This window comes from Sebastes umbrosus, chromosome 17 (genome assembly GCF_015220745.1).
Source record: "Sebastes umbrosus isolate fSebUmb1 chromosome 17, fSebUmb1.pri, whole genome shotgun sequence".
Lineage (NCBI taxonomy): Eukaryota > Metazoa > Chordata > Actinopteri > Perciformes > Sebastidae > Sebastes > Sebastes umbrosus.
The window spans coordinates 1,585,757-1,872,875 of NC_051285.1; the positions used below are offsets into that span (position 1 = coordinate 1,585,757).

Here is a 287,119-nt window from a genome sequence, read left to right on the forward strand (position 1 = left end):
GTGGTGGAATGAAAAAAAAAATAAAAAAAGAAGGGAAAAAATAAATATATATATATATGAGTGGTGGAATGAAAAAAAAAAAGTAAAGGAAATTTTTTTTTAAAAAATAAGGAAAAAAAAAAGTATATACACAGTATATATGAGTGGTGGAATGAAAAAAAAGTAAAGGAAAAAATATATATATATATATATGAGTGGCGGAATGAAAAAAAATACTGAAAAAAAAAAAATATATATATATATATATGAGTGGTGGAAAGAAAAAAAACTAATGAAAAAAAGTAAACTTAACTTTAAAATCTTAACAGACCAACATTACACGTTACTGCAGTCTTGGAAAGGGAGGAGTTAGCGGAGGGGTACTCAGTTGGTTGCAATCTGCAACCACACCGTTAGATGTCACTAAATCCTACACACTGTACCTTTAATAAACAAAACTTTGCGCTAGGAATTGACTTCCGTTTCGTTTGGCGCAACAACAATCTGCTGCCAATCTGCTGCTTTTTTATCAACGACTACAAATAAAATACTCGGAGCACATGCAAAGCAATGACAAAATACTGCTTAAATTGTATATAAACAATTTTAATTAATCAGTCTCCAACCAGTAGACGCGTTTAAATAAAAAAATTAATGAAGTTAAAGCACAATGTCAGTAAATACAGCTGCATTTATCTTTAAATTAATGATTGATTCTTACAGTAAAAGTGAAATTTTGACCTGAAGACGACGCTAGAAGCAAAGTTCGGGATCACCAAAGTCTTTAGGATACATCATCTTGGAGTCATCAATGTCCGTACAAAATTTTGCGCCAATCCATCAGCTAGATGTTGAGATTTTGGGTCTCGTGGTGAAACTAGATGAAAAGTCTGGAATCACCAAAGTCAGTTGGATTTATCTTGTAGAAAACATGAATGTCTGGATGAGATGTCACAGAAATCCATCTGATATTTGTCGAGATATTTCAGTCCGTATAAACACGTCCCTGACAGCGAGGAGTCTGTTTCAGTTCACCTTTACTGTAACTCCAAACTCGACATGGTTGAATGTAACGCCTTGGCGTACGCTGTGGAAGAGACAAATGTTGCCGTCAGTGTTTTTAATGTTTTCATGTATCGATCCACTGAAGCTCAGCGGTGTGTGTGAGGTAGTGTGTGTGTGTGTGAGGCATTGAGGTACCTTTGGGATTGTTGTGGAAGACACAGTTGTTGGCGCAGGTGTCGGGGTGGGAGTCCCAGAAAGAGGAGGCGCAGCAGCAGAGAGGAGGAGGCTCCAGCTTCTCCTGAGACAGTCGCTCCTTCATCTGAGCTCTCAGAGCCTCAATGAACCTGCAGAGAGTTACAATCAGCCTGTTTATCAGCTTCACTAAGACACATCAGGATGCACATGTAGATGTCCCAGTTCCAGGGGGCCCATAGTTCACTTTACTGAACCATATGTGTTCATCTTCTCTGGTGTCACAAGGAGCTCACACAAAAAATAACTGATTATGAGCATTAAAGTAAAATTGGTGGCAAATGTGTCTCCATTAATTTACCTTGCAGCTACTTTCCCTTTCTCCTCTCTCTTCCTCCTCTGCAGCTGCTCAGCTCTCCCCTCCTCCTCCTCCAGCTTCAGTCGCTCCAGAATCAGCAGCTCTCTCTCCTCCAGCTTCTGTCTGACCTCCGCCAGCTGACGAACTCCCTCCAACTTCCTCTCCTCCTCCAGACGAAGCTGCTCTTTCTCTGCTTTGATCCTTCAGTGGAGACATTTGAGAGGAGACCAAGGCTTAAGATTTCACTTGTATTTTAGTCAGTCTGAATGTTACACACAGAAGCAGAGTATTGAGCCACATTTGGGCAAAATAAGGGGATATTTTCTAATACTTGTCCCCACTGTTGTGCATTATAAATGACTTAAAGCATCATAAAAACATTCAACAGCCATCTTTCAAAGCTACAGATTGTTTCTAAAGACAGGTTTCGGGTGTAGAATCACTTTAATCACACAAATAAGAGGAAGTGATGCAGGATAAAACACTGCGGTCTCGTCACCTTGCCGTCCTCTTCAGGTGTTTCCTGTTCTTTTTGTTCTCCTTCACTTGTTCTCTCTCGATGTTCATGTAGAGACGGCGGTGCATCAGGAACTGAGACTGACGCTGCTGAGAGAGAGAGAGACGTGTAACATCTGGTCTGACAGGACACGTAAAGTCAAAGCTTCGTGCACACGTCTGGTGATGTCTACCTGTCGTTTCAGCTCCTCTTGGTCAGTCAGAGGCCACAGGACCGGCGGTACTTTGAGGTCGGACTTGAAACCAGGATCAGGCTGTGATTTGTCAGATTCCCACGACACAGCTCCACTCTCCTAAAACAGAACAGAGTCAGATAACTAAATATTTGTTATATATCTTCAAGCTTGATTCTTTCTCAATACAACATGTTACAGGAGAAGTCTGGTAGATTTTTCTTATTGTCAATAAATCCCATAAAAGAACTGATTCTACTAACAAGCATCATGTGTGTCTCAAAGCCTGATATTATCTTCTTTCTCTGTGCCACAGAGCTTCACTGTTGTCCAAAATCTATTAAAAACACATCATTGAGCCACATTGTTGAACTGGAGGACTTCTTCCTTCATCACCATGAACACACACTGTAGTTTATTAGACTAAATCCTAACTGCCACAAATACTCACTAACACTAGAGCTGCAACGATTAATCGATTCGTTTATTATATCGATTGTTTTAGATTTTATTTATGTTTGTCCTTGTTTTAAAGTATCATGTGTTTTTATGAAATGTGTTTTGATATGTAGGGTATTGCTGTTCCTGTTTTAATGTATTTCATGTGTCTTTTGTCATTAAACCTGCCCAGGAGACTACAGTTGAAAATCAGCCAAAAGGCTAAAACTGGCAGATTTACAGAAATGTCTGTTAATGTGCACTGTCCCTGTAACTTTAAACTGTAAAAATAAATAAATATATAAATAAAATTAAATATTAAATTAATCGGCAACTATTTTGATAATCGATTAATCGGTTTGAGTAATTTTTTTTAAGAATAAAAAGTCTAAATTCTCTGATTCCAGCTTCTTAAATGTGAATATTTTCTGGTTTCTTTCCTCCTCTATGACAGGAAACTGAATATCTTTGAGTTGTGGACAAATCAAGACATTTGAGGACGTCATCTTGAGCTTTGGGAAACACTGATCCACATTTTTCACCATTTTCTGACATTTTATAGACCAAACAACTAATCGATTAATCAGGAAAATAATCGACTGATTAATCGAAAATGAAAATAATCGTTAGTTGCAGCGATAACTAACACATCTAACTCATAACTGAGAATCATCCCCAACAAATTTCCACCTGATTAAAAAATGCTTACTAAAAACTACAGTGTCCAGCTGTTTTAGGAAACTATTGAGCTTTTATTAAAAATGAAACTATATATTTGTGAGCTGTTTTAAAAGATTAAAATCTTCAGTAGGAACCAAAGTGCTCAGAGTAGGGAAGTTGGACAGCATTATATAGCTGTATATAAAGCTGTATATTTTAATTACACTGTACCTGTAAAAGCCCAATTAGGGACAAGAGTATATGCTAGCTATAAACTCTCAGTGCAGCACATCACTATGTCACATTGCATCGTCCCTATCAAATAAAATAAATTCAAATTCAGATCTGCCAACCCTTGCAACGTAGGCAGACATAATAGATTTAATTGTGTAAGTATTCACCCTCTTTACATTCTTAACTAATCTCCATCAGAGTTAGGGTGTAGATAAATGAAACCAGCATAAACTGCACTGTTTACTGTTGTTCCTTATTAGTATCCTGGACATGTAGTGATTCATAAGGCGTTAGTTATAGGAATATATTACCATTGACCTTGTACACTTCCATTATGTCATCAGTCATGTGGTGAAGTGAAACATCACAACTTATACTGTAAACTCTAGTAAAATGGAACATGTCCCAGTTTTGCACATATAATTACACTAAACACTCATTTCTCACCTGGAGAGGAAGGACTCATCTTCCTCTGAGCTGGGACTCTGATCTGATGAGCTTTTATGATCTGATGAGACCAAAGTTAATTATTTGGCTATACTAAATGTTATGCTTGGCATAAACAGAGCTTTCAGCTTTTGAGGCGTTCCCTAACTCTTAGTTTGTCAGGCTTCAAAGAATGACTTTGGGCGAGTAGATTTCTGACCCACGTCACCAAAGTCATTTTTTTTCTTACCCTAATACTAATTGTTTTATTTATTAATGGTTATAAAATAATAACAAAGACTGAAGTTAATTGTCATGGGTATATATATAAATGTTGTTTGCATGAGTTCAGACTGGATTTTCTGTTCATATCCGAGTAATTTATAGTTATTCGTTACATCCCTACTTGACACACAGTGCACCTGCAATGAAATGACTGTTATCTGTACCAGTGTTGGCTGAGACGACTGATGGAAATAACTGTTTATAGGATATTGGTAAATGCCTACATATCATTTATCCTAGATGAGTTTACAAAAAACCTCATTAACCTTCTGCTGAACGAGAGGACATTCATGTTGACTGGTGAAGAGATGATCACCCCCCTCTTCCTCCTCCTCTTCTTCTTCTTCCTCTTCCTCCTCCTGCTCTCCTCTCAGCAAGTGAGTTCCAGTTTTCTGTTGGGTGCAGAGGAAAATGTGTCTTATGTGCAACAACATACACACTCTTAAGTATAGAAACAATATGTCTTTAAAAGAGGAACAAGTGTGTGACAGAGACGCTCACATGTCTCGTTGGAGAAACGTTCCATTCGCCTCCGGGAAGGTCTGACGTCATTTCCCCATGCGGGCTCATCCGACAGGCGGCCAGTCTGAGTCTGACCTGCCTCATTCCTCCTTTAGACTGGAAAAACAACGTGGAAATAAATAATCCTGCAGATTAATCACTGTCACATTATTCTATCACTCACTCAAGGAAACAATGCAGTCATCCTGACTACCAAAAACAACACACACTTCACACCGTATTGAAGAAAATAAAACCACATTACATACACATGCACATTACAAAGGGATGATAGAAGATAGAAGACTGTCGGGGCGGACTTTGATCCTCCACAGTAAATATAAGAACCTGACAAATACTGGGTTTGTGAGGCCAATATTGATATTGAAAGTTCAAAATATCTGATAACAATAAATCAGCCAATTTGGTTGTTAAGGAACAAGATACTGTATGTGCTGAGGATGACATTTTACAGTTGAAGTGCTCACTAGTGCTCTCTGGTGGACAAACTATGTAATGGACACTATGGTTGCGTCCAAAATCGCATATTATGCACTACATACTCAATGTGTACTATCGTTCAACATACTTTTGTCTGAATAAACAGTAGTGTGTATCTTTTTGGACGCACTGAGCAGTAATTTACGCCCTCACTTCCTGAGATTCTCCTTACTGGGTTGAGATGTGTAACCATGGTAACCCGTGTCAACATTGTGTGTTTATGTCGGAAACCAATTAGTTACAATTAAAATCAGTGAAACATGCAGTTTTCTGAAAGGGCAAACATCAAACCAGTTATCAAAACATAAGAATACTAGATTGGTTAGATTAATTATTTAATAATATCAGACCATCTCACCTCCAGCGAGCTCCTCTGATGTGCAGCAGTACCTCCTGCAGACTTCAGCCTCTCACCAGCAGACACATGCTGGGTCCAGACCCGCTGCTGCTGTTGAGGGATTCTCCCGTCAGGTTTCACCTCCTGGACGTTAACACACAGATTTACAATGAGGAGGTCAAACAACCGGAGGGCTCAGCCATGCTTCATCTTCACCATGTAGTGCCAAAACAAGTAGTCAAATAATTGATTGAACACAATTATTTTTAAGTGAGGATTTTCTCCTCTTTCCTGTTCTCTTTACGTTTTAGAAAGTTGGTTGGATGAAGCAATTCAAAGAAATGTGAAATAGGAATGGGCATTTTCACGATTTTCTAACACTTTAAAGACTAAATGTTCAATCAATTTATCTAAAAAAATAACAGAAATTCAATGTTGAAAATACTCAAATGTGTGTGAAAACAAAGTAAGTGAGCTCTCTCCCCTCATTGATTATTTGGAGTTAATACTGCCTCATTAATACTTCACTGTCAGTCACAATAATGTTGTCTTTACCATGGAGTCTGTCTGAGGCTGCCGTCTCTTCTTGCTGACTTGAGCTTGCTGCGCCACACGGTGGCGTACTTCATCTTGAAATCGTCGAAGGCTCTCTTCAGTCTCCCTCCTCTTCTCTGCCTGGATCTCCTCGGTTAGTAAAGCCAGAGCCTAAAACAAGACATGGGGAGATTACTTTAGGAAAAAACGCAGGCTCTCAATTCATGTGACTTTGCTGTAGGAGCCCTCACAATTAGAGCTGCAACAATCAGTTGATTAATCAATCAGGCGATTGACAGAAATCGAATCAGCAACTATTAAGCTTCAGCTTCTAAAATGTGAATATTGATGATTTTCTCATCTTCTATGATATCAAACTTAATATATTTGGGGTTTGGACTGTTAGTCTGACAAAGTCAACAATATGAATATGTTAAATTGGGCTTTTGGAAATTGTGATTTGCATTTTGGAATATTTTTTAACAGTTTTGGGACCAAATTAAATAATGAATCAATAATAAAAATAATCGTCAGTTGAGTTTTTGATTTTTATAACATTTTTATTAACTGAGAGTTAGACCCAGTTAGTTAGTTATCAAGACTGATTATTTATATTATTTTTATATATATTTTATTTATAAATTTATAATTATATTTTTCAATATTTATATTTTCATTTTATATTCTATATATATTATTTATATATTTTGTATTATTCTTTTATATTTTGTAATGTTTATTTTCTTTAAAATTATCTTTTTTTAATGAGTCTTTTTATTGCAGCAGACATTACAGTACTCAAGTTAAAAAAAAATTAAGTATATGTACAAAAACACCCCAAAAGATATACATACATTATTGCATCACTAATTAAATATATTCTGCATAAGTAGTGCTGACTAGCAGAGGATTTTTACACTGTAATATTGCAAGTAGTGGAAGAAGTACTCAGATCTGATACATTCGTAAAAGTAGTAATACCATAGACTTAAAATACTCAGTTACAAGTAAAAGTCCTGCATTCAAAAAGTAAGTACAAAAGTATTGGCATCAAAATATACTTAAAGTACTCATTATGCAGAATGGCCCATTTCATAATAATATATATCACTGGATAATAATTAGTGATGTATTAATGTGTCCATCACTACAACTGCTTTATATACTGCTGTGTAGCTTAACCTATAGTAATACAACACAATTTATTAGTTAATTTATATTATAGTGGAGTAGAAGTTTAAGTAGCATAATATATAAATACTAGTATAAGTACTAGTACCTCAAAGCTGTACTTAACCTCCTTGAGTAAATGTAGTTAATGTTCTACCACTGGTTAATATTAATTTTAGTTAAATTAATCACTTTTATGAACCTGCAGGTTAAAACAAATATGAAGTTTATGTACAAAAACACCCCAAAAAGAGATATATACATTATTGCATCACTAATTAAATACATTCTGCATAAGTAGTGCTTCTTACTTTTGGTGCTTTAAGCATATTTTGATGCTGACACTTGCTTATAATTTTGATTGCAGGACCAGTATTGCCAGTAGTGGAAGAAGTTAAAATACTAAGTTACAAATAAAGGTCCTGCATTCAAAAAGTAAGTAAAAGTACAAAAGTATTACCTTCAAAATATACTTAAAGTTAAAGTACTCATTATGCAGAATGGCTAATTTCAGAATAATATACTGTATACACTCTCAATATTTGCACTATCTGTTTATATCATGTTTATTTTTGTTTAAAGCTTATTTTGTAAATTGTACATTTTTATTCTTATTTTATCTAACGTTTTATCTATTCTTTTGTTATTATACTGTTTAACTTGCACCAACAAAGCCAAGGAAAATTCCTAGTGTATACCTCTTACACCTGGCAATAAACACCTTTCTGATTCTGATTCTGATTATATCACTTGATTATAATTAGTGATGTATTAATGTGTCCATCACTACAACTGCTTTATATACTGCTGTGTAGCTTAACCTATAGTAATACAACACAATTTATTAGTTAATTTATATTATAGTGGAGTAGAAGTTTAAGTAGCATAATATATAAATACTCAAGTAAAGTACTCTCAAAGCTGTACTTAACCTACTTGAGTAAATGTAGTTCATGTTCTACCACTGGTTAACATTAGTTAAATGAATCACTGTTATGAACCTGCAGGCTGACACGTGATCACCACTAACGGTCTCTATGGTTGCCTAGCAACAGTTAGCTCCACAGTTAGCTTAGCTCATTAGCTCATCTGACACGTGATCACCACTAACGGTCTCTACAGTTGCCTAGCAACAGTTAGCTCAGCTCATTAGCTCATTAGCATTAGACAGCTAACTGACCGTCGGGTTCTCGGTGAGCTCCTCTCCGTCCTCCAGCCAGACTCCCACCGACACCACCACCGGGTTCCTCTCCGCCAGGACCTTACTGGCTCCTCTGGGTGCTGCTGGAGGCTCCGTCCTCCGGCTGAGTGGAGCTCTACAGCCGCAGCTCCTCCACGGTATGACCCGGCCGGTAGCCATCACTGTTACTCACTGTTTGAGTTTCGCTCACTTCAGCTCAACTTCCGGTGTTTAACAAAGAGCTCTCTGACGCATTACCGCCCCCTTCAGGTCAGGAGGACACACTGTGTAAACTCATTATAAAATAGGAAGAAAGGGAGATAAATCAACTAAAATCATACTATTTATTTATTTTATATATTTATTAAATATTGCAGGTGGTGTTAGGTTTCAATAATTTTTTTTTTTATTATTATTATTTATTATTACATATAATTATTTGAAATTTGCAGTGTACAGCAGCAAAGGGGATAGTGCAAAAAACTAGATGCATCAGCTAACACATTAAAAAAAGAGCTAAACAAAGTGTAACAAAACTATTTAAATAAAAGTGATAACTTTACGAGAAAAAAAGTCGTGATATTAGAAAATAAAGTCATAATATTATGAGAAAAAAATCAGAAGTTTACGAGAAAAAAGTTGTAATATTACGAGAATAAAGTCATAACTTTACGAGAAAAAAAAGAAAATAACACATAAAATTACTATTTGTTCTCGAAATCTCTTGATTTTTTTTTTTCTCAATGTGGTCCTAATACTCCGTCGTACCGTCTTACCATAGACCTACAACAATGATAAATAAAAACTAAAATGTAAACATAAAACAGTTATTCATTTCCACTCATTTTTTAATAAATCCACAGGGAGCCACTGGAGAGGAGCTAAAGAGACGCATGTGGCTCTGGAGCCGCAGCTTTCAGACCTCTGAACTAATGGGACCTCTTATTGATGGATGAACAACAATATAAATTAAGAAAATCATTAAACTGCTGATGTCTTTCTTTACTTAATTTCTTTATTTAAAAAATGACAGTATTTTACCACAGGAAAATAGAATTAAATTGCACTGCACGGTGTGCAACACGGCCAATTTCAGATATACAGATTACTCTGAATGTTGGTGGTTCTGACAAACTTGCGGAGGACGTCTGTGCTGGGAGACGGGTCCAACTGAGGAGAGACAGACAAAGAAATGTTTTTAAAAAATGGAGGAGAACAGGGAAACACTTTTTACTCTGACCTTTCGAACATGTAAAAAGAAAAGTAGCTCACCTGTATGGTCTTGCCGAGCTTGGTTATTGCAGGCTTGAAGGTCTCCATGGTGACCGAGTCGGGGCCGGTGACATCGCTGTAACACTGGTAAACAACGGTGGCGATGCGGTGGACCTCGCAGTGGTTCAGCACTGATAGAAACGGCAACCAGAGAAGAAGAAGAATGAAACCATGTGGACAGTTTGACTTGAGGTCCTCACAGCATTACAGACTCTTCATCCTGACGATGCGTCTCTTTGTTTGGACTTTTAGTGTCTTTAAGTGCACTATAGCACCCAAATGACCAAATCAGGATGAGAAACTATGTGAGCGGAGTTGAGTGCAGAGGAGCACTAATGGCGCTACAATTCATTCAGTTGGCAGAGGCTTCTGTCCAAAGCGACTCACAGTTTTCCCTCCACGTACACACACACACACAGGAGTAATTTAGGATTCAGCGTCTCGCTCAAGGACATTTGAGAAAAGTAAAGACTCAAACTTGGCTACAGCTGGATTTAAAAGTCCACTCAAGGGGTTAATAAGAGTCACACATATCATGCTTTAGTGTTAACTCTCTTTCATTTACATCCAGGTAACATTACTGCCGTGCAATTTGCAGCGCTTTGGTTCATTAATTCATAGGAGGCGGTGATCACAGTGAGAAGATCTGCTGTTTAATGTCTTTGCTACAGTCGATGTGCGTTACTGAAAAGAAGAAGAAGAACTACTGAGTCTGTCAAGAATCTTTACCGGTATCAGAGACTTGAAGGAGGAATCACAGCTCTTAAGGTCTCCACATGGTGTCTGGGACTTTTACTAGTTTAAGTTGGAAAGGAGGCAATTCTGCATAGAAATAATGAGGTCGGGAAATTTTATATCATACTCGTGATGACGTCATTCTCGAGCCCTGAACCCGGGTACCTGCAGTATTGTAGAAAAACGAATTTTGGCATTGACTTGGTACCCAAGTATCGGTTCTCGTGACATCCCTTGTTGTTTGTTTTGTGTTTAAAATGTTTAACATTTAGCAAGTGGTGCCTAACTGCACAATTTATGAACTTATTCATTTATAGAATCAGCAGCACTCCGATTTACCACGCCATAGCTGACACCAAAATGCCTCTTTATAAATTTAAAAGAAAGGTCGACGTGGAGCACAGAGAGTCTCAAGAGACGTGGACAGATGATTCTTTTTTTTCATGGGTTTAATGTGAATGTCTCCCGTTTCATCTGCGAGAAGAAAGCTGCCCTTCTCCAAATCTCAAGAGGCTAAAAGAAGGAAAGCACAGTTAGCAGCCGTGTCCTCCAAAGTGTTCTTTTTTACCAGCAGAAAACGTTCTTCTGAAACCGCTTGGAAGCGCTTTGGAGACGCAGCTCCAGAGATGCAGCTCCAGAGATGCTTTGGTTGCTATGATACGGAATAGCCGCCGGAAATAAACATATTGGCACAAGGTAGATTACTTACTACTTTATGCAGCTTTGAAGTATCTATAGATTTTTTTTGGGTGTGTTTGCAAATGTGAGAGAGGACAAGGTAATGCAAGGTTGAGACACAAGAATTAGAGAAACTCAAAGAGTGATAAACTAGTAGTACCTGCAGCTGGAAGTCCAGTAACTATGTTGGGCTGCTCCAGTGACGTGCAGATGGGCTGACCACTGAAAGCAGCGGTGTGGAGAGAGCGCAGGAAGGGAACGGAGCTGCTGCACAGATAGTTGGCCGTCTTGTACTCAGCCACGGGACTCTCTGACAGCACCGTCACATTCAGCTGTCTGAGCTGCAGGCAGTCAAAAACCTACCAGAGAGAGACGGAGAAACACACCGTCACACCAACACTACATCACAGTCCTTTACCAACAGACTTTGAGCTGATATATTCCAGTACAGTCCTCCTCTTTCTACACTGTTGTGCTTCATGAATGTAAGAAAACATGGTTGTAAATCTGCTATTTGTTTGAGACAGCTGCCCTAACATTCCTCTGCATAACAACATCATTTAATCACAGTATCATCCAGCTGATTTTTTGCCATATAAACGCACCTTTTCTGTCCACTGAAAGAGCTGGTCTTCTGCAATGTAGCACGTCGCTTGGCACATCAAAACCTTCAGGGAAAGAAATAAGAGATATTTTATGCAACAGTGAAACATACAAGTGTAACTCAAAGACAGAACGGACTGATTATACTGATGGAAGCAAAAATGCCAGAAAAATATTTACAAAAACACACTATCCAACCTATAGACGCACTTAAATCATGGTTAAATCTTAAGGTTGTGATAACAGGAATGTATGAATTAACGGGTGACTGCTGCAGTATCTGCCGTCCACAGCTGCTTCATACTGTATGAAAGTCTTCTTCTCCTCCTGCTCATTAATCCCCCGCAGCCGTCTGGAAATGTGTGATAAATCTGACGCTTCACACGCGGGCCCGTTCACCACGTTTATCTTGATTAAAATCACGTGCCAACGACACCAGACTGATAGAAAACAACCACACACACCTCTACGCACATCAGAGGCTGGGCGGGTATAACTCTGCGTTCTGACAGATTATGGAAGAGACGCCGGATTACCGCTAACAGCTCATTAATCCTCGCATACTTCCCAACTTCTGTATGCTGAAGTCGGGTTTCATGTTTTATTCTTGGGATGCATTAACACTGCCGATCAGTTACGATATGACGTGAGATACAGTAGAATTGAGGCTGTTGGATTCATGCAGTTATATAAACGACTTCAACAGACTATTTATTGTTTCTATGATCTGCATTCCTTATAGTTCTCCAATTTATTTCCTTTAATATGTCTCCTGTTTGTAAAAAATCTGTCTGGAGCAGCAAAACATTTGATCATTGTGATGAAGGTAACACAGTTTATAGTCTAAGTATATAGTATATAAGTCTAATGCAGTGAGGGCCAAAGAGACAATGTGCTACGGAGTATTAGGGCCACATTGAGGGAAAAAACATCTGAGATTTACAGAATAAAATCATAACTTTACGAGAAAAAAAGAAAATAACACGTAAAATTACTACTTTATAATATTATGACTTTATTCTCGAAATCTCAGATTTATATTTTCCTCAATGTGGCCCTAATACTCCGTCGTACCGTCGTACCATAGACCTACAACAATGATAAATAAAAATGAAAATGTAAACTAAAAACAGTTATTCATTTCCATTTTTAAAAATCCACAGGGAGCCACTGGAGAGGAGCTGAAGAGACGCAGGTCACAGACCCCTGGACGAGGCAATGTGCTCTTAATATGCAAGAAATGAAACAAGATAACAAACACTGAAGTGCTTTCTGTGACGTTAATCACGTAGCTCACACATGCTGTTTGGCTCAGTGTGTCACTCACCGATGGGTTGTCCTTATGCCTGTAGAAAACGCACGCCGACTCCTCGCTGGTTATCCCCGTTACGGCCCGGCTCCTCTCGTTCCACACCGCTGCGTGTCCCACTGTGTCCCAGTTTTCAGAGGTGAGGACGTACACCGACAGAAACCCTGTGAAGACAAATCCACTCAGGATTCAACAACAGCTCACATGGGACAGGAGTTCTTCTATTTTCATACTTTAACCTACTTATTTGACATGTATTTATATTTTGACATATACATATGCAGGGTTTGGAAGCGTAGGCTATATTAACTGGTACGGAATTAATTAACTTTTTAACGACAGGATCATGGATACACATTGACTTGATTAATTCATTATAATGTGAACACCCACAAGGTTTTCTGCTGCGTTGTATTGCCTATTGTAAGAGAGAGCGTTCCTATTGGCTGTGCTCCGGTCATGTGACCAGAACTTGGCGTTCCTTCACCAGATTTCACAATGTCGGCAAACGTTCTCATTTTACAGCTAAACGGTGCACTACAAGATGATTCTGAGAACATCTGAGGAGAGAAATAGGCATTAACGTAACAGAATATTGATTCATATTTGATCAGTGCTGCCTAGTTTGACCGTTTGGTCGGAGTTCAGAGTGATTGACAGCCGGCTCTCATAGACGGCAGCTGGACAGCAGACCTCAGATCAGCTCTTACTGCTTGTTTTCCTCCGGTCTGTGAAATCTTGCAGATGCCGTTAGGAGCACCGGAGGACACAGAGGAACATGATTGTTTCAGGTTACCTGTTTCATGTACTACTGTCACGATATAGCGATCGTTTTATAAAAATAACTTTTTCTTATCATATTTGCTCCAATCTCGCCTACTGATGCTTTAAGCAGCAGATTTATCGGTAATGAAAGTAATCAGTAGTTCTGTTATAAAAGGCAAACTGAATGGATTGGAGCCATCATCAGTTTTAATAATCATAAGACCCAACAGTGCATAACAAAAGCTGTAAAGTTGCTTTTATTCATATTAATTGCTTCTGCGGGTGAAGAAAAGTGTGCAAGATTATTATGTTGAACAAATTGAGTTAATTACCATCCAAATTATTTGCTCAATACCGAGCTTATTATCTTTAAAAGCATGTAAATATGAAAACGTTCCTGGAAACCTGTGTTATTGCAGAGCTAACATCGCTGGATTACTCTATGATTATGATCCACAGTCCTCTCAGGGGTCATTAAAGTTTCATCTGATCGGTAATAATATTTGGTGTGTGCCGTTAGAAGGACTCATTACAGGTAATGTAGCATACAGCTGCTGGCAGCCACTTACTGGCAGCGTTGTGTCCCACGGCGAGGATGAAGTCTGAACACTGCAGCTTGTTTCCAGACTTCAGCGACTCGGAGACTTCGGGGCTCCAGTTCAGATGAACCTCCCTGATGAATAAGTGATGTGGGTTAGAGAGAGGGAGGAACAGTTGTGGAAAACACTGTGCAACTAAATATTTAAAGATGTTTTATTGGACTCCAAAGGGGAAGCAGGTCCCTGCAAGTAACCACCATTACATCCTTAAATCTAGTATGTCCACACGGTGTGTGTTGTTGTATGTATGAGCTGCATACGGAGAGGCTTCGCTGTAAGAATGACAAAAGAGACGGGAACAACTGGGGCGGATGGATGGGAGGTAAGGGTGGGGGGGAACTGGGATGTTTAACTACATACACTTTATTGTGTTTTTACTTGTTGAATTGTGCAGTAATGTAAAACCCAATAAAAAGACAAAATAGATAAAAGATAGAAATAAAGAAGGGGTGTTATTGAAAATCTGGCAACCCCTCTTTGAAAGATGTGTCTGCATCGTTGACAACGTATATATATATATATATATATATACAGTATATATAATATATATATATATATCATAAATATATATATTTATTTATGATATAAATATATATATTTATTTATGATATATATATTTATATCATAAATAAATATATATATATATTTATTATATATATATAATATATATATATATATTATATACTATGTAGTAAATATATATTTATATAATAAATATATATATACACATACATATATACAGTATATATAATAAATATATGTATATATATATATATATATATATATATATATATATATATATATAGTGTGTTTTACTACAATTGGTGTTATGTTTTTTTTATTATATCATTATCATATAATATATTAGTTTGGTCTTTCTTGTTTATTTTCTTCATGCCTTTTTCTTATTTATTTTTTTTCTATTTTTCCCAAATAAGACTGCCAGTGTATTATTATTATTTATTTAATTTTTTTGTGAATATGAGAATATTGTAGGTGTTTTATTATTTCATGTGTCTGGTGTGTGTTTCTAATTTCAGTGTCAGTACTGCCTTAAGTCTTATAACTATTAGTGTTATACTGGTTATTTCCTTTATTGTCGGGGGTGGGAGGGAAAAATGGATGAAAAATAGAAGACTACTTATTTGCTCTGTAATTGATATGCCTTGCAATGTTCTTCCAATTAATAATAAATAAACAAATAAGACATTTTAATCCTGTTATGTCCTCTTTGTACACAGAAAATAAATAATTTAAAATAGTAAAAGCATGACGTTAGTTAGCTACATTATAGTGTGTTATACCAGTGTGTTATGCTCATGTAATTGATTGTTTACATGCTTATTATTAATGTTAAAAGGGAGGATGTGTTGAAGTGTTTCTGTAATGACATGTGTCATGTTAGCTTTAGCTACTTAGCTTCCTGACTTCCGGTCTCCGTGCTAACTTTATTTACCTCTTCTTCTCCAGTTCTCTGCGGATTTCTTCATCTTCCTCGTTTTCATCGAGCTCCTCTTCATCTTCCTCCACGGCCCGAGAATACACCGACAACACTTCACCGAAAAACGTCGCCATAATCACCAAGTTTACCAGATTACCAGAGAGAAAGAGAAAGTTGTGCTAACGGTTGTTTCAGATCTGCAGCCATGACGCACTTCCGCCGGCAGCAACACACCCTTCAAAATAAAAGCCCTCAAAAACCCTGTATCTTTCAGAATAAAAACATAATTTCAGACAAACTAAAATCAAGATACATCAGAGAAGGAATTACTTAAAATAAATAAATAAATAAATAATAAATAAATAAATAACAAAAAGAAAAATGTTACAACACATTTAACTATATAAATAAATTATGCAAATATCAAATATTTGTGCATTATATGTTCAAAATTAAGTTAAATAATGCAACTATGAAATCCTAATATTACGAGAATAAAGTCATAACTTTACGAGAAAAAAGTCGTAATATTACGAGAATAAAGTCATAACATTTTACGAGAAAAAGTCATAATATTACGAGAATAAAGTCATAACTTTACGAGAAATAAAGTCGTAATATTACGAGAATAAAGTCATAACTTTACGAGAAAAAAAGTAGTAATATTACGAGAAAAAAGTCATAACTTTACGAGAAAAAAGTCGTAATATTACGAGAATAAAGTCATAACATTTTACGAGAAAAAGTCATAATATTACGAGAATAAAGTCATAACTTTACGAGAAATAAAGTCGTAATATTACGAGAAAAAAGTCGTAATATTACGAGAATAAAGTCATAACTTTACGAGAAATAAAGTCGTAATATTACGAGAATAAAGTCATAACATTTTACGAGAAAAAGTCATAATATTACGAGAATAAAGTCATAACTTTACGAGAAATAAAGTCGTAATATTACGAGAAAAAAATCGTAATATTACGAGAATAAAGTCATAACTTTACGGGAAAAAAAGAAAATAACACGTAAAATTACTACTGTATAATATTCTGACTTTATTCTCGTAATATTATGACTTTTTCTCGTAAAATGTTATGACTTTATTCTCGAAATCTCCGAATTTTTTTTTTCCCTCAATGTGGTCCTGATACTCCGTCGTACCGTCGTACCATAGACCTACAACAATGATAAATAAAATGAAAATGTAAACAAAAGAACAGTTATTCATTTCCATTAATTTGTTTTTTATAAATCCACAGGGAGCCGCTGGAGAGGAGCTGAAGAGCCGCAGGTTGCTGACCCCTGTCCTAGAGGTCACCACAGGTCATTATATACAGTGAGGTCAATGAAATGTCTCCTATGGGGACTATAACATCATCACACATGAATCCAGTTTTATACAAATTCTAACAAATAAGATCAGACTAAATATTTCAAATGCAGCTCAGAGCGGCTAAAACAAACAAACACACCGTCCACGCATACGGAGACGTTCTGTACAACACCAGTCGCCCCCCACACAATCCCAGTGGGGAGCTCAAAGCCCGGCGGCTGCATGCATGAGTATACTGTGTACTTCTGCCTGAGCTGCTCACTTAAATCAATGAATCATTTAAAAGTCTGTGTGTGTCTCCTGTGGATTCACATGCAGTGTGTGGTTATACAGAACAATGCATATAGGGGGCTTGGATATGACTAACAATTAGCGTAGGAACACTTGATGTGTGCTATTTTTGGGGCCTTTGGGCCAATTAAGGGTAAACTTGACAGACCACGTGTGTTCTCCAGCAGCTTCTTAGGGGTGATACATAATTAACAGGAGGAGGAGGAGGAGGAGAACATAACTCTTAAAGGATGCTGGCAGATCGTTGAGTTGTAGAGCTTGCTGGATGGAAAACATAAGCCAAGTCATGTTAGGGAGAACTGGCCTCAAGTTGACTGCGGAACATCCATCCTCTCTATTGTGTTGTATAATTCATTTCCCTGTAAGCTGTGCCGCCGGGAGATGAGGGACAAACAGAAATGTGATGACATCAGCACGGCCATAAAAATGCTTCATTGTCACCAGAAAAAAAAAGAAGACAAATTGGATGGCAGGGCGAAGCCTGGAGTAGAATAGAGAGTATTACTATATAGAGAGAGAGGCCATAGAGAAGGTTTCCTGTCACTACGCGGAGCAACATGCTAGGAGGACGCTTCAGGCTGCTGTTAATATAACTGATAGTGGTGATGGAGGAGGAAGAGGAGGAGGAGGAGGAGTGGGAGGGATGTTCAGCAGCTTAACAAACCCTCCAGGCTCAAGACAACAAGCGAGGAATGACAACAACAGGACAAACTGGGAATGTCACAATATCATAGACTATTAAAACGGGGGACAGGAAACAGACGGAGTGAGGAGCATCGGATCCGTCCTATTGGACACACACTGCCACGCCATGCTGCTGGTTGGCAGAGACATGCTCATACATTTTAATGGGAAGTGGGAACTATTAAACCCCCCTGCACAAATTAAGTAATTCACGGGCACACGTTCAGAATCAGAATCAGGTTTATTGCCAAGTAAGTTTTCACATACAAGGTGTTTTGGTGCATAACAATAGTCAATACTAGGGCTGAACGATTTAGAAAAAATATCAAATTGAGATTATTTTGACTGATATTGCATTTATTACTCTGTTGTGTTTTTTATTTATATGATGTTGTAATTTTGAGCAAATTTTTTTCCTACTTTTATCGTCAATTTCTCTATTTTATTTGTTATTATTATTTGTGACTGTTTCAAGAACTTGTTTTTATATTTTATCTTCTCCCACTATGCCAACACATAACTACTAATGCAATGATACACACAGTACATGGAGAATTGACATTAACGCTGCTACTTAAGAGGACGATATCAACTGAAGATCGGCATGAACGGGAGCTCGCAATAGAAATAGCAGAACAGAAGAAGCAGACGAGCAATAACACCAACGATATGATGCTTATTATTTTGATTTCTATGGTTCTTATTCGTCCAACGAGGGCGAAGAGACACGTCCCTGACGTGGTCTCGAGATGAGGACTCTTAACTATACTCATGACTAGGGATGCACTGATAACACCTTTTTTCAGATCGAGTACAAGTTCTTACATTTGGGTACTCGCCGATACCGAGTACCGATACGAGTACTTCTCTGTGCCAAAGGACCCTCGTTAACAGCCAGCTGGAGGGTGTGAGCGACACACGGCAGGCTGGGGAGTCCCGCATACGAGACGGTGCGCCGCGACCGGCTCAAGGTCGGCTAAGAAAGGCTCGGGGCAGAGGTGGCTCGCGGCCGCAGCTTTACAGCGCTCCCCGCACCGTGACGGGGAGTAAAGTGTAAAGTGGTATCGGTGCTGTCTTACGAGTACGAGTACATGAGCACAGTATCTGACCCGATACCCGATACCCGATACCCGATACTGGTATCGGTATCGGTGCATCCCTACTCGTGACCTCCCCGTGACATTTCCACCTATGCCCAAATCTTTGTAAACAGAATATCTAACTGCTCCCTCATTGGTTAATCTTCTCAGTCTTAGACCAGTTCTGTTGTGCCGTACAGAGGACAAGGTTTATAGTTTTAGTCCACTAAAGCCTCGAGGCTGCAACATATACCTTCGATATGTAGATGCATGAAAACTGGAGGGGTCATTTAGAGATATGCTACATGAGACCTTTGAATCATTCCACCATTTATTTCTATATTTACAGCTGTCACAAGGGGACGGAGCCTTTCGCACACACTCATCTACCCATGATGCACTGATTCCATCAGACCACCTACTCACACACTCACACTCGTCGGGGTAATTTAAAGTGTTCGCTGCGGCTGTGTCTGTGGACCGTGGGAGGGAAAAGTGAAAGCGCCTGGAGGATTTCCCACGCATGCATGCAGACACACGGAGAGAGAAACATGCAAACCCACCACACACACACCGAGAGGACCGCGGTTGCTTAGGAACCGAGTTGTTCATCATCAACTGGGAGGGGGGTGTGATCACTTCTGAGCAAAGTGTGGGTTTAATCATGTGAACTTGTGTGTCGACGCTATAGCAGGATGATCATAGTGCCTGGAGGTGGGTGGGAGAGGTGAGCTGCTACTGATGATGATGATGATGATGATGATGATGTACCATCCACCGACTGAAGAAGAGATCGATAGAACGACGTCAGTCAACAAACAAGGATGTTTATACAAGTTTGAGGTCTTATTATATATATATATATATATATATATTTAAACACACTGAATGTTTTTCAGTAGAAAACAGTGTTGAAATTCACCCTTTAATGGTAAAGACAGTATTCAACCTTTTACAGAAACTGTACAGTCTGATTATGTCATCATGATAAATATAATATTTAAAAGGGTTCATAAATGTCTTGTTAACTTCGACACCTGTGGCCGTTAAGTCAACGAAAGTCAGCGTCCTGTTGCTCGCGCTTGTGCTCGCTCTACATAGACATGAACGAGCATCAGTCAAAACAGTGAGAAGACACACGTCAGCTAAAAGCACAATATCACTCTATATTTCAGCTGCTTGGCAGTAATGTTAGCTGACCAGACCAAGGTCTCTCCATGAATCAATGCTGATCCTAGTGTTGGCTTTTCCCGCCTCAGCCTCCCGACCGCGGCCGGAGGGAACGGGGGGAGACGCCGGAGTTTTGGTCGGAGACGATAACGTTTCTCTCTGAGGAGCCCCGTCACTTCACAAGACACGGGAAACCTCTGTTGTTCTGGAGGAGCTGCAGCAGTTATTTCTGCACAAACGTCCACTGTACATTCACTAGATATTAAATAGGCGTTATCAGTCGCTATAAGCACCATAGATGTGGTTCAGTAGGGGCCTACTACACCCACTAGTAGGTTTAACATCTATTCATGTGGTAGATCACCGAAAGAAGATATAAAAGAACATGACAGCGACCTCTAGCGACCGTAGGAATTATGACAGGAGCAGAAGCAGAAGTCAGGCGCTGTACTGTAGACAGTGTGAAACTCCATAAGGGGTGGAGGCCGGGGATGATGAGGTCTTTATTTATTTATTTGTCTATTTATCTATTTATTTATTTATTTATTTATTTATTTATTTATTTATTTATTTATCTATTTATTTATTTATTTATTTATTTATTTATTTATTTATCTATTTATTTATTTATTTATTTATTTATCTATTTATTTATCTCACCAGCTAGTCGTCCTGGGGTCTGAAATCCAGTACATCATATTTATCATATACAACATCACATTTGTGTTAGCCTGATGTTGCCTTACACATAAAAGAATGATCCCATTCACTTCCACACAGTCACCTATCAATTTACGATTAATAACGATTAACTATGGACAATCTTTGCGATTAAATAGAATCGCGATTAAATATTTTAATCGATTAACCGCCCTAGTATAAATACAATCTTTCCAGGTGGGTGTCCTGGTCACTTAGCGGCTAATGTAACGTCCGCGGTTCAGTTCATGTCATAACTCTCTCCCCACGTTTCCTTTCCTCTATACTGTCACCCTCCAATAAAGACATTCACAAAGCAGGGAGGAGGTTGTGTGTCTCCATCTAGAATGCACAAAATGTAAAATCCTCATAAAGTAAATGAACACACTTTATCACACGCCGGCGCTCGGTGACAGGGTCATCATTAAGAAAAAAGAAAAATCAATTTGTGGAAAGACATTTCCTCTCTTCTGTGTGCCTCATTCAGTCTTTCCTGAAGCCATTTCTGTTGTGCACAAAAGGGAAAGTTGGTCTATGTGTGTGTGTGTGTGTGTGTGTGTATGCATGCATGAGTGCATGCATGGTAAACTGGATTTTGTGCAGTTCATTAGAAATTCTGCTGACAGAGACTTGCAGTGAAAGCAGTGGTGTGTGTGCGCGTGGAGGGAATATCAAGAGAACGGCTGCTGCCTGGAGATGGCCTGCAGCTTTAAAGATATCAGCTCCTTCACATGAAGACGCTCAACGTCTCTCACACACACACACACACACACACACACACACACACACTGACTGGACAGCAGCGTGCACATCAATATGTGTTTAGCATTCAGACCCACAAATCCTTCTCATTACAGTTAATAATCCTGATTAACACAAGCTGCAGTCAGAGCGCGTTGGCACTGGAAGACAATAGAGTGGCTCAATAATAATAGGCAGAAACATAATGAGTCATTAACAGAGAGAAACACGTAGTTTCACTTATAGTTTGGCTTTATAATGAAACCGACAGAGCGGAGGAACTACTCTCTACTTCTACTCTACAATTCAGAAGGAAACAAGTACTTTTTATGCCACTAAATGTATTTGATAACTTTAGTTACTTGCAGATTAAGATTCATACAGATTAAAAACAACACATTATTTAAAGGGACTGTTTGTAAGAATCATAAATGTCTTGTTAACAGCTTCACCTGTGGCCGTTGAGTCAACTAAAGTCAGCGTCCTGTTGCTGGCGCTTGTGCTCGTTCTACATAGACATGAAGGAGCATCTCTCAACACAGTGAGGAGACACACGTCAGCTAAAAGCACAATATCACTCTATATTTCAGCTGCTTGGCAGTAATGTTAGCTGACCAGACGAAGGTCTCTCCATGAATCAATGCTGATCCTAGTGTTGGCTTTTGCTGCCTCGAACTCCCGACCGCGGCCAGAGGGAACGGGGGAGACGCCGGAGTTTTGGTGGGAGACGATAACGTTTCTCTCTGCGGAGCCCCGTCACTTCACAAGACACGGGAAACCTCTGTTGGTCTGGAGGAGCTGCAGCAGTTATTTCTGCACAAACGTCCACTGAACATTCACTAGATATTCTCAGTGCTAAACTAACTCTTCTGCAGTGTGGAGTGAGCAGCATGCACGAGAGAGTGAGAACGAGCGTGGTGTGTGAGTGAAGGCAGGCAGAGGAGCAGAGGAGCAGAGTACAGCAGAGACTCCGGTCCTGGAGACCAAAGCTACGATCTATCCCGCATCCTCCGACCGCGGCCAACACTGTTTAACAGACGGGCTTCACTAGATACAACCAAGAGGTTTTGGTGCTTCACTGTAGTTTGTGTTGGAGTCTGAGACTGAACAGCGTAGCCACACGCGAGCGCGCATGGGACACCGACCCACAATGATTTATATGTGTAAGAAGTTACAAACAGTCCCTTTAAGGCTAGGTCGTCGGGCAGCGAGTCTCGCGAGAGAACGTTTTTGCAAGTAATCAGTAATTTGGGGGTTACCTCATACTACTTAGCTCCACCTTCTCGTGTCACTTCTGGTTGCAAATAACCAAGATGGCGACGGCCAAAATGCCAAACTCGAGGCCTCAAAACGTCAGTACACAAAGTAATGGGTGACGTCACGCTGACTACGTCCACCTCTTACTGTATATACAGTCTCTGGTTATCACCTAACTCTCTGCAGCTCTACAGAGTGTTTCAACATCTTTCAGCTCAACTTCCCTGTTGTGGTTCCTCCTCTCTCTCTCTCTCTCTCTCATCAGCCTCGTTTCCAGCCTCAGCAGGCAGTGAAGAAGTGATGGGCAGGTAGCACGCAGTGTGCCGAGGTGTGAAATTGGACCGGGTTTAGACATCTCTCTCAAGATCTTTTTTCATTCTTCACATAACTTGTCACTTTTTGCACCACGAGTGCCTTCAGAGAGAGCGACTGAATGTGTGCATGGTTATCTCAGTTTGTACGATTCCTCATTGACGACAGCGATACACAGCTGGACAATCTGTTTGAAGACTTCTTTTTTCTACTCCAGGATTTCCTGCACAGCTGCAACAGAAAATCCTCTTCTTTACATCGACCTTCAGAACCCCCCGAGGGATATTCTTATCTAAGTTATTCCACTTATTTGAAGGTTAAGTGTTTCCTCTCTGGTGGGAGTTGGGTCGGGTGGTCTAATGCCGGGTCAGTTTGACCTGGAAAACTGAGCAGACCTGTATGAATATTAAAAATAAGTGCTATAATCACTCTCCATTTAACACATGTGCCAGGCTTTAAACTGTGCATGAATAGTTTAGTATAAATCTTTCAGTATGCACTCATCTTCAGTGAGTTCATCATCCAGGGACCCTCTCTCTCTCTCTCTCTCTCCCTCTCTCTCCCTCCGAGGCCATTCATTTTTCATGGAGCCTCGCCGGCGGTGGAGCATGTCCACGAGTAGGACGGGGAAATTACCGGGAGAATCTTAAACGCTTTGTGGTACCACTACAAAAAAGACTTTTATCTGATTAAACGTTCCTCTTTTATCCGTTATTAATACACAGTGTTTTACACATCATGCTGCGTTGTACTTTAACTGAGGCTCTGTGCTGCACAATATATTGACTTTGGAGAGACTTTTGGGAAAACTTCTAAGATTTAAGGCTAAATTTAAGTCCCTTATTACCCAAATCCTCACATTTCCTCACAGCTCACTGCTGATGGGTTGAGACTCTGCTGCAAAAAGTTTTAAAACACCCAGAATTAATCTGTGTATTGCTGTAAGGTTTATCATTTCTGAGATGAATTTCAGAACTTGTGCATATTTTATGCAGCTGAAAGCCTCCACTAGACATGATTTAAACAACAGATGAGCCGCTGTGGTGTAATATAAATATACAGTATAATATAAAGATAAATTCAAGACATTAAATAAACTCACCATGTAGAAAAACATCTAGAATAGGAAAAACACAATTTGTTTAATACATAAATCAATCTCACATTTATCAAACACAACCAGACGTCAGATATAACACACAGTGTTTTGGCCCAAGAAGCGCTGCTCAGAGCCAGCTACTTCCTGCTGATTGTTCAATGTCTCATGGTGGTGGAATGCAAATAATTACCTTTACTCAAGAACTATACTTAAAGGTCCCATATTGTAAAATAATTGTATATTATTAAGAAGGTTTAAGTGCTATATAAATACTGTTAAACTATCAAAACACTCAATATATACGGAGAAATACACACAGCCCGTATTCAGAAATTGTGCGTTTGAAACAAGCCGTCAGGATCTCTGTCCATTTGTGATGTCACAAATATACAATATTTAGACAATTACATGGTTTTAAATGTAAACATTCTAAATGTGTCCCAGTTTATTTCCTGTTGCAGTGTATGTGAATAACATCAGCTGACAGGAAGTAAACATGGACCCAAACTGTTGCCTAGCAACGCAATTCCGTTGCAATTCTGTTGAAATGCACTAAAACGGAGCGTTTCAGACACAGAGGGTAAATACAGGTATATTCAGGCAGACAGTATAGGATAAATAAAGTGTTTTTTAACATTACAGCATGTAAACATGTTCTAGTAGAAACACAAAATACAAGTATGAACCTGAAAATGAGCACGATGTGGGACCTTTAAGTACAATTCTGAGGTACTTTTACTTTACTTGAGTATGTAAAAAGCCTCCGTATACCACCTGCTCAGCCGTAAACAGCAGCCAGACCCAGTCAGAGACTAGCTGGTGAACACAGTGGAGCATTTAGCAGCTGAAGAGATATTTCCCTCAGTAGTTGGTGGTGGAGACCAAAAACGGAGGAAGTAGAGCAGGTTGTCCACCAATCGGAAAGTTCGATCCCCGGCTCCTCTGTCCACATGTCGAAGTGTCCTTGAGCAAGATACTTAACCCCAGATTGCTCCCGAAGGCTGAGCCATCGGTGTGTGAATGAGTATTTAGATTAGACCCTGATGGGCAGGTTGCATGTCAGCCTCTGCCATCAGTGTATAAACGTGTGTGTGAATGGGTGAATGCTGACATGTAGTGTAAAACGCTTTGAGTGGTCGGTAGATGAGAAAAGCGCTACATAAATGCAAGTCCACTTACCATTTATGACTCCTAATGAATCATCATCTTCTGCAGGTTTCGTTGCAGGTTTAACCAAGTGTTCCCGAACTTTAACCATGCTGTAGTTGCCATGCTGTAGAAAGTGAGGATTAAAAAGGCTTTACTTGACGTTATCCAGGTTTTTTTTTGCAGAATCGTTCCATATCGACGTTCTTGTCTGGCGACAGAGTCGATCATTTGATGGTGGTCAGTGTCTTCGTCTCTGTGCTGTGGCAGCAGACTGAGAGCAGCTGACTCCAACAGAATCAACAAACATCAACATCAGGAAGGCTGGCTCCGTCCTGGAGGGGCGAGAGGTGAAGCTTCAGTCTGGGGGACAATACCTCGTACTTCCTCGTGCCTTTCTGGATGAACCACTGAGTGCTACACCTTCCTCACAGTGCTCCCCAGACTAACTACTGATAGTTCAGTATATTTTGTTTGTTAGTTTGTTTCCTGATGTGTACACAAAGTTGTTTTACTTCCGGCCAAATATTATTTTAATATTTCACGGCTGTGAGCATCCTATTCATCGCTATGCATCGGGGGGGAAATGGTGTCATCAATCAACACCACACTTAAAGATCAGTGTTTTTTTTAGTATGCATACTTTACCACTTTTCCGGTGTTAACACACTACATACTCAAACCTGCTTAGCGTTAGTATGTAGTGTGGAACTGGGATGCAGATCATCTAATGTATATGACGCCAAGAAACTTTGGTACAGCCGACACGATCCGTCATAAAAACACAAAGTGGAGAATGAGTTTTTGGTATGGGAAAGTATGGAGACATGTTTTTTTACAATGCTTTAAGGTAGGTCAAGGTGTGTCCTCATTGTAGAGAGACGTCTCCTCGCTGCCCACACTTCTATATTTGGAGTTCATGTCACACAGCCTGCAGCAATCTTCCAGTCAGGGAGGAGCTGAGCTCGATCTGCTGGAGGTCTAAATTAGTGTCTTTAAGTGTCTTTATTTGTAAAAGATGTAATCTCTTCACCGAGAGTAAAAGTGAGAGTGTAACATGTATTATTCACGAGTCGTTTTAATATGAAATCAAGTGCTTAACAGTTATATTTAGAACATTTCCTGAATTCCAGACTGGATTTCATGACTACACTAAGTCTATGAAGATTAACAGTTATCAGGGAAGTAGGTTTTAATTTCAACATTTGGTGGGAGGACACATTTTAAAGGGGGGGGGGTCCTCCCCCAAGAAATTGGTTGTATCTAGAGGGTAACCCCCAAATTGCAAGTTACTTGCAATAATTTGCAAAAAACTCTTGTGAGACTCGATGCCCGACGACCTATCTTAACTAGGGATGCACCGATACCGATACCAGTATCGGGTATCAGGTCCGATACTGTGCTCATGTACTCGTACTCGCAGAACGGCACCGATACCACTTTATGGCAGTGTGACGTTAACCTCTCGCCACCATCTTTCGGGTCCTATCGCACGCGCTCACGCTCCACCTCCTCGACGGTGCGGGTGAGACGGGCCGGTGGTGTGCCCGACCCCGCGGGGCCGGGATCCCACCTCACCCGGCGCGCACTGATCCTCACTTTCATTGCTCCACGGGGTTTCGCTTGCACCCTCTGACTCGCGCGTGCGTTAGACTCCTTGCTCCGTGTTTCAAGAAGGGTCAGGTGGGTTGTAGACATCACCACAGACCCCTGGTGCCTTTCACGTGGGCCGAGCCCCGCCCTGTGGGGCACGATGCGGTTGGGGCGCACTAAGGACACCTTCGCCCCGAGCCTTTCCAAGCCGACCTAGAGCCGGTCGCGGCGCACCGCCTCGTATGCGGGACTCCCCAGCCTGCCATGTGTCGCTCACACCCTCCAGCTGGCTGTTAACGAGGGTCTTTTGGCACAGAGAAGTACTCGTATCGGTACGCGGTATCGGAGAGTAACCAAACGTAAGTACTTGTACTCAGTCTGGTATCGGTACTCGGTATCGGCGAGTACCCAAATGTAAGTACTGGTACTCGATCTGTAAAAAGTGGTATCGGTGCATCCCTAATCCTAACCTTAGCCATTAAAGGTCAATGCCTCACTTAACTATTCAATTTCAATACTTAATCTTAACCGTCTCGCGAGAGTTTCACAATCTGCATATTAGCATCAAACACTTTGATGATTTTTTATGCATCAATTTGTGCCTTTTCTGCATCAATTTATGGTGGAAATGTCGTGGTACTTCCTGCTTCAACCGGGCACAGTTGCTTCATCTTCTTTACGTTTTATGGCAGATTGCAACCGTTGCTTTTGAGGTTGCATACTGGCACCACCTACTTTACCATAGGAACTGGCAGAAGAACTGGCAGTAAATTAACATATAAAAATTAAGGTTAAAGCAAATTTTCAGCTGTACATTTGTGATAAATATACATTATTATGCACATATTCTATATACCTGAAAGGTAGAGATGTCCAAAAATATGCAACTTTTCTTTGCAAAAAGCTAATAATTGGCACATAATCTATAATTAGTTTGGCTCACATGAATGCATGACAGATGGGACATTATTTACACCTCATAATGAGGATTAAACGCTTCAAATCATGCAGCATTTGACTGACCACACCCTCAGGAATGCATGTGGTTATACCATCCCATATCTAAAATGATTCATGCATTATTTGATTCAAGCATGAAGTGAATATATTATGTTGATTAGAGGGGGATTATAAGCACTCTGGTGTTGCATAGACTACATTTGAAGATAAAACCCACCCCTGCCTGTCTGCTGACTATACTGGACCTTTAATGCAGCTGCAGCTCTTCATTCAGATGCTGAGAGGAGCAGAGGATGCCTGGAGGAGGGGACTCCTTTTCTAGAGGAAAACCAGCTCTTTTCTGATCTAAAACCCCCTCACATGGACGCACACTGAGGGATTTTCCTCCGTTATAGGCTGCTTATAGTATTCAGCTGGAGAGGGAGTGCTATCCTGTGCAGGATTGCGACAATCAGAGAAGCATCCTGAGTGATCTGAGCTCAGCAGCAGCAGCATCTCATTGTATGAAATGCGTCACCGTGATCTGGTTCTCCATTGACTGTGCGCCGAACTGACTGTTTCATCAGGTAAGAATCACCTTTCATTTTAATGCATTTAATGCATTTAATGCAAGGTTATATCCTGTGACATTATAGTGTCCTAAAACGCTGCTTCGTGAGCATGGAGGTGCAGGAGGAGAGGATGAGAGGATGATGGATTCTGTTTGGCTAAATCTTTGTAGGCCTGCACACATTACAATAGATGATTCATTGTGCAGCCTTCTACCCTGTTTTATAATCATAGCTGTTTTATTTCTCCATATTGATTTGTTTATTTGTTTATGCACAATTTAAGACTAAACAACATAACAAAAAATAAATAAATGAATAATATACATATAGTGCAGGAAGAGATAAAAAAACCCACTGGGCTTATCTGCACCTAGAGACAAGATTAATATAAAGAAATAATATGACTACATAATAGTGAACAAGATATATATAATAACAATAACAATACAGTAAATATATCGAATAATAATAATAATAATAATTATTATTATTATTATTAATAATAATAATTATTATTATTATTATTAATAATAATAATAATAATAATAATAATAATAATAATAAATAATAATAATAATAATAATTATTATTATTATTATTATTATTATTATTAATAATAATAATAAAAATAATAATAATTATTTGTTCATTTGTTTATTTATTTATTTATTTATTTTGCACAATTTAAGACTATACAACATGACAAAAATAAATAAATGAATAATATACAGTGCAGGAAGAGGCAAAAAAAAACCCCACTGGGCTTATCTGAAGCCTCTATCTAGAGACAAGATTAATATAAAGAAATAATATGACTACATAGCAGTGATAACGAACAATTAGGACAAGATATATGTAATAACAACAATAACAATACAGTTAATATATCAAAAAAAATAAGTGTGTGTGGGTGTGTGTGTGTGTGTGTGTGTGTATGGTTAGTGTTTGTGAGGAGAATATTGATTTAAATATCTATAATGACTTCTTGGTAATTGTAACCATCAACATCGTGAGTGGGAAAAAATAAAAAAACATAAAAACAGATACATGGACTACATGGAGGAGAAGCAATTACAAGACAGCAATTAAAATGACCCTTTAAGCGACTTTTGAAACATTTGACAGATGAACAGTTTATTGATAGATGTGAAAAGCTACTCCATAATTTGGTTCCCCTAAATCTTATCGAAAATTGATTATGAGTATTTAAGCTCTATTAAATGTTGGTTTATAACATTGTGATTTGGTGCCAAATGGTGCGTAATGTTGGATTATAATGTTGTGATTTGGTGCCAAATGGTGCGTAATGTTGGATTATAACGTTGTGATCTGGTGCCAAATGGTGCGTAATGTTGGATTATAACGTTGTGATCTGGTGCCAAATGGTGCGTAATGTTGGTTTATAACGTTGTGATTTGGTGCCAAATGGTGCGTAATGTTGGTTTATAACGTTGTGATTTGGTGCCAAATGGTGCGTAATGTCATAGCTTTTTTTCCATATTGATGTGTATAAACTCTATTAAATGTTGGATTATAACGTTGTGATTTGGTGCCAAATGGTGCGTAATGTTGGATTATAACGTTGTGATTTGGTGCCAAATGGTGCGTAATGGTGGATTATAACGTTGTGATTTGGTGCCAAATGGTGCGTAATGTTGGATTATAAGGTTGTGCTTTGGTGCCAAATGGTGCGTAATGTCATATCTTTTTTTCCATATTCATGAGTATAAACTCTATTAAATGTTGGATTATAACATTGTGATTTGATGCCAAATGGTGCGTAGTGTTGGATTATAACCTTGTGATTTGGTGCCAAATGGTGCGTAATGTTGGATTATAACATTGTGATTTGGTGCCAAACGGTGCGTAATGTTGGATTATAACGTTGTGATTTGGTGCCAAATGGTGCATAATGTTGGATTATAACATTTTGATTTGGTGCCAAATGGTGCGTAATGTTGGATTATAACGTTGTGATTTGGTGCCAAATGGTGCGTAATGTTGGTTTATAATATTGTGATTTGGTGTCAAATGGTGCGTAATGTTGGTTTATAACATTGTGATTTGGTGCCAAATGGTGCGTTAAATTGGATTATAACGTTGTGATTTGGTGCCAAACGGTGTGTAATGTTGGATTATAACGTTGTGATTTGGTGCCAAATGGTGCATAATGTTGGATTATAACCTTGTGATTTGGTGCCAAATGGTGCGTAATGTTGGATTATAACGTTGTGATCTGGTGCCAAATGGTGCGTAATGTTGGATTATAACGTTGTGATTTGGTGCCAAATGGTGCATAATGTTGGATTATAACATTTTGATTTGGTGCCAAATGGTGCGTAATGTTGGATTATAACGTTGTGATTTGGTGCCAAATGGTGCGTAATGTTGGTTTATAATATTGTGATTTGGTGTCAAATGGTGCGTAATGTTGGTTTATAACATTGTGATTTGGTGTCAAATGGTGCGTAATGTTGGTTTATAACATTGTGATTTGGTGCCAAATGGTGCGTTAAATTGGATTATAACGTTGTGATTTGGTGCCAAACGGTGTGTAATGTTGGATTATAACGTTGTGATTTGGTGCCAAATGGTGCATAATGTTGGATTATAACGTTGTGATTTGGTGCCAAATGGTGCGTAATGTCATAGCTGTTTTTTCCATATTGATTATGAGTATTTAAGCTCTATTAAATGTTGGTTTATAACGTTGTGATTTGGTGCCAAATGGTGCGTAATGTTGGTTTATAACATTGTGATTCGGTGCCAAACGGTGCGTAATGTTGGAGCGGTTAATGAGGGTTGGTGGGCGGGTTTCTGATGGTTCTGGATGATTGGGTCTCATGGTGTCTTCTCTCTTCCGGTGCAGGTAACCACATGCGCGGGCCGGTGTCACCGCGCTGAGCCCCGGAGAGCACGAAGGGTTCTGTGGAGGAGGGGGGGTTCAGAAAGAGAGAGAGACAAGTAACAAGGTGAATGGACCAGATGACAGCCAGAACCTCCGAGGCCTCGGCGGGACCGTCGGTGCCGCTGCACCGCTGTCACGGGGGTCTCCATCAGGACGCCAACAACAACACCATCACCTGCGCGGAGCAGCTCGTCCACAGCTTCTTCCCTCCGTTCTCCTCCACCCTGGCACTCCTCGTGCTGGTGGCCGTGCTCCTGGGGATCATCCTCCTCTCCCTGGCAACCTTCCACTTCCACAAGAGGAAGCTCCGAAATAAGAAGATCCAGCGCGCTCAGGAGGAATACGAGCGTGACAGCGAGCGCGCCGCCGCCACTGCCGGGGAGACTGCGAGGCCGTGCGTCATCGTCAGGCCGATGAGATGCGCGCCAGAGCCGGAGACGCCACTGGAGTCGTGCGTAATGGAGAGCGAAACGGATGGCACCACGGAGACGCCGCTGGAGTCTTGCGTAATGGAGAGCGCACCGGAGGGCATCGCGGCGGCGACACTGGAGCACGAACCCGAGACTCTTGACTGTTAAACTTCAGGGAATGAGACTGTGGAATAAAACAGGAAAAGCAATAAGGCACAAAGAAGTCCCACGTACCAAGTCCCATCTCTGATCTCTGATCTCTGATCTCTGATCTCTGATCTCTGCTGCTTGTAGACGAGTATAGAAACGCAGAATCCTGAGCAGAGTAGAACAGAACAGAACAACACACTCTAGTAGTTACGGTAATTCCTTATGAGACTGTATATTTGCCTGCTTTGACTCTTTTTGACCTCTTCTTCCTATTCCTCCTCCTCCTCCTCTTCCTCCTCCTCCTCCTCCTCTCCCTCCACCTTTTCTTCCTCCTCCTCCTCCTCCGCTTCCTCCTCCTCTTCCTCCACCTCTTCATCCTCGTCCTCCAACTCCTCCTCCTCGTGTTCCTCTTCCTCTTCCTCTTCCTGCTCCCTCTCCTCCTAGCTCTCCTCCTGCTCCTCTTCTCCCTCCTCCTTTTCCTCCTCCTCCTCCTCTTCTCCCTCCTCCTCCTCCTCCTCTTCCTCTTCCTCCTCCTCCTACTCCTACTCCTCTTCCTCCTCTTCTCCTCTTCCCCATGCCAAACATGTTTAAACTTTAAAACTCCTCCCGTGGGGATGTGACACACACACAGGTCGTGTTTAAATTATTAAGGTGACACACAAACACACAGACCATAATGGCTCGCTGATCTTCCTCTTGGCATGTCTCTCTGACACACTACCAGTATGTAGTTAGACTATAATGGATGTTGTGGTGCTGTTAGGCAGCGCAAAGCTGCAATATAGGCTGTAGAATTAAAAAAAAATGGCTTATTTGTTTGCGTAAAGTAATTTTTTCCTTCAATTAAGTGACTTATTGCCTAAAGTACGGTCCTCCAATGTCTGTTAGACATCTGTAGGTATAGAGCTCTCTAGTTATTAACAAGGATGCAAGATGCATTTTCTTTTGCTGTAGTGATGCACATAAGATTTTTTTGAAAATGTGTTATAGCGCTAATATTTGAGTATTTATATAATGTATTATCCCTGACATGTTAATAGAGTCCTTCCAACAGAGGGGGTTTCAGTGCCCCGTCTTTTTATTTTTTTTATTTTGTATTATCCTTCATATTGTATATCACAGTGGGCCTATGATAGAAAAATTCTGTGTCATTTTATTACATGAAATTCACTGTAAATGTGATGCCATCATGAGAGCTGGAATGTTTTACAGTAAATCATCATCATCTTTTTTCTTGGAGTTCATATAATCTGCCTTATCACCTTGGGAAAAATATGTAATATTCTAAGTTTATAAAATAAATACGTTATGTTAAATCCTTTGAGTGTGTTTGAGCGTTATCTAACAAGTAAAAATACAGAATAATATGCAAAAATTGATTTTCATTACGTCACCTCCACAAATGACCTTCCTAAAGGGAGGTCCATAGTGTCTCCTGCATAATCCCCCTTATATAGCTACCAAAGAATCACTGCTTACACTATTTATATACCATATAGGACCGTATATACCAGGCGTCAGCAACCTTTACTATCAAAAGAGCCATTTTAGGCAAAAAAAAAAAAATATATATATATATATCTGTCTGGAGCCGCAAAACATGTGATCATTGTGATGAAGGTAACACAGTTTATAGTCTAAGTATATAGTATATAAGTCTAATGCAGTGAGGACCAAAGAGACAATGTACTACGGAGTATTAGGGACACATTGAGGGGGAAAAATTTGAGGTTTCCAGAATAAAGTCATAATATTACGGGAAAAAAAAGTCGTAATATTACGAGAAAAAAAGTTGTAATATTACGAAAATAAGGTCATAATATTACGAGAAAAAAGTCAGAAGTTTACGAGAAAAAAGTCGTAATATTACGAAAATATAGTCATAACTTTACGAGAAAATAAAGTCGTAATATTACGAAAATAAAGTCATAACTTTACGAGAAAAAAAGTCGTAATATTACAAAAATAAATTCATAATATTACGAGAAAAAAAGTCGTAATATTACGAGAAAAAAATCTGAAGTTTACGAGAAAAAAGTCGTAATATGAGAATAAAGTCATAACTTTACGAGAAAAAAAATCATTATATTACGAAAATAAATTCATAACTTTACGAGAAAAAAATAAAATAACACGTAAAATTACTACTTTATAATATTATGACTTTATTCTCATAATACTACGACTTTTATTCTCGTAAACTTGGGACTTTATTCTCGTAATATTAAAAAAAAAAAATCTCGTAAAGTTATGACTATATTTTCGTAATATTACGACTTTTTTTCTCGTAATATGACTTTATTCTCTAAATCTCAGATTTATTTTTTTTCCTCAATGTAACCCTAATACTCCGTTGTACCGTCGTACCATAAACCTACAACAATGATAAATAAAAATGTAAACATAAAACATATTTATTTCCACTAATTCTTTAATAAATCCACAGGGAGCCACTGGAGAGGAGCTAAAGAGACGCAGGTTCTGACCGCTGGTATATACTGTAAAATCCCATCCACTGCATATAGAACATCTACTGTATATGGACCTCATCAATCCTTCACTGTGATTTATTGACATGAAGGTTATCCATAGAGGTACCACCCTTAATCTTAAACATCTCCCCGTTAATGGCGCCACAGCCTGTCGTATTGGAGGTCAGAGGAAGTGAATCAGCATCAGTCAGTCGGTGCGTTGGCCAGCGCCCAGGACGCCATGTTCCTAATTGTCCGCCCCAGCTAAAGAAAGAAAATATGAGGCGAGTTTTTGGCGAGCGTCCAGCTCCTCCTGGAAGACGCACTGACAGACTGAGCGTCTATCTTATCTCATTGGCATAAGTGCAACAGAATGAAACCACTTATCTTCGCAGGGGAAATTGGAAGTAAGTCAACGGGAAGATGACTAATGCTTTCTGCATTCAAACGTAGGTTTTTCCTCCAGAACAATTTATAGATTCGCAATCCGGAAAGTCATATGTTCTTAGCATAAATAAATAAATAAAGAGGTTTAATGGAACAGCACTCTGTAATAAAGAGACATGGATTTCTTGTAGTCATAACCAGATATGTGATCTCGCTGTGAGACACTTTTTCCATCTGCTAAACCGGCTGGCTGTCCCTGACAAATAATGGATGCAAGTGACCAGGGAATGGAGGTCAATGGTGTGTTCTGTAGATGGATATTGGCAGTTAGAGATGGATGAGTGGGTGGTCAGTGGCGAGGAATGGGCGAAGTGGCTGGGAAATGATGGGGTCACGGACGGGGGAATGGATAAATTTCAGCAGGGGGCGAGGGATGGATGGATGGATCAATGGAGGTCAATGAAGGCCAGTGGCTAAGAATGGATAGGGTTTAGTGGCGGTCAGTAGCTAGGAATGAATAGAGATCAATGGCTAGAATGGATGGAGAAATGGAAGGAGATCAGTGGCTAGGAATGGTGGTCAGTAGCTAGGGATGGATTGAGGTCAGTTGCTAAGAATCAATGGAGGTCAATGGAGGCCAGTGGCTAAGAATGGATAGAGTTTAGTGGCGGTCAGTAGCTAGGAATGAATAGAGATCAATGGCTAGAATGGATGGAGAAATGGAAGGATGTCAGTGGCTAGGAATGGTGGTCAGTGGCTACGGATGGAAGGAAGACAGTGGCTAAGACTGGTGGTCAGTGATGGTCAGTGGCTATATAGGATGAAGGTCAGTGGCTAGGAATGGATGGAGGTCTATGGCTAAGACTAGTGGTCAGTGGCTAGGATTCAATAGAGGTCAGCGGTATTGGTGGTGGTTCACTAGGACTGGATGATGGTCAGTGGATAGAAATCAATGGTCTATGGCTGAGAATGGATAGAGGTAAGTACCTAGGAATGGATGGAGGTCAGTGGTGGTCAGTAGCTAGGGATGGAAGGAGGTCAGTGGTTAAGAATCAATGTAAGTTGGTGACTTGGAATCAGTAGAGGTCGATGACCAGGAATGATGAAGGTCAGTTGATGAAGGTCAGTGGATAAGATGATTGAGGTCAATAGTTAGGAATAGATGAAGTAGGACTACAGTTATTTATTGTCACACATATAGAGGTGTATCAGAAAGAGAGAAACGAAGGGAGAAACTTTACTGTGACTTTAGTCTGCTCTGGGAATAGCCTAGTTATTGTGTATAGCCTCATTTAGAATTAATGAGGCCAGTTCAGGGTTTGGTTGTCCCGCAGGAATCTTCTCTTCAGCGCTGCAGATAGACTTTACAAAGGACGTCGGTTGGCCGGTGGGAGGATCAGGTCCTCTGAGGTTGTTTATAATAGCATTATTATGGTTGTGTGTAATGTGTGTCGCAAACTGGTCTTCAGTTCGTAGCATTTAATCATACGTACGTAATCCTAAAGGAAGATATGGTGTGCTCCCAAGTGAATAAAGCCCTGGTTTTGGAGAAGTGCTATAAATAAAGCTTGACTAACTTACTTAAACTTTTATTTATAGCCCCAACAGACCTCTCCCCTGGTACCAATACCAGGACAAAGTTTACATTATAGCCCCACTATATATAAGGATTGGTGTTGAATTGATTAAGTTGCAGTGATGATAAGAGCTGGTTGAATTCTCTAGATGCTAAGGAAAGGTGCTTCAATGCTTCCTTTCTTATCTCACCATCCTTTACGAAAGGAAAAGAGATAATGTTGATCTACAATTCCTCGCGGTAGCAACATTTAAAGCAAGCCCCCAAAGAAGAGCGCCGGCTGTTGATGCCAACTTTCATAGTGGCCAAATGGCGGCAATGAAGCAGAAGATCGCTGGAAGATCTGGGTACTTTTCCACTCGGAAGTCGAACCATGTTGGTATCATGCGCCACTGAGCAACTCTCATAGGAATGAATGGGGCCCCGACTCCAATGCTGTATCCAGTTCTCTTTATACATCCATGGTTTAAAGAGACGCAAACATCCTACTTAGGAGGTATGATTCGGTTTTTGGACAGGAATCCTTACTTGAATTGTTTAGCATCTAAAAGGGGGCCAGCTGAGGAGGTTCAACATTTATTTCTTTATTTCTTTATATATTTCTTTAGATTTTTTGAAAAATATTTATACATTTTTGCAATTTTTTTTTTATTTTCTTATTTATTTCTATATAATGACAATTATTTATATTTATCCCTTTACTTTCCTCATTCTTTTCCCTATTGCTTTAGCTTTTCATTGAACAGCTAGGCTGTCAATCAACTAACTTTTAGGCTGAGTAGTCGATTCCTGCACACATATAATTGATTTTAAATAAAATGAAAATAGAATAATTTATTTGCAAAAAAAAATTAGTATTTATTCTAAAAATATATGTACAAATAAAAACATAAAGAAATAAATGTGAAAATGCTTATAATTATTCTTATATTTTATTATTTGTCTTTATATTTCCACATTTATTTCTTTATATATTTCTTAAAATCTTTTAAAAATATTTATTTTTGTATTTAAATTACTCTATTTTTTCTTTATTTTTGTTTTTTGTTTTTTTATATATAATGACAATTATTAATTTATTTTCATCCCTTTATTTTTCTTATTCTTTTCCCTACTGCTTTAGCTTTTCATTGAACGGCCAAGCTGTCAATCAACTAACTTTTAGGCTGAGTAGTCGATTCCTGCACACATATAATTGATTTTAAATAAAATTAAAATAGAGTAATTTATTTGCAAAAAAATAATAATATTTATTCTAAAAATATATATACAAATAAATACATAAAGAAATAAATGTGAAAATGCTTATAATTACTCTTTTATATTATTTGCAAGAAAAATTAATAAATATATATTATAAAGAAATAAATATATAAATGGATGGTTTGGACTGTCTCAGTTCTAAAATATGTTTTGAATCAAATCTGTTGAACACTCACAGTATTCACTATCTTTTCCTTCTTCTTTGAATGTGTTTTTTCAGTCCTCCAGACAACCATTGATTTCCTTTCATTGCTGGGAAGTATGACGATCAACCTGCAGACTTGCTTGCTTTGGAAATGGTCAGCATTATTGTAAAATATACAGTATGGGTTCTGCAGACAGTGAAAAGAAACAGCTACGCTCCGTTAAATGATTATCACTACTAGAGGAACAGGAGGATTTCTGCCCAGCAGGTGTTGAACAGGAGACGGTGTGAGGCACATTTGGGCGTCCTCCAAGTAACAATACAACTCAACTCAGGTTGTTCCTACAAGGTCTGGCAAGTAAACTACCGGCTGCACTAATTAATGGCTTTCCGGTTGCACTCGATATAGAAGTAACACCCTGCCAGCAGCCTGCCAGCCCGCCTGCTGCGGAGCATCAGACTCCAAAGGCCCATAAAAACAACATGGGCCAACAGGAGAATATTTCATAAAGCGACGGGGATGAAGCGGGCCTGCGTTTCAGATACAGCTTACTCATATTGATGAGACTTTGCCCTCGACTTTACAGCCCACTCTGATTATTCCTCCGAGCTGCATTAGCAGATTGGTTCTGCGCTCTTTATCTCAACTCACGGCGATGACAAGCGACAGTTCGCTGTCAGGAAGAGAGGACACCGCTGCTCCTGTTCTCACCCCTGCTGTCAGGGCTCGAGGTGGATGATTTGTCACCACCGGTGTGTGTTTATACGCTTCGTTACTGCAGGTTCACGCTGTGGCTGCGAAACGTACAGTGCCAGGAACTCAGACGAGCACCTCCACGGCTCTGTAGGCCGGAGAACGAAGAACACATCAGCCCTGATCCTTTTCTATAGTGCAATCTTTACTTTTAAACTTAAAATACCATCTGATACATACAGGGAACTTGGTGATTTAAATGGGCGTCACTGAAAGGGGACTACAGGACAACTGATCCCACTATCTTGATATTAAAAGCTATATTTATAGAAAGAGTCACTTCCTACAATAGTCTTGGGAGTGCCATAAAAAAAGGAGTAAATCTGTAAAAGAATAAGTAAATAAATGTGGAAATATAAAGAGGACTACAGGTGGAAGACAAATAATAAAATGTAAAATAATAATTACAAGCATTTTAATTTATTTTCACATTTATTTCTTTATATATTTATTAATATCTTTTTTTAAATATTTATTATTTTTGCAATTTGTTCTTTATTTTGTTATTTATTTTTATATAATGACAATTATTTATTTGTATCCCTTTATTTTCCTTATTCTTTTCCCTATTGCTTTTGCTTTTCATTGAACGGCCAAGCTGTCAATCAACTAACTTCTAGGCTTTAAATGAAAAGAAATAGATTAATTTATTTGAAAACATTTTTTATTAATATATATTAAAAAATATATAAATAAATAAATGTGAAAATGCTTATAATTACTTTTATATTTCATTATTTGTCTTTATATTTCTACATTTATTTCTTTACATATTTATTTAGATCTTTTAAAAAATGTGTATTTATTTATTTTTGTAATTAAATTACTAAATTTTTGTCTTTTTTAATTTCTTTTTTATATAATGAGAATTATTTCTTTTTATTTCTTTATCCCTTTATTTTCCTTATTCTTTTCTCTATTGCTTTTGCTTTTCATTAAAGGGCCAAGCTGTCAATCAACTAGCTTTTAGGCTGAGTAGTCGATTCCTGTTCCTGAAGTTATGTATTTATTTAGATCTTTTAAAAAATATGTATTTATTTATTTTTGTATTTAAATTACTCAATCTTTTTCTGAATTTCTTTTATATAATGACAATTATTCTAATTATTTTTTTTTATCCCTTTATTTTCCTTATACTTTTCCCTATTCATTGAAGGGTCAAGCTGTCAATCAACTAACTTTTAGGCTGAGTAGTCGATTCCTGCACACATATAATCTATTTTAAATTAAAAAAATTGAGTAATTTATACGCAAAAAAATAATAAATATATATTAAAAAATAAATGTATAAAGAAATAAATATGAAAATAAATTAAAATGATTATAATTATTCTTTTACATTTTATTATTTGTCTTTATATTTCCACATTTATTTTTGTATTCTTTTACAGATTAATTAGATTTTATGGCACTCATATGACTCCATACCACTCATTACATTTTATATAAATGTTTAGGATGTTCCCTTTCACATACAAGTAGTCATGTGATCCATGATTAATATATAATTAAAATATATATAATAAAAACATTGATTAGAGCAGCTTCAAGACTCAGTTTGTACTGATTGGAACCAGGCTGGTTCTGTTTTCCTATATCTATTTCTACTGTGTTAGGACGCCACCCTGCATGTTAGGTGTAAGACGGCTCCTGTGGAGATCCGCCACCACTGAAGGTTCCTGGAGTGGAGAGAAGCTCTGAGATGAGATAAACTGATGGATGGGTACTGCTACCTGCCTGGCGCCGCTGTAGATTTATGGCAGCACGGCTTCATGTCCTGTACAGTAATCCATTTGTGGGACACTGCATCATTTTCCTGACAGCTGAATTAGGGCTCTGTGTGATTGCTCACCTCAGTTTATAGACACACAAAGCTTGTTGCAACATCAAACCCTGCGCACAGAGAGCAGCTCTTCCTAATGAGAGTAGTTATATAACAGTGTACGAGACCGGCCAGATGGATAATACATGTGACACAGAAAGGTGAAAACGTCCTCCCACGTCTTCCAGTAATGGTTCTGAGGTTTAGTCGTATAAAAGAAGAAGCTTGGCAGGCTGCGTTTGTTCAGTGACACGTTCAATTTCTGGTTCACGCCAATTATAAAAGAAAGAAAAAGGTTCTCACTTAAAGGGGAGGTGTGACGATATTCAGAGTGACACACTCATAAAACTATAGAACAATACCACAAGGTTTATCCTTTAGCTCTCTAGTGGTATCTAGTTAAAGCAGCTATAATCAATACTTCTATAATAATGACGGTACCATGGTTTCATACAACACAGTAGGGATGCAAAACGGAACCGTTGAATGGCGTAGAAACCGAACCGTGGTCTTGTGCAACGTATCTTCATGCAACGGTTCGTATGATATCTTATGAAAAAGTTGTTCCTCCTTTTTCGTTCGATTTCCTACGAATGTCCAGCAACACGTGTCAATTTCTGCTCCTTACATGCTACAGCCTTTTCAAAATAAACATCCGTCTACACAGGAAACAATTTCCTTAGGTTTATGCAACAAAACTACTTATTTAGGTTTAGGAAAAGAACTCCGGAAGTGGCCCTCGCTGTGACGTGCAGGCGTAGAGGCAGCTCTGTGTAGGACTGCCCTACTTGTCAAACACTCAGATCAGAGTTTTATATTCTGTCTGTAGGTTGACGATGAGCGTTGACGAGGTCACGTGACGCTCACCTAGTTGTTTTTATTTATTTCACTAATGTCTCTTATTAATGATGCATAACAAAGCGGATGGAAGTGTTCTGAAATGGGAGCAGAGTTGAGAAATGAATTTATTGTTTTCTTCTAATCAATAGCAGTCACGTATTAGAAAAATAATCCATCTTAATTCATGTCCCACATGTAGAGTATTCAATATGTATAATAATATTGAAACATACCAACGTGTCTTCCACACTGAGCTGGCAGCCGAGTAAGTAGAAAAATTAACAGACGAAAACGCAGCGTCTTTAAAAAGGAACATTTAAATAGCAGTGTCCACTTTATATTTGGCCTCCTCCGTCTTTCTACTGTTTCTTCTTCTTCTTCTTGGCCGTCTTGCTCTCAGACGGCGTCGGCGTCGTCGTCTTGCTCTTCTTGCTCTCAGACGGCGTCGTCGTCGTCTTGCTCTTCTTGGCCGGGTTGGGCTGAGAAGCCGCCGCGCCGTCGGCCGGTCGCTTCTGTTTTGTTTTCTTGTCTTGTTTCTTTTTGCCTTGTCCTTTATCTACTGCAGTTTTCTTTCTGAAGGTCGAGACGTGTCCCGCCGCTGCCGCCGCCGCCGCTGCTGCTGCAGCCGCTGGCTCTAAAATAGGTTTGTCGCGCTTTTTACGCTTCTTTGTTTCTGGCAGAAAACCTTTCTTCTTCTTGGGAATCTGCTGCTGATCGGCCTCCTTGTCGGGCTTCGTCTTTTCAACTTTGGGTTTTCTGTGAACGTGAAAACACACGCAAAGGTCAACGTGACGGCTTCAATACAGGTAGCCACACCTAAAGCATCCCCTGCTTTATGGTCTATGTGACTCTAAATGGGACCATCATTTACTAAATGAACATCATGCTGTATTGAAGAAGACTTGAAACTAGAGATTGAGACCATAAACTCATGTTTACAATGTTTACTGAGGTAATAAATCAAGAGAGAAGGAGACTCATTTTCTCATAGACTTCTATACAACCAGAGGAGTCGCCCCCTGCTGGCTGGTAGAGAGAATGCAGGTTTAAGACACTTCATTGGCTTCACCTCTCAGACCCGGAGGTTGTCGTCTGATGAGAATCACCAGAATAAACTCACATGACTCCAAAGTGTTTCACCACGGCCCAGTAGGTGTCCTCCAGCTTGCCGGTCTTGTTGAAGGTGATGGAGCTGGTCAGGGTCTGCAGGACCGTCTGAAGGGGCTCCAGGTCCACGGTCAGCTTCTACAACGGGAGCAGAGACTTGAGTCTGGGACAGAAACCACATCAGCGGCGGCTGTCTCTCTCTCATGAGTTCACTCTCACACATACCTGCTGGTGGACGTGTTTGACCAGGAACTGACAGAGCTCCAGGGTCCTCACCACCTTCTCCTTCACCACCTTGCTCTCCGTCTGACCGACCTGTTGAAGACTCTGAGAGGAGAAGACGCTGGAGTTAGACTGTGATCCATGTCGGCCTTAAAGTAAAGTTGTTACCCTGCAGTCATTTTGAAACATTGCATGGACAAAACTGTTTTTATTACACGTTTTAAAGTAGAAGATTACATCTTATTAGCGAGACATTTTTAAAAACCCTCTAGAGGAGTTATGTTGTTTTTGTCTCGGATGAAAGGTCGGAGCAACACAGAGGTGAGGAGGTGGTTTGGTGAAGAAGTACAGAAGCGTGTAATTATATGCATCATGTGTTAACACCTCAGCGTCCTGTGGACACACAGAGGTCAGCGAGTGCAGCTCTCTAATCATCGTTTATCACGATGCAATTTCATAAACCTTCTAGAACAATATAATTAAAATTTGCACACGTCTACAGGAGGAAAACTTCAGAAAACACCTCGTTCAAGCTGCAGCAAGGTCGCTGTGACCTTCTGTAAAACTCAGACATTACCTAAACATCTAATCCCATCTCCTCTCATCCTGCAGGTATTTATCTTATTTATTTATTGGACTGGATTTAGAGGATTTGATTCTGTGTTTTATCCCTTAAAAGCCTGACGAGGGACGAGGACTGCAAATTAGCTACGACTAGAAGAAATCCATGATCATGTTGCTCCGCGTCTGGATTTTGTAAACAGACAACTGTTTGCTTAAAAGTTCATAACTTTATAAAGTAATAAATATGTCAGATGTAGAGAGCTGCGCTGCCCACAAATGGACAAAATAAATCAAACAAGTAAGAGCAACAATAGGGAAAGAGAGTGTGTATGTGTTGAGTAGTGTTAACCCCGTGATGTAGAGCTGCGTTGACCTACCGCCGTCAGCTGACCCGCGACCTTCACACAGAGCTCCGTCCACGGAGCGCCGCTCAGCAGCTGCTGAACCTCCCGGCTCTGCATCGCCCGCAACACCAGCACACACGCTTGGCCCTAAGCACACACCGAACACACAAAACATCGTCCATCATCTAGAGCTGGTGATAAATGAATATGAAGCAGGGAGAAGGTTTTTTCTTCTTTACCTGCTGGTGAACTCTGACTCCAGATGTGATGTACTCCATGATCGTATCCAACAGCTTCACACACAAACCCTGGAAACATAACACACACGCTGCGTTAGTATTATATTAGAGAGACATGAACTAGAACGTCTGAGATGTGCGTCGCTGTACTCACAGGGAATCTGGTGAACAAGTCGGTGAACATCTGGGCGGTCAGAGGGCTCTTCCGCCGGCCCATGAAGGAGCTCAGGGCGTCTCTGAAGATGCCCGACACCCGATCCACATCCAAGTTGCCCGTGAACCTCAACTGCACACACAAACACACGACACAACCATGAAGGAGCAAACAACTAACTTAAAGGACGGCTCCATCTGCGTTCTGTTTGTTTTTTTCAAATGGAAACGTCCACTCAGCTGTTGCAGGAATCAGTGACGTAGGTTACCACAGTAAGCTGATCAATAAGGTTATGAATAACGTGAACGCTACCTGAGTCAACGTTAGCTGTGCTGAGTTTGGAAATAACTGAATTAAAAAGGGTTAGTTTGGATTTTTTTAAGTTAGGTTGTATGTAATACTCCGGCGTTCTGAGAGGTAAAACTACTGCCTTTGTGAATGGAGTCTGGGGGCTTTGAATAGAGCGATATAACTGCTTCAGTTCCCCGTCGGCGAGGGCTGTCTGATGGCGAGGTAAAGCGGCTGTGGACGGGAGCAGCAGAGAAATATGATATTTTAGCCACCTCGCCGTCAGACATCGTCTACCGCTTAATATTATTAATATATAATATAATATAATTATATTTTCTGTACATGTAGCAGCGTCATCACACAGAAACCTGCGTCAGGTCACGTGGGAAATAGATTTAGCAGAGCTTGAAGGGAAAATAGTAATTTGACGCTAAAACATACGAACAAAATGTGACTGTTTGTGTTTGAATACATCAGGAACACCACTGGGATGCTACAGAATGATATACAAATCTAGCCCTTTAACTATTTGACAGATTGTCATAACATTTGGTGCAAACATTTAAATGTTCTTGTCAGGATGAATTGTAATGTTGTTGATTCTTTAACTTTCCATCTAGCTCCACCATCAGGTTTAATCTGGTCAATACTTCAGTTTATAAACTCAAAACATCAGTATGGTGGTGGTTTAGACAACCGTAGAAATGTGTGTGAGATAACTGAACGTCTTTTTGAACAGATTACGGCAGCAACTAAGAATTACTTTCATTAATCTGTCGATCATTTTCTCATTTAGCCCGAGGCAACGTCTTCAAATCAACAGTCCAAAATCAAAAAATATTCATTTAACCATCACTCAGAAGACGTAGAAAACCAGCAAATACTCACATTTAAGAAGCTGGAACTTTAAAATAAATGTATTGCATATCGATAGAAACAGTGTGAGGAAGACACTCTGGATAAAAGGGGGACAAGTTCTCCAGGACTGACCCACTTCCTGACCCAGTAAATACCGGAACAGACCAGAATGTTTTTCTGGAGCAAAGCTGGACATAATATGAGGGATGTAAGAGCACTATTGTCCGGTGATCTAAACTCAGCAGCAAGGAGGTTTAGAAGAGTGAATGAGGTGATAAATGAATCAGTGTGTAAACGTACATCGTGTGCTGCAGCTCCGTCGGCGGCGGCGGTGGCGGTCTGCTCCCCCTTTTTGGCCTCAGCATCAGCAGGAGGAGGAGGAGGAGCTCCTCGCAGCACTTTGACCACGTACAGAGATGCACTGCAGGGACAGTTCAACATCAGATAAACACAACAACACTTGAGGTAGTTTGCAGAAAGTCTTCTTTACAAAACGATGTTATTTTGTATGATGTTTTGTGCATTGTACAACGGTTCAACCAGACTGATGAGAGAGACAAAGATCCCTCTGAGCTCAGAAGAAATCAGCCTTCATTAGTAAAAGAAACTGGAAGCTTTGCATCAAAATGTGAGCAGATTTAACCAGGAACAGCTTCCTGTTTCAGTGTCCAGCGTCACAATAATGCAGCCTAGAACAAGCTGGGATTAACAGATTCTTCTTTAGTCACACATACTGTGGTGTGTGAGAGATTTGAGCATCATATTATTCAGCTTATCCATTAAAAACAGTGAAGTTGTACCTGAAGTAGTAGAGGCAGACGGAGGACTCGGACAGTTTCTGGCTCTTAGTCATGAGTTTGTCCAGCAGGTCGTGGAGCTCCCCCTGTCGGTCGCCGACGGTCCTGCAGTAAACCTTCGACCTGCACAGCTGGTTCCTGAACAATCACACAGACAGAGGAGACGTTCAGTCAAAGTGAGAATCAATAATAAAAAGACCTTTTAAACCCGAGCTGAGACATCAGTTTGGGTCGGACTCTCTCTAAAGTATATTAAAGTAAATTAGCCAGAAATCAATTCTATTAGTGTTAAAATTGGATTTTATTTAGATGTAACTGTCGGCAATTGCCAGAAGTTTTCTAGACATTTCTGTGGTTCTTTTCTCCGTTGATGGTCTGATATGATGCCAGATGTGCATATATGTACAGTATATGTGTATTTATGTGTAGATATAAGTCTTATGTTACCACTTGGCCTCATTCAACGCCCCATCGTTATCCCAATCACACAATTAATAAAAAACAAGTGAATGAAGGGCATAAAGAGGGTCATACATACAGACACAGACAGAGAAAACTTCCTTTATAGTTGGATGATGCTGCTACAGCACCACCTATTGGCCAAATGGCACCAAACTTGCCATAGTCACTCAGACATTATATCTACACATGTTCACCAAATGTCATCGCAATATCACAAAGTGCTTTCAGACATTATTTGGACGTTTTTATGGCGTTTTTTTTGGACTTTTTTTCAGAAAAAATTTGACATTTTTCAGACATTTTCTGACATTTTTTGGACTTTTTCTCTGATTTTTTTTTTTACATTTTTCTGATTTTTTTTTTGACATTTTTCGGATATTTTTTGACATTTCTTCAAACATTTTCTGACATTTCTGATGTTTTTTGGACATTTGTCAGAACTTTTTTTGGACGTTTTCTGACATTTTTCTGACATTTTTTCTTTTACTTTTTTTTTTTTTAGATTTTTCTGACTTTTTTGGACATTTTTTCAGACATTTGTCGGACATTTTTCAGACTTTTTCAGAAATTTTTCAGATGTTTTTTGGACTTAGTTTTCAGACATTTTTCAGAATTTTTTTTGGTCATTTGTCAGATATTTTTTTCGGTAGTTTTCTGACATTTTTTTGACTTTTTTGGCCTATTGACGGATATTTTCGGACAATTTTTTAAAAACTTTTTTTCAGACATTTTTCGAAATTTTTTTAGATGATTTTTGACATTTTTTCAAAAATGTTTTCGAAAACATTTTTTTATCCAAAAAAGTAACTTTTCCCAGCTTGGTCCGGAGATGTTCTCGACCAAATTTGGTGACAATTGGTCAAAATCTTACGGTTCAAGAGTTACAGGACAAAACGTAAAGATCATAATTATAGCGCCATTTGGCCAAATTGCACCACATTAGACACATTAGACACTTAACTCCCTTGAGTCCTGAGCAATACACCCGCCAAGTGTGAAGTAGATCGGATGACCTCAACACCAAACATGTAAAGAAACCAAACAAAAAGAAACGCGTGTTACCTGAAGATATCTGCAGCTCGGCGGAGGAAGTCCTGCTCCTGCTGGTCGCTGTCGCCGCTCATTCCTCTGTCGATGATGGTGAGCAGAGGCTCCACCAAACCCAGAACCAGAGGACTGCCGGCCTGCCGGGCCACGAACACCTCGACCAGGTCCAACACCTACACCAAGCCAAACAAGGGAGGGAGAGACAACGTCGGGGTTGGTGGAAGGTGTATTTTTCCACTTTTTAAATGGAGCTAGGCTAGCAGTTTCCCCCTGCTTCTAGCCTAAATAAATACATTAATTAATATGCAATTAAATGTACCAAAAAAATATATTAAAAAAATAATAATTGTAGGCATTAATTAATTGATAAAATGTGACATAAATTGATATTTATGTTTTTATTTGTTTTTTATTTATTTACCTTTTTATTAATTCCCCTATTTATCTGCTCTATTTCATTTTCCCTTTATTTTTTATTTAAATTCAGAAATATTATTATTATTATTATTATTATTATTATTATTAACAATAATATTATTAAATAATAAATAAATAAATACATTAATTAATTAATATGCCATTAAATCTATCTATATCAATTTATGCCACATTTTACCAATTAATTAATGCCTACATTTATTTCTAATATCAAATTTGGCATATTTAATGGCATATTAATTAATTTATTGAGTAATTTATTAATGTATTTTTGATTTTGGCAGGTTCTGGCCTCCATACTTCTTCAAGACAACAAACTGAAATACCTTGATCTTAAAGTCTCGGACCAGCGACTTCTCTTTCTGGATTTTTGTCTTCTCGTCCTTCTTGGCCTGGCTCTTCTTCTTCTGCTCCGAGAACAGCGCCGCCAGGCCCTTATCCAGCTCCATCATGGCGTCATCGTCCAGGTCTTCATCACTGCTGCCGTCTTCCTCTGTGGCCTGAATATGCAGCAGCACAACAGACGACTATTATTGATCTAGCAGTGTTAAAATACCATTAATTGATTTATTGCTGACACGCTGCTCTGAAACATCGTTAAAGGACGCCTGGAAACCCACCAGAGCATTCTGCTGCTGCAGGACCTTCATCAGCTCCAGACGGAAACTTTGGTCCACATCTCCCACCACCTCCTCTTCCTCGTCCTCTTCCTCGTCCTCGTCATCTTCGTCTTCCATTGCTTCATCATCTTCATCCTCATCATCTGATCCGTCAGACTTGTCATCCTGGCGGAACCATAACCACAAGTTTTAAGATTTCAGTATCAAATGTTTCTTCTAAATCAGTACAAAAAATAATAATAAATAATAATAAATAAGAGTAAAGACACATTTATTAAGTGGAATCTTATAATTATAAATAAAATAAATAAAAATAAATATGTATTTTATCATTTATTTATTTTATTATTTGTATTATTTATTTATTTTTATTAATTAAACCTCATTATTATTTTTTAAATTTTGTTTTATTTTTTGTTTTTTAGATGTTGGGATCGTGGAGTGGGTTGGGATGTACAGTAGCAATTATAAAGTTGTTTGATACTTGTATATATAATTATCTTTTCTTTAGTTTTTTGAGAAATAATTATTGTATGCGATCACAATTCAACAAATATATATTATTTAAATATATTTATTTAAATATATATTTTGAATCTATGTTTTTTTAAAGTATATATATATATATATAATATAATATTTTATATTTTAAATATTTTATAAAAGACAATAATATGATGTTATTGATAAGATGACAAAAGAAAATATATATATATATATATTTTCTTTAATTTAATTTAACCTTTATTTAACCAGGACTTCCTGTTGAGATTAAAAAACCTCTTTCTCCAGGGAGTCCTGGTTAAGACAGGCAGCAGCACAAGTTGTGAATAAGCAAGAGAAGAACTGACCTCCATCTCCACATCGTCTTCCTCATCATCTTCATCATTCTTCTTGGTTTTGTTGTCGTCAGTGACGACCACAGCACCGTCCTCCTCGTCATCCTTCTCTGGGTCCAGGACCTACACAGAGCACAACAACACTCGTCATTACAATATATAATACATTTTTTAACATTATTATTATTTTTAATATATATATATATATATATATATATTAATTATATGTATTATTTATTAATTTTTTAGTATGTATATATATACATATAATTTTTTTAATATAGTATATATACACTAAAAAATTAATAAATAATACAAAGTTTATTTTATCTACAGTAGGCAGTTAAACATCGGTTTTGTGATGGTGATCTGTTTTAGAAAGTGACTTCCTTGCACGTGTTACTTACGTCTAAGATGGCGGTGAGGGCGGCTGCGGTGACGTGAGGGCAGATGGAGGTGAAGACCGTTTTGCAGACCTGTCTGATGTGTCGGCTCGGCTGAGACAGCAGCGACAGCAAGATGTCCACCATCACCTCCACCCACTCGGGCTCCTCCTCTTCCTCTGTGGAACACAAACACATCGTTTTTAAACACCGTAAGTAAGTATGATGTGAGAGGATGATGGAGGCAGCTGCTGCATCCTCATCATCATCATCATCATCATCATCATGGCCTCACCTTGTTTCTTCTTCTTCGTCTTCTTCTTGGCCTTCTTCTCCTGAGCTTTGTCCACGCAGCTCTGCAGGTCCTTCATGATGACCAGCAGCTCTTCAGGGGCCTTTCAGGACAAAGTCTGAGTGTCAAACTAGACTGCAATAACAACAGCAGTACTATAATATAATATAATATAATATAATATAATATAGTATAATGTAATATAATGTAATATAATATAATATAATATAATATAATATAATATAATATAATATAATATAATATGACATAATATAATATAATATAATATAATATAATATAATATAATATTATATAATATAATATAATATGATATAATATAGTATAATATGATATAATATAATATAATATAATATAATATGATATAATATAATATAATATTATGTAATATAATATAATATAATATAATATGATATAATATGATATGATATGATATAATATAATATAATATAACATAATACAATATAATATAGTATAATATGATATAATATAATATATAGTACCTTGAAGAGGTGCATGCCGACCAACAGGAAGAGCTGCTGGAACGCGGCGCTCTCTGCAGTCGGGCCTTTCTTTGCTTTCTTCTTCAGGGTTTCCACCGACTCCAACATGCTGCAAGAACACACATGTAGAGCTGTCAAACATGTTCCCGTCTCGTTTAGTAGAACTCATTAAACAGATATAGAATAACCATCATTTATAAATGGTTAATTGATAGTTAATTAAACTTAGCTCATAGTTATTTTACTGTTAACAAACAATGAAATCATAGAGGAGAAACTGGTGTCCTACTTGTCCCAGGCTTGTGTCTGCTCGGGGCTGAAGGGCTGGACACTCTGGACTACTTTCGGCTGGGTGAGCAGCGTCTTGGCGTACTGGACCAGGTGGTAGATCCACAAGGTGCCGTCGGCCGTGACGCCCAGCGCTCGCTTTGGGTTGACGGCCGCGCCTTCGGCTGGGTCTTCGGACAGCGGCAGGTGGTGCATGGACAGGAGGAGTCTGGAGGACGGACAGACAGTTAGTGATGCAGCAGTGAGACACCTGAACCTGAAAACACCTGAGCTCCACTCTGGCTGAGAGGTTTCTGCATGACATCACATTTATTTTGTGGTTTGCAAGTGAAGATGTGAACAGTTCAGTCTCCAGTTGGGTGCACCAATACCAAGACCGGATCACATATCGGGCCGATACTGACTCAAACAGCTGGACCGTGTATCGGTAACAGATTTACTATAATAACCCTGCACCAGAGAACATACATGAACACTTAAGAAGCATTAAAGTGCTGCATGACCAAACAGAAGATTTCATCTCTCACCCAAAGAATGAATTGACGAGCACTGCTCTGGTTTTATCGTCCAGAGGGACGGACAGCTTCCCCGTTGTCTCTGGGACGTCTTGCGAGGCCTTCTTGATGGTGAAGAACGAGTGGAAGAAGACAAACCTGGAGAAGAAACAACATCAGCTGATGGTCTTTCTCTTCATCATAAACACTGGGACTTAGAGACGGAGCTCAACTCACCTGGCCACATCCATGATGAGATCCTCCTGCTTCTTCACCTGCTGGTTGTCGATGATCGAGCAGAGACGGGAAATAATCCACTTCCTCAGGCGGGACACGGCGTTCTCCTTCCTGAGGACGGAAATCAAACATTCAGTTTCCATCCAGCATGATCAACACGCTGCTAAACAACACAGCAGGCGTCTACACTCACTGTTCCTTCCCCTCCTTCTTGTCCTTCTGCTTGCGGGTGCTGAAGTCCAGCAGTTTGTCCAGCTGCGGCTGCAGGAACATGTTCTTCAGCCAGTCGACGTAGCGCTGCAGAGCCGCGGGCTGCAGGTGCTGCACCACCCGCCACACCGACGGCACCACGGGGTAGCCCTGGTTGCTCAGCGAGGAGAAGCCCACCATCACCGCCAGCTGTCTGTCGGCGTCCTGACAGCCCTCCAGGAAGTCCGACACGTAGACGTCCATCTCCGGGGCCAGCTTGAAGCGGTCCGGTTTCTGAGAAGAGAGAAACATGATGGAGGAGATTCTTATTAGTCCGCTGTTAGTCAGCCTTAGATCATCCCGTCATAACTTGTCGTTTATAATCAACCAGACGAGGCCACTGACCTGAGCGGACACCACGTGCTCGCCGTACTGCGTCATCACCTCTCCAGACAAAACCTCCTTCAGCTGGGCTGCAGACAGAAGAGGCAGGGCGCTGCCCAGCAGACGGAAGCTCAGGTAGCTGGACACAGACGGGTCAACATGTACGTTAGTAGAATGTAATATAATATATATATATATATATATATATATTATATATATATATATATATATATATATATATATATATATATATATGTATGTTAATATAATATAATATAATATAATATAATATAATATATAGAGACTCACTGAGCTGGCCCCGGCTGCTCCTTCAACATGCCGTTGATGATGGCGTTGTTCCAGAAGAGCTGGAAGCTGTCTTCCTTCAGAGAGAGCTTCAGGAGGTCCGGGACCACTGGCGGGAGGACGCACTCCTTCTTCACCGAGCGGGCCGCCATCTTCATCACCTCCGTCAACCTGCCAGACGACATCACATGATAGATTTTCCAAACAGCAGGCGTAGTACGGGATACATTTCGGTTAAAGCTATTTAAGGCCTTTAGAAGGGAGATAAAGCTGCCGGTGTTCTTACTTGGGGATGTTGTCGGCGTTGATGATGGTCGAGGAGCCGAGCAGCTTCTTCAGTTTCTTGGGTTTGAGTGTTTGTGGGAAGCGCTGCAGCGCGACCAGCAGCAGCTGCAGCTGCTCCGGAGTGTTGAAGGCTGACGCCAGGTCAGTCTGCAGGGCGCTCAGCAGGACCTCCTCAAACACCTCCTCTGGGATCTGACGGACAGATTGAACATGCATCATGTATTATGGTTATAGAGATATATTACTATTATTATAAAGGTGTAACTGAGCAGCAGTGGTCACCTCATTGAGGATGTCTGTCATGGTCTTAGTGGGCAGGTCCTTCAGGTGTTGTCTGTGCGGACTGAGACTCTGCAGGAGCTGCACACATCCCAACACCACCTGAGGCTCCTGGAGAGACACAGAGACACATTAGAGAGACTCTAACTCTTTCATCCTGCAAACACACAACCTGATGAATAGAGGTGAGACGACTTACTTTAGAGATGCGGCCGGACTGATGAACGGCGAGGACGCCGAACAAGTTTCCAAACGCAGCATGTCTGATAAGTTTCTGAAAAAACACCAAAGAGAAGTTCAGACCTCGACGTTCATAAAGAGCTCCTTCGTGAAACAGACAGAGAAAACGTTGACACACTCACCTTTTTCACCGTCTGCAGATTGTGTTTTTCTTTGATTCTGTCGAGAACGCTCTGCAGAGAGACGTCTTCAAACGCACTCAAGACCTGAAACACAGAATCTCATGTCACGCTGAAGCCAATAAATGTTCATTACTTCCTGCTTCAGTCATTTTCTTCACACTTGTAGTAGAGCAGTTAAGGTCAATAAACAGGCTTTCCAACGATGTAAAATACAATGCCAGTTAGCATTGTAACAACAGAGAAATAATCCAGCAAACACAAATTTCCAAACTTTTTTCTGAGTTTATTTTATGACATCATCACCCTAAACAAATAATAGTAATTTATGGTTTTGTTAGATTGCTGTTAGACCACCCGTTTAATACAGGCACATGTTTGTGTGTGGCAAGCGGGAGAACAAACAGTAAAAATGTTGTTTTTAAAAGGCTAAACGCCAACAAATATGTATTGAAGCAGAATATTTCGTTAGATAAAAACATGTTGTGAATTGTGGAAATAATTCTACTGTATCTTTTTTTCAATAAATGTTGACTTTTGGACTTTACAACGCTCTGGAGTTATTGGAAATATTTGCATCATACGAGTCAAACAATATACAAATAATATCATACTGATGATATTAGTGTAGCCTGATCTTTATCTGCTACTGTGCAGAAATACCAGGTTTATACAGATAGATAGATATCTACGAATATAACTAGTCAGCTTGAAACGTAATTATGGATAGATGGGTTAAACTGGGTTAAACTGGGTTAAACTGGTTCTGGTAGTGGTCTCCACTCACCTGTCCCAGAGCCAGACTGAATCCAGGTCTAGCAGCCTCTCTGGTGTGAGCCAGTCCGTCCACCAGCCTCTTAAAGGAGTACTCCAACTCATCAGCCTGCAGGACACACAGAGAGAGAAACACACCATGATGACAGCATGTAAAGGCACTCTTGTTATTATGACACTGTATATATTCTAAAGGTAACAGGGTTCAGATAGTTCACTAAATAACAATACTCTACTCAAGTACTATTTGAGGTACTAGAGTATTTTCATTTAATGCTCCTTTATAATCACATCTCAGATTATATACACACACACATATATATATATATATATATTTGTACTTTAAGTATATTCTGATGTTAATAATTGTGTGCTTTTACTTGAGTAAGACTTTGAATGCAGGACTTTTACTTGTATCAGAGTATTTCTACACTGTGGTATTTCTACTTTTACTTCAGTAAAAGGTCAGAGTACTTCTTCCACCACTGCTGTTATTAGTACTACTGATGAGTACTACTGTTGAGTACTACTGTTGAGTACTACTGATGAGTACTACTGTTGAGTACTACTGATGAGTACTACTGTTGAGTACTACTGTTGAGTACTACTGATGAGTACTACTGATGAGTACTACTGTTGAGTACTACTGATGAGTACTACTGATGAGTACTACTGATGAGTACTACTGTTGAGTACTACTGATGAGTACTACTGTTGAGTACTACTGTTGAGTACTACTGTTGAGTACTACTGATGAGTACTACTGTTGAGTACTACTGATGAGTACTACTGTTGAGTACTACTGATGAGTACTACTGTTGAGTACTACTGTTGAGTACTACTGATGAGTACTACTGTTGAGTACTACTGTTGAGTACTACTGATGAGTACTACTGTTGAGTACTACTGTTGAGTACTACTGATGAGTACTACTGATGAGTACTACTGATGAGTACTACTGTTGAGTACTACTGATGAGTACTACTGATGAGTACTACTGTTGAGTACTACTGTTGAGTACTACTGTTGAGTACTACTGATGAGTACTACTGTTGAGTACTACTGATGAGTACTACTGTTGAGTACTACTGATGAGTACTACTGTTGAGTACTACTGTTGAGTACTACTGTTGAGTACTACTGTTGAGTACTACTGATGAGTACTACTGATGAGTACTACTGTTGAGTACTACTGTTGAGTACTACTGTTGAGTACTACTGTTGAGTACTACTGTTGAGTACTACTGTTGAGTACTACTGATGAGTACTACTGATGAGTACTACTGTTGAGTACTACTGATGAGTACTACTGATGAGTACTACTGTTGAGTACTACTGTTGAGTACTACTGTTGAGTACTACTGATGAGTACTACTGTTGAGTACTACTGTTGAGTACTACTGATGAGTACTACTGATGAGTACTACTGATGAGTACTACTGTTGAGTACTACTGATGAGTACTACTGTTGAGTACTACTGTTGAGTACTACTGTTGAGTACTACTGATGAGTACTACTGTTGAGTACTACTGTTGAGTACTACTGTTGAGTACTACTGATGAGTACTACTAATGAGTACTACTGATGAGTACTACTGATGAGTACTACTGTTAGTAGTACTACTGTTGAGTACTACTGATGAGTACTACTGATGAGTACTACTGATGAGTACTACTGTTAGTAGTACTACTGTTGAGTACTACTGTTGAGTACTACTGATGAGTACTACTGATGAGTACTACTGTTGAGTACTACTGTTGAGTACTACTGATGAGTACTACTGATGAGTACTACTGTTGAGTACTACTGATGAGTACTACTGTTGAGTACTACTGTTGAGTACTACTGATGAGTACTACTGATGAGTACTACTGTTGAGTACTACTGTTGAGTACTACTGATGAGTACTACTGATGAGTACTACTGTTGAGTACTACTGATGAGTACTACTGATGAGTACTACTGATGAGTACTACTGTTGAGTACTACTGTTGAGTACTACTGATGAGTACTACTGATGAGTACTACTGATGAGTACTACTGTTGAGTACTACTGTTGAGTACTACTGATGAGTACTACTGTTGAGTACTACTGTTGAGTACTACTAACTAGTACTGTTAGTATGCTTGATTAGAGAGTATGACCATGCTGGTTTAAACATCCTCCTGCAGCAGCTCCTCAGTGTCTCAGTGTGTCTCTCTGCTCTGGCTCACCTTGTTGTTGGTCTTCAGGTACTGGATCAGGTCTGTGACCGCCTTCAGCCGGACCTCCTGGTCTGGTTTGGCCAGGTCCCAGAAGAAGTCTAAGAAGACTCGGTTCTGTTGTAGGATCCCGGTTCCGGCCGGTCGGACCGGCTCCGGTACAGTAACGGAGAGCTCCACCATCTCTACAGACATCTGCTGCTCTCTGCTCCACACAGACCTCAACCTGACATGCTGCTGCAGGAACACACGTGGGCTCACTGCGACGCGTCTACTTCCGGGTCAACTGCACTTTTGTTTTTTTCATTTCCCCAAAACTTTAATGAACAACGCAAAACAACATTATATCACAAAGCAGGGACAGTATCAAAATACAAATACAAATAAAAAATATAAGCGGGGACAGTATAAAAATAAAAATATATAAAAAATAAAAAATAATAAAAATAATAAAAAAAAATAATAAATTATAAGAGGGGATAGTAGAAAAATAATAATAAAATAAATTATAACAAAAAGCAGGGACTGTATAAAAATAATAAAAAATAAATAAATTATAAGAGGGGACAGTATAAAAATAAAAATATAATAAAAAAATTAAAAATTATAACAAAAAGCAGGGACTGTATTAAAAAATAAAATTATAACAAAAAGGAAAATTATAAAATAAAAATAAAAATTATAAATAAAAAATTATAAGCGGGGACAGTATAAAAATAAAAATAAACAATTATAATAAAAAGCGGGGACAGTATAAAAATAAAAAAATTATAAAAACAAATACAAAAATATATAATAATTTCTAACAAAAAGCGGGGACTGTATAAAAAAAGAATAAATAAATTAAAAAAAATTAAATAACTTAAACTATCAAATGCACTCTGAAAAATAACTAAAACCAAACTAAAATGAAATTGAATTCAAAGCTAATTTAAATAAATAATTGAAAAATCAAAAATATTATAACCTTGCTCTGAACAGTGAAGCTCAAACATACAAGTGAAGGAACAAAAAACAAAAACATATTTGTGAGTGGAGTCTGACTGTAAATTGAAGCTGCAGAAGTCAAATAAAAAAAAAAAACAGCAAAGATATGAAACAGGACAAAAAGATCTGAAATCAAACCATTTAATTTTTCCATAAAAAGATGTTCTTTATTAAAACTGCATGCAGATTTTTATTTGCGGAGCAGGTCATTTAGTGGCAGACGGTGAGTTGAGGTTGTAAAACAGATGAGTAGTCAGACAGGATCAGGTTGAGAGTGTAGTTTGTAGTTTGTTGGGTCTCGTTCAGTCTCTGGGAGCAGCAGCCAGCACCGTGTCCAGGGTGCTCTGAGCCTCTCTGATCTGCTGCTGCAGTCTCTGCTTCATGGCCTCGTTCTGGGCCTTCTTCAGCATGTCCTGCATGTCTCTGATGGCCGCCCGGTAGCCCGGGGCGTTGTGAAACACTCGGATGGCCTTGTCGCCGCTACACGCCAGAAAGCGCCCGTTAATGTCAAATCTGAGGTCGTTGATCTCCTCGCTGTGGACGCCATGCAGCTCCTCCTCCAGCTGGCCGCTGGCGGCGTTGTACATGGCCAGGTTACAGCCGTCGCTGATGGCCACCACCCGGCCGTCTGGAGACAACGCTGCACGGCTACCTTCAGACGACGTGCAGGGGACCGTCTTCAGCAGGTAGGGGTCCTGCTGCTTTTTGTACTCCACATTTGTGTTCCACAGCTTCCACGTACCGTCTTTAGAGACGGTCACCATCCTGATGAAGGAAAGGAAGAGAAAAGAGGGCAATTAAACATAAAAATAACAGATAGTGAGGATAGAGATTCAACCAACCAGCACCTCTGAAGCTCACTAATTAAGTACCTAGGCTTAAAAATGAGTCCTGACCACAGCGGCCCAGGGTTTGAATCCGAGCAGCGGGCATCTGCTGCATGTCATCCCCTCTCCTTTCAAGACTATCATTACTATTACTATCATTAAAGAAAGGCTTTCCTTACCTGTGAGAGTCATTGGAGAAGGCGAATGCGTGAACTCCTGCAGAGTGGCCCTTCAGGTCAAAAGCTCGCGCCACCTCTTTGAACTCTCCTCCCTTCCCGAAGCAAACCTCCCACACCTTCACGTCAGGAGTGAAGCCGCACGATGCTACAAACCTGAGAGCACAGAGACGGACACAATTACACCTCCACATCAGTCAGTCATTTCATTATTTGTTTGTTTTTATCTGCTGTTAGTGATGAGGCTGCTCAGCACAGTAAAGAATCACTGTGCATTGTTCACTGTATGTTCATAAATCATGTCTAAAGGTGGCATTGCGTGCAGACTAATGGCAATGATTTAAGAAGTAAATGTAATAAAGTGTAAAAGTGCAAGATTTGATTGGTCAAGTGGAAGGTTTTGCAGCGATGGGACTGACCTGCCACACGGGGAGACGGCAGCATAAGAATTGGTGTTCTGGTTGGTGTTGATGGAGGCCAGCAGCTCTCCTTTCAGGTCCCAGATGTGGATGCAGGTGTCGATGGAGGCGCTCATGATGAACTTGCCTGCGAAGAGGAAACACAGAATCAGCCCAGCTTTGTCATTACACGTCTTTTAGACTGATGACAAACTACCTATGAACGTCTACGGATACTGAAAACATCTTTCACCACACAACTTTTTCTTTTCTTGGCAGTAATTCTTGTTTTACCCAAATGTTCCACTTTGGGAAAAACGCTGCGCTCATCACGGTCACTTTTTACCCAGCCGGCCGGCGGGACAAATAGCCAACCACAAAGACATGCTCCAATGTGTTTTATTACCCTGTGTATACTGTGGTCATATTGTGTATGTTATGCTATTGTTTTTATTGTGGACTTCATGTTGTCCTCATGTCTGGAGCACTGGACCTAACAAATTTACCCTGTGTGGGACAATAACCTTGATCTGAATCTGAACTGAACGGACGTACTCGCCAGCTTCAGCCTTCCTTTAATCCAGAGCAAGCCACATACGGATATTCCGCTGAAAAAATGCTGTGCCTCCAAAGCGCTCTCAAGCACTCCCAGCCTGGGAAAAAAACACTTTGGTGGATACGCCCTAAGACATTTTGTGTGTACCTGTCTCTGCGATTCCAATATTGGTGATGGCGGCCTTGTGTTTCTGGGGGAAGTCCTCAGGAGCAGCTTTGAAGGTCAGAGTGCCGTCCTCCTTTTTGATCATTTTAAAGATTCGGATGGTATCTCCGTTGGCCAACCAGGTGATAAACGCCCTGCAGTGGAACAAATGAAGAAGAGTCAGTGAAGAAGGTGGTGGGATTATCATGTGCCTGTATCTAAGAAATGACCTCAAGATGAACCAGTGATATATTTCTGTTTGACAAACGCAGAAGGAACAACAAAGCACCAGATCAAAACAGCTGGTGTGGAGGTGCAGAAGCTATACATTTACTTCACTTCACTAAACTTTCCTTAATCTCTCAGAGCTGCTTGAGGTGTAGGGTTAAAGTTTAAGGGTTAAAGTTTAAGCGTTAAAGTTAGTCTTGGTTAAGTTTGAAAGTTAGTCCAGTAAGAGAGAGAGGGAGACCTGGAGTCCGGGCTGAAGCGGACTAGCGTGGCGTGATCCAGATCCACATTGGCCCTCAGACACTTGTGTTCCCGTTCCAGGAAATCTTTGGTGCTCCAGATGCGGACGGTGCGGTCGTCAGCGCAGGACGCCAGGTACTTCCCGTTGCTGCTGAAATCCAGGCACGTTACGTTGGCACTGTGGCTCTGAAAGTACACAAACACACACTTACATGATTCAAAAGAATGTCTTTGGAGAAGGAGTCTGGAGGTGAGGCATCATTTGTTCCTGTGTGTGTGTTACAGTGTCACTGTGTGCTCCAGTTTACCTTCAGTGAGGCGGCCAACAGCTGGTGACTGAATGTGTGCTGCGTAGCTTTATCCTTCCGGCTGCGCTGCTTCTCCTGCTTCGGTTTCTTGGATGCAAGGCCCTTCGTATTACTGCCTTCAGCTGAGAGACAAAACACAGCGAGGGACACACTCAGGAACATCTGAATTTATGAGCCTCTACTGTTGTAGAAGGTCTCTGACACACAGGGAAACACACGGTAGGTGATGGACGTAGCGATGACATGGATATTGCAGCTTATAGCATCCGGTAACAGAAAACAAACCTCCAAAGAACGACGTTATTAGACACTGAAAATTTAAATAATTTAGCGGCACACTCTCTTTCTGTCAAAATCCCTTGTGCACTTTTAAACAAACTGAATTGAAACAGTTTGACTTACATAGACATGCATTTTTTTTCACCTACTTGCGTGCATAAAATAGCTCCATGTTTATTTATACCTATAGTTGTTCAGCTTTGTTGTCCTTGTTTTTAGCTGTACGCCTATTTTATAGTTCTTACTAACTGTTCTTGGAGCTGCAAGTACATTAAGATTCCTTGTATGTGTACACATATATAACCGCTGAAAAGTTTGTAATTAGGTGTTATATTGATGTTTTTTCTTCTTTCCTTCGATAATAATTTTAACAGAGATTAATTCTCGTAATATTATGACTTTTTTTCTCGTGATATTACTACTTTTTTAAAGTTATTTTTTTTTGGGGGCATTTTTAAGTATTTATTGATAGGACAGTGGATAGAGTGTTGGAAAGGGGGAGAGAGAGAAATGACATGCGGAAAGGACCACAGGCCGGACCCGAACCCGGGTCCACCGCTGCTAGGACTGAGCCTTGGCCATACATGGGCGCCCATTACTACTTTTTTTCTCGTAGGGTTGTGACTTTTTTCTCGTAATATTACGACTTTTTTTCTCGTGAAGTTAAGACTTTATTCTCGTAATATAACGACTTTTTTCTCGTAAAGTTACGACTTTTTTTCTTGTAAAGTTATGACTTTATTCTCGTAATATTACGACTTTTTTCTCGTAATATTACGACTTTTTTTCTCGTAAAGTTATGACTTTATTCTCGTAATATAACGACTTTTTTCTCGTAAAGTTACGACTTTTTTTCTTGTAAAGTTATGACTTTATTCTCGTAATATTACGACTTTTTTCTCGTAATATTACGACTTTTTTTCTCGTAAAGTTATGACTTTATTCTCGTAATATAACGACTTTTTTCTCGTAAAGTTACGACTTTTTTTCTTGTAAAGTTATGACTTTATTCTCGTAATATTACGACTTTTTTCTCGTAATATTACGACTTTTTTTCTCGTAAAGTTATGACATTTCTCGTAATATTACGACTTTATTGTGTAAATCTCAGATGTTTTTTCCCTCAGTGTGACCCTAATACTCCATAGTACATTGTCTCTTTGGCCCTCACTGCATTAGACTTATATACTATATACTTAGACTATAAACTGTGTTACCTTCATCACAATGATCACATGTTTTGCTGCTCCAGACAGATTTATTTATTATTTTTCTTTGCCCAAAAATGTCTCTTTTGATAGTACAGGTTGCTGACCCCTGACCTACACTAACCTTCTGTTTCTATTGTGAAGTCAAACACACAATGCTTAATTAATATTTCATCCACATAATTAATAGTGAATGACCAGGCAGAAAGCAGCCTTCCTATTGGTCCGTCAGTGAAACCTTCTCTGATTGGCTAACAGGTGACAGTCGCTCAAAGTTGCTTTAGTTTCTATTACTCGTTTCTATTATTACTTATAGTCCTGTGTTTGCGTTAACGAGCAGATAAACCCCTCTAGTTATGAATGAATCAATAAACTAATGAATGAATGAATTAAGCATGTGTCAGAGAGTATATAGAGATAGTAACAGTCTGTTAGTTGGTAGGAATGTGAGTGTCAAAGAGTATATATAGAGATAGTAACAGTCCCGGTAGGTGACTCGCCGTCTCGGCTACTAGAGTTACATTATCTAACGTTAACTGTTAGTCTGGTTCGGTTCGGTTCGGTTCGGTTCTTACCGTTGAACTCCGCCGCCTGCTCTATCTCCTCTCTCAGTTCTTCTTTCCGTCGACCCACCGCTAAGGCGACCAGAACCACCAGAGCTCCCAGCAGCAGAGTCAAAGCGAACAGAGCTGCTATCTCCATGTTTATAGTCTCTGTTCTCTGCTGCCACGTCCTGCTAGTGCTGCTAACGGCTACGAGCTAACGCACTACTGAGAGGGCTACTGCGCAGGCGCACATTATTTACTGCTTCTTCTTCTTCGATTTAAATGTTGAACTGCAAACTGAGGAGATAACCGCCTCTACCGCCACCTACAGGACTGGAAATATATATATATATATACATATATATATATATGTATATATATATATATTTATATATTTATAAATATATATATATATACATTTATATATACATATATAAATGTATATATATTTCCATATATATATTTCCACATTGAGGGAAAAAAAATAATCTGAGATTTCGAGAATAAAGTTGTAGTATTATAAATTAGTAATTTAACATGTTATTTAATTTTTTTCTGGTAAAGTTATGACTTTATTCTCGCAATATTCTGACTTTTTTTCTCGTAAAGTTATGATTTTATTTTCGTTATAACGACTTTTTTTCTCTTTAAGTTATGACTTTATTTTCGTTATAATATATATTTATAAATATATATATTTATTATATATAAATCAATTTATATTATATTTATATATATACATTTATATAATATTTATATTATTTATTTATTAAAATAAATAAATAATATATATATATATATATACTATTACTTAAGTATGGTTTTGAATACAGTACTTTTAGTGTTTAGTGTTTTAGTTTGTAGTGTATATTTATTTTATATATACTTTATACTGTATATATATTTAATATACGTATATTATGAAGATATATTTTCATTACATATATTTCATTTATATATATTTTAAATATTTTATATTTTCACAATATCTGAATACTTCTCCCGCCAGTGTTCAGCAGAAAACATTTTGTATATACTATATATAGTATTTATTATAAGTATTTATTACTTCTCTATGCATACTACATTCCTGTTTACACTTCTGTATATATTTGTAGTGCTTCTTATTACATACTACATTCCTGTTTAAACCTGTGTACATTTATTACTTCTCATCATGCATATACACACTACATCCTGTTTACATTCAGTTTTCCCATCTGAATACTATCATTAACTAAGTTACACATTTACATTACTATTTTATATTTATTTATGTTTGTATTTATTTTAATTGCACTATTTTATGCTTTAGATTATCATTTTGTTTTTACTTGTGGAATTTCCCCTTTTATATAAATACATATTTTATGAGCATTATTGAAATTGACATATGCAAATAAAGAGCCTTGATATGTATCAGCAAAATGTACTTAAAGTATGAAAATTAAAAGAAGTGTTTGTGCGCCAAAATGTACCGTCAGTGTCTGAAACACCAGAAAATAAAACATAACTGATTAATTTTTGGAGAAACATTTATCTTTCTTCGTTAAGTTTAATTATCAATGACATTTTAAAGTCGTAGTTTGACTTTCTTCTGTACATATGCCTTTTCCTGTTAGTATAAAACTGTACTAAAAAGTAAAAGTATGTAGATCTCTTGTAAACCAACTACGGCTGCACGATTTTGAAAAGATATTGCGATTATTTTTGACCAATATTGCAATTGCGATATTTGAGAGAATGCTAATTTTCACATCATTATTTTCATTGGAAAAAAATGAAAGAATTGATCTAAAATTTAGATTAACTGTGCAGCCCTAGTACCAACTGCAATAACTACTAATATTAGTATGGAGTTGGGACACAGAAAAACTCAACTGGATATACAGTAAGTAGAAGAATGGGACCTTGAAGGGTTAAAATGTTCTTCCTGGAACATCCACGTCCAAAATTCTGTTTTTATTTATTCAAAATTAACCATCCAAAAAAAACTGCATCAGATACTGCTCACTTTTCACAAGAAGAGGTGATTATTACTGAGAACAGGAAAATAACTGACTGCCGACATCAACGGGTTCACTGTCATGTTTGTTTGACAAAATCCTTCACCTCCTGGTGCAAGTAAGAGACATCAGAGACTAGAACAACCCTCTGCAGCACAGGGAGGATTTCTGTAATTACCAAGCAATCTGACACACTGTGTTTTTAATAAATCTGATGGGATAATGTGTTGCTTTGTACTTATTAAAGGTACATCTGCATTAACAGTAGTTAAAGGTACGATCTAAGTCAGATTTGTTTTTCAGTGAAGTAACAGAGATTCAGTGCCTGGAGTAAAGAGAGGTAGTCTGGCACAAAACAAACGCATCTCAAGAGTTTAAAGAGGAGATAAAGATCACAGATTCTTTTCACAGGCATGAAGTTGAAGAGTTGGCTTTGGTTTTGAGTAGACATCCTAATCATATACCAATCCTGCTAATTACATCAGTGTTGGCAATCACTTTCAGACAAAGAAAAGGCCGTCCATGGGAGGACTCTGGGAATGCTTGCAATGACACAGAGAAACAAGAACACAAAGGTCTGCACTAACTACATTAAGACATTTTACTAAGTCGCCCTGTGTGCAGAAACACATCATTCATTAACAGGGTCAGAGAGCCAATTAAAAAAATAATTTAAAAAGCAAACGTCTCATAACTTTACATTTACACTGCAAAGTGTTGTGTACCTCATCTGAATCAACTGTGCGTTTCACATCCTATTCACACTCACATTCAGATAATGTACTCAGATACTCCGTAACATACAAACCAGTGAGCGCTTCACGTAAAAAAATAAATGTCTGAGCCACGAGCTCCATGTCTTTTGCCTGACTCAACTCTCTCTCCTTAAGACGAACCGATGGGAGTGTCCACATACTGTAAAGGAAAAAAAACAACTTTGGATATGCTTTTGTTCAGAATCAAACTATTCAATCGTCTCTCTCTTCAAGTATAGTACATCGTTACGGATTCTCCTCACTGCTACATTCCCTCTCTCTGGGTCATGTAGTCATCCAGGCAGCATTAACTCCGGTGTGCTCTTTCTAACTCCTCTGCAAACACAACGTTTCGGGGCCAGCACAACCCACGGGAGGAGGAGGGGAAGGAAGCAGAGGGGCCTGGTTCTTGTTCTTGTTGGGTGGGGAAGGGGGGGTGTTGGGCTTAGAACAGAGCAATGTTAGCCAGATTAACCATAGCAGCAACAGCAGCAACGGCTGAAGTCCTCTGAAAGCGGTGCTGGACACGTGCAGCAGGTTACTTCTTCCTGTTGTGTTGCCTCCTCGCCTGCAGCCTCTGGCGAGCTCCAGATGGCTTCGATCCGGCTCCAATGGAAAAGGAGGGAGTCGCTGGAGACCCTGATGGCATAAAACACACACAACATGTCATTTCTAAGGATTAGAGCTGCCCTCGACCAACTCATACAACTTTGTTGACTAATTGATAGTTGATTTAATGGACAGATCTGTAACGGCTTGTCCACACCAGGAACATCAGGAGCGCGTGGCGGCTGCGTTACCTGTTGTTTTTTATTTCGGTGTCCATGTTAACAGGTTAGAGCAGCCACACAACTCACATGAGACGCCTTTTACCTGTGCACTGCTGTGTAAAGACACTCGCAGCATGGCCTGAAAAGTCACGGTTGCATTAACGACCTACCAAAAGGAACAGCGCTGAAGCCTTGGACTGGAGTTCCAGGACTTCCAAAGGGAATTGGACCTGCAGCGGCAGCAGCACTCTGGCCGAAGGATGGGGTCGACGTCCCTGCAGAGAAAAGCAGCACACAACTTGATTAAACCAAACACACAACCGGCCGCAGGGTCTGAAATTAACCGTTTACCTCACCTGACACTGTGGCAGGTCACTGAACATTTCTACTGGACACTCAATTTATTTTGTCTGCCACTTCTGAAATCTACATCACTTCACCAGACCGTAGAATTTTGGAATATATCATGTAACCTTAATCCATAACTATATTTAATTTAGGCTTTAGAGTTGCTTTTTAAAAATAATATTTCTTAATATAAGGAAACTGCCATGGTGGCAGGTGACCTGAATTTGTTTACCAGCCGCAGCCAACATTTAGCCGGTATTTGGCAGGTGCTAATTTCATTCCACTGCAAACGTGGGATACACCACGTTTGTTTCTTTACTGGGAAACCTGGACTATTGACAAAAATTAGAGTGTTGGTAGGAAAAAAAAGGAGGATTTGTCTATCTGCAAATGCCATACTCAAGTTTGATTAATTGTGAAAGCCAAAATTGTGTTTCTAACTCATTGAGAAATATCACTACCTCGGTTTAAAATATAAACAAGATAAAAATAAACCTTACCAAAAGCTGGTTTGTCAGTAGCAGCAGCCCCAAAGTTGAAGCTTCCCATCTGCGGTGCAGGATTATTGGGGACTGGTGTTCCAAACTGGGGGCACGGCATACCAGCAGCAGCACCAAAGTTAAATCCACTGGGTACTGTCTGAGCGGGGCCGGCGGGAACCTGCTGAGGAGCAGCACCGCCAAATGTGAAGCCGGCTGAGGAGGCACTCTGAGTCTGGGTTGCTGCACCGAAGTTGGGTGCGGCCGAGGGAGCGGTGGTGCCACCAAAAGCAAAACCAGTGGAGCTGGCTCCAAATGCTGGTTTGGCTTGGGTGCCAAAGCTGGTTGCTGTGGTGACAACAGCTGAGCCAAAAGGGAAGGGGGGTGGGGCGGTGTTAGGGGCGGGTGTGGATGATGTTGCCACGCCGCCTCCAAAGGAGAATGGTTTTGCGGAGGAGGAGGAGCCAAAAGTTGGTGCCGGTGTCGTGGGGGAGCCAAAAGTCATCTGCGCTGCGGGTGCAGCCGAGGAGCCAAAGGTTGACGGCGCTGCCGTTGCTGCTGAGGAGCCAAAGGTTGACTGTGTTGCCAGTGTCGCTGAGGAGCCAAATGTTGTCTGGGCTGCCGTTGCCGCGGAGGAACCAAATGTTGTCTGGGCTGCTGTTGCCGCTGAGGAGCCAAAAGTTGACTGCGTTGCCGTTGCCACTGAGGAGCCAAAGGTTGACGGCGTTGCTGTTGCCACTGAGGAGCCAAAGGTTGTCTGGACTGCCGGTGCCGCTGAGGAGCCAAAGGTTGTCTGGACTGCCGGTGCCGCCGAGGAGCCAAAGGTTGTCTGGGCTGCCGGTGCCGACGAAGAGCCAAAGGTTGTCTGCACCGCCAGTGCCGCTGAGGAGCCAAAGGTCGTCTGCGCTGCCGGTGCTTGAAACGACGACTTTCCAAAGGCGAAGGTGGACTGCGTGGTGGCTGCAGCAGCAGCAGTAGTAGTGGGGGCTGCGTTGGTCATGGAAAAACCTCCAAATGAAGCAGTGGTTGTGTTCTGGCTGGGTGCTGCCTGGCCAAAGGCGAATGCCTTCTGGTTGGCTGCTTGAGGGTCTGGCTGCATGGCACCAAACGTGAAGCCGCTGTTGCTGGTTGTGGTAGCAGCAGCAGCAGCGGCGGTGGTAGTGGTGGGAGCAGTTCCAAACTGAAATGTGCTCCCGGTATTAGGGGCCTGCATTGAGGCTGAGCTGGTACTGGTTGTGGATGGTGTAGACCAGTTTCCAAAGAGGGATTTCACAGCTGGCGATGCTGCAGGCTGCGTGGTGGAGCCGGTGGAGGCCATGCATGTGGGCGTGTTGGTCAAGCCAGGGAAAAGAGATGGTGTAACGGTGGTGCTGCTTGTTGATCCAAACATTGAGGATGTACTACTTGAAGAAACGGTAGAAGCTGGGTTGCTCGTTGTGTACGGTGGAGGCTGTCCAAAGCCAGCACCTGTGGTGGCAGCTCCAAAGATGGGTTTGAAATTTTCGACAGGTTTGCTCTCCGGGGCTGATGATGTAGCTGCTGCGGCGGAGGTGGGGGTGGTGGTGAGGGAGAAAATGGGTTTGAACCCTGAAGCCAGAGGGTTGGTATTAACGACTGACGCAATGCTGCTAGCTGGAGCAGGCGCAGCAGTAGTGAACAAGTTGGCGGCTGAGGAAGCAGCGGGGGCGCCGATCTGACTCGCCAATCCAAACAGGCCGCTTCCTGTAACAGGTGGAGTGCCGCTGGAGGCCCTGGAGACCTGACCCAGCACCTGAGTGAAGGCAGAGGGCTGATCCACACCTGCAGAGGAGGACTGAGACTGGGAGGCAGGAGGGAGCTGTGGGGTGAGCGCTGGAGTCGCAATCTTCAGGATTAAGCCACTGGGTTGTACCGGCGTGGCTGATGCAGACACTACAGGCACAAAACAAACAAACAGGATGTGGATGATCAATACATGTCATGATATATATATGGAACCAAGTGAATATGGGTCAAGCTTTATCTTTAGGTTAGAAAAACCTTAAAGTATCGCGAATCAATATTAAGATTTATTACACGACTTTACACTCCAGTTCAGCAATCGTACCTGTAGTTGTGTTGGCAGCAGATGTGGAGCTAGCAGGAATGATGATCTTCATTTTCAGAGCCTCCAGCAGCGGGTTAGAGGCCACAGGCGCCGTGCTGACGCTGATGCCTGGACTGGGATCCAGGTTGATGACTGGGATGGCAGAGCTGGAGTCTACTGTGGGCAGAGGAGCTGCCAGAAGGCTGCTCAGGGTGGTGGCGGTGGTGGAGCTGGTAGAGAGGGCCGGCTGGGTGGAAGTGGTGGCTGGGGGAGAGATGGACTTCTCTGGCTCCGGAGCTAAACAAGGACAAAATCAACAGGGATGTCAGACAGGCAGCCACACGAGTCTAGTCAAGTTTAATGGTCCTAAATAAGAGAAATCACTTTAACATCATCTCTGAAAAAGATAATATGATAAAAGTTTAATAATTCTAATGATAAAACCCTAAAACATGTAGTAAATTAGTAGTGTTTATTGGCTATCAACCTTGCGTTTACATGTATATTATCGATAAAAAAAATAGACTTGAAGCCCTTGAGACGCAGCTGAGACGGTGTAGACAGCTGCATATATTAAAATGAAAGCGTCAGACGTACAGAGTGAAAAACGTGTCTGATACGATCGCGGTCTACACGGGGTAACAGTGCAACCTGACTCACACAGTGTAGAAGTTAAAGAAGAAGAGTTAAATGGTGTATTCATGTGGCTGCTTCCACTCACCAGGCGTCTCCAGGACCTTCTGGATCTTGCTGAGCGCAGCCTTTTTCTCTTCATCCAGGTCTTTCGCAGTGATGGTGTAGCCCAGCTCTGGAGGCGGGGGCTGCAAATAAGCGAGCACCGGGAGTTAAGTAGAGAAATCTAGGTCACCGTCACACATGACTATATAAAGCATGAAGTCTGACAATGTGGCACTCCTTACCAGAGAGATCTGATCGTCCCGGTGGCTGGACACCAGCTGGATCTTACGTTTTCTCTTCCCACCGCTCCCAGTAGAGTCTGTGGAGGTAGGGACTGGGATCTTGAGGACTGGAGTCTGCTTGGCTGCAACATCATCAAATAAAAAAGGACAATGAAACTAAATTCAACTAAAAGACGCAACACAGTGTCTACTTCTATATAACAAACTCAAAGCTTTTGGGTAGGGATGCACTGATCCGACATTGTTAAGTAGATCTAGTATCGCCACGGTATGAAGTAATTCATTCGCCAAATTTAGGCGAGGGAAAAACCGGCATGGCCATTTTCAGTTTCCCTTGACCTCTGACCAAAATGATCCAAAGAGTTCCACGTAGAGATTTTAAATGTGTGAAAAGGAGACCATCAGTATATGCCGTGAGTGCAGATCAGTGCATCCCTAGCTGTTGGTACCCCGTTGAACTCGTAGGAGACAAAGTGTGACCAACAGCGTATACATCCGACAAACCATTTATGTAACACAATGCTTGATGTGCATCTTATGTCAACAGCTTAACACGGGGATACTGCAGTTAATCTGGTTTAGAGTAGAAGAGTCTCACACAGGTTAACTCCATGTTGGAAACTGTGATACAAAAATGTGTCTAGAATGGATGAATATATATAAAACTGACTTTGTGTGATAGGAAATGACTTCAGTAGCCTCTAATTGTCACTGGGTAAAGCAGCTTTAACTATTAATTAATATGTTCTGTCAATATTTGCATAATCTGCTGCACAGAGCTGCACTTCTGAGCGTGAGGAAGTCCTTTGTTTACCACACAAGACTGGAGATAAATGGGACTTACAAGTAGCAGGTGCCTTGTCGGAGGCCGTCTGGTCCGACCTCACTGAGGAAGCTGAGCTGGGAGACAGCCCGTCGTCCTCTCTGGTAACGAAACCAAAAGTTATAAACTGTGATATTAGATTAAATGTGGATGACTAGCAGGGAACCAAGCAGAGACATACCTGGGTCTTTTGGAGACTCCCTCTGGAGTCTGACAGCGAGATGATCCGGGGCTGGACAGAGGGGAGCTGGGTGCTGACCGCTTCTTCCACTGTGACGGGAAACATCGAGATAAAGCTCAACAACTGCACTTTATCTCTGCAGAGCCATGTGTAGTTTAACGCAGCAGGTTAAGTCTTACCTGGCTGAGGCCTAGTGTAGAGCTGTAGGAGCTCTGGATAGGGTTTCTCATGGTGCCTGGGGTTCCTCTCGGGGCATGGACCCCACTACCGGAGCTGATGGAGGAGCAGCGAGACCTCTTCATGATCGAATCCTCCGCCAGTGAGGTCATCCCTCTTTTCAGGGTTCCTGGCCTGGAGGAAGGAAAGGAAAGCATTTAGACAGCCACACTATACATCACAGAGTGTCGGTAAAACTCAAAGATGACAAGATTTGACAGTCTGTCGCCACTTGAGAAAAGTTGAACTCACTTAGGGACCAGCTGTGACGGCGTCCCGTTGGGCAGAAGAGGCTCAAAAGCAGAGTGTGCACTTCCACCGCTGTCGTTACGCCTTAGGGAATGAAAATTACAAACATGCATCACACTTCAACTGACTGAATGTGCAAAACACATCCCAAATAGCACTTAGTTGAGCCTAACTGTAGCCTAAAGTTACTTATACTGTAAGAAGGTAATTGGTGCCAGCAGAGAAGCTTGCAAGCATCAGAATCTCCTTTCAGCTTCGTACCTTCTTTTGCTTTTCTGCTCAGTTGTGAAGCTTCTGTCCTCTTCCTCCACTTCTCTCTTGCGGCTTTCCTTCAATACCTTGAGGACACTTTCTCTGGAGCAGGGGTCCACCGGGGCCCTCGGGAGCCCTGCACAACTCAGATGGTCCAAACTAAAAAACAACAACCGGTGACAAAAAAAAAAGCTCCTGTCAGTGTTAACATTCAAACAGCAAGGCCACAGCAGAGCACAACAACACCACTATCTGTATATCAAACGTTAGCTAGTCTAGTATGACGGCAGAATAAGTGTTGGACATGAACGTAGAGACCTGGGGGAGCTGTGGTGGTCGGGCCGGGCGATCTTCACCGTGACGGGGCTGAGGACAGTCTGGGAGTTGCGGGGACTGAGGATGTTTTTCTTCCTGAAGCCATCCCAGTTGACAGGAGGCAGGACTCCCACTGATGAGACGCCCGGCTGCTGCAGGGGATAGTGACGCTGGGGGGTGATGGTGAATCTGCTCCCTGAGCCCGGCGGCTCCCTGAGGAGGAAAAAAACAATATAATGCAAGAGTAGATACATGCTACCTGCATTCACTTACCAATATACAACCAAGATGTATACATTTTTCATACAGAGCCTAATTTGTGACTTCAGCTCTCCATATATTACTCTGTGATTCAGTCACAAAGCCTTCCCTATACAACTCTTAAGGCCCTGACACACACCAAGCACCATAGTCCCAACCTTTATCAAGACTGAGACAGGTAATAAAGATTAGAAAATAGATACTTAAACTAGAAAATGTAATCACATCAACAAACAAACAATACTTTACTCCTGTGGCTTCATGGTATAATAATCCTCTGAGGCTGCTGTTGTTGGAGAAAAATACCTTGGGAGTCATACAAACATGCACAGCCAACAATTTCAACATATTGTAAGTTTTAATGTTGATTATTAACTCCTAAGTCTTTGAAAAAATCTTTATCATCACACTCAAATAACCAAACATAGATTTAGTAGCTGTTTCTTGATTGATATTCAACAGAAACACTTCTGGAAAATATAATAATATTGTCAATTTGTGAGCCATTATAATGAGTGGAAACTTGGCTTCTACTTGATATAAAAGATGAAATACATCAACATGCCTCATATGTTTGGTTTGCTCCATTAACAGCATTGTAATGTATTTATAAAATACAACAACAACAACCACTTTTAGAGGGATAGACCAGTAAATTCATTGATTTCATGAGTGGAAACTTGGCTTCTAGTTGATATAAAACATGAAATACATCAACATGCCTCATATGTTTGGTTTGCTTCATTAACAACATTGTTATATATTTATAAAATACAACAACACACTTTTACAAGGATAGCCCAATAAATTCATGGATTTATTTGAAGCAAACATATGAGGCATGTTGATGTATTTCATATCAACTAGAAGCCAAGTTTCCACTCATTATAATGGTTCACAAATTGACAATATTGGTGTATTTTCCAGATATAAAATCCATGAATGTATTGGTCTATCCCTGTAAACATGTGTTGTTGTATTTTATAAATATATTACAATGTTGTTAATGGAGCAAACCAAACATATGAGGCATGTTGATGTATTTCATATCAACTAGAAGGCAAGTTTCCACTCATTATAATGGTTCACAAATTGACCATATTGGTGTATTTGGTGTATGTATTGGTGTATTTTCCAGAAATATCTCTGTTGAATATCAATTATCCATAAAAAACAGCTACTAAATATATGTTTGGTTATTTGAGTGTGATGATGTAAAAGTGTGTTGTTGTATTTTATAAATATATTACAATGTTGTTAATGGAGCAAACCAAACATATGAGGCATGTTGATGTATTTCATGTTTCATATTAACTAGAAGTCAAGTTTCCACTCATTATAATGGTTCACAAATTGACAATATTGGTGTATTTTCCAGATATAAAATCCATGAATGTATTGGTCTATCCCTGTAAACATGTGTTGTTGTATTTTATAAATATATTACAATGTTGTTAATGGAGCAAACCAAACATATGAGGCATGTTGATGTATTTCATGTTTCATATAAACTAAAAGTCAAGTTTCAACTCATTATAATGACTCACAAATTGACCATATTGGTGTATTTGGTGTATTTTCCAGAAATATCTCTGTTGAATATCAAATATCCATAAAAAACAGCTACTAAATATATGTTTGGTTATTTGAGTGTGATGATGTAAAAGTGTGTTGTTGTATTTTATAAATATATTACAATGTTGTTAATGGAGCAAACCAAACATATGAGGCATGTTGATGTATTTCATGTTTCATATTAACTAGAAGTCAAGTTTCCACTCATTATAATGGCTCACAAATTGACAATATTGGTGTATTTTCCATAAATGTCTCTGTCTCTATTGACTATCACTCATGTGAGTGTGCTGATAAAGACTTATGAGTTAATAATTAACATTAAAACCCGCCAAACCACCTCCTCCTGATGGTACCGGCAGCGTGGCTTAGTGGTGATCTTACCCGGTGAAGGAGAGCCTCCTGTTGGGTGTGTAGGCAGCGTGGTGTGGTAGTGATCTTACCCGGTGAAGGAGAGCCTCCTGTTGGGTGTGTAGACAGCGTGGTTGGGTCTGGAGAGTCTCTCCCGCAGCAGCTCCCGGGTGTTCCTGCCGGCTCTCGGCCTCATCTCTCCGGCCGGTGGACTCTCCGGTCTCCCGATGTAACTCCCCATGAGCAGATCTCTGGGGCTGAACAGGAACGAGTCACTCTGTAACGTCTCCCTCCGGTAAACCCCCGGTTCTCTGTGATAAACCCCCGGTTCTCTGAAGCTCCTGTAGCCGCCTTTCACTCTCCCTCCAGGGGACTCCGCCACCGACACGCCGGTCACCCTCCAACCCGACAACCAGCGCCGGAGCGCGGCAGGGACGTTCACGCGAGCCCGGGGATCGAGGAGGCCTAGCCTGGCGGGAAGCAGCGGTTGTGCTCCGCTGTGATAGTAACACACGATACAACACCCCGCGAGGATTAACGACAAGCAGAGGAAAGTAGGGATGTAGTAATAAAGAGCGAGGCCAGCGACGCAGAGAGCAGAGAGCAGCGCTAACCGTCTCTCTCTAGGTGACATGGCGGCAGCGCGCCGCCGCAGGACTCCATATCCCATCATGCAACTCTGACCACGCTGTTCGGCGGTTTGATGACGCAGCAGCGCCGACTTCCGGTCTGGAGGTCACACAGTTTTTAGTTTTTTTATTTATTATTTCTATATTTATTCTTTCTTTCTTTCTTTCTTTCTTTCTTTCTTTCTTTCTTTCTTATTTCTTATTTCTTCTTTCTTTCTTTCGTTCTTTATTCTTTATTCTTTTTTGAAAAATGTTGGAAAAAAAGTCTAAACAATGTCTGAAAAGGGGAAAAAAATATCTGAAAACATTTTTGATAAATGTTGGAAAAAAAAGTCTGAAAAACAAAGTTTGAAAAATGTTGGGGAAAAAAAGTCTGAAAAAATGTCCTTAAAAGAAAAGTCTGAAAAATGTCTGAAAACATTTTTGAAAAAAAGTTTGAAAAATAGTCTAAAAAATGTCCGTAAAAAAAAGTTTGAAAAATGTCTGAAAAAAAAGTCTGAAAAAATGTCCGTAAAAAAAAAAGTCTGAAAAAAAAAGTTTGAAAAATGTTGGAGAAAAAAAGTCTGAAAGAAAAGTCTGAAAAAAAAGTATGAAAAAATGTCCGGAAAAAAAATGGCTGAAAAATATCTGAAATAAATGTCTGAAAAAAAAATCTGGAAAAATAGTCTGAAAAAAAAAGTTTGAAAAATGTCCGTAAAAGAAAAGTCGGAAAAAAGACTGAAAAACGTCTGAAAACAATTTTAAAAACAAAAGTTTGAAAAATAAGTCTGAAAGAAAAGTTGGAAAAATGTTGGAAAAAAAAGTCTGAAAAAAAGTCCGTAAAAAAATGTCTGAAAAATATCTGAAAAAGAAGTCGGAAAAAGAATTCTGAAAAAAAAAAGTTTGAAAAATGTTGGAAAAAAAGTCTAAAAAAAGTCTGAAAGAAAAGTCTGAAAAACAAAGTTTGAAATATGTTGGAAAAAAAAGTCTGAAAAAATGTCCGTAAAAAAGTATCTGAAAAAAAAAAGTCGGAAAAAGAAATAATGACAGGATTTTGCTGATGGTACGACTACGACAACCACAGTTCCATTCGCTGAATGAAGACCATTTTGAACCCTCTGGGAGTTGAAAGGTCCAGAAAAAGCCAGTAAGTAAGTGAGTTAAGAATATTTTTTCAACAGCCCAGAAATGACCACAGACAACTGGCTTCAGCAGGATGTTTATTTTAATCAAACACAACATAAAACATGTCATAATGTAACATGGATTATAATAAAAACATTATTATTATTATACACACAACAGAACAACATAAATTATGGCAGCCCTGAGATCATTATTCATGAAGTATGGTTGTTATAATTTGAAAGTATGGTTGTTACAAGAAGCGTTTATTTAGCCTTAATTATCTAAAACACAACCTCTCGTTCCTTTGATGTCTTTTGCGCTGAGTCCGGACATTTGGACCTCAAAGGTTTTGTCAAACGCGCTGCAGTCCACACGAAACGCCCCTTTCTCCAGAGAAATACACGACTCAAATCGGTGTCCCCAGAGGACCTCGTCCTCGGTGTAGGACGTCCTCGCCTGGCACGTCATACCTGCAACACAACACAGCAGATCAGAGGAGTCGGCTAAAAGTCACTGTACTGGAAAAAGACCTGACAAATACATTCGGAACAGCATCTGAGGGTCGGACTCGGCATTTCTGGCCTTCCATCCAGACTTGGCCAACATTTTAAGGGACCGTGTGTAAGATTTAGTGATATCTAGTGGTGTGGTTGCAGATTGCAACCAACTGAGCACCTCTCTGCTCACTCCTCCCTTCCCAACACTGTGGTAACGCCGTTCGCCTCACTCAGAGATTATCCTTGCTATAATAACACTACTTTAGGAGCAGCAGAAGTCGGACAGACACACTGCTCCGTTAACTGTTCGACAACTCTTTCTTTCAGGAAAGAAAAGGATCTGAAAATGTAGCACAACTTAAAAACACTTCTACCAACCCGATGCTTCCACGATGCCCTCCAGGATGACGATGATCTCAAAGGTCTCCCTCTTCAAACGCTCGGAGCCGACCTCCCAGAAGGGGCTGCTCTTGTTGATGACGTGGGTGATGGTCTGCGGTTCCACCAGGAGTAGCCTGTCGCCGCCAGTGTCGTAGCCCAGATTGATCTCCGACTGCTCCAGCGGGATGAACTCGCCCTCCTTGGTCTGCCTGGATTTGATGAGCTTGGCCCGGATCTTGGCGTCCACCATGTGGCTCGCTCTCAGGTCGCCGATGCGGAAGAGCATGCACAGCTTCTCGTCACGCTCGCATATGACGCAGTGCTTGCTGAAGATCAGCGTCTGGGCTCTCTGCTGCGGCCGGGAGATCTTGACGAACATGCAGCCCACCATCAGAGCGTCGATGATGGAGCCGAGGATGGACTGGACCATCAGGAGCACCGTGCCCTCGGAGCAGTTGGCGGTCACCATCCTGGAACCGTACCCGATGGTCCTCTGGCTCTCTAACGACAGCAACAGGGCTGACAGGAAGCTGTCCACATTTTGGTAGCACGCCTTCCACTGTGGGTCGTTAACGTGTGCAATGTCGTCACGCAACCAGGCACCGAAGAAGTAGATCCCACCGAAGGCCACCCATATGAGAATGTAGCACATAGTGAAGACGAGGAGGAACCAGCAGAACTTGAGGTCCACTAATGTGGTGAAAATATCAGAGATAAAGCGACTCTTGTCCGCAATCGGTCCCAGATTGACCTGGCACTTGCCGTCCTTGGTGATGTAACGCTGCCGCTGATTGCTGGCGGCGACGTGCGACGAGTGCTGGTCGCCCAGCAGCTTGCAGCGCTTCTTGTGACTCTTTGCGCCGTTCAGCTTCTCAATCGCAGAGACGGGAATGTTGTTGTTGCTGGCGGTGGAGCCTCTCGACTGCCACCGGGAGCTGAAACGCTTGAGGCCTTTGCTGCGATGCGCACGCTGAGGCTTTGGCGCTTCCTCTAGAGGAGCTGATTGGACAGTGTGCGGTTGCGGCGGTTCTCGCTCAGCCAAAGTCAAAGCGTGAGAGGACAGGCTGCAGGGGCTCTGGGAGGGAGAGGCCTCCTGGGACGGCGGAAGTGACGAGCACTTAGCGTAGTTCAAGTTGTGGATGAGAGAGGATCTTTCTGTGGTCATCATGGCTGCAACAGTGGATTTAGCTGTAGCCTGAAAGGAAGGAGAACAACGCATAATACTCAGTGTGACATATTATGGATATTTCATATTATATTCAATGCATAACAATAACAGTACAGAAGAACTGACAAACTGTACAATTAACCCAAAATAGTGAATGCAAGAACTGCAGGAAGTTTGTGCAAATCGAGCAATTTGGATGAATTTTCAGCAGATTATTTCCTGTGAATATTGCATCAGAGATGGGTTTCCTCGAGTTTTAGGAACTTTTAATGCAAATTTTCCGTCTGTATTATGTATTTTTTTTTTTTTAGCAATCAAAACTTGATCCACGAGAGACTGCACGGCCAAAGTGACATCACACCATTGGACACGGCTCTACACGGGTGTTCCATGCGGCAGGTTTTTGCCTTAACTTTTAATTTAATTTAATTTAATTTAATTTAATTTAATTTAGTTTATTTTAATTTAATTTAATTTAAATTTAAATTTATTTTAATTTAAATTTATTTTTTTAACCGCGAGGAGCACTGCTCCTGAACTGCCTGAAATGCCTTGATGTAATTCCTGCCTTTTCTTACGTAACGTGGTGATGTCACCAAGTAACACATTTGCATAATACCTGCCTAGCGGCTAGTTTGGAATGCCCTCAATCACAGCTAGTTAGAGCGGAGCTGGAGTGGAGTCCAAAGAGTTTGATCCGGTTGACTGACTGACTAGTTGAAAAGAGCTTCTGCAACACAGCTGGTGTGAGAAAAATAAAGCGTTGTTTTGAACATTAAAGCATGTAAACATGTTCTAGTAGAAACCCAAAATACACCTGAAAATAAGCACGATAGGTCCTCTTTAAGTAAGAAAAGTTATTAGTAAGAAAAGTGGGACATCATATAATAACAGACAGCTGTACCTTGTAGGCGTACGGAGTGAAACGCACTGATTCAGACTGCGGTCGGGGCAGGTAGGCCAGCAGGTGTTTAGCAGTGACGGTCTGCGTTGGGGGGATGGTGTTCCTGCGAGGTTCGGTCCTGATGGGACTGTTAACGTTCTGTAGCGTCTCTCTGCTGCACATCACAGTGGAGATCATCGCTGACGTCCTCGAGAGTCCTCTTCGGGTTCTGCTTCTGTTTGGGCAACGAAATTAAATTGAATTATGTCAAATATGTCTGTTTTTTTAAATTTCCTTTTAACAGGTACAGTCGTACAGCACAGTCACATGTTTCAAGACACACTAATATTGTTTATACTTATATTAGGAGAGAAGAGAAGATAAATATAAAAAGGAATTGAAAAAGAATAAATAAATAAATAAATAAAATAAAAATGAGAGATGAAGTTAGAAAATAGAAATAAAACAATAAAAAAGTAGAATAGGAATAATAATAAACAAAAATAAATAAAACCTAAATAGAGAAAGAAAAAAAGATAAATAAAGAGAAACTAAATAAATAGTGATAATAAATCGCAACGAAAAATAAATAAATACCAACAAAAATGAATAGAAGAATAAAAAAATAAAAATCCCCAAGTTGTTACACATTCATCTAGTTCACATCAATTAAGAAAAATGAAGTTAATATGTCAGTTTTTAACAGGCAACTAAATCTTTCTTGTTAGTGCCGCTTCAATACTTCTACGAGGGTTTGTGGAGATGGATGAAGAACCCAGTGATAAATCATTTAATGCAACATGTACAGTATTTTAAAATGTTCTCAACCTCTCATTCCTTATCTTAAATATGTTGCTGCACGTCCAAGAACAAATCCCTGACATCACTCCAGATCTATAGATGAGATCGAACTGTGAGGATGTACGATGACGTACCAAATTTACTCCCACAACATGAGGCCTCGCCTGTCTGAAGAGGGCTGATCAGTTATTACACATGTAGGGATTATCACTAATCCTCGAAATTAATCTAAGAAACACCCAAAGAACAGGATGGATTTGACCAGATTACCGACTGTATTCTCCAGAAGAAGGCTTAGAGAGAAAGTATATTGTCCAGATGTGTTTAAAACTGTGTTGTGATTATTGTATCACACAACAATAATACACACACAACATGTGTTTTCTGAATACACACATGTGAACCAGATGTGTGGTGCAGATGTGCATGGATTGAATATGTCCTCTCAAACAGACAGAAGAAACAAAATCTCAGTGTTTTTATCTACTTGTACGGGTGCATTTGTTTTGATTTAGCATCTCCTGACATATGGAGGATGGAATATGTTTTATTCATATAAAAAAACACGAGTGGCAAGAAAACATCTTTACAGAAACATCAGACATTCGTCTTAATTATTCAAAATTAATTAGTAATCTATAAGTGAACACAAAATGAGGTTATGTGCTATACTTTATAAATAAACACCTCAAAGAAGAGAAACAAAACAAGAAAACAAAAAAAAAAAAAAACTTGTATTTATATATAACCTTTTTTAAATCAAAGTTAACAGACATAAGTCCGAAAATGCTCCTCGGGTCAAACGTTACACATCTACAATAATATTAATATAATAAACGTAATAACTGCCTGATAATGATAAATGTGCAACAGAATGCAATAATATTGTTAAATACATTAACGCTATTTTAAAGAAGTGTCATTTCCTAATTTTTTTTTAACTATAAAAGTTTCCTGGAAAGAAATAATAGTAATTAATAATTAATTAATAGGGAAAATATGAATTTCCTTGAAAGAAAAGCCTAATTTAAACCCAAGTAAATAATAAAATATAAATAATAAATAAATATTCATCCATTATATGGAAGATTTTGTTCTTCATATGTTTAATTGTATGCATATTGTCACATTTGTGTCACACACACTCGTTTAATTAATCAGCAATTGTTTTGATAATTTGACATTCAGTTAGTCACTGATTCAAATGTTAAAAGATCAGAAAACTAAACTCCTGATTTACAGTTTAAAAGTGCAAAAACAATCTTTTATTTTTATATTAAAAATACTGTTTTAACATATTTTTTACACATCTCAACTTTTTTCTACCATCATTACAAAAAGATAAAAAATAATGACGTACCTGTATGGAGCATATCTTCAGATGAATCCAGCTGCTGCTGCCAGAACTCAACTTTCATGTTGGAGTCGGAGATCAGCTGAAGGAGGAAGAGGAGGAGGAAGAAGAAGAGGAGGTGCTGCCGTCCAGCTGTTTGTCTCCTCCTTAGTTTTGCTTTCATGCAATCAGAATGCTTCATAGCCTACTTAAGATTTCACAAACATCTAAACCTTCTCCCATTTTATTTTAATTCTATGGCCTATTATCATAAAAAAAAAAAATCATGTGACTGATGTTTGTTCTCGTCAATCGTCCTGTATTGTTTTTTTTTTTTTTACAAAATATGGTGAAGCAAAAGACACATTTTCACACTGTGGACAATAAAAAGGTCCTAACTAACTACATGTTCTCCCTGGTGGAGAGAGAGAAGAGGTCTGACTGTCAACTAAACTCATCAGGAGTTTACATGAAAAAGGTTTTCCCGCACATCTTCCAGTAGTTTGCAGTTAAATCATTCTGCTTCTCAGCCAAATGAGCACACTGATTGATATGCATTTCCTTCATAGGAGATGCTATAGATCTGTGCATGTGTCGTGTGAAGGACACAGAGCTGACCCAAAACTTTGGAAAGTGCTTTGCGAGGCATTTTATGCGGCTGCCACCGAGATTACCATCATATCCATAGAAAACAAACAGTTTGAGAAAGGTTCTGCAAAGTCTTTTGGTTTATTTGGACAAGTAATAAATACATAATAGAAGAGTTCAGTTTGATGGCTTGAGATGCATCTTTGTCAGAACTAAATGGTTGTTAAGAGGCGTTAAAGTTCAAACAAACTCTCCTGAAATGACATCAGTACAGAAAAGTACCGCTGAGACGAGCTACAGATGAAGTTAGATTGCAGCAAAGTTAACCCTCACATGTCAACAGATGGCGGACCGCCGGTTACACAACCTCCCCGAAGCTATATGACCGAGGCTGCCGATGTAAAGAAGCCTTTGTGTAATCTCTGCACGACTGATTGCAGTCTGGATGCTGAGAAGGAACACAGATTGATTACAACCAGCTTATAGCTCCACCATCAGACAGGGCAACTACGTCTCAGTGACAAACTGTTACACACACATGTTAATGCATATATGTAATGCAACACACAATGGAAATGAATAAAGGCGTGGGTCAGTTATTTTCCTCAGGAGGAAAAAGTGCTTTAGTATCTTTCTTTTTGCTCTCAGAGTATCTATTTGATTTTGGTCAGCGCTACAGCTCTCCTCTCCGTGTTCTGAAACAAGGCTCGGATCAGATTCTTCACCTCCGAACTGGAGAACTCCAACGCCAGCGGACCTTTACCGTCAGCCCACCTGTGGAGAGGAACCACAGACACATTAAAGAAACATTAGTCTCTCGCTAACTGCAATCTTTAAAGTTGCACAGTTTAACTTTAAGGCTAGTGGGAACAAACGTAAATATAACTATAAAACAGAACAACTGGCATACCGGGACATTATTCATAAACCTTAGTTAATCTATATGGAGGATGGAAAAATAAATATGCCATTAAATGCAATAATGCATAAATAAATCTAAAATAAAAGAAATAAATGCAAAAATACATAGATAAATATGCCATTAAATAAACCAAAAATAATATTAATAAATATATGTATAAATAAATATAATTTAATAATGCATAAATAAATATAAAAATAAGACCAAAATAAATAAAAAATAAATGCAAAAATATATAAATACATTTAAAAGTGAATTAAAAAAATAAATGACTCAATAAATAAATAAATATGCCATTAAATTAACCAAAGAATAATATTAATAAATACATACAATTTAATAATGAATAAATAAATATGCTCCTAAATGAACCAAGAATAATATTAATAAATACATAAATAAATACTAACAATTTAATAATGCAGAAATACATAAAAGAATAAATAAATAAATACATAAATAAATTGAAAAGTTAATAAAAATAAATAAATAAATGACTTGATAAATAAATAAATATGCCATTAAATTAACCCAAAATAATATAAATAAAATACATACAATTTCATAATGACTAAATAAATATAAAAATAAATGCAAAATACAAAAAGTTAATAAAAATGAATTAATACATAAATAAATAAAAGGGGAAATTAAATAGAAGAGTGGATAGATGGGGAAGTAATACAAAAATAAATAAAGAAGCAAATTAAAACAGAAATATCAATTGATGTCACATTTTATCAACTAATTAATGCCTACATTTATTTTTAATATTATCTGTGGTTCTTTTAATGGCATATTTATTTATTTATCGAGTAATTTATTTGTTTATTTTTTAATCTGCCCTGTATCTGTATGTATATTTTAAGAACTGAGCAGAACAAGCCTGAACATAATCACTGATTAAAAATAAATACATTTTAAAAAACAGTAAATGCCCCAGACAAGGCTTTTATTTACTTTATATTATAACCTATTGATGATACTTCATCATCGTGTTTCCTTCCTACCTGTCGACTATCTCCTGCAGGTTGGCCCGCAGCACCATGACCAGCTCCTTGAAGGTGCTCCACTTCCTCACGTAGAGAGGCACTTCCTCCTGATACTTCCTGTTCTTGTTTTCCTCGGCCAGAGGGATGAAGACCAGCGGACCTTCCTCGATGAGGGTTTGGCACAGAGTGTGGAGGTGCTCTCCGTCCTCAGAGGAAATATCCTGTAGACGGTTAAAGTGAGGAATAACGTCCTTATTGATCATCACATACAGTAGATCATCACCATCATATCAAGATATAAAGGACAAACCTCCAGCATCATGATTTTGGCGATGACCTCCGTGATGGCCGTGTTGAGGAGGTTGCCCATGGCTTTGCAATAGTTACTGACTGGTAGCACATCCTGCCACACCGTGCCCAGCTGCTTCAACTGATGGATGACCTGCATCGAGCAAACACACGATCACCGTACGAGTGAGAAGCAGCGCGTAAATAAAAAAATATCAACTGAGCTGCCTCATGCAGGATTCTCTCATTAGACCAACAGATTTACTGATGACCTTTTCCGAGGCCTCTCCTCTCACTCACCTGTCTTACTGCTTTGCTGGCTGCGATGTAGTTGTCTTCGTAATCCAGGTTGCTGAAGTTGTGAGCGGTGGAAAGTCTCTCCAGCAGCTCAGCTCTCTGGACGCTCATTTGAGCCAAGAAGCACTGAGCACCTGGAGGAAAACGACAAAGAGGGTGCTCAGCGTATCTCAAGGCAATCTGCAGATTAGATGTTGAGATTTCGTATGTAGATGTGGACATTTTGGCCTGATGGTGACCACCAAAACACACAGCGAATCTGCCCCCAGCTCCCTCATTTGCATAAGATATGTATTAGAAATGAGATATGAAATGTGTAAAAGAAATGATAAAAAAAGAATACAGAAATAAATAAGGGGTGAAATACAAAGAGAAAAATGCATAAATAAGTAAACACATACATTTAAAAATAAATGTAAAAATAAATAAATGCATTTAAAAATGAATACAAATAAATACATAAATTAATAAACACATACATTTAAAAATAAATAAAAAATAAGCGCAAAAAACAAATCAATTAAAAATAAATGTAAAAATAAATAAATACATTTAAAAATGAATAAAAATAAATACATAAATAAATAAAAGAGAAAATTAAAAATAAGAGTAAATAAATAAGGGAATTAATACAAAGATAAATAAATAAAGAAGCAAATTAATACAGAAATATCAATTTATTATAATTAATTAATGGCTACATTTATTTTTAATATTACTTTTGCTACATTTAATGACATTTTATTTATTTTTCTAGTCACTAATTTATCGGAGCATCCCTACTTTTTATAGTCAATTTTATTTGATTTAATCGATTAGTTGTTGAAGCCCTTCTGTGGATCATGAATGTTCCAGATCAGGAGTAGTTTTTTGGGATGAATTTATGTACCAAATTTCACGGCAATGTGGCCAAACAGTTGTAGATCTATTTGTTTACCAAGTTTCCTGAAAACGGGCACCATGTCAACGAACGTCGCCACGCCCACGCTGAGCGGCTGCGGCAGGTGAGCTCTGACGTGGTGGCCCAGGGTGAGCAGGTGGTGAGCCAGGTACATGCAGTTGTTGTGCTGGATGGCAGCCAGGTGAGGGAACTTGAGCAGGTTCTCCCTGGATGACGGAGGAGCAGAGAAACAACCAGTTACACCTTCATCGGGTGAAGTGTGTTGGTTTCGATCTGCTCTGTGTTAATACGATGGAAAACGTCCTTACTTGTGGTACGTTGGGACGACGTCGTAGAACAGCTGGAAGATGTTTCTCACAGTGAAGAAGAGCTGTAATGCACTGAAGAGAACAACAACAGGAAGATTGATTATATTTTACAAGTCAAACTCCACCCCGAAAGTTCCCTCTACTTTCAGAAAGTACTACCCCGGCCTGGGCCTTTTTTGGGGGTAAAATGGTCCTGAAACTTAATTTAGACCCTGGTTGATCCCTGCGGTGGAAACGCAATGAGTTCCTCAAAAGGTTCCTAGTTCGGGGGGAAAGTTCCTGCGGTGGAAACGGGGCTTTACAGACGACAGTCATATCTCCGAGCAGCACTGTAACCTACCATTGTGTGGAGCTTCCGACGGCTTCACACAGCGTGTTGAGTGCCAGCTCCATCAGCTGCTGCACCGACTCGCTGATGCGACACGCCGGCAGACACAGACTCCACGCAGACAGCTGCTTCGCGTTCTCCATCGTCATCTCGTCCTTCGTGGTTTCGTGCTTCACCTTCAGCTCTGAAGCCGGAGCCGGCAGCTTGGGAAGACGCAGCTTGTAGTCGGGTGTGATCTAACGGAGGAAGATTGGAAGTAAGATTAATGTTTTCCATTTCATGCTACAGCAACGGAATCAATCAACCAGTCTCCAGTTTATTCATCCAGACTCTCAACCCTAGCTCACACGTACTTTGACGGTGTTGTGCATCTTGGAGGTCATGAGTTTGCGCGCCGCCACGATGACATCTTTGCACTTCTTGCTGGCGAAGTGACAGTTGACGTCTCTGGCGTATTTGAGCAGCTCTGTGGAGTCGCCGTGCAGAAACTCCATCTCCTTCAGGGACTTCTCAAACTCCTCCGTTTCCTTGATCACCTTCAACGCGTACAACAAAACACATATTCAGTAAACATGTACGTCTGTATGTGTTATCTATATATTATATATGATACTGTTTGGTCCGTACAGTGTTGTATTTCTCCAGCTGGCTGCTGTTGGTGGGGATGGAGTAGAGCAGACACTCGTGGATGATGCACTGGGAAATTTCCTCCCAAATCAGCTCCCCAAAGATAGCAGAAAGCTTTTTATCGCTGATGGACACATCTGAAAAATAATAATAACAAGTAAAACACGGTTCCATTGAGCATGATATATCATTTCTATACAATGGGCCCCGCTGTACTACTGTACCTAGCAGGTGAGAGTGCAGCGTCCTGAGCACCAGGAGCAGTTTGCTGAAGACTTGTGAAGGAGTGGATCTCTCCTCGTGGCTCTCCTCCAAACTCTGTAAGGCCAGTACGGTTCCCTCGCCCGGCTGCTCCGTCACCCTCACCGACAGCGACGGGTACATCACCAACGGCTTCAACATGTGCTTCAACAGCACCTGACCTGAACGACCACAACAGAAACAGAAACTCTGACCCTGGATACGTTGTGCTTCAGAGCTAGATCGATAGATTAACCAGCCCTTTAACAAAATAATGGACACATTTTAACTGAAATCTGGAAGGTATGAAAACACAATTTGAATAGATTGTGACAGTACTGTCTGCATATTTCATGTTGGTCTTACTGAAGAGTTTGATCTTGTGCTGAAGGTCTCCCTGGATGGCCAGAGCTTGCAGGACGCAGCGCAGCAGAGCAGGTGGTTTCTCTTCACCGTCCTTACTGCACGCGTGGCTCAGCTTCAGCTCCACTTTCAGGAAGGACTTCAGACCTGCAGGCTCTGGTGGTGCACATCCAACAGTCACTACTACTAACGCCTCGCACTCAGATAGGTTTGCTGTCATGTTTTTTAATTATACAAAACTTGATATGCTAACAAGTAAAAGACCAGCTTATAAAACGCATACATTTTTTAAATGAATACAGTCATTGGATGAAAGGTGAGAGCCAGTGTGTACTGGTTTGCAGTCTTCACAGTCCTCTAGCAAAAAGTTCAAACTCAGCAAAGTACAGAAAAGAGCATACTTCACATATTTGTATTAGTACCACATCTGACACACACATATTGAAAAAAGTGTTCCGACTTACCCTTTGAGGGCGGTAATCTGCAGACGACGAGGCGCTTCCATTCATCTCCCAGGTGGTAAATTAAGTTTTCTCTCTGCACCGTCAACTCGGAGCTGAGAGCGCTGAGCAGCGGCAGCTGGGAAATCTTCCAGCCCTTCAGTGAATACACGCTGGCCCTCGCCTGGGGAAAAAAACCCAGTCAAATCAGCATCAATCAGTGTATTAACATGCACTTTAAAAAATGGGTTATTGTCATGTATTTATATAGCCCAATATCACAAATTTGCCTCAAGGGGCTTTACAATCGTTACAGCATACGACACCCTCTGTCCTAAGAGCTTCTAGCAGTATTTACATTTGGCTTTCTTGGACTCATGCTTAATTATATAAGAGATAAAAGGTAGGGTGAAAACGTGGATATACGTGCAATTTCCCGTACATACAGAAGGATCTAAATCAGCTCGGTCAGTGTGTCAGTTTTCCATGAATTGCCCATTCCTAGTTCACAGTGGAGGTAAGGTTGTGTGGACATGATGGTAAGCAGCTCTTACCCTCTCCAGCTGGTTGGCTGCATCAACATACTTCTTGTCCAGCAAAGCTCTGTTGGAGTCCTCCATAGCACCGTGAAACTGAGTCACAGAGAAACATTCAAACATTTAAATTATGGATGCTCAAAATACCACTTTTTGCTCTGCTAATAAAAATCTGAGAGCTTATTTAATGTATGGCTAACACAAAAGTTCTACCAGGACAATGCATTATAATAACTGTTATTATGAGCTCATTAGAGACAGAAATTAAGAGCCATAATGTGGCTTTTGGAGCCATGTGGAAACTCCCTGACACTATTCATTCGTGACAACATATTACATTATATTTGACATTTAAATTGTGTATGTTGTACCTCTTTTAGGTGTCCAAGCATTGTTATGACGATGGTATTTTTCTCTAGCTTCTGCTTCAGCTCTGCATATTCAGCCACCGCCACGTGGATATTCTGCTGCACCTGTGTCAAACATACATAACACCAAACGGTTAAAAACTGTGAATCTGCTTTCAGTAGAACTGAACCCAGTCTGTCTCTGTTCTGCTCTTTCAAGTCAACCTGGCTCAAGTATTGCTTTAATTTCAGCCGTACCTCTGTCTCGATGCAGTTTGTAAGGACATCCATTTCTTTGGAGACCTCGTCAACCTGCACCATTAGCTCCTCAGATCCTTCAAGACTCGGGAGGAAGTCACTATACCGCTTGTTCATCATGTCGCATATTTCTTCCTGTGAAATAAAACATGAAGAAAACAGAATAAAAAAAAATTGTATTGAGATAGACCTTCTGCTTTAAGCTGCCCAGAGCATGACTGTTTGCAATTTGAGTACAACCATTAATGTAAGTATATCATAACTCCGATCTGTATACATGATCGCTTTACAAAGGCCCGGATACTCATGTACAGTACAATATAGGGTTGTAACGGTTTCAAGGTATACGGTGGTATTAAAGTTGACGGTTATCATACCGTGTACAGTTGCTTATCCAAGTTTCATTTAGTAGTTAATTACATGCTATTGTGCTGCTAACATGTTAACTAACATGCTTAAGTTACATAACATATTATATTTACATGCTATTTTTTATCAGGTTTATAATTCTCATTAACTGATATTACTACTACTACGACTACATCCTTAGTACAATACAGTCGTTACACTCTCTTTGTCGTGAATTAATGCATGCTTTGCTTTCATGTAACAAATGATGACTGACTCAGACGCAAGAGCATCAACATGAAGACAATATATAACTATAACAACAATGAATCACAGCTAAATGAAGTGCATTCAATCAAAGATATTCCATTTACAATAATATAATACAGTAAAGCAACAGAACATTGCATTTAGGGTAATAGACGGGTGTCTGTGCATCATCATCACAGAGATGCGCACGCAACTAGGAGGCAGAAAGCAGCGCTCTTCACAGCTTATCTAGCAGAGCCAAGCTACAACACAAGGATGACAAGGAGTTGTTGTGCAATAAACTGCACCAACCGTAGAAAAGATGGATGGAAAACGTTTGCTATTTTGAGGGGATCACATGTCTTTGCTAGAAACAGAAGGAGATTATGGATCCAGGTCATTAAAATGGCAGATTGGGAGAGAAGCTGGAGCTCATTTTGAACTATTTATTAATGATTATTTTAATTATGGATTAATCTGCTGATTATTTTGGTTTATAAAAAATAATGAAAATAGTGAAAAATGCTGTAAAAATTACCCAGATCCCAAAGTGACACCTCCACAATGTTTGTTTTGTCCAAACAATAGTATAAAAACATATAAAAATAATTAAAATAATTAAAATAGCAGCAAATCTTCACATGTTGTGAAGCTGGAATCCATGAAATGTTTTTACATGATGATTATGAAAATAGTTTTATAAGCACTTCATGTCTCTCTCTAGTACTCATCCGCACCCATCATATGTGTCTGTACAAATATGTCTGTCATGTCCTTTTGTTTTTATATTGTTTTATCTGTCTATGTTTTAATTGATTCTTGTAAGGTGTCCTCGGGTGTCCAGAAAGGCGCCACTAAATAAAATGTATTATTATTATTATTATTATTATGTGTTTTTGTATGCACAAATCTTAATTTAAAGTACTATATTTCCCTCTGAGATGTGGTGGAGTAGAAGTAGAAAGTGTCATGAAAAGAAAAGACAAGTAAAGTGCCTCAAATGTGTACTTCAGTAACATTACAGTAACTTAGCTACATACTGACATCCAATATACAGACCTACTGTATGTAAATTATATAAATAATTAAAATAATACAAAGGAAAAGCAGCATTTGTGATGTTGGAACCATGAAATGTTTTTACATGATGATTATGAAAATAGCTTTATAAGCACTTCATATGTTTTAGTATGCATAAAAATCTTAATTTGTAAAGTAACTAAAGCTGTCAGGTAAATATAGTGCAGTAAAAAGTGAAGTAAAAAAGTACAATATTCCCTCTGAGATGTGGAGTAGAAGTAGAAAGTGGCATGAAAAGAAAAGACTCAAGTAAAGAACCTTAAATGTGTACATCAGTAACATTACAGTAACTTAGCTACATACTGACATACTGTATAATAATATAAAGTTATGTTCTCAAGGATTCACATAACTGGATATAATAAAGCCACGTAGTCAGATGTCACCACTGAGTCTGACACACACATGCTAACAGACATGCTAACAGACATGCTAACAGACATGCACTGAATTAAACCAGATAGCTAGCTAGTGTTAGCTGAAGGTGTAGCTAATGTTTATCTGCAGGTGTTTCAAGTAGATTGTTATAATCTATCTAACGCTGTTATTGTTTTGTTAAAAGATCAGAGACACGTGTTAGCTTGTTAGCTTAGCTTAGCTGCTAACTGCTAGTTCAAACTTTACTGTTAGCTTGACCTAGCTTATGCTAATGCTAAGCTAAGCTAGCTGCTACATTACCTTCGTATCTTCCACCTTTCGGGACATTTTGCTGATTTTAGAGGACAGATCTTCTTTCTCCAGTTTACCAGAGCTGGCGAGCACTTCGGTCACAAACGAGGACATGTTGTTAAAGTTGTTATTCTACACAGTTAATAGTTATAATGTTTATAAAAGAGTGACAGAAGAGAAGCAACAACAACAACAACAACAAGTCAGAGACTCAGAGACCCGCCAGCTGCTCTGATTGGTTCAGAGAGGCTTCTTCTTCTTTGGTGTTTATTATTGGTGGTTGATAAACCAGCTTAAAGGAGCATTACCTCCACCTACTGGACTACTGGAGTATGGAGCAGGAGATTGGCAGGAAAAAAATAAAATAAATAAAATAAATAAAATAAATAAAATAAATAAAATAAATAAAATAAATAAAATAAAATAAATAAATAAATAAAATAAATAAAATAAATAAAATAAATAAAATAAATAAAATAAATAAAATAAGGGCGCCTGGGTTACCTCAGTTGGTAGAGCGGGCGTCCATGTATTAAGGCTTGGTCCTGACCGCGGCGGCCTGGGTTCGAATCCGGCCTGTGGCCCTTTCCGCATCCACTCTCTCTCTCCCCCCTTTCAAGACTCTATCCACTGTCCTGTCATAAAAAAAATGGAAAAATGCCCCCAAAAAAATAACTTTAAATAAATAAAATAAATAAAATAAATAAAATAAATAAAATAAATAAAATAAATAAAATATGAGGCTCCTGACCGTGTATTAAATGAATGAAGTGTAAAATACCTCTCCAATCTTCTGCACATTTCCGACAGCAATCGCCGTTTAAGATCCAGTGACTTCATTAGGCTCATCATTCCAAAAGTCCGTACTGTGTTTGGTCATAACTCCTTTCATTTTGCCGCTGCAAATGACTGGAACTCACTACAAAACACGCTCAAACTAACAGCTCTCACCTCTCTCAACATGTTCAAACAACAGTCATAGTTGACTGCTGTACTTGCTGACCGGCCCTCACTTCTCTCTCTCTCTTCCATTTTTACAAAGAACATCCAGTAATCTGCCTTTTTTTGTACATAGTGTTTATTAATTTACCTATGCTGTTTTTAGCCATTTTCTCATGTGTTTGTCATACTGTATTGTATCTGTGCTGTTTGTGTCACTTGTGTGGACTGTGCTACTGCCTCTTGGCCAGGTCATCATTGTAAATGAGAATTGGTTCTCAATTGATTTTACCTGGTTAAATAAAGGTCAAATAAAATAAATAAAAAAAATAGTCAATATGTCTTGTTTGTTCCTTGTTACTGATAGAGAGTTCAATCATCCAATCCACCAAACAAAAGTAAAAAAATCACTAATTCTTTCACATTTTACTAATATGTTTAGGACATTTTTCACATATTTTTCACTAATATTGCTTAACATATTTTACTAATAATTTTCGGATATTTTTCACATATTTTCTGGTAATTTTTCACTAATTCTTTTTTTAATTCTCTTTACAATAAATAATAATCTATTTTATTCGTGTTAAGTTACTGCTGTCCAGTAGGTGGCGGTAACTCTCGTACAAACTGGTTTGCGAATCGCCAAAAAAATCCAGACACGAAGAAGAATCCTCATCTCCATGGCAACGGCAACAACACGTTGTATGCTAACTCCAGAAGCGTGCTAGCTCAGCTCAGCTAACATCAAACCAGCAAACCAGCAGCTTTTCTTTAATGTTTACTGGCTGAATATTAACTTAATGACGGACAGCTGGAACACAGATACCGGAGAAGCTGTGTATCGGTCCCGGGATGCCGTTAAAAACCTCAGAATACGGTGAGTAACGTTAGATAATTAGCTTAGCTACAAAACCTCAGGTGTGTTAGCTCATCTTTCATCACGTCATTTCAACACGGTATCTGTTTGTTTCCTCCACCTTAGGGTGCGGATAGAGAGGGTGACCACCACAGCAGCCCTCTCCAAGCACCTCGAGGAGCAAGTTCTGTCCCAGCAAGACAGAGGAGCCATTGAACTGGAAACCCTCAGCCCACAAGGCCAGCCAGGTACAGATGTGTTCTCTATGTTTCCCTGCTTGACTCTCAAACTCCTCAGGACTTGTTGGTTTAATTGTCAGCTGAGATATTGCTGGCATCTATCAGGAATGTAACAGACGTTGTGTAGAACTTGTGTTTTGTTTTAGGGTGGATGTTTCTCTCAAATCACATTTCAATAACTTGACATTTCTGTTACTCTGTTGTCTCCAGGTGATAATGAGGAGGAGCTGGAGGTGGGCTGGCAGGAGAAACTCTTCAGTCAGGTAGTTTGAGTGTTGTTTATTATTCTCAACAAATTATAATGACCTTAAAGGTCAAGAGTTAAAGCTATTATTACTTTACCCCTCCTCCTCACTATCATGCCTCTGTGTCTGTGGTCCCAGTATGAGATGGAGCTGTTCCAGAACGAGGCAGCATGTCAGACCCCTCTGGACCGTCAGTACCACACTGATGTCAAGGCCCTGAACAAAGCCAAGGGCCGACGTAATCACAGGATCTTCACGTACACTGATCATGACCGCTACACCAGCTGTCTTCCACTCCAACAACTGGTAGTTTACACTGCATACTATGTCAACACCATCATCCAATAATTCACGTTACAGCCTATCGGACAGTATTCACAATTTTTTCCCGTATTTTACTGATAATTTTTTGGACATTTTCCATATATTTTTCACTAATATGTTTCACATATTTTATTCGTAATTTTCGAATATTTTTCCCATATTTTATGGACATTTTTCACTAATTCTTTCACGTTTTACAAATATGTTTTGGATATTTTTCAGAAATTTTTTCAATAATGTTTTCACATATTTTACTAATATTTTTGGAATATTTTTCAGACATTTTTCGTATTTCTTTTCAGATATATTTCAGTAATATATTTCACAAATTTTACTATTCATTTTCTGATATTTTTCACATATTTTCTGGACTTTTTTGCACAAATTCTTTCACATTTACTAATATGTTTTGGATATTCTTCAGAAGTTTTTCAGTAATGTTTTCACATATTTTTCTAAAAGTTTTTAAATATTTTTTCAGTAATTGTTCACTTATATTTTACTAATATTTTTGGGATATTTTTCAGGCATTTTTCATAAATCTTTCACTAATTCTTTAAACATATTTTACTAATAATTTTCATATATTTTTCACATATTTTCTGGAAATTTTTCACTAATTCTTTCAGTAATCTTTCACATATTTTACAAATATTTTTTGGACATTTTTCACATACATTTTCAGATAAAAGTGAAGCCTGATTAATAACACAGTCTGTTGTTCTTTAATCCTGAATACAGCACTCCACTGACTTATTGAACACAACCAAATCCAGCCCCACATTCCTGGCTGAAAGGATGGCCAGCGTGAGACATCGACGGCAGGACAGACGCACCATGTGAGTGAAGCACCAGCTCTAGCACTAGCATCAAGCTTTCATCCAAATGATGCTTATTAATCCTCAAAGACAGTTCTGGTAGTGTTCAATGTTTGTCACAGTCATGTGATTGGGATGCTCTGGCGTATTTTGCAGGGATAGTACTATTCCGAAGACAAAGATCGTCAACTGGGAGCCCACAGAGGAGTTTGTGAAATGCAGTCATGTGGTGTATAATGCCATGCAGACCTTGCACATCATGGGAGACCTGGCACCCCCTGGAAGGTAAGACCACATTTCCATTCAGTTACGTCTCTATTGTCCCACATGAGAAGTGAAGGAACAGATTTCATTGACAGCATAAATTAAAATCTACCGTCTGTGGATGTTGTGTTCTTTAGTTGTGATTTTCTCTCTCTGTGTGTGTGTGTGTGTGTGTGTTTGCTTTCTCAGACTGGGCCAGAAAGAGAATGAATATTTGCTGGTAACCATAAAATCAGACGGCAGTGGAACCGTCGTCGTAAAACCTGACTTCAACAAAGGCAAAGAGCCGTACAGGCAAGTTCACAACATGACGGCAGGCTGTTTGTGGCTCCAGTATTACAAGAAAACCTGATGAATCCATCGGTACCAAACATGTCATACTAATTTGTAGTGAAGGAGGTTAAATAACGCTCCAAACTTACACTACATTTTGGTGAGGAAAAACTGTCATGGCCATTTTCAAAGGGGTCCCTTGACCTCTGACCTCCAGATATGTGAATGTTAGTTGTATGAGTGTTAGTCGACTAAGAATTTCTTTGGTTCAGGACGGCCCTAATTTCTACAGCAGTTTTAGGATGGGGACATATTTGTCCTCTAAGGACATCAGAGCAACAAGAGTTAAAAACAACTGTATGACCTTCAAGGAAATGTATACTGTAAGTCACACTCGTCCCAGACTGAAATGTCTCGACAAATACTGGACAGATTGTGATGAAACAAAGAAGACAAAACTATGTTTATCAGAAGGATAACGGGATGCTGGTGTGCGTGTTGTTGTTGTTGTTGCAGGATTGTTACAGCGGGGGAGAAGAAAGAAGTGTGGCGTCTCACCGTGGAGAACGTGTGCACGGCCATGCAGCCAGAGGAGAAGGAGAGGGAGCAGAACATGTACAAAGACGTGAGTTCATCTCTATGTTTCCTCCAGGACCAGAGCAGACCTAAAGAGTGTAGCTTTTAATGTTGGTGTTCATACATGTATTATTGATTATGGAGTCAAACAACATGTCTCATGATATGGACACATCCACTTCTCTCTGTCTCCAGCTGTACGTACGGCACAAAGAGTACCTCAACAGCCTCGTTGGACAGGACTTTGAAATGGTGAGTCATTTAACAAATTATCATTATCTCCATCAGGCGTCTGTCCACAGCTATTCTCTCATACCACTGGACCCATCAGCCTGATATATTTTGTGCTCATTTATGACTGAAATTATTGATCAGATATTAACATTAGACCTAAAACAAAATGTTAAACTAACTAACCAACAGTATTATGGTGGCCTGTTGCACTTACTCTATATGTCTCTCTTTTAGCCTCCTTTAGGTATTCTGCGTTACCTGATGAATGGAGAGATAGGTGAGTAGGAGAGCTGTGGTCATCACTATTGTACATATTAATAAAATGCCTATATTTAGCATTTAAATCTCCTCCTTCTTCTTCTTCTTCTTCTTTTTGTCTTACCCAGTCTCAGCCAAAGGCTTCGAATATGATAACTTATACATCCACTTCTTCATGGAGCTGCCCAACAGTAAGTCACATACAGTATATAACACTATTTAGGTATGTTGAGACTATAGTAGGGCTGTTAATCGATTAAAATATTTAATTGCAATTAATCGCACATTTATTAATCTGGTCAAAATGTACCTTAAAGGGAGATTTGTCAAGTATTTTATACTGTTTGTTTCAGATTGGTCCAGCCTGCCGTTTCAGCCTCTCTCAGGGGTTACGCAGACCTGCCGGGCCAAAACATCGGGGAAGGTGTGTATTCTGTCCAAGAGGCCGGTGAACAGCTTCACAGCTTCAGAGCGTGGCTGCTGACATTTATTAAAACCCTCAATATTCTCTCTGCCAACAGGAAAACATGGCTTTCTTCAGTTACCCCTTCAGCTTCGAGGCTTTCTACATGAGTGAAAAAGAGAGCGAGGGTCGGTATCATCCATGGGATATGTTGTGTTTCATGCATTAGTTAGATGTGAGTGGTGTGTGTATGTCAATGATACGGTATAGTACTGCATTTAAGAGGTTAGTTTCCTCCTTATTTCAGAGTCCATTCTGCAGTGGCCAGTGATCTACTTCAAGGTTCTTTCTCTGGACTCCTGGCAGCGCTATCGAACTGAAGGCTATGGATATCTGCTGTTTCCTGCCATCCCTGGTACGCTGCGTACGCTGCAAAGTTGTTGTTGTTGATTTAATTAGTCCTTTTCTTTTAAAGAAAATAGCAGGAAATAGAGAAACCTACAATAAAAAGCAACAATCCCTGATATTTTAGAAGCTGGAACCAACAAATGTTTGGCATTTTTGCTTGAAAAATGACTGAAATTATTAATTGATTATCAAAATATGTTCTGTTGTTTCAGCTCTAATAACAAAATACGCTTTTCATTTTAACTTTTAAAGGAAAGTGTAAAGGTATCTGTTGCGGTTAGAAATGTAGATGCTGAACTAATCACAAATTCTCCCACAAAACAAAGCATTTACATGTTTTGTGAATTAATATTTCATCAAGTCCTTGGCCTTATTTTCACACGTTTTATGTTTTGTGTTTGCCAGGTGAACACACAATAACATGCCACACGTGGAGACCCCTTCAGACGGGGCCAGTTTCTGCACTGAGGCGCTTCTTTATCGGAGGTTCTCCGGAGCTTGAAGACCACAGCTACGTCCGAATACCAGGGACCTTCAAGGTACAGTAGGCTCTCGAGAGATGAAGAGTAAATATACATTTTAACTGTTTTGGTTTCAGATTGATGAAGACAGTTGGAGAACAATTAAAAACAAAATAGGATGTAGGCTCAACAGGATGCTTTTTCCTTGGCAACAATCATGTTTTTGGGCTGAACCCTGAATGTTTATTTTGGAAACTGCATTGTTTATGTCCATGTTCATGCTATGTTAATAATGAAACTGAAGAATGTTTTATTTTTATACTTCCGTATGTGGCTGCAGGGAGAGAGGCTCAGTCGCTTTGGCTTTTGCACTGAAACCACCGGAAGTGTCACCTTTAATCTGCACTGCATCCAGCAAGCCAGGTGAGAACACCTTGAATCAGTCAGTATGGATGTCGAGAGGATTATAAACCTTATTTGTGTACAATATTTCATTTATCACACTATTTAATGTGTTAATGTCCCTACAGGAGCTGTAGGGTGTGGTTTAGTGTAAACATGTTGTTCATGTTTCAGGGCCTTCGTTGATTCCACCATGTTGAAGAAGAGGAGGCAGAAAGTGTTTGACCAGCTGGGAGGATTCAGTCAGCAAGGAGCTGTTTGCACCATCCTGGGTAAAGACATTTTTAGTCTTGCTTTTAATTGGGATTTGTTTATTTATCAGTCTAATTGCTTATTGTATTTTACCTTTTTAGTCTGGCTTTTAATTGTTATTATTAAATTGATTGATTCACTCAGAATTAGTTATCCAGGATCTGGAGGTTTTAAAGATCAGTTTAAAGTTTGTTCAGCGCTAAAGCCCAAAATATTTGTATAATGTATATTTTGCTTTTAATTATTTACTGTGTAGTTTTGCCATTTTCATTATTTTTATTATTTATTTTTTGTCTCTGCCAGAGGCCTTCCAGAGGGCCAGGAAAAAGATGCAAGAGGCCCGAGAAAGTCTCCCCCAAAACCTCGTCAACACCGCCTCCCAACTCAAGGCCGAATCCACGGCGTAGGTGTGCAAATGCCCCAACATTACCAGCAACATTTACTGTGTTTTGCTGAGAGGACTATGATGAACTGTCAGAGAGACGCTATTTATTCTTTGTAAAGAAAGCTAACATGTTGGAAGGGGTAATAACTGAGGTAAATTTGTGGTAATGAATGAGGAGCAAAGCCAATATGCCTACTAAGTATGGTATCAGCATGCATTGACTTCTTTGTACTGTCACTGTTTGTCTCAGATTTGAGTAAATAGTCTCTTTTTCAGAGTTAAAGGTTTAACACTAAGACGTAACAGAAAATAAAATACTTTTTTAGATCTGGATTGTATATTTTCCTTTGGTTATTTCAAACATTAGAATCATATTTGCTGTAATATAAACTTTTTATATGAACTATAACCACTATATTGTGTTTTTTTTGTCTTGTGATGATTAAAGCCACTTTCAGTCAAATTTCATACAAAATTATACTCGCACTATACAATTTGTATATGCTAAGTACTAAGTACTTATTATAGTATTTCCATAGTATTAGTGGCGTAGTATTTCCATTTCATGTTTATAATTTGTATATATATATATATATATATAATGTGTATAATGTGACAATGGTAAAGTGAGCAATAGCCTCGGTTAGTAGACCAATCTACTGTTGCATAGACTAACACTGGAATACTTGTGTTTTATTAATACTTTTACTGAAGTAAACAGTCTGAGAACTTCTTCCACACATGCAGAAAATAGCTAAATGTCAGGGTCACTGTCTGTTTGACCCAGAGAGGGTCAAACAGACAGTTCACTCTTCTGGTTTCCATCCTGTCAGTCAGGAACATCACTGAGATCCCAATCAAGACTCTTCTCTCGTGCTGCGTTCAAAGCTGTGGGAAATTGAAGAACGCTAAAAAGTCACCCTTAAATTTCGTTGTATTCAAATGAAAAAAAATCAATTGTATGGTTTTACAGCCATCACTGGTGACCTTGCTGCGTCTGGTGTGTCCGGAATACATATATAGTGCCTTCATCACGTTATATTGCGACTTTTTTTCTGGTAAAGTTATGACTTTATTCTTGTAATATTCTGACGTTTTTTCTTGTAATATTTTTTCCGGACATTTTTTCAGACTTTTTTTTCTGACATTTCTTCAGACTTTTTTTTGGGACATTTCTTTTTATCTTTTCTGACATTTTTTTGTACTTATTTTTAAAATCTTTTTTTTTTTTTTTTTTTTTTTTTTACATTTGACGGATATTTATGGACATTTTGTTTTCGAAATTTATTTTGACATTTTTTTGGATATTTTTCTGACATTTTTCTGACTTTGTTTCGGAATGTTTTTGGACATTTATTGGATATTTTTTTCGGGAGTTTTCGGACATTTTTCGGACTTCTATTTGGACATTGGTTGAACATTTTTCAGATGTTTTTTGACATATTTTTTTCAGACATTTTTCAGACCTTTGTCGGACATTTTTCAGACTCAAGAGGGAAGTTGCCTAGTTTCCGACGACATGTGAACGCACCAGCTCATCCTGATTCTCCATCTTCCTCCTCAGACCAACCGGGAAGAGACCAAACTGCTCCTCCTGCTCCTCCTGCTCCTCTACCGGACCTTTAACCCGCCGACAGACACCCAGCCAGGTACCAGACACACTAACAACATCTCTATAGCCTTACTGCTGCTCGCTGTGTGTGATCTGGTGGCTTCCAGCCAGCTGGGCAGCTCGGCACAGACCTTAATAACACAGCTAGCATCGCTAGTCCGGAGCTAACGCTAGCACCAATGGGTAACCTGTTAGCATGCAGCGAGCTAACGTTAGCCTGCTGCATGCTACCTGTCTAGTTTAGGTTTAATTAACAAAGAGATTAAATAAGATTAACGTTAACGAAGCAGGTAATGTTATTGTTTCTTTAAGATATAGCTAGCTGACGTTTACTTCACCTACTGAGTAACACAAGCTAGCTAGCACCTGTCATTGACAGGATGCTAATGTAGAAATGTACCAAAACACACTTTATACTTTCATTTTCTGTGTTTTATATGATGTTTATCAACCTGAACCAAATATAAACAACCTGATGTTGACATAAACTACATGATCAAAAGAATGTGGAAGAAGTAAAACTGGGAAAACTGTCATCTCATCAATATACATATTGTATTTTTATTTTTTATTGTATTATCTTTTATATATATATATAAATATATATATATTATATTTATAATATATATATATATATATATATAATATTTATATATAATATTTATTTGCACTATCTCTTTTTTTATTGTATTATCTTTTATATATATATATAAATATATATATATTATATTTATAATATTATATATATATAATATATATATTATATTTATATTGCACTCTCTTTTTTTATTGTGTTATCTTTTTTTGCACCTATGGGATTGTCACAATCTAATTTCGTTGTACTACACAATGACGATAAAGGGCTTGAAAAAGTATATTTTACACACAAGTACATGTAATAATACCACAGTATATATAGATATACTCTGTTATAAGTAAAAGTCCTGCATTCAAAATCTTACTGAAGTAAAAGTACAAAAGTATTACCATCAAAATAGCAAACTGCATTACTACTGGGTTATAATTATTGATGCATTTAAGTATAAGCATCACCAATGTTGCAGCTGTAAAGTAAGTAAAACATACCTCTGAGATGGATTAGAAGTGTGAAGATGCATAAAATGTAAATACTCAGGTAAAGTTCAAGTACCACAGACTTGTACCTAAGCACAGTGCTTTAGTAAATGTACTTAGTTAGTACTTAACATATACGAAACATATAGTGCAATTGACTCTAATCACAAGAGAAAAAATAAAAAAAATAATGGGTATAGTTCATATTTAAGTTTATATTATAGCAAATATGATTCTAATGTTTGAAATAACCCAAGAAAAATATGCAATCTAAATCTAGAAAAGTATTTCATCAGTTTTCATAAGAGTCACTGTGTCTATTTAGTACACTAAAACAGTATGTGAGATATTTGAGTATGTATGAAACCAATAGTATGTGAACTGCATACTATTTCCGGGGAAATATTACTGTATGCAAATGCTGGACACTGGATACTGCAGCATAAATATACCACGATGCAATGCGGTAGTGACGACAACAACGTTCATAACAGATGTTGACGGGCAGCTCTGTAACGTCACTAACACTTCAGTTTAACTGTAAATATAAGATTTCACTTAGCTTAATAGGCGTAATGTATATTTAAATTAATTCAGACTTTGATTCTGACAAACTGTCATTTGAGGTTGGCACGGGTTACCGTGGTTACACGTCTCCAACCAGCGAGGAGGCTCTCAAGAAGTGAAGTATGTTGAACAACGGTACGGATTACTTGCTCCCACTTAGCTATGGGAACTGATATTGGGTGATAAGGTGTTGGATGGGGTGGAGGTCTGGGCTCTGTGCAGGTCAGTCAGGTTCTTCCACACCAAACTGGGAAAACCTTTTCCTTATGGACCTTGGTTTATGAACAGGGCTTTGTCATATTGAAACAGGAAAATTACTCTTTCCAAACTGTTGCCACAACGCTGGAAGCTCGCTCTTGTCTAAAATATGATTATATGTTGCTGTAGCATTAAGGTTTCCCTTGTTTGGAACTTTGCCCAAACTATAAAAAACAGCCCGAGACCATTGTTCCATGTCCACCAAACTTTATGGTTGGCACTGTGTATCCAGGAAGGAAGGGAGCTCCTGGCATCTGCCAAACACATATTGGTTTGTCAGACTGCCAGATAGTGAAGCCTGATTCATCTCTGCAGATATTCCACAGTGGTATCGTGCTTTACTCCACTCCGGCGGACATTGTGCATCGTGATTTTAGGCTTGTGTGCTCCACTGTTGGAGATCCATGTCATGAAGCTGCCAATAAACAGAGCTGACAGTTGCTTCCTGAGGCAGTTTGTGTCGCAACCGGCCGGGGATTTGAAATGATTCGCTAGTATGAGCGGTTCAAAGCTTGTGTGGCCTACCGCTTCACAGGAAGAACTATTGTTGCACGCAGACATTTCCACTTCACAATAACGGCACTTACAGCTGACTGGGGCAGAGCTAGCAGTGCAGAAATCTGACTTGTGGGAAAGATGGATATCCTGTGTCAGTGCCACGTTGAAAGTCACTGAGCTCTGCATTGCAGATGTTTGTTTGTGGAGGTTACACAGCTCTATGTTTTTATGTTACGTACCTGGTTGAGGCTGCAGAACCCACTAATTGTGTCCACATACTTTTAACCATATAGGGAATTGTCTGAGTGAGAAGCTTAAACGTCAATTCAGTTTTCATATAAGGAGCCTGCAACCTTGAGATCTATAGAATAATTTCAAAAAAGAGAGACGCCAGTAAATGCTGTGCAAATGCACAGTCATCTATATTTGAATATTAAAATACCAGTATTGTTGTCCACTTTCCGACTTCCAGTCTGAATCTGTATGTAATAATTGCAGATAAATGTATTTAAACTTTACTTACCTTAATTCCAACCAATACTATTGTCTTTACTTTTTCACTCCTACTTAATGTTATGATTAACTTCATTATTAATTTTATTATTATTTAATTATATTTATTAATTTAAATATTTATTTAATTTTATAAATTATTTAATTTTATTTATTTTTATTATTATTATTATTATTATTATTATTATTACAATTATTTTTATATATTTTTTTTCTTTCTTTCGTGTGACACGGACACTCATTTGATATGATGACCTTTTGCCATGTCTGCAAAAAACAATAAAAAAGATTTGGACAAATGTTAATTAAAAAGTAATTTCAGCCAAATCTGATAACGTTGGAGGCAGCACAGATAAATGACGTAGAACTAGTGTGTGGTTTTATCATCATTACGCCACGTAGTCACACACCGGATCAGGGAGGAAGAGACTGTAAAAACAAATAAATTAACTCATTGTATGTGACAGTGGGGTTAAAGGGAATCATTGATGCAGATTTTGCTGATGTCATAATGTCATGTATTTCTTCTGCACAGACTTAAAGGACCACAATCATGACGGACTCCAAATATTTCACGACAAACAAAAAAGGTGAGTAAGGAAGGAAGGAAGGAAGGAAGTGGTGCTGATCAGCCAGAAATCATCTCATGTCACAGTGTCTGACAGTATATTCAGACGGTGCTGTTGCTGCTGCCAACGCTCACTGTGTGATTTATTGATTTATCTGACAGGGGAGATCTTTGAACTGAAGGCGGAGCTGAACAATGAGAAGAAGGAGAAAAGGAAAGAGGCGGTAAAGAAGGTCATCGCTGCCATGACTGTTGGGAAGGATGTCAGGTATTTATTTAATTTATTTTCGGCCGTCCGTGCACATCAAAATTTTTGTAACTACGCGGAAACGCAGAAAATTTGAGGAGCTTTGAGAATGTCTGTTTGCCACGCGGATAAATCTGCACGGACTATAAAAGATCCAAACGTTTCCTCGTCGGTGCGGCCGTCCTTGTGGAAAGTATAACTGAAGCTTAACAATGAATGAGATTTATTTATATTAAAATGATGAACAGAGATAAACCAACTAATATTGCAGAAATGGAAGCAATTAAGGCCTCAGGGTCTCCCAAAGCCCACATTAACTAGAAAGTAGAAACTCAATTGGTCTAGAGAATCTAACAGGAAGTCGATACTGAGCTCCATAACTGACCACAAAACAGGAGAAAAAGGAGAAGCAAAATACATCAACAACATTTCGGCACAGCTCAGGAAGTGATACTAAAGTCAAGGTCCAATAACTTTCTAGGATTGCTGACGCTGCTTTCAAATGTAACTCGTCAAGCAAATGAGTCAACAGGGTGGAAATGCAAGAAAAAACCTTGTGCAAAAGCATCAAAAGGTTCTTAAAAGTGAAGTGAACACAGATGGTGGTGGACGTAGGAATGTGAGGAATGTGGAGAAAACAGTTTGTGGAGCACTTGGAGTTCTGCCCAGTGTCACACCTTTACACAGCTGGGCAACTAATCTGGAAACGTTTGTAAACCGATTAAAAATGAGGAAGGTTGAGCTTCCAGATAGTCTGAACACTTGTGAGAGAGTGTATATATATTGGCCTTTAGGCTGACTTGTTTACTGACTGAGTCCTCCTGCTTCGCTGTCAGTTCTTTGTTCCCAGATGTGGTGAACTGCATGCAGACGGACAACCTGGAGCTGAAGAAGTTGGTCTACCTTTACCTAATGAACTACGCCAAGAGCCAGCCGGACATGGCCATCATGGCCGTCAACAGCTTTGTCAAGGCAAGGCCCTAAATGAACTTGTTTTCTTCAACTGTGTATAATACTGCCAGGGCACTAATCTTATTAAAACCACAACTGCCCGTCTTGTCTCGCCCCCTCCAGGACTGCGAGGACCCCAACCCTCTGATCCGGGCTCTGGCCGTGCGCACCATGGGCTGCATCCGGGTGGACAAGATCACCGAGTACCTGTGTGAGCCGCTGAGGAAGTGCCTGAAGGACGAGGACCCGTACGTGAGGAAGACGGCGGCCGTCTGCGTGGCTAAACTTCATGACATCAACGCCCAGATGGTGGAGGACCAGGGCTTCCTGGACTCCCTGAGAGACCTCATCGCTGACTCGAATCCCATGGTAGGTGTCGGCTGTGAAGTTGTTGTTGGTATAACAGCTACAGAGTTATAATCACAAAACTCCTCCGTCCTTTAGGTGGTGGCCAACGCGGTGGCTGCCCTGTCTGAGATCAGCGAGTCTCACCCCAACAGCAACCTGCTGGACCTGAACCCCCAGAACATCAACAAGCTGCTGACGGCCCTCAACGAGTGCACGGAGTGGGGACAGATCTTCATCCTGGACTGCCTGTCCAACTACAACCCCAAGGACGAGCGCGAGGCCCAAAGGTAGCGATCACTCCGAATAAAATGTGGAATAAAGGCTTGTGCTGATGATATAAGAGATGATACTTGATACAGATTAATGTTACCCTCCATTCCCCTGACTGACTCTCACTTTTCCCTCCATCCTTCCCTCTCAAAGTATCTGCGAGCGCGTCACCCCCCGGCTGTCTCACGCCAACTCAGCCGTGGTGCTGTCGGCCGTCAAAGTGCTGATGAAGTTCTTGGAGCTGCTGCCCAAGGACTCGGACTACTACAACACCTTGCTGAAGAAGTTATCCCCGCCACTGGTCACCTTGCTCTCCGGAGAGCCCGAGGTCCAGTACGTGGCTCTGAGGAACATCAACCTCATCGTCCAGAAAAGGTGAGAGATCACAAACAGCATGCACCGATACCTTTATTTGTGGTGTGAAAGCTCAGAAAATGTACCTTGTTTCCAAAAAAAGTAGGTCTCTTTTTCGCCACTTAATATTTGCGTTCTGTGTGAAACAATAGTTCTAATAAATATATTAATTGCACAAAAATAAAACACCGTAAAGGCTTTTACACATCAGGGGCTTAACGGGTTTAGTTGCACCTACAGTATATTTATGAGGGATTATAACACTTCAAGGTCTTCCCACCGTCTAATGTGTAATGTGTTTCTTTGTGTGTGCAGGCCTGAGATCCTGAAGCAGGAGATCAAGGTGTTCTTCGTCAAGTACAACGACCCGATCTATGTGAAACTGGAGAAACTGGACATCATGATCCGCTTGGCCTCCCAGGCCAACATCGCCCAGGTACCTTATCATGAAACTACATGGGAACGGCGAGGGCCAGCTAACACCGTGGAGAGGTCCCACGAGGGAATCCTCCCATGCTGAGCGGCCGTCCCCGACCCGCCAAGTTGAATATTGAATATTTTCAGTTCATTATGAAACTGTGTCGGCAGCAAAAAAGTTGTAGCACGATGTGTTTGAGTTAATTTGGCAACATTGCACGTCCTGCGATGTGATTATTGTGCATGTGCACATCGCAGTGTCGATGCTGAAAGGATATAACGTTCAGCCCTATTTTATACTAACAAATATATGGAGTGAAATATAATGAATTTCTGGATGGTATTTTGTTTTTCAGGGCTCAAAAGAACCAATATGTGATTTAATCATTGTGCCTTTTTTATATATACTACTACGCATACTGCATTGAAATGAATTAGACTAATAGATTAACTTTATGTTATTAAAATCATGTCCATTGTTGAAATCAGTAAAATTGAATCCCATCTAAAATAGCTGTTAAATGTGTGTCGTGTACACATACATTATATTTCATGTCTGTCCTCTGTGACCTTCAGGTGCTGGCTGAACTGAAGGAATACGCCACGGAGGTGGATGTTGACTTTGTGCGCAAAGCTGTACGAGCCATCGGACGCTGTGCCATCAAAGTGGAGGTAAGAAATGCCGTCATCTACGCCGAAGTCTTCTCATGTGCATCGCAGAGCAAGAATCTTAATTTACTTCAGACTTGTCAGCAGGACGTTGTGATAGTAGTAATATCATAATACAGGTGACAATAGCTCACACACTAATCAGAGACTAAAATAACAATAAATTAATAATTCAGTGAATGATTTTCGTGTCTCCTTGATGGCGATAGTTTTGCCCGTCTCATCCAATGTGTGTTTATTGATTCTACCTGACGTTCAAATGAAAATAAGTGAAATGAAAACAGTGTATGTTTGTTTAGAATAATAAACATTCCGTATGTTGAGAGTAATGTTCAAGAAAAGTCATTATTGTGTTTGGAGAAGCTCCGTTCATTCATCCACACACTATTGAGAAATAGTGATGAGGTTTGTCATGTCTCCTCTGTCCTGATTGAAGATGCCAGTGTCCTCCGTTATTGACATTAACTGGTCAGTTTGTGACATTTTCAATGCAGCATTTAGAGCATTTAGTCTTCATCTTAGTCTATAGTTTGATTTAATTCTCCAACCTCTTCTAATCTGCATGCAGCAATACTTCAGGCCACTCCAAGCAAACTGAAGTGATCATGTCATGAGTCATTCTGACCTTTCCCCTCTAATTAATGATGACGTGATGCCTCTGTCCTGTTCCTCTGCAGCAATCAGCTGAGCGCTGTGTCAGCACACTGCTGGACTTGATCCAGACCAAGGTCAACTACGTGGTTCAGGAGGCGATCGTGGTCATCAGGGACATCTTCCGCAAGTACCCCAACAAGTATGTTTCCCACTGAACCCCTGAGAACTAACGAGTCCTTCACATAAACTTTACTTAGTTGACATTAGAGCTGCAACCATTTATTGATTAGTTGTCAACTATTAAATTAATCGGCAACTATTTTCCTGATGACCTCTACGTCCCCACAGTAAAGTGTCAATGTGACCACTGATGAACTCGTGTTCTTCAGGTATGAGAGCATCATCGCCACACTGTGTGAGAACCTGGACTCTCTGGATGAGCCGGACGCTCGCGCTGCCATGATCTGGATCGTTGGCGAGTACGCTGAAAGGATCGACAACGCCGACGAGTTGCTGGAGAGCTTCCTGGAGGGCTTCCATGACGAGAGCACCCAGGTGGGTCTGTTCAGTTTAGCATTGTGCACTGATAATAATAGTGATATATATAATAGTAATCTAACAGTGTGTGCTTTGATTTCCAGGTCCAGCTCACTCTGCTGACTGCCATCGTCAAGCTGTTCCTCAAGAAGCCGTCAGAGACTCAGGAGCTGGTGCAGCAGGTCCTCAGTCTGGCCACTCAGGTGAGCGTTGTCTTGCAGCTTTACACCAGTTTGATGATTTATTTATTCACTGCTGGGTTTATTTAAAGCTTTCTGCAGCATATCAAAGTGTGTTTTGTTTATTTAAGTCCAACTGTAGTCCTGAAGATCCAATTCCTACCTTAAATAAATGGGCATGTGTATTGAACGCTCTGCTCCTCTGCAGGACTCTGACAACCCCGACCTGCGTGACCGCGGCTACATTTACTGGCGCCTGTTGTCCACCGACCCCGTCACCGCCAAGGAGGTGGTGTTGTCAGAGAAGCCCCTGATCTCAGAGGAGACGGACCTGATCGAGCCCACCCTGCTGGACGAGCTCATCTGCCACATCGGCTCTCTGGCGTCCGTCTACCACAAGCCGCCCAGCGCCTTCGTCGAGGGCAGCCACGGAATCCACCGGAAACACCTTCCTGTGCAGCACAGCAGGTCAGGACATTTCTGCTGTGTCATCAGCTTTCTCATTATTCATGAACACTCTCATGCAGATTTATTATGTAAGTAAGGTGACACACAAGAGGGCATGTAAAGACCCAGACACACCAAGCCGACATCAGAGAACTTGCGGCGATGAAGGCCGACTGTTGCGTCGCCTCACGTCGCCTTAGGCCCTGTTCAGACCTTGTATTAACTGATCGGATCACTGAAGACGCATGTTAATACCAGGTCTGAACAGGGCCTTTGTCTTGGCCGACAAGTTGCACTTGTCAAACCTTTGACTTTGTGTCCCTTACCCGTACTACTGTTTTCCTCCTGTGACAGCATCGATACAGGTGAGAGCCCGGTGAGCAGCGGGCCGGCCCCCACCATGGAGCAGCAGCATGTGATCCCCAGCCAGGGTGACCTGCTGGGTGACCTGCTGAACCTGGACCTGGGCCCTCCGGTCAACGTGCCCCAGGTCTCCTCCATGCAGATGGGCGCGGTGGATCTTCTGGGAGGAGGCCTGGACAGTTTGGTGAGCTCGAACACACACATTCATTTAGCTGTAGAGTGGAACCATTGGCTAAACTTGGGCGATATATCACTATCATTCTGAAATGTTTTAAAATCCTGAATTAATTTGGTACATTAACATGTTTTGTTGAGCTACCTTAAGTCTTATTGTTCCTCTGTTGATGGTCACTTTTCCACTTCTTCAAGCCGCTTGAATAACCGGATTCTTTGATAATCCCCCTGCAGATATTGAAGTGTTATTTTAATGTCTAACACCGTTCAGAGCTGCTGTTTTCCCAGAAAATAAGGGCTCCTCTTGATGGGTTTCGGTTTGCTAAGAGAGTCTCTGTCTCTGTCTTTGTGTGTTTGGTCTGTCTGATGTTTGGATGCTGTCTTTGGGGGCCTCTCTCTTCTCTCCTGTAGCTGGGGGGAGACCTGGGCGGAGGTGTTGGTGGAAGTCCAGCAGTAAGTCAAGCCCTTCTGCCTGTCTGCATGCTGCATGCTCGCTCAATTTAACCCCGCCACTCTCTCTCTCTAAAAACAAAACCTCTTTCAGGGTTTTTTAAACCTGGCTTCTCTGTCTCTAACACTCACATAGTTTCAGTTAAAAGGATGTTTTGCATGTTTTAGCCCATTTTCTGTCCTGGAAAAAACATCCCACAATTTACATTTACTCTCATTCTGGTTGGGTAAGGGTGTAAACATTTTGAAACTGGTTTGATATTAAGCCAAACACCAGACCGGACCGATACCGAATTTTAACACCAGCGTAACGTTGCGCAACTTCATGTCAGCTTTTATTGTTCTGAAGAGTTTGCAGTTATAATCCTCAAAAATGTAAAACCCCGTCGTGTGATTCGGAGAGTGGTTTTCATCATTATCATTATAGCTTTGTAATGAATGGGCTAAAACACACAGAACCACAGGTAGGCTTCTTTAAATTCACCTCACATTTTGAGCTTGTTCACTCTCTCTGTCTAAAAGGGCTTCGGCTACTCGCTTGCTGTAGTTGAAATGTTGTTTTGTTTTATTATTGTTTCTTCCTTTGGCATGATTTAAGTTTGTCTGTGTGCTTCTCTTTGTAGGATTATAGCAAATTGAAGTTGCCAGAGATGCTCACTAAAGGTTTGGTTACTGAGATAGTGTGTGTGTTTTTGTTGTGATTGCTTTAGGTGGGACAGAACTTCATCCCCTCATCTGTACCCAGTACTTTTGCTCCGTCACCGACGCCGGCTCCTCAGGCCGTCAGCAGCGGCCTCAACGACTTGTTTGAGCTTTCCACGGGCATGGCCATCACCACTGGAGGCCACATAGCCGCGAAAACAGTGAGTTCACACACTTGAATAATGCACATTCAGTCAGATGCAATGCTCTTTTTTACGGTTCGGTTTTGCATCCCTATTTTAATTTTCTGTCCCAGGTGTGGCTGCCTGCAGTGAAAGCTAAGGGACTGGAGATCTCTGGAACCTTCTCTCGCCGCCAGGGCCACATGTACATGGACATGACCTTCACCAACAAGGCCCTGCAACACATGACCGACTTCGCTGTCCAGTTCAACAAGAACAGGTCAGTGAGATGATGCACAGGGAAAGTACAATAGAATCAATCACCACCTCTCTGAAACAGTAGAGCTGCAGTATTACGGCTACATCCACACTAAGACGTTTTGTTTTTTTGGCGTTTTAAAATGAAAACGATCTCCGTCCAGGCGAGTGTTTTAGGGCCGTTTCTGAACGGTAGTATTATTATAAAATACAGAATTTAACTGCACAACAGCTGCTGGCAGAGACAGCAAGGTCAGCAACACTTTCAACTTGTTATCCATGTTGAAATTGGTGGTCAAGGCTGATCGGTCGTTTGTTTTCTTATGGAAAAGGTTCAGGTGATGGGGCGTGACAAATCAGGGAAGGACACGTCATGACTGATAAGACCCAATCAGGAAGTGAACGTGGGCGTCTGCGCCATCGTTTTCAAATGTCTCCGTTTCCGCCCGTCCAGACTAAAAAAACGCAACCCTGGAGTTTTCAAACTAAAACGGGGCCAGCAGCGTTTTAAAACGTCTCCGTTTTAGGGGCTAGAAAACGCCGGAGTAGTGTTGACGCTGCGCATAAATCTAGCAAAATGTATGCATTTTAAAACAGAAACATAGAAGTGTGGATGTAGCCTTAGACTGCTTTAACTTTAGCTAGGTGAACCTCATAGATTGTCGACTGGGTGTCTATGTTATAACTGAATACAGGTACTGAAAGCCACCAATGTTTGATTTTTGTTTTTTTCCTTCGCGTAGTTTTGGGATGATCCCAACCAGTCCTCTGCCCATTCACACTCCGCTGATGCCCAGTCAGACTATCGAGGTCTCTCTGCCCATCAACACCATCGGACCAGTCATGAAGATGGACCCACTCAATAATCTGCAGGTACAGAAGCACTCACACTCACCAGACATTTGAGCAGCAGTGCAACACGTTTTAAAGGGGAACTTCAGTATTTTTCAACCTGGACCCTATTTCACCATGTTTTTGTGTTTAAGTGACTAATGGGAAGAACATTATCTGAACTTGGTCCAGTATTGAGGGAGAGCGCTGTAGACTGCCGCTGCTCACGGGCTGCAATATGATGCTAACGGGGCAAGCTGGCGAAGTAATTTACGTCCAATAAAAGTGCTTGTTTTCCATGACAGGCTCTGATTGTTATTATAAGTGTCTGACATTAGGATGGAAAAAGTCTCGCGAGGTGACGTGAAGACAACGGTGGAGTTTGTTGTGTTGGAGGACAGAAAGCGTAGCTTAGCTTAGCTTTTTTCGGAGCATGTTATGTAATTTCTGTTATAACATGACGATAATTTAAACCTCGGCACATCTCAGCCGTACAGAACAAGCATGACGAGTACAACAAGTGTTTTCTTTATCAGGGAGGTGACAGTTTAATTTCTTGTTACACCAAAGATATCTAACGTCAAACCTCTTTTCTCTGCTTGTGCCCAGGTGGCTGTGAAGAACAGCATCGACGTCTTCTACTTCAGCGTGCTCATCCCGCTCAACATATTCTTTGTTGAGGATGGAAAAATGGGTATGACTGTTACTCACAAGTTTATAAAACATCATCATGTCTTTCTTTCTCACACCTCAAACAATATCTATCAACAACTATTGAAGCAGCGATCAAATATAGTTCTCACGTTGGATGTGAAATGTTTTTTAAAATATACTTACTATATATTTCTTCATGGTTTCAGGAGCTGTATTAACGTTGTATCATTAACGTTGAATTCACAGCACTGAAATATTGAAAACCATCTGTCTGAATTGATGTGAATTCTCCTCTGACATTTTAAACAATTTCAAGTTGTTTAATTTAAAGAAAATGTAATTCTTCTATGTATATATTTGAAATTCACAAATTTAAGAGATAAATTCAAGTGTCTGTATTCAAAGAACTATATTTAAATTGCTCAAATTCAACAGGCTAAAGTCTAAACATTCAATTCAAGTGTAAAAATGAGGTTGCTGAAGATGGCTCTGTCAAATTCAGACACTGAAGTTCAAGATATTGAACTGAAACATCTGGTTATACAAGATTAAATAAGTCTGAATAGAATAGATTTTAACACAAGAACTCTGTAAAAGGTGTCTTAAATATGCGTTCGATGGCTACATGCATGATATGCTAAAAAAACTGCCCATCATTTACCTCCGTATGTATCAACCATCCAATAATATGTTGTGTTTCTCAGCGTAGAAATCAGCTCACAGCTTCCACATCATTAATGTTAACATATATGTTTGTTTTCTATTCCCTCTTCAGAGCGACAGGTGTTCCTGGCTACCTGGAAAGACATCCCCAATGAGAACGAGCTGCAGTACCAGATCAAGGAGTGCCACCTAAATGCAGGTAAGCTGAGTTTGTGGATAAAGTTTCCCTCCGTTGCATCGCAGTGTTTCTAATGTCTTATTTAAAGATGCACTGATTTTCTCGGGCCGATTTCGATTTCTGAATTTTAAAAGTTTGACCTGCTGATTACGATTTTTTTGTTGGACAATGGCTAAAGTTAGGCCGGGCAGACACACCGTTTTGAGGACAACATCTGGGTACTTAGAGTGCATACAGCATTTTGCCATACTTCTCAGCGTGACCCCACTTATGCACTCAAAATAGCGAGTGTAAGTACAGAACCTACCAGCTACAACTCATCCAAAGACCTCACTCTTCTCTCTGTGTTTTCTTTCTCCACCCACATGCCTATCTTTGGACATTTCCTCTTCCTCTCTACCTGAAGGACTCTTCCATACTTGTGCCACCATGATCCTGGCAGCAGGATGGTGGCTGTTGTTAGCCGGGCCCAGTGTTGTAGAATACCTGGTCAGGTCATAGTTCATTAAAACCCTCATAGAGATAATTCACTCTGTCAGTTCCCTGATAAGCATTTAGCTTGTGTGTACATTAGCACCTCTAGTGTTCCAGTAGTGAGTACAGACTCTTGCGTGTATTTCATGTGGTTTCTCTTTGTTCAGTTACTCAGGTGTGTTAATGACTAGACCTTGATTGTGGTCTTGCAGACACGGTATCAGGAAAACTGCAGAACAACAACATCTACACCATCGCCAAGAGGAACGTAGAAGGCCAGGATATGCTCTACCAGTCCCTCAAGCTCACCAACGGCATCTGGATCTTAGCTGAGCTCCGCATTCAGCCCGGCAACCCCAACTACACGGTACTGTATATATGGAATCACTGCTGGGCCTTCAACTGTGCTTTATGGGTGTTTAACGTGCAATTGTTTGCACATTAAGTGTGGAAAAAAGTCCAGGTGACATCTACAAGGTTTAATGTAGAACTCCAATGAAGGTCGAAGAAGAATTTCAAGGTCTGAAAAACTTTAGGAATTGATTTTACTTTTATTTTAACAAAAGTCTAGACGATAGTAAGGGTCATCTTTATTGATTTATGCATTTATAGCCATATAACACATTGTGTGTGTGTTGTGAGGTATAATTATAAGAGATCATACAGTAGTACCACAGTGTCTTTATGTTATTATTAGGGCTGTCAATCAATTATCAGTTCAAAATGCACCTTAAAGGGAGATTTGTCAAGTATTTAATCCTCTTATCAACATGGGAGTGGACAAATATGCTGCTTTATGCCAATGTATGTATATATTTATTATTGTAAATCAATTAACAACACAAAACAATGACAGATATTGTCCAGAAACCCTCACAGGTACTGCATTTAGCATAAAACAATATGCTCCAATCATAACATGGCAAACTGCAGCCCAACAGGCAACAACAGCTGTCAGTGTGTCAGTGTGCTGACTTGACTATGACTTGCCCCAAACTGCATGTGATTATCATAAAGTGGGCATGTCTGTAAAGGGGAGACTCGTGGGTACCCATAGAACCCATTTACATTCACTGATCTGGAGGTCAGAGGTCAAGGGACCCCTTTGAACATGGACATGCCAGTTTTTCCTCTCCAACATTTAGTGCAAGTTTGGAGCTTTATTTAATCTCCTTTGCGATAAGCTAGTATGACATGGTTGGTACCGATGGATTCATTAGGTGTTTTAGTTTCATATGATACCAGTATCTTCACTCTAGCTTTAAAGCTGAGACCTAAAAAAAGGAAGAAAGTAGTGATGTTAAAACGATTTGCGTTTACTGACATCCCTAGTAATGATGAAATACAGAGTAAAATGTGATCTATTATGACTGTTCTAATCCTGCACACCTCAACAGTACAGTAAACTAATTCAACACAGATATGATTAAGCTTTTCAAACAGCATCTTGATCGTATGTGTGAGTAAAAGGTTTCTCTCCCGTCGTCTCCACAGCTCTCTCTGAAGTGTCGGGCCCCGGAGGTTTCTCAGTACGTCTACCAGACGTACGACTCCGTGCTGAAGACCTGATCTGCTCCGAGACATCCAGCAGCAGCCCTGCTTCATCGTTCCTGACGACAAACTGCAGTGTTTTTATCATTTTCTGCACACCTGCAGCTAACTGCCAAAACAAGGGGAAACCAAACAGGAATAATAATTTGAAGGCAAATGTCAAGTTAAAAAGTATTGTTAGGTGTACTGACGTTAAACTGTTGATGTTTCCTTTATTTTGGCAGTTGAAAGCAACTCTCCATTCCTCTTTTTACCTCCCAGTGAAAACATCGTCTACCATTCCATCCTTAACTTAGTGTCTTAATGTTGTGACTGATGGTGAAACTGTCATGAGTGGAAAAATAATCACCCCAGTTTCCATGAAGCCATTGTTAGTTTTTTATTATTAATTTTGTACGATGTGTGGCTCACACTCACTTTTTACTTTGCTTCAGTTGCACCTACAGAATAATACCAGTGTTGATTTGTTCCTTTTTTCCATTAATGTGTGTTTTTAAGAGTCCAAACCAACGATCAGAAGCTGCTGACGTCTGTCCTACGGCAGGTCGGCCTCCTTAATTAACAAACATTGAGCAGCATGTGTACTCCGGCTTTTCCTGTCATGACTTTAACACCGTTTTTAATGTGATTACTTAACTTAGACTGCTTTTATTGTCATTTCTGTATATGCACAAGTCTTACATACAGGGACCACAGTGCCACATTAGCTCAGGGGTCAGCAACCTTTATTATCAAAAGAGACATTTTAAACAAAGAAAAAAAAATACAAATCTGTCTGGAGCTGCAAAACATTTGGTCATTGTGATGAAGGTAACAGTTTATAGTCTAAGTATATAATATATAAGTCTAATGCAGTGAGGGCCAAAGAGACAATGTACTATGGAGTATTAGGGTCACATTGAGGGAAAAAACATCTGAGATTTACAGAATAAAGTCAGAATATTACAAGAAAAAAGTCATAGCTTTACAAGAAAATAAGACGTAAAATTACTACACTATAATATTATGCCTTTATTCTCATAATAATACGACTTTTATTCTCGTAAACTTGTGACTTTATTCTGGTAATATTATGACTTTATTCTCTAAATCTCAGATTGATTGACCTACAACAATGATAAATAAAAATGAAAATGTAAACTAAAAAGCAGTTATTCATTTCCATTTTTATAAATCCACAGGGAGCCACTGGAGAGGAGCTAAAGAGACGCAGGTTGCTGACCTCTGACATAGAACAATCGTAGTGTCCGACACATTAGACGACAGAAACACTGTTTTGTTTTGTCCGCGTGAGGCCGCTGCGTTCCATCTTTGTGTATATATATATATATATATATATATATATATATATATATATATATATATATATATATATATAGTATATAAACATAGAATTGAATTGAATGGATAGGACGCATTGTCACTGATACCCGATCCGGTGTCGGCGCATCCCTAATTTCATTGCTGCTCCTCATTACAAAATGTTTCTGTCAGTCTTCCGTCAGCACAGGCTGTCTTTATTAACACTCCACCTTTTTCCACCTCAGCTGCACTTAAACGTCTTTATTGTTTTCTTTTTTTGTTTTAATGGTCTAATTCATAAATCACATAGAACTGTAAAAGGTGACTGGGATGCAACAGATAATTTTGCTCCCGTCGCTCTCTCTCTCTCTCTTGCTTCACCACTCACTTCCCACCTTTGTTCTGGCATAAAAAGAGCACATTTTTAACGCAATTATAAAGTCATGTTTTTAAAAATAAAACAGCGTAGTGAGGTTGTCTGCGAGTGGAGGAACGCAAACCGTCAGTAGAACAGACCGTCAGGACGCTTCTGACTGAAAGAAGCACTCATTAGCTTGGAACCACTACACAAAACCACAGCGACCATTTATTATGATGTTAACACACCAGTGCCACTCCATTTTAACAATATTTGCTAGTTCATTTCATTTTATTTTTTGGCTAATAGCCCTGTTTACTGCAATCACATAGTTGTACACGGCTTTATGCATTCCTATTTATTGTGCATCTACCTCTGCGTGCTTCCTTTATTAACTGGCTTTATTGTTCAATTCTGTAATATGCTTTAAATGTTTTCACCTCTTTTTGTTTTATACCAGTGTTGTTTTATAATCTTCATGTCGTCAAGCCGGTCTAAACCTGTCAGCCGAACCAATCTCACAGGACCAAGCATTCAAAATGAAATGCCAAGCTTCTGTTTTAATACCCTTAAAGTGTCAGTATAACCTAATGTTGGCTTTGTGTGTGTGTTGCTATAGAGCATAGGGTGCATACGCCATAAGGCCCAGAGTGGCGCTAGTACAGTGTAGTCCAGTGATGGTGTAGTTTATGTAGCTAATAAATTTAAATGTTTTACCCAGAAATGAATACTTGCCTCTGATCTAGTCCACAGACTTTTTGTGTTTATTTTTCCTACATGGTAACGTAAAGAAAATACATTTATGTGCCTGCATGAGCCCCACCATTTTATCCTTTACACTGTGGCTTTGCTCCATTTACTAACTAATCTCCCAACTTCACGTCTCTGTCGTATGTTCCTTTAAGCAGCAGCATCGTCTCACACATAGAAGTATATCCAGCAATACAGAATGTATGTCGAGAGCTATAGCATCGTATGAAATGGAATATTTCTAGCATCATTGCTGTAACCCTGTTGTAAATTATTTGTTATTGTCACAGTTACCACATCGTATGTCATTAAACTGTCAAACACATGATGCATCACTGTGTGTTCATTTATATAAATAATAAACAATATATAATATTACGACTTTTTTTCTCGTAAAGTTATGACTTTATTCTCGTAAAGTTATGACTTTTTTCTCCTAATATTACGACTTTTTTTCTCGTAAAGTTATGACTTTATTCTCGTAATATTCCGATTTTTTTTTTCGTAAAGTTGACTTTATTCTCGTAATACGACTTTTTTCTTGTAAAGTTATGACTTTATTCTCGTAATATTATGACTTTTTTCTCGTACAGTTATGACTTTATACTCGTAATATTACGACTTTTTTTTCTCATACAGTTATGACATTATTCTCGTAATACAACTTTTTTCTCTAACTCATAACTTTACGAGAAAAAAAGTCGTAATATTACGAGAATAAAGTAATAACTTCAGGCGAACGTTTTACTGGCCGTCGCTTTCAGTCCAAAATGGCGGAAGTTTCGCTTTGCTGCCTCTCGCTGATGTTACAGTGGAGTGGAACAAACCATTAACTTTCACTTCTTATAAATATCCTTCTTAGCTCCCATGAGATATCATTATTATTATCATCATTATTATCTCCAGAGGCCAATAAACATCGAATAAACGAATAAACGTCCATAAATCCGCTTACAACTACCTGCACCACTTGGATTATTCCACCTCCTCCCCCTCCCTCTCAGAGTGGTATGCTCCGTCTCCTCAGAGTTCATCAGACCGCCGCGGTGAGTTACAGAAGTTCAGCCAATTAACCGCAAAAAAACGTCTTTTACCACCTTTATTTGACTGTTTTTCTCATCAATTGAACTGTAAGTACTTTAAGTTACATGTGTACAGTATATTCATCCCTTTTCAGGCACTTTTTGTTCCTTGTTGTGTCTGTTAATCATGTAAATGAGGCTCATTAAGGGTGTGTCTGCCGTTAGCTTCTTACCTGTAGAGGTGTTAGCTCTCTGGTCTGTTGTTACTACTTTATACACTTATTATACTGTATTGTTCATATTTATCTATATATATAGGTTTAGTCAGGTAACATAGGTTAGTACTTGTTGTATTCACAGTCTGGGTTAGATAGATAATAGATATAAAACAGTTAGCGGCGACATTACGTCATAACTAACTAACGGGATAATAGTGACGTAGACTAACGGTTACGTCACTTGTTGCTAGGCAGAACTCCTCTGTTGTTAAGAGCCTGATGAGCATGTTTCTCATAAAGTTATGACTTTATTCTCGCAATATTGCAACTTTTTTCTTGTATATTTATGACTTTATTCAGGAAAGCTCAAAATGTCAAAAGTTTTTGATCCCAAATCACAGCATGGTTTTTTCTATGGTATTCCTCAAGGTCTTGGTGTCTTAATTTGGTATTTAGGAGGGATTATTGATCATTTTTATCAATTTTCAAACGGTAAAAACGTTTACATTTACTACCAAATCTGTGTAATAAACGCAGGGCGGTTACATAAAGTCAGACATGATACAACAATATATTAATTTAATTATTTCAAATTACATTAACTAGTGATAAAATAACAGAAATTATACCATTACTAATAATGATTAAACTATTAATTATCATTTCATTGTTTATTAACACTAAAATAACTATTAATTAAGTTTAATTAACTATCAATTTAAAATTTATAAAAGATGATTAATATAAAGTGTTACCAAAATACTTTTAACAATCATAATAAACGCAGAGAGGTTGTTTTCAATGATTTAAAGTACATGAAGTCAGACATGATTCACATATTTATATATTTTATAGTGAGACTTTCATCAAAGAGTATAGAAGCAAAGAGATGAAACTCCGCTGCTGCCATTTTGGACTGAAAATTTGTATTATATTTATAATATTTTATTCAATACTGTCCATTTTGGTAGAATACGACAATAGATAGAATAGAAATAATGTTGTTTTACTTTGGTATGGAACCTTTTAGCCGAGGGGTAAGCAACCTTTACTATCAAAAGAGCCATTTTAGGCAAAAAAAAATAAAAAATCTGTCTGGAGCCGCAAAACATTTGATCATTGTGATGAAGGTAACACAGTTTATAGTCTAAGTATATAGTATATATTTGTGGCCTCATGGTTCCACCTTGTGGTTGTGCTATGCATAGTGGTGCATGTCCTTCAATTCCTTACAGTGCCTGGGTTTAATGGTTTCCTTTTGTTTTATTCATCCTTTTTGAGAAACCACACACATACGTATAACACAAACTACAAAGGTTTTCCTGTACACCCTGTCAAGCCACACTCAGAAGAGCTTGATTTATGCAGCAGAGTTTCAGTTTCTACTCTTTGTTTCTCTGCAGGTTGATGGTGAAGGTGAAGATGAAGTTTCTGCAGCTTCAGTTTGATCTTCCTTCTCTCTCTGGTTCTTTGCGTTGATTGTTGCCAGAGATAGTCCAGTGGGTAAGGACACTGACCGGCGACGCTGAGATGCGGGTTGAAACCCCGCTTGAGGTACGCCACACATGAGTGTGTGTAATAAATGTGTGTGTGGTTTAATTTGTATGCTATAAAAAAAAAAAAAATGAAATATTTCTAATGCTGCCATCACAAGAACCATTCGTTGAGATTTTGCGTCAATTTCAACTTGCGAATTTCCGATTTTACAACAACATCCAACGAGGAGGAAACAGAGAACAGGTAAGTCCAAGTGAGCCCAGGAGGTTGAGCTAGCTAGCTTAGCAAGCCAGCTAGCTTGACGGGCATTTTTTAAAATATTTTTTAAATGCTTCTGTGAAAACTGTAAATATATATGTTTCAGTAGTCTGTAAGTATATATAATACATATTATGAAGTAAACCTGCCTTAATATCTGTACAAACCAGGACGCAATGACATGGTTAAAAACAACATGGATGGAAAGAGATTGCAGGTTATTGTCCCTGCTTTTGTCTCTCTTGGCGAATAATCAGCAGCTGGTTGAAAACTCTACCAGACTGGCTCTTGGGATGTGGAACGTCACCTCTCTGGCGGAGAAGGAACCAGAGCTGGTGCAGGAGGTGGAGCGTTATCAACTAGATATAGTTGGGCTGACCTCCACGCATAGCTCTGGTTCTGGAACCACACTCCTGGAGAGGGGCTGGACTCTCGCCTTTCCGGAATTGCCCAGGGTGAGAGGCGGCGGGCTGATGTGGGGATACTCACGAGCCCCCCGGCTGAGCACTGCAATGTTGGAGTTCTCCCCGGAGAACAAGAGGGTTGCCTCTATGCGACTGCGAGTCGCTGTGAGGATGTCTCTGACTGTTGTTTGTGCTTATGCACCAAACAGCAGCTCGAAGTACCCGACCTTCTTGGAGTCTCTAGCTGGCGTCCTGGAGAGGGCGCCGGCTGGGGACTCTAAAGTTCTGCTGGGGGACTTTAACGCTCACATGGGCAACGATGGCCTGCCTGATCTGAACCCGAGTGGTGCTTTGTTGTTGGACTTCTGTGCTTGTCATGGATTGGCCATAACAAACACCATGTTCGAGCATAGGGTGGTTCATAAGTGTACTTGGTACCAGGACACCCTAGGCCAACGATCGATGATCGACTTTGTGGTTGTCTTCAGATCTCGGGTGAAGACGTTTCATATTTGAATGCAGACGTCTCAAATACTGGCACCTTCCTCGTTAGTATAGTGGACAGTATCTCCGCCTGTCACGCGGAAGACCGGGGTTCGATTCCCCGACGGGGAGTCTTTTCGACCAGCTGCTGATATTAACCAAGGAACACAGAAGCAGAGACTTCGCTCTCTTTCCATTCATGTTCTTTACTCTTGTTGACACACTGCCTCAGCATTGTCTGGTTTACTGATTATTTGACTAAACCGTTTGCTTTTATTACTCAGAATAAAAATTAAAAAAGAACAGTAAACATGAACAAAGAAATATATTTCCCCCCGGTTTCGAATCGGGGACCTTTCGCAGGACTGTCAGTCAAATCCAAGACACAGCAGCTGTGACTGAATCCAGTTCAAAATCTCTCCCGAGTCTAAAATTAGCATGTCGTCTGGCATTTGAGACCTCTACAGTTAAATATGAATGCTGCATTAATATGTCCACATGCACAAAAGCCCCCTTCATCAGTTTCCGTAGTGTAGTGGTTATCACGTTCGCCTCACACGCGAAAGGTCCCCGGTTCGAAACCGGGCGGAAACACATTTTTCAACATTGTTAATGTTTACTCTGCGACTGCAAACTGCCCCAGTGTGAGCTTAAGGTCACGGGTCTACTCTGCTGGTAATAAATATGGACTGTGCCCTCCGGGTTGAGGGTAAAATGGAGGAAGTGACTGAGTGTGACTGAGACTGGGTTGTTGTTCTATTAGTTTCGTCAGACTGTGACCTTCAGCTCACACTGGGGCAGTTTGCAGTCGTCGAGTAAACATTAACAAAGAATATATATTTCCACCTGGTTTCGACCGGTGACAACATGATAACCACTACACTACGGAAACCCATTAAAAAGATTTTTGTGCATGTGACTGCGTTAACGCAGCATTCATATTTAACAGCAGATGTCTCAAGAGTGTAAAATTAGCATGACGTCTGGCATTTGCAGTTAAATATGACTGGTGCATTTTAGTGTTCACATACATTGCTTTGCCTTTCATCAGTTTCCGTAGTGTAGTGGTTATCACGTTCGCCTAACACGCGAAAGGTCCCCGGTTCGAGACCGGGCGGAAACACTGTTTTTTGTTTTTTGTGCTATAAAAAAACAACTAAATATTTCTAATGTTGCTATCACAAAAGCCATTTGTCGAGATTTTGCGTCAATTTCAACTTGCGAATTTCCGAATTTACATCAACATCCAACCAGGAGGAAACAGAGAACACGTAAGTCCAAGTGAGCCCAGGAGGTTGAGCTAGCTAGCTTAGCAAGCCAGCTAGCTTGACAGGCATGTTTTAAAATATTTTTAAATGCTTTTGTTAAAATTGTAAATATATGTGTTTCAGTAGTCTGCAGGCTGTTCAACTCACTGCAGATAATAGAGGAGCTGATCATGTGACCTTCACCTGTATATTACATATTCTACAGTAAACCTGCTCTGTACAAACTAGGGGTGGAACGGTTCACAAAATTCACGGTTCGGTTCATTTATGTTTCAGCAAGGAGGGCAATTTCAACATGCTTTTCATTTATTTGTCAAAAATAAGTTAACAAATGTTTGCCTTAACAAAAGTATGGCTACATAAAGAACATAAACACTTCTTCATTGACAAATCTTAATTGAAAGAGTCTTCTACAGTAATTAGTGCAAAGAAAAAATGCAGCTCTGTTATTTCCATATAAATATAATGAAATTATAAACTAAGGCCATACATTGAAGCATAAGCTCAACCAGAACTATGCTAAAAAACGTAGAGCTTTTTATCTCCCACTCATTCAACAGTGGCTCATTGGTCATAATTCTTACTATAACAGTTAAGGCAGTCAAACACTGACATATTGTCAATAAGAAAAAAATAATTACAAAAATAAAATCACAAATGTCTGTAATGTAAATGTAATGTTCCACCTTAAGGCTGTTGGTAAATCCTCAACTGCTGCTTATGCTAGTTTATACAGGGCAGGCACAACAGACTAACATTCACACGTGAAGGCTCACGCTCTTTGACCATCTGCTTTAATTCTGTATTGTTTATGATCGAGTGTGGTCGTATATGCAGCGATAAACACTCTTATAGCATTAGATGTTACTTTGGCACGGTGTGAATCTGAAGAGGGAGGCTGTCTGAACGCTGTGGGGGAACGGACTCTCGGTCCAGTCAGCTTTTGTTTCGCACCACAAATCGACACATTCGGGTGATGCCTTCGTAATCAAATGTTTCAAGTGTCAACATATAAACCCGACTTCAGTTGAACAGTGTCGGCGTACAGTTTGACACAAATTGTTGTCAGTTTAGCTTGACTATCATGAGCTACTGGGTGCTACAGTGCTAATACCATTCCTGGAGCGCTGCCAAAACTTTCCGTATAAAACTCACGCTCCAGAGTTTGTGTTCCGCGCGTGCGAGTAGTAGACATAAACAGCTGTTTGTGTAACGGCGGACCGAACCGAACCGACGTCCCGAACCGAACGGTTCAGGTCAATTACATGAACCGTTCCACCCCTAGTACAAACCTGGAGGAAATTACATGGTTAAAAACAACATGGATGGAAAGAGAGCGAAGGTTATCGTCCCTGCTTTTGTCTCTCTTGGCGAATAATCAGCAGCTGGTGGAAAACTCTACCAGACTGGCTCTTGGGATGTGGAACGTCACCTCTCTGGCGGGGAAGGACCCGGAGCTGGTGCAGGAGGTGGAGCGTCATCAACTAGATATAGTTATACTGACCTCCACGCATAGCTCTGGTTCTTGAACCGCACTCCTGGAGAGGGGCTGGACTCTTGCCTCTTGAGGAGAACAGAGTTCTCCCCGGAGAACGAGAGGGTTGCCTCTATGCGACTGCGAGTCGCTGTGAGGAAGTCTCTGATTATTGTTTGTGCTTATGCACCAAACAGCCGCTCGGAGTACCCGACCTTCTTGGAGTCTCTAGCTGGCGTCCTGGAGAGGGCGCTGGCTGGGGACTCTATAGTTCTGTTGGGGGACTTTAACGCTCACATGGGCAATGACGGCCTGCCTGATCTGAACCCGAGTGGTGCTTTGTTGTTGGACTTCTGTGCTTGTCACGGATTGGCCATAACAAACACCATGTTCGAGCATAGGGTTGTTCATAAGTGTACTTGGTACCAGAACACCCTAGGCCAACGATTGATGATCGACTCTTGGGTGAAGAGACGAGCAGAGCTGTCAACTAATGGCTGCTGGACAGACCTTTGAAACCCAAACGTTTCAAATTTGAATTCAGACGTCTCACAAACTGCCACCTTCCTCGTTAGTATAGTGGACAGTATCTCCGCCTGTCACGCGGAAGACCGGGGTTCGATTCCCCGACGGGGAGTATTTTCGACCAGCTGCTGATTATTAACCAAGGAAGACAAAAAACTGCGCTCTCTTTCCATCCATGTTCTTCACTCTTGCTGACATATTGCCACATTGTTGTCTGGTTTACTGATTATTTGACTAAACCGTTTGCTTTTATTACTCAGAATAAACATTTCAAAAGAACATGAACATGAACAAAGAAATAGGTTCCCGCCTGGTTTCGGACCGGGAACCTTTCGCAGGACTGTCACTCAAATCCAAAACACAGCAGCTGTGACTGAATCCAGTTTAAAATCTCTCCCGAAATTAGCATGTTGTGTGGCATTTAAGGTTTCTGCGTTTAAATATGAATACTCGATTAAAATGACCACATGTCCCTTCATTAGTTTCCGTAGTGTAGTGGTTATCACGTTCGCCTCACACGCGAAAGGTCCCTGGTTCGAAACCGGGCGGAAACACATTTTTCAACACTGTTAATGTTTACTCGGCGACTGCAAACTCCCCCAGTGTGTGCTGAAGGTCACGGGTCTACTCTGCCGGAAAACAGTGGACTTCGTCCTCAAGGTAGAGGGTAAAATGGAGGAAGTGACTGTGAGTGAGACTGGGTTGTTCTATTAGCTTCGTCAGACGGTGAAACTCAGCTCACACTGGGGGAGTTTGCAGTCGTCGAGTAAACACAAACAAAGAAATATGTTTGCACATGGTTTCGAAATGGTGACCTTTCACGTGAGGCGAACGTGATAACCACTACACTATGGAAACCCATTAAAAGGATTTTTGTGCATCTGACTGCGTTAATGCAGCATTCATATTTAACAGCAGATATCTAAAGAGTGTAAAATTAGCATGGCATCTGGCATTTGTAGTTAAATATGAATGGTGCATTTTTTTTTGGCATAGATTGCTGTGCCTCTTATCAGTTTCCGTAGTGTAGTGGTTATCACGTTCGCCTAACACGCGAAAGGTCCCCGGTTCGAGACCGGGCGGAAACACTGTTTTTTGTTGTTGTGCTATAATGAACAACTAAATATCTATAATGCTGTTATCACACATGCCATTCGTCGAGATTTTGCGTCAATTTCAACTTGCGAATTTCCGAATTTGCATCAACATCCAACGAGGAGGAAAAAGAGAACACGTAAGTCCAAGTGAGCCCAGGAGGTTGAGCTAGCTAGCTTAGCAAGCCAGCTAGCTTGACGGGCTTTTTTAAAATGTTTTTGAAATGCTTTTGTTAAAACTGTAAATATATGTGTTTCAGTAGTCTGTAAGTTCAACTGACTCTGCCGATAATAGAGGAGCTGATCATGTGACCTTCACCTGTATATAACATATTATACAGTAAACCTGCCTTAACATCTGTACAAACCCAGACGAAATGACATGGTTTAAAACAACATGGATGGAAAGAGAGCACAGGTTATTGTCCCTGCTTTTGTCTCTCTTGGCGAATAATCAGCAGCTGGTAGAAAACTCTACCAGACTGGCTCTTGGGATGTGGAACGTCATGTCTCTGGCGGGGAAGGAACCGGAGCTGGTGCTCCAGTTATCAACTAGATATAGTTGGGCTCACCTCCACGCATAGCTCTGGTTCTGGAACCACACTCCTAGAGAGGGACTGGACTCTGGACTGAACAGCCGCTCAGAGTACCTGACCTTGGTGTCCGGTTCGAGACCGGGCGAAAACACATTTTTCAACGTTGTTAGTGTATCGACGACTGCAAACTCCCCCAGTGTGTGCTGAAGGTCATGGTCTGATAAAAAGCTAATATTACCTCAACCAAGGCCTGCTTTCCCCTCCTGAGACGTCTGATGGTTTGCCAGAACTTCCCAGAGTTTTCTAATCACCAACATCGCAGACTGGCTCTTGGTATGTGGAACCCATGTTTTTTCTTCGTGTTTACTCGACGATTTCAAATTCCCCCTTCATTGCCACGCCAGGAACACTCCTCTGTTGTTAAGAGCCTGACAAGCATGTTTGTATATCCATTACACAATCTACACTTTGATTGATGTCTATTGGACCGCTTCAATTGGCTGCTGATTGTCGCTGCATCTCTTGCTCTTAGTATAGGAAGAGCTTGATTTATGCAGCAGAGTTTGAACAGGTTTCAATTTCTACACTTTCTTTCTCTGCAGGTTGATGAAGGTGAAGTTTCTGCAGGTTCATTTTGATCTTCTTCATCTTCTCTCTCTGGTTCTTTGTGTTGATTGTCACCAGAGATAGTCCAGTGGGTAAGGACACCGACCGGTGACGTTGAGATGCGGGTTGGAACCCCGCTTGAGGTAGGCCACACAGGAGTGCGTATGATGAATGTGTGTGTGGATTAATTTGTCTGCTATAAAAAAAACAAATATCACCAAAGCCATTCGTTGAGATTTTGCGTCAATTTCAACTTTTCCGAATTGCGAATTTCCGAATTTACAACATCCAAGGAGGAGGAAACCGAGAACAAGTAAGTCCAAGTGAGCCCAGGAGGTTGAGCTAGCTAGCTTAGCTAGCTCAAGCTTAGCAAGCTAGCTAGCTTGACGGGCATTTTTAAAATATTTTATAAATGCTTTTGTTAAAACTGTAAATATATGTGTCTCTCTTGGCGAATAATCAGCAGCTGGTAGAAAACTACCAGACTGGCTCTTGGGATGTGGAACGTCACCTCTCTGGCGGAGAAGGAACCAGAGCTGGTGCGGGAGGTGGAGCGTTATCAACTAGATATAGTTGGGCTGACCTCCACGCATAGCTCCGGTTCTGGAACCACACTCCTAGAGAGGGGCTGGACTCTCGCCTTTTCCGTAGTTGCCCAGGGTGAGAGGCGCCGGGCGGGTGTGGTGATACTCACAAGCCCCCCGGCTGAGCGCCGCGAGCGCCGCAGTGTTGGAGTTCTCCCTGGTGAACAAGAGGGTTGCTTCTATGCGACTGAGAGTCGCTGGGAGGAAGTCTCTGACTGCTGTTTGAACTTATGCACCAAACAGCCGCTCGGAGTACCCGACCTTCTTGGAGTCTCTGGCTGGCGTCCTGGAGAGGGCGCCGGCTGGGGACTCTATAGTTCTGCTGGGGGACTTCAACGCTCACATGGGCAACGATGGAGAAATCTGGAGGGGGGGGATTGGGAGGAACGGCCCGTCTGATCTGAACCCGAGTTGTGCTTTGTTGTTGGACTTCTGTACTTGTCATGGATTGGCCATAACAAACACCATGTTTGAGCACAGGGTTGGTTGTTCATAAGTGTTCTTGGTACCAGAACATCTTAGGTTAACGATTGATGATCGACTTTGTGGTCGTAATCAGATCTGCGGCTGTATGTCTTGGACACTTGGGTGAAGAGAGGAGCAGACACACCTGGTATACCCAAACGTTACATATTTCTATAAAGACATATAAAAATTCTGTAACCTTCCTCGTTAGTATAGTGGACAGTATCTCCGCCTGTCACGCGGAAGACCGGGGTTCGATTCCCCGACGGGGAGTATTTTCGACCAGCTGCTGATTATTAACAAAGGAAGACAAAAGCACAGACTATAAACTCTCAGAATCATATATCACTTATGATAGGAATATTGTTTCGTGGACAAATTGGTTTGCTGTACAAATTCCCCCAGTGTGTGCTGAAGGTCACGGTCTGATGAAGCTAATATAACCACAACCAACGCCTGCTTTCCCCTCCTGAGTCGTCTGACGGTTTGCCAGAACTTCCCTGAGGCCAACCAAAATTCTGAAATACACAGAAACATAAAGGGAAGCATTTATCATACATTTACCGTCACTCAAACCCAAGACACAGCATCTGTGAGTGAATCCAGTTTATAATCTCTCCCGAGTCTAAAATTAGCATGTCGTCTGGCATTTGAGACTTCGGTGGTTAAATATGAATGCTGCATTAATATGGTCACATGCACAAAAGATCCCTTCATCAGTTTCCGTAGTGTAGTGGTTATCACGTTCGCCTAACACGCGAAAGGTCCCCGGTTCGAGACCGGGCGGAAACACATTTTTCAACATTGTTCATGTTTACTCGACGACTGCAAACTCCCCCTTCATTGCCACGCCAGTAACACTCTGTTGCTAAGAGCCTGACAAGCATGTTTGTATATTTCATTACACAGTCTATGCTTTGATTGATGTCTTTTGGACCGCTTCAATTGGCTGCTGATTGTTGGTGCATCTCTAGCTGTTAGTTTAGGAAGTGCTTGATTCATGCAGCAAATTTTGAAGTTTAATTTGTCTGCTTTAAAAAACAACTAAATATTTCTAATGCCGCTAACACAAAAGCCGTTCGTTGAGATTTTGCGTCAATTTGCGAATTTACAACAAGATCCAATGATGAGGAAAGTCCAAGTGAGCCCAGGATCTTGGCCAAAGATATCTCAAACTTCTGCATCCTTCCTCGTTAGTATAGTGGACAGTATCTCCGCCTGTCACGCGGAAGACCGGGGTTCGATTCCCCGACGGGGAGTATTTTCTATCAGCTGCTGATTTTAACCAAGGAAAACAAAAGCAGAGACAATAAACTGCGCTTTTTCCATCCATGTTCTTCACTCTTGCTGGAATATTGCCACATTATTGTCTGGTTTACTGATTATTTGACTAAACCGTTTCCTTTTATTACTCAGAATAAAAAGAGTAAACATGAACAAAGAAATATGTTTCCCCCCGGTTTCGAACCAGGGACCTTTTGCGCAGGAGCCGGGAATAGTGGGGCTTATGTCTCTTAACTTTTTACATTCATTCTCTATGGTAGTTCTTATCACTACGGCTGTCATATATTTTTGGCCATAAGCGGGATTTTGGTGGCGCTGTTTCCCCCTTTAGATGCAAAATCCTGTTTACTTTGACTGTTTCATTGTTTTTCATATATCACATATGATAGAAATATTATGTTTCATGGACAAATTGGTTTGCTGTAGAGTAACAACCCTGAGAACTTTAACTTGACGACTGCAAACTCCCCCAGTGTGTGCTAGGGGTGAAACGGTTCACAAAATTCACGGTTTGGTTCATATCACGGTTTTGGGGTCACGTTTTTCGGTTCGGTTCGGTACATTTATCTTACAGCGAGGAGGTCAATTTCTGAGTTCAACATGCTTTTCATTTATTTGGCAAAAATAAGTAAACAAATGTTTGCCTTAACAAAAGTATGGCTTACCTTACCTTAGTATGTCATTCCTGGTGAGCTGCCAAAACTTTCCGGGTAAAACTCACGCTCCAGCGTTTATGTTCCGCGCGTGTGACTAGTAGACAACCGAGGTCAACCGAAATTCCGAAATACATAGAAACATACAGGGAAGCATTTAAGTTTATCATACATTTACTGTTACTCAAATCCAAGTCACAGCAGCTGTGAGTGAATCCAGTTTAAAATCTCTCCCGAGTCTATAATTAGCATGTCATCTGGCATTTAAGACCTCTACAGTTAAATATGAATACGGCATTACGATTTTCACATGCACAAATGGCCCCTTCATCAGTTTCCGTAGTGTAGTGGTTATCACGTTCGCCTCACACGCGAAAGGTCCCCGGTTCGAGACCGGGCGGAAACACATTTTTCAATATTGTTAATGTTTACTCGACGACTGCAAACTCCCCCAGTGTGTGCTGAAGGTCATGGTCTGATGGAGCTAATATTACCACAACCAACGCCTGCTTTCCCCTCCTGAGTCGACTGATTGTTTGCCAGAACTTCCCTGAGTTTTGTGATCCTCGACATCACAGACTGGCTCTGGCTGATTTTACGGATCACATAGATTGGGGTACTTTTCATCAGTTTCCGTAGTGTAGTGGTTATCACGTTCGCGAAAGGTCCCCGGTTCGAGACCGGGCGGAAACAATACCTTTTGATCGTGTTTACTTGATAACTGCAAACTCCCCCTTCATTGCCATGCCATGAAGCACTCCTCTGTTGTTAAGAGCAAATGACATGGTTAAAAACAACATGGATGGAAAGAGAGCGCAGGTTATCGTCCCTGCTTTTGTCTCTCTTTTTGGGGCTGGACTCTCGCCTTTTCCGGAGTTGCCCAGGTTGAGAGGCGCTGGGCGGGTGTGGGGATACTCACAAGCTACCTGGCTGAGCGCCGCAGTGTTGGAGTTCTCCCCGGCAAACGAGAGGGTTGCCTCTATGCGACTGCGCGTCGCTGGGAGGAAGTCTCTGACTGCTGTTTGTGCTTATGCACCAAACAGCCGCTTGGAGTACCCGACCTTCTTAGAGTCTCTGGCTGGCGTCCTGGAAAGGGCACAGGCTGGGGACTCTATAGTTCTGCTGGGGGACTTCAACGCTCACATGGGCAACGATGGAGAAACCTGGAGGAATGGCCTGCCTGATCTGAACCCGAGTGGTGCTTTGTTGTTTGACTTCTGTGCTTGTCATGTATTGACCATAACAAATACCATGTTCTATCGGACAGACCTGGGAAACCCAAACGATCCATATTTTTTCTAAGACATCTCAAAAGTTGTCATCTTCCTCGTTAGTATAGTGGACAGTATCTCCGCCTGTCACGCGGAAGACCTGGAGGAATGGCCTGCCTGATCTGAACCCGAGTGGTGCTTTGTTGTTTGACTTCTGTGCTTGTCATGTATTGACCATAACAAATACCATGTTCTATCGGACAGACCTGGGAAACCCAAACGATCCATATTTTTTCTAAGACATCTCAAAAGTTGTCATCTTCCTCGTTAGTATAGTGGACAGTATCTCCGCCTGTCACGCGGAAGACCGGGGTTCGATTCCCCGACGGGGAGTATTTTCGACCAGCTGCTGAGGGTGGACAAGGGAGACAAAAGCAGAGACAACTCGAAGTGCACTCGAGAGCGCAGACCTCCGCCAAGGAGGGTTTCATGCATGTCGCTCCCCACTCACCCCCGGATCAACACCAAAATATATTGGAGTGTTCATTGTGCCACAATGCCGCATTAATCCGCTCAATAATACGTGAGGAAATAAACAAAGCAATTGATAAATTGCAGCCTCAATTGGATTTCTTAAAAGTCGAACTGAGTCTGAAATCAGATTGGCAAATATGCTGTAAACTAAGAAATTTTGTTACTAAATCAAATAAGAAGAAAAATAAACTGTATTATGAAAACAGAATAAATTAAATCAAACATGATAGTAAACAATTATGGAATACTTTGAATTATCTATTGAGAGGATATACTAAGTCCACCCCGTCTTATTTTAGATATTGGAGGGGAATTTTTTACTAAGCCAAAAGACATAGCAAATCATGTAAATAGTTATTTTATAACCAAGATAGATACGTTAAAAAGCACTGTACAGCCAAATAATACAGATTTATCACATATATTAATAGATCATATTATGAAAGGCAAAGTGTTGCTTGGAATTCAAGAAAGTGAGTTTTGCTAAAGTTGAATTAATGATAATGACTTTTAAGGATAAACCACCTGGGGTTGACGGTCTTGATAGCAAGCTACTAAGGCCCATAGCTCCATTAATTGCTCCGATGGTCACACATATTATTAATCAATGCTTTAATGAAAATGTATGTCCACAAGCATGGAAAATATCCAAAGTAGTGCCAATACCAAAAAATAAAAAGTTGCCTTTTTCTGAATCCAATAGTCGACCTATAAGTTTATTACCAATTTTGAGTAAGATAATTGAAAGAATTGTGTATGAACAGGTTCAGTCTTATTTTACCAATAATAATTTAATCACCAATTTCCAACATGCATATAGAGAAAAAATTTCGACGGCCACTGCCTTGACTCAAATGGTTGATGACTAGTTTAAGGAAATAAAAGAGAGAAAAATTAAAGGAGTAGTGTTGCTTGATTTTTTCTGCGGCTTTTGACATCATGGATCATGAGTTAATGTTGAAAAAATGTAAATGTTATGTTTTTTCTCAGTCTGCATTATTGTGGTTAAATAGTTATTTGAGCGATAGAAGGCAAATAGTGTACTTTAATGGAAGCTATTCAGATGTTAAACATGTGAAACATAGAGTGCCTCAGGGAAGTTGTCTTGGGCCACTTCTATACATAATGTTTTACTAATGATCTTCCTTTAGTAGTACAAAAGTCGTGTGAATGTGTATTTCTTTTTGTCACCATGTAAACTAGGGGGGACATAGTTTTGGACTTGGGAAAGATCTTAAACTGAATTCGGGTAGGCTCCATCACCTTCCTCGTTAGTATAGTGGACAGTATCTCCGCCTGTCACGCGGAAGACCGGGGTTCGATTCCCCGACGGGGAGTTCTTTTGACCAGCTGCTGATTATTAACCAAGGGAGACAAAAGCAGACAATAAACTGCGCTGTCTTTTCATCCATGTTCTTTACTCTTGCTGACATATTGCCACAATATTGTTTCCTCCTTTGGAAACAAGTAAAGACACAGACCGGCTGGCAATGTTCCAGTGTTTACAGGGAGTACACAGAAACATAAAGGCTTCCCTGTATGTTTCTGTGTACTCCCTGTAAGTTTATTATACATTTACTGTCACTCAAATCCAAGACAGCAGCTGTGACTGAATCCAGTTTAAAATCTCCCTCGAGTCTAAGATTAGCACACGTCTAGCATGTGAGGCGTCTGCAGTTAAGTATGAATACTGCATTAATATGTCCACATGCACAAAACTGTCCATCATCAGTTTCCGTAGTGTAGTGGTTATCACGTTCGCCTCACACGCGAAAGGTCCCCGGTTCGAAACCGGGCGGAAACACATTTTCTTTTTTTGACTTCACTCCACACAATCGCACTCAGTCACTTCCTCTTCTCTGCGACCCATCTGATCCCGGTTCGAAAATGGGAGGAAACAACTTTCTTTGTTCGTGTTTACTTTGCAGGAGTAATTGTTCCCCCCTGCTGAACAAATTCCTGAGCCAAAGCCGAGACCTACTTTCCCCTCTTGAGTCGTCTGACGGTTTGCCACAATTTCCTTGAGGCCAACCAAAATTCCTTCTCCATGGCCTTCACCTGAAACCAACCAATGTGAGAGAATCAGAATCAGAATCAGAATCAGAATCTTGTTTATTGCAAGGTGTATCAGGTATACACTAGGAATTTGCTTTGGTTCGTTGGTGCAAATGAGCAGTAAAAACAACAATGGAATAATTAAAAAAAAAAAAAAAATTTGAAGTCAATCTGGTCAAATCTGTAGGAGGAGTTTGTTAAAGTATAGTGCCTGGAAATGGCAAAAAAAAAACTAAAATAACACATCTAATTCAAAATGGCCGACTTCCTGTTGGGTTTACGGTATCCCTCCGAGAGGCTTTTTTGTACATCTCAACATGTTACTTATACCTGCCAAATTTCATACTTCTAGGTGAAACCACAATGAGGGGCTCAATTTTAGCAATTTGTTAGGGGGTGATTTCGTGCCATTTTGTCACATCCGAGCAAGAGACCAAGAAAATATAAACATTTTTCACCTGTCCTGATACATGTGCAAAATTTGCTCAACTTCCAAGCACGTTTAGCCCTTCAAAGATGCAATTCATTAGCGCAAATAATAATAATAAGAAGAAACGGACCAATTACATAGGGCCTTCGCCGACCTTCGGTCAGTGCTCGGGCCCTAACTAAATATATTATAAACAGATTGCCGGTGTGCAAACAATCAGGTACCACAGAGAGAGAGGGAGAGAAAGAGAGAGACAGTGGGGGGAAGGTATTGAGAGTGTAAGAGAGAAGGGGGAGTTGGTGTCAGGGGGGCAGTGGTGTGTTGTGTGTGAGAGAGAGAGACAGTCACAGGGGGGCTGTTGGAGAGCCCCACTGCCATGGGGAAAAAACAGTTTTTGTGGCGTGAGGTTTTGATCCTGATGGACCTTAACCTCTTGCCAGATGGCAGAGTCTGAAAGAGATCTCTCCAGAGTGTAAAATTAGCATGACGTCTGGCATTTGAGACCTTTGCAGTTAATTATGAATGGTGCATTATGCTGATCACATGCATTCAAAAGTCTTCATCAGTTTCCGTAGTGTAGTGGTTATCACGTTCGCCTAACACGCGAAAGGTCCCCGGTTCGAGACCGGGCGGAAACAGATTTTTTTGTCCGAGCCTTGACCCATGGGGCACAGCCCAAAGAAACAACAAGGAGCCGCCACCCTATGGACCCACCACCTGCAGGGATAGGCATTGGGGTCGTGTGCAATGCGAGCCGGGCGGCAGGTACAGGCGGGAATCTAGGCGTGCTGATCCTCAGCATCGCAGACTGACTCTTGGTACATGGAACGTCACCTCTACGGCGGGGATGGACCCATAGCTGGTTCAGGAGGTGGAGTGTTATCAACAAGTATTAGTTGGGCTCACCTCCACGCATAGTTCTGGTTCTGGAACCACACTCCTGAAGAGGGGCTGGACTCTTGCCTTTTCCAGAGTTGCCCAGGGTGAGCTGAAGTGTTGGAGTTCTCCTCGGAGAACGAGAGGGTTGCCTCTATGCGACTGCGAGTCGCTGTGAGGAAGTCTCTGACTGTTTTTTGAACTTATGCACCAAACAGTCGCTCGGAGTATCCGACCTTCTTGGAGTCTCTGGCTGGCGTCCTGGAAAGGGCACAGGCTGGGGACTCTATAGTTCTGCTGGGGGACACTGATCCAAAATCCTGCTTTCATTGACTTTTTCTTTCTTTTTTTTTCATTGACACAAAAGTGTCTTTCATCAGTTTCCGTAGTGTAGTGGTTATCACGTTCGCCTCACACGCGAAAGGTCCCCGGTTCGAAACCGGGCGGAAACAAATTTTTCTACATTGTTCATGTTTACTCATTTGCCAAACCTTCCTTAAAGGTCAACCGAATTTCCTTCTCCATAGCCTCCACCTTAAACCAACATGTGATTGGAATATCACATTTCAGGGACAAATCATTTAATATAATAAGATGAACAATCAGCAGCTGGTAGAAAATTCTCCCCGTCGGGGAATCGAACCCGAATCGAATGGTGTTTTTTTTTATTTGGCCAGATGCTTTACATATCTGGAGATATGTTGGCATGTGTCTTTAGCTCCATGATGCTTAATCAGGAGCCCATCAATGGCAGCTCTCATGGCTTCTGGCAGCCGTGAATTCTCCATTCTGCTGTACATTAACAATCCCGCTCCAGGTTCGAAACCAGGCTGAAATACATTTCTTTGTTCCCGTTTATTCCGTGGCAGTTCTTGTTCCCCCCCTGTTGAACACAGCCTGAGCAAAAGCCAAAGCCTGCTTTCCCCTCCTGTTTGCAAAAAAACTTTCTTAAAGGTCAACCGAAATTCTTCTCCATAGCCTCCACCAGAAACTAACATGTGATAGGAATATCACATGTTGGACAAATAATTTCATATAAGATGATTAATTAGCAGCTGGTCAAAAAGACTCCCCGTCGGGGAATCGAACCCCGGTCTTCCGCGTGACAGGCGGAGATACTGTCCACTATACTAACGAGGAAGGTGCACTAATGTGAATTAGCACGCTACCGCATATCTGGCAATGTTCCAGTGTGTACAGGGAGTACAGAGAAACACAGGGAAGCATTTAAGTTTATTATACATTTACTGTCAGTCAAATCCAAGAGACAGGAGCTGTGACTGAATCCAGTTTAAAATCTCTCTCGAGTCTAAAATTAGCATGTCGTCTGGCATTTGAGACGTCTGCCGTTAAATGTGAATGCTTCACTGAAAAATTCACATGCATAAAAGGTCCTTTCATCGGTTTCCGTAGTGTAGTGGTTATCACGTTCGCCTAACACGCGAAAGGTCCCCGGTTCGAGACCGGGCGGAAACATTTGTGTTATTTGTTTGAGTTCACACTCTGTCACTTCTTCTTCTCTGCGACCCATCTGTCCCTTTCAACCTGATAGAAGTCAGACTGTGTGAACTCCCTCCAGATCATCTCCTCCACCATGCCCTGTGCCTTGTACAGGGAGAACCCTTTGGAGGGGCAGTAGATGTACTTCCGACACCCCAGGGAAGCCGGTATGAATGGGAGGGCTGTGGGGGTTCTGCTTCACTGGCTGCTGACAGAACCGACACCGGTGACATGTTGGCTGCTGACTTCCTCTCGGCCCCTCCTTTGCCACCTCCTCCACTTGGCCCCCCTTCTGTCTGGCGGCATCCAGCTCCCGCTAAAAGAACGGAGACGCAGCAAAGTCCTCAAAAGACATGCGGGGGTCTCTGAGGCCTTCGTCTGTGTACATCTTAAAGACCTTTGTGGAGTAGTAAAAGTACTTCACTGTTTTAGTCTGATGAAACACATTTCTTCATTTGTGTTTGCTCGTCAACTGCAAATTCCCCCAGTGTGTACTGAAGGTCACGGTCTGATGAAGCTAAAAGAACCACAACCAAGGCCTGTTTTCCCTCCTAAGTTGTCTGACGGTTTGCAAGAACTTCCTTGAGGCCAACCGAAATTCCTTCTCCATACCCTCCACTTGAAACCAACCATTCTGCTGTACAGTAACAACCCCTCTCCATGTTCGCCTAAAACGTGAAATGCCATATGTTCCCTGTTCAAGACCGGGCGTAAACACATTTCTTTGTTCGTGTTTATTCCGCAGCAGTTCTTGTTCCCCCCTGTTGAACACAGCCTGAGCAAAAGCCAAGGCCTACTTTCCTGTCCTGAGTAGTCTTGATGGTTTGCCAAAACTTCCTTAAAGGTCAACCGAAATTCCTTCTCCATGGCCTCCACCGGAAACCAACATGTGGTACAAACCATTCTGTTAAAAAATACTCCCCGTCGGGGAATCGAACCCCGGTCTTCCGCGTGACAGGCGGAGATACTGTCCACTATACTAACGAGGAAGGTGCTAACTCTTGAATTAGCATTTTATCAGAAAGCTGGCACCGTTCCAGTGTTTACAGGGAGTACACAGACACATACAGGGAACCATTTCACATTCAAATGCATAAAATTTCCTTTCATTGATTTCTGTAGTATAGTGGATATCATGTTCGCCTCTGACGCGAAAGGTCCCCGGTCTGAAACTGGGTGGAAATATTTGAGTTATTTGTTTGAGTTCACTCCACACAATCACACTGCAGCTGCTGTGTCTCCAAATCCTTCTCTGGGCTGGTATTGAGCAAGGAGCTGGTGTTTCTTAATTTGGCCAGATGCTTTACATATCTGGAGATATGTTGGCATGTTTCTTAAGCTCCATGGTGCTTAATCAGGAGCCCATCAATGGCAGCTCTCATGGCTTCTGGCAGCAGTGAATTCTCCATTCTGCTGTACATTAACAATCCCGCTCCCGGTTTGAAAACGTTCGGAAACACATTTCTTTGGTCCAGTTTATTCCACAGCAGTTCTTGTTCCCCCTGTGTTGAACTCAGCCTGAGCAAAAGCCAAGGCCTGCTTTCCCCTCTTGAGTTGTCTTGACGGTTTGCCAAAACTTCCTTAAAGGTCAACTGAAATTCCTTCTCCATAGCCTCCACCTGAAACCAACACGTGATAGGAAAATATCACATTGCATGGACAAATCATTTCAAATAATAGGATGAATAATCAGCAGCTGGTAGAAAAAGACTCCCCGTCGGGGAATCGAACCCCGGTCTTCCGCGTGACAGGCGGAGATACTGTCCACTATACTAACGAGGAAGGTGACAATATAGGAATTAGTCCGCAATCGCACAGCTGGCAATGTCCCAGTGTCTACAGGGAGTACACAGAAACATACAGGGAAGCATTTAAGTTTATTAAATATTTACTGTCACTCAAATCCAAGAGACAGCAGCTGTGACTGAATCCAGTTTAAAATCTCTCTCGAGACTAAAATTAGCATGTCGTCTGGCATTTGAGACGTCTGCCGTTAAATGTGAATGCTTCACTGAAAAATTCACATGCATAAAAGGTCCTTTCATCGGTTTCCGTAGTGTAGTGGTTATCACGTTCGCCTAACACGCGAAAGGTCCCCGGTTCGAGACCGGGCGGAAACATTTGTGTTATTTGTTTGAGTTCACACTCAGTCACTTCTTCTTCTCTGCGACCCATCCGTCTCTTTCAGCCTGACAGAAGTCATACTGTGTGAACTCCCTCCAGATCATCTACTCCACCATGCCATGTGCCTTGTACAGGGAGAACTCTTTGGAGGGGCAGTAGATGTACTTCCTCGACACACCAGGGAAGCCGGTATGAATATGAGGGCTGCGGGGTTCTGCTTTACTGGCTGCTGACAGAACCGACACCAGTGACCTGTTGGCTGCTGACTTCCTCTCGGCCCCTCCTTTGCCACCTCCTCCAGTTGGCCCCCCTTCTGTCTGGCGGCATCCAGCTCCCGCTCAAAGAATGGAGACGCAGCAAAGTCCTCAAAAGACATGCGGGGGTCTCTGAGGCCTTCGTCTGTGTACATCTTAAAGACCTTTGTGGAGTAGTAAAAGTACTTCACTGTTTTAGTCTGATGAAACACATTTCTTCATTTGTGTTTGCTCGTCAACTGCAAATTCCCCCAGTGTGTACTGAAGGTCATGGTCTGATGAAGCTAAAAGAACCACAACCAAGGCCTGTTTTCCCTCCTAAGTTGTCTGACGGTTTGCAAGAACTTCCTTGAGGCCAGCCGAAATTCCTTCTCCATACTCTCCACTTGAAACCAACCATTCTGCTGTACAGTAACAACCCCTCTCCATGTTCGCCTAAAACGTGAAATGCCATATGTTCCCTGTTCAAGACCGGGCGTAAACACATTTCTTTGTTCGTGTTTATTCCGCAGCAGTTCTTGTTCCCCCCTGTTGAACACAGCCTGAGCAAAAGCCAAGGCCTACTTTCCTGTCCTGAGTAGTCTTGATGGTTTGCCAAAACTTCCTTAAAGGTCAACCGAAATTCCTTCTCCATGGCCTCCACCGGAAACCAACATGTGGTACAAACCATTCTGTTAAAAAATACTCCCCGTCGGGGAATCGAACCCCGGTCTTCCGCGTGACAGGCGGAGATACTGTCCACTATACTAACGAGGAAGGTGCTAACTCTTGAATTAGCATTTTATCAGAAAGCTGGCACCGTTCCAGTGTTTACAGGGAGTACACAGACAGGGAACCATTTCACATTCAAATGCATAAAATTTCCTTTCATTGATTTCCGTAGTATAGTGGTTATCACGTTTGCCTCCGACGCGAAAGGTCCCCGGTCTGAAACCGGGTAGAAATATTTGAGTTATTTGTTTGAGTTCACTCCACACAATCACACTGCAGCTGCTGTGTCTCCAAATCCTTCTCTGGGCTGGTATTGAGCGAGGAGCTGGTGTTTCTTAATTTGGCCAGATGCTTTACATATCTGGAGATATGTTGGCATGTTTCTTAAGCTCCATGGTGCTTAATCAGGAGCCCATCAATGGCAGCTCTCATGGCTTCTGGCAGCAGTGAATTCTCCATTCTGCTGTACATTAACAATCCCGCTCCCGGTTTGAAAACGTTCGGAAACACATTTCTTTGGTCCAGTTTATTCCACAGCAGTTCTTGTTCCCCCTGTGTTGAACTCAGCCTGAGCAAAAGCCAAGGCTCGCTTTCCCCTCCTGAGTTATCTTGACGGTTTGCCAAAACTTCCTTAAAGGTCAACTGAAATTCCTTCTCCATAGCCTCCACCTGAAACAACACGTGGTACAAACCATTCTGGTAAAAAATACTCCCCGTCGGGGAATCGAACCCCGGTCTTCCGCGTGACAGGCGGAGATACTGTCCACTATACTAACGAGGAAGGTGCTAACTCTTGAATTAGCATTTTATCAGAAAGCTGGCACCGTTCCAGTGTTTACAGGGAGTACACAGACAGGGAACCATTTCACATTCAAATGCATAAAATTTCCTTCCATTGATTTCCGTAGTATAGTGGTTATCACGTTTGCCTCCGACGTGAAAGGTCCCCGGTCTGAAACCGGGTAGAAATATTTGAGTTATTTGTTTGAGTTCACTCCACACAATCACACTGCAGCTGCTGTGTCTCCAAATCCTTCTCTGGGCTGGTATTGAGCGAGGAGCTGGTGTTTCTTAATTTGGCCAGATGCTTTACATATCTGGAGATATGTTGGCATGTTTCTTAAGCTCCATGGTGCTTAATCAGGAGCCCATCAATGGCAGCTCTCATGGCTTCTGGCAGCAGTGAATTCTCCATTCTGCTGTACATTAACAATCCCGCTCCCGGTTTGAAAACGTTCGGAAACACATTTCTTTGGTCCAGTTTATTCCACAGCAGTTCTTGTTCCCCCTGTGTTGAACTCAGCCTGAGCAAAAGCCAAGGCTCGCTTTCCCCTCCTGAGTTATCTTGACGGTTTGCCAAAACTTCCTTAAAGGTCAACTGAAATTCCTTCTCCATAGCCTCCACCTGAAACAACACGTGGTACAAACCATTCTGGTAAAAAATACTCCCCGTCGGGGAATCGAACCCCGGTCTTCCGCGTGACAGGCGGAGATACTGTCCACTATACTAACGAGGAAGGTGCTAACTCTTGAATTAGCATTTTAGCGGAAAGCTGGCACCGTTCCAGTGTTTACAGGGAGTACACAGACAGGGAACCATTTCACATTCAAATGCATAAAATTTCCTTTCATTGATTTCCGTAGTATAGTGGTTATCACGTTTGCCTCCGACGCGAAAGGTCCCCGGTCTGAAACCGGGTGGAAATATTTGAGTTATTTGTTTGAGTTCACTCCACACAATCACACTGCAGCTGCTGTGTCTCCAAATCCTTCTCTGGGCTGGTATTGAGCGAGGAGCTGGTGTTTCTTAATTTGGCCAGATGCTATACATATCTGGAGATATGTTGGCATGTTTCTTAAGCTCCATGGTGCTTAATCAGGAGCCCATCAATGGCAGCTCTCATGGCTTCTGGCAGCAGTGAATTCTCCATTCTGCTGTACATTAACAATCCCGCTCCCGGTTTGAAAACGTTCGGAAACACATTTCTTTGGTCCAGTTTATTCCACAGCAGTTCTTGTTCCCCCTGTGTTGAACTCAGCCTGAGCAAAAGCCAAGGCTCGCTTTCCCCTCCTGAGTTATCTTGACGGTTTGCCAAAACTTCCTTAAAGGTCAACTGAAATTCCTTCTCCATAGCCTCCACCTGAAACCAACACGTGATAGGAAAATATCACATTTCATGGACAAATCATTTCAAATAATAGGATAAATAATCAGCAGCTGGTAGAAAAAGACTCCCCGTCGGGGAATCGAACCCCGGTCTTCCGCGTGACAGGCGGAGATACTGTCCACTATACTAACGAGGAAGGTGACAATATAGGAATTAGTCCGCAATCGCACAGCTGGCAATGTCCCAGTGTCTACAGGGAGTACACAGAAACATACAGGGAAGCATTTAAGTTTATTAAACATTTACTGTCACTCAAATCCAAGAGACAGCAGCTGTGACTGAATCCAGTTTAAAATCTCTCTCGAGACTAAAATTAGCATGTCGTCTGGCATTTGAGACGTCTGCCGTTAAATGTGAATGCTTCACTGAAAAATTCACATTCATAAAAGGCCCTTTCATCGGTTTCCGTAGTGTAGTGGTTATCACGTTCGCCTAACACGCGAAAGGTCCCCGGTTCGAGACCGGGCGGAAACATTTGTGTTATTTGTTTGAGTTCACACTCAGTCACTTCTTCTTCTCTGCGACCCATCCGTCTCTTTCAGCCTGACAGAAGTCATACTGTGTGAACTCCCTCCAGATCATCTACTCCACCATGCCATGTGCCTTGTACAGGGAGAACTCTTTGGAGGGGCAGTAGATGTACTTCCTCGACACACCAGGGAAGCCGGTATGAATATGAGGGCTGCGGGGTTCTGCTTTACTGGCTGCTGACAGAACCGACACCAGTGACCTGTTGGCTGCTGCACCGCTGACTTCCTCTTGGCCCCTCCTTTGCCACCTTCCTCCAGTTGGTCTCCCTCTGTCTGGCGGCATCCAGCTCCCGCTCAAAGAATGGAGACGCAGCAAAGTCCTCAAAAGACATGCGGGGGTCTCTGAGGCCTTCGTCTGTGTACATCTTAAAGACCTTTGTGGAGTAGTAAAAGTACTTCAATGTTTTAGTCTGATGAAACACATTTCTTCATTTGTGTTTGCTCGTCGACTGCAAATGCCCTCAGTGTGTGCTGAAACCACAGTCTGATGAAGCTAAAAGAACCAAAACCAAGGCCTGCTTTCCCTTATAAGTTGTCTGACGGTTTGCAAGAACTTCCCTGAGGCCAACCGAAATTCCTTCTCTATAGCCTTAACTTGTGAACAAAATGTGATAGGAATATCACATTTCATGGACAAATTATTTCACATAAGATGTTGGTAGCAGTGAATTCTGTACAGTAACAACCCCTCTCCATGTTCGCCTAAAACGTGAAATGCCAGATGTTCCCTGTTCAAGACCGGGCGGAAACACATTTCTTTGTTCGTGTTTATTCCGCAGCAGTTCTTGTTCCCCCCTGTTGAACACAGCCTGAGCAAAAGCCAAGGCCTGCTTTGCTGAGTAGTCTTGATGGTTTGCCAAAACGTCCTCAAAGGTCAACTGAAATTCCTTCTCCATAGCCTCCACCTGACACCAACATGTGGTCGTACCATTCTGGTAGAAAATACTCCCCGTCGGGGAATCGAACCCCGGTCTCCCGCGCGGCACCCGGGGATTCTTTAGCTAAAGCGCCCTAAACACGTTTCCATTCATTCTCTATGGTAGTGCTGAACCACTACGGATGCAATATATCTTTGGCCGCTATTGTTTGTTTGGCGCCCTTTTTCCGAGGAGAGGAGTTGTTGTTTCCTTCGCCACTCTGTCACTGTTGGTCTGGATGATCTACACTTCACATCGACTTGAGCTTGAGCTACGCTGTGTGGACATTACGCCAAACGGTGAGTTATATTTAGATAAATAAAGATTACCAACATGTTACTATAATGTATCCTGGCGCTGTCTGACGTGTTCTTGCTTGTGTGAGCGCTATAAAGTTAACGTTAGCCGTGTTTCTCCCGTTTATTGTGTCGCCGCGGTACTTTCGGATGAATTACAAGCTAACGTAACATTATTAACAATGAACCAACATGTTATTATAATGTATTCTGGCGCTGTGTGACGTGTTCTTGCTTGTGTGGACGCTATAAAGTTATCATTAGCCGTGTTTCTTCAGTTTATTGTGTCGCCGCGGCCGTGTTGACGACTTTGGGATGAACTACAAGCTAACGTAACATTATTAACAATGAACCAACATGTTATTATAATGTATCCTGGCGCTGTCTGACGCGTTCTTGCTTGTGTGAGCGCTATAAAGTTATCATTAGCCGTGTTTCCTCAGTTTATTGTGTCGAGCTGCTGCGGTATATTCGGATGAATTACAAGCTAACGAAACTTAACATTCCTTAGGTTGAAAGCATCACGTTGTTAGTTAACATTAATGTCTAATGTAGCGTTAACTACGGTATATCAGCAGCTTACATCAGCAGTAAGGTTAGATATAACGTTACTCTGGACACACTAACGTTACTTTACATACACACATTGACAGAATGATAAATGAACAAGCTTCATATGAATCATAAAGTCGTCGTGTTTGCACTTAACGCTACGTCGACTACTTTCAGTCTCCGTTGTATAACGTTGCTGTTGTCACAGCATGTACTTATACTTAAGGTTTTTAATGCAGGACTTTTACTTGTAGCAGAGTATTTCTACACTGTGGTATCAGTACTATCACTGAAGTACAAGATCAGAGTACTTCTTCCACCTCTGTTAAAATGAGAGAACACCAGAATATTGTTAATTAATTGAGAACCAATGTCTCTGAGGGTTTTTCATACTTTGTCATGTTGTGTACAACGTACTATTCATGCTTAATTTTAACACTTATTATATGCTTCTATACCATATTACAATTTTCAAAATACTAAATAGGCCACGTTTGTCTGAGCTTGTCAAAAGCAGAATATATCAAATATAGTCTAATGCATGTCTGTTTGGGATAGGAAAGGTGAATTGAATGCAGGGCGTTGCTGGATAAGACACTTCACACTTCAGTGTTACTTGAGTCAGAATCACTGGTTGGGGGTGGGGGGGGCTGAGCTCCCTTCACCTTCAAGTTCTTTCCCATGGGTAGTTCAAAGCATTTAACCCATGGGGGGGGGGTCTATCTTTGAAGTGTAAATAGTCTGCCTCAACAACCAGAGCTCATCGTTAAGACATACACAAAGGCAGGCACTTAATCAAGGTACTATACAAAGTAGTAAAGGTAATATTAAAGTAAAGGTATTTGATATCATTTTTTTTTCTTCAAAACCCTGATAAATACAGTGAGAATATGTAGACAGTAAAGGGGCTAGAGCTGAGATGTGAACCTCCTAATTCCTGCTCTCCCTTGAGACCCTCACTATTAACATTTGTTATGAAAACAATGCCTGTCTATAACATATTAATAGATCAATATGCTTTTCTTCATTACAGGTAAAATGCAGAAAACTGTTTTTTTCCCTGGGAGAATGAGTGTCACATTCCGCAAGGGACCACTTGGATATCTCCGTCAGGATCCAACGGATGCAGCCAAACTCCTTAAAGACAACCCCTCTCTACAGGACAAGTCTGCACCCGTGAAGGAGGAGCTGGTCAGGAAAAATGCACTGTCTGTGATCATTTTAAGAGGAGGGGATGCTTCAGATAAAACTGAGGTGGCTGGAGAATACATCCTGCAGTTTGGGAAATATAAAGGGAAGTCCTTCCGCTGGCTCCTTGAAAATGACATTGGGTATACCATCTACCTAATCAAGAACCAGCAAAAGGAGGAGACTGCAGGAGTGTTCATGGCAGGGGGGCACAGCAAGGACAGCCTGCTGTCATTTGTGAGCTATGCCCTCAGCTTTCAAGAAATCCAGTCTCTTCTCAATTATGAGAAACAAAAGCCAGTTGTGACAGCAGCAGCAGCAGCATCAGCATCAGAGGATGACCAGCTGGTTGGTTTTGGCTCTCGTGCCAAAAGCACCTGGAGAGAGATTTGGGACAGCAGGGATGATGGCTATGCAGCCTTTATTATGAGGAAAAGCTGTGCTCCAGGAACAAAGATGCACAAACTACAAGTGTACCTGCAGAAGAAGCTGCCCTCCCCCTCTGGCTCCTCTCTGGTGACACATGCCTCACAGGCCCCTGCTGAAGCCATGGGTGGGTCTTGTTTTCCATTTGTTTTGTCAAAAAAATGTATATGCTGTCATGGTATCCAGTGTATTTTAGTACACCAAAGGGAGTAAACTTCGTCTTCCATTATTTCAGTGGTGATTTTATTCATACTATCCTAAGTACAGTAAAGCCATATTTTTAGTACATTCTAATTCTTGTCTGTTTGCATCACAGTGATGGATGAAGATGAAGAGCTGGAGAGAGCGATGCTGGGTATCTGTCCTTCCAAGCAACATGTGCAGAGCTGTGAGTAAACATTTGTTGTCTTATATTGGTTTGTTTCTACTGCCTGAAGATTCAAAATAATTTACAGTTCAGCCTGTTTAATATTAATTGTGTATTCTATATAGTTTATATTTAATTGTTTTTGTTTGTGTTTTACAGCTGTTTCTGCACCATCAGCATCAACTGCCAGACGACAGGCTTCGGGAACAGAAAGAGGTTCTTAACCAAACAAAAACGTCCTGTCGTCGACAGAGACTCTGGGACCATGAATTCTTATCCCAAACCGAAGCATGACATAAACCGTTCCTTCTCATGTTGACCATGTTCTGGTCATGTTTGTGTTTTGCTGTTCAACTTGTTGTCCTAGTGACTATGAATTGATTCCAGTCATGGCGAGGGTAAGTAGCACTCTTTATTCCAGTTTTTAGACTTATATGATGAATATATATATATATATATATATATATATATATATATATATATATATATATGTATATACATATAGGACTGCTGTGGTTACTAACACTTGTATGCATGTGTTTGCAGTGTGCCATGTTGCTTCCCCTGCTTAGGCTAAATTGTAATGACTGACTACTAAATATTTATCCATACAGAACTAAACTGCATGTGTATGAATGAAATTCTTTATACTTTAATGTAACAAACAGTCTGTTTAACTATATAAGGCTGAGATAAGCAGGTGAAGTAAAAGATGGATAATGTATGCCTTTACTAACACCAGTTTTTTTTATATTGTCAAAATATAAATGACTGACAAGATTTTTTCTGTTGTAGTACCATCTGCTACACTGTCCACACCAACTGAACTGACGGGTTCACAAGTAGATGGTAAATGCATTATATTTCTTTTTATCCATTTAAACCTTTCTGTCATATTCCCTCTGATTATGTCCGTTATAAACCAATAATTGATTACTTTTTGTGGTCCTTATCTCCTTGCAGCCCCTGCTCTGCCGATGGTAAAGAGACCTGTGCCCCTTCCTCAGGAGCTGATGTTCCTGATGCCAGAAACACCAGGACCCTTGCCAACAGAGACAACTGTCACTGTTCCAGGTGTGTATTATTTTAACTGTATTTGCATCTTAAAAATATCCATATGTAGTGTCCATCGGAACTGTTCTCATTGATGTAAATCAGATACTGGTGCACAATGTCATAGTCAAGTTTTTTATTTATCGTACTGTGAATAATAATGAAATGTTTAATATTCTATATAGTGTCAGAGGCACTTCCGATTTCTCCTGAGACGTCTGCAGAGCCCATTCAACCGCCGCTGCAACCGCCAAGAGCTCAAAGTAAGTATTTGAATGTTCTTGATTTGGCTGTGTGCGTGTCAAAGAGATAGAATCAAGTCAACACACAATCTTAATAATTTGCTATGTCTTTCTTCTTGCCTAACCAGGTCAGCCATTACCCAGGCCATCAGCTGTCCCCAGCTGTCCTCCTCCACAGCTTCCTGGCTATGACCATGATGTCAGTCAGTGGAACTGTTCACAGCAGCAGAGGATCTGGATGAAGACAGAGCTGGAATCCCTGGGTCTCTGGCCAGGCTCCATTCCTGTGCGCAACCCCATGAAGATGCTGTCACTGTGGCGTCTCCCTCCCCAGCCAGAATTAATTGACAGCATCTCTGATCTTCCATCCCCAAAGTACTTTCAGCTCCATCCCTTTTTCATATGGAAGCCAGAGAATGACAACTTGATGGCGAGGCTGAGGAACAACGACACTCTGCCATGTATTGAAGGTTGTGCTCAGCCTCAAGTTACCTCTGCAGGTGTTGGTAGGCCTCGTGTGATTGTTGGCATCACTGGACAGTACTACCTGTTGTCATCCAGGCTGTGCTGCAAAGTTTGCCGGAAGAGGTGGTATGCTGACAACCCACTGTGGCTGGAAAAGCTTCCAAAGAGGTTCACAAACCTGTTGCCAGCAATACTGACCTACAAAAAGGCCATCTGTAAATCGGTCATGGACGAGCTCAGACGCACAGGTAACTCACCCACCGACATGACAAAGCAGATCATGGAGATGATGCACCTGAAATACGAACGTGCTCACCTGGCCTACCTCCTCAGCTGCCAAAACACCATGGATGGCGAGGCAGGGAGGTATGACCAAAGAACCATCACTCAGTTCATAAGACAGGAAACCAAGCCAGCTCCCTTCGGGGACTACGGGGATTCAGATGGCTGGAACGGGATCTCTGTGTCTGCACACTACCTGACTGACTGCCTGCTGCATGAGTATCAACACCAGGAAGATGCCATCAAAAACTTTCTGCAGGGCACCTTTGGACAGGCGTTCCGCTCAGACCACACACGGAAAGTTGCCAGAAAGGTCACCTTTTCATCCGGGACCATGTCATCATATGCGGTCATGAATGAGAACTGGATGATCCTTTCATGGGTGATGGTGCAGTCTGAGACAGAGAAGTCCCTCAAGCCCCTGTACGAGGGACTAGCACACCGCTACAGCACTGCAGGCCTAGAGAAGGCACAATACCAGTGGGTAGACAGGTACGTTATCATCAATATTTTTTTCTATTATTGGTGACATGAACAGCTCATAATCACAACTTACATTGCTTTTCATATTTCATATTTCCAGTTCGATGAAAGAAAATCCCTTTGCATTCATTCAGCTCATAGGAATAATTATATTGTCATGAGTGAATACACTGGACTGCACATAGTGATTGATATGACTGCTTTAACATTCATGGCTATATTTGTCTCCATTCTTTCTTTCAGGGATTGCTGTGCAGCGTTTAAGGTGGCAGAATCTTGTGCAGGAGAGCATCTGAACTGGGATGCTTGGAGGACAACTGATGCCATTGTTGCTGAGGCCACTTCTGGTAACCTGCTGAACGTCTGTGCATCACGATCAGACTTCAATACAAACATGACCATCAAGCTGGACTTGTTCCACTGTCTGAGGCGGTTTCTCCGGGAGTGTGTGTCAGAGCACCATCCTCTGTACAGCTCTTTTGCCCAGTTTCTGTCTGCAGCCTTTTCTGTGGTGGACCAGGAAGACCTGCAGAGGCTTAAAGACGCCTATGCCTTCTGTGGAATTCAGCCTGCCAACCCAACAAAGCCACACACTCGCGAGCACTGCAGGACCAGAATTCCACTGCCTGAGGAGCTCATCAAGAGAGTCGAGGGAGTTTTCCAGCACTTTCACCTCACGTGTGATCCAAATGGTGCTCCTCTCTTCAAGCCCTCTATGCTGAAGACATGGCGGATTCAGCGTGTGCACATCCTGCGAGGTTGCCTGAGTGATCCTGAGGTGGAGGGTGGGATCTTGTACAGACATGGAGGAACAGTGCAGCTGAATCATGTGAAGGGTGAAGGTGCTAGAGTTCCTGTTTGGATCCCCATCAGAGGCACATCCCAGCAGGAGGGATACCATTTCCACCAGGCTCAGTGGGTCACTGGAACACGTGTCTCCACAGAGCTGTTTCAGGCACAGGGGATGACAGGGGTGGCGCGGTGGAATTACCAGCGTCTGGTGGACTTGAAGCAGCCGGGTGTCCACCTCCCAGCTGTCTTTGATCCAGCGTTGATGGCAGAGCTCAATGCAGTCTCTGAACGGGTGTTGGGGCACGTGAAATATCCTGCTTTTCAACCCTCTAACAGAGACACTGGAGAGAAGTTTGGCCTGGAGTATGTTGAGCCTGGTTGCCGCCCAGTTCCTCTAGACTGGGACAAGCACAGGAGCAAGACCGACTCTACCACAGACCGGAATCCACCTCCGCAAAGCAGCCAGCTCACTGCCCAGTCTGAGCCTCTTCAGTCATCCTCCATGGCACCACAGAAGCTGTTTCAGTTTGCTGCATGCCCTCCTGCTGACTTGGCTATAAAACCAGAAGTGACTCCAAGTGCAACTCCCGATCCTCAGACAGAGCCAGGTAAACATTTGACAGACAGACAAAGTACTTGACAAAACTTCAGCATCAGTAACTGGATTTCAATCATATTTATTTAGTAAATACCTTAATAGATGTGTTGCATCTTTCTTTTCTTAGAGATGAGACAATATGAGGGCCTTATTTGATGTGTTAATGAATCTACTTTTACATAAACATACCAGTCAGCCATGAGCCATTATCTAAAAAATCTGACAAAGTATAAAATGTTTTCACCCATGCGAGTGTATGAATTGGGGTTTTCCCCCTTCTGTGTGCCAGAATGATTTATTGTACTCCGTCTTTTATTTTTATAGAAACCACATCTCCGCCATCTCTGCCCCTGCTGTCCTCCCCAACTGGAGCTCGCACTGGACCTGTGAAGACTGGTGGGAGGGTATTTGTGTTGGACCACAAGCGCTGGCCTGCCCCTATGAAGCAGGTTATTGACAACCTGCTGAACAAACACCGTGGGCAGAAGGACATGCTCAAGCTTGTGGACCAGGACTATGCTGCTCTAGTTCACAACACCTGTACAGACCCAAACAGCATGCTCCACCCAACTACCAAACTACATATTTCACAGTACGTAAAGCACCTCAGTAAATTATTAAACACCAGCTCCTCTTTAAACACCAGCCCCGAAAAACTGCAAGAGAGGCAGGAACTCTGGCACTCTCTGTCAGAGGGCAGTGAGACTACCACTGTGCCGGTTGTTACCATGCCTGTTGCAGTTTTTAACCCACCTCCACCTGTTCAGACCCTTGCCACACCTCTAACGCAAGCATCAATTGAGAAAATTGTTCATAACATAATGGAAATCCAACAGCAGCACCAACACCAGCCTCAGCAACAACAACCACAGCAAAAGAAGGCACACACAAAAACATGTCTTTCCTGTGGCCAGCCAAAGTCGAGGTATGAGAATGATGGTTCTTCCATCCACTTCTTCTTCCAGCAAGGTCCTGTCAGATATTTCTACTGCTCCACTAAAGTTTTCAAGGCTTATGGTGCTGAAGGTCTGACAAACCCCAAAATGCCCTTTCAAGACTTTGCAGCTACAAAGTTCTTCCAGCAGGAACTGGACGCCACAAAAAAAAGGGTGGAGGAGCGAGGACAGCAGAAGAGGAAAAGGACTGACTCCCCACAGACAGGTCGCAAGTGTCGGTTCTGTAAGATGGAACTGAAACAGGGCCCAAACAGTCCTCACATTCACACTGGATTCCCTGGAATAGCAGGGAAGTACATTTACTGCCCTGCTAAAGTCTTTTCCCTCTACAAAGATCAGGGCATGGAGAAGGAGATGACCTGGAAGGAGTTCCAGGTGTCTGCTTTTTATGAGAGAGAAAAAAAGAGATGGGAAGTTGAAAGGGGAAAATGAGAGACAGCGAGGGGGAGTGTTTTACCATGTGATCACGTCTGTCCGGGTCAAATTGATCACTATAAGCAGATTATTTAAACAGCATTTGCATAGTAATGATTCTGTCCCAAGCTTTTTGATCCATATTTTATTTATTTGTTTTTACCTTTATTTTATTCAGGGGGAGGTTCACTGAGGGCAATGCTCTCTTTTTCAGGAACGCCCTGATCACATTCACACAGTTACACATTCACACCTGGAAGCTGCCCAGTACAACCACAGTCTGATCTGCTGGTCACTGAGCAACTCCACTGGAGCGGTTGGGGGGGCCTTGCTCAAGGGCACCTCAGTGGTGGTAATGAGGGAGGGCCACCACTGCCCCATATAAGCGGTTTATCAATGTAACTGTGATCACTGTAACCGGTTTCCACTGTATATACTGTATATTTTGCTCATGTAAATAATTATTACATTTATTATATACAATATTATATTTACTTTACCTTACATTTTTGTGTGATATATGTGTGACCTTGCAATATGGGCTCTGTTGAATATTTACTGTTACAGTTGTGGTTAATAAATACATTTCATTCACTAATGTCTACATGTCTCATTAATAAATTAATAATTTATAGTGAACAGTAAAGTCTCTAATTGAAGTAATTAAGTAATTGCAATTTAAATGTTACACATAGGAAGAAAACTCTGTAATATAATTGGTTAATAGCTTTAAGTAAGTCAAGAACTTGATATAACCAGACTAGTCTAATCTAATGATAATCAGAAGAAGTAAATAACAAACTTGATTCCCAAATAGCTCATTATCTTTGATAATGTATCACAGACTTTGTACCAAGTGGGATTCGAACCTGCTCCAGATAATTATTCTTAAATATTCAGGAGAAAACTGCTGGACCAGAGCGGCGTTTTCAGCACCCTGGACAGCGTTAATAAGTCTGCAATTTCATTGGCTGTCAGTGTATGCCACCTATACGCGACTTGCCCCCGCGTGACAGGCGGAGATACTGTCCACTATACTAACGAGGAAGGTGCTTTTATCTGAATTAGCATGCTATCGGACACCTGGCAATGTTCCAGTATTTACATGGAGTACACAGAAACATACAGGGAAGCATTTCACATTCACATGCATAAAATGTCCTTTCATCGATTTCCGTAGTGTAGTGGTTATCAGGTTCGCCTCACACGCAAAAGGTCCCCGGTCTGAAACCGGGTAGAACCATTTGAGTTATTTGTTTGAGTTCACTCCACACAATCACACTGCAGCTGCTGTGTACTGAAGATCACGGTCTGATGAAGCTAAAAGAACCAAAACTAAGGCCTGCTTTCCCTCCTAAGTTGTCTGACGGTTTGCTAAAACTTCCTTAAAGGTCAACTGAAATTCCTTCTCCATAGCCTCCACCTGAAACCAACATGTGATAGGAATATATATATATATAATATATAAACATAGGAATGTTTAATGTATATGTACATGTATAATAGGATGACTAATCAGCAGCTGGTCAAAAAGACTCCCCGTCGGGGAATCGAACCCCGGTCTTCCGCGTGACAGGCGGAGATACTGTCCACTATACTAACGAGGAAGGTAGCATTACATGAATTAGCAGGCTATCGGATAGCTAGCAACGTTCCAGTGTTTCCAGTACACAGAAACATACAGGGAACCATTTCACATTCACATGCATAAAATGTCCTACATCGGTTTCTGTAGTGTAGTGGATATCACGTTCGCCTCACACACGGAAACATTTGAGTTATTTGTTTGAGTTCACTCCACCCAATCACACTGCAGCTGCAGCTGCTGTGTCTCCAAAACCTTCTCTGGGCTGGTATTGAGTGAGGAGCTGGTGTTTTTTTAATTTGGCCAGATGCTTTACATATCTGGAGATATGTTGGCAGGTGTCTTTAGCTCCATGATGCTTAATCAGGAGCCCATCAATGGCAGCTCTAATGGCTTCTGGCAGCAGTGAATTCTCCATTCTGCTGTACAGAAAAGCTTTCCCCTCCTGAGTTGTCTTGACGGTTTGTCAAAACTTTCTTAAACATCAACCGGAATTCCTTCTCCATAGTCTCTACCTGAAATCAACATGTGATAGGAATACCACGTTTCCTGGACAAATCATTTCATATAATAAGATAAATAATCCTCGTTGGGGAATCGAACCCCAGTCTCCCGCGGAATAGTAAAGCTTAAGTCTCTTAACTTTTACCATTCATTCTCTATGGTAGTTCTTATCACTACGGCTGTCATATATTTTTGGCCACAATTGGGATTTTGGGGGCGCTGTTGCCCCATTTACATACAAGTAAGGAGACCCGGTTGTCACCTTTGAGTGACAGACCTCACAGCATTGGCAGCAGTATAGAGAAGATACAGCACATGATCTGTACGATCTACGACGTTTCATCACGGCTCTGTCATCAAACAAGAATTCAAACGTCCACCAGTTGTCATTATGAATATGTTGCCACAGTCGTATAGTTATCTATCTGTTTATCTATCTATCTATCTATCTATCTGTCTCTCTGTCTCTCTGTCTGTCTGTCTGTGTAATATAAAATACTGTATATCCTCACACACACATTACTGTACGTCGTCAGGGCTGCTTCTAAATATTGAATTATAGCACTAGAATACATGTAATTATTGCACTAGAATAATTGCACCTTTACATGCACACTGGTGTCCCTGTTATACTGTAAGTTTTATCCTGTATATATTGTGAATTATAATCATATTAAGATAAGATAAACCTTAAGTTCAATTCATACTATGCAAAACCTTCAGGTGGAATTTCATTCTCACTGTGCAATATCATATTTCCACATGTGCAATTGTGTTAATCGTCTGCTTATTATCAATACTGTATATATTGTTCCAATTTTTTTAATATTCCCCTATTTTTATATTTCCTTCTATTTAAATTGTTCATATTTTATATGCCTGTCTGCTTTTGTTTTGCTTTTTTACACTGTGTTGTGTCTTGAATTTTGTTTTTACTGATGCTTCTTGTATCCCCTTTGCTGCTGTACACTGCAAATTTCCCCACTGTGGGACTAATAAAGGAATATCTCATCTTATCTTTATTGATCCCCTACTGAGAAATTTGGTTGTTGCAGCACAAAGAAAGAAATAAAACAGATAAATAGAGAAGTAAAATACAGAAATAATAAATAGGTATATAAGAGGTAAACATAAGAATAGAATACTATAAAGTATTATAAAGTAGTAATTTTACATGCTATTTTCTTTTTTTCTCTTAAAGTTATGACTTTATTTTCGTATTATTAAAAAAAAAATTCTCGTTAAGTTCTGACTTTATTCTATAATATAACTACTTTTTTTCTCGTAAAGTTATGACTTTATTTTCATAATATTACTATCGTTTTTCCCGTTAAGTTATGACTTTATTCTCGTAATATTAAGACTTTTTTTCTTGTAAAGTTATGACTTTATTCTCGTAATATTACTATTGTTTTTCTCGTTAAGTTATGACTTTATTCTCGTAATATTAAGACTTTTTTTCTCGTAAAGTTATGACTTTATTCCCGTAATATTACGACTTTTTTTCTCGTAAAGTTATGACTTTATTCTCGTAATATTACTATCGTTTTTCTCGTTAAGTTATGACTTTATTCTCGTAATATTAAGACTTTTTTTCTTGTAAAGTTATGACTTTATTTTCATAATATTACTATCGTTTTTCTCATTAAGTTATGACTTTATTCTCGTAATATTAAGACTTTTTTTCTCGTAAAGTTATGACTTTATTCCCGTAATATTACGACTTTTTTTCTCGTAAAGCTCTGACTTTATTCTGTAAATCTCAGATGTTGTTTCCCTCAATGTGGCCCTAATACTCCGTAGTACATTGTCTCTTTTGCATTAGACTTATATACTATATACTTAGACTATAAACTGTGTTACCTTCATCACAATGATCAAATGTTTGGCGGCTCCAGACAGATTATTATTACTTTTTTTTCCTGCCTAAAATAGCTCTTTTGCCTTTAAAGCTTGTTGACCCCTGATTTATCTAAAGTGAATTCCCACTGTCCATGAAGGCAGCAGTAAAGCACCATTTGGTCCCTGAACGCAGCGTGAAGGTTGCGTCTTACGTAGCGGTCACGTGATTACGTCAACAGAAACAAACATGGCGCCGCGAAAGTGAGGAGAACTCTGATGTGAGTGTTTCTAAACACCGAATATTCTTTGTTTTTGTGTTGTTTTAAGAGCTGTTGAACGAAAAAAAACAGCACAAAAAGCTAATGTGTGTTTTAAATATACGGTATATTTAGCATAAATTCGAAAATACTCACTTTTATTGACAGTTTTTCGGGTCTAAGTGTGGTCAGTTGCTCTCTGTAGCTAACTGAAGCTACTTTAACTAAACAGATTCTCCTTTAAATACCAGATTAACGTGTGATTTCATCTACTCTCAGTGGTTTCAGACCTCTCACTGTGCTCTTCTGTTTCTACTTTAACACACAGGTTGGTCAGTTTTGGGTCAGACAGATGAGAGGAAGAAGAGAGGACACTCTTCATCATCATCAGGTAACTGACACAGAGAGGGAGAGGAGGATGCTCTGTTATTATTATGAGCTGTTAGCTGCTGTTTAAGGTTTAAGTTGAGCATGTAGAGTCTGAAACAATGATATTGTGATTTAATCTGCTGCACACATTTATTTAAAGGGGCATTCCACTAATTTTACACTTTAAAGGACCCATATTATGCAAATTTTCAGGTTCATACTTGTATTTTGTGTTTCTAATAGAACATGTTTACATGCTGTAATGTTAAAAACATTTTTTATTGACAGCTCCCTTTATGTGCATTTCAGTGGAATTGCGTTGCTAAGCAACAGTTTGGGTCCACGTTTACTTCCTGTCACAGCTGATGTTACATATATCTTGTTCTAATTGTTTGTTATCACTATTATGTAGTCATATTATTTCTTTATATTAATCTTGTCTCTAGGTGGAGGCTTCAGATAAGCCCAGTGTGTTTTTTTTGCCTCGTTCGGAGGCCTGTACTACGAAGCAAGTTCAACATAGCCAGGATTTTGACTTAAACTTCTTCATATGTGTGTAATATTATCATACAATCACCGCACCGAGCTCTGATTGGTCAGTAGGAGGTGCTTTTATACAAGTTGATCTCTTATCTGGAGCAAAACCTGCTCCGGAGCGGGTTAGCTGTTCAGCATAAGTAAGAGGTAAGGTAAGAAGTGATGCACCTTCGTAGGACTGAAAACCCTGAAGGGTAAACCCTGAAGTTACCTCGCTAACACCAAATCCTGCTTCGTAGTACAGGCCTCTGCACTGTATATTATTCATTTATGTTTTTTTTATGTTGTGTAGTCTTAAATTGTGCAAGATAAATAAACAAAAAATAAATGCCACAAATCCAGCATTTGCAAAATATAAAGTAGCCAGGTGAGCTACCTGTGAATTCCTCAGTCACCTTAATGCTGACAAGATGGAAAACCGGCAGGGATTTGAGTGTTGAGAAGTTGTAATGAAAACTGCTGTATTTGCTTTTGAGATGTAACTCTTGAAACTTTTCTGTGTCTCTGTTGGTCAAAGTTTCTCAGGAGCAGACCAGGATGGCTCTGAGGAAGCAAATACTTAAGGATACCAGCGACATTCCCTCTGGAAGCCAACAGATAATTGATGAAAATACACAGGAGGACGAACCAGACGACAATGTAAAGAAATGTGAACATTAGCTAGAATCAGCTCAGATAAATACAGGTTCAGATGTTTAAACCACTGAAGCAGTGACTTTTTCCAGAGTATGTCAGCCGGTGTAGCTGAAGAACTAGTCAGTGTTTTTGTTTTTCATCTACTTTCCAACCACAGTTTTTTCTCCAAACTTTCCCAAATCTAGTTGATAGTTGGATGAAGCTTGAAATGTTTCTCTGCAGGTTTCCTGTAGTTCAACATTCCTGAACATATTTTTAACAGAGCAGATTTAACTGTGGCTGGATACTAAATTTTGAGAGATAATTGTGTGATAATTTGAACTTAGTTTGTTGAATTCCTCAGCTGAAAAAAGTGTAAAAAAAAAAAGGACATAAAGTCACTCCCTAGTAAACACAGATCTGTGAAACACGAGGCTTCCACAAACTTGGAAATGACGCCACTAAAACTTTGACGGTTTGTGTGTTTCTTCCAGGACGAACTCTCATCATCACTTCTGCCGGCAATAAGAGAAAAACGTAAGCGAGAGAGGCAAAACAAATCCAAAGGTACGTATTGTTGAACCCTGCATAACATGACATTCAGGGTACTAAAATGATTACAAAACATTGACTTTTGTTGTTATCGCTGTTTAAGATATAGAAATACAATAATTAAAGAAATAAAGTGAATTTAACTGTCTGTGTGTAGATACATATGACCAGAACCAGTACTATTTAATGAAAATTATTGTGTAATAACATTCTTTATTGAAGCTACTGTAACTCCTTTTGAGATGCAGAGTTATTCACTTTATTAATGTCTGTAATACAGTATATACAGCCCTGACTTTTTGACTTGGTAACCATGACACTGTTGTTCTCAGAGATGACCGAGGAGGAGATGATGGACATGGCTCTGCGTCTGAGTGAACAGGAAGCCAGCGTCACTGCGCTCAGACAGCAGCAAGAGGAAGAGGCCATGATGAAAGCCATCCAAGAGAGTGTGAGTACAGTTCTTTTTTTTACATTTTCTTTGGAAAAAGAAAAATAACTTCTGTTCCAATAAACACTATAAAATGGGTCCAGGTGACCTGTAATTTACTAAGTCAAAAAAGTTTCACTTTAAGCCTATATGTCTTTACATTTTGGCAAATTTGGACCAGGAAATGTGATGCTGAATTAACTATTAGCTGTTCCTGACAGTTACAATCTCTGGATTATTTTATGTTGATACTGATAAAACTTTTGAGTCATGATTCGGAGAAAAAAGTGTGGTTTTTGACGTTAATTGCATCAATCTGGTTGAAAGAGTTAATACAGTATCTAGCTTAATTAGTTAATACGGAAGTCATTTGTGTTATTTCCTCTCGTAGATGGTCAGCCAGACACAACCGTGCCCGCCGTCCCAAAGTCAGAGCCTGCTCTCCGATGCTGAAGCTTCACTCAGGTTCTACTCTCGACGGAAACTCTTGTACTCAAACAGAAAAATGGCGTCTGCCGTCAATCACGGAGCCTCGGGGGACGTCTGCACACCAGAGACAGACCTGAGCCAAGGTGAGTCAGTTATATTGTTAAATATCCTACAATATTTAATGTCCTTCTGCACCAACACTGACATGTAAGAAAGGAAGAATATATCAAAAGGAAAAAGGCGTTTAATCAGACCAACTGCTAAGATAAACAGCAGAATGAGTTGTAAAACTTGCTGTATTGTATTCCCAGGAGCAAAAGGAACTGGAGATGAAAGTAATAACAGGAATAAAAAGCGGAAAAGGAAAGAAGGAAGTCCTCTGCTGGAGATGCCAGACTTATCGCAGACTCAGAAAATAAACTCTCAGGCTTCACCACCCTGCAGCTTGGAGTGTCTCTCGGTGTCTCTGGACTCACCGCAGGTTCGTCCAGAACTTCTCTGTCTTGTCTTTCCTTTTGATTGATCTGTTTATTATTTTTTTAAGGTTATTCAATGAATTATTTAGTCTATAAAATGTCAGAAAACGCTGCAAACTGATGTCTTAAAATCCCAAAGCTAAAAACATCTGGTGTGAATGCAGCCTTAGAGAGTATCTGGTGAACATAGTGGAGCATTTAGCTGCTAAAGTGACAGATATTTCCCTCAGGAGTTGGTGGTGGAGACCAAAACCAGAGCTAAATGAAGAGAAAATATTGGACTTACATTCATCAGGTGGACACAAACATCACTCCTAATGAATGATCATGTATGTATTTGTCTTCTCTCAACACATAAATCAGAGCTCTGACTCGACCCAGATCGAGGACTGTCAGCTCCGTAAATCCCCCGTCTTCCCCTCCTCCGCTGACTGCAGAGCCGAGGTGACGGTCTCCCGGCTGAGCAAGGACCTGCTGGAAACCTGCAGATCCTCCGGGTTTGTGTTGTGCTCTCAAGACAGCGGGGACTCGACTCAAAAGTCTGCTCAACCCGAGAGCCCGACGTTTCCCAAAAGCCCCAAACCTTCCAGTGACCTCATTCTGTCCAAGAGTCCCGTCTTCTCAGAGAGTGATCGGGGAGACGATGGAGAGACAGAGCCGAGTCCTGAGCATTTTAAAAGTCCTGTATTTGGCAGGAATACTCAGCATGAGACGTCTCCAAGTGCCTGCAAACCCCAACTCAGTGTCTTTAACTCAGGATTCTCTTCTCTGGAGAGTTCAACCTCCCCTGTGAGGTCCGCGACATGTCGGCCTAAGAGTCCAGTATTCCCAAGAAGCCTCGGCCTTCCCAAGAACCTCCCTCCCCCTGAAAGATCAGCAAGTCCTGTATTCTCAGAGACTGGCGGAGGGCAGACCGAGCAAAGTCGTGGATGTCGTACAAGCCCGGTGTTCGGCAAGAGGCCTGGACGACGACAAAAGAGTCGTCTCGATGAGCAGAAAGACTCTGTGTGTCCTTCAGCTGCAGAGCTCAGAGGTTCAGACAGTGAAGGGAGTTCAACCACTACTACCAGGGATCCACCTCAGAGTCTGAGGCAGGTGAGTTCAGGTGTCAAACAAAAGTGGTTATCAGAGCATCAAGCAACATCTGAAAGGCTGGATTTTTGAGTCTCCTTTTTCTTTTACTCAAAGCAAAAACAAACATTGAAAACAAAATTTGTTCTTAAAAAGATTGTGACAAAGATACATACTGATTGGGACATTTTATAGTGTAAAAATAAACGTGTCTAATGTATAATCATAATGTTGCTCTGCAGCGTACTTATTATATAGTATTTTAATGTGTTCTTTAAAAATATGTTTTACGAAATATAATTTTATGTCAAGCATCTTTTGAATCATCATTCATTTTCAAATTCTGGCTCAAGCGTCGAGGTAAAGGCTTTTTTTAGTGGTTGATCTTTCTGAAACTTTGAATGTGATTTTTAGACATTAAGGGGTATTTTTCTCCAGTCATAACATCCAGACATCTTCTCTAACTACCTACTCATTTTCATGTGATTTTCCTGCTTTTGAATATAGGGCAGCAAGACTGATCCCGATCGAGATGTTGGGTTTAACAAGTCATCTAAGTCAGGTACAGTGAAACATCACACGCTCTGCTCTCTGGAGGTGTCTTCTCCTAATTCATCTCCATTAACAGTTTGGATTAATGTGTGATCACAGCTTGTCGGTCAGCAGTCAGTCTCTGGATGTTTTCTGTTTTTTAGATAAAGCAGAGGAGGAGCTGAATAAAAAATCCAAAGACTGGAACTCAGCAGAGACAGAGCTGACCAGCGATATGACGCTCATCTGCTCTGACGAGGACGACGCCGTCACGGTACAGAAATTTTCTCACTGTTGCAAGACCAGAAAATTCTTGCTTTGAACGTATCAAAGATACCTACTGAGACTTTTTTGAAAATTAAACTGTATATTTCTGAGGTCTTTTTAAAGGAGGAGAGATTGTTGACTCTTTGTATGGGCTTAATTTGACACAGACATTACTCACTATGTCTTCCTGTTTGAGTAACATTTGTTAAAGTACCCCAAAAATATCACGATTGGATATTTTGTCCATGTAATCCAGTTGTGGGTTCTCATTGTATTTACGGTTCTGTTGAACACTAAACATGCTTTAGCGATCATTTCTAAATAAATCTTTGCTTCCACTTCTTCCAGTATTTTCCTATATTGGCTCTTCTTATTTTGTGTCATCGGTAACTTATCTAGTTAATTCACTATGTTACAAATAGAAGTGAGGTGAAAGTGCTGTTTTGAATCAAGTTAATCTAAATTTTCCCTCCATCTGTTGCAGCCGGTGGGCTCACCCAGCCCGGTCTTCCCAGAGGAGAGACCTGTTCATCAGGCAGACAGCCAGGATGCCTCCCCAAACCATGTGACTGCAGCTTCTCCAGGGATGAACTGCAGGTAAAGAAAACACCAATAACATCATAAAATCAGAGTTTCTGTATCACATAACAGGCTCAAACAGGGAGGTTCTTCCTCAGTCAATCATCGTAAGTTTCTGAGTGATAATAACCGACAAGTTGTGCGTTCCACGATTGAAATGGACAACTTACATTATTTCAGAAGTCCTCTTAAAAGTACTTATACCACACTGTAAAAATACTCCGTTACAACACTATTACTCGTGCATTAATGTAAAAGCAGGATTTAACTGTTGTAGTTGGTTGAGGTGGAGCTCATTTTGAACTATTAACGATTGATTATTTTCATTATGGATTAATCTGCTGATTATTTTCTCCATTAATCGATTGATTGTTTGGTTTGTAAAAATAGTGAGAGATGCTGTCACAATATTTTCCTCTGAGATGTAGTGGAGTAGAAGTAGAAATTGGCATAAAAAGAAAAGACTCAAGTAAAGTAGAAGTACCTCAGATTTGTACTTAAGTACATTACATTTGCGTAGTTACATTCCACCGCTGTGTACTTGTCTAATAAAAGAGTTGAAGGACGTCTCTTTGCTCGCTGTAACTCTCTCCATGTTTCCACATTCAGACCTTCTACCTCGTCCACATCCACCGGCCGACAGCAGCTTTCCACCACAGAAAGAGAACCGCGGCCAATCAGCAGTCAGGGAACAGCCGGCAGGGCGTCTGCAGGCGGGCCGACGGTGCACTACTACTGGGGGGTTCCCTTCTGTCCACGAGGAGTGGACCCAGACAAATACACACAGGTGAAGAGTTGTTTCCTCTTATTATAAATAATAATGAGTAGTTCCACTAATGTATTGATTACAACATTCATTGAACAGGTCTGATGATCGATTAAGTCATTTATCAGGTAGAAATTCCTGGATAATCACCTCATGTTGCAGGTTCTCAAATGTAAGGATTTACTGCTTTTTCAATTTGCAAATAAAAAAAAAAAATCCTGAGTGGAAACACAGAAATTCTCGACTGACTTGACTGACGCTCTGTTAATAACGTCATCTTGTTGTGTCCTCTTCTTCTTCTACAATGGTTTAATGGCGCTGATGGGAGAATTAGCTCCACTAGTTGTTAATTTATATTAATTCATATAACAGTAGCGGATGGAAATGCACATTAAACGCACACATTTTCTTTTGCTGTTTTTCACAAAATTCGGTTACAAATTTGTGCTAAATTAGTATGGAAACCTGTCCTATCTCTCTTCTGTCATTAGCATGTTGATAACTCAATAATACAAACCATAAAATGCAATCAAATTCAATAGAGTTGATGTCTAGTTTCTCACTTTCTCATCTGTTTGTCCGTCCATCCAATGGTGTCAGGTGATCCTGGATCAGATGGAGGTGTATGAGAAGAGTCTGAAGCAGGCTCAGAGGGGTCTGCTCACGAAGGCTGAGTGGGGGGAGGCCGTCCTGCCACAGCTGGAGGTACCATCATGATTTTAACATGAGTCTTTATCTGGTGTCTTTATTGTTTTACTTGTTTAATTACTGGAATGGATCTCAAAGCATTATGTGTTCTTCCTAGAAATCCCCGTCACCTGAGTCGCCTGCTGCTGAATCACCTCAACAGCTCGTTCTTCGAAGGTAAAACCTGCAAGAACTAAACCAGCTCTTCTTCTACAATACGGAGAAATGTCTTCTAGCCTTCATGATCTCACAGGATCAAACACGGAAACATAAAGTCACCGGAGTTTTGGTCGGAGACGATAACGTTTCTCTCTGCGGAGCCCCGTCACTTCACAAGACACGGGAAACCTCTGTTGGTCTGGAGGAGCTGCAGCAGTTATTTCTGCACAAACTGCCACTGCACATTCACTAGATATTCTCAGAGCTTTTTTAAATCATCCACCGCAGCGTCAGAGCTATTTAGAAAATAATTCAGATTTGTTGCATCTATTCCCAATAATATGATTGATTACTTTCTAAGTTCTCAGTCAGTTTATTCTTATACAACTTGTGTTTTTCTCTATTCTTTCACTGGTTCTCAGTTGCTCGCATTTTAAGCACTCTTTAATCGCACCATTTTCCAGTTTTAATAGTGTGCACATACTTTCTGTACAGCAAAGTCTTTGTGTGCTTTAACAGAATAGAAATATATATTTTTGCCACTAGATGTCACTAGTTAATAATGATTATAAAACCAGTGAATGGGGCTGAACTACAAACTTGACAACTGAGCAATTGGATTTAAGAATTTTTAAGAAATATATATATATATATGACTAGAAAAACTAAAAACTCCCACATTTGAGAAGCTAAAAATATAATAAAATGATTAATCGATTATCAAAATAGTAGATGATTTAATTCTGTGTTGTGTAGCTCTAAACTGCAGGTCTATTGGTACCACGTTGTCCAGAGAAACACACAGAATAACCAGCTGCAACAGCTCATTTCATGATGAAAATATTCACATGTAACACAAATGAGTTCAAGTACACGGTTGTGGTCAGAGCAGCTTCTGTGTACTACAGACTGTATCCCCGGGTCAGACTTCTAAGTGTGTATTTTATGCTCCATTTAAACATTTATTTTTACGGGCTGCACCTGAACTGACGACTACTGTTTGTTTATTTAAATGCATTTTCAGGCGTGGCATCAGAATGAGAGGCAGAAAACTGTGCGAGGCAGCTGACAGCCCTCCAGCTGAGGCAGAGGAGGATGAAGAAGACAAGAAGGATGAAGAGGACGGGGAGGAAAGAGAGAGCAAAGAAGAAGAGAAGCAGAAGGAGGAGGCAGAAGAAGAAGGACGGGTGGATACTGATGACTGTGAGGTTTGTCCAGGTACTGAAGCTTCATGTTTTTCTTGAGGTGCTTTAACTGCAGGTGGTGAAATGTATTTATGTTTTCTCAACGGGCCTTGTCTATACCACAAATTGAGTTTTCTGAATCGGGTTGTTTAGCTTAAAATATTAGAAACCAAAGAGAGTTTTGTTTTTTCTAGGCGACCAACAGCAGATTAAATTCTCACCATCTTCCATGATTACTTTTTACCTGCACAAAAGGCTTGACTTTTTTATTTAAAAACAAAACTGACGGTGTGTCTCTCTGGTTTGTCTCAACAGAAACCCAACTGAGTAACGACGATGACGACAGGACGCAAGATCTGATGATGGCGACTGACGCCGGAGCAGAGGTGAGTTTAAACACTCTGCAGTTTTTAGAATTTAATCTGCAGTCAGTGCTCCAAAACAGTAGCTCATGAAATTCATACGTTTTTTTTAAGTTTTCTTACAATTTGACGGAATTCAGAGGATATTAAATTCAGTTTGAAGTAACACAGTTGGTCACTAAAATAACACGACACCTGCAGACAGACTGTGATTGAATTTAAACAAGAAGAAACTGTTCAGGGGTCTCATTTATAACCGTTGCGTACCCACAAAACGGGGCCTGAAATGTGCGTACGGCACTTCCCACGCAACAGTTGTGATCTATAAAAACAAACTTGACGAAAACATTTTCTCCATCTTGGATTTCAGTTTGAATGTAAAAAGAGTCCAGAGGTGCCGGAGGTCGAGCTGATTCTAAGAGACGATTCTCCAACTGGGAATGAGCTGCAGGAGGAGGAGGAGGAGATGGAGGTGGACGGTAAGGCTGCACGATTAAAGGTGCAATGTGTAGTCTGAAACGGCTATAACTGAGGGTCCATCTCCCGGAGCTGCTGACCGCTCTCCTCCTGGCGAAGTAGTCTTCTGGTGGCGAGGAGGACTTTGTATTTAATCCAATAAACTATGAAAACGTGCACAGCCCCTTCAACGTGATTGACACTGCAGTGATTCACTATCACCTCTCGGGAACAAGTGGTATTACAAGACAGGACAGGCCGGGGCTAGCTGGTTAGCATGCTCATTTCAGTAGATATCTCTGCAACATAATACATAGACATCTTTGTCATAACGTCACTGTAACCTCTTCACATTCTGTTGATAATGCTAGTTCACTTTTTGAATTGCACCTTTTAACGAATAAAACAGAAAACTGTATTTGTAGTTTTGTGTCTGTTCTGATACATGTTTCACCCGTCTGGTTTTGTGTGACTGTTTTCAGCCCCAGCGGACAGGAAGACGAAGGGGAACGTCCCTGTTAGCAGCAGCAGCGATGTTGGAGGACAACATGTGAGAAAAGAGATGGTAGAAAAGGACGTGGAGGAGATACGGGATCGAGTCCTTCAAAGGTCGACGTCTCCTGAACTGGAACCGGCCGTCGTCTCTCAGAGGCGCACTGAATCCAAAGTGGACTGTCCCATCTGCCAGGGGTCCTTCCCGGTGACGGAGATCGAGAGGCACGCCGCGTACTGCGATGGAGAGGTGGCCGTCGTGGACGAGAGGAGGCCGGAGAGAGCCTGCTTCCAAGGTGACTTTATTTTGTTTAACACACTTCGGCCTTTTCTGTTTCAAACCCGTCTGTCTTGACATTTTAGGCTTTTTCTCAGTCAGTATGTTTACTGTCTCTGTGATTTATGTTATTTATAGAATAACTGCAGTTTTGTATGAAAAGGAAAATGTTTTTTTAATGCCAGAAATTGTTGTGTGACTGTTAAAATTCGTTTCGATAATGTCAGTGTTGTTGGTTTAAAATGACTCCTTCCTGTCCACCTCATAGTGTCATTGAAGCCTCGTAGGAAGAGAACAAGGAGAGCAGATTCAGCTGCTGAAGAGACTGACGAACCCTCCAACACTGGCAAGTAAGTAGGTACGACCTGTCGTGTTTAACGGGAACAGCTCGGTGTTTTCAGACACAGTTGTTTTTATTAAAAATACGGTTTTATTTTCCACAGGAATCAAGAGAAATGTTACGTCTGTCAGAGAGCTGTTCCCCTGAAAGACTACGGCCGACACACAGAGCTCTGCATCCGGCAGTCAAAGACTGTAGCGGTAAGCCTTGTCACTCACTCAATAATACACTTATAACTGAAATAAAAATATAAATAAATCAGGTTTTATTGATTTTATTGATTTTATTTGTTTTATTTATTTTATTTATTTTATTTATTCTTTTTTTTTTATTCTGTTGATACATTTTTCTGTTGCCTATATTTTAACAGAATTTGCAAAAAATGACTGTGTTGCAGTCTAATTTGCAATACTGCTTTTCCTTCATACGTGTAAGATAATTTACTTAAAACATTGATTTGTTTTCTTTCTTTCTTTTTCTATCTGTTTTTTTTTTCATTTTATTTAAATATATATATATTTTTTTTGTAATGTCTTTTAAATATTTAAAAATACTTTGTCCTATTTTTTAACTGTATGTTTCATTCTGAAAATAAAGAGTTAAAAAAATAAATCTGACACAAGGTTGAAAATTAGTAAATAGAAATGACTCATTACTTATTTTCTTATGTTTGGGATGTGATCTGTTGATGAGGATACAGAATAACTTTTTAATATCTATTTCTGATCTTCCAGAGGGGAAATCTGCTGTCGGCTCTGGAGCAAACAGAGAGCAGAGATTCAGGTGAGTCTAAAAGTCTCTTAAAGTGCAACAACACTGAGAGTCTGCAGTCGTGCTAGCAGCTCTGTGAAGCTTTTGAGGCTGCAAAAACAAAAATATCAGCAGTAAAAATCATCAGTCAAACTTCAGTGTATTGATATTTTTACTGACTTGTTGTTGTTGTGTGTTCACAGAAGCCGGGCCGTCTGGATCCCGACTCCAGCCAGGGTAAAGACGTTTTAGAAACACTGTGACGTTATGATTTGAGTTACAATACTCGTTTATCTTTGTTGACATTTTGAATCCCTCACAGAGACTGACGCAGCACTGTGAGGACAGACGTGGTAGAAACGTCTGTGCTGATACAAAAGTAACATTTTAAACTGGCGTAAAGAAGTTTCATGCTATTTTAAATTTTAACTTTGTTGTTAATAAGATGCAGCTAGGTTAATGTCAGTCCTCGTTTTCTTAAACATGTTAAAAGATGTGATTTGTCCATTGCAAATTTTAAAAATGACTTCCTGTCATAAAGTACATCATGTTTAAATTTAGCTGTAAAAAAACTAAATGGAGGACATTTCGGTAACCGCAAATGTCAACGTCAAAACTTCTGGTTTCACAATAAAGGCCTTAAAATAAAAATACATTTATTGTGAAATACATGCTGGAAGGGCCGGGATCACACCTCAGCTGGCACGCGCTGGCACTCACTTTCATTGCGCCACAGGGGTTTTTGCTTGCACCCTCTGACTCGCCCCGAGCCTTTCCAAGCCGACCTAGAGCCGGTGGCGGCGCACCGCCTCGTATGCGGGACTCCCCAGCCTGCCGTGTGTCGCTCACACCCTCCAGCTGGCTGTTAACGAGGGTCTTTCGGCTCAGAGAAGTACTCGTATCGGTACTCGGTATCGGCGAGTACCCAAATGTAAGTACTTGTACTCGGTCTAAAAAAAAGTGGTATCGGTGCATCCCTAATTTATAGTGCATCTGTGACGTCTGACCGATACCCAATCAACAAAAACAGGAGGGAACAAATCAGTTTAGTGAATTATTAGATGAAAACATCCAGGTGAAGGATATTTTTATTTCCAGTAAAGTCACTTAATTCCGGTTTGGATGAATGTTTTCTATTTTAACGAGCCTGGATTTGTTTTCTTGTGTCCGTCACTTTCAGAGATGTCATCGATCTGCGGGACGATGATGATGATGAGGAGGAGGAGGGTGGCGGCGGCGTTTCAGCGCTCAGGATCAGTGACTCTCCCATCAGATCCTTCACTCCGATCTCAGAGGCCACCGGCTGCCTTATCGACTTCAAAAAACAGCATCGAACCAAGAAGCTGCGCCAAAGACGAAGATGAGGACGACAACTTCCCGTCCTGCAGACCGGTGGTGGTGGTGCTGACTGAAAAATGACTGGAAACCAGAGCCTTAACTAAACACCCCATCAGGTTGGACGTGACATTACGACTAGAAAAAGACTTGTTTTGAACTGAACACCTTCCTGATGTCACATATTTATGCAGGTAAATAGATATTGAGCACTTGAATGTTCAAAATCTAACCGTGTATTCAAACCTGACTCTTTTTGTGCCACTAAATGTTCTGATTGTTTATGTTGAAGGTGTTTCAGACTACCTCTTTATGTATTGAAACATTTCCTTTTTGTTACTTCCGTTTAATGTCTAACAGTGTGATTTATGATTACAGCACAGAAACAACATTTCACTGGCCTTTAACCTGAAATATGAGAAGGTATTGTTTGTAGCCATGCTATCTGTGAGGCTACAAAGCTCCACTTTGCTCTGAAATATCTCAACAACTATTGGACGGATTACACATGAAACTCTGTAAAGACTCTGATGTTGAACTCTGATCCTCTGACGTTTCATCTTACAGTTTATGACAGGAAACCACAACACAACATGCCAAATATTAGCATGCTTACTTGCTAAGTTTTAGCATGTGTAGATTGCTAAATTGTCATCATGCTAAATGTTAAATGTCAAAACATCAGCATGCTACTCTAAAATGATTTACAAACTTTACAATATTGGAAGTTTGACCATGCTGACTCTGACTGTCCACATTCACATGCTAGCTTTGAAACATAGAGACAAAAATGGCAACCATTTGTTAATGTAGAGGCTGCAACTAACTATTATTTTCATTATTGGTTCATCTGCGGATTATCTTCTCGGTTAATAAATTATTTGTTGTCTTTAAAATGTCAGAAAATACTAAACGTTGTGATGTCCTAGAGCCCTAAGTGACATCTTTAGATCCAACCAAAAGTCCAAAACCCAAAGAAATTAATTTAATCTAATTTAATATGTCGGTAAATTCTCACATTTGAGAATGAAATTAGTGAAAATGTAAATTTTTTGCTTCAAAATTACTGAATAATTGATTGACACTAAATTAGCTGGCAACTATTTTGATAATCGACTGATCAAAAGTCGACTGATCGTTTCAGCTCTGTGGATGAGATGGACGTAGCTGTGCAGGTTGTTGTAAGTTAATTTACTATACGATATCCAGAGAATTAATATAGCATCAAACAACTATTGTCTATGTAAAGATATAGCGGAGTAATGTCTACCTGAGCAGAGAATGAAGTCACTCTCCCTCTGTGTGTGTGTTGTAATCAGAGCTGTAGAAATGCTCCCAATTTCCCATTTAGCACCTTTAAAATGAACACAAAATTCACGCAATTCAATCTGGTTACCTGGCAGCTAACATACTAACATGCAAACGGCAGATCTGAACACACCATAGCATGTTAACAGAGTCATGTTTGCACAGCTGAGAGTCTGAGATGTCATTGCAACGGAAACTTTTGGACAAACATTACATTTATTAGAGCTAAGAATAACAAAGTTGGCGCTCCACTTTCCATCTATCCAACAGTTTTTAAGTTTGTGGTCTGCTAGTGAGCACTTATTAATGAGGACAAATATAAAAATGCATTCCCATATTATTAAGATAAAACAGTGGAAGGATCAAGAAGAGCCCCGACGGTATTCCTTTCTCTAATTGGATCAGAGGAAATTCAAAATGTAAAATCTCCAGATTTGATACAATCAGAGCCTCCGTTTTCATCCTTTTGTCTCATCAGATGTTAATGTTTGTTAACACATTAAAAGGGATTCAAACCCGCTTCCTGTAAGATCCCACGCCACCTGTTCTCACTGCGACTCCAGTTTGTGGAAGGAAGTGCAGTTAAAGCCTGAAAACTCTGAATTTCTACCTTTTAAGATCATAACCTGCCTGTTTTTTGGGAATCATTTTCAATCTGTGTCGATCAAATTTGCACCGAAGCAGCTCAAACAAATCGTCACTGTAATGTAAAATGATTTGAGTTCAGAGCCTCAGTCTGTTTTCATGCTTTCTCTTCACTGTGGATCATTTTTATCACCCAAAATATTTCCTGCAAAGTTGATTAAGATACAATTTTACTTGTTATTTTTTTGTCTTTGACTGTATCACCCTTGAATACTGTATCAGCACTTTAGAGTAAAAATTGATAGTTGTTTGACTTGAGGTCACAAAACAGAAGTAAACTCACTGTAACGCACTGAACACACACGTCGGTTCATTGATGGAAGAGATACACAGGTGATATACTACGGGATATTTTTTGCAAAACAATGTGTTATTAATTTGTCCTTGAGGAAATGTTTTCACACAGATACAGTGTTTGTTTGATCCTTTGTGTCAGAGAGCGACAGGCTGCCGTCGTTACATTATATTTCCTGTGAGACTTTGAAGCAATGCAGCGACCAACAGACTGCTGTTTTGTAAGACTCAATGTCACAACGTCTCTGTTGCACCAACCGGGCCGAAGTTTAGGAGGAAAAACTGTTAGTCAATTTCAAAGAGAAGATGAAAAGCTGTTTATCCAGAGTGAAGTAAAAACTGTCTGTTATACTATGTCAGGGCCAGGGGTCAGCAACCTGCGGCTCCGGAGCCACATGCGTCTCTTCAGCTCCTCTCCAGTGGCTCCCTGTGGATTTATAAAAACGGAAACGAATAACTGTTTTTTTGTTTTACATTTTCATTTTTATTTATCATTGTTGTAGATCTATTGTACGACGGAGTATTAGGGCCACATTGAGGGAAAAAATTAATCTGAGATTTAGAGAATAAAGTCATAATATTATAAAGTAGTAATTTTACGTGTTTTCTTTTTTACTCGTGATATTCTGACTTTATTGTGTAAATCTCAGATGTTTTTTCCCTCAATATGGCCCTAATACTCCGTAGTACATTGTCTCTTTGGCCCTCACTGCATTAGACTTATATACTATATACTTAGACTATAAACTGTGTTACCTTCATCACAATGATCAAATGTTTTGCGGCTCAAGACAGATTTCTTTTGATAGTAAAGGTCGCTGACCCCGGCACTATGTGATAGTTAAACGTGATTCTGACAACGTGGGCATTAATGTGCTGCGACAACAACAGCAGTGGTGGAGGAAGTATTCAGATCTTTTACTTAAGTAAAAGTACTAATACCACACCGTAAAAGTATGTAATCAGAAAGTATTAAAAGTATAAAAAAGTCTTATCTAAATCTTATTATATATTTCACTATTATTACTCATGCATTCATGTAAAAGTAGGATTTTACTGTTTGTTACTGAATTATTAACTAATAATTATTTTTCATTTTGGATTAATCTGCTGATTATGTTTCTCCATTAATTGATTGATTGTTTGGCTTGTAGAAAATAGGGAAAATAGTTTAGGATGCCGTCACAATGATATTTCAGCTCTACTTGTATATATATTGTTAGGTACAATTATTATTTAAAACAAAAACATATTTTATAATCTCTTCGTGTCATTTCCATCATGTTTTCCATGTGACTTTCTATGGAGCTCTTTTAATGATCTCGTTGTGACCTCTTCTTCTGCGGCGGTTTAATGGCAGCGACTGGACAACTCCTTTGTGCTTTAATTCGCTTTTTTTTTGGCAATTTTCTGGAAATTCTTTTACATTTTTTGTTAAATCTGAATGGAAACTTGGCTGTAACTTAAATATTTACCTTCAGTGGAACTAAAAGGCTGTGGAGCCCTGAAACTGTAAAAAAACAGGTTGTCAGACAAGTAAAAAATACAATAAATAACAGTTATTTGAATAATTAAGATGAGCACCTCAAGGACTTCATCCATGTTAACTTAAAAACTCAATCTTTTATTAATCAAAGTGATATGATAGAAAGTCCAGAAGAGCTAAATAAAACTGTTATGTTTGTAAAAAGTTTAGTTTTTTTTCTGTCTCGAAGGATAAGAAGAATAACATCATGTTTGTTTTCTTACTTTCTTTTAAATCTTTTTGCTATGAAAGATTCTATCACAGTAAAGTATCGGCTGTAAGAGCTGATAAGACATCGCTCTAATTCCTGAACTGCCACAACCTGTTTGTTCCAGATGATCTGAGTCCACTATGTACTGTACACCAGCCAGTACTTAAATATTAGACAGATACATTATGTTATAGGGCACGTCTGACATTAAGGGTTCAGTAGGTACTCGGAACCAAACAGTTTGTACCACGTTTATAAAGAGAAAAGTGTTTGTAGCTCTAGTTTATAGTTCCAATCAGCAATACCACAGTGTAGAAATGCTCTATTTAAAAGTACAAAAGAATTAGCATCAAATATACTTAAAGTACCAAAAGTAAAAGTACTCATTATGCAGAATGGCCGATTCATATATATTAATAATTATTGATGCATGAATGTGTTCATCACTTGGTAAAGGTGGAGCTACTTTATATATATTTTATACTTTATATACTCACTGCTGGGTAGCTTGGGATCCTCTGGGATCAATAAAGTCGTAATATTACGAGAAAAAAAGTCGTAATATTACGAGAATAAACTAATAACTTTACAATAAACAAAGTCGTAATATTACGAGAATAAAGTCATAACTTTACAAGAAAAGAAAGTCGTAATATTACGAGAATAAAGTCACAACTTTACGAGAAAAAAAGTTGTAATATTCGAGAATAAAGTCATAACTTTACGAGAAAAGAAAGTCGTAATATTACGAGAATAAAGTCATAACTTTACGAGAAAAGAAAGTCGTAATATTACGAGAATAAAGTCATAACTTTACGAGAAAAGAAAGTCGTAATATTACGACAATAAAGTCATAACTACAAGAAAAGAAAGTCGTAATATTACGAGAATAAAGTCATAACTTTACGAGAAAAAAAGTCGTAATATTACGAGAATAAAGTCACAACTTTACGAGAAAAAAAGTCACAACTTTACGAGAATAAAGTCATAACTTAACGAGAAAAAAGTCGCAATATTACGAGAATAAAGTCATAACTTTACGAGAAAAAAAGTTGTAATATTACGAGAATAAAGTCATAACTTTACGAGAATAAAAGAAAATAACATGTCAAATTACTACTTTATAATATTATGACTTTATTCTCAAAATCTCAGATTTATTTTTTTTCCTCAATGTGGCCCTAATACTCCGTCGTACCGTCGTACCATAGACCTACAACAATGATAAATAAAAATAAAAATGTAAACAAAAAACAGTTATTCATTTCCATGTGTATAAATCCACAGGGAGCCACTGGAGAGGAGCTGAAGAGACGCAGGTTTGCTGATCCCTGACCTCTGGCTTTAGACCACAACACGGAGTCCTCTCGTTGTGCAGCATCGGGTTGTTCTGTGAGAAATCAGCTGTTTGGATCTGTGCCACTGTGCGTAAAAGACGCACCTCCCTCCTCCTGTCAGCGCGTCTCTTCGTGTTGCGACATTAAAGCTACAGATGAAAGTGGGTGTAAACATAAACTGAGCTCTCTCACTCTTTTCTTTCTTATTCATTAAGGAAGTTGACTCCTGCCAGTCTGAGCAGCAGCAGCAGCAGCAACACCAACACAAAGGTGAGTTTACTTTAACTTCACCTTTATTTGCATGCTTTTTATTTAACATGATGGATCAGCTGTGTGGATAGAAGAAGAAGTTGTTGAACAGGTTCAACATTTGATCATGGAAATGAAGCTCATAAAACCACCAGACCTGTGGATGCCTGTCCGAGGAGAGCTTTTAAAGAAGTTTCCATCTTCCTCCTTTATTCTTTACATGTGCGTAAATGTTTTGCTGCTGCTGCTGCTGCTGTAGGTGCACAGTGGAAAGCTACACGTTGTTTCAGGTTACAGATTAGATTTTGGACAAACTTCACATGTCATAATCTAATAAAGTTCTTTTAAAGCTGAAATTTCAACACACTTGTCAGTTACTGTAGATGTGGAAAATAGAAGACAGCAGCTAAAAACATGTTTAATGTTGTGTTCCTGTCTCAGGTGAGACTCTCTGAGGGGCGTGACTGACTGACTGAAATACAACCTCCTTAAATAAACTTCATCCAGGTGAAAGAAAAGTGAGTATTACAGGTTTTAATTAATGCTAACGTGGGACGGTGACTGAATTGTACACACAGTGGGATGAGTGCAAGTTTTTAAATCATTTAAATGTGACATCATGTTATTGGTTGAATTTGAATCATCAGCAGGTGGAGTTAAAGGAGTAACTCCACCCAAAAACACAACAAACTTAATCCAGGGTGTTGTCATCAACTGGAGCTTCCCCCCTGAGGTCACAGATGTCACAACCTCCGTGTTTCTTCTTCAGGGTGTTTTCAGTGTTTAGTAACCTGAGCGTTGGTGCAACACGTCTGCTAATTGTAGTAGGACTAGTAGGAAGTATTAGCTACTACAAACCTTATTTTTCAAGAGGTATCATCATTTTAAACTAATTGATATGATGTGATATGATGAATGAAAGAAAGAAACTGGGAGAGTGCAACTCCTGAGGGAAATATGTGGTTATTTAGCTGCTAAAAGTTCACCAGCTTGTCTGTGTCCAACTGTGTCTGTCTGCTGTTTTGCTGCTGAGCCGGTAGTGAACAATAAAGCAGGATTACAGCTGGTTCGCCTGCTGCTGCTGATAGAAATGGAGAAACGAGGATGACAGCAGAGTTTATGTCGGCTGTAAAACCAAAAAAACGCCCCTGATTTGCATAAAGTAGACTGGACCTCAACCTTGATGCAAATGAGGAACGTCTCTCGAAACACGCCGCCACGCTAACCCAGAATACATTGCTGCACAGCTGCTTACATAGACAATGAATGGGAAGCGTGGAAAGGACGGAGCCTGTGTGGACACGTACCATTACACTTAAAATCACCAATTATCAGTTGCATGTGCTTGCTGAGCAGTTGCTAGTTTATTTTTATTATCCAATTTCAGATTATTTCCTCTGATTTATAGGATAAACTCTGGTCTTTCAAAGCCCACTGAATTAATTTATTCAACTAATCCTGTGTCATTAGGTCAAGTTCAGGGGTTAAATGACCTTAAACCAGGGGTCAGCAACCTTTACTAACAAAAAGAGACATTTTAGGCAACACTAAATAAATAATCTGTCTGGAGCTGCAAAACATGTGATCATTGTGATGAAGGTAACACGGTTTATAGTCTAAGTATATAGTATATAAGTCTAATGCAGTGAGGGCCAAAGAGACAATGTACTACGGAGTATTAGGGCCACATTGAGGGGAACAACATCTGAGATTTACAGAATAAAGTCATAACTTTAAGAGAAATAATATTCAGACATTTTTCCCGTAAACCTATCACTTTATTTTCATAATATTAAGACTTTATTCTCAACATCTCAGATTTATTTTTTTCCTCAATGTGGCCCTAATACTCCGTCGTACCGTCGTACCATAGACCTACAACAATGATAAATAAAAATGAAAATGTAAAGAAAAAAACAGTTATTCATTTCCATTTTTATAAATCCACAGGGAGCCACTGGAGAGAAGCTTCCTTTAAAAGATAAACCCACACGGTGATGTTCTCTGGTTACAGCTCCTTCTCTTTTCACGCCTCACTGGTTGGATGTACTACTGTGTAAAGTTCACTTGGGTTTATATTTCTATTTGTTTGATATATTACAGTGTAATTGAACCGGTCTGATGATGAACAGCAGGTGGAAGTGCAATAAGGACGTGTTCCCCTTTTGACCTTCCTGTTTGTGGAGTAAATACTGGAAAGCCACATGATCTTGATCAAAAAAAAAAAGGATTTGGTGATTTCTTTACTTTTTTTTGGACAGTAGTTACTTTCATTTCGCTTCAGAGTAAGACATTTAAAGTTTAAACTCTGAACCTTGATAATTACCTGCATAATAACGATGTAAACTGCATCTAAAAACGTTAAAAACTCAACAAAAATCAATATTTATTCAGTTTAAAGGCTCATTGTTGACATTGGAAATGGAACTTTGAATTTCTTTGTCAAAAGGTTTCAGGTAAGGAAATTTATATTTGATTATTGTTGATTTAATTATCGGCTTCTTGAGTACCACGGATAGTTAGTTCCACTGTGACACCCCGGCTAATTAACACTAAACACAACACAGCTGAACTTGATGGGGATGCCGTTAGTTTTGCAAGAGATAAACATAAGTATTAGATTATCAAATTAGAGATTTCAAGAATAAAGTCATAAGTTTACGAGAAAAAAAAGTCGTAATACTATGAGCATAAAGTCATAATATTATAAAGTAGTAATTTTACGTGTTATTTTCTTATTTTCTCGTTAAGTTATGACTTTATTCTCGTAATATTACGACTTTTTTCTCGTAAACTTATGACTTTATTCTCGTAATATTACAACTTTTTTTCCATTAAGTTATGACTTTATTCTCGTAATATTGCGAAATTTTTTCTCGTAAAGTTATGACTTTATTCTCGTAACATTACGTAATTTTTTCTCGTAAAGGAATGACTTTATTCTCGTAATATTACAACTTTTTTTCCATTAAGTTATGACTTTATTCTCGTAATATTGCGAAATTTTTTCTCGTAAAGTTATGACTTTATTCTCGTAATATTACGACTTTTTTCTCGTAAACTTATGACTTTATTCTCGTAATATTGCGTCATTTTTTCTCGTAAAGGAATGACTTTATTCTCGTAATATTACGACTTTTATTCTCGTAATATTAAAACAAAATTCTCGTAAAGTTATGACTTTTTTCTCGTAATATTCTGACTTTATTGTGTAAATCTCAGATGTTTTTTCCCTCAGTGTGGCCCTAATACTCCGTAGTACATTGTCTCTTTGGCCCTCACTGCATTAGACTTATATACTATATACTTAGACTATAAACTGTGTTACCTTCATCACAATGATCAAATGTTTTGCGGCTCCAGACAGATTATTATTATTATTTTTATAGTGATTTTTGATAGTAAAGGTTGCTGACCCCTGATCTAGAAGATGTTGAGATATATCACTGAATAGTTAACATTTTGACCTGCTGGCGGCGCTAGAGAGAAATATCAGAGGATCACAAAAGTTATTAGGATTTATCCGCTGGGGAAAAATTAATATTTATACCAAATTTCCTGCTAATCCATCCAATATTTCTTGAGATATTTCAGTCTGGACCAAAGTGGTAACCTGATCAACGTTGCTATCTGCTAAGCTAATAGCAACACAGTTGACATGCAGTATGATGCTAGATTGTCTGTTAAAGGACAATGACAGAGGAATAGAGTCCGGCTCTGCAGGTTATAAACCAATATTAACTGAAGGTGAGTCCACACAGCTGGCCAAGCATATCAAATATTTGAGCATCAAGTGAAAGCATCTATAAAAAGAGTCATCAGACTGTATTTCAACAGGACTTGACCTCTTTATTACTGTGAATATTACATCATTATACTGTTTTATAGCTTTATATGACATGCTGGTGTGTGTTGGATCGCCAGAAGGACATTTTATCAGAATCAAACACAACATGTTAGCTTTCTCAGGAACCTGTTGTATAGGCTACTTAGTTAAAGGTTCTGTTTGTAAGAATCATAAATGTCTTGTTGACAGCGACACCTGTTTCCGTTAAGTCAACTAAAGTCAGCGTCCTGTTGCTGGCGCTTGTGCTCGCTCTACATAGACATGAACGAGCATCACTCAACACAGTGAGGAGACACACGTCAGCTAAAAGCACAATATCACTCTATATTTCAGCTGCTTGGCAGTAATGTTAGCTGACCAGACGAAGGTCTCTCCATGAATCAATGCTGATCCTAGTGTTGGCTTTTCCCGCCTCAGCCTCCCGACCGCGGCCGGAGGGAACGGGGGAGACGCCGGAGTTTTGGTCGGAGACGATAACGTTTCTCTCTGCGGAGCTCCGTCACTTCACAAGACACGGGAAACCTCTGTTGGTCTGGAGGAGCTGCAGCAGTTTGCATGCATGCACGTGAGGTGGAGAGAGAGAGCGAGAAGGAGCGCGGTGTGTGAGTGAAGGCAGGCAGAGGAGCAGAGGAGCAGAGACTCCGGTCCTGGAGACTAAAGCTACGGTCTCCCCCGCGTCCTCCGACCGCGGCCAACACTGTTTAACAGCTTCACTAGATACAACCAAGAGGTTTTGGTGCTTCACTGGAGTTTGTGTTGGAGTCTGAGTCTGAACAACGTAGACACACGCGAGCGACCATGAGACACCGACCCGCAATGATTTATACCTGGAAGAAGTTACAAACAGTCCCTTTAACACAAGGGTAGCAATTGAGCCAATGCTAGCTTACACCTATCTATCTGCTCACCACACAAGCTACAAGCTCACTGTGTTTAGCCGTATGTTTGAGCATACAGACGGACAGAAGAAGTGGTTTGAGACATTTCCATGGTCAGTTTTTAAGAATTTTGCTTTTGTTAGGCTACAAATTGTCTTGTATTTGCCAGAGTAACAGGAACACCGTGTCTTTAGATGCATCGTGAGCATGTTATCTCGTTTAGTGCAGCCTCACATAGCCGCCAGCTTCTGCATTCAGGTGGAGGCAGACGGTCACAGCGGAGGATATCTATTTGCATGGTTTATTATTTTATATGTTTGTTATTTGGGTGAACTGACTTGTTAACCCTCTTCTGTCCAGATGAACAGCGCTGAGGCAAACGGCAGCACGAAGATCTCCAAGAAGGCCAAGATGAGCGGAGAAGCTTCGACTCTTCACCTGGACGGCATCCCTCCGGACACGCTCAGTAAGGTGAGCTACACGTCACCTGAGTGGTTCACATGTCTGGAAATCAGCCCTTTGATATGGGAGTTTTTACCTGCTGCAATAGCTACGACAAATACAATGACAAAAGTACTTTTTTATCAAAAAACTCAATATAAAAACATTCAGATTGTATTTGAAAATAATACAACTTATGCATAAGATTCACTTTTAAAAAAGTAAAAACGTAGGCGAGCTATGTTACAACCGAAGGCTCGCATGGTTTAGAAAGTAACTACAATTTAATAAATGTACTTGTACTTTACTTGAGTATTTCCATTTAACTCTACTTTACACTTCTACCCTACTACATTTCGGAGACAAATATTGTACTTTTTACTCCACTGCATTTATCTGACAGCTATTATAGTTACAGATCAAGGTTTTACATACAAAATATATGCTCACTTTATAAAATATAATGTATTATATATAAAAAGTAGTTCAAATTTGCTTAATTTTAACTATAGCTTCAACATAAAATGCTGCGTATGTAATAATAATAATCCAATGATATAATGTGACACTCTACTGCCTCATGAGTACTTTTACTTTAAAAGTTTTTTATATACATTTTGTTGCTAATACTTTTGTACTTTTTGTAGATTGTGATCTTGTAGTGGAGTACTTTTACCTCAAGGTATTGTTACTTTTACTGAAGTAAAAGACCTGAATACTTCTTCTAACACTGACCAAATGTTACAAACAAAAATTATAATTACAGACAATACAGTCTATATATAAACACAACCACATATGAAGACATTATTTCATGCAAACTGAGTAAAAACAAACAACTTTTAGCAGTGTCTCTCCAATTTATGTGGAAAACTGCAAAACTGTCAGTGTGATTGTGTAAAAACCTTTATTTATAATGTCGTTCATAACATCTTGTTACTCACTGTGGCAACAGACAGTTTGTTTTAGGAAGTTGCTGGTGGATTCTCAGATTAGGAAATCAAAACAGTTTCTACAGAATTAGTCTGATTCATGCAGCGATGATGATCGGTCACAGGATCCTTCAGGAGACACATGAACACTAATAATGCAACTTTATTAGCTTAATTTGACAATAGAAGACTTTCTGTTTTTCATCTTTATGATCACCGTGTTTCATTTGGAAAAACTCCCAGGAGGTCAGATGGAGTCACACCCAATACTCCTCTTTAGTCATCCGTGTTAGTCAGGAACTATGTTGATGTACTTGTACTTTACTTGAGTATTTACATTTTAAGTTATACTCCATTATATTTCACAGGGAAATATTGTACTTTTTATTACACTGCATTTATCTGACAAATGTACTTTCAAGATTCTGATTACTAAAACAACGTAGAAGTATTTCTGCACCGTAATATCGCTACTTTTACTTCCGTAAAAGATCCGAGTACCTCTTTCATCACAGGTTTATTGTTACTGTACGTGTTTGGCATCGTGATAGTACAGTAGTACAGTGTATTGCAGGCTGGTGAAAGCAAATATAGTAGTAAGTATGTCTTTTAATAGTCCCAAACCATCAGAGTCATGATGGAGGAATGAAGCTCGGTCACGCCTTCGCTCAAAGAAAAACAGCAACAAGAGACATGTAGAGACGTGAGGAGAACAAGATAAGAGATAATCGTATGACAGAAGGAAAAAAAAGCGTGAAAGGAGGCCTGAATAAACACGTCTCTGGAAAATTACTCATGAGAACGACGAAGAAGAGACAAAGAGAGGAATTGTGTACATGTGTTTGTATCCACAAGCTCCAGACCTGATCCTGAACCTGATCCCACGGTGCTGGAACCAGGTTCAACTCAAAGACTAGTGGGACGAGTAACAATACAACACAATGTGTTTCACTGTAGGTGAAAAATACACAGAAAAAGACGGATGCATAAAGTAGAAACATCAAAAAACAATAAATCATGACAAATATTTAAAAGATTATGAATGAAATTAAATGAAAGTACGTGCTAATATGTATTTATTTCCTTTATTGTTTTATATTTTGTTTGATGATAACAGCCGTAAAAAAATACCGTCTTGACTTTTATCTCAAGTTGTTAGATTACCTATCAATTAGCTAAAGTCTTTGTCCGAACAGTTCATGTTGAAGCTGTAGGCTAGTTAGAGAAATATTTCAATCTATGGAAGATGTGGAACATTTTACTGTTTGAATGGAGTTTCTAGGTGAAAGTATGAATGAGCAGTGAAGAGTTGAAAATGCTTGAAAATGTTTAAATTCGGAACATTGTCTTCCATTCATTTCAATGGAGAATTTTTGATGAATTACGGTTAATAATTCTGAAAATATGAAAGTTATGAATGAGAGAAGTAATAGCCATCGATTCCTAATTGAGCTGCACGTTTTGATGTTTGAATGGAGTTTCTATTTTGAAAAATGTGGAACGAGTAGCGATGCAAAAAAAGTGGTCTGACGAAAAATATAAATAAACTCAGCATTCACACCAACTAAGGGGAGCTGGGTTTTGCAAAGGTCTGAAATCGTTTGTTTGAAATATTTTTGTTTACCCATGTGACGAGCCAATAATTGATCCGATCAGATGAAATGATAGCCAAACTTCCTGCTATCATTTATTACCCCCGTTATCCTCCATATTATCTGAATGAAAAGTCTGATTACTGTCCCAAAGGAATGAGATTTTTCATGGATAGCAGCAACAGCAGGACTGTTGAAACTTGTCTGAGGTATTTCAGACACTTACAGTAAAGTACATGTGAGGTAAAACCAACCAGGCTGCCAAGAAGAATATTACCCCTCATACCACCACTTACACAAACCACAGACTGACTCTCTGGTGGTGAAACTGGTCTGACTCCATGTTGAAACCTGGATCTATAGAAACGCACATCCTGCCCAGACACATCTCACTAACTCTCCCACGCAGTTTTTAGGGTGTGTTTACTCCGGGCGTGTTTGGATTCAGGAGGTGTAGCCTATATTGGATTAGGGAGTGGTTGGTTTGGTTCATTCGACCTTAATGAGAACACAGATGCAAAAAAACAACGCAAAGTGATTGTCTGTTTTTAGCAATGCTAGCGGTTAGTATGGCTCCACTTTGGTGATGCGCCATCAGCAGGTCAAAACTTAAGTTATCCAGTGAAATATCTCAGAATCTACCCGATGGATTGGCACAAAATTTGGTACAAACATTCACGGTTCCAAGACGATGTATCCTACCGATGTTGGTGATCCTCTGACTTTTCCTCATGGATTACCATTGAAATTTGTCACAGATATTCATTCACTCCTCAGCCTGCCGTGTGTCGCTTACACCCTCCAGCTGGCTGTTAACGAGGGTCTTTTGGCACAGAGAGGTACTCGTATTGGTACTCGGTATCGGAGAGTACCCAAATGTAAGTACTTAATAAAAGTAGTATCGGTGCATCCCTACATTTGACACATATAACCAAATATCAATATTAAATAAAACAATATTTTCACAAACAGAAAAGAGTTCACACAGTTTTACAGTAATCAAGGCCTTCCTGCAATAAGTTTAGTTAAGAGAAAGTGCCCCAAACAGAAATGCTGAAAGCCTCTGTGAGCAGTTTTTACCCAGAATCCCCTTCTATGTTTCTATGAAGCATTTCTCTCCGTAACTCTTTTAAATAGCGGAGCTGCTCTTGTGCTCAAGTTCAAGGTCGACTTTATCATCCAAAAAGGAAGTTCACTTTGTTGGGAGGAGCAAAAACAGACAATACAACAAAGGCTCTCCGTAGTAATGAGTCATGTGTCCCATATGTCCCCCCTCCGAACCAAAAACCAAGTCGTACACCGAAGAGGTCATCGTTTACCTTATGGGGACCAGCTTCTAGTCCCATAATGGGAGCTTGCAACAGAACTGTTGTGAAAGATGTTGCTCTGTAGGTGTGATCACACCTGTACGCCACACTGTAGAGCGCTGCGTGTTATAGATGCAGTTTGGTAGGTCACAGCTTCCCAGTGCAGCTTTTAAAATCTGCAGTGTTTCTCCAGCTTTAGAGGAAGTGGAAAACAGGAAAAGAAGTGTGAATTGTTGTTGGCATCTCCAGAGGATCATAACATCGTTGTACCAGCCAGGCCTCTTCCTGCAGAATATGCCTCTGAAACGTTTCATTTTACAGCAATGTCGGAGCGTAAACACTAGATACTACTAGTGCAATGTAATGTAATTACAAGTTATACGTGTTAAAAATTGAGTAGTTGGCCCATTCAACAGATGACCAGGTGAGTTTAAAACTCAATACAGACAGGGATTAAAATATTTATAGTAGAATTTGATGATCAAACTCCTCATACGTTGTCTAATTTCCAGACTGACGTAATTTAAAATCTGTTAACCAGGCAGTGGTGGTTTTCTTCTCTCTGTTCAGTCTTTTTGAAAGTCGCAAAAACTTTCATTGTGGCTCCTCAGTGGACGTCTTTTGGACGGTCGACAGAGACATTAAATTGATGTCTTTTGGACGTGTCTTTGCTCAGTGGGCAGCGTTCGGTTCTACTTAGTTCCACCTTCTTGTGTCACGTCTGATTGCTAAAAACCAAGACGGCGACGACCAAAATGCCGAACTCAAGGCTTCGAAACGGCAGTCCACAAACCAACGGGTGACGTCACGGTGACTACGTCCACTTCTTATATACAGTCTATGGTTTCATGCTACGCTATTCCTGATTGGTTGGGATGTTCCTGATTGGTCAATAATCAAAACATGGAAGTCAACTGAAACTCTTGCAAACCTGTAGTTCACTTTTTTGCACGTCTGCGTTGAGTACGTACGGTGGTGCCAGGCACGCTATTATACGGAGGCTATCTCAACTAATGAGCCCAGTTACTCATACGCTCTGGTATGTACAGGTCAAGATGATCTTCTTCCTTTCTTTGTGTCCGTACTCTGTGATCCTCTCTGCTTCAAGTTATTAAAATGAACGCACACAGCAGGTTAACTTTCCTTCCAACAGGTCACATGACTTCTAATGTAGAAGGATTTGCCTAAATGCTTAAACTGTAAAGGTGAATTTGAGTCAGAAATGACACTTCTTGAAGTCGTAACTCTGAACGCACAGACATAAACACAGATTTATATCATTCAGTGTTGACTAACACTTCCCAAAGATATCATTATCTCTGATGTCCATCGAGAATAAACGTCCATAAATCCACTTAGAAATCATAGAAAAACTTCAGAACTTGCCTGAGAATCATCATGTTTTTAAGTTGTCTTCAGTATCACAGTAATGCAGTGATAGTTGTCTGTACATTCATGCAAACAGGACCTCCTGATAGCTCATTCGGCATATTTTGAATGCTGGCAAATAGGCAAAATGTAAACAAATATAGGCTAACAATAGGGCTCAAAAGAGAAACCCTACAGTACCTGTATCTGACATTCCCTGTCATCATATTGGTTCTACAAATAGGCCGATATTTTGGTGTTTTGCATGATTTGGCAATTAATTAGATAATTAATGAACATTTATTATAGATTCATTGACACAGACCCGTCAACCAATCACTGTAGACGTAGTGACGTCATCCACAGCAGCAGGGTCAACCCCGCCTCTTTCCCTTACTTCAGGAGTTCCCTTGTTAGATGAGATCCTTATCAGATTCCTAGAATACCGCGCGCTGCATTAGAACTGGAAGGACAACATTGTTCAGGGTTAATGGAAATCACTTTTGAACAGGTGTGACCCGAATATTAGTTGTAATTCAAGTTTCAAGTTTCAAGTTTATTTGTCATATTCATTTAAAAGTACAGTGTACAGTGAAATGCAATGAAATGCATTTTACCCTGGCTCTCTCTCAGCCCTTAAACTCTATAAATAGTACAGTTGATAAATACTACAATAAATAAGACAATACCTAAGATTAAAATGATAAAACAACCTAAAACATCCATAAAACAATCCACAGCTCTGCATTCATTTAGTGCTACTGTCCAGCAGTCTGACCGCCTGAGGGTAAAAACTGTCTCTGAGGCGAGAGGTCCGAGCTCTGATGCTCTGTAGGCGCTTCCCTGAAGGGAGATATGAGAAAAGTGTATATGCTGGATGACTTGTGTCCTGCATGATACAAAGAGCTTTCTTCCTGCAGCGAGTGTCGTAAATGTCCTGTAACTGTGGTAACGGTGATCCAATAATTTTTGATGCTGTTTTCACTGTCCTCGTCAGGAGTTTGTGGTCATATAATGTAATTTTGCCAAACCAGACCAGTATGCATCCAGTTAAGATGCTTTCTGATGTGGACCGGCAGAAGTTGATGAGGGTTTTTGTGGACATACCATGTTTCTTTAAAAACCTCAAAAAATACAGTCTCTGTTGTGCCATTTTTAACGATAATGATAACAACAATGGAAGATAAAGCTACAGGACGCAGGAGAAGCAGCACCTTTTTTTATTATTCCATTTCAAATATTGTTTTACACTAAACTCTCTGCTGCCTGTGGTTTGCAGTGATATGTCAGATTTTGAGGAAATGCTGCTATCTTGTGGAGTAAATTATTATTGCAGTTATTATATTATTTTCAAGATTCAAGATTCAATTCAAGAGTTTTATTTTGTCACGTACTCATACAGGATGTGCGGTGAAATGCAACGTGGCAGTGCTCACAGGATTGTGCAAAGAACAACTATACAAATATATTTAAAATGTAATAAAAATTTAAGGGACAAAGGTATTATATTTACAGAAGGAGGGGTCAGTATGCAATGTGGAATATAAATTATATATACATATAAGAAAGATATATATATATATCATTTTTTAATATACATGTGTATATATACATATAATTTTTTAATATACATGTATATATATATATAAATATATTTTAAATCAGTATGCAATGTGTTATATATATTCCACATTGCATACTGATTTAAAATGTATTTCAATATATATATATATATATAAATATTTCAATATATATATTTAAAATATATTAAAATATATATATTTAATATATATATATTATTTAAATATATGTATTTAAATATATTTAAATATATTTGTAATATACATGTGTTTGGCTTGCTCTCATGGATCGAGCCATGTTTGCTTCATGTGGAAAATCTGCAACAAAAATATAACAATATTTATATTTATCTGCCAACTTTATGTTTAACAATGTGTGTGTAAATGTGCTATTATGTGTTATATAAAGAAAAATAATTGTAAAAATTGTAATTAAAACTAATTAAGCAAAATAAAACAAAAATGAAATACATTTAATAAACAAATTAATGAAGCAAACTTGAACATTTTAGAAATAAGAAGGCCGCTCAAAACTGAAACTCCCTCTCTCTATTTGACTTAAAATTGTTGTTTTATTGGCATCATGAAATCTATATATATTAATGTGTAACTGATGTACATCCAGTCTGTCAGTGAAGTTAATTTTATCCGTAACCTTTTTTTTTTGTTTGTCTCTCTGCAGGTGCAGGAGTACCTGGAGGGTTTCCATCTGTCTCTGGTGAAGCTGCAGGAGGTTTCTGCTCGGCTGAGGAAGGATATGATTCGAGGTTTAGGGAAACACACTCACCACAAGGCGCCCGTCAAGATGCTGCCCACCTTCGTCAGGGCCATACCGGACGGGACGGGTACGTTTATATTACCGTTTGTCTTTTGTCGTTAACTTTATGTAACTTTCACACATTGCACATATTTTATATACTGTGAACATTTGCACAATCCATCCTCTGCCTTTTAAAACACTGTGCAGCTCTTTTCATGCCACAAAAGTATAAAAACTTTATCTTCAGTCTTTTAAAAAGACATTTGTGACTATATATTGTAAATATTCATGTTTTAACCACCCTGTTATATTATGATTTGTTCTTTGTTAGATAGATTTAAATGCACATATAGATGCATTCATGCAGAAAAAAGCACATCCACCTACAGTGCGCCCCTTGATCATTGATCAACCAATCAACCGATCAACCAATCCGCTTCCTTCCTCCCGGCAGAGAAAGGCGACTTCCTGGCGCTGGATCTCGGTGGAACGAACTTCCGGGTGCTTCACGTCCGCGTGATAGAGGAGGAGCAGAAAGTGCTGAAGATGGACAGTCAGATCTGTGCCATCCCGAAGGAAATGATGCTGGGACCTGGAGAACAGGTGAGTCAGATGAAGCAGCATTACAACAACATTTATACACAGAAAAAACTGTCTTGGAATTATTATAAAAATCTGTCTCTCTCTCTCCGTCCAGTTGTTCGACCACATCGCCGCCTGTCTCAATGATTTCCTCGTCTCCCAGAATCTGAAGGGACAAACTCTTCCTCTGGGCTTCACCTTCTCCTTCCCCTGCGAACAGAAAGAGATCGACAAGGTCTCAACACACACACACAAGAGAGACAAGACTATGAAAGTGTTCTTTGCATGAAGCCAGATGTACTGCAGATCTTTTGTCTTTCGTATTAAATGCTTGTCTCTCCACAGAGCATCCTGATCCGCTGGACCAAAGGCTTCAACTGCTCCGGAGTGGAGGGCAAAGACGTGGTGAAGTTGCTGAAAGACGCCATTCACAGGAGAGGGGTCAGTCTGAAATACTGAGGCTCATATGGCGATGTGTTTTTAAAAAGATTTGAAGCAATATGAGTGAAATCTCAAGTTGAGAGTTGCAATGATAAGTCGATTAATCAGAAGATAATCAAACTAAACGTCGTCTGGTTTCAGCTTCTCAAATGTGAGGATTTGATGCTTTTCTCTGTTTTATATCGTTGGTTAGATAAAACAAGCTATTTCAAATACATCACTTTGGACTTGTGGGAAACTATAAGAGGTATTCTAACATTTGATAGACAAAATGCTTCATCGATTAATAAGAAAACAATCGGTTGATTATGAAGATAACTGTTAGTTGCATGTTCTTTATAAGTCCAGTTGAAAACACAACGAACAGAAAAGTCTTGAACCAATGAGAAGTCTGTAAATTGTGAGGATGATGCATCAAACCCAAACAGCGAAGTAGCATGCAGCCCAACCGGCTTCTGTTTCCCAGAATGCACCACTAAATCATTCATTTGTGCTGTAAAGTGGCAACATGCGGTCATTTAATCTTTTTCACGTGGTATTTCTGGATGTATGTGAAGCTAATTTGATGTTTGTTGTTTAATTGATTCTGATTTAAAGCAAAGTGACACTCTGCAGTTTCTCTTTGCTCACTGTGTTTGGTGTGTGTAGGCAGGTTATTTGGTGGCCTATAGAGATTATAAATAGGAAGCACATAAACACACCTGTCTCTCTCTCTCTCTCTCTCTCTCTCTCTCTCTCTGCAGGACTACGATATAGGCTCTGTTGCCATGGTGAACGACACGGTGGGCACGATGATGAGCTGCGGCTACAGAGACCAGAGCTGTGAGATTGGCATGATCCTCGGTAAACATTCATTAAACAACTTCAGGAAGTCTTCAGATGCAAGCGTTAAAAATCCTTCTTAAGTGAAATCACATTAACATCAAAATATATTTAAAGTACCAAAAGTAAAAGTATTCATTATGCTCGATTTCAGAACAGAACCTTGGAACAGAACAGTATGTCGAACAGAACAGTATGTCGCGTGGCTCGCTTCACATGTTTACATGCAGCCCGTTCTCGTTCCCGGGGCGTCAAAGGCTTCGTCACGGCCGTTGGTGTTCGATACCGATGCACAAAGCACCCTTTAGCACCCTTTAGCACCGGTTCCATTAACTACAATGTGAACCCGTCCGCGGCGACAGTAAACACTCAGAGAAAGCGGTCCGGGAGTGTGGTGACAACACGTTCTCATCCCAACTCGTCACATACCGCCACTTAATGTCACTTTGGGTTTAGGCAACAAAACCACTTTAGTAAGGTTTTGGAAAGAACTACATCTTTGAGCTTAAACTACTACGTTTGTGAAACTCTTTAAACTACACCACAGTCACTCCCGGCTCACTTTCTCTGAGCGTTTGCTGTTGCCTTCAATGGGTTGACATCGTACTTAAAGGGACTGTTTGTAACTTCTTACACGTATAAATCAGGTCGGTGTCCCATGTGCGCTCGCGTGTGGATTCGCTGTTCCAACACAAACTACACGAAAGCACCAAAACCGCAAAGGTCTATCTAGTGCAGCCCGTCTTGCAAAACAGTGTCAACTCTTCCTGCTCCAGAAGACACAGGGGAGACGATAGCTTTGGTCTCCAGGCCCGGAGTCTCTGCTGTACTTACATAGAGTTCCTTTAAGCCCAACCATGTCGTTCTTTCCTAAACCTACAAAGTGGTTTTGTTGCCTAAACCTAAGCAAGTGTTTTTGTTTACTTCACAACATTACGCGCATGTTTACTGCGACGGAAAAGTGACGCCGAGGGGTCTGACAAAGCGTCAGTATATGATGAGCTGGGGAGAGAACGCTTCAGCAGGACAGAAAAGACTGAACGCTGTAGATGTTTTTAGACGGCAGAGATTTACAACAAAGCAGAGAGTGTCGCTGAGTTTCATCGATGAAACTAAGCCGCTGCGCTTGAAGTTTTTTTTCTTTATTGTTTAAATCACGGAGGTTTCAACTTATAATAAAGTCCAGGAACATGCTTACTTCTTACAGAAGCTAGACATGAAGTGATGTCAGGAGAAGTCTCTGTGTTGATCATCGGGATGTAACTGTAACACACTGTAGATACCTGCTTCTTGCAGCTACAGTAACTGGTATTGTTGGAAACCCACATTTACCCAGCAGGCTGTTCTTCACTCTGTGTCCTCTCAGATGTTACCGAGCCTCGCCGAACTCGTTATTTCTTACCTTAACAGACATAATGTGTTTTACCTGGCGGCTCCTCAGCGGCGGGATCACGTTAGATATAATGAGGGTCGTGTTGTAGCGGTGAAACGTCTCCTTTCTCTGCTCTAATTAGTTTGCTCTCTGGAATATGAACCAAACGGTTCTCCCTCGGGAAAAGATTACACCACCCTCCATGTGTGTGTGTGTGTGTGTGTGTGTGTGTGTGTGTGTGTGTGTGTGTTGGAGGAGAACGAGCAGGAAGGTTTGATTCTTGTGTATTTATTTCTGAGTTAACGTACAAGCAGCTGCCATAAATCAGTGTGATGCACGCCACGTGTTTCCTTAATTAAATAACCTGCGTCATCGTAGAATCAGCGCTCCTGCAAGACTACAACATGCAGAATGACGTTCTAATTAAGATCAAATTGGACAACTAAAAATGTCTCCCCTCGGAGACAATAAAGATCGTAGCTTTGGTCTCCAGGACCGGAGTCTCTGCTGTACTCTGCTCCTCTGCCTGCCTTCACTCACACACCACGCTCCTTCTCTCTCTCTCTCTCCACCTCTCACGTGCATGCTGCTCACTCCACACTGCAGAAGAGTTAGTTTAGCTCTGAGAATATCTAGTGAATGTTCAGTGGACGTTTGTGCAGAAATAACTGCTGCAGCTCCTCCAGACCAACAGAGGTTTCCCGTGTCTTGTGAAGTGACGGGGCTCCGCAGAGAGAAACGTTATCGTCTCCGACCTAAACTCCGGCGTCTCCCCCGTTCCCTCCGGCCGCGGTCGGGAGGCTGAGGCAGGAAAAGCCAACACTAGGATCAGCATTGATTCATGGAGAGACCTTCGTCTGGTCAGCTAACATTACTGCCAAGCAGCTGAAATATAGAGTGATATTGTGCTTTTAGCTGACGTGTGTCTCCTCACTGTGTTGAGTGATGCTCCTTCATGTCTATGTAGAGCGAGCACAAGCGCCAGCAACAGGACGCTGACTTTAGTTGACTTAACGGCCACAGGTGAAGCTGTTAACAAGACATTTCTGATTCTTACAAACAGTCCCTTTAATCTACTCTGAAAATAATGAATCCAAAGCAAATGACTAACATGTTGCAGCATTCACACTTCAAACTACTAAAGTCACCAGCAGAAATATCAGGAGTCGCCACGTGGTTCTTCATGTTTCTCTTCTTCTTCTTCAGGTACGGGAACCAACGCCTGCTACATGGAGGAGATGAAGAACGTGAAGCGCGTGGAGGGCGAGGACGGGCGGATGTGCATCAACACGGAGTGGGGCGGCTTCGGAGATGACGGCACCCTGAGAGACATCCAGACGGAGTTTGACGTGGAGGTGGACAAGACGTCCATCAACCCCGGTGTCCACGCGTACGTATGACGCATCATTTGGAAAATGTTTTTTCAGTGTTCGTTGTGATTTTCTGATGACCGATAGACATGTTGTTGTTCTCTCCTGTAGCTTTGAGAAGATGATCAGTGGCATGTATTTGGGAGAAATCGTCCGGCTGCTGCTGGTGAGGCTGACGGAGGACAAGCTGCTGTTTAAGGGACGGACATCGGAGACGCTGCTGACCCCGGCATCATTTGGGACAAAGTTCATCTCTGAGATCGAGGAGTGAGTGTCTGATAAATTTTAATAACATTTGAAGTACTAATTCTTGAGACTTTTGTGCCTCACTTGAAGAAACAACCAGGCCTTTATTTGAGACGGGCTAAACCGTCTAAAACTTGAGCACCAACATCTGTAACTTCCTGTCTGTGTCTCTGTTTTCAGGCCGGACCGCGGTCTGGAAAACGCACAGAACATTCTGACCAAGTTGGGACTGAAGTGGGATTCGGTGGACTCCCGCGTGGTGCGTCTGGTCTGTCACACCATCTCCTCACGCTCCGCCCGTCTCTGCGCCGCCGCCCTGGCAACCATCGGCAACCGTATCCGTGTCAACCGCGGGCTGGACCATCTGAAGACCACCGTGGGCGTGGACGGAACGGTCTTCAAAAAACACCCCAAGTAAGAAGCACTATGAGGAAAATACAGACGTAAAAGTCTGTTTATGAAAAGAGATTTCAATTTAAACAGTTGAAGGTTTAATGACAAATGATGTTTGGCTGCAGTTTAAGGGTCACATGTTACTTAAACCCACCTATTTATCATTCATAATAATAAAAATTAAATTGAACAAAATAAAATAAAATTTAATTTATTTAATTTATTTAATTTATTTAATTTATTTAATTTATTCTATTTATTTTAATCATTTTATTTTATTTATTTTATTATTTTATTTATTTTATTATTTTATTTATTTTATTTATCATTATAATAATAATAATAATACAATTTAATAAAATACAATGGCAATGACTGGCTGGCCAAACACCAATATATTTTTTCAATACAATAAACAATAAATTCATCTTAACTTCATCTTAAAATAGAGAAAAATGATCTGATATTTACTGAAAAATTAAAAACACTCCTGTAACTGTGTAAATTAAATAAAATTGAATAAAATTAAATAAAATTAAATAAAATAAATAAAATAAATAAAATAAATAAAATAAATAAAATGAAATTAAATTAAATTAAATAAAATTAAAGCAGTAATTTTCACACATTTATCAGTAAATGTTAAAGACAGGAGGAGGAAGTACTGGTTTCGTTCCTCTTTCTTTCTTTCTTTCTCAGTTTTTGTGTCGATATGAAATCATATTTATGTGTACGTGTGAACAGACAGGAGGCGGCGCTCGGTGTCGACACATTAACACACTTCCTGTCTTTGTGAGAAGAACTCTGCATGTTGAGAAAACATGCAGAGTTCTTCTCTTTCACTCGTCACTTCTCTTTCCTTCAGTATTATTTCCTTTCATGTGTTTAACGATCTACACAAGATGTTGCATTTCATACATTTTCTGCATGATAAATATATTATCATATATATATTTCCTCTCCTTTCTTTCTTTCTTTCTGCACTGAATATCGTCTCTTGTCTTCCCATTCAATCTTCTCCCTCTCTCTCTCCTCCCGTAGTTACAGCGAGGAGCTCCAGGCGACGGTGCGCCTCCTCGCCCCCGAGTGTGACATCACCTTCCTCGTCTCGGAGGATGGCAGCGGGAAGGGCGCTGCCATGGTAACGGCTGTGGCGCAGCGGCTGGCTCTCCAGTCCCGACTGTTAGAGGACAGTGACGGCGAAGACGAGGAGGAGGAGGATGAGGAAGATGAATAAAGAGTAGGATGCAGATGATACACAACACTTTTTTTTAAAAAGCCAGTTTTCTCATCCAGCTAAATTTGTTGATATTATATAAGTGAGTCAAACTTCAGTTTTTCATTTTCTGTTACAAACTAATTTAAATATTAAAGGTTCCCTGTGGAGTTTTAGACGTCTAGTGGCACTAAAGGCAGAGAAGAAGAAGACTGCGAGCTAGTAAACAGGATGTAAACAATACAGGATTAAACAATATGTTGGTAATGTTTTCATGAGGAAGGAAATGCTTTCAGCATGTCGGTTAGACCTCAAAGACACTGACGGTAAACAGGACTTTGTTTGTTTACAAGAAAAACTCCACAGGGCGCCTTTAAGACGGAGAAAAAGACAGAAATTTAAAATAATGATAATAATTTACAGATTAATTCTGGATGTTGAGTTATAGTTTTCATCAGAGGAGCCAGAAGTGCCAAAAATTATTAGATAAATTAAAATCATTTTACATTTTCATTTTCATTTATCAGTTATTAATTACCTGTATTTATCATTTATCATTGAGGAGGAACAACTTTCATTAGTTTCCAGTTGAAACTTTGTCATCTGTTTACTTGATTAAATTTGTGTTTGAGTTGAAGCCCCAAAACAAAAGCTTTAAAAAAAGATGTTCACTAAAGCAAAAATAAAATCAGTTTACATACTTCATCACATTTATATCATCATCATATTAAAACTTGAAATTCTTTGTTTTGTTATGACAAACCAAAAGTCACATTTTAAAGCAGCTGAGATGACCGAGACAATAACAAACAGAAAATATGTATATAAGCAAATATTATATTCACAGAACTATGGATTTGAGGGTTAATATATTTTCTTGGGTTTGAACTCTTTGACGAATTTGCACCTTTTTTTTTTAAAGAAAGAAAGAAAAATTATTTTGAGGGAAGCAGCTTTATTCTGTCGGCGATATTTTTGCACAATGCAGTCGAGCTTTTAAATGCTTTTAGGTCCATTTAGCTCAGGGGTCAGCAACCTGCAGCTCTTCAGCTCCTCTCCAGTGGCTCCCTGTGGATTTATAAACATGGAAATGAATAACTGTTTTTTGTTTACATTTTCATTTTTATTTGTCATTGTTGTAGGTCTATGGTACGACGGAGTATTAGGGCCACATTGAGGAAGAAAAATAAATAAATCTGAGATTTAGAGAATAAAGTCATAATATTATGAGAATAAAGTCAGAAGTTTACGAAAAAAAAGTCATATTACGAGAATAAAGTCATAACTTTACGAGAAAAAAAGTTGTAATTTTACGAGAAAAAAAAGTCGTAATATTACGAGAATAAAGTCAGAAGTTTTCTCGTAATATTACGACTTTTTTTCTCGTAAAGTTATGAATTTATTGTGTAAATCTCAGATGCTTTTCCCTCAATGTGGCCCTAATACTCCGTAGTACATTGTCTCTTTGGCCCTCACTGCATTAGACTTATATACTATATACTTAGACTATAAACTGTGTTATCTTCATCACAATGATCACATGTTTTGCGGCTCCAGACAGATAGTTTTTTTATTTTCTTTGCCTAAAATGTCTCTTTTGATATTAAAGCTTGCTGACCCCTGATCTAGATGGTTTAGTTTCCTGGACTGTAATGAATCAAACGAGCCTCACGGTGGCTGTAATCTTGTTGACTTCCCGTCGCTCCGTCCACCTTCCTGCTGCAGTGATTCACAAAAACAAGGTGCAGCTTTCATTACAGTCTGTTGCTTTGACCAATTCAGTTATGCTAAAAACTCACTTGTTGCATCGCACAGATAAGAAATGAGTCAGGGGAGGGGGGTGATGCGATGATGAATGTTATTACTTGAAACCTGCTGACCACAGTTAGTCTCTTTAAAAGAGTTTTTCTTAAGGTGCTAAAATTCTCACTGCTGTTTTGGTTTCAAATGGGAAATAAAGGGATGTTTTTCTAACATAAGGTGGTTCAAGTTATTTTGTCTGCAGTGATACTGATGCATCAATGATTTTAAAGTTATACTATGAGAGACTAGACAATAGAATTGGACAGAAACACAGTACAGTATAACAAAAGATCTGAAATAATGTTTCATTTAGTGTCTTTGCAGTACAACATTTGATGCTTTTATACCTGTAAATACAAATATAGAATAGTAATGAAAGTGAGGTGGACACGTCCTTGTTGTCAGCCAGTAAAGGTTGAGCCTTTTCTGCAGCTCTTAAGCTTTAATGCTTTATCTTCTTATTAGTACAATCATGTTTAATTTGCTTTTAATGCTGTAAAATGAGAGAGATGATTTCTAGAAGCTGCCCTCTGGTGGCTGTTTAGTGATTCAACCTGCAGTCTGTTAGCTGCTGATAAGCAGGAACAGACAAAGCGGTCATCAACCAACAAAACAAAAAAAAATATTCCAAAAGGAGAATCAAACAGAAAATATGTTTAGTTTTTTGTTGTGGAAAGTTTAAACATTTCCTGACTTGTTGTGTTCTGTGGCTGAAAACGATCCAACAGTCTGTTTTTAAGTGGTGGCAGATCTCTCACCTTTATCCACGTCACTACTAGAGAATAAACGCCCAAAAACTAAACTTTATGAACACTTCTACCACTGTTATTACTGCGTTTGTTGCTTCTTGAACAGCAGCAAGTTAGTATAAATAAAAAATAATAATAATAAAGAAATAAAGTCAGAAGTTTACAAGAAAAAAAGTATTAATATGAGAATAAAGTCATAACTTTACGAGAAAAAAGTCGTAATATTACAAGAATAAAGTCAGAAGTTTGCGAGAATTTTTTTTTTTTAATATTACCAGAATAAAGTCATAAGTTTACGAGAAAAAAGTCGTAATATTATGAGAATAAAGTCAGAAGTTTACGAAAAAAATAAGTCGTAATACGAGAATAAAGTAATAAGTTTGCGAGAATTTTTTTTTTAATATTACCAGAATAAAGTAATAAATTTACGAGAAAAAAAATCGTAATTTTACGAGAATAAAGTCAAAAGTTTACAACTGAATTATGGAAAAGCCTATTAAAACTATACATTATGATTGTAATATATACAGTATATATATATATATATGTATATATATATATATATTCATATTATGTTTTGTCCCACAAGCAACTAAATTATTAAATACCAAGAGGAGGAATGATTAAATCAAATATGTGAAGGGACAAGAAGCACGTCCATTAATATAAATCTGAACTAAAGAAGACACTCTTTTTTATATAATTTGACATTTTACAACATCTAAGGTGTTTTCACGGTGCTTCCTGGCCTGATTATCCTCATTAGTATTATATCCTCAGCGTGCTTCACTGCAGAATGACTCCTCTCCTCTCATCAGCAGTGAAGCCTCCTCTGCTGCTGCTGCTGCTGTTTGCTGCAGCTCTCACTGACATGCAGAGGACAAAGTGCTGCTGCAGCCTGATGTGCTGCTGCTGCTGTAACAGCCTGTTTCTGCCTGTTTCTGCGTGTCTCTGCCACTCGGCATGTGATTTTGGGATGAAAGTAAAGATTCAATCCAGCTGCTCGTCTTCGTACTGCAGCACTACAGTCAGACCTGTGGTATTTACTTATTCATGCACACAAACCCTGTAATGAAGTGTTTAAAAGAAGACATTATGAAGGGGCTGACAAGATGTGAAGTGTTTGCTGCAAATTAGTATATAAATGTAATTTCAGGCAGTATCTAAGTACAAATTTGAGGTACTTGTACTTTACACTACTTTATACTCAGAGGTAAATATTGTACTTTTTACTCCACTACATTTGTCCGACAGCTTTAGTGACTTTTCAGATTACAGTTTTTCATCCCCTTCCTGTCCTCTTGCATCAGCTGGAAAATGCATCGTCACAAAGCTGAAATCAGGGCTGTTTTTTCTGACATCATGAAAAGTTGACTTTTTTAAAGATATGCTACAAACATATGATGATCTTATAGACCATGATGCATTGCTGTAGATTAAACTAGCCGACAGTATATTAAGGAGTTAAAGCTTCAGTAGTCAGTTTATTTTTGGCATCATTGGGCAACAATCCCATAATAACCTTTCAGCATATTGTAATTCAAGTGTTCTGAGAGAAAACTAGACTTCTGCTCCTCCTCATGGCTCTGTTTTCAGACTTTAGAACATCTAGCCCGTGACGGGAGACTTTGACCAATCACAGGTCATTTCATTGAGAGAGAGCGTTCCTATTGGCTGTGCTCCGGTCATGTGACCAGAACTTGGCGTTCCTTCACCAGATTTCACAATGGCTGCGGCGTCACAAACTTTCTCATTTTCCAGCTAAACCGTGCACTACAAGATGATTCTGAGAACATCTGAGGAGAGAAATAGACATTAACGTAACAGAATATTGATTCATATTTGATCAGCGCTGCCTAGTTTGACCGTTTGGTCGGAGTTCAGAGTGATTGACAGCCGGCTCTCATAGACGGCAGATGGACAGCAGACCTCAGATCAGCTCTTACTGCTTGTTTTCCTCCGGTCTGTGAAATCTTGCAGATGCCGTTAGGAGCACCGGAGGACACCGGAGAAATGACTTGTGATTATTGTTGAACTGTGATATGTTCTAAAGCCTGAAAACAGAGCCATGAGGAGGAGCACAAGTCTAGTTTTCTCTCAGAACCCTTGAATTACAATATGCTGAAAGGTTATTATGGGATGTTTGCCCAATGATGCCAAAAATATATACTAACTACTGCCACTTTAATTTAGGAAATCAACTTTAATAACATCTGACGTCACTCCTTTTGTTTCCTCAGGAGTTCAGATAAAACAAATTGAATCTGGTAAAACAAAGTAGAGCAGACGGAACAGGAGACTATGAGAATAATGCAGCTCATTTCCATTAACAGCACAGAACCTGATGATGAAGTGAGTGTTTTAATAGGCGAGGCCTGCCACTACATGAATGTCAGTCATGCTGCAGCCTCATGGAGTTCAAACAGACACGTGCTTCCTCCCCCTGCTGGAGACAGCTGGGAACAGCCGTTTATATGAGCTCACACCAGCGATAGGCTGCATGAGTCCTGTGTGAGTGTGATCACGTTTCTCTACAAAAAAACCAAGCTGTTAATCACGTCAGCTAAAAACGACTGCTCTCACATTTCACCTCAGGTCCAATATTTGCATCAGGAAGCCTTTTGGTTTAACAGTTTGAGTGTGTGTGTACACTGATCAGAGATATTTATAGGCTATTTATATCATTTCTCCTGTGGTGTGCAGTAGGGAGCAGAAACTAGATGTTTTAACCCTTAAAGGAGTCTCAAAAGAAGGCGGACTTTAGGGAGGAAACTCATGAAGGAGAACATGTAAAGACCCAGCCTCGCTGTGCAAACAAAGCTGTTTTATATGTTTTATTTATTTAACTTGTGTGTTAAAACAAATAAAATGAGACTTTGTGGTTCAACGATTAATTTAACAGGAAACGTCTCGTCATCATTTGATTGATTGGCTCAGAGGTCAGCGACCTGCGTCTCTTCAGCTCCTCTCCAGTGGCTCCCTGTGGATTTATACACATGGAAATGAATAGCTGTCTTTTTGTTTATATTTTAATTTTTGTTTATCATCATTGTAGTTCTATGGTACGACGGTACGACGGAGTATTAGGGCCACATTGAAGGAAATAAATGTAATCTGAGATTTCAAGAATAAAGTCATAATATTACGAGATTAAAGTCAGAAGTTTAAGAGAAAAAAGTCTTAATATTATGAAAATAAAGTCAAATTTATGACTTTATTCTCGTAATATTATTATTTTTTTTTCTCATAAAGTTATGACTTTATTCTTGTAATATTACGACTTTTTTTCTCATAAAGTTATGACTTTATTCTCGTAATATTACAACTTTTTTTCTCGTAATATTCTGACTTTATTGTGGAAATCTCAGATGTTTTTCCCTCAATGTGGCCCCAATACTCTGTAGTACATTGTCTCTTTGGCCCTCACTGCATTGGACTTATATACTATATACTTAGATTATAAACTGTGTTCATCACAATGCTCAAATGTTTTGCGGCTCCAGACAAATTTTTCTTCTTTTTTTTTTCCTAAAATGGCTCTTTTGATAGTAAAGGTTGCTGACCCCTGGTTTGGTCCCTTATGATGAATGTTTTTGATGTTTTCTGATTTGTTGTCATTTTGAATTGTTATGTGTTTTGTTTTTGTTTTCTGCAGCATTGCTAATTGTGATGCCGCCTGTCTTGTCCAGGACGCTCGTTATTAAATTCCATTTAATCACTTGATCACGAGTTTAGGATTATCATATCAGTTTCATCTGCAAAACAAAAAACAGACCAGTGATTACCAAACTTTTTTTTTGTCTTGTGATCCCTTTAACACGAAGCTATGTCCGCTTGCTTGCGACCTCTCATAACAAACATCTGAGCAGCTCAATAGAAGAGCGATTTATCATTTTCCGAGGCCTAAAAAAAAGCACTTTGTTTATTGTTATGTACCAAAATCACCAAGTTAAATAAGTCCTTGTCTGTGTTTCTGTTTCTGATTTTAACGATGCATGTATCGACCCTAGTGGGATCAATTTAGGCCTGTTTTTACAAACAAACATTTAAAGGTCCCATATCGTGCTCATTTTCAGGTTCATACTTGTGTTTCTACTAGAACATGTTTACATGCTGTAATGTTAAAAAAAACTTTATTTTCCTCATACTGTCTGCCTGAATATACCTGTTTTTACCGTCTGTCTGAAACGCTCCGTTTTAGTGCATTTCAACAGAATTGCAACGGAATTGCGTTGCTAGGCAACAGTTCCTGCAACAGGAAATAAACTGGGACACATTTAGAATGTTTAAAAACCGTGTAATGGTCTATATATTTGTATATTTGTGACATCACAAATGGACAGAAATCCCTAACGGCTTGTTTCAAACCCGCAATTTCTGAATATGTGTGTATTTCTCAGTATATTGAGCATTTTTGATAGTTTAACAGTATTTATAAAGCACTTACAGACCTGCTTTATAATATAAACAACATGAAAATCGTACTTTTTTACAATATGGGACCTTTAACAGCGTCAGAAAAACATCGAAATGTGCATGTTGTTGTATTTAGATTATGGAAAACTAAAAAATGCATTAAAATGTAGAAAGGAAGAATAAAAAATCACTTGGAGCATTTCACAATGGTGAGTTATTGATGTGTTAATGTGTATTTTAATGACATAAATAATCCAGATTGTGTCTGATTAATGCATATTATAAGTATATGTTGAGTAGAAATTCTCTAAGGAAGGAAGGACTCTAACGTGTAATAGTATATATATATATATATATAAATATATTTATAAATGTTTATATATATATATAAAACTATAACTATATATATATATTTATATATATATATATGTTTATATTGTTGTGCTAGTACTTTTACGTAAGTAAAGGATCTGAGTACTTCTTCCACCCCTGTACATGCTAATGCATCGGTAATAATGATCCAATATGATTTATGAATAAATTAATTAATAATGTAAGTCTTGCATGGGGGCATTCTGCATAATGCATATTTATTGTTTTCCTATTCATATTACATTTAGATTATATTATTATTATTATTATTTTATAGTGTTTTGGTACGTTTACTTGAATAAATGGTCTGATTATTTCTCCCACCTCTGCAGACTGCATGCAGTCTGATCTTTTCATGCATTTAAGCCTTTTTGTTGCCATGGTTATATAGGTATGATTCATAATGTTAATGAATATTTAAGCTGTATATTCCCACAGGGACTGTGAGACCATTTGGATATAATAATTTAAATCTTAATTCCAGGCATATGCTTATGAGATATATTGTGCGTATGTTATTAGTGTTTAACAGCGACGTGTGTGTGTTAATATGGCAGCTGTAAAAGAGACTGCATATTTTTAGACCCAGTGTTTGAATGTTGTCATTACAGGCTGATGTGTCTCTACAGTATTTTTAACCCTCGCCGGTATTTTTAACCCTCAATGTGCTCTCAGTGGAAAACCTGTTCCTGAACAGTCAGATAATAATAATAATAATAATAATAATAATAATAATAATATGGTAATAATAAAAATAATAATAAAAAACATTTAGTAAATATATCAATCTATATCTATATCTATCTATATATATGCACTGTATATATATATATATATTTGTATATTTATATACTATATATATATTTATATACTGTATATACTGTATATATATATTTATATACTGTACTTTATATACTGTATATATTATAATATAAAAATATGAATGTGCTCCCATTGGAGACACAGCATGCATGTTCCTGAACAGTCAGATAATAATAATAATAATAATAATAATAATAATAATAATAATAATAATAATAATAATAATAATACAAATATTCAATAAATATATCTAATAAAATGTGATTTTGGGCACTTGCTAACACTGCTAACAAAGCTAACAATCACACTTTATATTTACTTGTATATATATATATTTATATATATTATATATTATATTTATATATATTTTTTATATAAATATTTTATATATATATTATATTATATTATTATATATATATATGACTGGCTGCTTCTCCATGGCAACAGCCTTTTATTAGAGCTAATGAAAGATAAATTGATTAGCAGATTGACAGAAAATAAATAAGCAACAATTTTAACAATCAATTAGTATTTATTATTTTTTTAAAGTAAAACTTTAAAAACAATATCTTCTGGTTCTAGCAGCTTCTCAAATGTTAATATTTATCTCAGTCTAAATTGAAGCTAGTTATGTTTTACCTGTAAATTTGCCTACATTTTCTCAAGTTATATAGCCTATACTGTAGGATACTTAAGTACAAATTTGAAGCACACCAAACTACATTACATTTTTTACCAATTTAGGGATTTTATTTTGTATAGTTTAAACCCCCTCCCTTTAGCACCTAAGCCCCGCCCACCCGGACATACGTCACAGCACTGAGGGTAAAGATGCGTCTAACTGCCGTTCCACTGTGACTTTAACATTAAGTTGCAAATGTACTCTGTGGCAAACTTTAACCACACCTAGATCCTGTCCCCATTTACACAGACACACACAAAAAAAACACAATAAAAAAGCTAAATAAATAATAAATAAAAGCAAAAATAAACAAATTGATTTAAAATGTATTAAAAAAAAAAAAAGGAAAAAAGAAATACATTTGAAAATTAATAAAAATGTTGCATTCATTCACAACTCTGGTCTCTCTCTCTCTATATATATGTATATATATATATATATATGTTTTTTTTATTTTTTTTTAAAGCAAAACTTTAAAAAGAAATATCTTCTGGTTCTAGCAGCTTCTCAAATGTTAATATTTTCTGGTTATCTCAGTTTAAATTAAATATTTGTGAAAACCAAGACGTTAGTTATTTTTTACCTGTAAATTTGCTAATATAGTACCTGTTATAGTAATTAGTTATTTTTTACATGCAAATTTGCTTACATTTTCTCAAGTAATATAGCCTATACTGTAGGCTACTTAAGCACACATTTGAAGTACTTGTATATGAGTATGTTTCTTTTCATGCCACTACTAGAAGGGAATATAATTTTAATCAATGTGGCTGTTGATAAAACATTACAATTATTCCAAAAAGATATCACAAATGATGCGAAGCAGCTCCATACCTCTGACTGGCTGCTTCTCCATGGCAACAGCCTTTTATTAGAGCTAATCAAAGTTTAATTGATTAGCAGATTTACAGAACATAAATAATCAACAATTTTGACACTCAAATAGTATTTTTTTTAAAGCAACATTTTTTTTAAAAATATTTGTGAAAACCAAGAAGTTAGTTATTTTTAACCTGTAAATTTGCTTACATTTATTTTTTTCTCAAGTAATGTAGCCTACTGTAGGCTACTTTAGTACAATTATTAAGTATAATAATAAAAACAATTAATAAATATATCTAATAAAATGTGATTTGGGGCACTTGCTAAAACTGCTAACAATAATCCTAACAATCACACTTTACATTTATATATATATATATATATATATATATAACATATATATGTTTTAATATATATATATATACAATATATATATATATTTTAATATACATATATAATATAATGTATATATATTTATATACTATATAAGTATGTATATACTTATAATATATATATATATATACTGTATAAGTATATATACTTATATATATATAACATATATATTTTTTAATATATATATAATATAATATATATATAATATATATATTTTTAATATACATATATAATATAATATATATATTTTTTAATATATATATAATATAATATATATATATATTTATATACTATATAAGTATGTATATATTTATAATATATATATATATATATTTATATACTGTATAAGTATATATATACATATATATATATATATATGTATATATATATATATATGTATATATGTATATATTATAATATTATTATTGAGTAAGGATTTTATTTTGTATAGTTTAAGCCCCGCCCACCCGTTGGCCGCGTCAGCCGGAAACACGTCACAGCACTGAGGGTAAAGATGCTTCTAACTGCCGTTCCACTGTGACTTTAACATTAAGTTGTAAATGTACTCTGTGGCAAACTTTAGCCACACCTAGATCCTGTCCCCATTTACACAGACACACACAAAAAAAAAAAAAAAAATAACACAAAAAAAAAAAAAAAGCAAAAGCTTCTTTTCTCTTTTTTGTTTTTTCTTGCTGGGTGCGTTTGTTTGTGTGACGGCTCGTCCCCGGCGGTGTGTAACCGGAGAGAGGGGCCTCTCAGAGAGGGAATGCAGGACTGCAAATGGAGCACAATGCAATACAGGTAACAAAAATATAATATCCTTAATAAATATCGATTAATATCACCTATAATCGGCTGGTTTTAACACATATCGACGCGGGGAATATTCTCACCGTGTGTCGCTGTGAATTCAATCCGGATTCTACCGTTTCTATTCCATTCCAGTGTGTCGTATTGATTGTTTTTCCTCCTTCATATTTCACCAAAGCACGGAGAGTTGCTCTGACTGCAATTACAACTTTATTAACTTTTTTTTCAGCTTGTAAAATAATATATTAGTGTGTTATTTTTTACATTTAAAAAGGGGGAACAATCGTGTGTGACACCGAAAAGCTGCTATCGCCTTTAAAAAAAAAAAAAAAAAAAATAATATTAATTTTAATGATTAATTTCTTTGTGTGTGTCGACAAGCTTCTCCTCCTTTTTTACCAACCCCCACACCCAGCAACACTACTAACACATCATACAATATAATGCAAACAGCAGGAAACTTTTAAACCTTAACTACTGCCTCATTCTGAACAAACTAGCAGACATTTTGTCCATTTCTGCACCTAAACATGCATTCATTTCACTCTGCTAGGAGCAGCAGTGTTATAATAGGAAGCATATTGATATTATTATCATCAAATCCCCTCCCCGACATTTTGTCTGCAGCGTAATTGCCACAGTTTAAGCAGGAATGTTAATATTGTGTGTGTTAATCAGAGAAAGGGGAGTTTCTCTTTTTGTTTGGAGAGAAACCTTTTCAGCTGGTGCTTGTGTCGAAATGAATTATTTTTCATGTGTATTTTTAATTATAATATATTTATTTATTGCAGTGTTGAGTGAATAACAGGAAATATACCCAAGGTCAATATTTATTTTATTTATTTATAATCTAAAGCAGGAGATGTTTTATTATTAATATTCGTCGGTGTGTTTTTTTTTGTTTTTTTTACCCCCCTCCCTTCTCTCTTCTCTTCCTTCCTGAAAACTGTAAAAAAAAAAAATATCTCACTGCATTATTCCCAGAAATATCACGAGAACTGACGCAGGCAAAGGGGGGCAGCAGATTAAAGGGTTTCCATTTTAAATTCTTGTTTATATTCACATTTTTCTAGAGCTGCTCTCTCACTGCTCACGTTTTATATTATGTGGCTTTTTATTTTCCTGTCTGCTGCTGCTGCTTTTTAAGCCCTGCCTCGTTTCCACCGCTAGTAGGCTGGAGGGAAGCTCTGCTTCGAGCTGGAACCTCCCCCAGGGCCACAACTAAAAGCATATAACTCTAACCTATAGTACATAATAGTATGTTTATGATACTCACACGATGGCAGTACTTATCATATGTTCTCTACTATAATTTAAGTTAAATATATGTATAATATATTCTTTCTTTGGCTTTCTGCAAACAAAGCTGGCTTGATCTCAACTTTGTTGGTATTTTTTACTTGCTTTTTCCTGTATATATATATATATATATATATTATATTAATTGTTAATCATTTTATATATATATATATATATATATATATTATATTAATTGTTAATCATTTTATATATATATATATATATATATATATAAATGAAATATATATTATATATTAATATATATATATATATTATTATATATTAAAATATATAATTGTACTACAACTAGTGCTCAAAGGATTTATAGATTAGTTGGTGAACAGGAAGTAAATCTGCAACAATTTTATAATCGATTAATAATTTTTTTAAATGGTCTTTTTCCTGCTTGTATATCTATAGATAGTGTGTATATATATATATATATATATTATATTAATTGTTAATCATTTTATATATATATATAAATGAAATATATATTATATATTAATATATATATATATATATTATTATATATTAAAATATTAAAATATATAATTGTACTACAACTAGTGCGCAAAGGATTTATAGATTAGTTGGTGAGCAGGAAGTAAATCTGCAACAATTTTATAATCGATTAATAATTTTTTTAAATTATCTTTTTCCTGCTTGTATATCTATAGATAATGTGTGTGTGTGTGTGTATATATATATATATAACTGTACTACAACTAGTGCTCAAAGGATTTATAGATTAGTTGGTGAACAGGAAGTAAATCTGCAACAGTTGTATAATTGATTAATCATGTTTTTTTAAAGCAAAAATGCCAAAATTTGTGAGCTAAATAGTGAATCTATTTTAGTTTGCTATTGTCTACTTCCTTGTTTGTCCTACTTGTATACCTACACATAACTAAACCTCAGACTATTGATCAATCAGTTAATGGGCATATATATATATAGATTATTTTGTGAACAGGAAGTAAATCTGCAACAATTTTATTATCAATTTAATCTTATTTTTAAGCAAAATTGCCATTATCTTGTTCCTGCTTGTCAGATGTGAGCGACATATTTAATATATTGTCTGTTTCCTTGTTTGTCCTGCTTGTATACCTACACATAAGTAGACCTCAGACTATTGATCGATCAGTTGATGAAAAGGAAGTAAATCTTCAACAATTTTATAATCAATTTATTATTTTTTAAAGCAAAAATGCCAGAATTATCTTGTTCCAGCGTGTCAAATGTGAGCTAAATATTGAATATATCCTTGTTGTCTGTTTACTTGTCTGTCCTGCTCGTATACCTACACATAACTAGACTTCAAACTATTGATCGATTAGTTGGTGAACAGGAAGTAAATCTGCAAAAATGATATAATCGATTAATACTTTTTTTTTTAAAGCAAAAATGCCAAAATGATCTTGTTCCTGCTTGTTCCCTCTCTTCTTCCTTGCTGAAAACTGTGTAAAAAAATTTTTTTTTTTAGACTGCTGCATTCTCACTGCTCACGTTTTATATTATGTGGCTTTTTATTTTCCTGTCTGCTGCTGCTGCTTTTTAAGCCCTGCCTCGTTTCCACCGCTAGTAGGCTGGAGGGAAGCTCTGCTTCAAGCTGGAACCTCCCCCAGGGCCACAAAAAAAAAAGCATATAACACTAACCTATAGTATATAATAGTATGTTTATGATACTCACTCGATGGCAGTACTTATCATATGATCTCTACTATAATTTAAGTTAAATATATGTATAATATATTCTTTCTTTGGCTTTCTGCAAACAAAGCTGGCTTGATCTCACTTTGTTGGTATTTTTCCTGCTTGTATATCTATAGATAATATATATTATATAATATATAACTGTACTACAACTAGTGCTCAAAGGATTTATAGATTAGTTGATGAACAGGATGTAAATCTGCAACAATTTTATAATCGATTAATCATTTTTTAAAGTAAAAATGCCCAAATTGTGTTGTTCCAGCAGGTCAGATGTGAGCTAAATAGTGAGTTTATCCTATTTTTTTGCCATTTATTTCCTTGTCTGTCCTGCTCATATACCTAAACATAACTAGACTTTAAACTATTGATCAATTAGTTGGACAGGAAGTTAATCTGCAACAATTTATATTAGTTTGTTATCATCTACTTCCTTGTTTGTCCTGCTCATATACCTATACATAACTAGACCTCAGACTATTGATCGATCAGTTGATTTAACAGGAAGTAAATCTGCAACATATTTATAATTGATTAATCATTTTTTAAAGCAAAAATGTCAAAATTATCTTGTTCACGCGTGTCAAATGTGAGTCTAATAGTGAAAGTATTTTAGTTTGTTGTAGTCTATTTCCTTGTTTGTCTAGCTTGTGTACCTACACATAACTAGACCTCAAACTATTGATCGATCAGTTGGACAGGAAGTAAATCTGCAACAATTTTGTAATCGATTAATTATTTTTAAAGGCAGAAATGCTAAAATTATCTTGTTCCAGCGGGTCAAATGGGAGCTAAATAGTTCATTTATATTAGTTTGTTGTTGTTTCTTTCCTTGTCTGTCTTGCTCATATACCTAAACATAGACCTCAAGCTATTGATCAATCAATCAGTTGATGAACAGGAAGTTAATCTGCAACAATTTTTGTAATCGATTAATAATTTTTTTAAGCAAAAATGCCAAAATTTGTGTGTCAAATGTGAACTTAATAGTGAATTTATATTAGTTTGTTGTTGTCTCTTTCCTTGTTTGTCCTGCTCATACACCTATACATAACTAGACTTCAAACTATTGATCAATTAGTTGGACAGGAAGTAAATCTGCAACAGTTTTAGAATCAATTAATCAATTTTTTAAAGCAAAAATGCCAAAATGATCTTGTTCCAGCGTGTCAAATGTGAGATAAACAATGAATTTATCTTTGTAGTTTCTTCCCTTGTTTGTCCTGCTCATATACCTACACATAACTAGACCTCAGCCTATTGATCGATCAGTTGTTTGACAGGAAATACATCTGCAACATTTATTAAGCAACATTATCTGATTCCAGCTTCTAAAAATGTAAATATTTGCTTGTTATCTCACTCCTCAATGATAGTAAATTGAATATTTCTTATGTTTTGGACTGTCGGTTAGACAAACTTGACATTTTATAGACCGAATGATTAGTGGAGAATGTAACCACCAGATTAATCCATCATTAAAGTAAGCATGTTGCAGCTCTGTTGTTTTAATCTGCCTCAGTGGTATTCATTATTCTGAAGTAATACTTTAACATTATTTAAATATATATATATTATTCTTCGTCTTTGTCCTGTTTAGTATTCCTCTATAGCTATTACTTCTTATTCTTACTTTATTATAGTCTTTCCTATATTATATAAAGTATAATAGTACTTTAAAACATCTAAATTGTCTCACCAGTGTTCCTGGAGGGGTTCCCAGTGTTCTTTAGAGACCAATTAATCTCTCTTTATGGTATCCATTTTTCAAAGTTACCACCATAATATAAATAAATAATATAAAGAAAATAATAAAATAAGATAAAATCAGAACTACAGACAGTATCATATATATATATATATATATGATACTGTCTGTAGTTCTGATTTTATCTTATTTTATTATTTTCTTTTCTTGTTCATACATAATTATATTCCTTTACATATCATATTGAGCATAAGAATCCTTAAAATTAATATATGGGTTTAAAATAGTCTGTCGACAAGTGGTTTAATATTCCTATAATAATCAGTGATGGGCTATTATTGTGTCTGTAGTACTCGATATTGTCTTAATCTCCCTCCTATTGTAATGTATCGTGTCTAATGCTCCTTAAATAAACCATCAAACCATCTTTATAGTATTCTTAGTCCTATATAATGTTCCTTGAATATGTCTATAATATACATATCATCATTATCATGTGTGATTTATAATCTAACTTTTCTCTTTGTCCGAGAAAATGGTTTTAATGTTCCTTTTTATTATTCATCTAATGTCCAATAATCCTCTAATGTCTAATTATATTCCTCCTCGTATTGTATCAAGTATAATAGGTCAGAAATAAACCTATAATTTTCCTCTATAGTGGCTCACAGGAATCAGTGGAGACTTTATCTGACTTATAATCCTATTATATTGCTATAATATTACTTACAAATATCTATAAAATACCAGTAGGAGCAAATGTTGTGCCCGTGGAGCTTAATAGTGATTTTATCTGACTTTATTTTACTCAATCTCCTTCTTTGTACTCAACATATTCCCTTATATAATCCTTTAATACCCTAGGTTTAGGTTAATACTGTCTGTACTACTCTGTCTCTCTCTCATATTATAACAAAATACCTATAATATTCCTTAAATATATAGCTGCAATTTTCATATACAGATTTTATCTAACTTTTGTTTTATTCTTTCTCCTTTTAAATTCATATCGTCGTATACAAATAAGTGTTAAATACTCCTTCAGGGGCTGATACTTTGTTTATAGCACTCAATACTGTTCAGTCTTACTAATTATGTTACTCCTTGTATAATAATCCTTAAAAACATCTATAATATTCCTCTATTTGCTCGCAACATACATTATATTAAAGGTCCCATATCATGCTCATTTTCAGGTTCATACTTGTATTTTGTGTTTCTACTAGAACATGTTTACATGCTGTAATGTTAAAAAAAAACTTTATTTTTCTCATACTGTCTGTCTGAATATACCTGTATTCACCCTCTGTCTGAAACGCTCCGTTTTAGCGCATTTCAACGGAATTGCGTTGCTAGGCAACGGTGTGGGTCCATTTTTACTTCCTGTCAGCTGATGTTATTCACACACACTGCAACAGGAAATAAACTGGGACACGTTTAGGATGTTTACCTTTAAAACCTTGTAATGGTCTAAATATTGTATATTTGTGACATCACAAATGGACAGAAAAAACGGCTTGTTTCAAACACACAATTTCTGAATGCGGGCTGTGTGTGTGTTTCTCCGTATATTAAACGTTTTGATAGTTTAACAGTATTTTTTATAGCACTTAAACCTGCTTTATAATTTAAAAAAACCTGAAAATCTCACTTTTTACAATATGGGACCTTTAATGTATGTTGAAAATTAAACAAATATAATTTTATTTACAAAACATTATACAAATTAATTGTGATATATAAGAAATTAATTGATTCAGAAATGAAACTTTACCAAACATTAAAACATTCACTAACCAAGTATCAAGAAGGACTTAGTTTTTCTTGTGCAACAAGAAGTTTTTGTTTTTAGCAGGGCGATAAAAGTATCTCCTTTTAATCCGTCGTCATTTTGACAGAATCACAAAGACAAGAACACAAAAGAGAAATAGCTAAACCAAGGGGCTAAATGCCATTGTTGTTGTTAAACACGATATATCGTGGCTGGATTATTTACACGACATTACTATTTTCATGTTTTTATTACTGCAAAACCGGTATTCCGTGACACCCCTAGCGTAGATAGTGATTTTATTGCGGCAATTCAGGCTTTAAGAGACGCAGACAGCATCTAATACTGCCTCTAGAGTACTCAGTAGGGATTTTATCAAACTTAATATTTATAATTTGTACTAGGGCTGGGCAATATATCGATATTATATTGATATGAGACTACATATAATCTTAGATTTTGTCGTATATATATTTTCCTGGTTTTAAAGGCTGCATTACAGTAAAGTGATGTAATTGTTTTGCCTTTGTTCACGTAGCCATTATGTCCACAATCTCATTATGTAAATATCTTTGTGAAAGCCTGTGAAGGTATTTCGTCAAAAAATATTGCGATATTTAATATATATCGCCCCTGCCCTAGTTTGTACATAAAAAGCTATTTGTATTTCTGTGACTCAATATTGAATTTTTAGGGCGTTATGTGTCTGTGTTAGTTTATATTACGTAATCACTCATGTATCACTAAAATACATCTGTAATATGGATAACACAAAACAAAACGAAATAAATAAAAAATAAATGCATAAATAAAATAATAAATATATGACAAATAAATGCAAAATAAATTAATAAATAAATGCAAAAATAAATAATTAAAATAATAAATATATAACAAATAAATGCAAAATAAATTAATAAATAAATGCAAAAATAAATAAATAAAATAATAATTATATAACAAATAAAGGCAAAATAATTAATAAATAAATGCAAAAATAAATAAATGATTTAAAATGTATTAAAATAAATAAATAATAAATGAAAAATATATATGGAATGTACCCCTGGAGTTTACAGTGAATATTTAATTATTATTTAGTGTCTTTATAATATTCCTTGCAGTATGTTCAAACTTTATAATCTTAAAATCATGCTGTATCAGGTTTATATTGTGTCTAAGATGCCCTTCAGTGATCTTTATTCTCATTGTATCGTGATAACAGTCCACAGGGACTGTTGTGTTTTATTTAATCTTCCTGTGGTTTCTTTCAGTTTCAGTTCCTCTAGCAGGATATAGAGTTAGAGTTTGACATTCAACAGTGACCTTGTCTGTTTTAGTCGTCTTCTCTCTTCCTGATGTGTCACCGTAATACTTCTTTTAATACAAATATCAAGTTCCTATTGGGACTCAGAAGGCCTCTAAGTGCTTGTCTCGCTTGACGTTGTTTTTAATGGGTGTTTTTTGGTGTCGTACAGTTTTTCCCCACAGGGCCTTTTAAAGTCTGTCTGTGATACTCTACGGTGACGTAATCACATATTGTGACTGCATTATGTTATGTGGTGGCTTTTTTTTTAATTGCAGTGGTGTTAACGTCTCTGTTTATAGCCGATATGTATATTTTCCGCTGTGACATTTATTCAGTATCTTTCTAAAAATTGATCCTGGGCCTGCTGCAGCTGGTCTGCAGAGCTCCGGCAGGGGGGGGAGGTTCCGCCTGTGGTGGGTTCTGGGTATTGGGTGGGGGAGGGTGTGCTGGGTGGGGTGGGGGTTGTGGATGATCAACACAGGAGGGAGAATTTGAGAATATTCTGCATTTAGGCAGCAGGCAGGAGAGAGCCTGACGAGCGGCTGGTTTTAGAAACGGAGTATTTCTGGTGCAGGAAAGAAAAGAAATATGTGCATTTATTTAGTCTTCACGTCTCATCTAGCAGGAGTAAATGGATAGCAGCTGCACAGCCGCTTACAGTACACTAGACCTTTTTATATTTTACGCTGAATGTGACCTCTGCCTGCTTTTAATTTAATTCACTTAATATAAAAACTGTTCAGCCGTGCTTCATTTAAACATTAGAGCTGCGACAATTAATCGATTAATTCATTAGTGGGATTGAAAGAAAATGAACCAGCCTGCAACTGATTTGATCAATTTAAGTCATTTTTGAAGCAAAAAACTCCCAAATATTATCTGGTTCCAGCTTCTCAAATAAGAGAATTTGCTGCTTTTCTCTGTTTCATATTATAGTAAACTGAATATCTTTGGGTTTTGGACTGTCGTTCTGATAAAACAAGACCTTTGAAGACGTCACTTTGGGAACTTCTGATGGCCATTTTGGAGAATAATCAAAGATTTTATAGACTGTTAATCGATTAATTGATACTGAAAATAAGCGTTAGTTGCCTCCCTACACACACACACATGTATATATATATATATAGATATAGATATATTTTATGTAGATATAATATGTATTTTATATTATATTATATATATATTATATATATTATATCTATATATTTTATATAGATATAATATATATTTTATATTATATACATATTTTATATATATATATTTTATTTATATATATATATATATATATATATATATTTCCGTTTAAGTGAAATGGAAATTCTATCATATTTTATATATATATATATCTTCATATTATCATATTATTCTATCATATTTATAATATAATTAAATATTTAGATAAGACTAGAGATTAAGCGATTATCGATTAATTTATTATATCCACAGAAAATGAATATTATTATATATAATATTTCATGCATAAATGCTAAATATTCTCCAGTTCCAGTTTCTAAAATGTGAGGATTTGTTGTTTTATATCATCGTAGATTGAATATATTATATATTGAATACAAACAAATGATTATTTTCACAAAAGATTGATCTGATCATTTTTTTTAATTTTTTTTTATTTTCATCACAAACAGACAAAAAAAACCCAAAAAGTAACATCTACAGACAGACTCACCAACATACAGAATAATAATAATACAAAAAAATAAATAAATAAATAAAATGTATTAATTTAATTTCTTGATTAGTCAATTGATTGTTTTGACTATAAAATGTCAGAAAATGGTGAAAAATAACCATCACAATTTCCCAAACCCTGAAATGACGTCTTTAAATGTCTTGTTTTGTCCGACCAAGAGTCAGAAACCTAAAGATATGAAGCGTTTACTCTCATAGAAGACAGCAAATATTCTCATTTGAGAAGCTAGAACCAGAAAGAAGTTTTGGTATTTTTGCTTAAAAATGACTTGAAAAGGACAAATCGTTTATTATAATAGCTGCCAATTAATTATCTTTTGATCTACTAGTCAATGAGTTGACTAATCGTTGCAGCTCTAAACTGAATATCTTTAGGTTTTGGACTGTTCGTTGGATAAAACAAGACTTTTGAAGATGCCACCTATAGTGCTCTATGAAATCATAAATCAAATCATTCAATAGTTAAAATAATCACATGATTAAAAAGTAATAACTGCCTTGTTTCAGCCGGTCACTGAGAGACATTTGTTTAATATTTGGGGTTCATTTGCAGTTTGTTTGTTGCAGCTGTGGAGCTGCATATTCTGTTTCACGTAAAGCCGCTGTAATTCAGTCTTTTCTCGCCTCTAACTCCAAACAGGGGGATTACAGAGGCTGCATGATGGATTCAATATCAGAAAGAGCAGCAGCATTGTCATGGCAGTGATGTTTTCTTTTTAGGGCTGTAAAATAAACTGGAGCATCGCGTCTGCTGTGTTGTACATGAAAAACAGCTTGTTTGTGCATTTAGATTTTTATCATCTTAAATCCATTTTAATATGTTCAAAAAGAAAGCAGGCGAGGCGTGGTACATCTTTGATATCTGATATTCATCATATCGCATTAAAGGATAAGTCTGGTGATATTCTGCATTTCAACAAATCCATGAAAGGACACAAAATAAAAAAACACACTGAATGAATCTACTAACAAAACCGCATGTATCTTATTCCTCTGTGCTATAGAGCTCCATTGTTGTCCGGAAACTATTAAAACACAACTCAGTGAGCCACTCTGTTGCACTGGGTGACGTGTCCCTTCATTACCATGAACACACACACTGTAGTTTATTTATTATTCCCACATACGTCGTCCTGCTGCCCCAAATACTCCTCACCAAATGTGCATTAATCCACAGCTGAAATTAGTCCTCAAATGCCCCTACTACTTCCTAAATCACTGAGCCTTTTCAAAAAAGTCTATGTTTGTGAGCCAATTTAAAGATTTATATCTAGACGGACTAACACACTGTTGCTTTGGGACTTTTCGTCGGTTCGACAATAAGAAAAATACAGAATATCACCAGCCTTATCTGTTAATACAGGGGTCTGCAACCTGCGGCTCCGGAGCCACATGCGTCTCTTTAGCTCCTCTCCAGTGGCTCCCTGTGGATTTATAAACATGGAAATGAATAACTGTTTTTTCTTTACATTTTCATTTTTATTTATCATTGTTGTAGGTCTATGGTACGACGGTACAACGGAGTATTAGGGCCACATTGAGGGAAAAATAATTCATCTGAGATTCCAATAATAAAGTCATAATATTATAAAGTGGTAATTTTGCGTGTTGTTTTCTTTTTTTTTTTCTGGTAAAGTTATGACTTTATTTTCGTAATATTACGACTTTTTTTCTCATAATATTATGACTTTATTCCTGTTATATTATGAATTTATTCTCATAATATTACGACTTTTTTTCTCATAATATTATGACTTTATTCCTGTTATATTATGAATTTATTCTCATAATATTACGACTTTTTTTCTCGTAGATTTATGACTTTATTCTCGTAATATTACAACTTTTTTTCTCGTTAAGTTATGAATTTATTCTTGTAATATTACGACTTTATTCTCGTAATATTACAACTTTTTTTCTCATAATATTATGACTTTATTCTCGTAATATTACGATTTTATTCTGTAAATCTCAGATGTCGTTTCCCTCAATGTGGCCCTAATACTCCGTAGTACATTGTCTCTTTGGCCCTCACTGCATTAGACTTATATACTATGTACTTAGACTATAAACTGTGTTAACTTCATCACAATGATCACATGTTTTGTGGCTCCAGACAGATTTATTTATTTTGCCTAAAATGTCTCTTTTGATAGTAAAGGTTGCTGACCTCTGGGTTAATATGTTCAGGTTTTCTAACCTTTGACTCCATCATGCACCTTCCAGTCCTTCGTCGTTTGAATATCGTAACTTTTCACCTGATCTGAAGGAAAATGTTTACAAAATGTATTTGTAATTAATTTGTTTTAGTAATTATTTTCTGGAAAAAAAACCCCAAAATTATCTGGTTCTAGTTTCTCAAATGTGAGTATTTGCTGCGTTTCTGTCTTCTATGATAGTAAACTGTTCATATCTAGGTTTTGGACCGTTGGTCGGGCTAAACAAGACATTTTGAAGACGTCATCTTGGGCATTTTAAACAATTTTCTGACATTTTATAGACTAAGAACGATCACTTGATTAATCAAGAAGGCCATTAGCAGATTATTCCATACTGAAAATAATCTTTGGTATTTATCTGTTGTTATTTATTCTTGTTTATACAAAAACAAATGCCATGTTTTTGTTAAATATCATTATAACCTTGATAACCTTTAATGGCATTATTTAGCAAGAAATATTTTAAAAAAAAAGTCTGGTATTAAAGAGCGAAAGGCAGATTACTGACACACTATCAGACCTCTCAAGGCTTCAGAACAACCTTATCAAGACAAACTGCCTCCGTTCTTTAAGGTGTGTTTGGTTTTATGTTTTAGCTCTTTTCCTCTAACTAGTCTGGGTGTCTCCGGCCTGGAGCTCCTCACACTTCCTCTTACAGAACAGTGAAATCAAAGCTGCAGGTTTCTCCTCCCAGCAGCAGCAGCAGAGGCAGTATTGGCTTTCAGACGTACGAACCCACTCGAGGTGAGCTCGATTTATTGTTCGAGCCGTGTAAACACCCACAAAACAGAGCAGAGCATTAGCTGCTTGTGAGGTAAGACGGATCAAGTGCTCCTCAATCACTTCCAGAGTGTAAACACACAGGAAGCTCTGCGTAAACCGAGCTGTCGATTAAATAAAGACACATCCGCCATTTTGGGGACAAAAAAAGGGGAACCTGCTCTCAGAGAACGACTTCTGGAAAACATGTAATAACAGTTTATTAACGCTCAGCAAGCCTTTTTAATATTGTTCTACGTTTTAGGGCTGCAACCAATTTTCATTATTGATTAATATGTCATTTATTTTCTCTATTAATCCATCACACAGCTGGAAATTTACATGTGAACGCTTGCAAATGATAAATAAAAGTAAAATATAGCAGGTTTCTGTGCATAAATAAACAGGTTTTCTGACAGCAGTTTACCAGCAAATTACAGCAGATTATGTTTCATTTAAAATCTTTTTATCCTCCAAACCAAAAGGTCACATCTGACGAAAGTTTCAATTCAGTTTTTTTTAGCTTTAGATCCAGTTATTTATAGGTCAAGGTTATAATGATATTTAGCAAAAACATGGCATTTGTTTCTGTATAAACAAGCACAAATAACAACAGATAAATACCAAAGATTATTATCAGTATGGATTAATCTGCTAATGACCTTCTTGATTAATCAAGTGATCGTTTTAGCTGACGTCTTTTTAACTGTTGTTGCTTGTTTTGTTGCAACAACAGTTCAAAGTCCAAAGATATTCAGTTTACTATCATAGAAAACCATGCAAGAACCAAATAGGTGAGAAGCTGGAACCAGACATTTCTTTGTATTTTTGCTTTTAAATGGCTAAAAATTATGGATCGATTATCAAAATTGTGGCCAATAAATGTTCTGTCGATAGACTAATTGATAACTCGACTAATCGTTTCTAATATATTACAGATACAGATACAGAGAGCTTTATTTATCCCCGAAGGGCAATTCAGTTTCTGCAGTCCACCGAGACTTATACACACATTCATACTGCACAATCATCAATGACAGAGGGAACACAGTAGGTGGCATATGGGGAGGTGCAGATCAATAAAAGTACAAGAATAAAAAATATTTGCAATAAATACAAGAATGAAAACAAGATGAGATAAAAGAATAAAGGAATAAATAAATAGAATAAAGTATTTTTGCTTTAAAAGAAAAGAAGAAATGGCTGCTTGCTTCTAACTAATCTTTTCAGCATCGGGGTGATCAATCGGTGATCAATCAATGAATAATGTCTGTCCCACTTTCCCACAATCCAAGATTGCGTCTTTAAGTTGTTTTTGTTTGACCATCAGTCAAAGACTCAAATATATTCAGTTTACAACAATATAAAACAGATAAACGTAGCTGAAACCAGAGAACGTTTGAGGCTGAAACAAATCAAAAATCAATTGATTGATTATTTTTCAGGTAAGAAAGACAAATATAACCAAGAGGCAGCTTATCAATTGTTATTTTGCTACTTTTTTTCTGTTTTAAATTACTGTAGACTGAATCATTTTGGGACTGTTGTCCAAACAAAACAAGAACATCTGAATACTCAACTTAGGCTCCCGGAAATAGTGAGTATAAAATGTCTATAAAATGTCCAAGATGACGTCTTTAAAATGTCTTGTTTTGCCCGACCAACGGTCCAAAACCTAAAGATATGAACAGTTTACTATCATAGAAGACAGAAACGTAGCAAATATTCACATTTGAGAAACTAGAATCGGATTTTTCCTTAAAAAAACTACTAAAAACGAATGAAGACATCTGAATACTCAACTTAGGCTCCTGGAAAAAGGTGTTTTTTTCCACTATTTTCTGACATTTTACAGACCACACGACTCGATTCTGTCGATGTATTTTATTTCATCCAAATACATAAAGTGAAAGTTCATTCTTGACTTTGGAAATTTGATCAATCAAAGCCGCTTGAAGTCATTTAATCGTTTAATTGCCTTTTATCTGTGCAGAATGAGAAGCGACAGCGATCCCTGAGGGAAACCGTGAGATGAATACTGTTCTCTCAACGGTGCCTTGCCCAATTTGAGATTTAACAATAAAGCTGCTGCTGTAGTGAAGCGTGATGAAGCTCTTTATTCTGAGTTTAGTTTAGTTTAATGCTTGTTAGGACGCATTATAATAAACCTGCATGCAGCTCAATTCTCACAATTTACAGCTCTGATCTGTTCCCTTGTTGTTTTCCTCCGTCGTACCTCAACGATAAGTTGCAGGAGAAAATAAAAAATGTCAAAACATTCATCTCTTTCAAGCCACATGAAACGGAGGTTTACTCATAACAGCTGAACACTCCCGCTAACGAGCAGATGAAGCAAGTCATACTGCTTTTATCTGTCAAAAACCTTTGACTTTATTCTCATAATATTAACTATCAACTAATACCGAAAATAATCAAAGGCTTCACCTAGAGGTGCTTTCCCCGCGCGCTGTCGTTTTTGTCATTCAGAGAAAATGACTTTCCTTTCCGTGTCATGATATCTATGTGCACGCAGCATCAGCCTCACGTATCCAGCCGGAGAGCAGACGTTCCGCGAGGCGAATTATCACGATGGGAGTAAAGTAAAAAACAAAACAGAAATAGTTAAAAAACATAGTTTTAAAATGTTTTTCCATAAGTTTTCATGTATGAAAAGACCCCAAATGAACCCTGTAGGTGGACTATTTGATTACTATAAGCAGATTATTGAAACAGCGTTTGTAGAGGATTGATTCTGTCCCAAGCTGTTTGATCATTATCAGCTGTTTGATCATTATCAGCTGTTTGATCACTATCAGCTGTTTGATCATTATTATTATTATTATCAGTATTATTGCTCTACTGTTTATAATGAAAATGAGAACAGAAGCAGCAGGTTAAATTACTGTTCATTTAACTTGAATAGAAGTTGGTTTATTATATTTTGTGTTAAATATTGCACTGCCTTGTATCTTGAGAACTGAAGCAGCGGGTCCTGCAGTTGCACTTTTTAGTATTTTCTAATAAAAGGTGTATGTTTTTGCCATTAATCGTTCTTTACTTGTTTATATCGGTAATTAATTTATACCTGATTCCCTTACAAGGAAAACTTTGAGGAATCCTGACCTGCTCTGTCCAGTATCAGATTTTTATTTCAGTCACACTGACTGAATCTTTGGCAAAAAAAAAGTTATTGAATCGATTTCAAATCATTGAATCGAATCGTATCGTATCGTATCGTATCGTATCGTATCGTATCGTATCGTATCGTATCGTATCGTATCGTTCTAGATGAGCCAGATATCGTCCTTGAATCGTATCTGAACCATGGAAATCATATCGTTTAGTGTCGTATCGTATTGTACTGTATCGTATCGTATCGTATCGTATCGTATCGTATCGTATCGTATTGTATCGTAACCATGGTAATCGTATCGTATCGTATCGTATCGTATCATATCGTCCTTGAATCGTATCGGAACCATGGTAATCGTATCGTATCGCTCTAGATGACTAAATATCTATCTTGAATCGTATCGGAACCATGGTAATCGTATCGTAACGTAACGTAACGTAACGTATCGTATCGTATCGTATCGTATCGTATCGCATCGCTCTAGATGACTAAATATCTATCTTGAATCGTATCGGAACCATGGTAATCGTATCGTAACGTAACGTAACGTATCGTATCGTATCGTATCGTATCGTATCGCATCGCTCTAGATGACTAAATATCTATCTTGAATCGTATCGGAACCATGGTAATCGTATCGTATCGTAACGTAACGTATCGTATCGTATCGTATCGCATCGCTCTAGATGAGCCAGATATCGTCCTTGAATCATATCGCAACCATGGAAATTGTATTGTTGTAAAAACGTACCGTTACACCCCTAATATTTAGGAATGAAAGTTAACTTGTGAAATGAATGAGTAGTAACTCTAAATTGTCAGGAGGTGCAGGACCTTCTGATGAGATCTGAGAGGAAAGGTCACATGTCTTTCTGCCATTGTGTGCACATAACCAAGCATTTTAATATTTAACCAACCTTAAACGAGAGGGCCAGAGATTCATAATCACTCCAAAACTGTTCAAATTCAGACTTTAAAAAGGGTCTCAGTCCTGTGAGATTTAGTTCTTGTCAAAGCACGGCAGGAAAACAACAACAAACGTATTTCATTTGGATCCTCTACGATACAATACATAACAGACACTGAATGATTAACTACAGCTGATGGTTTTATGACGGCTTTCTGGGAATCATGTTGGCCTTCACACTGTGCACGAAATAAAAGTTAAACAGCAGAATCATTTTTATTATTAATTTACCCTTTTTAATTATTGATGTTTATTTATCCAAGGGATGCACGGGTGTTTGAAATCTGTTTAACAGGAAGCGTGACCACTGTGTTATAGTGTAATGATAACAGGAAGTTAGCTGCTCTTTTGCAAAGTCAGCTGTTTTATTTTGTTCAGAAATCAAACAGATGTTATCTGGAGAAAGAATTGCGACACATACAGATGATTTAAGACCTTACAGGTTTACACACGTCTGTATTTTTAAGCTTTCGGTTTTCCATCTTCTTCATTTTAGAGCAGGCGTCATTTACATTTGGAATAAAAAGTTCTTCAGCTCCAGTGTGATATCTGAACATTCAGAGTCCCTATCAGGGTTGCAGATATGCCTCTGCCATGCTAAACAGTCAGAGGAGTTAATTTTTAACTTTATTTCCTCTCCAACTTGTGTTTAATATACTGCGTTACAATATCCTGCTCTGAGTTGCCGTTGGTACATTTTTAACATACTGCCTCGCTGCAAGATGGTGCAACTTGATGTTGATGCCAGAGGTGGTTTCTGCAGAATTTATGGCTTGAACACGCCCTAGAAAATGTAGGGAGACGTAACACGCAGGCATTTACATTTTAATATCACAGTTTTCCTCTCTGAGGTGTTTTCCTTTTTTTTAATGCATGACAATGTCAAATTGTATGAATTTTAAAATACATAATACACTTTAAAAATTGGTTTATTTCTGACATTCCAGCTGTTTGATTTATCTCAACTTTAGATTCATTACCATGAAATTTGGTCCAGATGTTTATAGTTCTTGGGTGGCATCCTAAATACTATCTGACTTTTCATCTAGCTCAGGAGTCAGCAACCTTTACTATCAAAAAAAAATCTGTCTGGAGTCGCAACTCATCTGATCATTGTGATGAAGGTAACACAGTTTATAGTCTAAGTATATAGTATATAAGTCTAATGCAGTGAGGGCCAAAGAGCAAAGGTACAACGGAGTATTAGGGCCACGTTGAGGGAAAAAACATCTGAGATTTACAGAATAAAGTCAGAATATTACGAGAAAAAAGACATAACTTTACAAGAAAAAAAGTCGTAATATTACGAGAATAAAGTCATAACTTTACGAGAAAAAAATAAGAAAATATTATGAGAATAAAGTCATAACTTAACGAGAAAAAAATAAGTAATATTACGAGAATAAAGTCATAAATTAACGAGAAAAAAATAAGTAATATTTCGAGAATAAAGTCATAACTTTACGAGAAAAAAAAGAAAATAAACAATTACCGCTTAAAAATATTCTGACTTTATTCCCATAATATTACGACATTTCTCGTAATCCTATGGCTTTATTCTCGAAATATTATGACTTTATTCTCAAAATCTTTGTCAGCCCAACAATCAGTGATTGGCATTACACAGGTGTGTGTTTGTGTACTCGGCGCGGATGAGCAGCTCTTGTTCTTCGGAGGCAAATCATTAAATTAGCAAAATAAAATGACAAACCTCGTCCAAACTATCACCCAAAAAAAACAACAGACAATTTTTCCAATCGCCAAAACCTACATGCTTTTATTTAGTCCTTTGTCATTTTAATAAAGTTGAAGGATGAATTTGCAACAGTATATCCAAATTCATTATTCATAATTTGCATTATTACAAATGTCAGTGTGATTTTGAATTTGATTTTCTTACATATAACATAACTGTTTAACCTCAGCTCTCTGTAGCTTGATTTGTATTCCTACAGCTCTAGGTTTAAAAATATTAGCTTCCTCATCTCTAACTTATTTCCTTTTTTTAAGTCTCATGTGTCTTTACCAGGAAGCTGTGCTGAGATTCTATTATCAACTATAGATGTTATTTCTGTCTCTCATGTTTAACATTCTGCTCTATGATACGTTAATAAATGCCAAACTCAAACCGTGAAAATGCCATTGGGTGCCGCTGCCTGTTGAGCCACACAGGGGCCGTTATTAACTCTTCCTCACGTTGTCTTCCTGTCAGTGGTTGGGTGCCCCCTCCTGCCAGCGAGGCAGCTACGCCTTCTACAAGTCGGTGAGCAGCAGACCTCAACCCGACGGGCCCGTCCAGATATGGAAGCTCGGGGAGTTCTACTTCATCCGCTGTGGACCGCTGGATCCTGTGTGCATCGCAGAGGTGAGATTAACCTGCTAGATTAAAGCTGCTATAATCTGTATTCTTATAATAACAATAGCTCACAGGTGAAAAGGGTCGCTCTGATTGATGACACCACATAAACACTGCATACTACACTTCCCATAATGCAACTTTATAGCATCTTTGGTTAGATCAGGGTTCAGCAACCTTTACTGTCAAAAGAGCCATTTTAGTCATAAAGTCATAACTTTACGAGAAAAAAAAAACATAATTTTGCGAGAAAAAAAGTCGTAATATTATGAGAAAAAAAGTCGTAACATTACGAGAATAAAGTCATAACTTTACGAGAAAAAAGTCATAATATTACGAGAATAAAGTCATAACTTTACGAGAAAAAAGTCATAATATTACGAGAATAAAGTCATAACTTTACGAGAAAAAAGTCATAATATTACGAGAATAAAGTCATAACTTTACGAGAAAAAGTCATAATATTGCGAGAAAAAAGTCATAACTTTACGAGAAAAAAGTCGTAATATTACCATAATAAAGTCATAACTTTACGAGAAAAAAAGTCGGAATATTACGAGAATAAAGTCATAACTTTACGAGAAAAAAGTTGTAATATTTTATGACTTTATTTTCATAATATTATGACTTTATTCTCGACATCTCAGATTTATTTATTTCCTCAATGTGGCCCTAATACTCCGTCATACCGTCGTACCATAGACCTACAACAATGATAAATAAAAATTAAAATGTAAACAAAAAAACGTTATTCATTTCCACTAATTAGTTTATAAATCCTCAGGGAGCCACTGGAGAGGAGCTAAAGAGCCGCAGGTTGCTGACCCCTGGTTTAGATCCTCTCTGACTGATAAGCGGCGTCTCTCTGATTTTATAGAAAAATCCTGCAGAGCCACAAAAGACATTATTCAACTGTTTTCACAGAGCAGATTAGCACCAACCGCGACGAGTCAGCTGGTCTGGTTGTGTAAAATTATTGTGAGTGCCCCTTTAACTGCTGACCGTGACTAACAAAAACTAAATCTACAAAAAAGTGAACCCTAAATGGGTCACGCTGCGTCTCTCCTGCCTGCTCACATGAGCTATAGAAGACTAATAGTATGTTTTTATTGAGTCTACATCCCACGGCAAGGCTAAATTTAGTCAGATTCAGGTCGCCAGCTCAAGAAGTGTTAATGAGATTGTATTTAGGTTGATCATGTTGTATTGACGGTGAATGATTGTAATGACGGCTGTCAAGTTTTGGGGTTTTAATGACAAACCCTTGAAGGAGAGAAACAATGAGGTGATACAAACTGAACAAACAGGTTTATCTTCTATACCAAATCAATGCAATCAGTAAGAATTGACACACGAGTCAGTAACAAACATATGGAGCACCTTTCAGACGTGCAGCCCTTTACATTAATCTGTAGTTTAACACGTCGGTCTCACGTGTGAATAAACACCTTCGTCTCTTTGATGTAAGAGTCTGGAGGAGTGAAACCTGAAACATTTTCAGCACTGAATGCGGTCAGATTTACATAAAGTCTGCAGCAGCAACACATTTTATTACAAGGTCAAACATGCAGCGAGAGAAAGAGAAAGAAAGAGAGAGAGATTAAATGTACCGCTTTCTAACATCACCGTAATACATTTATTATATTAATACATTAAAAAAATATATTTTTAAATTATTTTAAATGAATACATTAAAAAAAAAAAAAAAAAAATTATATATATAAAATATATATATATATATATATATATAAAAAAAAGATATATATATAAAAAATATATATATATAAAAATATATATATATATTTTTTTATATATATACATATTTTTATATTTTTTTATATTTTTATATATATATTTTTATATATATATATATATATATATATATATATATATAAAAATATATATATATATAAAAAATATATATATATTTTTTTTTTTTTTATATATATATATTTTTTTTTTTATGAAAAAATATAGCAAGCCCCAAACAGTAGAGTCTGACATTTTTATACCGCTCAGAGTAAGGTATTGGAACACAGGTATTATAATGACACTAGTATAAAAACATACCCAGATTTAACAGTGATATGTTAACTAGAGTTGATAACTATAGATTTGTTCCTGTGAAACTATTTTATCTCTTAACAAGGCCTAACATGATGAAAATATCAAGTTTGTGAAGTGTAACTGGCTTGTTTTAAGCTTGACTGCTTTGCATTTCTCAGCTGAATCAGACGTGTTTCATCAGCCTGAAAGTTGCAGGACCTTCTCCGTCCACAGAAGAGCTTTTTATTTAACTTAAATAATAACTGCTGTTTGGATTGGACCCCAGCAGACATGGTTATCAGTAATCTCTGTTTTTTAAATGACGTCGTGTTCTTCTTCTTCTGTGTGTGCAGGTGACCTTACTGTGGGAGGACCAGACACAGCGCCACCTGCTGGCCAGCACCAGACTCTACTTCCTGCCTGAGGACACGCCGAAGGGCCGGACCAGGGAGCACGGAGAGGTGGGTCAAAGGTCACGGAGCGCCTTGCTCCTCCTGGCCCTTCATCTCTACATGGGATGGTATTCTCATGTCACTTGTTTATTCTTCTATTTAATTAATATAAATATACACTGTTTATATTTTTGTTATACACTCTTGATTTAATTTTCCTTCAACTACACCAAAAAAACACACAAAAACGTCTATATAAGGCCACATCCTCCACAGGATATGACTTACAAACAACTAGATAACAGAAACGCCTCTCTGTTTAGCTTGGGGTCAAAGTCTTATCTCATCTTAACTTATAATAATACATCAGAATTTATTTGTTGTTTATTTATTTTGTAATATTAATCTGAATCTGCAAAGTTACCAAATAAATGTAAATGTACTTTCCGCCACTAAAAACAGATGAATATTAAACATAAGTCAGCTAAAAATCTAGAATACCATCTACGTTACGAACATTTTGTATTGTATACAATACGTAGAATGAAATGTAATTCCTGTGGACTCATGATGGGAGTGACGTCTCCTAATATAATCTGGGGAATGCTTTAAGAACATCTATTAATAACCTCGTCACAGGAACACTGCCTCCTTTTTTTATCCAAACATCTTTGGCCAAACAGGTTTTGTTGTTCAAAAAGTGTCTTAACTCATTCTAAAATATCTCATTAATGAGCTCTAAAGAACAAACATTAGTTTACTTTGTGGTCTGATATCATTTAATAAATCTGCTTAATGAAAAACATTTTTTAAAAATCAGTTAAATGACTTTGTGATTTCTCGTGAATAGAGTCAGATGTGGATGCGTCGTCTGCTGCCGAGTGTTTTTGATTAACTGCGTTCACATGCACGCTGCAGCTCAGCCTTCACATGAAAACCCCCCCTTTGGGAATGAGACTAATGTATTACCCAAATGTAAATCCTCCATAATGACGTTTTTGAAACCAAATTTTCCACATTTTGAAGATATATTTTTCCACTGTTGAAGTCTCTGTACAGTATGGAGATTTACATTTTCCCTGGTGGAAAGAATGAGGCTTGTGAAAGTTGTTCTTACAGGATTCATCACTGCACAGTTTCTCTTTTATGAAGTTTATTTTAATTGATCTACTTTTTGTTATCTGAAAGTTTTTTTTTTTAATTTTCAAAGACATGTATGATCAATCATTTTTGACTTCTAACATGCATTCATTTCAACTACCTAATGGAAGTAATGCACTGAACTCTGTTGAACTGTACTAGTGACATAAAGCAGTGGCTTCATTTAAATGAAGGTCAAACTGGATGCATTATGTTGAGTACTTCGTGCACGACTGATGTTGCAGTCTCAAGCTTCTTATTTCAAACCAACTTTAAAAAATCTGGGGGTGACATTTGACATTTGTTTGAAATTTGATAAACAGATTAACTCTGTTGTTCAAATTATCTTTTTCCAGCTTCGTCTTCTGGCTAAAGTAAAGCCCTTACTCAATCTGCACGTTCTCGAGAAGGCAATTCACGCCTTTATTAGCTCGAGACTTGAATATTGTAATGCACTGGTCTCAACCAGTCTTCCCTCGCGCGCCTCCAACTGGTGCAAAATGCTGCTGCTCGCTTTTTAACCAACACCTCCAGACGTGAACACATCACCCCGCCGTACTTTACTCACTCCGTTGGCTTCCAGTTGGCTTTAGAATACATTTTAAGCTCTTGATATTTGTTTTTAAAGCCATTAACGGCCTCGCCCCACCTTATTTGTCTGAGATTTTAACTCTCCCCGAGCATTTGGGTCATCTGGTCAACTTTTTTTAGAAGCGACGAGGTCGAGGTATGAGCTGTAGAGCGATCGTGCTTTTGCTGTCGCTGCTCCTAAACTATGGAACAAGTTCCCCCTGATATTCGCACTGACCTAGTACTCTTTAAATCTTTATTTAGATTGGCTTTTAGTAGCACTGTAACATTTTCCTTATGCTTTTTAATGTACCTTTTTATGATTTTATTATTACATTAAAATATGTTGTGTTTTTATTCCTGTTATTTCTTGATGTTAATGTAAAGCACTTTAGGTACCTTTTGGTTGTCGTAAAGGGCTATACAAATAAATGTTGATTAATCAACAGTCATTTCTAAGAGGAACGAAACCTATTTATTTGTAATATAATATTTGTAATATAATAACACATATCGTGTACGGACCTGTAACATTTCAGGACGACTCAGGTCTGAATATAAGGACGTCAGATTTATTGTCAAAGTGAACACCGCAAGTTTAAATACACAGACGAACATTAAACGCACCTCTTGTTATTAAATGTGCCACTTTATCCCGCATGTTCAAAATAAGTTTGATCAATTATTTTTTTTAAAATCACACAAGCTTTTTCTCTTTTCTGAATGAAGCCGTAAGAAAAGATAAAACTTTATTTATATTATTTAAAAGACACCTCTGTCTTTGACAAAATGCCATGGCTTTAACCAGCAGTGTTACTTTATAATGTCTAAAAAAGGCTATAGTGAGATTACTATTGTGACTTTTACATAAAAGTAATTTAAGGCCAATTTAACACGGTGGTCTTGTGTCTCTGAATAACATTTACTTAACGAGATGCACGTCTGAAAAGGGCCTTTAGTCAGCAAAATGAAGAGTTTAAGAGGTTAACAGTGGAAGAGGCAGTTTTGTAGTTTTAAAAATGTTTATTCATGACTCCCGCAGAGCCACTTGATGTAAAAAGCTCCTGGGCCCTTTGTTACTGTGTTAATGAGCTGCTGAGGGAGCTGTAGGAATGCGAGGAGCTCCTACCTGGCGGAGCGACAGACGAGGTGGAGGTTGTTTTTCGGGGGTTGGGTTCTGTCGTCTCCGCCTCGAGGACTGAATACGATCACAGCTGACAAACTGGAATGGGAGGAGACGAGCAGCTTGTTTACTTTGTGCCAGTAAATAAGATTTACTACTTTATACTTCACTCCACGACAGTTCAGAGGTTTACATATTGTAGGATTTACTCAACTACATTTATTCGATAACTTTAGTTACTTTGTTAGGTTTACATTATTAATACAAAATATAAATCAACCAATACATTATGATTTATTATTATTATTATTATTTTAATTATTATTATTATTATTATTATTATTAATAAACTACCCAGCAGTATATAAAATAATTAAATTAAGCTCCACTTTTATCTGCAGAGTAGATTTTTTTAGAAAGTTTTATCCTAATTATATAATATTATAATATCATATTTTTTTTGTTTATTATTATTATTATTATATATTAAACTACCGGGCAGTATATAAAGTAATTAAAATGAGCTCCACCTTTACCAGCTGCAATTAAAAATATATTTTTCTGAAAAGAGCCATTCTGCATAATAAGTACTTTTACTTTTGGTACTTTAAGTATATTTTTAATGCTAATACTTTTGTACTTTTACTACTTAAGTAAGAGTTTGAATGCAAGACTTTTACTTGTAACTGAGTACTTTTACTTAAGTAAAAGATCGGAATACTTTATCTGCCGAGTATATTTTTTATAATTTTATATAATATTATAATATCATAAAATATCTTATTTTTTTGTTGATTACATTTATTATTATTATTATTTTTAATAATAATAATAATAATAATAATAATCAAAGCAACTAAAGTTATCAAATAAATGTAGTGAAGTAAATGGTATAATATTTCACTGTGATATGTAGTGGAGTAGAAGTTTAAAGTAGCAGAAAAGTAAAGTACAAGTAAATGTACTTAGTTACTTTCCACCACTGGCCTGCCTGATACATCTTTAATAGTCTGCTCCACTCATATCACACTGGACTGCAGCTGCTGTGGTCCATTAAAAGTGAGGAAAATATTCCAGCAGGAGTTTTGCCGAGGGAAACAGGAAGGTGACGTGTGGCTGTTTAATTTCTTTCTTGTGTTGTGGATGCCTTAATAAATATACATATTACTTAAAACCAAACATGCAGTTTCCAGCTAAGCCGACCTCTGTGTGGTTCTGTAGTAAATAAGGACAAACACAGTTTGACAGTTTTTTCTAGTAAAGTTTTGACTTTATTCTCGTAATATTACGACTTTTTTCTCGTAATATTACGACTTTTTTCTCGTAAAGTTATGACTTTATTCTCGTAATATTCTGACTTTATTCTGTAAATCTCAGATGTTTTTTCCCTCAATGTGGCCCTAATACTCCGTAGTACATTGTCTCTTTGGCCCTCACTGCATTAGATTTATATACTATATACTTAGACTATAAACTGTGTTACCTTCATCACAATGATCACATGTTTTGTGGCTCCAGACAGATTTTATATTTTATTTCTGCCTAAAATGTCTCTTCTGATAGTAAAGCTTGCCGACCCCTGACCTAGATTCTTAGTAAATATCCCCCACTGGCTTGTTTTTCTTTATACTGAACAGAAAGAAAAGCCTAAATGCAAATGGAAAGGATTAAACCCAACAGAAGAGAAAAACCTGTTACAACTGCCAGTTATTTACAGATGAATGAAATAATAATGAGTCCAACATCTGTTGTTGGGTGTTTCTCACAAACTTCCTCTATTGTTTTTAAATGTTGCATCACAACTTGACTTAAGAATAGAAGTATTAGCAATGTACTTAAAGTATTAAAAGTACTCAGAATGGCCCCTGTCAGTTTATTATTATGTCATATTGTTTTTATATATATATTAAATAATAATGAGGAAAAGAAAATACAAATTTAAAACATGTATTTGAAAGGCAGGGTGTCATTTTGCCAATCAAGACTTCTTCTACGGAGTTGGCACATTCTCAGCTCCGACTGTTCACCTTCACATGGTTGAACAACAACACAAGAATCATAAAAATACAAACAGCTTCTGCTGCACATTTAACCACTTCATATATATATATATATGTGTGTGCGAATAATATTTTCCTTTTATTTGCTTACGAGCCAAAACCACATTTACTTTTCTTACCCGAGTTAAAAGTCAGTCGCTCGTTGTTTGTTTTATTCTGGCCTGTTTATTCTGACTCCTTCCGCATGCTTTGTCAGGAGTTGTGATAACAATCCGTTTCATTCATGCAGCGTTACAAACTGTGTGCTCGACAAGACGATATCTAAATCTTGATTTAAGATAAAGTAGTGACGAGTCCTATCCTCGCTGTCATTGTCACAACTCAGAAGAGAAAAATCCATAATTCTGGCACTATAAATAAATTACTTCTGTATTGTTAATGCACTAACCACTTAGACCAGGGGTCAGCAAGCTTTACTATCAAAAGAGACATTTTTGGCAACAAAAAAAAAAAAAAAATCTGTCTGGAGCTGCAAAACATGTGATCATTGTGATGAAGGTAACACAGTTTATAGTCTAAGTATATAGTATATAAGTCTAATGCAGTGAGGGCCAAAGAGACAATGTACTACGGAGTATTAGGGCCACACTGAGGGAAAAGACATCTGAGATCTACAGAATAAACTTTACGAGAATAAAGTCATAACTTTACTAGAAAAAAAGTCGTAATATTACGAGAATAAAATAATAACTTTACAATTAAAAAATAAAATAACACTTTAAATTACTACTTTATAATATTATGACTTTATTCTCTTAAACTTATGACCTTATTCCCATTATATTACAGCTTTTTTTCTCGTTAAGTTATGACTTTATTCTCGTAATATTATGACTTTATTCTCTAAATCTCAGATTTATTTTTTTCCTCAATGTGGCCCTAATACTCCGTCGTACCGTCGTACCATAGACCTACAACAATGATAAATAAAAATGAAAATGTAAACAAAAAACAGTTATTCATTTCCATTTTTAAAACTCCACAGGGAGCCACTGGAGAGGAGCTAAAGAGCTGCAGCTTGCTGACCTCTGATCTAACCACTTAAATCATGTTTAGTTTCCTTGAGAGAAACTTTAAAGAAAGTCTTTAAGAGTCTGTCTGTATTCATCTCTAAGTAGTTTTGTAGCTCTAACATGCATCTCTGTGGTTTGGAGATTTAGAGATGTAGTTTCATTCCTGTGTTCCTGTTTGTACTTTCATATGTCGGCCTTATTTTCCTGTTTACTGATCAGTCGTATTGGCGCTGCAGGCGACAGGCTCTTATTCTACGTGCTTTCCACGCTCCCCATTCGTTCTCTATGGAAGCAGCTGTGCAATGCATTCTGGTAGAGTGGCGGCACGTTTCGAGCGATCATCCTTAGCATTGGCCAAAAGAGTGACGTGACATTACAATCATATATCACCTTTAATGTCCAATCTCCGTGATACTAACTAGCTTGCCGTTTGCAAATGACTTCATCAGGTAACGTTACGATGAACCTCTTTGTGTGTTTTTAGGATGAGGTTCTGGCGGTGTCCAGGAAGATGGTTGTGCGGGTGGAGGACCTGGTGCAATGGACGTGTGCGGAGTCGGCAGCTTGGAGTAGCAGCCTGAAGCCGCTGCAGCCCTGCGGGATCAACGGCCTCCACAAACCTCTACACAGCAGCGACGGTACCAACAGCAGCACCAACAACAACAACAACATCAGCAGCGAGCCGCTTGAAGTCAAAACTGAGGGTAAGAAAAACACTGAAGCCCACGAATCAAACGCACCCTGAGACCTGGTATATCTGGTAGCAGTTTGTCAATATGTTCCTCTAACAGCTGCTGAATGAAGTACAGTAATCTTGTTCTTAGTCAATTATTAATCCTAACCGTTAATATTTTCCAATCATTTATTTGGTGTTGAGTTACCATCCAAGAAACGTAACACTTCCTGTAGATATTTTCACAATAAAAGCCAACCAGAAAGGGAGGGGTTGTGTCCTTTTTGAGCCTCTGGTCGGCTTTGAATGTGGAACATGTTTGCAGGAAGTGTGAAGTTGCATTGACAGTCGCTTAACAAGCATTCAAAGAACAGAAACAAGTCCAAATATTAAAAATAGAGTGGTGATATATGGTGTCATTATGCTGAATATAACAACATCATCTTCTCCTCTCAGACGACCTGGAGGAGCATCAGGGCATCAAAGTGCTGAGCTACCCGCAGTACTGCCGCTTTCGCTCCCTGCAGAGACGCATTCAGGACGGAGCGAGGGGGCCCGTGCTGCAGGACCTCCACCTGCTGGCCCTCGGAGGCGTCAAGGCGCTGCCCAACATCCGGCTGATGTACTGCAGGGACACCTTCAACCACCCGACGCTGGAGAGCAGCGCCAGCTTCTCCTGGCAGTTCAGTGAGTGTCATACAGGCAGATACTTGACGATGAAAACCTTTTTTTACAACGTTAGTAGATGCACGAGTGACAAAAAGAAGGTTATTTGCTGCTGGTACTCTGATACTGGATTAACCTGTTTCCAGGTTTTCTGTGTGTCACTTAGTTTGTAGTTTGTTTAACACAACTTTATTTAGGAATATAAAAATGATTCTTTGTTCTTGCATCCTCTGAGTCTTTATGTTTGTTGTTTGTATTTTTTTCTGAAGGTTGTCCATCTCTCAGTCTTCGAGGGCGACCTCGCAAGAGGAGAGGCCGAGACGGCAAAGACTCCCCGAACTCCGGCCAATCAGAGTCCTGGATCGAGAGGATGAAGGTTTGTTAATTTTCTGTTTATTTTAAGTGTTTATGAAACTGTTTATTATATAGTGGTGAAGTTAACTTGCACCAAAACGTCTGACAAACATTACGAGTTTCATTTGACTTCTAGTTCCACTGGGAACTGGTTCATTTGAAACCGTCTCCTGTCTGTGGGTCTCTGTTGTAACGCCGGTCGTCTCCCTCTCAGGAGAACGTGATGGGCAGCGTGGAGGTCGGCTGTGAGGGCAGCTGGCTCCCCGACCCCGAAGAGCAGCTGTTCCTGGATCAGCTCTTCGCCTACATGGAGGGCCTCGGCTCGCCCATCCACAAAGTCCCCAACCTCGGCTTCAAGAAGAGTGAGTCGCTCTCGTCTTTTATTCTTCTTTCTGTACTTTGTTTTATTTAGGGATGCACCGATACCACTTTTTTCAGACCGAGTATAGTACTTACATTTAGGTACTCGCCGATACCGAGTACCGATACGAGTACTTCTCTGTGCCAAAAGACCCTCGTTAACAGCCAGCTGGAGGGTGTGAGCGACACACGGCAGGCTGGGGAGTCCCGCATACGAGGCGGTGCGCCGCGACCGGCTCTAGGTCGGCTTGGAAAGGCTCGGGGCGACGGTGCTTCCCGGGGCCGTGGACAAAGTGTCACTGGGGATGACTGTCCTCAGTGCGCCCCAACTGCGTCGTGCCCCCAGGGCGGGGCTCTGCCCACGTAAAAGGCGCCAGGGGTCTGCGGTGATGTCTGCAACCCACCCGACCCGTCTTGAAACACGGACCAAGGAGTCTAATGCACGCACGAGTAAGAGGGTGCAAGCAAAACCACGTGGCGCACCACCGACCCGTCTCGCCCGCACCGTCGGGGAGGTGGAGCGTGAGCGCGTGTGATAGGACCCGAAAGATGGTGATGAGAGTTTAACGTCACGCTGCCGTAAAGTGGTATTGGTGCCGTTGTATCGGAGCCGTCTTGCGAGTACGAGTACATGAGCACAGTATCGGACCCGATACTGGTATCGGTATCGGTGCATCCCTAGTTTTTATATCTTTCTTTTCTTTTCTTTTGCTTTCATTCTTTACTTTTATGTCCTTTCTTCCTTTAAAAAGGTGAATCAGAGTGCTGTTGACATTTGAGAAATGAAAGTAGAAGTTCACAGGTTCAGTTCCTCCCCATCATTCTGTCAGAAGACGTTTCTTTTTCACCTTTTTCATTTAACCTGAATTGCACCGTTCGGATTAAAATAGTTTTTCGAGAGGTCAAAAGAGGCAGCAACAGTAATTAGTTACTACAGACCGACAACCTAAAAGAGAAAACATCAGATATAAACCAGAAGATAATCATAGAAAAGATCTCATTGTAGAAACAACAGCTGTTTGAAACAACAGCTGTGTCAGGATATGGATACGGCTGCAGCTGAAAAATCCTGCTCGACTGGTTTCATGATCACACTTGTATCTGTGAGTTCAGCTTTTATGTCTCATGTCTGCTGTTGAATGATCTTTCACATTTAACCAACTGCAGAAAATCAACTTAAAACTGCACTAAATGATTTATTTAAGCCACTTTGAGGCGGCGGATACTGACCACAACATTTTTTATTTCCTTTAGATTATTCTGTCATTTGAACCTCAATATTCTCTACTCTCTTGACATTACATTTATAATCTGCTTTTTAGTTGTTTTTAATCCAGTTTTAAATTAAGCATCTTTTTTATGACTTAAATACTTAAATATAACAATTCAAACATACATTATGCACAATAATACCACAGCTCAAAATGTAAACGCTTTCCATCAGAAATACAAATGTAATGTTTTTATTATGAGTATTATTACGCTACGAAGGAGTATTAGGGCCACATTGAGGAAAATAAATAAATCTGAGATTACGAGAGTAAAGTCATAATATTATAAAGTAGTAATTTATTTTACGTGTTATTTTCTTTTTTTCTCGTAAAGTTATGACTTTATTCTCGTACTATTACGATTTTTTTTCTCGGAAAGTTATGACTTTATTCTTGTAATATTCTGACTTTACTCTCGTAAAGTTATGACTTTATTCTCGTAATATTACGACTTTTTTTCGTAAAGTTATGACTTTATTCTCGTAATATTACGACTTTTTTTCGTAAAGTTATGACTTTATTCTCGTAATATTGCGACTTTTTTCTCGTAAAGTTATGACTTTATTCTCGTAATATTCTGTCTTTTTTCTCGTAAAGTTATGACTTTATTCTCGTAATATTCTGTCTTTTTTCTCGTAAAGTTATGACTTTATTCTCGTACTATTACGATTTTTTTTCTCGGAAAGTTATGACTTTATTCTTGTAATATTCTGACTTTACTCTCGTAAAGTTATGACTTTATTCTCGTAATATTACGACTTTTTTTCGTAAAGTTATGACTTTATTCTCGTAATATTGCGATTTTTTTTTTTTTAGTAAAGTTATGACTTTATTCTCGTAATATTCTGTCTTTTTTCTCGTAAAGTTATGACTTTATTCTCGTAATATTCTGTCTTTTTTCTCGTAAAGTTATGACTTTATTCTCGTAATATTCTGTCTTTTTTCTCGTAAAGTTATGACTTTATTCTCGTAATATTCTGTCTTTTTTCTCGTTAAGTTATGACTTTATTCTCGTAATATTACGACTTTTTTTCGTAAAGTTATGACTTTATTCTCGTAATATTACGACTTTTTTTCTCGTAAAGTTATGACTTTATTCTCGTAATATTGCGACTTTTTTTCTCGTAAAGTTATGACTTTATTCTCGTAATATTGCGACTTTTTTCTCGTTAAGTTATGACTTTATTCTCGTAATATTCTGTCTTTTTTCTCGTAAAGTTATGACTTTATTCTCGTAATATTGCGACTTTTTTCTCGTTAAGTTATGACTTTGTTCTCGTAATATTACGACTTTTTTTTAATAAAGTTATGACTTTATTCTCGTAATATTGCGACTTTTTTCTCGTTAAGTTATGACTTTATTCTCGTAATATTCTGTCTTTTTTCTCGTAAAGTTATGACTTTATTCTCGTAATATTCTGTCTTTTTTCTCGTTAAGTTATGACTTTATTCTCGTAATATTCTGTCTTTTTTCTCGTTAAGTTATGACTTTATTCTCGTAATATTACGACTTTTTTTCTCGTAAAGTTATGACTTTATTCTCGTAATATTACGACTTTTTTTCTCGTAAAGTTATGACTTTATTCTCGTAATATTACGACTTTTTTTCTCGTAAAGTTATGACTTTATTCTCGTAATATTACGACTTTTTTTCTCGTAAAGTTATGACTTTATTCTCGTAATATTGCGACTTTTTTCTCGTTAAGTTATGACTTTATTCTCGTAATATTCTGTCTTTTTTCTCGTAAAGTTATGACTTTATTCTCGTAATATTGCGACTTTTTTCTCGTTAAGTTATGACTTTGTTCTCGTAATATTACGACTTTTTTTTAATAAAGTTATGACTTTATTCTCGTAATATTGCGACTTTTTTCTCGTTAAGTTATGACTTTATTCTCGTAATATTCTGTCTTTTTTCTCGTAAAGTTATGACTTTATTCTCGTAATATTCTGTCTTTTTTCTCGTAAAGTTATGACTTTATTCTCGTAATATTCTGTCTTTTTTCTCGTAAAGTTATGACTTTATTCTCGTAATATTCTGTCTTTTTCTCGTTAAGTTATGACTTTATTCTCGTAATATTACGACTTTTTTTCTCGTAAAGTTATGACTTTATTCTCGTAATATTACGACTTTTTTTCTCGTAAAGTTATGACTTTATTCTCGTAATATTACGACTTTTTTACTCGTAAAGTTATGACTTTATTCTCGTAATATTACGACTTTTTTTCTCGTAAAGTTATGACTTTATTCTCGTAATATTGCGACTTTTTTCTCGTTAAGTTATGACTTTATTCTCGTAATATTCTGTCTTTTTTCTCGTAAAGTTATGACTTTATTCTCGTAATATTGCGACTTTTTTCTCGTTAAGTTATGACTTTGTTCTCGTAATATTACGACTTTTTTTTAATAAAGTTATGACTTTATTCTCGTAATATTGCGACTTTTTTCTCGTTAAGTTATGACTTTATTCTCGTAATATTCTGTCTTTTTTCTCGTAAAGTTATGACTTTATTCTCGTAATATTCTGTCTTTTTTCTCGTTAAGTTATGACTTTATTCTCGTAATATTACGACTTTTTTTCTCGTAAAGTTATGACTTTATTCTCGTAATATTACGACTTTTTTTCTCCTAAAGTTATGAATTTATTCTCGTAATATTAGCACAACTCAAAATGTAAACGCTTTCCATCAGAAATACAAATGTAATGTTTTTATTATATCTATATTAAACTTATAGTATTTTATCTGACTGAATAGTTGATTGAACTTGATATTTCTGTGGATCTTTGGGATCTTAATTATATTCTAATTAAACTGAATAATAATAATAGTTTTTAAAAGTGGAGCTGCCAGAAGCTTCTGTGTGTTTGAAGATGTGACTCTGAGGCGGCTGAAATCCAGATGTGAAGTTGTGGTTCTGCTGTTTGGCCCTCTGAGGATCATTAATATTTCATTGGATGTGATCTGTTTTCATCATAATTAAACCAGCAGTTGAAATATGAAAACATATGAGAGTTTGTTTCATCTGGATCTTTATAAGCAGGAGAGACTAATATCGTGTATTTGAAATACTTTGCAGGTTTTATCAGAACATTTTTGTTTAGTCAAATTGAGTGTTTTTTTCTTTTATCTCAGAGTTACAACTTTTATCTGCCGTGTTTCATATTTGCATGTCTCATCTGCGGAGTTTGAACATGTCCGTCCTCTGTCTCCTCAGTTGACCTCTTCCTCATGTACTCTGTGGTCAAGCGGCTCGGAGGCTACAAAAGGGTGAGTCATATCAGAATCAGAAATACTTTATTGATCCCCGGGGTGGGGGGGGGTATTGAGTTACGCTTTGCTCCCGTTCTAGAACATAAATATAAATATATAAAAATAGAGAAATCATAAGAAAATATAACAAAGATTTAAAATATAACAGTGCAAATAATACTGCTGAAAAATAGGATCTATGCAAATAATAAAAATGCATGCGTTTATAAGAATGCAAGAATAATGTAAAATGTCCTGTATAAGTAAATGAAGTGTTAATGCTGGAGTAAACCAGATTATTGCACTGTTAAGTCAGTATTGCACAGTTGAAGATATAATCAATTATGGGGTTATAGCTTCTGATAGGGGTAAAAATAATAAATCTATGTTGTGTGTGTATATATATATTTAAAATATATATATATATATATATATATTTATAATATATATATATATATATATATAAAATATATATATTTACAATATATATATATATATATATAATATATATATTTACAATATATATATATATATATATAATATATATATTTACATATATATATATATTTAATATATATATATATTTTAAATATATATATATTTTATATATATATATATATATATATATTTTATAGGTATATATATTTAATATATATATATATTTTAAATATAGTACTAGTATAGTATAGTATAGTACTGACATTGGAGCGTGCTCCATGACGAACACTAAACGGCGTTGCACGTCGTCAGTAAGGGCGGCTGGTTAAGTCGGCAGCGATGCAGGCTCGCTGTCCCACTCCCTGCTGATTGGTTAGGAATGGTACTTAATAAGGCGAACCCTCCAGCGGAGTGGAAGTAGGTATGGAAAGGGTGTAGGGGAGGGGTTTGGAATCGAGCCTTAGCATAGAAAAAACAGATAAATGGCTGAGACAATGAATGCAATGCAGCAGGAGGGAGGGAGAGTGTGACATCTAGTGGTTGAATGTTATCAGTGTTATCAATAGGACTTTTTAACTCTACAGACAGCTTACTATCCGCAAAAGAAACATCAATTTCAGAATGAAACAGTGGAGTAATCGGTCATTTCTCTACAGTTTACAGTAAATAAACACACCACAAAAGCAGCTTTGCAGTAAATGTAAACAGGCAGACGGGACAGAAAGCGGGGCGGTATAGTTTCAGCTCAGTGCTGCACTGTTCACAACAAAAGGCCTGTTGAACGGTTCATTTGAGCCTCTGTACTGAACTGAGCCTTGTACTGAACAATACTGCATTACACAACATAGTGTTACACTCCTAATGACACGCTGCGGGATGGATGGAATTGTTTCAACACACAATTGACTTTCCTCCTCATTCATTTTCATGATGATTACATACTGAATATCTGTGTGTTTGTGTCTCACAGGTGACTGTGGATCGTCTCTGGAAAATAGTTTATAACGAGCTGGGAGGATGCCCCGGCAGCACCAGCGCTGCTACCTGCACCCGGAGACACTACGAGAGGTCAGAACACAAACACCGACGCCTCCTACAGAACCCTGAACATATAAATGAATCTTTTAAAACAAAAGGTCCTGCTGTGAAAGTACATCATGCATTAAGCGTCCTGTAACTGTGTGTGTGTCTCAGGCTGATGCTTCCTTATGAAGAGCACCTCAGAGCAGGAGGAGCAGAATTCAAAATCCCAGAATCCCCCTTGCCTCCGAAACCCCGAGGGATACGAGGAAGGAAACCGCTTCAGAGAGGCAGAAAACCAGGACCCAAATCCAAGGACAAGAAGCTGACAGCGTCCCCCGCTGCTCCTCCGTCTCATACTGTAAGCAACAGACCAGCTGTACAAATCCAGTATAGGCTTAAAGACACCAGATATGACCGCTGATCTCCGTCTCTCTCCGAGCAGATCGTGAACCCGAACGGCACCGTGGTGGCGAAGAGAGGCAGAGGCCGGCCGCCGGGCACACGCAACAAGGCCACGCTGATCGCTCAGGCCAAGATGGTGGCTCAGCAGCAGGCTAAAGCCAAAGCAGCAGTCGAGTGTCAGCAGCTGAGTCCTCTGCTTCCTGTCAGAGGTGACGGTGGACCGACCCCCAGCAGCACACACAGGGTAACGCCTCAACCTCTACTGTCCTGCAGGGAAAACTACATTTACAGAAGTTCATCCTACCAGTATGCTCACCACTCTGCAGGCTTAATATGACCTTAATATCTTACTATCGCAATATTTGCACGGTATTTTTTATCTTATATAGACTATACAGAACTGCAATACAAATATGATAATATTGTCATTGTGATAAAATAGTTTCAGCTGGTGTAGTCAGATTTATACAGCCAGCTCCAGCATTCAGTCTGAGTGATAGACGGTGGATTCACAGGATGTATGGAGGATGAAACCTGCCAAATTAAAAATATAAATTAATAAACTAAGCTGAGTGACAGACGCATAATGAGGCAGAAATGCATAAAGAAAAGAATACAGAAATAAATAAGTGGTGAAATGCAAAGGGAGAATTGTGCAGAAATAGAAAAAGAAATATATAAATATAAAAATAAATATAAAATAAAGGCAAAATAAATTAATTAATTAAAGAAATTTATAAAAAATAAATACATAAATAAATATGGGAAAATTAAACAGAAATGTAAATAAATAAGAGAATTAATACAAATATAAATAAATAAATAAAGATGTCAAAAATAAATCAATATCAATTTATGTCACATTTTATCAATTAATTAATTGCTACATTTATTTTTAATATTATTTTTGCTATAGTTAATGTCATATTTATTAATTTATCATTGAGTCATTTATTTAATAATATTAATATTAATATTAATATTAATATTAATATTTAATTTAATTTATTTTGGATTTTGGCAGGATCCGTCCTCCATAGTTCTGGCGGTCTGATTTTTTTAATTCGCTGACTTGTTGAGTCCAGCAGATCAATACTGACCTTTTGAACTATATAACCTTTATTTAGTCAGTTAATCTCGTTGAGATCTGTAAGTCAGACCTGATTGAGATGAGACATTCAGTTTTAAAGACCTTTATAAATCAAAGTGAAATGATGTAGACTATCCCTGACGTCCTTGTTGTTGTCCTCTCGTCCCTGCAGCCCATCCAGCCAGCTCTCTTCCCCATCAACATGCCCCTCACCCCCGACCTCTCCCCCATGTCCGCCCCCTTCCTCCCCTTCCAGCCCAAACCAAAGCCCGACAGAGGGGAGTCTGCGGCCGCCGCTCCGGGCGTGCTCCTCTCCACTTTGCCTCGCCACTACGTCGGAGGATCTCTGGGCGGCTTCAGCCCCATCAAAGGTGTCTGTCCCCTGGACGTCTTCAGGAGCCGCATCGGCCTCCAGAGAGGCCCGGAGAGCCCGGCCCTGACGCCTCAGGACCCGACCCAGCACCACCATCCGACCATCTACACCCTAACCCAGCTCAAAAGCGGAAGCCCGGATACGCCTCATCCCAGCGGGGACCAGCTTCAGCCTCTGCAGCACCCGCACCCGCTCCACCAGCACCAGCACCAGCACCAGCACCAGCAACACAACCGCTGCTCGGGGTGCAACGTGGACGAGGCGGCCCAGAGGGGAGGCAGTCGGGACGCCAGGAACCGGCCCCCTCTGCCCCCTCTCCGGGTCCTGCCTTTGAACCTGGACTGCAGCGTTCAGGTGTGCCAGCTGATGAGGACTCGTCTGGGCTCGTCTCAGTTCCAGACCTTCACCCGCCGACTGTCCGAGGCTCTGTCCCAGGACCTGAGCGCCAAGCCTCCCTGCTCTCCCATCACACCTCCCCCTGAGCAGGCGCTGCCTCTCAACCTCAGCAGACGCTTCGCGGTGAAGAGACCCAGCGCAGAGGGACCGGAGACGAGTCTGGTGACGATCAACGGGAACACGGATCAACCGCCGTCCAAGAGACCCAGAACCGACTGCACGGAGCAGGACGATGACTTCAGCCTGGGGGGCCGGTCCAGCTCCGGAGGAAGTGGAGGAGGAGCAGCGGAGGAAGAGGAGGACGCGGAGATGACGAACCAGGAGGAACCCGCAGACCTGAGCTCCCCCAGCAGGATCAGGGCCTTCCTGCTCGGGCTGCCGCCCTTCATGGGGAAATTCGAGGACGATCTCAACGGGACGAGGTTTGGGAAATTTCTTCCTCCGGGACCTCTGGCCGAAACGCAGAGGAGCGAGACAGAGACAGGAGAGGGAGGCGTGGCGGTAAAGAAAGAAGTAAAGAAGGAGGAGGAGGTGGTTGGAATAGAGCGGTGTGAAACTGAGAGAAGCAACAAACTACAGACGTCGGAGCAGGAGGAGACGGATCCGTCCGTCCTCTCCGGTCCCGGTCCAGCAGAGCTGAAGAGAGCCGGGCCCTCAAACACTGACACACACTGTTTTTAGCGTTGTTGATATTAGCATTTTATGATCTGAAAACTGACGGATAAATCGGGGATTTGTCAGTTTTTGGAGTGCAAAGTTGTATCCGCCGCGGGGGGCTTGGTGTTGGGTTTGAACGCCGGATGCTTCGGCGGTTGATCCAGCTCAGGTTAAAGCCTGAACACGCGAAGCGGAGACGTTTCTCTGCTTCATATTTGAAAAACATTTGAACTTCAATTTCACATTTTTGTCTCCTTGTTATTTTCCTGTTGTTGTTTTTTTTTTCCGATCACGTCGTTGATTGAACTTTGCAGAGGAACGACGACAACGAGACTCATGACAATCACAAATCAGTTTCTCTTTTTTCGTTCTCTGTCGATTTCTGTCTCTTTAAGGTTAAAAAAAGAAACAGAGGAGTGAGACTGTGACTCTTTAACAAACACTGCCATAACCCTCCATAACACTATTAACTCCACTGTTCAATGTGACGGAGAAATATTGAATATTACTTAAAAGAAAAAGATCTATCTATGCGTGATGCTATGCATCGAGACTTCATCCATTAGCATCTAGAGTGTACTGTAGTTTGATAGGTTCATTTTTAAATTGTACTCTACTTCTGTAGAGAGATAGTTATTTTCTGATAAAAAGTGTCTAGACGTTACCTGGAGCTCCTCGGTCTTCACGTTATAGCTCGTTAAGTGAAGCCTTTCTATAGTCCCGCTCGTTAGATGAAAGTATATAAACTTTTCTTACACATATGTGCCTTAAAGCGGCCCGCGATCTGTTCCATCGCCGGCCTCCAATCCATTCAGTTAAAGAGATACCTTGATGTAGGACCTGTTTAGTTTCCCTTCGCTCCTCAGTAGGGCTGGGTATCTCTGAAATACTGGTGTGGATACCTGACATTCTTGTAAATGTAAACGTATTTCCTACAAAACTTTTAACAAAAGAAGCCAAAGTCCTCATAATGTAAATGTTGTCTTAATATTAGCAGTCAAAATGTAGGTTGTTTAAATCTATCAGATCTGACCAGACGTTGGCTGGCAGCGCTCAAACACAAAGTGGTTCGATACCCAGCCCTGCTGTTTGCATCTTAAAGACCGCCGTGGCCACACGTTGGCGCCACGCCGTCGTCTCGCCTTCATCATCGCCACCGCCACCACTGTTGTTCAGCCGATAAGAGAAATCAGCACAGGAGGAAGAATGGAAGATCAAACATGAACATGTAGCCCAAACATTCAGACTACCTCAGGTTTCTTTTTTTTTTTCACCTGCTTTATCTGTGGGGGGGGATGGAGCCTATCCCATCATGCATTTGGGTAGACGGCAGGGTTGGATGCTGGTCCGTAAACACAGGAGGACTGTTTTTTCTTTTGTCATCAGATCCCACCAGAAGATTGTTTTTCGTTGACAATTAGAACAATATTAGAATAGCATCAGAATTCTCCTTTAACCTGCAACGTGTATCTGGATCCTTTAGAGATTTAGAGATAGCAAGAGAGAGAGAGAGATGGAGAGAGAAAGAGAGAGAGAGAGGTGTCGCTAGTTGACCTTTCAACTTGTTTTTATTTCTTATGTGAATAGTTCGACACTTTGGGAAGTAGACTTATTTGCCTCCCGGATGAGATCTGAGATTTTGAGAATAAAGTCGTAATATGACGATAATAAAGTCATAAGTTTAAAAGAAAAAAGTCGTAGTATTATAAAGTAATTTTACGTGTTATTTTCTTTTTTTCTCGTAATATTCTGACTTTATTCTGTAAATCTCAGATGTTTTTTCCCTCAATGTGGCCCTAATACTCCGTAGTACATTGTCTCTTTGGCCCTCACTGCATTAGACTGATATACTATATACTTAGACTATAAACTGTGTTACCTTCATCACAATGGTCTACACCAACCTAACCAACACCTCTCAAGCTCACTGTTTAACGCTTTATAACTAGGGCTGTCAATCAATTGAAATATTTAATCGCGATTAATTGCATGATGGTCCATAGTTAATCATGATCAAATTACTATTTTTTTATCTGTTCAAAAAGGGAGATTTGTCAAGTATTTAATCCTCTTATCAACATGGGAGTGGGCAAATATGCTGCTTTATGCAAATGTATGTATATATTTATTATTGGAAATCAATTAATTATGCAAAACAATGACAGATATTGATCCAGAAACCCTCACAGGTACTGCATTTAGCATAAAACAATATGCTCCAATCATAACATGGCAAACTGCAGCCCAACAGGCAACAACAGCTGTCAGTGTGTCAGTGTGCTGACTTGACTATGACTTGCCCCAAACTGCATGTGATGATCATAAAGTGGGCATGTCTGTAAAGGGGAGACTCGTGGGTACCCAGAGAACCCATTTACATTCACTGATCTGGAGGTCAAGAAATAGTCCGACACATACCCCCCTGTAAAACCTTTTTTTTCTTACAGTTTTTGTACAGATTAAAAAGACCAGATTTGAATCCGTGAGCTCTTATAGGAGTTAGTAGGTGTTAACTTCATAGTTTAGCGTGCAGACATCGAGAGTGTCTTAACTAAATATTGGCAAGAAAACAAATAAGTGTATTTCCCAAAAATGTTGAACTACTTCTTTAAGAACGCGGCCCCAAACTGTCCAGCTGCTGTATTTACATTATTCATCTGAAGGTATCCAGATCCAGATCGTACGTTAACGCCAGGTGAAAATGAGAAAATCAAACCTGCAGCATTCACCAAAGAACGTGTTGCCCGTTTTCCACCAATCCACCAATCCACTGCTCCAGAGCTTCTTCCTCTTCTTCTTCTTCATCTAAAGTGCCAACACGAACCCCCCCCCCCATCGACTCCATATTGTGACGAAAACCTTGTGTAGCTGAAACAAAATTAAAATGTCAAGGTATCCCTTTAAATCGCCTTTTTCCTTCGACTCATCTCGGTTTGTTTCAGATTTTGCACACCTACTGTACCCACACGTGCTTTTTCCATATTTATATTTGCCATGTTTTATTTTTTTCCTTCTGCCAACTTGTTTTATTTTCAGTAGTGGAATCGACTACGACACCGAAAATTAAGTGGTGCTCTTTTATTCTTTAGTTATGTAGCCATATTGTTGTTGTTGTTGTTGTTTTTTTAATCGATAAAGCTGCAAATTCTTTTCATCTCAGCAAGTCATCAGATCTCGACTTCAGTTTTTAAATGTCTCACAGCAGATTTATTTGTCCAGAAAATATTTTAAAGAACTAAATTAAAAGATAACATGACTTGTTATGAAAACATTTGCAGTTTTTTTTTCTGATTTATTGGACTTCGTGTGAGACGAGATATGAATTGTTTGTGAATGAATGCATGAGTAGAGAAACGTATATAGATCATCGCTGCGCAGAAAAGCACCAAAGCACATGTAACTCCACCAGAAATCACCAGACCTCCATAACCGTTCTATAACATTCATCATCTGGTTGAAGTCTTCAGGATATTACGAGTCATTATTTCTTAACGAGAGGAAGATTCTTCCTTTTTGTGATTACTCCTTGAAAACAATCATCGATGCAGTAAGATTTGATATATCCTCACGACAAGTCTGACGATCTTACAGCTGGATTAATGTATGTTATTCTGTGTCTGCTTCATCCTGTCTGTTATTTATTAAGGCGAGGTGTTTTTCTGAGCGTGTGTTCAGCGCTGCCCGGCGTCACACTCCGGCGGTAAAAGGCCTCAGAGGAAAGAGTTTGTACGTCAGCGGCTGAAGGTAAAAGTGTTTTGCAGCAGCTGCTCTGAGCGGCCACACTTGATGGTGGGGGTGAAAAGGTCACTAGGTGGTGGTAAGACGCATTTAGTCATAAGAAAAGTGACCGATGTCCAGAGCTTGAGGTCAAACATTCACCTACTTTCACACCTCCACAAAACGGACCAATCACGGCACAAATGGGGCCCGTGAATTGTTGGATTGTTAGATACATGCTCATGTTTGTAGCTACGATAAGCACACTGTTCTCATCCATTCCTGTTTCACTGTTTGCTCTTGCATTTTTATGGTTTTGTAAAGACTTAAGTCAACCCCACCACAGTCTTTACATTGGGATGATGTCACGAAAATTAAGATAAGTTAAAGCTGCAGTAGGCGAGATTGGAGCAAATATGATTTAAAATAAAAAGTTATTTTTATAAAACAGTCGCTGTATCCTGACAGTAGAACATGAAACAGGTAACCTGAAAAACAATCATGTTCCTCTGTGTCCTCCGGTGCTCCTAACGGCATCTGCAAGATTTCACAAACCGGAGGAAAACAAGCAGTAAGAGCTGATCTGAGGTCTGCTGTCCAGCTGCCGTCTATGAGAGCCGGCTGTCAATCACTCTGAACTCCGACCAAACGGTCAAACTAGGCAGCGCTGATCAAATATGAATCAATATTCTGTTACGTTAATGCCTATTTCTCTCCTCAGATGTTTTCAGAATCATCTTGTAGTGCACGGTTTAGCTGGAAAATGAGAAAGTTTGTGACGCAAATGAAATCTGGTGAGGAACGCCAAGTTCCGGAGCCCAGCCAATATGAACGCTCTCTCTCAATGAAATTACCTGTGATTGTTCAAAGTCTCCCGTCAGTAGATGTTCTAAAGCCTGAAAACGGAGCCTTGAGGAGGAGCAGAAGTCTAGTTATCTCTCAGAACACTTGAATTACAATATGCTGAAAGGTTATTATGGGATTGTTGCCCAATGATGCCAAAAATATACTGCCTACTGCAGCTTTAAGAAACTTTTTTACAAATATAGAATCGTAATAATTGACCTTGTTTGCAGTTCAAAGTGTCAAAAGTACGATATTTATCACGATTCTGCAAGCAAGACAATATATTGTGATTTTTTAATATCTAATTATAGGAAAGAACACCACAATATGGCATAATGAACGGTGGGATCTGCATTTGCATGAATCACAGTCTCTGTAACATCATAGCTCTACTTTGAGAGAAGTACTGACGGCGTTAATCTCCGCACTATTAATTAAAAATCAATATTGTTTTTGAGTATCAATACAGTAGAAAGTGCGCTCAGTTCTCCCCATTTCAACGATTCACGGCGTCTCACCTCCTCCTATACAGCAGCAGGTTTTTCACCCGTCCAACACTTTTACCTTCAGACGACGTTTCGTACAGACTAGTTCATTTAACACACGTACTGGGAGCTTCTGGGACCAGCTTTTATCTCAGAGAGTCTCAGTCTGACTCTCCTGAACATTTTAGTTGCTTTAGTTTTATTTTATTTCCTGCATGTTAATTTGTTTCTGTTAATGACGACGTACCACCGACGCCGGGTGTGTCACTCTTCTAGTTGAGACTTGAACCAGTATGAGAGTTGATTTCTTCTTCTTTGGTTATTTAAGCTTTTTGTTTGTAAAGGTTTCTTTAGGTTTCTTTTCTTTTTTTTCCTTTTTAAAGTTAATAAATGTTTACATTTTGTTATGCATGTTATATCCAGTGTTTTTGCACACTACTTCAGCATCGGTTCTTGAACGGCACTCATTTAATGTAAAGTACTTAAAAAATGAAGTGCCTGATTTTACTTAAAAATTGGAGTTGTAAGCAAATGAAAGTTTGCTCATTAGCCTTCACGCCATTGACTTGAACAACGGCTCCATGTTTGTCGTGTGATGTTTTATTGATCCTGTGTTTTTAAAGCACGTTGGGGGAGACCATCCTGTTAAAAAAAGGCGACGACGGCGGGACGGACGCTCGCTCGGCTCCGCGGCGTCTAGTCGGAGCAAAACTGGACCTACGGGACTCGACACCTAGCGGCCGTGAGAGCACTCAGTGATGTGATTTCATCCGGTGAGCAACATTCATGATCAAGTTAAAGGTGCTACATGTGACATTTTAACATCTGTGATACGACGGGAAGAGGGCGCTGTCTGTTTCTACTGGGCTTCGTCATAACACTGAACCGTCTAAGGCTGCAACAAACTATTGAACTCTTATGACCAGCAGTCCAAAGATATCCAGTTTAGTATCATAAAGGCAAAAAAGTCCCAACAGATTTCCACTCCAAACCAGTGGATAAAAAATGACTTAAAGGGACTCTATGTAAGAATCAGAAATGTCTTGTTAACAGCGACACCTGTGGCCGTTAAGTCAACTAAAGTCAGCGTCCTGTTGCTGGCGCTTGTGCTCGCTCTACATAGACATGAAGGAGCATCACTCAACACAGTGAGGAGACACACGTCAGCTAAAAGCACAATATCACTCTATATTTCAGCTGCTTGGCAGTAATGTTAGCTGACCAGACCAAGGTCTCTCCATGAATCAATGCTGATCCTAGTGTTGGCTTTTCCTGCCTCGGCCTCCCGACCGCGGCCGGAGGGAACAGGGGAGACGCCGGAGTTTTGGTCGGAGACGATAACGTTTCTCTCTGCGGAGCCCCGTCACTTCACAAGACACGGGAAACCTCTGTTGGTCTGGAGGAGCTGCAGCAGTTATTTCTGCACAAACGTCCACTGAACATTCACTAGATATTCTCAGAGCTAAACTAACTCTTCTGCAGTGTGGAGTGAGCAGCATGCACGTGAGAGGTGGAGAGAGAGAGAGAGAAGGAGCGCGGTGTGTGAGTGAAGGCAGGCAGAGGAGCAGAGGAGCAGAGTACAGCAGAGACTCCGGTCCTGGAGACCAAAGCTACAGTCTCCCCCGCGTCCTCCGACCGCGGCCAACACTGTTTAGCAGCTTCACTAGATACAACCAAGAGGTTTTGGTGCTTCCGTGTAGTTTGTGTTGAAGTCTGAGTCTGAACAGCGTAGCCACACGCGAGCGTGCATACTAGGAAACACCGACCCGCAATGATTTATAAGAGTGTAAGTGTAAGAAGTTACAAAAGTCCCTTTTTAAATGGAATTAATATCTTCATTATCGATGAATTGTTTAATTTGTAAAACATGATAAAATAGTGAAAACGTGCATCACATTTTCCCTGAGTCCAAAAGTGACGTCTTTAAATGTCTTGTTTTGTCAAAGGTAATCGGTTTACTATCATATAGTCAAAGAAATCCAGCAAATTTCCACATTTGAGCAACCGGAACCAGCGAATATTTGTACATTTTTGCGTAAAAAAAAGTATTTGTCGATTAATGAACGAATCGTTTCAGCTGTAGAAATGTTACAAGATTGAATTCGACTGAGTTTAACGTCTCTAGTTCCTGGTCGTAAACGTTCAAATGTATGACTTTACAAGTGAAATCTAGAAGTGGAGGCAGCAGAAGGGGTTCATGGGAAATGTAGTCCTCATTTGGAAAACCTCCGTCATGTAAAAGTGACACATTGATGTTAAAATGCTGCATGTGGCACCTTTTATTTTTTTTTTTTATAAACCGTTGGATGTTAAGAACCAATGAATGTTTCAGTCACATCTTCCTGTGATTTCATTTCTATCACCATTTCCTCTCATTGTTTTTTGTTATTTTATTTCCTCCCTGAAACGAAAAGATCAACTTTCAAAAGTCTTGTTCTTTTCTTCACTTGAACTTTTGAGGAGAACCGACGCTCTCTGGTTGTGATCACGGTCTCTCCCGCCCGTTTGCACCTATATGACGCGTCGCCGAGGCGTTTGACTCGTTGATTGACTCTCTGTGTTGTTGCATATTTGATGATTGCAGATGTGCATCACAAACTCCATTTTTTGTTTTAGTTTCTATAAGCGGTAAACGGCTGGCAGTGTCAGGTACCATTCCATTTTAACACTGTATATTTATAATAAAAGTAATCTGTTAATAAAACTGGAGTGGGATTTTCTTGTTGGGTTTATATCTGCAAAATTCATTGTAAATATGAGTCATGATTTTATAACAGGAGCTGTAATATTAAGAGAATAAAGTCTTAATTTTTTAAAAGAAAAGTTGTGATTTCAAAATAAAAAATTTAAATTTAAATTTACAATTTGATGAGAATTAAGTAATGTTATGAGAGAAGCCATAATATGAGATTAGAGTTGGGATTTTAAAAGAAAAGTTGTAATTTTATGAGAATAAATTCATTTTAATATGAGATTAAAGTCAAAATATCAGATTGAAGTGGTCATTTTTTCAAATTAATTAATTAATTAATTAATTAATTTGAAAAGAAAATCATAATTTTTTTATGAAAGAGGTAATGTTCCAAGACTTAAATTGTAATTTTGAGATACAATTATCAGAAAAGTCATAATCTGTGAATAAGCCCTAATTTTATAAATATTTTAAATACGTTTTTTTACAAAACACAACTCATTATTTTTTTTTTCATAATTTATAATAATTTTATTTTATAACAGGATTTGTAAAATGAAGAGAATAAAGTTTTAATTTTTAAAAGAAAATATGCGATTTTAATTTATAATGTTATGAGAGAAGCCATAATGTGAGATTAGAGTTAGGATTTTTAAAGAAAAGTTGTAATTTTATGAGAATAAAGTCGTTTTAAATATGAGATTAAAATCAAAATGTCAGATTGAAGTAAAGAAATGTATTTTTTTACGAAAATAAATTGTATATATTGTATATAGACTGATGTAATTTTGAAAGAAAATTATTTTTATGAAAGAAGTTGTAATTGTAACAAGATTAAAGTTGTAATTTTGAGGTATTATATCAGGAAAGTCGTAATATTCTGTGAACAAAACCCTAATTTATGCAAAATGTTGTGTATTTTGTTGTCAATTGTAATTATAAGAAACATATTGTTAAAGAGTAATTTATTCGTAATTTTTTGAGACAACATTGTTTGTCTAGATTTTGTTTGGAATAAATAAATATAATATATTTTATTCTCAAAAACGAAATTCTTAAAGTTGTCCGAGTATAGTTGTAATATTATGAGAATAAAACCTTAATTATATGCAAACGTTTTTATTTTGTGACAAGTTGTTAAAAGAAAAAAGTTTTAATTGTAAAAAAAATAATTAAAAAAAAATAATAATTTTGACAAAAGCCATAAAATAAGAAATTGCAATTTTATAAGAAAAGTAATTTTACAAGAATTAAGTTGTATTTACATAAGTCATCATTTTATAAGAAAAGTTGTAATATTCATCTTAATGTCTTTATTATTATTTTAGACACTCTTTGTGCTGAAATATGATTTTATTTTTGCCCCAAATATTACCTGATATGTCCTGAAAAAACACAAGCAGATCTTTAGAAAATGTATCATAAATGAAATAGTTACACTAAATAATTTAATTTTAATATTTATATTTAATTTGTGGTATCAACGATGAGATTATTGATTATAAATTGAGGATAAAATTTGATGAAAAACTGCTAATCTTATAGTTGTACTGAAGCCGCCACTAGATGGAGGCAGAGATCTGATAAAATAAAGAAATGTGGCTGCACATCCTACAAATCCTAATAATGATTGTTTCTACATTTAATTATGCAACTTGATTCAACAACTTTAATGTATATTTTTTGCATTAAACTAACTAACTGATGTTGAACTCTTCTCTTATTGGTTTCAGGAAAGAACGACACGTGAACAGAGGACGATGATCTGGACTCAGTTATTCCTCCGGTTGGTTCTCGTGTTTCATCTTTTGGGGTTCCTCAGGTTCACATACAGCACTGTGGTGGGATTGGGATTAAATGCACATTTAAAGGTTTTGACAGATGATGAAATGAACTCCCTCTGACGTGTTTTTAAAGTCAGTCAGCAGATGAAAAGTTTAAAGAGTAAATGCAGAAGAAGTAGACAAATGTATCTCCAAAAACTACGCCGCTGAACGACCTCACGTTCCATGATTCTCAAATATCTCCTGTGTCACTGGAGGAGCTTTATTAAGCCTCAGAAATTACATAATGAAAAGAAGATATCAAGTTGCATCCTGGGAAATGTAGTAGGATCTTCTTGTTCTTGGAGCTCGACTCATATTGGAGACTAAAAGTCAGGCACTTTTCTTTTTTTAATCTGTCGCTTCTTGTTCAGTTCCCCAACTTCATAGAAATATAATTATCATTTATTGATTATTATTATTATTACTGAAGAACCTCTTATTAATGAAGTACTTAAAACTAAAACAACAATAAAAAACAAAAAAACAAATCAGTTCAAAGTCGCCGAAATGTGAAGTTTGCCATGTATGAATTGAAATTTAGTTAATTTACGGGGCTCAGTTTTTATAAAAATGTAATTTAGATTTTGAAAATTCAATAAAATATTGTGGAAAAATAAATTATATATAAATAAAAAAAATAAATAAAAAAATAATAATAATAAATGAATAAATAAATAAATAAATAAGTAGATAAATAAATACATCTAATTTAATATTACCTTACAGAATAATAGAACATAGAAAAATAGAAAAAAAAATATTTACAAAAACACAAAATAGTAGCTGAAGTATGTCGACATTCAGCTTTAGATGCATAAATCTCCATCAACCCACGCATGCACGCACGCATGCACGCACACATGCACGCACGCACGCACACACACACACAGACACACACACACACACACACACACACACACACGCACGCACGCACACACACTGCATTCCTGCCCCTTCAGGACTTTTATTCTCAGTGTTTCAAAAATGTCCAGAGTGTAAACATTCACACCGAAGAGGAAATGAACACATTCCTCAGTCGGCTGCAGGAACACATTGTTACCTACTCTCTCTCTCTGTGTGTGTGTGTGTAAGGCAAGTTTATTTTATATATATATATATACACATATATATATATATATATATATATAACAGATATAAGCGTTTAGTTTAGTGGAGTGTGATGAAGGACTGATTGTAGTTGGGTTCAGCAGTATTTCATGTCATTCAGTGTCTCTCTCTCTCTCCGGTCCGGTTTCTGTTTAGTGGATTACAGAATCACCACGGGGGCTCGTCTCACCGGTTTGGTATGTGAGTTTTCCTGCACAGCCTGACAGACTTTTTAACCCTTTGAGACTCATAAATATTTTCTTTTGAAGCTTCTCCTCTTTGTCTCCGCAGGTTGACCGACTCAGACATATAGCCGATAGACAGACGTTGAATAATTCAGTAGAAAAAATGCAGCTTTCCAGCAGCAAAGACTCAGATCTGTTTTTCATGTGACAAAACTGTTTAGGAACAAAAATGATTTGGTTAGACCAGGGGTCAGCAACCTTTACTATCAACTACTACTGTTTGATCATTGTGATGAAGGTAACACAGTTTATAGTCTAAGTATATAGTATATAAGTCTAATGCAGTGAGGGACAAAGAGACAATGTACTACGGAGTATTAGGACCACATTGAGGGAACAACATCTGAGATTTACAGAAGAAAGTCAGAATATTACGAGAATAAAGTCTTAACTTTACGTGAAAAAAGTCGTAATATTACGAGAATAAAGTCATAACTTTACGAGAAAAAAAGTCGTAATATTACGAGAATAAAGTCATAACTTTACGAGAAAAAAAGTTGTAATATTACGAGAATAAAGTCATAACTTTACGAGAATAAAGTAATAATATTATGAGAAAAAAAGTCGTAATATTACGAGAAAAAAAGAAACCACGTAAAATTACTACTTTATAATATTACGACTTTTTTCTCGAAATCTCAGATTAATCTTTTTCCTCAATGTGGCCCTAATACTCCGTTGTACCGTCGTACCATAAACCTACAACAGTTATAAATAATAAAAATTCAAATGTAAACAAAAAACGGTTATTCATTTCCAGGTTGATGACCGTTGGTTTAGAACTAATAGTGTAATAAAGAAAAGTCTAAAAGACTTTTCCTTCCTTTTTTTAATGTTTACTTGAGCTTGTCTCTGTTTCTTTCATGTAACCTGTTTTATTCTGTTACCTTCCCAAATGTCTTTTGTTTATTGTTGTTTTATTTGGATTAGAAGGAGCGGATGTCATGTTATGAATTTATAATGATGTCATTTAATTTAATTTTTTAGATAAATCAAATCAGACACAAATTGTTATTCAAAGCAGTCGTATATAGATCTTTAATGTTTTCCATTTGCTGTATTGTTGCTTTAGTAACCTGATTGTCTCTACAGGTAGATATTATCATAATGTTTTTATTATATCAGAGAGGATATAAAAGCAGCGCTGCAGGTTTAAAGACCTCCGAGACCTTCAGAAACTGAACCAGATCTGCTCGGTTACACGGTTCATTGATGTCTCTGAGAGAGATTTACAGCGTTCACAATTAATCCCCAGTTTGTTTCCCCCCCCGCAGAGTTTTTATTTCTCTAATCGGTTTCCTCTCCACATCCAGCACGACTCCCACAGCTCTGTTGAGGAAACACTCAGAACATCTTCATATCTTTGACTTTCTGTGTATCCAGTTATTGTTTCCTTTCTCTCAGACAGACTCAGACCGACGGATGAACCTCTGCTGTTAAACCAGGCTTAAACTCTGACACCATCTCCGAGGACGTGAGCTTAGAAAGACAGCATTTAAATATCTGGATCTTTTATTTGATCTGTCGGACGTCGATTTATTGCTGAGAATTTAAAAGAGACTGTGATCGCTGTAAGACAAAGGAAGACTGCAGATGGGTAATGGACTTTTTTCCTTTTGTTTATTGTCCATCTGTCCACCTGTCTGCCTCCTCCTTTAGAGACATCCCAGTATAGAAGCTGATCAATAAAATCAATCAATACCCCTCTGCCACGGAGGAGCAGAATGGATCCGTCAGACAAAGAGCAGCAGCAGTAACAGGCAGCCTTTTGTTTGCTTCCTGACGTCACAATTTTTACTCAAAATAACTCAAAATTAAACAACAAATTAACTCTATAACAACATATAGAAGTGTTTTCTGATCCGACGCCGCTAATCAGCAGGAATACATTCTTAAATGAATAGAAATAAGAAAAGAAAATGTTGACTTTGGGTTAGAAACAGGAAACAAACAGCAGTCCCGTGTGTTAAAGTCTGACTTTTTGTTTTCCCATCCTCTACGGACTTTGTTGTAGCCTATACTAACGTCACCTGACTTCCTCCTTTGCTCCCGTCATCATTACTACAGCCACCAGAGGATAGTAAACTGATGCTGTTGTTCTTCCTGAGAGGACAGTCTCACAAACAAATAAGTTGTTAAGATGTAAATTCAGCTTTTGCATTTGCGTTGTGGCTTTTGCATTCATTTGTAAAAGAATAAATAGAAAGCAGCGTCATCTTGAGCCACAAAACCTCTAATGTACTTCGGCAAACTCTCACCTTCATGTGGAGGAGGCACGTGAAGAGAACATAAACTCGGAAAAGAAAGTTCGGAAACTTGTGTTTGGTGGATTATTTCTCTGTTGTTACAATGTTAATGGTCATTGTATTTTACATCGATGGAAAGCCTGTTTATTTACCTTCACAATGATGTCCGACTTGTGAGGATCATGCTTTTGTGGGATGAGCAGCACAGCTGATTATGTGGGTAGCGCCCAAGTAAAATTTGCCGAAATGCTCTGCCAATGGTAAACAGTGTATTCTCCTGTTTGTATTGACTCTTGTTATGCTAGTAAGTGGATAATGTAGCCTGGAGCCTCTATAGCCTGCAGCAGAGATGAGGAGTTACAGAAGTCTAACTCCACATCTCCAGATTTTTTTAATCTTCCAAATTTTACATTTGACATGTTATGTATGTAAACTCGGAAAACAAAGTTTGGAAACTTGTGTTTGGTGGATTATTTCTCTGTTGTTACAATGCTAATGGTCATTGTATTTTACATTCATGGAAAGCCTGTTTATTTACCTTCACAATGATGTCCAACTTGTAAGGATCATGCATTTGTGGGATGAGCAGCACAGCTAAAAATCTAAGACCGAATTGTCAGCAGTGGAGTTGCATCATGGGTAATGTAGGCGTCATGTTTTGACAAAGAAGAACTATGTGTCTGGCTCTCTATAGGTCACCATACATATTCTTTATTCTTCATCTGGATTCCCATTCGCTTCCACAAAGTGGTCGCTGCTCTTCTTGGCTCCACACTAAAAACAATACAGACGTCTTCGGGTGTGTCGTCTAAATTAAATAAATCATTACATTTAAATGGAGTTCTTCAGCAGAAAAAAGTTTCCTTCAAACGCTTCAAAAATCAGTGTGATTTATTCTTCACCCTCTGACCTAGTTCTGGAGGACTTCTGTCTTCTCTTTGTGGCCATTCGGTGGATTAAAAGTCGCTGATTTTCTAAGTGTTATTTATTCCTTGGTGAAGCTGGTTAGCAGAGTCGGTGTAATCTCCGGCGTTCAGACCCTGACAGACTAATTTGCCCGTCAGAGCTCCATTAAGAGGAGGCACTTTAGTGTCAGCGCTCTCTGCAGCTCGGCAGCTCGGCAGCTCATTTTAGAGGAGAAGTACAGCTGCTTTATTCTGCACAGAAACAACCTCCACTGTCACTTCCATCTGACAGGAGACGTCTGCTTGATTATTACAGTCTTCAACAAGAATAATCAGGACCAGGTGATAGTTATGGTAACTGCAGGCCACCGTATACATTCACACATATACATTCACCAACAACGAGGACCTGCAGGGAGAATTCACTAATACTAACCCACCTTACAGGAGGGGGAGGGTCTTCTGTGTGTTTTAATGGAGATGAAACTTTGACTTTAATACACTTTATTACATCTGCCAATCAAGTCATATTTATTTAGTATATAGAGGGTAATATTGCGAGAATAAAGTCATAACTTTACGAGAAAACAAGTCGTAATATTGCGAGAATAAAGTCATAACTTTACGAGAAAAAAAGTCGTAATATTACGAGAATAAAATCATAACTTTACGAGAAAAAAGTCGTAATATTACGAGAATAAAATCATAACTTTACGAGAAAAAAAGTCGTAATATTACGAGAATAAAATCATAACTTTACGAGAAAAAAAGTCGTAATATTACGAGAATAAAATCATAACTTTACGAGAAAAAAAGTCGTAATATTACGAGAATAAAATCATAACTTTACCAGAAAAAAAGTCGTAATATTACGAGAATAAAATCATAACTTTATGAGAAAAAATTTCGTAATATTACGAGAATAAAGTCGTAACTTTACGAGAAAAAAAGAAAATAACAGTTATGCATTTTCATTTTTATAAATCCACAGGGAGCCACTGGAGAGGAGCTAAAGAGACGCAGGTTGCTGACCTCTGGGTTATAATAATGCATCATAGTATCAGTCAGATAACGGTACTGGAGTAAATGTACTTAGTTACATAATGTTGTTCCTCTGATTATCTGTTTATCAGGAAGAACTTCTACTTAAAGGATATTTTGTAAACATAAAAAGGGTCAGGAGTGACTTCACATGTAAATAAATAAATAAAAGTGAAGCAGTGAATGTGCAGCACGGAGTCTATAAATGATGTGTATACTGAGTGAGTTCCAGCAGGTTGACCCGGTGCTATACGTGGCTGTTTGTGCCAATTAAAGCGCCCACCACGCCACCGCCCCTCTGCTCTATTATCCTCCGGCTCTGAGAGCAGAGGGGAAGGTATGTGGGCTCGGTGCCAGGCCAAGCAGAGCCGAGCCGAGCCTGGGAGAAAAACACACCGAAGCTTCCCGTGTGGGGTTCAACCCTCTGAGGCAAGGCAGGTTACCACGGCAACCAACCACCGCCGCCGCTGCCACCAGACGGGGGACGGGGTGCAGGGGGGGGAAACCTCCGAAATGTCAACTTTTCCAGGAAACAAGAAGAAAAGAAGCTCATTTTCACTCCATCGTCCACGAAACACACAACAAAAGAGCTTTGAGAGGAATTCTTGGACCATCATGTCACTTGTTCATTCATTATTTTAACTTTTATCATCATAAACCTTTAACTTTAAATGTGCAAAATGTCAATCAGATCACACTCACATGTTTATAGATATCTAGCAGTAAAAGTCCTGCATTCAAAATGTTACTTAAAGGTTCTCCATTCGATATCCAGAGCATTAATATAACAGCAAACAACTATTGTTTATGTGAAGATATAGAGGATTAATGTCTACCTGAGCAGAGAATGAAGTCACTCTCCCTCGGTGTGTGTGTTGTAATCTTCCTCTGACTCCATCCTCAGGACAAACTAATGGTTAGGATGGTAAACAATAGCAAATGCTTCCTCCTGTGTGATGAGCACTTACAGATTCATGTCACACACAAAATGTTGTACACACATTAACTGTGAATATTGTTCCGCCTGCTGCACGGCACCATCTGGTAAACACTCTGGACATGATGAAGATCTGTAGCTGCTGCTGCAGGAACCGGATCCTAATTAATTAGAAGCCTGTCTTGTCCTGCAGGAACAACAAGCTGCAGCCAGAGTCTACATACTGTATACTGTACAGCTCCTCCTCCTCCTCTTCCTCCTCCTCGGCTCTCTGAGAGGCTGCAGGGACGCAACAGGAGACGACACACTGACACATTTCTGCAGCCGGCCGGCGAGAGTTTGACCTGCTGCAGAGAGAAAGAGACTCTTAGTTGTACTTCCTGTTCAATCATGACGTAAAGAAACGATGTTTACTGCATTTACATACATGAATTACTGCAAGAGTACGGAGAGCTGATCACCGTGCTGCAGGCCAGTGGTAGAATATAACTAAGTACATCTACTAAAGCACTGTACTTCAGTACAATGTTGACATACTTGTACTTTATTTCCATTTTCTGCAACTTTATACTGCTACTACACTGTAAAAAAAAAACATTTTTTACAGTTTTTTCCACTAATTTTAAATTTTTTGTCTGTATTTCAAAATGACATGTTCCATTTGTGATTTATATGTAAATGGACTTAAGATTTACAGTATTTTTTGTAATCACAATCGTAATTATCTGTAGTCTTAGATTTACGGTGTATGACTATTCTAACAATAAATATATGTTAAAAGTAAAATATCTCGTAAAATACTATATACTTAGACTATAAACTGTGTTACCTTCATCACAAAATTACAGTAATAAAGGCTAATTATATAAAGATAATTACAGTTTTTTTTACAGTTTATTTATGTTAATTAACGAACAGTATTTTTCTGTTTTTTAACAGACATTTTCTGGTGCCTCTGCTGACGGAAAATTATAATATTACGACTTTATTCTCATAATATTATGAGAAATAACGTTTAATGAAAAGGTGAAACACTGGCTGAAACTAAACCAAACCTGTGATCACTGATTATTGATTGGGAACATACAGTACATATGTAAATTGATTGGAATGTACGATGTTATATTATGTGATTTTATGTAAAATGTGCTATTCTGTATTTTTTTAATTTATTTTCTTTTTCTTAAAAAGCCTAACCAGGAACAAGGTCTGCAAATTAGCTATGGCTAGAAGTCCTTTATACATTGCATCGGTTGCACTTTAATTAAGTGTAACAATGTCTATGTATTGTCCCTGTCAAATAAACTAATAAACACAAAATAAAACTTTATTCTCGTAATATTACGACTTTATTTCTCGTAAAGTTATGACTTTATTCTCGTAATATTCTGACTTTATTGTGTAAATCTCAGATGTTTTTTCCCTCAATGTGGCCCTAATACTCCGTAGTACATTGTGTCTTTGGCCCTCACTGCATTAGACTTATATACTATATACTTAGACTATAAACTGTGTTACCTTCATCACGATGATCACATGTTTTGCGGCTCCAGACAGATTTTTATTTATTTTTTTTTGCCTAAAATGTCTCTTTTGATAGTAAAGCTTGCTGACCCCTGAGTTAGGGCCTACTTTTTTATACATTAAATAAACATATCATGCAGTGCTATACTGCTAATCTACCCCAGTATACAAAGAGTATATCTAATATTGACAAAGTACGACATTAAAATGCCCTTTCACATATTTGTTAGTGATAAAAACAGAATAATATCATATTTTATAATAATATAACATTGTGAAAGAAGCCATTCTGCATAATAATACACGTTTACTTGTAATGGAGTATCTTTAGACTACTTTTACTTCTAGGTAAAGGATCTGAGTTCTTCCTCCACCCCGGGCTCAGAGTATGATTTCTTGTTAAACACCCGGGTTCAGAAAAACATTATTTTTTTAGGCGTATACTGTTGGATTAAACTCAATAAACTTCAATACATTTCATTCCTTAAGGCTGCCATTGTGTTCATGTGAGAGGGGATTTCCTCTGTCCGTTCAGCCACATCCCACTTCCACACTAGAACCCGTGCATTAAGGATGAGAACTTTCAGCCATTCTGGATCCATCCAGCAGATGCCCTCAGACTTTCCCCCTCCAGTCACCTGACTCCAACATCCACCTGCTGCACCTGTTTCTCATTAACCAATTAACCCTCACAGTACCAGCTCTTCTCCACCTGCTGTCAGATTGGCAGTGTTGCTTTGTGCCTTTTGCTTCCTCAACCTCAACCTGAACCTCAACCAGAAGCTCAACCCTTATTTGTAGGCTACCTGCCTGTCTTCACCTTTCCCTCGTGAACAGTAAGCTCATGTATCGCTTCACTGAACTATTATTGCTGCTGTCTGTATGTCCCTTTACAAGTATGTGTATGTATTCTTTTAACCTTAAATAAAAAAACCCGCTTAATTTATTTATATTATTTTATTGTTCAACAAAAGGCCATTTTGGTAGAATATGCCAATAGAAGATAAATCATTTTGTTTTACTTTTGTACGGCACTTTTTAGTGTTTTACTGGCGTCTGGTAGTTGCTTTCAGTCCAAAATGGCGGAAGCGCATAGCTCTGTTGCTGGGCGCTGATGTTGCAGCAATGGAACGAACAATTGACTTTCACTTCTTGCCGATATACGTTCTTTGATAATACATTTGAAAAGGTCTTATTAACCTAACATCAGCCTACAGTAGCCATGAGGAGGAGCAGAAGTCTAGTTCTCTCTCAGAACACTTGAATTACAATATGCTGAAAGGTTATTATGGGATTTTTGCCCAATGATGCCAAAAATATATACTAACTACTGCAGCTTTAAGTAAGTTAATTTTCATGCTAAAAATTCCAATTTCTAGGTCCGTCTCAGATGTGAGGATTTGGGGCTTTTCTCTGTCTTGTAAACTGAATGTTTTGGGTTTTGGACTTTTTGTTTTTACAGACAAAACCCATATTTTAAAGACTTCAGAGGAAACCATGAAGGACTTTTTTTTATTTTTTTTTATCTATTTTTGACATTATACAGAACAAACAATTAATTGATAATGAACACAATCCTTAGTTGCAGCCCTATTGCACCAAATTATATATTTCTTTCCAAGTAACTTCTTTTAGTAGAAAATAAAACTCCTAATTGAAAGAATTATCCACATAAATGCTTTAATTAATCAAATTTTTTTTTTGAAAAATCAGAAAAATCTAATTAATTATTATAATTAATTAATTAATTGAGTCTTTTTGTTTTTATTTTGTGTGAATGTTTTTGTAGAATAAGTTCCCTCCTCCTGCTGGGCACTATGACCCATCAGAGTGTTGATTCGGCGCTAGGACCTGTCGGACACCCTGATCCTCTCTTTGTCTCCACCAGTCAGAGCCTCCTCCTCTTCCTCCTCCTCCTCCTCCTCCTCCTCTCTGTCCTCTCCCTGGTCTCATTCCGTGTCTCTCTCTCCATCAGCAGCGAGCAGGTCTGGATGCTTGCAGAGACAGAAACAGAAACATGGCTGTGAATCTGGGCAAGAACAGACTGGAGCTGCTGACCGCCTACCAGGACGTCATAGACGAGACTTCAGACACCGACTGGTGAGTCCTTCAGGCCTCGATCACCTCTTCTTCATCTCTCCTTTCTCTCCTTGTGTCGATGCGTTGCTGCTCTGTGGTGGTTTTGTTGTCCTGGTTGGTGCATGCTGAGGATGCTGCAGGACGCACCGTGCAGCATCATCACCACCTCCATCATAGTGGGGGTAAAACTACAGACATGCAGCAGCAGGCCGAGCAGATCCACCACTGCTCTCCTCTCACTGTCTCCTCACAGGACACTTTATTCCTCTGCAGCTTCTCCTCATTAAGCGCATTACGCAGCAACGAGCGCTGCGCTTTTACGCACTGAAAGTTTGGTTTATTTGGAGAGGTTATAATAAATCAGAGCAGCAGGTTTTGCTGCTTTGGAGTCTGAACTGCACTGCTGCAGGGTCTGGGGGGCAATGTGCTGCTGCTGCTGTGCAACACTGGCTGTGTGCACACTGGGCAAATAATTGTGCAAGAGGAGCGCTTTGTTTTCTGCTCTCAGTTTTCAGTCGGGATCCAGGTTTACTTGCAGCCAGCTGGAAGCAATTTAAGGCTTTTTACGCAAAGCGATGCAGCAGCGTGTGTGTGTGTGTGTGTGTGTGTGTGTGTGAGAGGCTGCAGGAGGGGTAGACAGGCCTGCATGGACCAGAGATACTGATGAGCCTCCTGCATCCCCAAAAGAGGGGAGGAGAGGAGAGGAGAGGGGCGAGGCTGGGAGGAGGAGGGGTGTGTTTCCATCATCACCACCCTTTGTGGCCTTTCCTCACTTTGGAAGAGGTGGCAATAAAAAGCCTGCTGAAATATTGCATGTGAAAGTGAAATCCCTGCTCTCAGATCAGAGTAGTAGTAGTAGTTCCCCATGAAGCAAGGTTTTTTTGAAAAGGCCAACAAGTCATGATAAGTGTGGAATTGCACATGTGGGAATTTAATATTAATCCCCAGACACAAAGTTCATTTGAAAAAGAAAATAGCTTCCCAAGTCTGCAAATATTGAATATATTATATAATATCCCTCACTTTGGAAGATATTGCATGTGAAAGTGAAATCACTCGATCACATCAGATCAGAGTAGTAGTTCATCATGAAGCAAGATTTTTTGAAAAGGCCAACAAGTTGGTTTGTTGATCGGTTGGTCTGTCGGTCGGTTTGTTGGTCGGCTTGTTGGTTTGTTGGTCAGTTGGTCGGCTTGTTGGTTCGTTGGTCGGTTTGTTGGTCAGTTGGTCGGTTTGTTGCTCGGTTTGTTGGTCGGTTGGTCGGTTTGTCGGTTTGTCGGTCGGTTTGTTGGTCGGTTGGTCGGTTCGTTGGTCGGTTTGTCGGTTTGTTGGTCGGTTTGTCGGTTTGTTGGTCGGTTTGTTGGTCGGTTGGTCGGTTTGTTGGTCGGTTGGTCGGCTTGTCGGTTTGTCGGTCGGTTTGTCCGTTGGTCGGTTTGTTGGTCAGTTGGTTTGTTGGTCGGTTTGTCCGTTGGTTGGTTTGTTGGTCGATCGGTTTGTTGGTCGGTTTGTCCGTTGGTTGGTTTGTTGGTCGGTTGGTTTGTTGGTCGGTCGGTTTGTTGGTCGGTTTGTCCGTTGGTCGGTTTGTTGGTCGGTTGGTTTGTTGGTCGGTCGGTTTGTTGGTCGGTTTGTCCGTTGGTCGGTTTGTTGGTCGGTTGGTTTGTTGGTCGGTTTGTTGATCTGTCGGTTTGTCAGTTGGTCGGTTGGTCGGCTTGTTTGTCCGTATGGATGTCGTCCTCTATTTTTGCTGCAAAACAAATCTACCTATGGGTACAAATAAAGTCACCTGAACCACCTGAACCTACTGTATATAGATACTGTTAAAACTATCAAAGCGCTCGATATACAGAGAAACACACACAGCCCGTATCAGAAATTGTGCATTTGAAACAAGCCGTTAGAATTTCTGTCCATTTGTGATGTCACAAATATACAATATTTAGACCATTACACAGTTTTAAACGTAAACATTCTAAATGGGTCCCAGTTCATTTCCTGTTGCAGTGTATGTGAATAACATCAGCTGACAGGAAGTAAACATGGACCCAAACTGTTGCCTAGCAACGCAATTCCGTTGAAATGCACTAAAACAGAGCGTTTCAGACAGAGGGTGAATACAGGTATATTCAAGCAGACAGTATGAGGAAAATAAAGGTGTTTTTTGAACATTACAGCATGTAAACATGTTCTAGTAGAAACACAAAATACAAGTATGAACCTGAAAATGAGCACGATATGAGACCTTTAAGTTGTTTTTGATAATTAAATAAGTAATAACAGGCACGGATTGTCAGACTTTCCTACCAGCATGTGAACCCACAATAGGAATGTAATTGTCATTAGCTGCAGGAATGTTATAGGACTATTAACGTGGTTTTGCTGTTGCTGCTGTCATGTCCCCGTCCTGGTGCACGTTTAGGAGTTAATGAAGCGTGTAAAAGCCATTAGAGGAGGTAATATTTGACTTTGAGCCGGACTGTAGGTTTAGAGTTAAACTGTAACCCCGTTGTCCTTGATCATGATAAGCCTGCAGTCTCTACTGTAGCACTTTAAACAAAATCAGCTATGCCAAAGTCAGTGAACATTTGGTAAACACGTTTACACCTTTAACAGCAGTTACACCTATTTTTGCAGCAGAAACAAGCCGCGAACACAACGTTGACATTACATCACCTTTTTAAAGTTGATATGGTGAACTTGTTTTTCACATCCGGCAGCTACAGAGCAACATATCATTCATTAGGACTCGTGTTTGTGTCCACCTGGTGAATGTAAATCCAATATTCTCACTCTTTTAGCTCTGTTTTTGGTCTCCACCACCAACTCCTGAGAGAAATATCAGTCTCTTTAGCTGCTAATTGCTCGACTATGTTCACCAGCTACCGAAATCGCATACTATACACTACATACTCAATATGTGTACTATCGTATATAGCATGTTACTATGGAGTTTCGAACGCAACCTTAGTCTCAAAAAACAACGCTATGAAAGCGGTGAAAGTGAAACCAGATCAATAAAGTCGTGGGTCGGACAGATGAACAATGAAACTCACTATTAAGATCAATAAAAGCCGAGAGGAGCTGCAGAGTCAGCTGATCATTCTCTTGTCATCTCTCATTTAATTAAAAGAGATTGATGTATCTGGTTTAAGTGGTGTCATTGAATTTACACAACAGTGATTTCCTAATCACACTGGAGGTCGTGCAGCTCAGATTTCAGATCCTGTTTTGAGTTGTTTTGGAGCGAAACTCTCTCTAGTCACCATCTTAAACCATGAAATGTGAACCTGTGCCATCTGTTGCCGGTCATTAGTCTAAATGAGGTCAGATTGACTTGAAAAACACACAGCACTGGTTCTGCTTTCAGTTTGGAGCCGTCAGGGTTTTTTGGGGGAGGTTTTGGTTCCACTTTTTGTTGTTTAGATAGTAAATAATAACACTGACAGATGAATCGATAGGGAAATAATCTTTAGTTGCAACCCTATAAATAAACAGTTAAGACAAAACTCAGGGATTTTGCTAAAATCTGAGCTGGCTGGGCTTTTGGGGATTTGAACACATGGCACATTTTGGGTGCACTACGTCATATTTGGAGATTGGAGATGACATTTAGGGGTCACTATAACAAATAAAGGGAGAATCGGAGCTGGATTTTGAGTAAATAAGCTCAGATATTGTGTCCATTTTGAGGAATATACACATTTTTCTTTACAAAACCCTCTTTTGTATTTAACAAAATAAGGCCGAACATCTGTTGTAACACAAAGCAGACAAATCTTAATAAAATAGGGATAAAATTAACCTAATTTTATGATTTAAATGAGGCAATAACTGATCAAAGAATGATTGAACTTTTACCCTTTTCGGTCAGTACTCAAAAAGTATCCTCTGGAAACACTTCTGTAACGCTGCTAAAGGACTATTTTTGGGTTGTTTATTGACAATAATCTTGTACATTTATAACGTACAAACACATCAGACGTTAGTCAGAGATGGAACGATGATTTCTATCTCTTCCTGAGCATGTTTGTGTCGTAACAGTCTGGCACGGAGTCTCTCCGGTGATGCAAAAAGACGACGTCATTGTTAACAGCTTGTTAAGTTGTTGATCCAGACAGGAAACTTTTTTTCCCCCTACTCATAAGTGTGACTCTCTGGCCTTCCTTAACCTCTCTGGTGTTTATAGCTCTGTTTTATATGTCACCATGTCACCATGTTCTCGTGACACAGAGTGAGTGACAGCTGCCAACAATCAACCTCGAAGGTTAATGTTTGTCCTCTCAAATGTTTGCTTATTCTGTCGGATGATCCGGCGGAGCAGAGAGGGCCTCAGGCCTGCCCCCGTTTTTCACACTTGATGAGGTTTGAACAAAGCCAGAGACTTCCAAACACGACTGACCCCAAACAACACGGGACACCCTCCTCCACCCCCCACTGTGTCCTAATAATGATAATATACCCGTCATCTATCCACCTAAGATCTCCTAAAGCTAGGAGTAAAGCCAGGAGTGGTCTGATCCCACGGTTTGTTCAATGGTTTAAATAGGTCTGGTGTTATATCGGCACATTAAAGGAAAAACAATCAACCATCTGAGGTTTTTAAAGGTAGCATTAATAATTATATTCCTGCATATTCTAGCTACATAAAGTGACATAATCAAGAAGACGATTAATTGAAAATGAAAGTCGACGTCAGTTGGAGCCATAAACAAAATATCAGTTCTGTCTAGAGACGCAATGCTTAATCGATTAGTTGTCAACTATTAAATTAATCACCAACTATATTGATAATCAATTAAGAAAAGAAAGGTCTAAATTCTCTGATTGCAGATTCTTAAATGTGAATATTTTCTGGTTTCTTTCCTCGTCTATGACAGTAAACTGAATATCTTTGAGTTGTGGACAAGACATTTGAGGACGTCACCTTGAGCTTTATCAACATTTTTCTTTTCTTTTCTGACATTTTATAGACCAAACAACTAATTGATTAATTAAGAAAATAATCAACAGATTAATCAACAATGCAAGCTTCTCAAATGTTTGGATATTGCTAATTATTTGTCTTCAGTTATAGTTAAAGCGTCAGTAGGCGAGATTGGAGCAAATATGATTTCAAAAAAGTTATTTTTATATTAACAGTCGCTATATGGTGACAGTAATACATGAAACAGGTAACCTGAAAAAAAAATCATGTTCCTCCGGTGTCCTCCGGTGCTCCTAACGACATCTGCAAGATTTCACAGACCGGAGGAAAACAAGCAGTCAGAGCTGATCTGAGGTCTGTTGTCATGCTGCCGTCTATGAGAGCCGGCTGTCAATCACTCTGAACTCCGACCAAACGGTCAAACTAGGCAGCGCTGATCAAACATGAATCAATATTCTGTTACGTTAATGCCTATTTCTCTCCTCAGATGTTCTCAGAATCATCTCATAGTGCACGGTTTAGCTGTAAAATGAGAACGTTTGTGACGCCGTCGCCATCTGGTGAAGGAACGCCAAGTACCGGTCACATGACCGGAGCACAGCCAATAGGAACGCTCTCTCTCAATGAAATGACCTGTGATTGGTCAAAGTCTCCCGTCACAGGCTAGATTGTTTAAATCCTGAAAACAGAGCCATGAGGAGGAGCAGAAGTCTAGTTATCTCTCAGAACACTTGAATTACAATATGCTGAAAGGTTATTATGGGATTGTTGCCCAATGATGCCAAAAATATATACTGACTACTGAAGCTTTAAGCAAATATGTCATTGGGTTTGGACTATTGGTTGGACTATTGGTTGGACTAAACAAACACTTTCGGGGATTGAAATGGACATTTTGCATTATTTTCTGACTGATTACAGACGACTAATCGATCAATAGAGAAAATAATCGGCAGACTAATCAATTATGAAAAGAATCTTTAGTTGTGGCCTGAACTGAATTAAAAACGTATAAAGTAGGTCCACAGATAAAAGTAATAATGCTCTATAAATTGAGTGCCCCTTTTTAGTTTCAGACGTAATGTCTGCGTCTTCTCCGTCTTCATTTCCTGCTCCGTCTTCTTTATCTTGTAAAGGTTTGATGTGTGTCTGCTGCTCTCTTTGCAGCAGCAGTGGAATCAATCAGGAAGGTGTTTCTTTCTCCTGAAACACAAAGCTGTAGAGGTTTCTTCATTAATTACCCGACGTCCTCACGTAACGTGTGTCTCTGTGAACAGGCCTTATCTCTGCCTCGCTCACTCACACATCCACAGCGCCGCCGTCCTCTGCAGCTTGTGTCTCGGCCCTCCGGAGAGACAAGGACTCTATTAAAACAATGCTTGTTTTTATACATCATTAGATAGAAAACTCCACTCGTAGTGCAGCAGCGTCACTCTACGGATGGTAGCGTTGGTCGGTTCAATATGTTCATATTCAAAACATGAAGGCTCAGTGGATGTTACTGCAAATCTGCTTTGAAAACTGATATCATCAGTGGATTCTCTGCCTCAAAACAATGCAGGACTTCTGTTTTTACATCACTGCTGTGGTATTCGAAGTCAAATTGTTAGCTGGGCAGACCCGAGAGCTGTAGATAGATGAGAAGGGATTAACTTTTACACCACGTTATCATTATTTCATCCAGCGCCTGAAGGACGAAGAAGAAACCGATTCTTGAACCACAAATGTCAGCCTGTGGTGAAGAAGGTGACGGTGTAAATCAGGGTTATCCGATATCAAACAATCCAGCAGACGTTCAGGAATGCCGAGCGCTCTGCGGCCGCCGATTGGCCCCCGAGGCAGCTGTCATATGACCCTTTTAACCCCCTCCAGCTGTTTGAGGAAGCCATTAGCTGACGAGTCACCTCTGTGCAGCCTGACGAGAGAGGAATCGGGCGGTGGTAAGAGGAGCCGAGCACTTCGGCCAACTCTGAGTCATGTTTCATTAATTGAAGCCGTCAGACTGAGAACCGTCAGCTCTGACTCATTTGTTCATTTTATGAACTGTTTCTCCTCGCTCACATTTTTCTACCTCCATGTAGCTAGTTATTAATTAATGTAGTTTCCGTATTTACCCCTCTGGGAACGCTTTCTGTTCACGCTGACGTCTGGATCCAAGGTCGTAGCACCGAAGAGCTGTGAGGTAAAAGAAAAAACAAACACTGCTGGAAATAAAAAGCAGCTTCAGGCCGTGTACTTTGGCAGTGTGGTGTTCATGGTGTTCTTTGGTTGGTGGATTTACTATATAGGTAATAAATGAAAGGAAAAACCTGAATAAATGAGTGTAGAAATGCTTCTAAATGAGGCCTGACAGGAGGGTTTGAGGATGACAATTATGTGAATCATAAGCTGATTTAATTTAAGTCAGCATTATCTAAACACCAGGAGAGACTTGGAGAATCCATGATGGAATAATAATTAAAAAACACCTTACTGAGACTCTTAAAGGGACTATTTGTAACTTTCAGAAATGCTTGTTAACAGCGACTCCTGTGGCCGTTAAGTCAACGAAAGTCAGCGTCCTGTTGCTCGCGCTTGTGCTCGCTCTACATAGACATGAAAGAGCATCGCTCAAAACAGTGAGGCGACACACGTCAGCTAAAAGCACAATATCACTCTATATTTCAGCTGCTTGGCAGTAATGTTAGCTGACCAGACCAAGGTCTCTCCATGAATCAATGCTGATCCTAGTGTTGGCTTTTCCTGCCTCAGCCTCCCGACCGCGGCCGGAGGGAACGGGGGAGACGCCGGAGTTTTGGTCGGAGACGACAACGTTTCTTTCTGCGGAGCCCCGTCACTTCACAAGACACGGGAAACCTCTGTTGGTCTGGAGGAGCTGCAGCAGTTATTTCTGCACAAACGTCCACTGATCATTCACTAGATATTCTCAGAGCTACTAACTCTTCTGCAGTGTGGAGTGAGCGCGCGTTCACGTCTAGAGGTGGAGCGAGACAGCGAGAACACGTGCGGTGTGAGTGAAGGCAAACAGGATAAAACCATTTGTCATTCATCTTGACCTCTTCATACTGAGTGAAACCGTTCAGCTCCGTCATTGATTACTCCGTCTCGCTGTTAGACTTGTTGGTGCCAGCGAAGGACAAATTATTATTAATGGATCCTCTCTGAGTGAAAACATTTTCTCAATCGGCTTCATATTTCTAACAACGGATTCTTCACAAGCGTGTCGGGAAGGGAAACAGGAATCAGACATGACCTTTGACCTCTTGTCTGGGATGAGGAGGAGACCAACTTCTTTGTCTCTGTTTCTTTCTGCTCTATTTCCTCTGCAGGTATTAAATCCATCTGAAGGTTTGGATGTTAGTAGACGTGTTCTCTGCTCTCTCTCCTCAGATTAATATAGAACAGGGTCAGTAGTACAACATGTAAAACAGGCTCTTACCTTCATCACGTCTGCTCTGTGAAACGCAGCCGGACATCTTCTCCCTGACATTTAATCTCTTATCTTTTTTCACATTTATAGCTTCTCCACTTATATATATTTACTAAGGAATACGGACAGTTTTTTTATTTTTGTATTGTCTCGAAACATTTCAGTTTGTTTTTTTGTTGAATATACTGTTTCATAATTTAATTTAAATTTTATTATATTATATTATATTATATTATATAATTCTATGATTGAGGAAAAGAGAGAAAATGTAATTTGTGAAGCCGTAACCAATCAATTTTTTGCTATTTTGACATGAAAATGACAAATGGTTTTTCGATTGGTTTTAAATAAAGTTGATAATTAATTAATTAATTAATTAGATTTCAAGGAATGAAAATGGGTTTAATTTATACAATTTATCCTATTTTATGTCATATTTTAATGATTATATTTTATAAAGCTAATATATTTATATTAATGTTTATTTTTATATATTGTGAATATTAATCAAACATCTGCATTTTCTTAATTTATTTTTTCTTGACAAACAGCTTTTTGTGACTCATCAAAATAAAATAATCCTAGTAATAATAATAATAATAATAATAATAATAATAATAATAAACAAGATAAAATACAGAAATAAAAAATGAATAATTAATAATAAAGAAAATAAAAATAACAGCTTTTTGTGACTTTCATCAAAATAAAATAATAATAATAATAATAGAGGTTACAAAGTGCTTTAAAAAAACAAGATAAAAAACTGAAATTAAAAATTAATAATAAATAAAATAAAAACAACAGAGGGATCATGAATGAATCCAGTTAACGTCGACGGAAAGAATCCATGCTACATTTTTGTAGACCTCATTATTAGCATGCAGACACAAAGGAGGCACCAATGGGCATTTATTGTCTTTCCCAATGAAAATAATTTTCCTTGTTTTTATTGATCGCCTCCCCTCTCCGCTCCTCCTCCTCTCTGATCTTATTTCTCTCAGCGTATATAATTATCTTGTTCTCAAATCCATCTTTCTCTTTTAATCTCCTCCTCTTTCTCCTCCTCTTGCAGCAGTTGACATTTATATTTAGGAACACTAAAGATGGTTCCCACACGGCTAGGAGGCCGGAGTCGATGGTACAAATTATGTCTTTAGCCTTTAAACACCGTCTTTATCGCAAGTTCCCACGCAAGCATGTTCCCAGTTGACTAGTGCGTTATCTACTAGCACACCAGCTACAGATGTTCACTATATTACCTTTAAGCCTCCATCTACAACTCTTTATTCCTGATTATTGTTGTAGCGCTCCTCTCTCTCTTTTTCCTGTCCTCCATCTTATCTTTCTCCCATCACCTCCTCCTCCTCCTCCTCCTTTTCTTCTTGCCGGCGACTCGCCGCAGCTCCATAATGAGGTCGTGACCTTCAGTGATCGTCTCAGTGAAGAAATGTGAGATTGCGGGTCGGTCGGGGCGGCTGCGGCGGCGTGTCAGGCCGAGGTCAGCGTCATGATGAGGGATGAGGAGGGTGATGTTGCGCTGCAGTAGTCCAGACGATGAAACCGGCAAATCAAAACCAGACACGCCTCAGGCCTTACGGGGAGACTTAATCTGATATTTTCCTCAGCTAACGCTGGTTATACGGAGGGAAAAAGGTGCAGAACTGACACTGTTTATTTTTAGTATTGCTAGCATTCCACACCGAGCTGTAAATTAGTGTTGAAGTGCTTGTGAGTTTAAAGTTTGAAGTTAAAGGTTAAAAGCTGTTTCTGGACAGAGACGTTGCTGTGTTCAGTTTTTTAAAGCACAAATGAAACTCCCTTCCTTTGTTAACACGAGGGTTTTATTCGGAAATATGTGCCGGGCAGTGTTGTAGAACATGCAGTGACTTGGAAAGCTCCATGAATTGATAACGTCTTTGATTTGAATCAACACTTCCTGCTTTCATTTAGAAATAAAAGCCCTTAAGCATTTTTTCTTTGGACAGAATTCCTTCATTTGTTAACACAAGGCTTTTATTCTGAAATATGTGCCGTATGTGTTGTAGAACATGCAGTGACTTGGAGAGCTCCATGAATGAATACAGTACAGAGTTTTTTTTAGTGTGGATTATTACCATTATTTACAAATTACCACAAGTTTCTTAACCTATTTTTGTCTAAAATAAATATAAATGACATTTATAATGAAATTAAATGGGCGTCGTGTTGCGACGTTATAGTAATTATAGTAAGTAGTAGTAGTTAATAGTAAGTAATCTGCCAGGCCTATGTCTTACCTGGTTCTGGTTCTGATCCGGGACAGCGTTTGGTCTCGTCGTGGACCTGCAGATTCATTAAAGCATCCTTCTACTGCTGTTCAGTACGGAGATACGTGTTTATCTGAGACGATGAATTCAATGTGAGGAGGACTCGGCCCAGGTGGACCTGCTGGTATCTCCACTCTACATGGAGCTGTGGAGAGAAGCAGCTGCTGGGTGGACTGGAAATTCATTTTTCATCCAGAGCTTGTTCATTTCTAAAGTATTCCGAGTATCTCACATACATCTGGAAGTAAGCAGGGAGGGTCTCGGCTCGGCTCTGATGTCAGCGGGGAATTTATTTGGATGTTTTCAAAGGGCTGTTCCTCCGTGGAGATAAGGATGAGATTTACTGAAGAGTTTAGTGCTCGGTTCTGGTGAAACTGAAGGTCAGCGTAGGTTCCTCCCTGTTCTCTGCTCTCCTCACCGACTACAAACTCTCTTCTGATATTTTTTTAATTTACCTTCGTTGTCATTGGATTACTGATATTTCAAATGGACAGGAAAAACACAAATAGGGCAGGCGGGAGGGGAGGTGGATGGGTCCAACAAACACAAGGCTTTCATCCAGGAGACCGCTGCTCAACTTTCATTTTTCACTTTACACACGTATTAATTAAACCCAACCATGTTGTTTTTTCCTAAACCTAACTTAGTGGTTTTGTTGCCTAAACCTTAGCAAGTGTTTATGTTTGAATTCACAATGTTAAGCGTGTGTTTTGTGGCCGTAAAGTGACGCCGAGGGGTCTGACAAAGCGTCAGTATGTGATGAGTTGGGATCAGAACGTGTTGGTTAGGGATGCACCGATACCACTTTTTTTCAGACCGAGTACAAGTACTTACATTTGGGTACTCGCCGATACCGAGTACCGATATGAGTACTTCTCTGTCCCAAAAGACCCTCGTTAACAGCCAGCTGGAGGGTGTGAGCGACACACGGCAGGCTGGGGAGTCCCGCATACGAGGCTCGTAAGGCTCGGGGCGAAGGTGCTTCCCGGAGCCGTGGACAAAGTGTCACCGGGGCGGACTGTCCTCAGTCTGTCCAACTGCGTCGTGCCTTCAGGGCGGGGCTCGGCCCACGTAAAAGGCGCCAGGGGTCTGCGGCGATGTCTGCAACCCACCCGACCCGTCTTGAAACACGGACCAAGGAGTCTAACGCACGCGTGAGTCAGAGGGTGCAAGCAAAACCCCGTGGCGCAATGAAAGTGAGGGCCGGCACGCACCGGCTGAAGTGGGATCCCGGCCCCACGGGGTCGGGCGCACCACCGGCCCATCTCGCCAGCAGTGGTTGGGCGTGAGCGCGTGCGATAGGACCCGAAAGATGCTAACGAGAGGTTAACGTCACGCTGCCATAAAGTGGTATCGGTGCCGATGTATCGGAGCCGTTTTGCGAGATACAGGTACGTAATTGGTGTAACACCGGTAACATCGACCACCGCGACAAGCCTGATAGCAACTCATTAGTGTCATAAGTGAGACTAACGGGTTCTTCAATAAGAGAGGAGGAGAGGAAGAGGAAGATGTCACTCTGGGGCTGAGGGGGGTAAAGATAGCCTACATCATATTTTAGATATTTCAACAGGAGTCAGTTGAGGTGAATAACAATTTAAAGTCTTATACCCCGTTGAGCGACCGTTTTTGTCAAATGAACAGTCCACTTATTAAAAACTGTTGAGTCAGTGAAGTGAAGCAGCGTCAGGCCGAGTATCAGGCTGTCAGTTTGCTGCTGCTGCTGTCGAAGGTTTGGAGTTCAACGAGGGAGCGTTTCAGTTTGTAACCTCCAAGCTTTTTTTTCTGAATGTTTCTCCTCTCGTCAGTTTGTGTGTGTGTGTGTGTGTGTGTGTTGTGTGTTGTGTGTTGTGTGTTGTGTGTTGTGTGTTGTGTGTGTGTGTGTGTGTGAATCATCTGCACTCTGCCCTCACAGTTTCCTAGCAGGAGGGAGAGAAGAAGAAGAGATTAAATTGGCCAGAAAAGAAGAGAAGTCAGGCAGCTTTTTTATTTTTAGCTTCGCTTTCACACATGGAACACATTTAAATTTACAACGCCGGTTACAGAACTCATCCCTCTCTGCAGAGAGAAAGCAGTCAGGCATAATGTGAAAGTCTTAATTTCATTGTGCAGCTCTGAACATACTGCAGGTATCTAATGCAGTCTAATAAAGCACATTTAGACCAGTTTTAAACTAGATTTCTATATATGCAATAGAGGAGGAGGCGAACATTTGTCTGTACGCGACGATGAGCCGTAATGGGGATTAAAACAAATGTGTTTTGAGTCCTCGGGTGCGTGGCAGGAACAACAAAGACGGCTGTAAAACGATAAATTGTCACAAGACACGACTCTTTGTATTATTGAGGTCCAATTAAACTAAATCCAGAGACATCTGAGAAGTCGTTCATGTCATTCATGTGTGCATGAAGTCAGCATGGAGTCAGCCAGAGGACTCTAATGAGCGCTGTGGTCGGAAGCCTTAAAACGTTATTCAGCATCCAGTGAGCGACTCTGATTGGAATGAATGTGACGCCATGTTGGAGAACAGTTCAGTTCTTGTAACGAGCCGTGCTGCACTTTACAGATATGTGTTTATACTGGAAAATTAAGTTTATTAAATAATTATATTAAATAGATTTTTTTTGTTATTGATTGACATCTGTCAGTGCACAGGATTTCTGTTCATACAGAATTGAAAGTTGTATTGATTTCTTGTAATTGCAAATAGGGATGCAGACCGAGTACAAGTACTTACATTTGGGTACTCGCCGATACCGAGTACCGATACGAGTACTTCTCTGTGCCAAAAGACCCTCGTTAACAGCCAGCTGGAGGGTGTGAGCGACACACAGCAGGCTGGGGAGTCCCGCATACGAGGCGGTGCACCGCCACCGGCTCTAGGTCGGCTTGGAAAGGCTCGGGACGAAGGTGCTTCCCGGGGCCGTGGACAAAGTGCTCGCTGCGCCCTCTCTCCCCGTCGGGGAGGGACGGGGACCCCCTGCTCTCGGTGCGACTGTCGACCGTGACGGACTGTCCTCAGTGCGCTCCAACCGCGACCCGTCTTGAAACACGGATCAAGGAGTCTAACGCACGCGCGAGTCAGAGTGTGCAAGCAAAACCCTGTGGTGCAATGAAAGTGAGGGCTGAGGTTGGATCGTGCACCGGCGGCCCGTCGGGGAGGTGGAGCGTGAGCGCATGCGATAGGACCCGAAAGATGATGACGAGAGGTTCACGTCACGCTGCCGTAAAGTGGTATCGGTGCCGTTGTATCGGTAACATGTCTAGCTTTCTTACTTTAGCTTTAGATCTTTAGCGTTGGGTGGCTGGCGGTGTGTCTGGCCTCTCCGGTCCAGCTTTTGCTGCGGGGCCTCAGGGGTCTACCTGGCGCCGGGCACACCGGCTGTGACCGCTCTGCTTTCCTCGCGGCGATTAACGCTTCCTTATTAACACTATGGTTCCCTTATATCGTTGGGTTTAAATCTGAATTATTGCCAAAAAGGCGCGTTTTTCCCTTTTCGCTTCAACACCAAATCCACCAATAAATCACAGCATGAGTCTGATTTAGATAAAACAGGCTGTTCAAGTTGATAGAGATGTCTGCTAAGTGTAGTACAAATACATGATTACGCACACCTACAGTACTTCAGTCAAACATTATGCTAGTTTGACAGAAACAAAGTAATACTGCAAAATGAAGTCTCCTGAGCTCAGTTTTAGCAAACCAATCAGATACTGAGTGTCCCACCCAACCAGCAGATGTTTAAGATAATTACCTGTTGCCTTCTCAAACTCCCAAAACCTCGTCAGCGTTTCTTATGAAAGAGGTGTTGCGGATGATGAAGCCAGGTGTGATTCTGCTGCCGCTTCACTTGTTCAGAAACTGATTTTTTTAGTGGCCAGTTTTCTCCGTCTGAAAAATCAGAAGCTGTGTCAATCACGTCTCGTAGAACCTCGTTGATGTTAAAACGACGCTGATTCATCCGCGGCCCCGACGGCCTGCAGAGAGAAGAGAGAAAATTGATGGATGAGTCTGTGAGGTGAAAGAAAGCTGTGATTACAAGTGGTTTTCTTTATTTTTTAGGTAGTTTAAATGATTCTGAAGTGTTATTGTGACGAGACTCAAGGCTGTCTGTGATTAAACCGCTGAAACAAGCTGGAAAAGACTAAAGCTGTGTGTGTGTGTGTGTGTGTGTGGTTGGATTCTCGACTGTTGATCTTTTTTCTAAGGTCAAAAGCTGTGTTTATACTGCCACATGTGGGCAGATGTGTCCTCTTGGACTCTCTGAGACTTAAAACCACTTTAGTCTGTTGTTTTATTGAATTAGAAGGATTCCGATCGGAAGTCAATGCCTCTCGTCTGACCTCTGGACTGGAATGTAATGGTTTTATAAAACCAGTTAACCTTTGTACAAAGTGGACTTTAGCTGTAACTGTATTTAGGGACTCCATAGGGCACTTTATCTGCTGTGTGATGAGGAAGACGATGACAACATGACTGCTGGCATCAAAGGTCAATTTACGACTCGCACCACGTAAAGCTTGCAGGGTAAACACAAAGAAAAATATTATTTATTATCATGTATAATTAGATGTAGAAGAATAAATTATGGAGCTTTTTTTTTCATAAATTTCCGAATTTAATCTGGGAAATTCTGATATTCTCTGGGATTAAATTGGAAAATTTACGAGAAAAAACTCGTAAATTTGCTCGATTATATAGACGTAAATTTACAAGAAAAAACTTGGATATTGTCTGAGATTACAAATAGCAAATGCACGAGAAAAAACTCACGAATTTGCAAGATTATAAAGTCATACATTTACGAATTTAATATGGGAAATTCTGATGTTCTCTGGGATTAATATTTACAAGAAAAAAATGAAATTTGCAAGATCATGTAGTCGTAAATTAACAAGAATGCGCTTACATCATGCTCCTCTGTTCCTCTCAGACTGAACCTACAGATGTTAAAGCAGTCGAGACATACAGTTGATCCCTCTCTATATCTCTTTGTAAACAAAGGACGGAGGGACGGAGGCCAGTGTTTGTCCTCTGTGGACCTCTGAGTCACACCGACACTGCCTGGGACTATGAGAGAAAGACAGACAGACAGACAGAGACAACATCACTCTTATCTCTGATTGTTCTGTGTTTTTGAGTGTGAGAGCTTATGAGTGGGTACGATGACAGTCACTGTGTGTGTGTGTGTGTGTGTGTTTGTGGTCAGTACTGTGTCGTCCTGTCTGGACGTTCACCTCGAGGACAAACGTACTACAGTTGGAACCAACAACACTTATGTTTGCAGGTGAATGTAGAATAAGTTCCCTCTTGAAGTGTTGGAATGTAACAAAGTACATGTACTTAAGTACTGTACTTAAGTACAAATTCAAGGTACTTGTGATGTGCTTTAAAGGGACTGTTTGTAACTTTTTAAGCGTATAAATGTACCGGGTCGGGACACATGCGCACTCGCATATGCGCGCTCGCGTGTGGCCGGAGCCTCTCCTCCTCTGCCTGCTTGCCTTCACTCAGACAGCGCGCGTTCTTGCTGTCTCGCTCCACTCTCACGTGCATGCGCACACACTCCACACTGCAGAAGAGTTAGTTTAGCTTTGAGAATATCTAGTGAATGTTCAGTGGACGTTTGTGCAGAAATAACTGCTGCAGCTCCTCCAGACCAACAGAGGTTTCCCGTGTCTTGTGAAGTGACGGAGCTCTGCAGAGAGAAACTTTGTCGTCTCGTTACCGACCGGCTGCCGGTGTCTTCCTGCTCACTCCGGCTGCGGGCGGAGACGGTAACGTTACTCGCTGCGGAGCCCCGAAAAGCCAACACTAGGATCAGCAGTGATTCATGGAGAGACCTTCGTCTGGTCAGCTAACATTACTGCCAAGCAGCTGAAATATAGAGTGATATTGTGCTTTTAGCTGACGTGTGTCTCCTCACTGTGTTGAGCGATGCTCCTTCATGTCTATTTAGAGCGAGCACAAGCGCCAGCAACAGGACGCTGACTTTCGTTGACTTCACGGCCACAGGTGTCGCTGTTAACAAGACATTTCTGATTCTTACAAACAGTCCCTTTAAGTACAAATTCAAGGTTCTTGTACTATGACTTAATTGAGTGCAACTTTATAATTCCACTCCGCTACATCTCAGAGGTAAATATTGTACTTTTTACTCCACTACAAATGTTGTCTGAAAACTTTAGTTACCTTTCAGATTGCAGTTTTTCTTCCCCTTCTCATCCAGTGAAAACCACGTTCTACATTGAAGATGGCAATTCAATCAAAAGGATTTCAAAAACCTGGAAGTTTCCTTTAACATTTTGGTTAAAACTGGATTAAATTTGCTGTCTGCTGTATATTTCAGTGTGAAGAAGCTCCTAAATACATGAAAATGTCCTAGAAAAAAGAAATAAAAGCAGAGTTGCAGACAGAAGCAGTTGAGCGGTGATGGGGGGATGGGAGAGAGGAGATTTAGACGGAGCTGATGAGGATTTAGGAAGGATAGAAACTGAAACTAGTAGCTAAAGAGGTCAATGAAGGGGGGTGTAAATACTGCAGCACTGTTGACAAGAGGCCAGATCAGACTTAGTGTGTGTGTGTATGTGTGTTAAATCCTATTAGGATCATCTGCATTTCAAAGTTTTGAATTTTTTAGTCCCAATTCAGTTATCTTCTATCGCTCATTATTTCACGTGTGATGGATGACGTGTCACCATGGCGATGGTTTTTAAAGAGCCTCCCTCGGCTGACCCGTATCCGCGGCAATTTATGTAACAAACATACTACAGATACTCGAGAGAATTTCTCTGTAAAACTAAACTCAAAATTATCATAACTCTGCATTTCAGTTGCTATCTTTAGTTAGATTTTGAGTTTGGTGTTCTGAACTTTCACTTCTGTTTACTTCCTCTGAGTTAGAATAACACCCAATTACATCCGAAGGTTATATGTTCGGTTCGGTAGCAGGATTACGGGAAAAGACTCATAAATTTGCTAGATTATATAGTCTTGAATTAACAAGAAAAAACTCTGATATTCTCTGAGATTAAAGTGGCAAATTTACGAGAAAAAACTCACAAATTTGCAAGATTATATAGTTATAAATTAACAAGTACAATACAAATAAGAAATTGAGTTTTTTCTCTTAAATTTATGAATTTAATCTGGGAAATTCTGATATTCTCTGGTCTTAAAATGGCAAATTTATGAGAAAAAACTCATAAATTTGCAAGATTATATAGTCATAAATTAACAAGAAAAAACTGGGATATTCTCTGAGATTGAAATAGCAAATTTAAGAGAAAAAAATCCTAAATTTGCAAGATTATAAAGTAGTAAATTTGCGAGAAATACACGTGGAAATTCTCTGGGATTATTAAAGTGCTAGATTCATGAGAAAAAACTCAGTGGAGTGTAAAACCGTGGTAACGCCAGTCACCGTCTGAATTTAGTTGCTCCTAAAGTTGTGTTATTACGGTAAAGGCCTCACAGAAGGTCCTGAAAGATACATATACATTGAATGCATTGAATGCATTTGAATATTTATCGCCGAAGCTTCGAAGCCCAAAAATTTGTTTTTATTCGGGCCAGCCCTAAATTTATATTTACGCCAAAGAAAATAAGTTTTATAGTGCCAGCTTTTCTGTTACCTCTGTATTCTGGAGCAAAAGTGAGTTGTTATTAACGGAGACAACAGGAACATCCCTGATATCAACCGATGAGCTGACACATGGTGGATTTGGACGGTCACCATCATCTACACCCAAAATCAGCCAGAGACAAAATCCAAACACATGTGGAAGAAATAAAAGTCTGCAGGCTGGAAGGGGCGAGGCGAGGCGAGGCGAGGCTCGACTCTCCGTGAATAATCCCCAGCTGGGACTGTTCCTCCACTTCCATTCTCTGATTTAAGAGTTTCAACAATTCACTGAGGCCACTTAGCAGAGCCAGCAGCTGGGATAGCTCGACACCGAAGGTCAGGGAAGGTCACACAACACCACCACACACACACACTCACAAAGTTAACACAGCTGCACAGTTTGGTCCGAAACACAAGACTGAATGTACCAATAAAGAAACAGAGGAGATGTGTGGACTGTTTCTGGTTTTAGTCAAGAAGAAGCTGCAGGTTAAATGAAGTCCATCTCTTCCATGTTAATATTACAGTAGGGCTTTACTGTGAACCCCCGGTGGAGGTAATACAGTTCAAATTACTCCAAACCAAATCCAGACAGCCAGATAATATTTCTCATATACAGACAATAAATTCCTCACAACTGACTGACTGAACGGTTTCTTTTGACTGGAATGAAGCATTCATTGTGAGTCTTGAGTCTCAGAGGACGGAGAAGTGAACATCACCAAAAGATACAGTCCTTGAGCCAGACCAGAAAATCCCGGTCTAATCTTCACAGCTAGGGGTGAAAGGTTTTAGAAGATTTTCAGTAGGAGCCTGGCAGAGACATTTAGCCGTTAAACCCCTCAAAAACCAAATCCACATGGTCCCCGAATCCCTCACCAAACACTGGAGAAGGGTGTGGGCATTTTACAGAGAGGCAGTAACAAAGATATATACTAAAGCCCAAAATATACTGGAGTGTTGATAAGATATGTGTTAATCAGTTGAACTCTAGTGTACGGTGGACTGAAGTGGATGGATGGACTTTAAAACCTGTTTAATCTGCATGTATTGCGATGCCCTATATGTGTAGTGTATCTACAACCAATCAATCAATCAATCAATTAGTAAAGCCCCGTTCATACAGATTAGTGCAGTTCAAAGTGCTTCACAGATGACTGAGCCAAAACATAAGACAGAAGTAGATTGAAGATTGTAAAAACAAAAGCAAATACATTTTTCAGTAATTTTAACAATTTGAGGCAAATGAATGTGAAACAATAAAATGCTAAAAAATGTAATAAAATGTAATTAAAAGCTATAATAACAGTAATAGTAGTAAAATATCGTGAAATAAAAACAAGATTAGGTTGATATTTTCCTAAATCTAGACTTAACTAAGTAGTTTTCTTGCCTAAACCTAAGGAAGTTGATCTTTTCCTAAACTTAACTAAGTAGTTTTCTTGCCTAAATCTAAGGAAGTTGATCTTTTCCTAAACTTAACTAAGTAGTTTTCTTGCTTAAACATAAGGAAGTTGATCTTTTCCTAAACTTAACTAAGTAGTTTTCTTGCCTAAACCTAAGGAAGTTGATCTTTTCCTAAACTTAACTAAGTAGTTTTCTTGCCTAAACCTAAGGAAGTTGATCTTTTCCTAAACTTAACTAAGTAGTTTTCTTGCCTAAATCTAAGGAAGTTGATCTTTACCTAAACTTAACTAAGTAGTTTTCTTGCCTAAACCTAAGGAAGTTGATCTTTTCCTAAACTTAACTAAGTAGTTTTCTTGCCTAAACCTAAGGAAGTTGTTTCCTGTGAAGACAGAAGTTTATTTTGAAAAGACTGTATGCATGTAAGTAGTGGATATTGACGCGTGTTGCTGAACATTTGTAGGAAAATTAATTAAAAAATTAGGAATAATTTACATAAGATATCATACAAACCGTTGTATGAGAATACATAGGAAAAATATATAAATCATTTTTATTTTTTTTAACAATGAAAAGAGCTGTTAAAAATGAAGAGGATGGAATATGCAAATGTTCACAGTATGAAGAATAATGTGCAGAAATGATAACCCTAGGATTTGATAAGCAGCGTTTCCATCTGGCCTCTGTCTTCCTCCAGTGATGAGGTTATCTCTCGCTCTCTCTTGTTCGCTGGCTTTGAACACAGATTGCTGCTGCATGTTTAACCAGAGAGCAAAATGGCCTTTCATGGGCGCCGTTTACTGGCGTTGTTTTGATCGGAAAGCCTGATGCCCCCGGCCACTCTCTCTCTCTCATACCGTCCGCCTATATCTCAGTCTGGTCGGTCTCCTTCCTGGAAGAGCCGACTGAGTGCAGCCGGCTGACGTTCCCTGATTTAACAATTACTAAAGAGCTGTTTGCTTTCCAGAACCAACTCTCTCCATCTGATTCCTCTTTGATCTGCAGCGATAACCACAGTCCAGGTCATTGCCATCGCTCCCGTTTTCTCCTGTAACTGTAGTTATCATCTTCAATGAGTTTGAACCAAACATGATTCTGTAGCTCTGTTATTATTTCTTTATTAGCTTTTACATGTTAAAGCTCTTTTTATGTTGAATGCAGAGACAGAAATACCAAATGTATAAATCAGGATTTCAACCAGTGGTGGAAGAAGTATTGAGATCTTTTATTCAAGAAAACGTAGTAATATCACACTATAAAAATACTCCATTACCTGTGGTACGAATTTACGCATCTGCTGTACTTAAAGCTGCAGTAGTCAGTATATTTTTGGCATCATTGGGCAAACATCCCATAATAACCTTTCAGCATATTGTAATTCAAGTGTTGTGAGAGATAACTAGACTTCTGCTCCTCCTCATGGCTCTGTTTTCAGGCTTTAGAACATCTAGTCTGCGACGGGAGACTTTGACCAATCACAGGTCATTTCAGAGAGAGAGCGTTCCTATTGGCTGTGCTCCGGTCATGTGACCAGAACTTGGCGTTCCTTCACCAGATTTCACAATCAGCGTCACAAACGTTCTCATTTTCCAGCTAAACCGTGCACTACAAGATGATTCTGAGAACATCTGAGGAGAGAAATAGACATTAACGTAACATGATATTGATTCATAATTGATCAGCGCTGCCTAGTTTGACCGTTTGGTCGGAGTTCAGAGTGATTGACAGCCGGCTCTCATAGACGGCAGCTGGACAGCAGACCTCAGATCAGCTCTTACTGCTTGTTTTCCTCCGGTCTGTGAAATCTTGCAGATGCCGTTGGGAGCACCGGAGGACACCGAAGGAACATGATTTTTTTCAGGTTACCTGTTTCATGAACTACTGTCACCATATAGCGACCGTTTTATAATAATAACTTTTTAATCATATTTGCTCCAATCTCGCCTACTGATGCTTTAATCTAAAATAGTTTTTTTGGCCAGTCGTCTCATTAGATGTTGATATATATCTTGTGTACAAGTGGAAATTTTGGCCTGATGGTGGCGCTGGAGGGAAAGTCAGGAGGTCGCCAAAACCTTCCACAGCTGATGTTGAGTATCAACAGCAACTTTCATGCCAATGGGATCAATAGTTTTTGTTCTGGATCAAACTGTGGATGGACCCAATCAACTCACATTAACTCCCACTGGTCCCACTCCTGAGTGCACCATCAGTACAGTATGAACAACACCGTCACGTTGAACGGGAGGGAGGGAGTGTGAGTGATAAAAGATATAATCTAAAACATGAAAGAATCGGATAGACAGGTGAAGGAATATTTTTAGACTCCCCCTGAAGAGTTCAGCGTTACATCAAAATGTCAACTTTCTAAATAAAACAGCGGCCTGCTTTCATGCTTTCTGCTGTTGAGTCAGACAGCGTTCACGCTCACAGCGCTGGTGTTTCAGATGTTTCCGTCAACCTGGAAGCTCAGCGTCACATCACCGGGAGTGTTAAGACACTTCCTGCATCATGCAATAAAAAGGATTTAAAATAGGTTTGTTATTTCACAGCTCCGATGGAACTAATTCAGATTTCACAGGCTGCGTTTTCTCCAAAAAAGAGGAGCTTTACACCTGTCATCCTGCTCCACCTATAGGAGAGGAAAGAAACAGCAACAGCAGTTCAGACCTGCAGGTATAGACATTAATCCTCCTACGTGGTCCTTGGATGGACCGCAGTAAGGCAGGTCTGGCACCGACTGACTGAGGAAGTTACACGTTGGTCGGTCGAGTGTTGGCGTTCCCCCATTGGCCGTTGAGTGGGCGCAACAGCGTTTCCGTCGTTAGCGCCATTGCCTCTGCGATCTGATTGTCAGCTTTAACACCAGCCCAAACAAACAAACCAGTTTGATTACACCGAACCAAACAAATGAGGTGTGAAAAGCACCCTGAGTGACTTGTTGGAGAGGATGTTTTTCTGCAGACTAAACAGTATATATATGCGAGGAGGACAGAGGAGAATATCTGTCCCATCTGGTGTCTGAGCTGTAACGTCTCGCTCGCTGTAAGTGGCTCTAGACTGTCGGCTTGCAGTCCGACGCTTGAGATGTGATGTGAATGCAGAACGGCAGCCATCCTCCTCCCGGTGAAGAGTGCCACGCCGGATTATTCCTGCTGGTTTTGACGAGTGACAATATGATCTGGATGGATGGCCTCAATTTGTATTATTATGTTTGACAAAACACCTGCAGCCAGATGAGTCTCGTGGCACCGATACGGCACGGGGATATTTGCAAGTCAAAGGATGTCTAGATGTAATGCATCATATTTCATAAACTTGTCATGTGTTTTGTGTTTCAAATCTTATAAATGATCACATGCTGAAAGGTTATTATGGGATTTTTTGCCCAATGACGCCAAAAATATACTGCCTACTGCCACTTTAAGAGTGTGTGTTAAACCACTGTTGTTTAGAAAAGTGCAGTATTATTATGTATCATTATTGAAGACATTACCTCACCAATCATTTGCTGAAACCCCCCCGTTGCCTTGCTAACATTCGCCGGTATGTGAGGTGAAGTAGCTGCGATGCACCGACTGATTCATCACTGAGTAGTATTGCTTTGTGGAGAGAGACTACAGATGAGGGCGTTCCATATTTAATCTTCTGCTCCCTGGCAACATAACGTGGGGGGAGGACACATGAGTGCTGGGACGCACCCCGTGACTCACACATCCACCTTGACATTAACACTGGCCATATGGGGCTTTCTGTTGCTGCGAATACCAACATGACACCTGCAGCAATAATAATTAAAATCACGTAGCTGGTTCCAGGTACTGAGTTTTTTTATTTGAAAACTGTGATGGTGTTTTCTCCTCTTCATCGCTCTCCTCCTCTCCGTCAGATACAGGGATCGGCCTCCGTTGTGATTTAGCGGAGGCTCTGTGGCGCTCTGGGACTTCCTGTTTCTCTGCTCTGCTTGTGTGATGAACAGAGATGATGCCCTGGAAGCTGAGCTCTTTTATTTTCCATCTCCCTCCTCTCTTCATCATTATCCATCTGTTTCTTCCTCGTCATCGTCCTCTCGCCTGGCTTGATTTTCCCCCATAACTCAATTCAGTTTGCTCCATTTCCGTCTTCGCTCTTTTTTTCTGCCTCCCAGAATATCATGTTTTAGTGAGAGGAAGCCTCCCTCCGCTTGACGTGTCTATAAATGAACTCCAGGTGGAAACATGTGCTATAATCCAGTGAAATAAACCTGTATTCATGCTTCCCCCCGCCGCTGTAATGCTCACTTCTGCTGAGGCCTCGCTCTGTCTCCTCATATCATATGTTCGCTGGATGACGGCTGAGGCTTAGGGATTTACTGAAGATATCCAGTGATTTATGGAACAGAGCACGGCTTATAGTCTGCAGAGGTGCAGGATGTTTTATATGGAGTTTTTTTTCTTGAAGAAAAATGTTTTTTAATGAGTTTAACAGGCAATTATTGTGAGGAAATGAGTCTGTAGGAGGAGAGCTGACAGATTGATTTTTGAGAAGGTTTCAGTGAGAAGCAGAATACACTTTATTTCATATTTCTTTTGTGGTCAGTTGTAGTGGAGAGGCAGCAGAGCAGCTCTGATTTGGGTTTTCGTGGGAAGATATGGCAGTAGGTTGTTATTCCAAAGCATGATTCAGTCCATCGTACTGTCTGACACACACACACACACACACACACACACACACACACAGAGCTAGTGGTGAGTGGGAGCCCTGAAGGGAAGCAAATATATTGTGTTGTAACCATGTATGAGCTCATGTAGTGCTTACCTCTTTGCATTTCAAACCATTACACAATACCCATATGAGTGTGTTCTGGGCGTCATCATTTGTTAGTGACTTTCAAATGACAGATGCATATAAAACATATATATGTTTAGACTGTTTTTGCGATATGGTTAAGATTTGGTTAAGTTCAGGCACAAAAACGACTTGTTTAAGGTTAAAACAAACCAGTGCTGACGATCAATAGGACACAGGAAACGAGCAACAGTCTCATGAGACTGTCCTCCGAGAAGAACGTCAATGTCCGTTACCTAGTGCTAAAACTCATGGATTATGTCAGACTGACAGATGACAGCAGAGCGTCTCGGTTCATAATCTTCTACAGTCAGTATCACCGGCAGGCAGCGCCACACTCATCCGCTTTCACCTGAATGATGATTCAGAAATCTCCACATCCTAATTTAAACCCCAGATTATGAAACAATCAGCACAGAGGGATGAACTCAAGGACAGAAATAAACCAAAAACACGCTAAAAATAAACAGTGTGTTTTATCTCCTCAGCTAAATACGGCTGTGAATTATTATATTTTCTCCTGCAGAACCTTCTCTTACGGTATCATACGCTGGTGTGTTGGTGTGTTGGATGAATGAGGCCCAGCGGTTTGCTTCGTTCTCTGAGTTACAGTGAGAAGATGGAGGCAGTGGTTTTAAAGCAGCCGTTCACTTCTATCTGCCCTCCTTTCTTTGTGCTTCAAACATCTCTCTTTCTCATTTGACTCATACATATTCATCTCTCACTCTCCTCCATCCCCCTCTCTCTCTCTCTCTCTCCACATGCGGTAATACTATTAAAATGTCTGTCAATGATTAATTCCTGCAGCCCGGATCAGGAGAGAGAGAGACTGAGCAGAGCTGCACTGTTAACTCAGAATAAGTGACAGCTCTGTGTTATTTCAGTTCATCAAATAAAACAATATGTGCAGCATTTGGAGGATATCTTTCTCCTTCATGAATGCAATAAGTTATCGTACTATTGCTAGTGTATGCCGGTGGTTTTGTGGCTTGTGACCCCTTAAAATAGGCCTATAGATGTCTACCAGTGAACCTTCATTGCAACCAAATATTAGCCGATTAGACATTTATCAAGTCATTGAATGGGCGTTATCAGTGGTTATAAACCTCATAGGTGTGGGTCAGTAGGGGCCTGCTACACCTACTAGTAGGCTGCGTTTCAGAAGTGTCCTGATGTTGCATCATATGACACTTTAATAACTGAAGTAGTTCTTTTGAGTGACGCTTTCCTGTAGTTTGACTGCACTCAGAGTGAAGCAGCTTTTCAGCTACGTTCACCGTCGATGTAAATGTCAGTGTTGTAAACTCTCTCTCACTCTCTCTCTGTTTGTCTCTCTCCATCCAATCCCATAAGCCCCGGGCCGACAAGCGCGCTGGCACACATGCAGCTGAGCACAGCTTGATTTATCAAACTTGGAGTGGTGTCCATAAAGAGTCAGCACTCCTCTGTGTAACAGCCACAGTCCAGTGAGTGCACTGACTAAATCAATACATGATATAACTCTGAGGAGATAATCTGCCCTCGTTTTCACACAGGAAGAACCCTGCAGAGGCGCCACTACGACCCCCCGATACTTGTAGGGTTTTTAGAAAAACAGGCTGCTGAAAATAATCAGAAACTTTAACAAAAAAATCTTGCACATT

The 287,119-nt window shown here is 39.2% G+C and overlaps 16 protein-coding genes, 1 long non-coding RNA gene and 26 other non-coding genes across 65 annotated transcripts in view; 28 read left to right on the top strand and 15 right to left on the bottom strand.

Annotated features, from left to right (window-relative positions):
- Positions 1–569: 569 nt before the first annotated feature.
- Positions 570–8,714, bottom strand: ccdc15 (coiled-coil domain containing 15). Its single transcript, XM_037748712.1, has 10 exons — positions 8,490–8,714; positions 6,161–6,310; positions 5,627–5,749; positions 4,768–4,884; positions 4,533–4,658; positions 2,224–2,343; positions 2,034–2,140; positions 1,538–1,735; positions 1,180–1,328; positions 570–1,066 (listed from the first exon to the last, which is right to left on the bottom strand). Exons 1-10 carry the CDS (start codon positions 8,667–8,669, stop codon positions 1,017–1,019), a joined length of 1,320 nt encoding a protein of 439 aa, XP_037604640.1. The 5' UTR covers positions 8,670–8,714; the 3' UTR covers positions 570–1,016.
- A 772-nt stretch (positions 8,715–9,486) lies between these two features.
- Positions 9,487–16,124, bottom strand: psmg1 (proteasome (prosome, macropain) assembly chaperone 1). Its single transcript, XM_037748713.1, has 7 exons — positions 15,907–16,124; positions 14,421–14,524; positions 13,105–13,250; positions 11,780–11,842; positions 11,335–11,533; positions 9,762–9,892; positions 9,487–9,659 (listed from the first exon to the last, which is right to left on the bottom strand). Exons 1-7 carry the CDS (start codon positions 16,023–16,025, stop codon positions 9,582–9,584), a joined length of 840 nt encoding a protein of 279 aa, XP_037604641.1. The 5' UTR covers positions 16,026–16,124; the 3' UTR covers positions 9,487–9,581.
- A 12,372-nt stretch (positions 16,125–28,496) lies between these two features.
- LOC119475184 (uncharacterized protein C11orf87 homolog) lies at positions 28,497–32,591 on the top strand. 2 transcript variants are annotated; one of them, XM_037747646.1, is made up of 2 exons: positions 28,497–28,821; positions 31,671–32,591. In XM_037747646.1, exon 2 carries the CDS (start codon positions 31,783–31,785, stop codon positions 32,290–32,292), a length of 510 nt encoding a protein of 169 aa, XP_037603574.1. In that variant the 5' UTR covers positions 28,497–28,821; positions 31,671–31,782; the 3' UTR covers positions 32,293–32,591. The 2 variants fall into 2 exon arrangements, with proteins under 2 accessions (XP_037603574.1, XP_037603573.1); XM_037747645.1 differs by having other exon boundaries at positions 31,676–32,591.
- Positions 32,592–41,639: 9,048 nt separating this feature from the next.
- Positions 41,640–56,790, bottom strand: mybbp1a (MYB binding protein (P160) 1a). 5 transcript variants are annotated; one of them, XM_037748675.1, is made up of 28 exons: positions 56,521–56,790; positions 54,319–54,414; positions 53,535–53,618; positions 53,372–53,446; positions 53,176–53,283; positions 52,895–53,085; positions 52,612–52,779; positions 52,324–52,441; positions 51,923–52,212; positions 51,730–51,840; positions 51,526–51,651; positions 51,000–51,206; positions 50,711–50,819; positions 50,188–50,292; positions 49,922–50,074; positions 49,527–49,637; positions 48,676–48,840; positions 48,382–48,555; positions 47,633–47,790; positions 46,112–46,246; positions 45,612–45,732; positions 44,163–44,294; positions 44,009–44,077; positions 43,803–43,916; positions 42,865–42,966; positions 42,653–42,777; positions 41,981–42,288; positions 41,640–41,941 (listed from the first exon to the last, which is right to left on the bottom strand). In XM_037748675.1, exons 1-28 carry the CDS (start codon positions 56,701–56,703, stop codon positions 41,892–41,894), a joined length of 3,888 nt encoding a protein of 1,295 aa, XP_037604603.1. In that variant the 5' UTR covers positions 56,704–56,790; the 3' UTR covers positions 41,640–41,891. The 5 variants fall into 5 exon arrangements, with proteins under 5 accessions (XP_037604603.1, XP_037604601.1, XP_037604599.1 ...); XM_037748673.1 differs by having other exon boundaries at positions 41,978–42,288; XM_037748671.1 differs by having other exon boundaries at positions 41,640–42,288; positions 50,711–50,823; positions 51,004–51,206.
- Positions 56,791–57,635: 845 nt separating this feature from the next.
- On the bottom strand, positions 57,636–62,648 carry tbl2 (transducin beta like 2). The gene is made up of 7 exons (XM_037749595.1): positions 62,435–62,648; positions 60,373–60,494; positions 60,066–60,250; positions 59,600–59,751; positions 58,918–59,044; positions 58,502–58,654; positions 57,636–58,260 (listed from the first exon to the last, which is right to left on the bottom strand). Exons 1-7 carry the CDS (start codon positions 62,559–62,561, stop codon positions 57,798–57,800), a joined length of 1,329 nt encoding a protein of 442 aa, XP_037605523.1. The 5' UTR covers positions 62,562–62,648; the 3' UTR covers positions 57,636–57,797.
- Positions 62,649–64,291: 1,643 nt separating this feature from the next.
- Positions 64,292–74,795, bottom strand: pom121 (POM121 transmembrane nucleoporin). The gene is made up of 13 exons (XM_037748545.1): positions 74,063–74,795; positions 71,787–71,996; positions 71,478–71,627; positions 71,220–71,300; positions 70,931–71,102; positions 70,752–70,840; positions 70,592–70,671; positions 69,748–69,869; positions 69,549–69,648; positions 68,849–69,124; positions 66,784–68,673; positions 66,106–66,210; positions 64,292–65,804 (listed from the first exon to the last, which is right to left on the bottom strand). The coding sequence occupies exons 1-13, from the start codon at positions 74,641–74,643 to the stop codon at positions 65,704–65,706; spliced, it is 3,957 nt and encodes a 1,318-aa protein (XP_037604473.1). The 5' UTR covers positions 74,644–74,795; the 3' UTR covers positions 64,292–65,703.
- A 1,007-nt stretch (positions 74,796–75,802) lies between these two features.
- LOC119475475 (G protein-activated inward rectifier potassium channel 3-like) lies at positions 75,803–81,332 on the bottom strand. Of its 2 annotated transcripts, XM_037748218.1 has the most exons (4): positions 80,797–81,332; positions 78,657–78,870; positions 76,582–77,779; positions 75,803–76,176 (listed from the first exon to the last, which is right to left on the bottom strand). In XM_037748218.1, exons 2-4 carry the CDS (start codon positions 78,831–78,833, stop codon positions 75,980–75,982), a joined length of 1,572 nt encoding a protein of 523 aa, XP_037604146.1. In that variant the 5' UTR covers positions 78,834–78,870; positions 80,797–81,332; the 3' UTR covers positions 75,803–75,979. The 2 variants fall into 2 exon arrangements, with proteins under 2 accessions (XP_037604146.1, XP_037604148.1); XM_037748220.1 differs by lacking the exon at positions 80,797–81,332 and having other exon boundaries at positions 78,657–79,000.
- A 150-nt stretch (positions 81,333–81,482) lies between these two features.
- On the bottom strand, positions 81,483–90,788 carry zw10 (zw10 kinetochore protein). The gene is made up of 16 exons (XM_037748216.1): positions 90,560–90,788; positions 88,205–88,339; positions 87,971–88,072; positions 87,618–87,695; positions 87,088–87,247; positions 86,627–86,779; positions 86,245–86,442; positions 86,021–86,157; positions 85,747–85,929; positions 85,406–85,629; positions 85,066–85,137; positions 84,794–84,963; positions 83,860–83,990; positions 83,582–83,713; positions 83,290–83,492; positions 81,483–82,131 (listed from the first exon to the last, which is right to left on the bottom strand). Exons 1-16 carry the CDS (start codon positions 90,662–90,664, stop codon positions 82,011–82,013), a joined length of 2,304 nt encoding a protein of 767 aa, XP_037604144.1. The 5' UTR covers positions 90,665–90,788; the 3' UTR covers positions 81,483–82,010.
- A 1,369-nt stretch (positions 90,789–92,157) lies between these two features.
- On the top strand, positions 92,158–98,299 carry mks1 (MKS transition zone complex subunit 1). Its single transcript, XM_037748217.1, has 18 exons — positions 92,158–92,369; positions 92,475–92,596; positions 92,798–92,850; positions 92,971–93,138; positions 93,898–93,995; positions 94,131–94,259; positions 94,428–94,532; positions 95,028–95,136; positions 95,283–95,339; positions 95,556–95,598; positions 95,708–95,770; positions 95,933–96,003; positions 96,101–96,170; positions 96,290–96,397; positions 96,796–96,929; positions 97,192–97,274; positions 97,428–97,525; positions 97,809–98,299. Exons 1-18 carry the CDS (start codon positions 92,293–92,295, stop codon positions 97,910–97,912), a joined length of 1,692 nt encoding a protein of 563 aa, XP_037604145.1. The 5' UTR covers positions 92,158–92,292; the 3' UTR covers positions 97,913–98,299.
- Positions 98,300–99,384: 1,085 nt separating this feature from the next.
- Positions 99,385–115,168, top strand: ap2b1 (adaptor related protein complex 2 subunit beta 1). 3 transcript variants are annotated; one of them, XM_037748213.1, is made up of 22 exons: positions 99,386–99,539; positions 102,948–103,002; positions 103,143–103,248; positions 104,064–104,199; positions 104,302–104,547; positions 104,623–104,813; positions 104,950–105,171; positions 105,466–105,586; positions 106,144–106,239; positions 106,914–107,029; positions 107,220–107,385; positions 107,472–107,570; positions 107,755–108,014; positions 108,348–108,540; positions 108,942–108,983; positions 109,691–109,843; positions 109,939–110,084; positions 110,806–110,935; positions 111,503–111,587; positions 112,323–112,409; positions 113,054–113,229; positions 114,357–115,168. In XM_037748213.1, exons 2-22 carry the CDS (start codon positions 102,966–102,968, stop codon positions 114,429–114,431), a joined length of 2,883 nt encoding a protein of 960 aa, XP_037604141.1. In that variant the 5' UTR covers positions 99,386–99,539; positions 102,948–102,965; the 3' UTR covers positions 114,432–115,168. The 3 variants fall into 3 exon arrangements, with proteins under 3 accessions (XP_037604143.1, XP_037604141.1, XP_037604142.1); XM_037748214.1 differs by having other exon boundaries at positions 113,075–113,229; XM_037748215.1 differs by lacking the exons at positions 113,054–113,229; positions 114,357–115,168 and adding an exon at positions 112,795–113,017 and having other exon boundaries at positions 99,385–99,539.
- Positions 115,169–117,892: 2,724 nt separating this feature from the next.
- uimc1 (ubiquitin interaction motif containing 1) lies at positions 117,893–169,909 on the top strand. 7 transcript variants are annotated; one of them, XM_037748717.1, is made up of 25 exons: positions 117,893–117,953; positions 119,467–119,617; positions 126,287–126,351; positions 155,135–155,197; positions 156,230–156,351; positions 156,822–156,894; positions 157,212–157,330; positions 157,701–157,881; positions 158,050–158,219; positions 158,578–159,309; positions 159,793–159,847; positions 159,981–160,090; positions 160,568–160,680; positions 161,272–161,449; positions 162,029–162,133; positions 162,234–162,292; positions 163,299–163,492; positions 163,774–163,844; positions 164,191–164,299; positions 164,759–165,064; positions 165,314–165,395; positions 165,489–165,585; positions 166,120–166,168; positions 166,339–166,372; positions 167,316–169,909. In XM_037748717.1, the coding sequence occupies exons 5-25, from the start codon at positions 156,250–156,252 to the stop codon at positions 167,497–167,499; spliced, it is 3,123 nt and encodes a 1,040-aa protein (XP_037604645.1). In that variant the 5' UTR covers positions 117,893–117,953; positions 119,467–119,617; positions 126,287–126,351; positions 155,135–155,197; positions 156,230–156,249; the 3' UTR covers positions 167,500–169,909. The 7 variants fall into 7 exon arrangements, 6 of the variants coding, with proteins under 6 accessions (XP_037604645.1, XP_037604646.1, XP_037604644.1 ...); XM_037748718.1 differs by lacking the exon at positions 126,287–126,351; XM_037748716.1 differs by lacking the exons at positions 117,893–117,953; positions 119,467–119,617 and having other exon boundaries at positions 126,193–126,351.
- Positions 120,766–120,837, top strand: trnad-guc. Its single transcript has one exon. It is a non-coding gene; the product is annotated as a tRNA-Asp (tRNA).
- Positions 121,227–121,299, top strand: trnav-cac. The gene has a single exon. It is a non-coding gene; the product is annotated as a tRNA-Val (tRNA).
- On the top strand, positions 121,756–121,828 carry trnav-aac. The gene has a single exon. It is a non-coding gene; the product is annotated as a tRNA-Val (tRNA).
- On the top strand, positions 124,013–124,084 carry trnad-guc. Its single transcript has one exon. It is a non-coding gene; the product is annotated as a tRNA-Asp (tRNA).
- trnav-cac lies at positions 124,454–124,526 on the top strand. The gene has a single exon. It is a non-coding gene; the product is annotated as a tRNA-Val (tRNA).
- On the top strand, positions 124,988–125,060 carry trnav-aac. Its single transcript has one exon. It is a non-coding gene; the product is annotated as a tRNA-Val (tRNA).
- On the top strand, positions 127,459–127,530 carry trnad-guc. The gene has a single exon. It is a non-coding gene; the product is annotated as a tRNA-Asp (tRNA).
- Positions 127,977–128,049, top strand: trnav-aac. The gene has a single exon. It is a non-coding gene; the product is annotated as a tRNA-Val (tRNA).
- On the top strand, positions 128,445–128,516 carry trnad-guc. The gene has a single exon. It is a non-coding gene; the product is annotated as a tRNA-Asp (tRNA).
- On the top strand, positions 129,528–129,600 carry trnav-cac. The gene has a single exon. It is a non-coding gene; the product is annotated as a tRNA-Val (tRNA).
- trnad-guc lies at positions 130,727–130,798 on the top strand. The gene has a single exon. It is a non-coding gene; the product is annotated as a tRNA-Asp (tRNA).
- On the top strand, positions 132,205–132,276 carry trnad-guc. Its single transcript has one exon. It is a non-coding gene; the product is annotated as a tRNA-Asp (tRNA).
- trnav-cac lies at positions 132,671–132,743 on the top strand. The gene has a single exon. It is a non-coding gene; the product is annotated as a tRNA-Val (tRNA).
- trnav-aac lies at positions 133,990–134,062 on the top strand. The gene has a single exon. It is a non-coding gene; the product is annotated as a tRNA-Val (tRNA).
- Positions 134,680–134,752, top strand: trnav-cac. Its single transcript has one exon. It is a non-coding gene; the product is annotated as a tRNA-Val (tRNA).
- On the bottom strand, positions 135,369–135,440 carry trnad-guc. The gene has a single exon. It is a non-coding gene; the product is annotated as a tRNA-Asp (tRNA).
- Positions 135,704–135,776, top strand: trnav-aac. The gene has a single exon. It is a non-coding gene; the product is annotated as a tRNA-Val (tRNA).
- trnad-guc lies at positions 136,718–136,789 on the bottom strand. Its single transcript has one exon. It is a non-coding gene; the product is annotated as a tRNA-Asp (tRNA).
- Positions 137,511–137,582, bottom strand: trnad-guc. The gene has a single exon. It is a non-coding gene; the product is annotated as a tRNA-Asp (tRNA).
- On the top strand, positions 137,848–137,920 carry trnav-aac. The gene has a single exon. It is a non-coding gene; the product is annotated as a tRNA-Val (tRNA).
- On the bottom strand, positions 138,863–138,934 carry trnad-guc. The gene has a single exon. It is a non-coding gene; the product is annotated as a tRNA-Asp (tRNA).
- trnad-guc lies at positions 139,599–139,670 on the bottom strand. The gene has a single exon. It is a non-coding gene; the product is annotated as a tRNA-Asp (tRNA).
- trnad-guc lies at positions 140,335–140,406 on the bottom strand. Its single transcript has one exon. It is a non-coding gene; the product is annotated as a tRNA-Asp (tRNA).
- On the bottom strand, positions 141,122–141,193 carry trnad-guc. Its single transcript has one exon. It is a non-coding gene; the product is annotated as a tRNA-Asp (tRNA).
- On the top strand, positions 141,459–141,531 carry trnav-aac. The gene has a single exon. It is a non-coding gene; the product is annotated as a tRNA-Val (tRNA).
- On the top strand, positions 143,746–145,652 carry LOC119475981. The gene is made up of 3 exons (XM_037749140.1): positions 143,746–145,093; positions 145,283–145,358; positions 145,493–145,652. Exons 1-3 carry the CDS (start codon positions 144,367–144,369, stop codon positions 145,650–145,652), a joined length of 963 nt encoding a protein of 320 aa, XP_037605068.1. The 5' UTR covers positions 143,746–144,366.
- LOC119475982 lies at positions 145,812–150,788 on the top strand. Its single transcript, XM_037749142.1, has 6 exons — positions 145,812–146,182; positions 146,297–146,407; positions 146,572–146,649; positions 146,757–147,867; positions 148,102–149,258; positions 149,573–150,788. Exons 1-6 carry the CDS (start codon positions 146,101–146,103, stop codon positions 150,634–150,636), a joined length of 3,603 nt encoding a protein of 1,200 aa, XP_037605070.1. The 5' UTR covers positions 145,812–146,100; the 3' UTR covers positions 150,637–150,788.
- On the bottom strand, positions 152,154–152,225 carry trnad-guc. Its single transcript has one exon. It is a non-coding gene; the product is annotated as a tRNA-Asp (tRNA).
- A 3,033-nt stretch (positions 169,910–172,942) lies between the features above and the next one.
- On the top strand, positions 172,943–194,165 carry LOC119475943 (hexokinase-2-like). Of its 2 annotated transcripts, XM_037749085.1 has the most exons (13): positions 172,943–173,060; positions 173,481–173,557; positions 178,125–178,235; positions 185,667–185,829; positions 186,199–186,347; positions 186,442–186,561; positions 186,672–186,767; positions 187,511–187,610; positions 190,168–190,351; positions 190,443–190,598; positions 190,758–190,991; positions 192,012–192,200; positions 194,019–194,165. In XM_037749085.1, the coding sequence occupies exons 3-13, from the start codon at positions 178,125–178,127 to the stop codon at positions 194,053–194,055; spliced, it is 1,539 nt and encodes a 512-aa protein (XP_037605013.1). In that variant the 5' UTR covers positions 172,943–173,060; positions 173,481–173,557; the 3' UTR covers positions 194,056–194,165. The 2 variants fall into 2 exon arrangements, with proteins under 2 accessions (XP_037605013.1, XP_037605014.1); XM_037749086.1 differs by lacking the exon at positions 194,019–194,165 and having other exon boundaries at positions 172,944–173,060; positions 192,012–193,107.
- On the top strand, positions 180,304–181,267 carry LOC119475944. The gene is made up of 2 exons (XR_005203924.1): positions 180,304–180,632; positions 180,865–181,267. It is a non-coding gene; the product is annotated as an uncharacterized LOC119475944 (long non-coding RNA).
- An 8,572-nt stretch (positions 194,166–202,737) lies between the features above and the next one.
- zgc:77151 (uncharacterized protein LOC337153 homolog) lies at positions 202,738–241,835 on the top strand. The gene is made up of 12 exons (XM_037748744.1): positions 202,738–203,049; positions 221,868–222,020; positions 224,411–224,518; positions 230,840–231,059; positions 231,485–231,715; positions 231,964–232,070; positions 232,263–232,410; positions 236,897–236,949; positions 238,340–238,437; positions 238,564–238,750; positions 238,835–239,038; positions 240,057–241,835. The coding sequence occupies exons 1-12, from the start codon at positions 203,029–203,031 to the stop codon at positions 241,332–241,334; spliced, it is 2,808 nt and encodes a 935-aa protein (XP_037604672.1). The 5' UTR covers positions 202,738–203,028; the 3' UTR covers positions 241,335–241,835.
- Positions 241,836–260,779: 18,944 nt separating this feature from the next.
- The window catches only part of dbn1 (drebrin 1), a 115,168-nt gene continuing 88,828 nt past the window's right edge, over positions 260,780–287,119 (top strand). For 2 of the 8 annotated variants that reach the window (XM_037748123.1, XM_037748125.1), the window contains exon 1: positions 260,784–260,981. In XM_037748123.1, the coding sequence (XP_037604051.1) occupies positions 260,899–260,981 (83 nt within the window). In that variant the 5' untranslated portion in view covers positions 260,784–260,898. Of the gene's footprint in view, positions 260,982–287,119 lie in introns of all 8 variants that reach the window. The other 6 variants (XM_037748129.1, XM_037748127.1, XM_037748124.1 and 3 more) reach the window with 5 other exon arrangements.

Coding starts and splice junctions, on each gene's coding strand:
- ccdc15 (XM_037748712.1), bottom strand. CDS start 8,669: ATGGCTACCGGCCGGGTCATACCGTGGAGGAGCTGCGGCTGTAGAGCT. Junction 2,141..2,223: donor AAGAGGAGCTGAAACGACAG/GTAGACATCACC, acceptor TCTCTCTCTCAG/CAGCGTCAGTCTCAGTTCCT. Junction 1,329..1,537: donor AAAGGGAAAGTAGCTGCAAG/GTAAATTAATGG, acceptor AACTCTCTGCAG/GTTCATTGAGGCTCTGAGAG.
- psmg1 (XM_037748713.1), bottom strand. CDS start 16,025: ATGGCGACGTTTTTCGGTGAAGTGTTGTCGGTGTATTCTCGGGCCGTG. Junction 11,843..13,104: donor GGCATAAGGACAACCCATCG/GTGAGTGACACA, acceptor CTTTCCCTGAAG/GTTTTGATGTGCCAAGCGAC. Junction 9,660..9,761: donor AGCTCGGCAAGACCATACAG/GTGAGCTACTTT, acceptor GTCTCTCCTCAG/TTGGACCCGTCTCCCAGCAC.
- LOC119475184 (XM_037747646.1), top strand. CDS start 31,783: ATGGACCAGATGACAGCCAGAACCTCCGAGGCCTCGGCGGGACCGTCG.
- mybbp1a (XM_037748671.1), bottom strand. CDS start 56,703: ATGTCTGTAGAGATGGTGGAGCTCTCCGTTACTGTACCGGAGCCGGTC. Junction 48,841..49,526: donor AAGACGATGTGGAGATGGAG/GTCAGTTCTTCT, acceptor TGGTTCCGCCAG/GATGACAAGTCTGACGGATC. Junction 47,791..48,381: donor TCCGAGACTTTAAGATCAAG/GTATTTCAGTTT, acceptor GGCTTGGTGTAG/GTGTTGGACCTGGTCGAGGT.
- tbl2 (XM_037749595.1), bottom strand. CDS start 62,561: ATGGAGATAGCAGCTCTGTTCGCTTTGACTCTGCTGCTGGGAGCTCTG. Junction 60,251..60,372: donor TGTTGGCCGCCTCACTGAAG/GTAAACTGGAGC, acceptor GTGTACTTTCAG/AGCCACAGTGCCAACGTAAC. Junction 58,655..58,917: donor GCCGTCTCCCCGTGTGGCAG/GTCAGTCCCATC, acceptor CTGTGCTCTCAG/GTTTGTAGCATCGTGCGGCT.
- pom121 (XM_037748545.1), bottom strand. CDS start 74,643: ATGATGGGATATGGAGTCCTGCGGCGGCGCGCTGCCGCCATGTCACCT. Junction 71,628..71,786: donor GACCACCACAGCTCCCCCAG/GTCTCTACGTTC, acceptor GTTGTTTTTTAG/TTTGGACCATCTGAGTTGTG. Junction 69,870..70,591: donor CGACAAGGCACCTGCTACTT/GTAAGTCCCATT, acceptor ATGATGTTGCAG/CCAAGCAGACTCCAGTCCTC.
- LOC119475475 (XM_037748218.1), bottom strand. CDS start 78,833: ATGATCTCCACTGTGATGTGCAGCAGAGAGACGCTACAGAACGTTAAC. Junction 77,780..78,656: donor TCACTCCGTACGCCTACAAG/GTACAGCTGTCT, acceptor CCTTCCTTTCAG/GCTACAGCTAAATCCACTGT. Junction 76,177..76,581: donor GGGCATCGTGGAAGCATCGG/GTTGGTAGAAGT, acceptor GTTGTGTTGCAG/GTATGACGTGCCAGGCGAGG.
- zw10 (XM_037748216.1), bottom strand. CDS start 90,664: ATGTCCTCGTTTGTGACCGAAGTGCTCGCCAGCTCTGGTAAACTGGAG. Junction 86,443..86,626: donor GCACAAGATCAAACTCTTCA/GTAAGACCAACA, acceptor GTGGTCGTTCAG/GTCAGGTGCTGTTGAAGCAC. Junction 85,930..86,020: donor AGCTGGAGAAATACAACACT/GTACGGACCAAA, acceptor TACGCGTTGAAG/GTGATCAAGGAAACGGAGGA.
- mks1 (XM_037748217.1), top strand. CDS start 92,293: ATGACGGACAGCTGGAACACAGATACCGGAGAAGCTGTGTATCGGTCC. Junction 95,771..95,932: donor CTTCATGGAGCTGCCCAACA/GTAAGTCACATA, acceptor TGTTTGTTTCAG/ATTGGTCCAGCCTGCCGTTT. Junction 97,275..97,427: donor CACTGCATCCAGCAAGCCAG/GTGAGAACACCT, acceptor TTCATGTTTCAG/GGCCTTCGTTGATTCCACCA.
- ap2b1 (XM_037748213.1), top strand. CDS start 102,966: ATGACGGACTCCAAATATTTCACGACAAACAAAAAAG. Junction 106,240..106,913: donor GCTGTGCCATCAAAGTGGAG/GTAAGAAATGCC, acceptor GTTCCTCTGCAG/CAATCAGCTGAGCGCTGTGT. Junction 112,410..113,053: donor GGAGTGCCACCTAAATGCAG/GTAAGCTGAGTT, acceptor GTTAATGACTAG/ACCTTGATTGTGGTCTTGCA.
- LOC119475981 (XM_037749140.1), top strand. CDS start 144,367: ATGCTTTTCTTCATTACAGGTAAAATGCAGAAAACTGTTTTTTTCCCT. Junction 145,094..145,282: donor GGCCCCTGCTGAAGCCATGG/GTGGGTCTTGTT, acceptor TTTGCATCACAG/TGATGGATGAAGATGAAGAG. Junction 145,359..145,492: donor CAACATGTGCAGAGCTGTGA/GTAAACATTTGT, acceptor TGTGTTTTACAG/CTGTTTCTGCACCATCAGCA.
- LOC119475982 (XM_037749142.1), top strand. CDS start 146,101: ATGACTGACAAGATTTTTTCTGTTGTAGTACCATCTGCTACACTGTCC. Junction 146,408..146,571: donor GACAACTGTCACTGTTCCAG/GTGTGTATTATT, acceptor TATTCTATATAG/TGTCAGAGGCACTTCCGATT. Junction 146,650..146,756: donor GCAACCGCCAAGAGCTCAAA/GTAAGTATTTGA, acceptor TTGCCTAACCAG/GTCAGCCATTACCCAGGCCA.
- uimc1 (XM_037748717.1), top strand. CDS start 156,250: ATGGCTCTGAGGAAGCAAATACTTAAGGATACCAGCGACATTCCCTCT. Junction 156,352..156,821: donor AGGACGAACCAGACGACAAT/GTAAAGAAATGT, acceptor TGTTTCTTCCAG/GACGAACTCTCATCATCACT. Junction 165,396..165,488: donor GAACCCTCCAACACTGGCAA/GTAAGTAGGTAC, acceptor TATTTTCCACAG/GAATCAAGAGAAATGTTACG.
- LOC119475943 (XM_037749085.1), top strand. CDS start 178,125: ATGAACAGCGCTGAGGCAAACGGCAGCACGAAGATCTCCAAGAAGGCC. Junction 187,611..190,167: donor TGAGATTGGCATGATCCTCG/GTAAACATTCAT, acceptor CTTCTTCTTCAG/GTACGGGAACCAACGCCTGC. Junction 190,352..190,442: donor ATCAACCCCGGTGTCCACGC/GTACGTATGACG, acceptor TCTCTCCTGTAG/CTTTGAGAAGATGATCAGTG.
- zgc:77151 (XM_037748744.1), top strand. CDS start 203,029: ATGGAGCACAATGCAATACAG. Junction 231,060..231,484: donor GCTTGAAGTCAAAACTGAGG/GTAAGAAAAACA, acceptor TTCTCCTCTCAG/ACGACCTGGAGGAGCATCAG. Junction 239,039..240,056: donor CCCCCAGCAGCACACACAGG/GTAACGCCTCAA, acceptor TCGTCCCTGCAG/CCCATCCAGCCAGCTCTCTT.